Source organism: Rana temporaria, chromosome 8 (assembly GCF_905171775.1).
Source record: "Rana temporaria chromosome 8, aRanTem1.1, whole genome shotgun sequence".
NCBI classification, from domain to species: Eukaryota; Metazoa; Chordata; class Amphibia; order Anura; family Ranidae; genus Rana; species Rana temporaria.
In genome coordinates, this window is record NC_053496.1 from 119,204,644 (window position 1) to 119,493,001 (window position 288,358).

At 43.8% G+C, this 288,358-nt stretch overlaps 2 protein-coding genes across 4 annotated transcripts; one reads left to right on the plus strand and one right to left on the minus strand.

Moving 5' to 3' along the window:
• Positions 1 to 13,766: 13,766 nt before the first annotated feature.
• On the minus strand, positions 13,767 to 116,838 carry POLR3A (RNA polymerase III subunit A). Its single transcript, XM_040320606.1, is given in 33 exon segments — positions 13,767 to 14,625; positions 26,138 to 26,270; positions 28,195 to 28,326; positions 39,060 to 39,224; positions 40,139 to 40,303; positions 40,399 to 40,491; positions 45,223 to 45,316; positions 45,628 to 45,798; positions 48,372 to 48,385; positions 48,387 to 48,424; positions 48,427 to 48,455; positions 53,873 to 53,964; positions 58,753 to 58,866; positions 60,715 to 60,885; positions 62,632 to 62,769; positions 63,333 to 63,451; positions 66,798 to 66,909; positions 69,236 to 69,408; positions 70,387 to 70,551; positions 79,709 to 79,847; positions 81,063 to 81,190; positions 85,472 to 85,541; positions 86,406 to 86,546; positions 92,414 to 92,555; positions 92,991 to 93,094; positions 93,464 to 93,600; positions 101,553 to 101,715; positions 101,973 to 102,212; positions 103,366 to 103,520; positions 105,179 to 105,350; positions 106,614 to 106,751; positions 111,445 to 111,580; positions 116,616 to 116,838. Coding segments are annotated over 33 exon segments (4,176 nt in total). The 5' UTR covers positions 116,657 to 116,838; the 3' UTR covers positions 13,767 to 14,473.
• Positions 116,839 to 117,017: 179 nt separating this feature from the next.
• RPS24 (ribosomal protein S24) lies at positions 117,018 to 128,320 on the plus strand. Of its 3 annotated transcripts, XM_040320603.1 has the most exons (7): positions 117,018 to 117,125; positions 120,260 to 120,325; positions 120,540 to 120,749; positions 122,656 to 122,766; positions 124,165 to 124,182; positions 127,971 to 127,995; positions 128,241 to 128,312. In XM_040320603.1, the coding sequence occupies exons 1-5, from the start codon at positions 117,123 to 117,125 to the stop codon at positions 124,168 to 124,170; spliced, it is 396 nt and encodes a 131-aa protein (XP_040176537.1). In that variant the 5' UTR covers positions 117,018 to 117,122; the 3' UTR covers positions 124,171 to 124,182; positions 127,971 to 127,995; positions 128,241 to 128,312. The 3 variants fall into 3 exon arrangements, with proteins under 3 accessions (XP_040176537.1, XP_040176539.1, XP_040176536.1); XM_040320605.1 differs by lacking the exon at positions 124,165 to 124,182 and having other exon boundaries at positions 128,241 to 128,320; XM_040320602.1 differs by lacking the exons at positions 124,165 to 124,182; positions 127,971 to 127,995 and having other exon boundaries at positions 117,019 to 117,125; positions 128,241 to 128,320.
• Positions 128,321 to 288,358: the final 160,038 nt, after the last annotated feature.

Here is a 288,358-nt window from a genome sequence, read left to right on the forward strand (position 1 = left end):
TTAGTCACTAAGGATATTTTGGGAGGGGAAAGGGTCCTTAAAGAGGAGTTCCACCCAAATTTGGAACTTCCTCTTAACCCACTCCTCTCCCCCTTACATGCCACATTTGGCATGTAATTTTTTTGGGGGGGGAGTGGGGGCTTCAGGAGGAGTGGGACTTCCTGTCCCACTTCCTCCTTACGGGTAGACGATTAAGCCTAATTGCCTAGGCGATTAGGCTTAATCACCTACAGGAAGGGGCTGCTGTAGGCGATCGCCCAGGACACGTGACAGGTCCTCGGCGATCGCCTGTCCAATCAGACAGCGCCTCGCCGGGCCGCGCGCGCATGCGCAGTGCCGCCCGCGCATGCGCAGTGGGTGCCCGGCCGTGAAGCCGAAAGCTGTCACGGCCGGGTGCCCACACTGAGCATGAAGACGCCGGCCGGCGAGGGGGGGCGAGGAGCGGAGCCCCGTCCGGCGCGTCGCTGAAGCCGTGGAGCAGGTAAGTGTCGGTTTATTAAAAGCCAGCAGCTACACTTTTTGTAGCTGCTGACTTTTAATAAACTTACAAAATGGGTGGAAAACCCCTTTAAGAAGAAAGTAATCTAGATACCCTGTGACCTGACTTCCTAAGAGAGCCAAGAGGAGTGCAAGTACCAATGTGGATACTCTAGGCCAGGGATCTCCAAACTGCGGCCCGAGGGCCAGATGTGGCCCTTTACTAGCCTTTATCCGGCCCTTGGGGCACTATTCCTCCAACTGATATGGGGCACTATTCATCCCATTGACTCCAACAAGGGGGCACTATTTCTTCCACTGATACCAATGATGGGATACTATTCCTCCTACTAATAGGGGCACCACTACTCCTCCTACTGAGACCAACCTTGGGTCCATATTTATTGTCACCGATGCTGAGCCCGAGACATTTGCCATCTCCACTGGCCACAATTCGGCCCTCTTAAAGTCTTAAGGACACAAAACTGGCCCTTTGTTTGAAAAGTTTGGAGACCCCTGCTCTAGGCCAAATGGAAAAGCAACACACTGGAAATAAGTGTAAACATTTTATCCCTGCTTAGAAACAAAAACAAAAAACAAAAACAGCACCTGTGCACTACAACCCAGATACCAGGCACAAACAATATGTAAAAAGAAATTGCAGCACTAAATACTTGCAATATATAGCACAATGCATATAACAGGTGCAAAGATTATTAAAGTGCAATCAATAGTGAATGAACAATATAGGAAATCAATAGAAAAATATTGCATAAATATAAGAAACATGCAAAAATTTAAATAAAACATGTGATAATTAAAGTACAATAAGTGTCAATTGTGCAAAACCTAAAACTCAGCTACAGTAGAGATGAATTTCAAGCATAAATATCAGTGCAATGTAAGGCATTTCTATTATGATCCACAAGATGGCGCTGTGCATTTATTTTTATTCCTTTTCAATTGAAAGGGAAGAATGGCACACCATTATTGATGAGCATAATTGTTAACCAATGGCTGCATAAGTCAATCTTTTTAACCGGTTAAGACCTGGACCTCTATGCAGGTTAAGGACCTTGCCCCTTTTTGCGATTAGGCACTGCGTCACTTTAACTGACAATTGCGCGGTCATGCGACGTGGCTCCCAAACAAAATTGGCGTCCCTGTTCTTCAGCTCCTGTGACTCAATCGCGGGACACCGGCGGCAATCGGGTCCGCGTGTTTCGTGGCCAGCCGTACCATTCCGTCGACGCATATAGTCGTGCGGCGGTCCTTAAAGCGGATCTCCCATGCAATAAAGTTTTTTTTTTTTTGTCTATTTACATAGCTAAGTGCAGGGCTTAACCACTTCCTTACTGGGCACTTAAACCCCTTCCTGACCAGAGGACTTTTTGCGATTCGGCACTGCGTCGCTTTAACTGACAATTGCGCGGTCGTGCGACGTGGCTCCCAAACAAAATTAACGTCCTTTTTTCCCCACAAATAGAGCTTTCTTTTGGTGGTATTTGATCACCTCTGCGGTTTTTATTTTTTGCGCTATAAACAAAAATAGAGCGACAATTTTGAAAAAAAAAACATTTTTTTACTTGTTGCTATAATAAATAGCTAAAAAAAATTTTTACGTTTTTTTTTATCCTCAGTCTAGGCCGATACGTATTGTACATATTTTTAGTAAAAAAAAAAAAAAAAAAATTGCAATAAGCGACTGGTTTGCGCAAAAGTTATAGCGCCTACAAAATAAGGGACAGAATTATTATTATTTTTTTTTACTAGTAATGGCGGCGATCTGCGATTTTTATTGGGACTGCGGCGTTATGGCGGACACATCGGACACTTTTTGGCGCCATTCACATTTATACTGCAATCGGTGCTATAAATATGCACTAATTACTGTATAAATGTGACTGGCAGGGAAGGGGTTAACACTAGGGGGTGAGGAAGGGGTTAAATGTGTACCCTAATTAGTGTTCTAACTGTGGGGGAAGGGGGGTGACCGATCTGTGTCTCTATGTACAAAAGACACAGATCCGTCTCCTCTCTCCCCTGACAGCACCGCTGTCTGCGAGAGCCGGGAATGAGAGATGATCTCATATGTAAACATATGAGATCATCTCTCATTGGCCGCACAGATCGCCTAGGAAACGGCCGCTCCGATTGGCCGTTCACGGCGATCTGTGACTGGCTGTGTCCAAGGGACACGGCCAGCACAGCAGTTCCCCGCTGCGCGCGGGGAACGTGCAAAGGGGCGGCCGTAAAAAGACGGCCTGTTAGAGATTGGGAGCCGCGCTGAGGCCATACAAAGTCGTACGGCCGTCAGCAAGTGTTTAAAGAAACTTACTTCTCTCCGCTCTAACGTCCGCTCCGCTCTATTTCTGTGCTGAAAAATAACTTATATTCCTTCCGTTTCCATTTTGAGTGTTGGCAATACATACGGGCAGGGACATACGGGCGGACCATGGGCGCCAGCGTCTGTGTTGCCATAGCAATGGCAGGCGTTGTGATTTATCATGTAAACACAGCCTCAGCTACACAGCCTCAGCTACACAGCCACAGCGCGTCACTTCCTGCTTAAGAAATACCGCGAGATTTGATATGACGGCTGCGCAGTGAAGGCAGGGAGCTATGGAGAGAAGCTCCCACTGCACAGCATCGGACGGGAAGTGACGCAATGCCCGTCAAATTCCCGCAACAACGCAGACCGGAAGCCTCAGCAATGTACAGGTACTGTACATATTTACAAAATGAAAACATCCGTATTTAGCATTGTTGATAGCGCAAGTGTAAATGCAGTAATGTTGTAATTAGGGTGGAGCTCCGCTTTAAGTGGTTAAACCTATGGTAGGCCAGTTCTTGTTCACCAATGGTTGTGTAGGTAATTTCTATCTGACCTATGACAATGCTTCCTTGTATCCCTAATGAGGGTATTTATAGCACAGATTCAGGCATGTGTGCCTACCCCATATGATGTAATGTATGATGAAACGATCGTCGGGACTGATACGTACAGACGCTATTGTGCATGCACGATCGCTATCTGCCCATTTACAAGGGTTTTGTTTAGATTTTTGTATCTATCTGCATTTTACTAATCTGATGTAAGTGCATTACCTTGTATTAAATTTGAAGCGGATAGTGTGATACTCTATGTTGAGTCTATTGTTCCAAATATACACTTCGGCTAGCTGATCCATTGAAGGTTTTTGGCACTACTTCCTGGTTTGTTGAGAGCCTTCTGGATTACCAAGTGGGGGTTAATCACAGGCTTTCTGGTAAGCCTCCATTTTTATTTTTTTACTTTGGTGATGGGTGTCACACAACTGGGTGTTTGATCATCATTTCAACACGGTTTTGCAATGGACTTTAATCTCATATGATTTTTATTTTTTGCAGAGATCTGAATTCCTTTTATATAGTGCACTGATATTTATACTTGAAATTCATCTCTAGCTGAATTTTAGGTTTTGAACAATTGATAGCATTTATTGCACTTTTATTAGTGCATGTTTATTTTTTTTTATGCAATATTTTGCTATCGATTTCCTATATTGTTCATACACCATTGATTGCACTGAATCTTTGCACCTGTTATATGCATTGCCTTATATATTGCAAGTATATTTTTTGTGCTGCACTTTTTGTTTACAACAAACTGGAAATATTTGTCTCCTACTGCAAAGTACAGAAAGCACTGATGAGGTGTGTAAATGTGAATATGCAGATAGCATCTTTTAAAGTGGTTGTACAGCCTCAAGGTTTTTCACCTTAATGCATTCTATGCATCAAGGTCAAAAACCTTCTGTGCTGCAGCTACCCCTAGACCGCACCACCCTTTTTTCTTACCCGAGCCCGATCTGATGCTGTGATGTGCACGAGCTGTGTCAATGGACGCAGCAGTGGGATTTGTGAATGAGCCCGCACGGGTGCCCCCGGGGAAAGCCGCTTTCCCTGGGAACACCCGATGAAGAGGCAGGGCCTGGAGCACCGACTGGGCACCCCAGAAGAAGAGGATCTTATATTGCACAGAGCAGATAAGTATAGACGTGCTTGTTATTTTTAATAAAAAATAAATAAGAAAAACACAAGGGCTTACAACCCTTTAAATGTCCATAGATGATAAGTATTTCCCTGTCTCAGGGAGATAACTGGCCCTGCAGATTACATACAAAATTTTGTAATTTGAAGGTACTGGGGGTTTAGGGATTTTAGAAAGAGCCTGGTGCGTTTGAGCCCTGAACAATGATAGCTGTATAAAAGCCATGGATGGTCTGAGAAATTGTATCATAGTTGCAGAAAACTTCTTCATTGGTCGGATAGGCTGCTTGTTACATCCCTGAAATAGAGCTAGAATGAGATGCAGAAAATGGTGTTAAAAATGGGTCCTGCTCCAGTGAAAGTGAACCATGGTCACTTTGAGTAGTTTGAAGGCCTTTGGCAGATTGGATGCTTGCCTGAACTTTTGCCATGATTCCCTTGCCCCTGGGTTGTGTCGTTGACATCAGTGAGCGTATTCCGCTATAGTGTACCTACAAGTACTGTAGGGTACAGAAAGGTTGGAAGTAAGTGCCTGAGAAGACAAAAAAAAAACAAAACCTGATTTGGTTAAACTTATAGGGCAATACTCAGGGAGGCATTCCTAAAAAAAAAAAAAAAAAAAAAAAAATTGCCAGTATCCAACCATCTTAAAAAAAAAAAAAAAAAAAAAAAAGGTACCAACCTTTAGCCCAGGGGCCTTTACTGTACGATTAAAATGAAAGTTAACATAAGTTATTCTCTTCCAAACCCCCTTTTTCCATTCCAATTTACTTCTCCCCATCTGCTCTGTGCCCCTTTTGGCTGTGGAACGCATGGGGGTCGCCCCTAGGGATGGTAATATGATCACAGCCCATGGCTGAATGGACACCCAAGGGCAGATTGTCTTTTTGACACTAGGCCCGCCCTTTGGCCACCTATCCCCATCCTGTATCATCTGTCTCTTTTTACATCTCTCCTACAGGTACGGACCCTATCCTCCTATTCCATCTCAATGCAGAGTGTTCCTGTGTCCTGCCTATGTCTATTTGCGCCGCACGGCCTTGGTCGTGTGACGCGATTGACGTTACGCTGGGCATTGTAGGCCGCTGTATGCCGGTACTGCGCAGGCGCAGTGGCCATTTCTCGTCCGCTCCCAGTCGGTGTGTGATGTCACACGACGACCAAGTGGGGGACTATAAAGGCAGACATTGCCAGCTCTCCCTCGCTAGTTCCAAGGAGCGCTGTTACTCCGGATCTTCTTATATAAGGTATTGTTAAGGGGGGGTGTTTCCTTCCCCACAGATCCTCATTACCTAGCCATTTAGACTATTTTAAACCCATTTTTTCTCTCTAATGCCTTGTACATACGACCGGTTTTCCCGGCAGGAAAACTGCCATGAGAGCTTTTGGCCGGGAATCCCGGCCGTGTGTATGCTCCATCGCAGTTTTCCTGACAGGAAAACTGCGGGGGAAAAAAAAAAGAACATGTTTTGACACATTCTCTTTTTTTTTCTGCGAGTAAGCGTGAGTCAATTGTAATTATTTTATACCAGTGATTTTTTTTATTTTGTTTTATATCCAGTTATTCTATTTCAAGTCCCAATCTAAATGCCTTCCATTAATTGGATATTTCTGGCCATCCTAGCGCCCCTTTTTTTCAAACTTCATTCTTACTTCACTTTGGTATGTATTGAAGCTAGGTTAGCCCTATTTATGGTACAGACAAGGGCTCTATGAGAGTTAGTTGTCTCCATCTAAAATATTTTTTCTTTTCTAGTTTTTACTGGTCTCCTTTCTGCCCTCTGCGGCCACACTGCGGTATCGTTAGCTTACCATACTTGGGACAAACCTCACACTGACCCTGCCACTTGGGGGACTGTTCTGGGGTAATAAGGGGTTGATTCCCACTATGTGGTGAGAGGGCGATGAGACCCATAGTACCCTGTTTCCCTATCTGCCGTATCGCGCACCATGTTTATACTGTGTTATTTTTGTAAATCATTTATACTTAACTGATGTTGTGTTTTCTACTTTCTTCCTCTTTTTTTTTTTTGTAGAGCTATAATTTTTACATTGGTCACATCCTATTCCCCTGAAGAAGCCAATGTATTGGCAAAACATGTATTGGGAAGACTTGACCTGCCACTATAACAGGCCAATATCACTCCGACCAGTAGTAAACTTTGTGCTCCTTTCTTGCGTGTTCAATCTTTATAGGAACTTATGTTTATACTACCTGTTTAAAATACAATGTAGTACAATTTGCTATTTTAATAATTTTGATTGAGTTGTTTTGGCACTGCAATAATCCCCATTGCTTTTTTTGTTTTCAAACAACCTTTGGGATGAGGTGCCTTATCTAATGAGGACATATAAGCCACTTTCTTAATTTATTTTTACGGTGTTTCAGTACATCATTTTTTGTGGCTGGTTGTCCCTATAAATAACAATATTGCTTTCTCCGTTATACTAAATATCTTATTCAATTATTTTTCATTATGCATTTCATTTTGATTATTTGTTTGTTAAATTTCAGTGTTTAATTGGACATTGACCTGATTATATGTCTGTATATCCTGAGTAGTGCAAGTCATGGTGCAGTTTTTTTTTTTTTTTTTGTGGCAAGGCCTGGGAGGGGCTTATGGCTAAAATCCAATCATCCCAAAATGAGGCCAATATTACAGATGCTGAGCTTGACCGAGCTTTCATGAGACTACAACGTCTCTTAAAAAAGAAAGTTAGGATCTACTGGCACAAATCCTATTTTTAAAAACATTCAGACAATCAGATTGTTCCTTGAGATCCAAGGATTCAGATAGTCCCTATCAGGAAGATCAATGACTCATTAAAACAATCTTGGGAGCACAATCTTCAAACACCGTGCTCCTTTCAAATGATCTCCATTTAATGCAAGCAATACGAATCTGAGTTTGACCTTCAGATAACTAGCTGGTATCAGGACCATGTGTCCTGAATGTGGCCTCCCCCAAGGTTTACCAAGCAGGAGAAAGACCTGCAGGTGTATCTCGAGGAGTACACATTGGGTGCCATTAATGCAAAGGAAGGAAAATTCCTTTGGGATAAGTCCGCCCATGAAAATGGCTATGCATATAGATGGCATCAAACCTCTTACAACAAACCGAGTGCTAAACCTTCAATCTTTGATGTACCCAAATCAGATAATGATATGCCCAATGATGCTTCTGTTCCCTCTAGTACCTCCACGACTTTCCCAGGATAGGATCCCTAAAAAAAAAAAAAAAAAAAAAAGGGGGGGGGGGGGGGATCATACCACTTCCTCTACAGATTCACTTAATTGCACTTTTGAACCCACTCTCACTCGTCGACTCTCGGTGGTTCATACCAATATCACAAATACGCACTAGTCTACACCTTTTTCTGTTAGACCGTCCACTATATCTATGCCCAATCCACCGTCACTCTGCTATAACCACTCAAAGTCCAGTACGTTACTGGTCCTTGTTGGGCATATATTGTAATGTTTTTTCCCATGCAGCCTGTGGGCTGAACGAAAAAAAAGATTGATGGGTATGCACACCATTAGAAGTGGGTGGATGCAGGGTAGTATTCTAATGGATGGACATACATGCACTTTTTTTTATAACTGTGGTGGTGAAATCACCACCTACAGTGCTGAAGTCACCGATTTACGTATCGTGAGAGCAAAACGCTGTTGCCGTCAAGATAGATAAATCTATGCTGCAGCTGAATGGTGTACCTGAAAATAAAATAATGGTTAACAATAAAACACAGTAAAGTATAAAATAATTACATACCTGAAAAGTAAACATGATAAAACATAGCAACAATAAAACGGTTATAAAATACAATAAAATAGATCAGAATAGAAAGAGAATAGAGAAAGAACAATAAAACAACAACTATTTTAGGCTTTATTTTTTTTACACTTTTATTTGTAACCAATGGTTGCAGGTTCGGGTCTCTCAAAATGTGATGGAATCTTTGGAGATCCTATAAATGTATGTCCTATGACTGTGCAGTGCTGTACCCTCCACTAGTGTGTGGTAGCGTTCAAAACATTCACTGATGCAAAGACCAGGTTGGGCATGACAGGAGGGATAATAATAGCGGGTGTCACGCCTATATATCACCATTTTCTATAGACACATCTTCTTTGGGGGTGATCATTGGGTAGGGGTACCAGGGAGGACATATGGAAAATGCCTCTCATGCAACTGGCTCACTGCATTTGCATTGAGAAGTTGGGCCACAGCACCATCTGGAAACAGAAGGGCTGTGATAAACTCTTCCTGGAATTTAAGGAAGGATCGAGTACGTCCTGATGCTTTGTATTAGGGTTGTCCCGATACCACTTTTTAGGACCGAGTACAAGTACCGATACTTTTTTTCAAGTACTCGCCAATACCGAATACCGATACTTTTTTTTAAATGTCCCCCCACAAATGCAGCCATGTCGTCCCCCCCCATATGCAGCCATGTCGTCCCCCCCCATATCCAGCCACGTCTCTCCCCCCCCCCCATATCCAGCCACGTCTCCCCCCCCCCCCCCCCCCAATATCCAGCCACGTCTCTCCCCCCCCCCCAATATCCAGTCACGTCTCTCCCCCCCCCATATCCAGTCACGTCTCTCCCCCCCCATATCCAGCCACGTCTCCCCCCCCATATCCAGCCACGCCCCCCCCCCCCCATATCCAGCCACGTCTCCCCCCCCCATATCCAGCCACATCTCCCCCCCCCATATCCAGCCACATCTCCCCCCCATATCCCCCCCCCCATGCAGCCATGTCTCCCCCCCATATCCAGCCATGTCTCCCCCCCATATCCAGCCATGTCCCCCTTACCTGCATCCCGCCGCATCCCCGCTGCCGCCGACTGGTTAATACGCGCGGGGAACATCACAGCTTTCATTTGAATAGCTGTAATGATTCGCGCTGCGTATAGACACTCCCCCTCGCTCGGGATTGGACAGTTCACCCGAGCAAGGGGGAGTGTCTATACGCGGCACGAATCATTACAGCTATTCAAATGAAAGCTGTAATGTTCCCCGCCCGTATTACCCAGTCGGCGGTAGCGGGGATGCGGCGTAACGACGGCGGGATGCGGCGTAATGGCGGGGGGGTGCAAGTATTCTATTTCGGTATCGGGGGTATTTGCGGGAGTACAAGTACTCCCGCAAATACTCGGAATCGGTCCCAATACCGATACTAGTATCGGTATCGGGACAACCCTACTTTGTATAGCACATTAGCGTTCAGCAGAGCCACTTGGAATAAGTATACAGACACTTTTTGTACCAGTGTCTGGCCTTACGGCCAAGTACAGAGCCATCACCTGGTCGTTGAGGTCCACCCCTCCCAAATTTAGGTCGTACTTGTGGACAGAGGGGTTTCTTCACAACACCAGTCGCCGTTGGAATTTGGACCGTCGTATCTGCGTGAAGGGAGGACAGAATGAAAACATTCCGATTATCCCTCCACTTCACTGGGAGCAAAATTACTACTTCTCAATCAGTCTCTCTCCCCCAGCCTATGCTGGGACTCTACAAGCCGCTGGGGTAAGCCCTGGCAATTAGATCGCACGGTGCCACATGCACCAATTCCATGATCAAACAAGCCACTAAAAAGTGGCACACTTATGTAATTATTGTCCATGTACAAGTGGTACCCCTTTCCGAATAAGTCCCAATCTTGCCAGCGCTCCCAATGTAGTCTCTTGGGCTACATGTAGAGCCTGTTGCCCCATCACACAGCTTATACATCTTCACCCCATATCTGGCACGCTTGCTTAGAAGATACTGTTTTAAATATAAGCGGACAGAAAACGTAATCAGGGACTTAACACAGACAATTTGATCAGGAGTAAACAAGGCCACAAACTGTCGGTTGAATTTTGTGGAGCCAATTGTATCCAGAGTCTGGGCTGATCCAACTAAGGCTGTGTTTTTGGGAACCCCAATATAGTTCTGCTCAGATCAAAAGATATTGATCCGTTCAGACACTATACTAGTAATGGAGGTGTATGGTGTGTGGGTGTGGCTCTACTGGCACTAATCTGACGCTGACCCTAACACCTAACTGATGTCACCCGCTGGGTGATCAGGGGGTTAAACCTTCATTAGGCAATATACAGCGGGTACCCTGACGCTATAAAAAAAAAAAACTAACCAGCGTCACCCATGACACTAATACAGTGATCACTGGTGATGGGGTGAAAGGGTTAACTAGGGGGCAATCAGGGGGTTAAATTGCCTTTATTAGGAAATATATGGGGGTACCTGACGCTATAAAAACCTGACGGTGAAACTAACTGGCTAACCCGTGACACTAATACAGCAATCGGAATCTAGATCTATACACTATATTACCGACACTGGTGACGGGGTGAAAGGGTTAACTGGGGGGGGTGATCAAGGGGTTAAGCCTTTATTAGGGGGGGTACCCTAAATCTACCTGGGCCTACTACTAACTGTCTAATGCTGATTAGAGTCCCAAGTGACACAATAGTGATCTGAAAACTGCAATTGGTGAAACAGTGAAAGGGAGTGAGGGGGTTAACTGGGGGTAATGTGTGCCTATGTGTACTGGTATTCGTGTAGTGTTGGTGCAACTCGGTTAGATGTCCTCTCTCCTCTCTGGAACTAAAAAGAACTCCACAAGGGGAGATGACATCACTTGCCCTGCCTGTGTTTGGGAAGCATTTCATTCGTCAAAACCGATCAGCAGATCCATGCAAGAAATCCTTGGCCTGGACCTTAAGACTGATCGGTTCTGTTACGAATCCAATCATCGCGGGCACACGCAGTGGTGCCATTCTGCTGCCGTATATTGGCGTGAGTCGGCTGGGAACCGGTTAAGGTGCCCACAGACAAAAAAGCTAACCACCCGCTTTAAAAAAAAAAAAAGTTTGTACATTTGGCTAGCTCTGTTTAAACAATTGTAATTTTCTTTACATTAATACACACGTTGATATGTTAACTTTAGACATGACACAATTGGAATATTTCGGCACAGCATAACAGAGGTATTGGGTATGAAGTAAAAAAAGATCCACCCCTACTAAATTACTGGGAGAAACGTTTTACAGTTCACATAATGGATAGTCTAAAAATGATCTTGTACCAGCGATGGCGAACCTTGGCACCCCAGGTGTTTTGGAACTACATTTTCCATGATGCTCATGCACTCTGCAGTGTAGTTGAGCATCGTGGTAAAATAAGTTCCAAAACACCTGGGGTGCCAAGGTTCACCATCACTGCTCCATACAATGTAACAAGCTTTTACCCTAATCCCCAGATCTGTATGGTTGGAATGTGTAGATATTCATCTATGAAGGAAAAAAATATATATATTTGTGCAAGATGTCATTGGCACCACTCTTACAAGATGTGGCACGTATATGCTTTGAATTTGAGGTAAACTTTCCCTGTCCCCACAATCTGGCTATAGCACTTAGACGCAACTTCAAACTAATCCCAAGACACTTCACCAAATATTACCTTAAGAACACAAAGTATTTTGATGCAACTACAAATTGCAGGTGACATGATCATGAGATGTTACGCTGAAAAACCAACATTAGCTACCAAAGTTAGACATTTTTTATAGCTGGGTCAAAATGTTTCTAAAAAGTAAATCTTAGCAACTTTGCCAAAAACATTTGGCTTCTGCAATTCATAGTACTCAAGAGATTATTTTTAGCTGCAATAAATGTGTTCATGTGATTGAATGCCTTGGTCTTATTGTAATAGTTCTTAGTTTATTTACAGTCTGTTGACTTTTTATGTTACAGCACTGAAAACCCTCCAGATACAGACAAATACACAAAAGCAAAACGAAAGCCATTCTATAACAAAAAGGTAGGGTTTTCCCGATACCAATACCGAGCATTACTTGTACTCTGGCAAATGCTCTGATGCTTCACCCGATACCTGGGTAGTCAGGGTGATCAGTGCAGTGGGGGAGTTACAAGCACCGATCACCCTGTATAGATTTAAAAGTCTGACAGCCGGTCCTCTCTCTCTCAAACCCCCCGCCACGGCTTTCAGCGGTGATCGGTGCTTCTCTCCCACACATGATCACCGCTGACTGTTCCCTATCCTCCTCCAGTTTCCATCCATCTCCATGCTGCTGTCCCCCCCCCCTCTGTTCTCTTCCGTGTCCCCCTCTGTTCTCTTCCCTGTCCCCCTCCGTGCATCTGTCCCCCTCGGTATCTCAGGATGGAGAGCAGAGGTAGGATCCGGTAAACCCAGCTCCTTTGTTTTCTGAATGGAGAGAGTCATTATGTCTTAGTTAATGAATGAAGAGAAGCCACGGTCTTCTCTCCATTCATTATCAGTGAAGCGGAGGCTGCAGAGAAAGGGACTGGGGGGACATGTATCCCTAGTCCCTTTCCCTGTCTCAAAGGGGAGATGTCAGTGGTCTGTTAGGACCCCTGATATCTCACCATAGCCCCCCAACAGGGCCGACAGTGGCACATGACACATGAGATTGAATAAAAGTATCGGTATTGGCGAGTACTTGAAAGAAAAAAAAAAAAAGTATTGGTACTTGTACTCTTTCTTAAAAAAGTGCTATCAGGACAACCCTAATAAAAAGCAAAACAAATATTTACATTCATTACCACAAACAGATCACCTGAAATTGCAATTTGTTTTATGCAATAACATAACATTCCACCCGAATATTGAATCCATATTTTTCAGCAAACTGCTTACTGTCTACATACAGGAAAAGAGTGAAAAGTCTACAAAATCTTGTGTGCTGGTCAAAAATTTAATTTTAGCATTCAAAGCAAAAGTCATCTATGCAGTTAATTTTTTACAATAAAGCATTAAGTGCCATTAACATTTAAAAGGTCAAGAAGACAATTCAGAGCAGAATCATTAGTCCTTTTAGTGAAAAAATAAAAATAAAAAAAACACAAAGCAAACAGGCCACATACAGTAATGTAAAAGCCTATATAGTTCATATGCAAATTCTTAGAACTTAGGCTAAACACGTAGGATTGAACATGATACATAACAGCTGTAAAACATACTTCTCTCCAGTTGGTAAAAGTTTGCACACTGAGCATTTGTGAGCAAGTGGTAGACCTAATAAATTACAAACTTACTGACACAATGGGGGTTATTTACTAAAGGCAAATCCACTTTGCACTACAAGTGAACGGCAAGTGTACTTGAAAGTGCAGTTGCTGTAGATTTGAGGGGGACATGCAAGAAAAATAAAGCATTTTAGCTTGCACATGATTGGATGATAAAATCAGCAAAACTTCCCCTCATTTTAGATCTTCCTCTTTGACCTACAGTGACTGCACTTTTAGTGCACTTGTAGTGCAAAGTGGATTTTCCTTTGGCAAATATAACCCCAAATGTAGTGAGGAGAGGAAGAGGTGTCCCAGAAGTTTCTGAAGGCGCAGTAAATCAATGAAATAATGGTATAGCAACAAGTAACTTTATGTACAAAAACTCAGCTTCACCTTCTTAGGATAGAACAAAAATTTTTTAATTCCCTCTCAAAAAAGGTACCTTCAATATATAGCTGAGAATGGGCAGATCACAATTCTTTCACCAAAACAATTGAGTGTAAATGTATTAAATAAACTCTAAATAAATATTCCAGCACAACATATTCACAATGCAGTCTATGTCAAATAACTAAATGTACAAATTCATACATTGCATTTGTTTTTACATGATTTACCAGTTTTCTTAAACTGATTTATATTGCAACACAGACCGTGTAATGTACTCAATATTTCATGAATGTCACACCATGTCTAACTATGTTACAACTTTAACAGCAGCATCATTTTCTGTAGGTAGGTCTTATTTACAAAAGCATACAGTACATACAAGTATATTTATAAATCAGAATATTAAAGCTCAAGCTTTAAGTGAACATACCTATGTTCCCTCATGAAAATAAATAAACAGGTTATAGTAAAAAGCACTTTGAGTTTTGTGTTTTTACACAACGTTCAACTACGTGCTAGTGATAGGGAGGTGAAAATCAGTGTTGTCAAAGATCAAGGGTCTCTTGGGTGGATCAGGGTCCTTGTCAGCTTTATGCAGAAGCTTAAAAAGTCCAGTTCCAATGTTCATGGGTATGCCCATAATTATGCACTCGGAGACTCCTAATGGAAGAGACAAGGGTATGAGTACTGGTATGTAAAGTAATAAATTCAGCCTAAACAAAGTACACTTGTTCAGTAAAGTAGTAGTATCTTAAATCTTTATTAAATCTCCCACAGGATCAAGTGCATGCAGCACTGGGCCCCCTTTTTGATCTGTCCTTCAATTGACAGCAGCAACCACACTGTTAGCAAGGGGATGGATACTTATTGAGGGCTGACTGACAATGTTGGACTTTGGCAGCATGCGCAAGGTGGAGACAAGCCCCACCATTTAGCACAACTGGGGTGAGGGGGTCATATCCATTCATAACAAGAGCGAGCAAAAAAGATCAATCAGTACTGTGACCTATCTGCAGGCACACTGAATGTTTACCATCAACTTGCTTTGAATGAGCAGTCAGCACTGGTAGGGCTCTGGACAGAATGTAAGCAACAGGTGGGAGTAGCCGCCTAGTCCTGTGCTGTAGCATGCCCAAAAATCAGCTTCAGCCTGGAGCTAAAGCATAGCCTGCAATGAAAATAGGAATTTTGACTTGACTGTAGTTTCATCTTGGAGTACAGGACACATGACTTTTATTCACAGAACATTGCTAGGACAGCCCCTAGTGAATGATCCTATATAACCCCTGCACACTCAAGCTCCAGTTTTTAAGCAAGCAATAACCAGTAATTTAAGAGACAGAGCATAATCCTGTGTTTTGTACTATACTCCAAGATAGGGTAAATCTGAATTCCTATACCATATAATACAAAACTTGTATCCATAGACCATGGGACATCCCTATGCAATAACCTGTGGGGGGGGGGGGGGGGGGGGTGTAACAGCAAAAAGAAGTGCCAACATGGTCACAAAAACCAGGATAAAAAATAAATGTAATAAAAATAAAGACCAATAACAATCACCTTGCGGTCAAAGCTCACATGTGCCTGAATATCGACCTAGTAAAACTTGAACATATCAACAGAGGACTTGCACCCTGAAGAGGGGTCCAGTGTTGCAGAGTCCACCTGACAAGACAAACTTGTAACTGAGAAGTTCTTGGAGATCGTCCAGGTACCCTGTGACATGGATGCCCTGGGTCTGTAGAGAAGCCAGAAGCGGAGGGCAAGCAGTCTTATGAACATTAGTGGTGCAGAGAAATGGTAGTGCTACAAATTGGAAGTGTTTGTCTCCCACATTAGAAACACAGAAGGCATTGATGTAAGAGAAAGATAGGGGGGGGGGGGTGCATTTTTGTGAGAGTGACGACCCTTGATTTCTTCTGGAATTTTGGCACATGAAGAAATGTTTAAAGAATTTAAGTCCAGTATTGGGCAGTTGGGTTTTAAGATTGTAAATAGGTTGGGATAAAAACCTTGAAAAGGAACTGGTACAACTGCCCCTTGTGCATGAAGTTATTGTGGACATTATTTCTTCATTTGACCTACCACAGGCAGACTGGAAGGTAATAATAGAGGAGTGTGCGGGTTAACAAGTGGGCGGGAGCCAGAGGGCGAGTGTGCGGGTTTAAGGAGCAGGTGGGAGCCGGAGGGCGAGTGTGCGGGTTAACGAGCAGGCAGGCCAGTCAGCGGGGGTAGGCAGGGGAGAGCCTGAGCAGGGAGGTCAGCGGATGAGTGAGAGGGGGTCACCAGGTGAGTGTACAGGCGTGCAGGGCAGACATCGAGTGAGAGGATGGGACGGTCCGCCGGTGAGCGGAGAGACTTGCCAGTCAATGAGCCGGTGGGCGGGGAGCAGAGAGATGACATCTCTCACTGCCCACCCTGCATCACTGCAGTTCCGCCCTTACCGTGCAGCTGTGGGCAGCAGAGATTGCCCGCAAAAAAATAGGATTTTTTGTACTCACCGTAAAATCCTTTTCTTTGTCGTCCATGGACGGACACAGCCTCTTCATTCATGACAAAGTGGGTTATGTTCCCTGTTTACAGGAGAGGACTAGGCAGAACATGTTAGATACATATACATGTCATTTTAAAAACAGAGCTGAACAGCCCCGCCCAGGGGGCGGTCCCTCCGGACATAACCCTCCTCCCAGCAGCATGCAGCCTCAGTTCGTAACAAGCAGTACAAACCCAAAAAAAGGAGGGGTGGGTGCTGTGTCCGTCCATGGACGACAAAGAAAAGGATTTTACGGTGAGTACAAAAAATCCTATTTTCTCTTGTCGTCCATGGACGGACACAGCCTCTTCATTCATGACAAAGTGGGACGTCCCCAAGCAGTGTCAAAAAAATGAGGGGTGGGAACAGTATCAGTCAATAAAAACACACACAACTTCACCCCAAACAGGCAGAGCTCCTCAACGGAGGAGATGCAACTTTAAACGGCCGCCTGTAAAATCTTGCGGCCGAAGGAAGCATCTGAAGACGCACTCACATCAACCTTGTAAAATTTTGAGAAGGTGTGAACGGACGACCAAGTCGCCGCCTTACACACCTGTGAGACAGACGCCTGATGTCGGAAAGCCCAGGAAGCACCAATTGCCCTGGTGGAATGTGCCGTGACCGGAAACGGGGGCGCCCGCCCCCTAAGAGCATAAGCCTGTATGACAATCTGTCTGATCCACCGAGAAATGGTGGCTGACGAGACCGCCAGGCCCCTTTGTGGACCAGATACCGACACAAAAAGTGAGTCCGACCTCCGAAACGGAGCCGTAGCTGACAGGTACACCCGCAGGGCGCGTACCACATCCAAGGAATGAAGTGCAACCTCCCTAGGATGCACCGGCTTAGGGCACAAGGACGGAAGTACAATGTCCTCGTTAAGGTGAAAAGATGAAATCACCTTCGGAAGAAAGGAAGGTCGCGGACGTAACACCGCCTTGTCCCTATGGAGAACTAAGTATGGTGACTTGCAGGACAAGGCCGCCAGCTCGGAAACCCTTCTGACAGATGTAATCGCCACCAAGAAGGCCACCTTCTGAGAAAGCGTCAAGAGAGGGATCTCTCTGATGTCCTCGAAGGGAGATTTCTGAAGAACCGAGAGCACCAGATTCAAATCCCATGGGGGAAGAGGTGGTCTCAAAGGGGGAAGAATATGACGAACCCCCTGCACAAAAGTACCCACCAGCGAATGGGCCGCCAAAGGCCGCTGAAAGAACACAGCCAGGGCTGAAATCTGACCCTTAATGGTGCTTAAGGCGAGCTTTTGATCCACGCCACGCTGTAAAAACAGCAGGATTCTGGATACCAAATACGTCCGTGGACGCCAACCCATCTCCTCGCACATAGAGATGTAGGCCTTCCAAGTGCGATGGTAAATCTTCCTAGAGGAAGACTTCCTAGCCCGCAGCATAGTTGGAATGACCGAGTCGGAAAGACCTCGGTCCCTTAAAACCTGGCTTTCAATAGCCATGCCGTTAAAGCCAGCGACTGTAAAGCAGGATGGAGTATAGGACCTTGGGACAGTAGGTCCTCCCGCACTGGCAGCCGCCAGGGCGTATCCGCCACTAGGCGCACGAGATCGGCGTACCACGGACGCCGGGGCCAATCCGGGGCGATTAGGATCATCGGGATCCCCTCGGCCTCCACTCTGCGGAGCAGTCGAGGCAGCAACTTCAGTGGGGGAAATGCATAGATCAATCGATACTGACCCCATGGAGCTACCAACGCGTCTGACGCATCTGCCCAGGGATCCCTGGACCTGGCCACGAACCTCGACACCTTGCGGTTGAGACGAGAGGCCAGGAGATCCACATCCGGAGATCCCCATCTCCTGCAAATGAGTTGAAACACCTCCTGATGAAACGACCATTCTCCCTGGTCCAACATCTGGCGACTCAGGTAGTCTGCCTGCCAGTTCTCCACGCCTGGGATGTAGACCGCCGACAGAGCCGGCACGCTTCTTTCTGCCCACCTTAGGATGTGAGCGACCTCGGACGCTGCAGTCGAGCTTCGGGTTCCCCCCTGATGGTTGATATAAGCTACCGCCGTAGCGTTGTCCGACTGAATCCTGATCGGGCGGCCCTGTAACCTCCTTGACCACGAGGAGAGGCATAGCCTGATTGCCCGAAGTTCCAAGACATTGATCGGTAGACGGGACTCTGCTAGGGTCCAACGACCCTGGGCCGACTGGACCCCCCAGACGCCCCCCCAGCCCGAGAGGCTGGCATCCGTCGTAACCACGGTCCACTGGAGGGGGAGAAAAGACTTCCCTGCTCGAAGAGCCGGGGACCTCAACCACCAATTCAGAGAAGTCCTGACCAGATTGCTGACCTGAATCTGACGATCCAGAGACAATGGGGATCTGTTCCACTTGGACAGGATCTCCCTCTGTAGTACTCGGGTATGGAACTGGGCGTACGGTACCGCCTCGAACGAGGCTACCATGAGGCCCAGAACCCGCATACAAAACCGAAGAGACGACCACTTTCGGGATGTCAAAACTCTCACAGCAGACTGGAGCGTCTGCAATTTTTCCAGGGGTAGAAAAACCCTCGCCATCGAGGAGTCCAGAATCAGTCCCAGGTATTCCAAGCGCTGAGTCGGAACCAGGACCGATTTCTGAATGTTCAAGACCCACCCGAACTCTTGGAGGGTCTGGCTGGTTATAGACACGTCCTCCCTTAATTCCGAGGCAGAAGCTGCTCTCAGAAGGAGGTCGTCTAAGTAGCCCACGATGGCAATGCCTCGCTGTCTCAGCAAAGCTAGGATCGGCGCGAGCACCTTGGTGAAAACTCTTGGCGCTGACGCCAGGCCAAAAGGGAGGGCCACAAACTGATAGTGATCCTCCCCGATAGCAAAACGCAGAAACCTTTGGTGACTTGCGCAGATTGGGACATGCAAGTATGCGTCCTTGATGTCCAAGGACGCCAGAAAGTCCCCCGAGTGGAGCGCAGCTACCACCGAGCGAATCGATTCCATGCGGGACTTTCTGACCTTCACAAAGACGTTCAAAGCCTTGAGGTCCAGGATCGGGCGGAACCCGTCCTTCTTCGGGACCACAAACAGATTTGAGTAAAAACCCTGAAACCTCTCGTCCTGCGGAACAGGTAAAATTACTCCGCAACCTAGCAGGTCCCTTACTGCCCCTAACAGGGCAGCCCGACGAGCTGGTAGGAGAGGGAGACTTGAGGGAAAGAGTCTGTTTGGGGGATAGGAAAGAAACTCTATTTTGTACCCCGAAGAGACCACCTCGCAGACCCATCGGTCGGAGAGCAGAGAGGTCCACCGAGCTGTGAACCTGCGAAGCCGTCCCCCCACCCATGAGTCGGGCGGGGGCAGGCCTTCATGCAGTTGCGGGCTTGGGTGCCGGCGTGTTTGGCTTACGCACCCAGGGACGTTTCTGTCCCCCAGCTGGGCCCCTGTCGGGCTGGGAGGGTTTACCCGCGGGCCCTGACTGACGAAAAAAGCGCTTCTGTGCGGGAAAAGAAGGACCCGGCTTGCGGCGGGGTCCCTTCCCCTTGGAGGACTGAGGGAGGAAAGTGCTTTTCCCTCCTGTGACATCCTTGATAATGTCGTCCAGAGAAGACCCAAAAAGCCTCTCACCCTTGAAGGGCAAATCCGCCAGGGCCTTCTTAGAGGCCTGGTCCGCAGACCAGCATTTTAGCCAAAGGAGGCGGCGTAAAACCACCGCCGAGACAGAGGCCCTGGATACCAAGGGTGCTGCATCTAGTGAAGCGTCACAAACATAGACAAGGCCCTGGACCAGTTGGTCAGCCAGTCTAATTACCTCGGATGGGAGCTGGTGCTCCTCCGCAGCCTGGCGCAAAATCTTTGCCCACTCAGTAAGTGTCTGAGACACCAGGGCAGTGGCCACAATAGGCCGCAAGGCAGACCCCAGCATGGTAAACATGGAGCGGGTCAGTGCTTCAGATCTTCTATCAGTCTGATCCTTAAAAGCAGGAACTCCCTCTACAGGGAGAGTGGTCACTTTGTTTAACCGGGCGACCGGAGGGTCCACCACCGGAGGAGAAGCCCACTTCTTTAAGACGTTCTCCTCAAAGGGGTATCGAACCGCCAGGCGGTGAGGGACTACAAAAGCCTTCTGCGGCTTTTCCCATTCCGCATCAATGAATTTATCAAAGAAGGGCACATAAGGAAAAACCTTAACAGAGCGGTCTAATTTGTGAGAACCAAAAGAGACCGAGCCCTCAGCGGATACCTCAGCTGTACTATCTAGCTTAAGGGAGTCCCTTACAGCATTGATAAGCTCCCTGACAAGTGCCTTATCATGCCCAGACCCAGTTACAGTGTCTTCCTCAGGAAGGTCCTGGTCCACGTCTTCAGATACAACAGAACCAGGCACCTGCGCAGCCAGGTCCTGGTCTGAGTCTGAACATTCCCCTGGGGATAGCGGAGGGAGGGGGCGCTTTTTACCCCCTTTACTGCCACATGCCGCTTCCACCCTGGCCACAAATGTCTCCAGGACTGCCGACAAGGAGTCTATAGTGAGTGCAGAAGCAGAGGTACCAGCTGCCTCTGCCATGCTGGGGGGGAAGTAGGACTAGATACTGACTCCTTTAAACCTGAGGAAAAAAGCTCCCAGGGCCCAGTTCAGAATGAACACAAAAGCCACCCACCACTCCTGCTGCGCTGACCGGGGGGGGGAGGTGTACAGGGGACTCACCACCGGAGAAGAACTGCTCCGCGCCGCTGCCCGTGTCCTGCACACAGCGTGTGTGATGTGTGGAGAAGTCGTGAGGTAGTGGAATGCTGTGAGGAGAACGGCGTTGCGCGCCGTGAAAACCACCGCTAGAGGCCGATAGACTCAAGCAAGATGGCCGCCGAGCGTCCACGTGGAGCCTGGTGCGGCTACAGTAAAATGGCCGCCAATGGGATTTTCAATGTTAATTGAAAACCCACTAAAAAATGGCTCCAGCGCCGCCAGAACGCGGCAAACACAGCATTTAAAAAGGGGAGAAAGCCAGGAAAGGCTGCTCAGCCCCCAAACCTTAAAAAAAGTGACACTCCAAAGTAAAAAAAAAAAGAAAAAAGACACATAGGCCAGGCGCACAGTACACTCCACCAGGTGTCCCCACCCCCACCCCATCCCGACAGCATGCACAGCAGAGGGAAAAAAGGGGGAGCAGGGAAGGGAGGATACCCAAACCCCAGGAATGCCCAGCCGTACCACCCCACCTCAGAGGAAGGGACTGTACTTACCCGTCCTTGCGACGACTCACTGGTGCATTCCAGACAGGCATACAACCGCAATGGAGGTAGCCGTCAGCCCGGTCCACTGTGAGTGAGACAACACTACAGCTCAGTCATATGCGGACCTCGGAGCAAAGCTCACTGGCCACCCCAGGAGTCATGGGGCATGTCGTGGCAGACCCAGCCTCTTTGCAAGGGTGTGCCCACGCTCGCTGGCCGAACTGAGAAGACTACAAGGATCTATAATATCCAGCCTGTCTCTCAGCCGACGGTTGTAGAAAAATAAAAATAAATAGAAAAATAAAACAAAATCCTTCTTCGGGCGTTGGGCCCAAAGGGAGCCATACGTCCTTCTCCTTTGCTAGGCAGAACGAAACTGGGGCTGCATGCTGCTGGGAGGAGGGTTATGTCCGGAGGGACCGCCCCCTGGGCGGGGCTGTTCAGCTCTGTTTTTAAAATGACATGTATATGTATCTAACATGTTCTGCCTAGTCCTCTCCTGTAAACAGGGAACATAACCCACTTTGTCATGAATGAAGAGGCTGTGTCCGTCCATGGACGACAAGAGAAAAGTATTTTCTGGCAGTGTCCCTCCCGAGACTAGAACCTGGATGCGCCCTTGGTATCATCCTCCAAGTTAACCACTTGCCGACCGCGCACCGTCGAAATACGTCCACAAGGTGGCTCTGCTGGGCGAGAGCACGTAATATGACGTCCTCTCTCCCAGCCGCCACTAGGGGCGCGCGCCCCCTGCTCGCCCCCGACTCCCGTGCGTGTGCCTGGCGGGCCCGATCGCCGCCGGGCACACGCGATCGCTCGGTACAGAGCGGGGACCGGGAGCTGTGTCTGTCAGCAGGGGAAATGCTGATCTTCGGTTCATACACTGTATGAACCGAGGATCAGTGTTTCCCCTAGTGAGGCCACCCCCCCCCCCCCCACAGTAAGAACACACCCAGGCATACTTAAAGCGGGAGTTCACCCATTTCTAAAAAATTTTTTTTTCTTCCCCTAGATTCCTGCTCGTTCGGTCTAGGGGAATCGGCTATTTGTATTAAAATAGGTGCAGTACTTACCCGTTTTCGAGCTGCATCTTCTTCCGTCGCTTCCGGGTATGGTCTTCGGGAGCGGGCGTTCCTTCTTGATTGACAGTCTTCCGAGAGGCTTCCGACGGTCGCATCCATCGCGTCACTCGTAGCCGAAAGAAGCCGAACGTCGGTGCGGCTCTATACTGCGCCTGCGCACCGACGTTCGGCTTCTTTCGGAAAATCGTGACGCGATGGATGCGACCGTCGGAAGCCTCTCGGAAACCTGTCAATCAAGAAGGAACGCCCATTCCCGAAGCCCATACCCGGAAGCGACGGAGAGGATGCGTCTCGTAAACGGGTAAGTACTGCACCTATTTTTAAATAAATAGCCGATTCCCCTAGTAATAACGAGCAGGAATCTAAGGGGGAAAAGTGCCCTCTAAGGGTGAACCCCCGCTTTAACCCCTTCCCCGCCCCCTAGTGTTAACCCCTTCACTGCCAGTGGCATTTTTATAGTAATCCAATGCATTTTTATAGCACTGATCGCTATAAAAATGCCAATGGTCCCAAAAGTGTCAAAAGTGTCCGCCATAATGTCGCAGTACCGAAAAAAAAAAAAAAAAAAAAAAAAAAAAAAAAAAAAAAAATCGCTGATCGCCGCCATTACTAGTAAAAAAAAATATAATAAAAATGACATCAAACTACCCCCTATTTTGTAAACGCTATAACTTTTGCGCAAACCAATCAATAAACGCTTATTGCGATTTTTTATTACGAAAAATATGTAGAAGAAAACGTATCGGCCTAAACTGAGGAAAAAAAATGTTTTTTTATATATTTTTGGGGGATATTTATTATAGCAAAATGTAAAAAATATTCATTTTTTTCAAAATTGTCGCTCTATTTTTGTTTATAGCGCAAAAACTAAAAACCGCAGAGGTGATCAAATACCACCAAAAGAAAGCTCTATTTGTGGGAAAAAAAGGACGCCAATTTTGTTTGGGAGCCACGTCGCACGACCGCGCAATTGTCTGTTAAAGCGACAGAGTCCCGAATCGCAAAAAGTACTCTGGTCTTTGGGCAGCAATATGGTCCGGGGGGTAAGTGGTTAAAAGGGGAAAAAAAGAAGATAGAATTTTTAGATTTCCCTGAAAAATCCTTTTCTAGGAATTATATTACAGGACACCAGGGTGAAGCTCATACACAGTATCTCACAAAAGTGAGTACACCCCTATTTTTTCATGTGACAACACTGAAGAAATAACACTTTGCTACAATGCAAGTAGTGAGTGTACAGCTTGTATAACAGTGTAAATTTGCTGTCCCCTCAAAAAAACTAAACACATGCCTAAACCGCTGGCAACAAAAGTGAGTACACCCCTAAGTGAAAATGTCCAAAATTGGGCACAATGTGTCAATATTTTTTGTGGCCAGCATTATTTTCAAACACTGCCTTAACCCTCTTGGGCGTGAAGTTCACCAGAGCTTCACAGGTTGCCACTGGAGTCCTCTTCAACTCCTCCATGACATCACAGAGCTGGTGAATGCTAGAGACCTTGCGCTCCACCTTTCCGTTCGAGGATGCCCCACAGATGCTCAATAGGGTTTAGGTCTAGAGACATGCTTGGCCAGTCCATCACCTTTACCCTCAGCTTCTGTAGCAAGGCAGTGGTCTTCTTGGGAGGTGCGTTTCGGGTCGTTCTGTTAGAATACTGCCCTGGAGCCCAGTCTCAGAAGGGAGGGGGTTATGCTCTGCTTCAGTGTATCACAGTACATGTTGGTATTCATGGTTCCCTCAATGAACTGTAGCTCCCCAGTGCTGGCAGCACTCATGCAGCCCTAGACCATGACACTCCCACCACCATGCATGACTGTAGGCAAGACACGATTGTCTTTGTACTCCTCGCCTGGTTGCAACCACATACGCTTGACACCATCTGAACCAAATACGTTTATCTTTGTTTCATCAGACCACAGGACATGGTTCCAGTAATCTATGTCCTTAGTCTGCTTGTCTTCAGCAAACTGCAGGCTTTGTGCGTCATCTTTAGAAGAGACTTCCTTTTGAGACAACAGTCATGCAGACCAATTTGATGCAGTGTGCGGCGTATCATTTGAGCACTGACAGGCTGACCCACCCCCTTCAAACTCTGCAGGAATGCTGGCAGCACTCATACATCTATTTCCCAAAGCAACCTCTGGATTTGATGCTGCGCATGTGCACTTTAACTTCCGTGGTCGACCATGGGGAGGCCTGTTCAGAGCGGAACCTGTCCTGTTAAACCGATGTATGGTCTTATACACCGTGCTGCAGCTCAGTTTCAGGGTCTTGACAATCTTCTTATAGCCCTAGGCCATCTTTAAGTAGAGCAACAATTCATCAGAGTCCTTTGCCATGAGGTGCCATGTTGAACTTCCAGTGACCAGTAAGAGAGAGAGCGATAAAATTTAACACACACCTGCTCCCCATTCACACCTGAAACCTTGTAACACAAATGAGTCACATAACACCTGGGAGAGAAAATGGCTAATGGACATTTTCAAATAGGGGTGTAGTCACTTTTGTTGCCAGTGGTTTAGACATTAATAGTGTGTTGAATTATTTTGAGGGGACAGCAAATTTACACTGTTATACAAGCTGTAAACTCACTACTTTACATTGTAGCAAAGTGTAATTTCTTAAGTGTTGTCACATGAAAAGATAAAATGTAAATAAAATATTTACAAAAATGTGAGGGGTGTACTCACTTGTGTGAGAGACTGAGATCCCAGAGATTGTCATGGGGCATATTTTGGGTTCCTCAAGTCTGGTGTAGAGATATTTTTGGCTACGAGTACCATCAAGTGAGAAATCTTGTTTAAACTGCTCCAAGCGATTCCTTTGTCTGTCCTTACGCAAAGGTTGTCTTTTTGGTTGCAGTTAACTCAGGCTTGCAGGGTCTTGATCTTGGAGTCTTCTATGCTATCCTGCAAGGAACCTTTCCCGATTCTTCACCAGGATAAGGCGGTGTTGAGGTCTCAAATACCTTCCTACGGCGCTTGTTTCTCATTTCACCTGAATCAGGACATTCTGTTACCATCCTTTTATTCCTAAGGAGAAGATACTTCACTCCTTGGATGTTGTTTGAGCTGTTCAAAGTCTACAGCTTCGTTTATCCTGCCTGAGGGTCCTTACAAGGGTCAGGCTGCTTCTTGACCAATCATTTCTAGGTTGCTTCCCCCTTTTTTTTTCTTCATACATTTAGCAAGTTCTAATGGGTAAATATTTAAAATTGCACTTTCAATGAAGTGACTTGATCAAGGCCTATTACCAAAGTATAAAATTCACTGGACCACCAGTTGCTGAACAATCATGAAATGCCATCAATGTCATCCAAGAAAGCAGCACGCTACTTACCACAAACAGAATCTTTCTGGCCAAAATAGGCTGCATCAAACAAATGATCAGCAGTTTTCTCAAAAGAAGCCAGCATCAAAACACTTTCCTTCATCTTGGCCAAGCCAAAGCGAGTGATACCGAGCACTTCTCCCTGAAGTTAACAAAAAGAAATGTAGGCAATTAGCTTATAACCAACCGTATAGTAAATTAAATCAGTACTATTTCAATCTGCGCAACCCAAACTGAAATAAATAAATCGAAAAATGATCACCTCTGTGTTGCCAGCTATAACACTAGGTGTTTCAACCTCACCTCCAACCAAATTGTATAATGCAATAAAGTGTAGCGCAATATGTGAAAGCCTATAACATTGTGAATAATGTCAAAAATAAAAGTAGGCCCAGTACAGAGGAAGCCCAATTGGAAGGCGCAACACTTCTAGGAGGGAGGATCCGAGCCTGTGACGTCACGCCACCACCCAGATACGAGGGTAGTGGTGAGCTGGCGGGATTGTTTTTTTTATTGTCATCTTTCTTGCAAGTGTTTTTTAATTACTGGGGGATAAATAAAATAATTTTGAATTGAGAGCACTATGTTGTCGCTCTTTTTTCCCTCCCATTTAACATATGGTGGACAAGTGAAAGGGGAAGGTGTTTGCCATCCAAAGTCTGATGGGATCAGTTGGAGGTCCAGTTGGGAGATTAATAGCCAGTGGAAGACACGGGTAAACCTATTTTTATTGTGTTGAAGGTAAGCAGGTTTTTTACCTGGTGGCGGATGAGCACTATTTACAAGAAGAATTTGAAAGAAATAGTCGCATATAGAGCAATATTGAGTGCAGGACTGTAGAAATTTAGAATATTTTATATTTGAAGTTATTTACGATTGTGTACTTTCACATATTGTATTTGCGCTAGTTATAATTTAAAGATGTTGCACTACACTTTATTGCATTATAAAATATAGTAAATTAAGACACACAAGAACCATTTTGCATCATAAAAAAGGAGAAAAAAAAAAAAAAAAAAAAAAAAAAAAAAAAAGGATTCTAAAGTGACAGTTTTTACATCAATGTTCACTGCAGATGGGCAGCCTGCACAGGCAGAGTGACGTACCCATACATCACTGCCTGCTTCTTAGGGCACGGGCATGCGTTGGTAAATACAGAGCTCTGTACAGAGGGAAAGATCTGTCAGTTTCTCATTCCTTTACTTAACCCTGGTACACACCATCAGTTTTTTTTTCCCAATCAACCCAGAGGGCTGAAAAAATAAACCCCAAACAACTGAGGCACTCATGGGGAGCTTTCTGTACTAACTATACAATACGAATACAGTGATCTCCCCACTGAGCTATTGCATTTTGACTGGGGGACTGCCCCCCTGCCACAACACACCCGTCAGCACGCGCAGCCATTGGCTGCGAGCACTGATTGGCAGATGTTTTTCTGGCATGCCCCTTGGACGAGCCAGATGGTCGGCCAGTTTCTGTCAGATAGGTTGCCGTACACACAGGCCGAATCAGGGCCGATTTATGTTGAACAGGACAATATTTGGCTTGTGTGTACCAGGCTTTGGAGAGCACACTTCACGTACATTACACATTAGTAAGGCACACATTTAATCCTTTGATCACCCTAGATGTTAATTCCTTCCCAGCCAGTGTCATTAGCACAGTGACTGTGTATAATATCACTGTATCAATGTAGCAGAATACATTTTGTACAAAATTTATGAAGAATCTTATTTTTTTCTATTGAATAAGTTTTGTAGCAGAAAGTAAAATAGTTTTTTTTTTTTTACAAAATGAAGATATAACATTTTCTTTTGGGTACAATGTTCCATGACTGCGCTATTACCAGTTAAAGCAACACAGTGCTGAATGGCAAAAAAATGGCCTGGTAGGGAAGAGGGTAAAATCTTTCATGGGTCAAGTGGTTAATGGAGACAGAATATCATTAATAATAATTGAAGTAAACAAATTAAAGTAAACATTTTTTAGAACAAATATGCATAAAATAGTAATTTTGCATGTGTACAGCCATTGACAAAATAAATTCTACACTGTAAACCTACCTTGTAAGTCATCAGATCAGCCAGAAGCATGACGTGACGTCTGTCAATACTCATCCCATGATTTACCATGGTATACTGGATCTCATTTATAATGGTGGAGCGTGCAGCTTCTATACCAATAGTCTTTTCCACCTAAAACACAATATTAATTATAACATCTTATAAGATAATGTGTAGTACAATAAAGTTAGCAAAAATATATTTAAACTTACCGTAAAATCGTTTTTCTGGAGTACAATAAAGGCACACACGATAGAGGGTGTTTAGGTACATTGGGTTATGGTGCAGGCTTCAGGAGATTTGGATACTGGCAAGCAAAGCTGAAACCACAGCCCAGCATAGCCCTCATCACTCCCAGCACACCCCAGAGCAAGCAATAACGATTGGATCATAAGAAGGACCTTTGTCCCTTAATGTAGTTAAAACATATATAAAATTAAAAGGTGCAGCGCATAAATGGTAAATAAAGTTAAAATAGTCCAATTCTGGTCCAACACAAAAGGAAAAGAGGACCAAGTCCCAGCAAGCACCAGGAGGATCCCGAGTGACAAAGACACAACTTCGGGGTGGAGACAAAGTTCTTTGAATGTAACGCGTATAGGGGGCACATGAGCTGACATCACACGCTGCCAACCTGTATCTTATACACCAACATTTACCACATGTGTTTTTATTCCAGCCGTTTGTGAGTAACCATTTTATAGTAATAAAGCCAATTTAAAATTGGTCAACAGTGAGCACTTAGATTTGTTTTTGCCTCACCTTTTTTTATACTCTGTGGGAATCGACTGGAGTTCCCGTCTGTCTGGATGATTTACCCTTTGAAAGGGACCTGTGCACTTGACCATGTTAGCTTAGGTCCAGTCCTTGAGGTGAGTGAAAGCAATTGCTCTGTAGGTGGAGGGTTTGTCACCATTGATTTTTTTTGAGTTGTGCTTTTTCACGCAGAATCCTCCTGGTGCTTTCTGGGACTTTTAGTCCTCTTCTGCCTTTGTGTTGGACCATAATTGGACTATTTTAACTTTATTCATTATTTACCATTAATGCACTGCACCTTAATTTTATATATGTACCTGGATTATGTGATGATCTTTTGTGCTAGCTACATCAGTTTAGTTTTTTTTGTAAAATTAGAATATTTTTGCACTGATGGATTTGTATTATATCATTGAGCTGTAAACATATACCCAGTGAAGTAACTAGCCTCAGGCGATACAACAGAGATGAAAACAAATCCTTCTACAGGTTTTACCCGTTTATCTTCAGTCTTCTATACATCCGTTTAAAGTGTTGAAGTTGTACGCTGGTCTGAGAGTTCAGAAAAAAGGGGACGAAGAGCTAAAATTACACTCTGCAGAGCTGAGTGAGAAGAGGTCTGGGAGCCAATTGGAGGGAAAAGACACACCCCACCTCCACACAGCTCACAGGAACAGAGTCAAGGCTTTCAATCAGCTGCAGCTCCTCATCTGTCACCATTTTTCTCTTGGTGTCAGAAAAACTTGTCAGAAGTGATTACGGCTTCATTCCTCTGTCATCAGCATCAGACAGAAATTACACTTGGTGCTCTTAATTGAGACACACTGCATGCAGAGGGATAGGCTATATTAAAATTTCATGTCTGAGGTTTGTTTACAACCACATTAACATACCACAGGAAAATAAAAATTGTGTTACTGTCATGTCTACCTCAACGCAGGTGGTCAGACACTATAGCTGGCTACTGTGTGCTTCACCTTAACAGCCCCCTTTCTCATAAGGCAAGGAAGCCTACCGGTACTCGGTTGCCCCAGGACTTGTACACAATGCTATAGACAGTCCAGGTAAAAAGGCAGGCTGAGTTCAAGGAATAGTCCAATAACTTGGTCCAAAGTCATATACAGGGAAATCCAAACTAGCAAAGCAGGGCAGTCAGACAGAGAGCTTGGTGAGGAACACCACATGCATCACTCACGAGCACCCAAATGAGGTTTGATCTGGCTTATAACAGGCTTGGCTTCCACTCAGAGACTGATCACATTAATCCGCCTGCAGGTAGACAGACATGGAGCGTGCCATAGCCAAACCCTGGATGCTGGAATGAACAGGATCACTAAGTGGATCCTGACAGTTACTTGTAAATTCCATATCATGGAGTACAACACAGACAGTATTCATACACCATGGGTGCATTTCAAGCGATTGGACACTGGTGAAGCTTTATAGGGTATGCTCACTTGGGCCCTCCTTTATAACCCTACCCCACTTGGGGAGTCCTCAGTTTGTTTGTTTTTAGCAAGAAGTGCAGAGTAAGCCATGTAATGGAAAGGAGGATGGCCTGTGTCCTGTACTCCAAGATATACAAGTCAAAATTCCTCTTCTCTTAATCATACAAGACATATTCAAAGTAGTCATACACTATGGGACCTCCCTAAGCAATGTATAGGAAGGGTAGGCAACAGTGAGGCAAACACACTGGGGCCAACAGGTCCAAATAACAAGGGTCAGAAGACACAACTTCAGAGTGGCACTGCGAGAACCTTGCGGGGAAAAAAGCTGCATCTGCTGAAGATTGGATATACAACCGGTAAACCTGAAACTGTATATACCGAAGACCAGATGGCAGCCTAAGGGCCCTTTCACACGTACGGACCGTATGTCCGCATTTTCAGCCGTCCGTTTGCGGATGAAAACGGGACATACATGGGTCCCTATGTGATTACGGGTGTCAGCGAATGAACATCCGCTGACACCCGTAATTGTCCGCCTCCGCAAAGATCCGCATTTGCGGACAGAAGAAATCCTATTTTTCTTCCGTCTGCCGGATCGGATGAACACGGACATACGGTCCGTGTTCGTCCGATGCCCCATAGGGGAGAGTGGAGAAAAGACAGGGCGGTCCCTGCACAGTGTGCGGGGACCGCCCTGTCAGCTCAGCTGGGATTTTACGGAGGATCCCCGCTGAGCTTTGCGGACACACGGAGCGGATCATTACTGATCCGCCCCGTGTGAAAGGGCCCTTACATAACTAGACTACGTAGCCTTGGTGCCAAAAAGCCCAAGAAATTCCCACCAATCTAATGGAATGGGTACGTAAAAGCATAAGAGAATTTTTTTTTTTTTGGAAATGTAATTTCTTGCAATCATATTCCCTTTCCATTTTGTAATGGTGGACTTCAAAGCAGAGCAGGTTGTCCCTTGCAAGGTCCTGAGAACATGACACACAGAAAATCTATCACTTTGCATGTAGCAGTAGCTCTGAAATATATTCTAAATGACCGACAAAGCTTTATTTTCAATATAAAAATGTAAGGGGATGTAAAGGTAAAAAAAAAAATCCTAAACAGCTTCCTTTACCTTAGTCCTCCCTCACTTACCTCATCCTTCCATTTTGCTTTTAAATGTCCTTATTTCTTCTGAGAAATCCTCACTTCCTGTTCTTCTGTCTGTAACTCCACACCGTAATACAAGGCTTTCTCCCTGGTGTGGAGTGTCATGCTCGCCCACTCTCTTGAGGGGGGGGGGGGGGGGCGAGCAGGACGCCCTCTAACACACAGCTGCTTTATCTGCAGCGTAGAGAGTGTCCTGACTACTGCTCGCCCCTACCCCCTCAAGGGAGGGGGCGAGCACGACACTTCACACCAGGGAGAAAGCCTCGCATTACTGTGTGTAGTTACAGACAGAAGAACAGGAAGTGAGGATTTCTCAGAAGAAATAAAGACATTTAAAAGCAAAATCGAAAGGATGAGGTAAGTGAAGGAGGACTGCATTAAGGTACAGGAAGCTATTTAGGGCGACTAGAAGCAAACAATATTATATTTTTTTTTTCTTAAGAAAAGCAGTTTACAGGTTTTGTCTTAAGATTAAAGGAAATAAAAAAAAAAAAAAAAAATTGATTGCAAGAAAAAAAAAAAAGGCAAATCGCGGTAAAAACGTACGTCAAAAAACGCAGCAAGCACCGCAAAAAAGCTCAAAAGCTTTTTTTCCCCCCGCAAAAAGTAGCATTTTGCATGTAATAGAATTTAATGGACCCGCATCCAAAACGCAAGTACTGCGTTTTTACCGCGATTCGCGTTTTGCGAATTTTTTTAACCTGTTTATAGCTGGTTGTTAAAGGAAATGTAAAAAAAAGCAAATCGCGGTAAAAAAAACACGTCAAAAAACGCAGCAAGCACCGCAAAAACGCTCAAAAGCTTTTTTTCCCCCGCAAAAAGCAGCATTTTGCATGTAATAGAATTCAATGGACCCGCATCCAAAACGCAGTTAACCTGTTTTATGTTGCTTTTGACCGCAAAAACGGCCAAAAGCAACATACATTGGTGTGAATCGAGCCTAACAGAGTAAGTGATCTTTTAGCTGTTAATTTCCAATGCTGTATTTGGGCAGCCTCGGTGGCGCAACGCTTAGCTCGGCTGGATGCTGAAGTCCATGGGTTCGAATCCCATGGGGGGCTGCTACAAGAGTATGGCCCCCTCTTAGAGGGAGGCTTTTTTTTTTTTTTTTTTTTTCTTCTTCATTAAAAAAACACTTCAAACTTTTACTCCATTTAAAAATAAGGGCCATTTAAAAAAAAAAAAAATCGTGGTAAAAACGCATGTCAAAAAAACGCAGCAAGCACCGCAAAAAGCACTGCGAAAACGCTCAAAAGCTTTTTGTCCCGCAGAAAGCAGCATTTTGCATGTAATAGAATTCAATGGACCCGCATCCAAAACGCAAGTACCGCGTTTTTACCGCGATTTTGTCGCGATTTTTTTTTTAAAAATTGATGGATGCATAGGAGCAGGGCATAAAGATGGTAGGACAATGTCCTCATTGAGGTGGTATATTGAAAAAAAAAGGGTTGGTCTTGGGTGCAAGACAACTTTGTCATTGTGAAGTAGGAGGAAAAAGTCTTTACAGGAAAAAGCTGCCAGTTCAGAAAACACATCTGACAGACGTGATGGCAACCAAAAAGCCAACTTTACCTAGGGCAATATTCCTGATAGGATCAATGTTTCTGTAGAGTAGAGCAGCGAGAACCAAGTTAAAGTGGAAGTAAACCCATCGATTTAACAGTTTCAAAAAGCAGTTACATTTCCGGCATGCCGGGATTGCCAACTGTCACATTGGTTGTGCTCTCAATCAAACTGTCAAACCATCCAATGGCTGGTGTCATAACTGATCACATGTGCAGCACCATGGCAGTTGAAGATTAAACATAGGCCAAGATGGCAGCTTCCTTGGCTGAAAATGATAGGTGGGTTTACTTCCACTTTAAGTTTCAAGGAAGCACAGGGTGCTGCATGGGAGGCTCAATACAAGATGCACCTTGAAGAAAACGTTCCTACAAGGGAAAGTGAAGCCAGAGGCCTTTGAAAAAGAATGGATAAGGACAAGATTTGGCCTTTGAGAGTGCCCAAGGCCAAGTTCTGGTCGATAATTGTTGGTAGAAATGCCAGAATGTGAGGCACAGGTTCTTCACTGGGATTGAAGTGCCTGTGTTCATACCAGGCGAAAATGGATTTCCAGGTACAATAGATCTTCCAAGAATGGCTCTTGTTTTTAACAAAGTAGGAATCACAGCCTTAGGAAACCCCCTATCTTTTAAGACTTGGATTTCAACAGCTATGCTGTTAAAGCCAGAGACTGAGATACAGGATGAAATAGAGGGCTTTGAGATAGCAGATCTAGTCTGTTGGAAAGAGGCCAGGGGTTGTCTGCTATATGACTGTATATCAGGTTCTTCTGGGCCAGTTTGGTGAAAATTGAATCACCGTTTTCCTTTCCTACTCTTTTCATGAGCAGACTAAGCAGAGGGAATGTGTAAATAAGACTGAACTTAGACTGGGCGATTTATCAAGGCATCTGAGGCTAGAGCAGGGGTGGCAAACTCAAATTCATCGGGGGCCGCATTAGCAGTATGGTTGCCCTCAAAGGGCCGGTTGTATCTGTAAGACTACGTGTCCACTATTATCATAAATAATTGTCACTGCATTTGTTTATTACTGGTTTTGGGGAGCGCAGGATTCAGGAGTTTGCTGCGTACGAAATGCAGGATACAGGAGTATGCTATGGACCGTGTGCAATATCTGAACTCTGCACCCTCCACTCTCCTTCCATCCACCCTGGGATGGGATGGGGTGGGGTAGGATGAGATGGGATGGGGTAGGATGGGATGGGGGGTGCCGTAGGATGGGATGGGGACGGGATTGGGGTGGTATAGGATGGCATGGGGTGGGGGTGGAGTGGGATGGGATGGGGTAGGATGGTATGGGCTACCTGACATACACTGACCTCACCTACCTGACCTACCTGACATACACTGACCTCACCTACCTGACCTACATAGACCTACCTGACATACATGGACCTACCTAACATACACTGACTTCACCTACCTGACATACACTGGCCTCACCTACCTGACATACATGGACCTACCTGACATACACAATGACTTCACCTACCTGACATGCATGTAACATGGACCTACCTGACATGTGTCACAGCATCCAGCCAGCCAGCCAGAAAGGAGGGGAGGAGAGGAGAGGCGCCCGCCCATGCACTAGTGTTGTCATATTCTGCTCCCTAGTGCATGGTGTCGAGGAGGCTTGCAATTGCCGCCTTCTGGAGTCTACGGCGCCTATGATGGACGTCACACGTCCCACGGTCCTGTGATTGGATCTCCAGGACGTCCATCATAGGAGCCGGGTGTACCAAGATGGCCGACCGCTCCGGAGCTAGGCCGAAGGCACGGCCTGTGCGCTCCTCGGATCGGTCACGATCCGTTGCATCACTAGTGGCAACGGACGGCCCGTTGTGCGGGCCACATGGCAAGGTCTCGCGGGCCTTGTGTTTGCCACCCCTGAGCTAGAGGATCACTGGTGCTGGCAACAGAGGTAGTTTGTTGGTATATTTGGAGGATAGGCTACACCCAGAATCCCCCATTTTTGACACATCCAAGTAAAAACATTTGAATGAAGGGCCCATTCCCCTTTATAAGGGCGATTGCGACTGAGGCAATACGCTTTCTAGTTGTCCGCTCCTGACATGTGGACCGCAGAGATTGCTAGCAAATGAGCTTTTGTCCATGCGATTATCCAATTTGATTCAATCAAGGCAGCCAGACTCCTGGTGCTCCTGGATGAGTGATAGGCTACAGAAGTGGTATTGTCTGATAAGACCCCGATTGGGTTCCCCTTCAGAATGGGGGTTCAGTGCTGCAGGGTTCTTTGGACTTTTGGAGATTGGAACACTCTTCCCCAACCTGAGAGACTTGCATCTGTTGCAAAAATTCATGTGATGAAGGAGGACTTCCCCACTGTTAGGGCGGTGATCCGCCATTTCTCAAATGAACTGGTCAAGTGGCTCACCGGACAGACGACTTCCTTGGAAAGACATACTTGTGTGGCACATACTGCATGCAGCTTGTGCTGTCCAAGCTTTCAGCCGTATGATTCTGTGCATGTGAATGGCGTTTAGAGCCATTAAGGAACGTTGTATTTTAGAGCATACACACAAAAAAGCAGAGCAAAAGGCAACTGCTGTAATTGCTATGCAACAGCACGATCCTAGGGTCATATTGGTTTTTCATTGCCTTAATCGGGTTAGCTGCAGTTTGACACACTGAAAAGGCAGCAAGAGCTGGTTGAAGGGTTTGTCCAAGGAAATCTAACAGATACAGAGAATTCTGCTTTACTCAAATAGGCTGCTTGTTTAAAGCCTAAAAAAAGGACTAGAATTGGATGCAGAGGCCAATGTTAGAACAAGTTCTTGCTCAGAACTCAGAAGCAAATAAAGGTGAAAGAAGAAACCACTTTGGTAACAAGCTTACAGATGATGTTCTTTACAAGTTAAAGATGTTTCAAGAACTGAAGTCAAATTTTGAAAAAAAAAAAAACTCCACTAATGTGTCCGTTTATAGGAACACAGGGCCTAATCCACAGCCAGCGGCGCAAATTAAGTTACTCAAAACTTATGTCATTTAAGTTACGGCGCCCTAATTTGGTGTCATAAGTGCCGTATCCACAGCGCATTTGCGCACAAAATTGCGCAAGCGTAACTTAAATCCCGAGACGTAAGGCGGGGTTATTGCAAGTGGGAAGGAAGTGGTTGTGCTTCATTGTAATGAGCCGTGACCCCATGCAAATGAAGATCCGGCCGTACTGCGTATGCATGCACGAATCTGCTGCTCACTGGGCATGTGCAGAACTTGGCTTGGCACAATCAGTGAGATAGGTAAAAGGCCAAGCGTACTTAGTTTGAGGATCGCCCTGTGTATAAATAGCCCCAGACAAACACACTTCCCTTGCAAAAGTATTTCCCTATGTTACCCTTCCTAGAGCAAGTTGCTTCTGCTCTGAACGTTTGTCGGTGTTTGTTGGTGAGTTGTGTGTGATAGAGAAGTTTTGGAGGAGTATTAGATTGTAGTTGGTGTTTGTTTCTGCTAAGTGTATTTTGTGTTTGTTTCTTTCTGAGTTTTTTTTTTTTTTTTTTTCTTTGAGTGTATTTTGTGTTTGTTTTTTTCTGATTGTATTTTGTGTTTGTTTTTTTGCGTGTCTGTTTTTGAATTTGTAGTAGCTGTCTGCTTGTGTGTTTTGCTTTTTGTGTGTTTCTTCTGTGAGTGTTTTTGTTTGTTTGTTGTGTGTGTATTTTTGTTTGTTTGTCCTGTGAGTTTATTCTTGTTGCCGAGTGGTGTCTGATGGCACCCAAGCGCAGGAAGCTCAATTTTAATTAGGTAGAGAAGCAAATCCTTGCTCGGGCCATTGTCCTATATGGGCGATATTTACATGGCCCTGATAGCCGGAACACCTCCCCGGCCCAAAGGAAGTCGATTCTAACAAAAGAGAACAGATCAGATCAATGCGGCGGGGGGGGGGGGGGGGGGGGGGGGGGGGGATTTAGAGACGAGGACCCCCGCTGGCATCCAAAAAAAGATCAACGATCTAAAGAGCGTGGTCCGCAACAAGGTGGCAAAGATCAATGCCCATACCACGGGCACTGGAGGAGGCCCAGCCTGCCCCATCCGGCTCAGTGAGGAGGAAATGGCGCAAAGATACGCGCCGTGTAAATTTTAATTATGCCGCGTATCTCGAGTTAAGTCGGCGCATCTGCTTTGTGGATTAGGCCCACAAAGTATACCTAAAAAAAAAAAAAAAAAAAAAATGATATTGATTACCTTTCAAAGTTTGTTTGGATCGGGAAAGACTGGGTAGACTGCAAGCTTCTCTAAACTTGACATGAAGGGAAACGGTCATTACTGACAAAGGATGACAGACTAAATTTCCCCTCAGCATACAGTGTAAAAAAAAGTCTAGATTTGTTAACCCTTTGTTAGGACAGATAGTATTTAAAACAGATAAGGAGATGTGTCCGCACAGCACAGACAGGGTTAATTATGGTAAACAAACTTCCCTTCCTCCTCTGCATATCAGAGGAAAACGTTAGTTTTGACGTTTTTAGAAAAGACCATGTAAAAGTTAAGTAGCGATTTTCATATTTTTTTTTTTCTTGACTATTGCTATAGGATCGTCCCTGCGCATCGGCCTGATGCGCTTGTGTCACCCGGACATGGCGCATCTCCGATCGGCAGGAGGGCTCTGATTGGCCCTCCTGATCACATGATACATGTGTCCAATCACAGCTGTCATGTGATGTAAATAGAGAGCCAGTTGCTAGGCGATTAGCTCTTCTCTCCTCACACAGAAGTTGTCAGTGAGGAGAGGAGAGCAGATCGCTGCAGCCGGCGATCAGTGAGTATGAGCCGTTTTTTTACACACTGATCACCAGCCCAGTGTCCCCACACATTGTAAAACACATACGTCCCCAAAATAGTGTTCCCACACAGTAAAAACACCTGTCCCCCCCCCCCCCCACATACGTAACCGTAAAATCATATGTCCGTGATCACCTGCGCACATCTGTACATGATCATCTATGTACATCTGTTCGTGATCACACAAACCAATTACTATACATGTAACAGGATTTAGTTTTTTACCAAAGACATGTAGTAGAATACATTTTGGCTTAAATTTATGACAAAATTCGATTTTATTGGATTTCTTTAAAAATAAGAAAAAAATCCCCCCCCCCCAAATTTCTGCTCTTTTTCCGCTTATAACGCAAAAAATAAAAGTCGTGAATAAATACCACAAAAAGAAAGCTCTATTTTTGTGAACAAAATTATAAAAATTTCATTTGGGTGCAGCGTAGCATGACCGCGCAATTGTCATTGAAAATGCGAGAGCGCTGAAAGCTGAAAATTGGGGGGGGTTGAAAGTGCTCGGTATTGATGTGGTTAAACTCTGTTTAAACACTTAGTTAATAAACAGCAAAAAAATAAGAGAATTTGCTATTTATTATTTTAATAAAAAAAAAAAAAAAGCGCTATCCGGACATTGTGGTGAAAGTTTATTACTTGTAGCTAGTGTCATCTCAGACCAGTGATCTCCAAGTATCCCTCAGAGGATTATTCATGTTACCTAAAGGGGCGATAAAATCCCCCAAAAAGGTTTGAAGGCAGAAATCTGGCGAAGGCACCTATTAACACACACTTCAAAGCTCCCAGTTGCTAGTCTCTCCTTTTCTGGTCTCACAGGCTTTGCTGAGAACAGCGGGAGCCACTCCTGCTGCCGTCGGTCAAATCCAGCGAACAGAGCAGGGCAAAGTCACACTGGGCATCAATGGACACACAGCCCCACTCAGGAATGAGCCCATACGTCTGTCCCCAAAGCAAGCAAGACACAGGAGGAGGAGGAGAAGCCCAGTGTGCCGGCAGGAGACCCCAGAAGAGAAGGTTCTGGGTAGCTGCACAGAGCAGGGAAGTATAAACCCATTTACCATTTTAATATATAAAATAATACCTTTATAACAACTTTAATGGATAATGCAATGACTTTGAAGCCTACCTCATAGGTGTTGTTTGAAGTGGTATGTGAACCCTTAACCCCATGGGTAGCCATGACAGCACGGAGATTATCACCCTCAACCAAAAGTTTGTACTTTTCTTTTCCACTCTGTTCATCAATATGTATGACAGCACGTGACACTTCAGGAATGCCTTGTACCACCACCTGCAAAAGTAACAATTATAAAATCAGCTGATTTTGTTTTCTGATCCCTTACAATACACCATATTGATTTTTAATCAGATTCACCAAACTAAAATGTATTTGGATCATCTCGGGTAACAGTCACACATATGCACAACTATTATGCTGAAAAGCATTTTAAAGAGGGTCGTACTTAATAGCTGCTGGTTGCCCTGCATAAACAACTAGCACAATTTCAGTGATGCCAAGGTGAAAAAGGGTGCACAACGCCCAAAAACGCATTCGCTTTTCTATCTGTTTATGTGGTGGGACTTACCGCCCAAGGCTGAAGCATACAAGTTACAAGCCTATTAATCTTTTATGTGTGCGAGTATCCATTTGTTATTTGGAATTGAATAAATTGTATGGTGCACGAGGAGGTCAACATAAGATATAATATATGGTTGCTTGTAAATTTTCCATAACTTATTTTACTAAAAAACTAGAAAAGCATAGTAATATTTTCAAATTCAATGTTCTAAGGTTTTTAGAATTGTACCTGCTCTCGAAATGCCATGTGTGTTTGGATATTGTAGATTAAAAGCTGATCTATGTGCAAATACATTTTTATTGAAATATATTCAATAGCCACAAAGAATATCATTCCACTTTGCAATATTACCATTTAAATCTGTCAATGATACACATAAGCCAGCACTAAAAGCATGATTGTGGGTAGGATCCAGCAGGTCAAACCACTATAGCCTGCCTGCAGAAGACAATAGGGGAGTGGATACAAGACCAGGGACCTTGCACAAATCTCTGGTCTTTATTACAAAAACCTCCTGTATGGAAGCAAACAGCAGGAGTTGTTTCATGCAGGGTTACTGCACAAATCTGGATGAAATGCACAAAGGACAGCACAATATAAGTAAGAATACCATCAGGACACTCACCTTTGGCAATTCCTCTTTCAGCGACTGCAGGACATAGTACATAGAACTCTTATTATTCTCTCTTGGTGTAACACACAACACAGCCTCCCCATGAACTGCAATATCTCCAGGCTTTACGCGGAGCTTAGACAAGCAGATGGAGTATCTTACAGTCTCAGCATTTACCTAGAAAACGTAAAACCAAACATAATTTTGGTAAAAAGGTGACTGCACAGTAGTTCCTTTTACATAAAAAAAATACAGTATTAAGATTCCATTACCTCAAGCCTCAACAAGCGGATACGTTCCAGTGAAAGCTTCACCAGGAGGAAACAATCATCAGGAAGAAACACCTCCTCCATGTACTCTGATATCTGCCAAAAAGAGTTAGATTTAAAGTACAAAAATATTGTAATTTCTATTTAAGTCCACGAGGGACGTATCGGCTCAAATAAATTAAGGGCTATCACAGTATAAGCCCCTTTGCCCCCGGCATGCCTCAATTTTGGGATAAAGCAGTACCAAGAACAAAATCATAGACACAGAGGGGGCCTATCTCCCTCAGTGGACTCCAAGATATAGATTTAATAGATAGAGCAGGGCTCAAAATTTCAAGTCCTGAGCTCCTAGCCAGGCCTCAAGAGTTACTCGCCACCAGTTGCCCCACCTAATTCATACACTGCCCTGCGCCTAATTGCACCTGTAAACAAGCCCTCGTAGATTATCTCATGGAATGACAATGTTTTATGCAGAATCAAGTTACAAAATTAAATATTACCAACAACAACTTTAACAAAATGGGACAGGGCACTGGGGACAGACCAGAGGGACAGGGCACTGGGGGCAGACCAGAGGGACAGGGCACTGGGGGCAGACCAGAGGGACAGGGCACTGGGGGCAGACCAGAGGGACAGGGCACTGGGAGCAGACCAGAGGGACAGGGCACTGGGAGCAGACCAGAGGGACAGGGCACTGGGAGCAGACCAGAGGGACAGGGCACTGGGAGCAGACCAGAGGGACATGGCACTAGAACTGGGTCTCTTCCCCATTCTCTTGCTGTCTCCTCTGCAACTCCCATCCATCCTCTCTCTCTCTCCCATTCATCTGATCATCAGGAGCCTGTGTGTGCGGCTCCAGGCTTGCATGTCCCCACTTCCCCCTTTTATTCAGGCTGGCAGAGAGGAGAGGAGCTGCAGCACAGCAGGAGGGAGTACAATCCAGCGCCGAGATCCACACAACTGCACAGCCATTGACACCATAGCACAGCGCACATTGAGACCAGTCTGTTCACAGTGCTCAGGCTGAACTGTTGGACACTTACATAGAGCACAAGGAGAAAAAAACTGCACAAACTGGAAGGCTGCCGCTCTCATGTCAGGGCAACTTTCAGTGAGCGCTGCACCAGAGTGGTAATTTTCGCAATCCTCCACCTCACTCATTACTTTCTGCTCTCCAGCTACACTGGTCGGGGCCTGGGGGGAGGGGGCAGGCTCAGTGAGGTCATACTGTTAGGTCCCATGGCTTAATGAGAATTGTAAGGAGAGCACCTGTGCACTGCTCTGCCTGTGCGCGGCTCACCAGAGTACTTCTCCTGAGCATGCACCTTTCCTCTTCGGCCGCCAATCTCATCGGGACTCTAAGTGTAGGCACAGATTGCAGGGAGATTGCTCATGCAGCCCTGGCATCACTCGCCCCCAGCTTAAATCCACTCGCCAAATGCTAGTAGGCGAGTGGAAATTTTGAGGGCTGAGATCGGAGTATAAATAGAAGTATAAAAAATCTTATTTTCTTGAGACCATAAGCTTGAATAAGCCACTGATAAATGGTGGAACAAGAAGTAGTTTACCCCTTCCAGGAACTACCAGGAATAACAAGAGTATCATGCTTTTGAATGGCTGCAAGGTAAAACAACAACTCACACTACATTCAAACAACGGAGGATAAAAAATAGAGGGATGAAAAAAAAAAAATATGTCCAATTTAATGTGCAAGGCCTAAACTATTGTTGAAAAAAATGTCTTGCATCTTAAAGTGATATTAAAGAATTTATGAAAAAGTAAAAAACACAAAAAAACAAACATGTTATACTTACCTGCTCTGTGCAATGGTTTTGCAACGTTCTGATTCTTCTGGAACCTTCCTGGCTCGACAAGCACACAAACCTGGATTCCTGAGCACCAAACCAGGGACCACCTAGTCTTTAGTGCCATGCAAATTAGTCTGTCCTAAGACTGGACTGACTTGTCGGACAATAACAGGATGTTGTGTTATAGGGGCCTGGAGTAGAACTGGGCAAATGGTACTGCCTCGCAGGAGGTCACCATTAGCCCCAAAGTTCTCATACACAAGCCAAGAGTCCGAGTCTGTGAGCAAAGCGTTTGAAGTTTCTCCTGAGGAAGAAAAAAAACTATGGGTTGAGCTGTGTCGAGGATAAGATCCTAACAATAAGTCTGATCCAGCTCTGACTTTGAAGTTCAGGACCCAGCCAAAAACTTGACCAGATAGTTCTCAATGGGAACGATTTAGGAGTGCATTAAGGGTAGCAAAGGAACCAACTACCTGTTAAATACTTGGAGTAAAGAAGATAGGCTGAATGGAAAGGACACAAAAAACGAAGGCGCTGAAGACCAGCAGCAAAGTGAAGGAATTGCTTATGATCTGAAAAAGTGGAGACCTGGAGGTAAACATACTTTATGTCCACAAAAGGCAAGGAAGTTTCCCTGGTGGTTGCAGAATTTTTGGACCCAAGACATTTAGAACTTGAGACCCAAGAAAGTCCTTTTTTGGTATAGGAAACAGGTTGAAGTAGCTCCTCTGGAACTGTTCTGCCACGGGAAACGGGCGCAATGCCACCCTGCTTCAGAAGGCCCTCTAAGGCTGCATGAAGATCGGTTAATCTGTATAATGACACAGCCATTGGAAGCAAAATTCTAGCTTGAAGCCCGTTGAAACCACCTCCACACCTAAGCATCTTAGATGCTGGCTGTCTGAAAAGGCCAACAGATGTTTCCACCTTCAGAGTAGGGACTTGGCTTTGGAGATAACGAAAAGCTCTTCTTGACCTCTGAAAAGTAAGCGTTTTTAGACCAAGTCTCTATAAAAGGATGGCTGTGAATAACAGGTGAACAGGATAAGTCTTGGCACTCTAGACTAGAAGCTGCACTGGTAGAGTTATAGGCTCATCCTTGAAAGTGGTGCATATCACATCAAAAAAGATATGAGAGCATCTCTAGGATTGAGGGCATGGGCAGAAGCCTGCGAAATCTCAGACATAGGATTATCCATCAAGGACTTGAGACTTGGCATGAGAGATGGGACTGCATGTCACAGGATATAAGCAGCTGAGGGCTTAGAGACCTTCATGCTGCAGGCAAATCAAATTTTCTGCAGGGGAAGGCTTGAAAGCAAACTTGTGGCCTCTGGGGTTTTAGTCCGCAAATAAAAAAAAAATATTTTACCCATCAAGTCCTGCAAAATGGAGGCAAAATCCTCCTGGGATAGAGCAGAGTAGATATCATTCATGACAGACAGACTTTGAGGGCAAAATTCAGTGTCCAGCACCTCAGGGGGCAACCTGTAGGCAGCACAAAAACCTTACGCATGCTGGGAGTAGGAGTAAGTATACTGGGCTAACCCACAATTGAAATGTTGTCAGTGTCCAATTTTCCTGTAGGCATCAGGATAACCCATCAGTCTCTGAATCCCTGTGTACCTCAATGGACAAAAAAAAAAAAAAAAAAAAAGCTTTAATAAAAATAACAAAAAATAAATAAAAAATGGTATTGTGCCAGAGACAGCAGCACACTGCTCTAAAACTGAAAGCATAGTCAAAATGCAATGAAGCCTACAAAAACCACCTGGAAGATCACAAGGTTTTTGTGGGTGACAAGGCATACACAACACATTCACAGCCTAGCACTGGAATCAATCTATATTCAAGAAACCAATGCACAAACAAAAACTGTGTGTGAAGTGAGCACTATTGTGCAAGAAAGCACCTTTCAACTATTTATGCAGTTCCTAGGACACTTTAGGACGCTTCTGGGTTAATCTTATTTTTGCACTGAAACTCTTGCCGTCACTCATAAAATGTTGACAGATGTAGGCTTGGGCACCTAAAGTTACACTCATCTTAGCAGCTTTTAGTGCCTCCACCATTCTGATCAGGTAAAGTTTCAGTACTTGCTGTTCGGGTCAATGCTTGCTCACCCCCACTTTTCTTCTACACATTCTATCAGTCAACATGGCAGTTTATCATAGTGGGGAACCATGAGAGCTCTGAACAAGATTTCAGTGCTACAATATAAACCAGAAGGCATTTATTTTTTCTGGTAAAGTGACAGGTACTTTAAAGTGGTTGTAAACCCTTACAGACCACTTTAACCTACAGGTAAGTCTAGATTAAGGCTTACCTGTAGGTGCAACAAATAGGAGATATTTGCAAAAGAAAGGCACCGATGTCTACGGCACATGCGCCGTAGACACCGGCGCGCAGGCGCACTGAGCATGCCGTTACCAACGGCGATCATGCCGTTAGTAGCAGCACCTGTGCGCATGCGCGGGAGTGACGTCATCGCGTCTCCGGCCAGTCACAGCACCGGAGCCGCGATATGCGGAAGTGACAGACAGGGGAGGTGACCGAGCACTGCTGCAGGGGCTTCAAACTCATGCAAGTACTTCATAATGAGCTAGTATGCTATGCATACTAGCTCATTATGCCTTTGCCTTTTTTTTTTTTTTTTTAGAGGATTTACTTCCTCTAATGAAATGCTCACCCTCACAGGGTTTTAACAAAGGACTTTGTCTAAAGGCACGAAACAAGCACATTAATAGATCAAAACAATACGTGTTCAATGCCACAAAATGTGAATTTTCCAATGTGAAGCAAAACTCTACGACAAACATACTACCTGTATTAGTAACTGGCATTCAACAAATTTTACACAAAATGACTGATAACACATGATCGGCAAGCATTAGCATATTAAATTACACAGCTGTATAAAATTTATGACTCGGACTCAAACAACTGATCTCCCCCTCTTTCTTGGGATTGGTGTTACTACAGGCCACAGATGACCACCCCAAAGCACCAAACCTCTTACCTCTCCTAGTAAGGTCTTCTCAATTCTACCTTTCACCAGACGAGCAAAGTCAGAGTCATCATCTATATCTAGTTGAGCGGTAATGATTGGTGTGCTGAAGAAATTAAGAATTAGTTGTTAATACCCTGTTTGATTAAGAAAGAGCATGTGACATTAGTCTTGACTATATATAATAAAATCAGACCGCCATAATTTTGTACAGCTTAAAAAAAAAAAAAAAAAAAAAAAAATTACAATTATACTTTGAATATTCGACAAAATGCCAGCATTACTCCTTGTATACAGCTAGAACCTGCGTGACCCAGCCAGTCCCAGATTCAGCCTGGCCATTCAATCTGTCCATGTACTAGCACCTTAACACTATTAAATCTAAATATTTATAAAATATGACTTGGGTGCACATACCTAATGTTCTTTGAGGCATTGATGATCTCCTTGATACGGGGCACACCCAATGTAATGTTCATGGAAGCAACACCAGCAAAGTGAAACGTTTTCAGGGTCATCTGTGTTCCTGGCTCTCCAATGCTCTGAGCACAGAGAGCTCCCACGGCCGAACCTGGTTCCATCTGTGCTCTTGGGAAAGAAATGAATACCCATTGCTAAAACTGATGCAGACTCCACTGACTAGTCCAAAAGATATTTTTATTTACAAGTATCGTTTTTAGGATTTTTTTAGGGTGTTTTTGTACAGGCATTATGGGGTCCAAAGGTCACCAATTTAAAACGCCTGTAATCTGCCTAAAAATAAATAAACTCATGACAATTTTTTGAGCTTGAGGCGTTTCGCTTCAGGTGACAGATCGTTCAGATGTGAATTGATGGGATTCTGCTTGTTGGGTGTTTTGGAACTTTTGAGATGAGCATTTTACGAGCTGAAGAAGCTCAGGTGTGAATGCAGCCCAAAAAATTACCAAATGCGCCAAGAGCTAGCTGTGATCTTTGTATATCATATTCTGAGATATTCCAAATTTATTAATGAACCTACATTGCTTACATAGTTCTTACTGAACTCAGAAGGGTTCACTGTAGGCAAAACACATCAAATGTGATTGGCATATAGCTACATATAAACTAGAAAGCAGGGCTTGACAAATTTGCTTTGAATCTAGGAGCCAGCTAAAAAAGTTAGGCGCCAGGTTTGGTGTTGTCACTAGGGTTGGTATCACCCACGCTCCACCAACTATGGTCCCCCCTCCACTAACTACAGACCCCCCTCTCTCAGTATAGAACCCTCCACTAAGTCCAGACCCCCCTCCCGCAGAATAGATCCCCCTCACTAAGTCCAGACCCCCCTCCCGCAGTATAGATCCTCCTCACTAAGTCCAGACCCCCCTCCCGCAGAATAGATCCCCCTCACTAAGTACAGACCCCCCTCGCGCAGAATAGATCCCCCTCACCAAGTCCAGACCCCCCTTACTAAGTACAGACCCCCCTCCCCCAGTATAGATCCCCTCACCAAGTACAGACACCGTCATTGCAGACCCCCATCTATCAGTGTAGACCCCCCCTCCATCAGTGCAGCCCCCCATCATTGCAGACCCCCCTCCATCAGTGTACACCTTCCTTAGTGCAGATCCCCCGATCTATGTAGACCCCCCCACAGTGCACCCGCCCTCAGTGCAGACCCCCCTCTCCATCAGTGCACCCCCTCAGTGCAGTCCCCCATCATTGCAGATCCCCCCTCCATCAGTGTACACCCCCCTCAGTCCAGATCCCCCCCCCCATCAATGTAGACCCCCCCCTCAGTGCAGACCCCCCTCAGTGCAGACCCCCCTCAGTGCAGACCCCCCTCTTACCTCCCATAGCACCCCCCAGCACATGTCTATTTGGACTACATTAAAAAAATTACAGACCTCAGAACAGCACGGGATGGAGCAGGAAGAGAGCGGCATTGCAGCGGCTGACACGGCGGGAAGAACGAGTGGCCAGCAGAGTGAAGTCCAGCTGGGGATCCTCGGCGGTCTGTCATCCCCACTGCTGCCGTTGCCCTGCCCCAAGGTATTGCGGGAAGCGACCTCAAGAACATCCGGGACCCGGATTCAGTGGATAGGCACAGCGGAGTGTGTCCCTCGGACCCCCTCCTCCGTAAACAGAGAGGAGAGGGAGGCGGCTTCTGTCTGCTCCGCTGTGAGCTGTGTAGGAGCGAGGACTGTGCGACGAGTAGTGTTAGCGAGCGGTGGCGCTGCCCACAGGTGTCACCCGGTGCGGCCCACACCCAACTCCTGGCAACGGCACTGACCCTCTTGTCCCGTGCTCATCCCCTCTCAGACAGTCAGAGGAGCAGGGCGCTCTGGTGCTGGGAAACCACCGAATCCGGGTCCCGGATGTTCTTGAGTCGCTTCCCGCAATACCTTGGCACAGGGCGACAGCAGCAGTGGGGATGACAGACCGCCAAGGATCCCCAGCTGGACTTCACTCTGCTGGCCACTCGTTCCTCCCGCCATGTCAGCCGCTGCTGTGCCGCTCTCTTCCTGCTCCATCCCCGCTTCCACCGCTAATCATGTTCACGGCCAAGACCCCGCAACCAGCCCTGTAGCAATGGCACCTGTCACTGATCAAAGCCCAGGCGCCAGGGTGAAATTTCTAGTCGCAATGGCGACCTGGCGCCTGGGATTTGTCGAGCCCTGCTAGAAAGTATACAATTCGATACAAACATTCCCAAATAACTCTACAGCATAGTTAAATCTTATATTCACGATGAACACAACAAAATAGGAAAACTGCTTTTGCACAATTTCCAAATCATAGGCGTTCACTTATCCATTAAAACATCTTTCTAAATTGATGTTGTCTCTAATCTAAACTGCTCAAATAATTTCTTCTGCACACAGCATAAACTGATTACATTCAGCTTTGATTTTTTAAAATAAAATAAAGGTAGGTCTAAACTTAAAAAGCAAGACTCGTGGTCTTTTTTGAAGGCTTATTTTTTTTTTTTTTTTTTACTTTGCAGTAAGTTTAGCAAGTCAGATTCCAACAACTTTGCTGCTTAGGTGCTGAGCGAGTCTTTTTTTTACAGCACTTGAAGCTGGCTTCAAAACAGTCAGCCTCAGCATGTACCTAGAAACAACAAAGCTGCTGAAACTTCTAACACAAAAAAATAAAAAAATGAAGAAAGATCAATAGAATTTCAAAAGCCACAATACCTCATATATTTATCACCGACAAGTCTCCAAAAACTTTTCTAGCTGCGTAGGCTGATCCTGTCCAACTGGTACAACACCCGTGGCCTGCAAAAAGATGAAGGATACTATTAAAAAGCCTCTGTATCAAGATGCAGGAATTTTTAGGGGCCATTGTACAAGTTATATCAACAGGTGAAGCCTATAAAATAAGGTTACCATATTTTTTTTTAAATAAATCTGGGGAACCCTGATCACACCCACTTTTAACCACACCTCTATTTGTAGCCACACATACATTTTTAACATGCCCTGAAACAATTGGTCACAGACATTTTCTGATCAAGAAGCAGACACTGAAAGAGTATAAAGAAATTGCCTTAGGCGCTAAAAGTAGAGAAAGGATGTGGTGAGTGGAGTGCATGAGTCAGAAGTGCGTACCACACAAAATGCAGGGATCAAGAGTGTAAAATACATGGAGTGCAGCATATAGTGGTTAGAAATACAGAATATACAGGCCCCTGAGGAACCAAAAATAACCCCCCTCAAATGCTTCCCAAAACACAGCTCTACCCACAAATACACCTCTAAAAAAACACCCCAACCAAAGCAGGATCCTGTATCCTGGTACTGTATTCCATGAAACAGATTTTGCAGGCAGCACAAAATTCCTTTTGTTGATTGGACAATACAGTACACACACTTGGTCTTAGACAACTGGAATGTCCAAAAGCAAAACATAAAAAAGAGGGGTGGAAAAAAGAGCAAAATGCCAAAACGTATAAACAAACTGAAAGCACCTATTGGTCAAAAACACAAAAATGTACCATGTGCCTGGGGAAAATTGTGTATATAAAAAAATGTGTTTGTCCCAGCCTGCTGTTCTAAACCAAGTGTGTATACATGGTTACCTAATAAAAAGATTTAAGTGAAAACAGAACAGCACTATGGAGCTATACACACACACACACACACACACACACACACACACACACACACACACACACACACACCTTTTTCATGCAAGCATCTATAAATATCAAAATGGTTAGTTTCATTAAATCCAACTATTACTAAAATACTTCTTAAACTCATGCAAAAGTTCATTATATTGTGATCCCAAAAGGATAATAATTTAATATGGCCATCTTGGATTCATCCATAGCCAACTTCACTATCCTCCTCTTTATAATCATGTCCGTCAATGTTTTCCTCACTCAGATTGAAAATATTTAACCATTCTATGAGTGAACCATTATCCTTGGGGATCATAAAATTTGAAAAATGTTTATCTGCATGGTTTACTGCAGGGCTCAAAATTTCAAGTCCTGAGTTACTAGCCAGGCCTCAAGAGTTACTCGCCACCAGTTGCCCCACCTAATTAATACACTGCCCTGCGCCTAATTGCACCCGTAAACACGCCCTTGTAGATCATCTCATGGAATGACAATGTTTTATGCAGAATCAAGTTACAAAATTCAATATTACCAACAACAACTTTAACAAAATGGGACAGGGCACTGGGGGAAGACCAGAGGGACAGGGCACTGGGGGCAGACCAGAGGGACAGGGCACTGGGGGCAGACCAGAGGGACAGGGCACTGGGGGCAGACCAGAGGGACAGGGCACTAGAACTGGGTCTCTTCCCCATTCTCTTGCTGTCTCCTCTGCAACTCCCATCCATCCTCTCTCTCTCTCCCATTCATCTCATCATCAGGAGCCTGTGTGTGCGGCTCCACGCTTGCATGTCCCCACTTCCCCCTTTTATTCAGGCTGGCAGAGAGGAGAGGAGCTGCAGCACAGCGGGAGGGAGTACAATCCAGCGCTGAGATCCACACAATTGCACAGCCATTGACACCATAGCACAGCACACAGCACACATTGAGACCAGTCTGTTCACAGTGCTCAGGCTAAACTGTTGGACACTTACATAGAGCACAGGGAGAAGAAACCTGCACAAACTAGAAGGCTGCCGCTCTCATGTCAGGGCAACTTTCAGTGAGCAATCCTCCACCTCACTCATTACTTTCTGCTCTCCAGCTACATTGGTCGGGGCCCGGGGGGAGGGGGGCAGGCTCAGAGAGGTCATACTGTTGGGTCCCATGGCTTAATGAGAATTGTAAGGAGAGCACCTGTGTACTGCTCTGCCTGTGCACGGCTCAACAGACTACTTTTCCCGAGCATGCACCTTTCCTCTTCGGCCGCCAATCTCATCGGGACTCTAAGTGTAGGCACAGATTGGAGGAAGATTGGTCATGCAGCCCTGTCATCACTCGCCCCCAGCTTAAATCCACTTGCCAAATGCTAGTAGGCGAGTGGAAATTTTGAGGGCTGGTTTACTGTATATATTTTAAAGCTCATAGCGCGGTTCATTAATCATTTAAACCTTACAGTCAAAGTAGAGGCTTGAACATCCACCTGGTAAAACTTAGAAAATGTGTGAACATAAGACCAGATTGCACCCTTACATACCAGAAAAAAACAATTGATGGTGAAAAAGACCAAGAACCTCCTATAGACCTAGTGAAGTGGGCCTTAACAGGAAAGGAAGGAACTTTATTCTGTAGAGGATAGCCTTTAACAGTACCCTGTCGAATCCACCTAGCGATGGTGCAATGAGAAGCAAGCTGCCCTCTGCAAGAGCCTTCGGGAAGGACAAAGAAAATAAAGCAAAGGAGGTCAAAGGGTGAACACGTAAACAGTGAAGACAGATCCCTCTAGAGCAGGGGTGTCAAACTGGCAGCCCTCCAGATGTTGCAAAACTACAAGTCCCATGAGGCATTGCAAGGCTAACAGTTACAAGCATGACTCTCACAGGCAGAGGCATGATGGCACTTGTAGTTTCGGAACAGCTGGAGGGCCGCCAGTTTGACACCCCTGCTCTAGAGTGTTTAGAAGCCAGGCAGAAGGATGGAAGGACAAAGTCCTGATTAAGGTGAAAGGAGACCACCTTACGAGTGATTTTACCGATGTTATTTGTTCATAATAGAGTTAAGCAGACATAAACATTAGATTGTTATTCAAACAGTGTTATACTTGAATAAAAACATGAGGCAATTTTGCCTTTTCAATAAAAAAACAAACAAACAGAAGATGCAATTTTTTAACATGGAAATAGTAAGTAAACCCTAGTCATTACAATATAGTATTGCCCACTTATCAAAAATGACTTTCAGGCATTTTGTATGACTGGCCACCAACCTTCAATGTTGGTTTGGTGAATTTTTTGACCACTCCCATGTAAAATTAATTCTGTTGCAAGAATTTGTGCATTTTTTCCTTGTATGAAATTCCCATTCTAAAATACCCCACAACATTTTAATAGGAATCAAATCAGGGCTTTGACTAGGGCAGTCCGTAAACCTCAAATTGCTTTTTTAGCATCAATTTCTCTGTGAAATTCTTAGTGTGCTTCTTGTGTTCAAAGGTCCATTCTGGTTCAAGGTCAACATTTGGATAGATGACCTCACATAATACACTATGACATTATGCAGAATTTACAAATGACTCAATGACAGTAAGCTGGCCAGGCTCTGTAGAAAAAAAAGTAACCATAACATTTCTATCATCATGTTTCACAGTTGGTATGAGTTTCTTCTTCTAATTTGCTGTCCTCCGTTTGCACCAAACATGTCTGCCTCTACTTTACTGATTTTATTCACTTCATCAGTCCACATTACAATGTTCCAGGGTCTGATCTTTGCTGTCCAAAAACATTAGAGCAAGTCTACAGTTTACCATTTCACAAGAAGGCAAACTATTTTTTTCTGCCACACCTTCCATGCACATTATATATTGGTAAAATCTGATTGTAGATGTGTGCATTTTACACCAACTAGTGCCAAGAATCATTTGCACATCCAGCTATGTAATTCTGAGTTTATTTACAGACTTCGGCAAGTGCATTAGATGACATTGGGGAAGCGAACGCTATACTTTGAGCAATTAATTTCATGTTGCTGTGAATGATGATCTTGGATGGCAATAAACCTTTGGAGTGTTGGTATTAGCATATTTAAATATGGCTTGAGGACAGCTCACATTAATCCTCCAACTAAAGTACACTATCCATAACCTAGAAAATTAGTTTAACGTGTTAATTCACCTACAAAGAAAATGTACAGCTGAACCAACACCGGACACCCTCTCATCCAGCCCCTCCAGCAGCTTCTTAGTCAGTGGTTCCAGTACAGACCAGATAGATTCTGATTGGTCAGTGCTGTCACACTGAAGTGGTAAGTAGAATGGGGACCTGGGGGGGGGGGGGGGGGGGTTTTGGGTGGGGGAGGGTGCCCATTGTTAGTTCACCTTTACAATCACTTTACAAATTTTTATGTAAAGGTGAACAAACTCTTTAATGTTATGTTAATTCAGCAGTATTTGTATCCTAACGCATTCTATGCATTAGGATAAAAAACCTTCTGTGTGCAGCAGCCCCCCTCTGCCACATCTCTATCAAGCAATGTCCACAAGCACCTTGGCTGTACGGGACTCTCCCTCCTGATTACTTGCGACACAGCAGTGGCGTCATTGGCCAACTGACTTTGACAGCAATGGGAGCCAATCAGGAAAGAGAGGGGGCAGGCCCAAACCGGGAATTTGTGTCTGAATGGACACAGGGAGCTGCGGCTCGGGTGCCCCCAAAGCACACTGCTTACTGTGGGGGCACTTAACAGGCGAAAGGGGCCAGAAGATCCAAAGAGGGACCCAAGAAGAGGAAGATCTGGGCTGCCCTGTGCAAAACCATTGAACAGAGCAGGCAAGTACAACATGTTTTTTTTTTTTATAAAAATATTAAACAGGACTTTACAAACACTTTAAGCATGAATATAAAGATTAGGCCAAACTACATATAATCCACAGAAAAACGGACTGCATCTGGAGCACAAACCTCACCTCCAAAACAGAAGCTCAGACACTAAATATACAGAGCACTGAAAGATGCTACAAAATGATCATATCTATATGGAATATAAGTGTATAATTACAGTAAAATATTAGTACTCATTTTAGATTTCACATTTAATATCCATAAAATCATGCCACAACTGCTTGTAAAATTGCCAATCCAAGTGCAGATTCTATGTTTCAATCGAAAGTCCTGGAATCAGAATGGTTGACATGAAAAAAGGTTGCTTGAAAAAAGGTTACCACTATTTCTTCTAGCCATTATAAAATCAGTTCCTGGAGGATTATAGACCCGGCAGTGAAATATGCTCCTTACTGACTGAAGAAATATCCTCGCCTTACAATTCTACCCACAACCCTAAACCACACTACAAAGTTTCCTTGGACTGGTTATGCGAATAGTTCATTAAATGTTCTCAGCAACCTGACAATGCACATCCTATGCAATCTGTGCACACCGCTCTATCAGTTCATTTTGTCAACTACTTAAAACTTCTGTAATGTTGGGGTGGTGAAAAACCTACAAAAAGTAAGAGCCCTGAAAAGAAAATGGTAAAATAATATTCCCCAGTTGATTTTTAGAATTGCTACACTGCACATGATATGCAAAAGGTCACGTTACCTCCGTGGAGCCATTGTCATTAATGCCATATTTATCTCTGGTCTTCCTTATCTTTTCGGATACCCCATTCACAAACTTCTTTATTTCCTGGTGGATGAAAAGTCAGAACATTAGATATGCAGCAATAACGTTTCCAAGAATAGAATAATTAAATCTTGAGGTCTTAATGGCCAGTTCACATCTGTGCTGTGTGTTTTAGAAGCGGTTTACATACGTTACCGCTGATATGACATGTTTTTTCATGAAAGTGCATCAAAGCAGCGCAACTTTTTTTTATTTTTAAACACACTGCACCTAAAATCTCACAGGTATGAACAAGATTTAAATCTGGTCATTCTACAATCCGTAAAACATAAATCCACCAGCCTGAACATTACATTGCCGAGTTTAAGTGGACATATCTGTATTTTCCAACACTAAAGCACGCTGAAACCACACCAATAAAAAGCCAACATGCAGTCAATAGCACAGTAGACTACAGTAGACACCTTGAGAATATGAAGTATTCTTTGACCATGATTGTGTCTGGACACAGTGGACAAAGGGTCTGAATTTGACAACTAGCACAGATCTTTCAAAACAGAATACACATGTAAAACAAGTTTTATTCCCAAATACAAGAGGAGATTAAACTTTTTTAATGGGACATGCTAAAGCAAGCATAGCACCCTATTATAAAAACAAGACATACTGATTAGAGTATTCACAGTTAAACCGTATTAGAAAATAAGATAAACCTGGATGGTTTTATATGATCTATTTAGACCTTTCATTTGCAGCAAGACCCCTTTCACACTGAAGCGCTTTAGCGCTAAAAATAGCACCTGAAAAGCACCTTATGCCTCCCCAGTGTGAAAGGTGGGGCGCTTGCAGGACGGGAAAAAAAAGTCCTGCAAGCAGCATCAGTGGGACAGTGTACCAAAACGCCTTGCCCATTGAAATGAAAGGGCAACGCTGCCCAAGTGCTTGCAAAGTGCTTCGGCAGTGCAGCAACACGGGCGCTTTTAACTCTTTATTTAGCCGCTAGTGAGGGTTAAAAGTGCAACGCTAGTGGTCAAAAAGCGCCGTTAAATCTAGTTAAATCTACTGTAAGGATGGCACACACTATCCTTGTGCTTTGACTGCAGCACAGTATACCCATAGTTTTGGTGCAGGTTAGCTGCGCTTTGCCATAGACTTCCATTATGCTCTGTGGTTTTTGTGTGCTTTCACAGAATGTGCCAAAAACCACATGAGATAGCAAAAAAGTCTATAGCAAAGCACATCCAACCAGCAACCAAACCATGGAGAACATTGTATTGCACCTGTACTGCAGCCAAAAGTGCAGCCTGACAATGTGAGGCCACCATAAATAGTATTGTTTCTATGAACAGAACAATGGTACCAGTTAGCACAAGCCGAGTTCGCATCCATTATATCCAGTAAAGAGATTAAACTCCTGTGTTTTTTTTTTTGTCTTACCATTATTAAACACTTGCGATCATGTGAAACACATGTAAACGTAAATGCCCTTCCCTAGTTTCTAAAAGTCCACTTGCATAGTGAGTAAATAAGATTTGCTATTGCCAGTTTAGATTTCCCTTCACTTCCCACAGACAAACAGGAAGTGAAAGCAAATGAAAATCCCTGCAGATTAATGGAATTCCTTGTTGACCCCCAGGGTCACCTGAACTAGTGTCCTCATTGGAAGATTTCCCCTCTTTTACTTTTATTGGTAAACAAGACAAATAGAGAGGGGGAATCTCCCTAATGGGGACACAGACAGCAATAAAAACGGACAGGTGTTCTAATCTCTACACAAAACTAAAAAAGAAAAAAAGGTTTTGCTTTTAGACTCCATGCACACTCGCATTTTCTTAAGCTCCTAGAAGCTATTAGCATTTTGTTCTGCTCCCAGAAGCTAAAGTGTTATCTTATGTGTCCATTTACACTACTTTAGACTATTAGCGTTTTTTGAGCTTCAGTGTCTAGGAACAGAATTTTTTTTTTTTTTTACAGCAGAACACTCAAACGGTATTTGACAGTGTTTTTTTTTTTTGCAAAAGGGTACTGCAAAAATGCTAATAAAAACACTACTACAAAAAGCTAAATTACTAGTGTTTTTTTATCCAGCAAAAAAATGCTAGTGTGCATGGAGCCTTTATACAAAAAAAAAAAAAAAAAAACTCCCTGCAAGAAAACAATACTTACCTGCCCTACCATCGCACTTTGACTTTGCATATAAAAAATAAAATAAAAACCCCCACACTACTTCAGCATTTTTTTCTGGGAGCATCGGATGTTTGAATCCCCTGCTGCATATTGTGGTTCCATCTGTTGGCCCTTGTGTTAAAACAGGACACAATAGTGAAATAGAAGTAGGTGGAAGAAACCACAGTACACAAAGATATTTTTGTAGTTTTGTGTCTTAAGGCAAAAGCAAATTAATCATACATTCCCACAGAAAATCAGCTTTCAAGCAAGGATGGGAAGGTGCCGCAGCATACTAGCATTATTTCTGTGTCAATCACATCTATGAACTACTTTCATCATAGGAACCCCAAAAGTCAAGAGAATTTTCCACAAGGGTCAGGGAGCTTTAAAAAACCTTTCCCAGGGCTTAAGCCTAGGAACACGTCACCCAAAAACTAAGAGGAAAATGTCAGGGTGGATTCTGCTTTCATGTGCAGGAGAGGAAAACACCAACTAGAGACACACTTGCCAAGTCTATTCTACGCACACAGAAATGCACACAATACGTGAACACACGGTGCAATTTTCATTCCATTCTCCATTTACCTCATAATAATGTCTGTAACCTGTATCTGTGAGAGACTTGATATGTGGGAGGAGGAGGAAAAATGAATAAAGTGTAAAGTTTCAAGAAAGCAGAGAAATATTAATTTCTGCACAATTGAGAAAGTTGACTATATAAATGACCAAAACGACAAAAGGTGGCCAGTTAACTACTAGCCGACCAGCCACCGTCATTATACGGCGGCAGGTCAGCTCTCCTGGGCGAGAGCCCGTAGCTATACGGCGGCTCTTTGAGCGGCCACTAGGGGCGCGTGCGTGCTGCCGGAGGCGCGCGCCCCGGACTCCCGTGCGTGTGCCCGGCGGGCTCGATCGCCGCCGGGCACCCGCGATTGCTCGTTTCAGAGCGGGGACCGGGAGCTGTGTGTGTAAACACACAGCTCTCGGTCGGTCCTGTCAGCGGGGGAAATGCTGATACCCTGTTCATACAATGCATGAACAGAGGATCAGTGTTTCCCCTAGTGAGGCCACCCCCCTTCCCCCACAGTAAGAACACACCCAGAGACATACTTAACCCCTTCCCTACCCCCTAGTGTTAACCCCTTCACTGCCAGTGGCATTTTTTTAGTAATCCAATGCATTTTTATAGCACTGATCGCTATAAAAATGCCAATGGTCCCAAAAATGTGTCAAAAGTGTCCGCCATAATGTCGCAGTACCGAAAAAAAAAAAAAACGCTGATCGCCGCCATAACTAGTAAAAAAAATATATTAATAAAAAGGCCATAAAAATACCCCCTTTTTTGTAAACGCTATAACTTTTGCGCAAACCAATCAATAAACGTTTATTGCGTTTTTTTTTAACGAAAAATATGTAGAAGAATACGTATCGGCCTAAACTGAGAAAAAAAAAAATGTTTTTTTATATATTTTTGGGGGATATTTATTACAGCAAAAAGTAAAAAAATATTCCCTATTTGTGGGAAAAAAAGGACGCCAATTTTGTTTGGGAGCCACGTCGCAGGACCGCGCAATTGTCAGTTAAAGCGGCGCAGTTCCGAATCGCAAAAAGTGCTCTGGTCTTTGGGCAGCAATATGGTCCGGGGGTTAAGTGGTTAAACAAAATAAGACAAGCCAACTACATGAAAGTGCATGATAAAGGGTTGTGAATGAAAGGTGGAGAAAATTCTGACAACACAGACCTCACAGTTTAAGGAAGTTAAATATAGGTGGCCTTGCGGTGCTTTTCACATAAGACAATAGGACTGGTAACCTCATCTGTATATATTAAAGGCACCCATGCACCAATATTTGTAGCAAAAAAAAAAAAAATATATATGAATTGGCAAATGAGCTTGCAAAGCATTACAAATGCTATCACTGGATTGTGGATGGAATGCACAGGTTCCTGCAGACTCTTCCTCCGGCTGCTTGCTTGTAAGGACTTTCAGTTACTGAGCTGAAGCAAGTGTCAATGGACTAGGAGTGCAGTAATAAACACACTTGTGTTCCCTGAGAACTACAAGTCCATCTGCAGCGGTAGAAGACAGAACTTGTAGTTCATTCATTTACAGATCTGACCAAATGAGGCGACTGTCCAGGTAAAGTCATGCAAGATTCAAAAGTGATGGCAGCCATGAGGAAGAACCCCCCACACACTCTTGGGGGAGGAGGGTGTGTAGTGGTTTGGGGGTAGGATTGCTTGTAACTGTATTACACCCTAGATACAGGTTAACATGGTCTAAAGCAGGGTTTCTCAATTCCAATTCTCAAAGCACACCAACAGGTCATGTTTTCAGGATTTCCCTCAGATGAAACAGCTGTGGTAATTACTAAGGCAGTGAAACCAATCAAATCACCTGTGCAAAATAATGAAAAGTCTGAAAACATGACCTGTTGGTGCGCCTTCAGGATGAAAATTGAGAAACACTGGTCTACAGTTGGAGTGGGCCTTTAAAGACAACAGTCAAGCAGTTGTTCATATTGCTGAATTGTTTGTTACAGGTTTACAAGCTCATAAAATGTTGACCTGGTTCTTAAAATGTTCAAAAATTTGTCTGGGATTCATTGGAAATACATGCCCATAAGAACAAATGATAAATTGAACTGCCTGGTCAAGGTATAGAAAAAGCAACCCTATTACCTGTAAATAAGCATCCTGGCAAGACTGAAACTCTGCCTTCTTCAAGATGGATTCAGTAGTCAGAAGCAGCTCATTTGTACTTAGTGCTGGTTCGCTTGAACAGGGAAAAACAGACTTAAAAACAAAGAGGGAAATCCAGAATAAGTATAATTTGCTAGAAATGTAATTAACAGCAAGTAATAAATACAGTATTGTCTCATCTCATTTTCATGTGCTGAACAAGCCATAGTATATAATCAGAATGAAAGCAAAAAGTATCACACTGCCCTGTTTCCTTATAAAATCTTGGGAAAATATGCTGCTTACCGACCAACAAATCTCCAACACCAGAGCGAAGAAATGACCATTACATTTTCCCTCTCACCAACAAGGGCGGGCGAGAGTTAATGAAGCGGGCACCTAGTCCTACCTCCTAGGTTAGACATCTCTATTATAAAATTATACAGTAGTAAAATGGGCAGTGGGCAGATTCATCTTTTTGTTTTCTGTAACTAAATGCAACCTGGACATGCATGTCTGCTAGTCTATAGCAGGAGTAGGCCCTATGCACCTCCTGAAATAAAACTCAACAGACTTTGGGCGCACTACAGACACCCACACAAAGGGGTTGTTTTACTAAAACTGGAGAGTGCAAAATCTGGTGCAGCTCTGCATAGTAGCCAATCAGCTTCTAACTTCAGCTTGTTCAGTTAAGCTTTAACAAGACGACCTGGAAGCTGATTAATTTCTATGCAGAGCTGCACAAGATTGTGAACGCTCCAGTTTTAGTAAATCCCCCTCAAAAATAACTTGGTGATACTAAAGTCTGTTATTTTTAAACAAAAAAGAAACTAAACATGTCATACTTGCCTGCTCTGTGCAGTGGTTTTGCACAGAGCAGCCCAGATCCTTCTCTTCTCGCTGGCTCTCTTGGTCCCTCCCTCCTGAGAGCCCCCACAGCAAGTAGCTCAGCGCTCTAGTGAGCGTGGAGAAACAGAGCAGAGAGCTGCTGACTGGCAGTCAGCAGCTCTGTGCTGGGGGAGCTGTGAGAACCGAACCATCGGCGATGTTCGATTGCTCGGTTCTCAGTGTAGAGATGCTGAGGGACAGATGCAGCATCAAACCAATGATGCATCCACCCAAGTATGATGGAGGAAATGGAGGAAAAATCCCCAAACCCATAAAAAAAAAAAACTGCCTTCAGAATCACTTTGTTACTTCCGTATTATTCTGTTGAATCTGTTCATTCATCTGCAGATTAAGGGAATGAACTTAGATCTGCAGATAAAGTCAGTTAAAGCAACTTGACAAGTAAAAAAAAAAAAAAAATTCGAATAAAATGTTTTTGTTTTCCTTTGTTTCTATTAACCATTTAATATTTAAACATTTAATATTTAAACATTTAATATTTAAACATTTAATATTTAAACATTTAATATTTAAACATTTAATACTTAAACATTTAATATTTAAACATTTAATATTTAAACATTTTTGTTTCGTTTGTCAAGATATATTTACGAATTTCTCATTTAAAAAAATAAATATAATCTGCTACATTTGTTAGGTGAAAATAGCCCAAATCAGTGTATACTATTTAGTCTGTAGGAAAGTTAGAGAGTCATCTCTCTCTCTATTAGGAAATATATATATATATTTTTTTACATACTTTCACCAGTGCAGTATACCATAACTGGTGTGGCGGCGACCAGGGACCAGAGCAATAGAGTGTTGTAATTGTAACACTGTACAAACCGAGGAAGTGATTAGGATTTTTTTTTTTTTTTAATACAAACTATGATTGAGGATGAACAGGTGTGAGAGAAAGTGATTAAAAGCGGTCAATTGTGACTAACTTCTTAAAGATCATACCCTCCCCAGTAGGAGGCCTGTTTCTGCCCTCCTGTGGCACAGAAAACTAAAATCTGCAATAATATAGCCATTCTGAGAAATCTACGTTTTATAGCCGAAAATAAATCTTACCTTGACATTGTCTAAGACTCTCTTAAACTCAAGAGGTTCATCTTTTCCTTCCATGGCAGCAGGGTCCAGTCCATCACCCCCATATATAAACTGGATAATATCACCAGTAGAGCTCCGGACAGTCAGGTCATACTGAGAGCACAAGTCTTCAAGGGATTTTACTAGTCGTCTCTGCAAGCAATAAGACAACCATATCTTTAGAGGAGAAAACTACCGTGCCTGAAATATTGCAGTCATTGAGTAACACTTTAACTGAAAAATCTAACGTTTTGTTTTAGTCTAATAAAAAGCCAAATCTATTAAAAAAAAAAAATCGCTAGTGCTACAAAAGGCGCAGACTGGGGGACAGGATGCAGGCTTGGATTGAAGCTCTTTATACGAACTTGACGGCTCACGTAAAAGTGAACCAGGTTCTCCCACCTCCTTTCAGTATAGCTAATGGGACCAGACATTATCCCCTTACTTTTCCTTCTGGTAATAGAAGTTTTTTGTGCAAGGTCTGACTGAATCCCAATATCTCCGGGTTACCGTTGGCTCTACAAAGAACAAACCTGCTGCATTTGTGGATGATGATCTTTTCTTTTTTAGCAATATCGGGTGGTGCGCCAGAACCTACTTGGCGAGATGAAGCGGTTTATTGCCTTGTCCAACCAAGATTAAATATAGGAAAATCTGTCATAATGCCTCTGAATGTCTCCCGAGAGGATAGGAAGGTGTTAGAGGAGTTTTTTCCTTTTAAGTGGCAGGACGACCCTATCACCCATTTAGGTATTGAACTGATAGGGGACACTTCGTGCCCCTTTTGGAAACTGTGAAAGCATACTTGGCTACGTGGCATACAGCCCAATTCACTTGGCTAGGGAGAACGGATATTCTAAAAAATGGTGGTCCTCCCCATATTTTAGTTTTATTTTCCAAATGCTCCCCATCTGGATACTGAAGACGTTTTTACTTGCTTGTCGTGTATGCACTTCCTTTGTCTGTAACGGCAGGCCTCCTCTTCAGATGCGCAACGGGCTTGGACTCCCCGACCTAACTTTATATTACCAGGTAAATGCGCTGATGCATATAGTCAACTGGAACCACAATACCCAGGATAAATTATGGGTCCCCTTGAAGAAAACATTAGCTGGCCAAAATCTGGCGCACGCCCCATGATTACAGTGTTCATACAGGGAATTTCCAGACTCACTCTCACCCATTTCTCGAACGAAATTAGCAGTTTGGGATGGTTTGAACAAAAGGTATAATTTGGCACGGCCATACCCGCCCTTTCAACTCTACAAGGTTTCCCTTTTTTTCCCTTTGATGGATATTAAACATTTAAATAAAGATTTAGCAAAAAATTTAAATAAAAAGGCAAATCCAAAGTAAAAAAAAAAAAATGCAAGAATGTTTTTAAACATCTTTTCAATAAGTGCTTATTTGAAAGTCCAAGAATTTCAGGCAAAACAAATAAAATATGTGTATTATACAGTTCTTTAAAGCTCTAGTTTTCCTAAGAAAATCTGAGCCATCAGAAATTACAGTCAATATCTTTTGCGTCACTAACCCAGAACAAGTATGCAAATTAGAAGCTCTCCCTTCAATTGCTGCATATTTGTCCAAGATTACTGGCCCAAGGTTACATAGTTAGTCAGGTTGAAAAAAAGACACAAGTCCATCCAGTTCAACCATAAAAAATATTATAAATAAATAGTAGTCTAAATATTTTCACAGGCATCCTTTTAGAGTTCCTACAGAAATATTTCCTACCATTTGATAAACCATACCATAAACCATATCCTTAGCAGCTAAACTTTCAACCTACAACCGGATGCACAGATGTGCCATGCATTCTACAATGCTGTTTGCTGGAAAATAAAAACAGAAAAGACAGTTTAAGACATGTACCAGTGAAAAATACAGTAGATTTACCTGCATATAACCAGTCTCTGCTGTCTTGACAGCTGTGTCCACCAAACCCTCTCGTCCAGCCATAGTATGGAAGAAAAATTCTGTAGGTGTCAGTCCTGAATAGAAGCTGTTTGCCACAAACCCCTTAGCTGATGGAAGCTGTAAACATGCAATCAGATGTGCAAGGTATTTTAGCATTGTTGGTTTGGAAATCATTTAAGCTTACAAAACTATTAGAACTATACCATTACCTTAAATCAGAGGGCAACCTGGTTCAGGAGCTGTGGCCAGGATAGATGCATGTTTGGCCTTTCTTTGTAGGCCTCAATGGCTTTGTCCTATATGCCCAAGTCTACTTTGAAAGGTACATTCTCTTCTACTTGCCTGGATATTTTTTTTTTTGCAAACGCTTAGTAAGGATAGTACACTGGTATATCTGCTGTATATAGTATTCTTAATATAATACAACAACTTGTATACCAAAGAAAATTAATTTAATACGGCTCAATTAAATATTAATTTACAGGCTGCCAGGGCACCAACATGCCTAAAATTACAAAATAGTATTGCAATTTATTTTCTTTTTAAAAGTTTAAACCTTATACCACCTCAAGAGGTCCACGAAAGAATCAAGGATGGCAAACACCTGAAAACAAAATGCAAATAACATGCAAAGAAAAAGCCCACAAGCACAGTACAGTAAAAAGTCACACTTCACTAACCTTTGAATGCTTCTCAAAATGTGGCAAAGATCGGTTCTCAAAGCCATCAGGGACACGCGAGCCACTGATAGCCTGCTGGCCCACGCATGCAATCATCTGAGAGATATTAATAAATGACCCTGCAAAGAATCATAAAAGGGGGCAAATCGAAAAGGATCACGGATTAAATGTTGATTATCAGGATCTCTATTAATGGAATCATTAATGGCGAAATTTCATATTTAATATTTTCTTTACTAAAGTGGTCTCACAATATCCAAGAAAGCCTCCAATATCCTGGTTACCTTAGCTAACTTTATACCAAAAGAATGCAATTGAAAACTGACCAAGTCCTTAAAAAGGTCATGTTGCTCCAATGGTGGTCGGTTGACCATTTCTTTACATTCAAGTCCTATATATACTACAGCTAGAACTTGTAATAATTGTCTCATTACAGAGCTGCGTTATGCCTGCGTCTGATCAGGTCATCTATGCCTCGCCATATTGGAGGGACTCACGGCGTAAACATCTTTAGTCACTTATTCTTGTTACATTTTATAATATTATTACAACATTTGTTATCTGTATCCGTCATTCCTTAACCATTTCAGCTCCGGGAAGGTTTATCCCCACCCCCCCCCCCCCCTGAAGGGCCATTTTTTTGCGATACGGCACTGCGTTGCTTAGCGAGTGTTAACCAACTGTGGGGGAGGTGCCTTTACTACAAAACAGATTGGTGTTCCCTCTTCACAGGATCAATGTTTTCTGTACTCACGGAATAACCATATGCCTTGTTTACATAGGCAGACTATCATTCTGTCAGAGTGACCAACGTTCGGCGGGTCCGCTGATTGGCTCGCGCTGTGTAAAATCACAGCGCCCAAAACCCGAAAGCGAAGAATCACATTAAATATATGCGATTTCTCTTTGCACATCTGGAATAAAACCCAAAAAACGATCATCATAATCATGTATCTATTCTGATCCCAGATACTCATACAAATCTTTCCAAAAAGGTCTTTTTTTTTTTTACTAGGAGGGAAATTTAAACAGCCGTCCATTATCAAAAGTTGTCTAAAGAATGCATGCAAAAACATAGCAATCCATGTATTTACATGGATTGCTGTGTTTTTGCATGCATTCTTTAGACAACTTTTGATAACGGACGGCTGTTTAAATTTCCCTCCTAGTAAAAAAAAAAAAGACCTTTTTGGAAAGATTTGTATGAGTATCTGGGATCAGAATAGATACATGATTATGATGATCGTTTTTGGAAAGCCCCACAGTAATAAAAAAAAAAAAACTTGCAAAACTGAACATAATTGACCTTTATTTCCCATATTTATGTTACACCAACATAATATGCAACATGTCTGACTGTCATAGCAGAACTTGTAACGGAATGTCCTTAGGTCACAGTGACCCAACAAACAATTGTTTACAAATGCCAGAAGGCACCAAATAAGCTGCCGTTACTTTTGAGAGTTGCAAGAGAAAACCCATTCACAAAACACAGGACCACTCCAAACTACTACACGACGGGGAACACATTTACAGTATGTACCAGGAAGCCACTTAAAAACAATCTTCACTATCACACACAGTACAGAAAACCTACACCCCATTAACCAAGTCAAAAAAGCAGTGGTCCCTGTAAAGAACAAAAATTCCATTAGTGGAATACATCACAGAAAACAAGCTGAGAGCCAGCGGATGTCCAAGCCAATGGTTTGTAATAACAACAGTATTTATTGGCGTATACCGCTCACTTTTTTCCCCTTAAAATAAGGTGCGGGAGAAGCAGGTCGCCGATGGACGCCGGGCAAGACACCGACGAGGGGCATTCAAACTAAGTATTTTCTTTTTTTTCCTAAAATTTCCCTTCTAGGTTGGGGGTGCGCGCTATACGCCGGTGCGCGCTATAGGAAGATAAATACGGTAATTCTTACCACTGCAATGGAGATCACTCTATAACCCAGCAGTTGCCAACAAAATATTAACAACTTGACCTCCGGAAGATTTATCCCCCTTCATGACCAGACCATAAAACATATCCAATAAAAGAAAATTCAAAAATCGAATTTCTTCATAAATTTAGGCCAATATGTGTTCTGCTACATATTTTTGGTCGAAAAATCCTAATAAAGCATATATCGATTGGTTTGTGCAAAAGTTATAGCATCTACAAAACTATGGGATATACACTGGAATTGTTATTTATTTTTATATTCCCCTTATTGGGGAACCAGTGACACCAATACAGTGATCAGTGCTAAAAATATGCACTGTGACTGTACTGACACTGGCTGGAAAGGGATTAAATATCTAGGGTGATCAAAGGGTTAAACGTGTGCCTAGCCAGTGTTTAGGTGTACCATTTTTACTAAGGAATGCTCTGTAGTGAAAGAAAATCCATCACATTCCCGCTGACAGGGTGTAGCGCTGCCTTGTTTACATGGGCCAATGATGGCGAAACTTGGCACCCCAGAGGTTTTGGAACTACCTTTCCCATGATGCGCCACTACATTTACCATGATGCTCGTGCACTGTAGTTCCAAAATATATGGCGTGCCAAGGTTCGCCATCCTGTATCTATCCTCGCCGACCAGCGGACATCTATTGCCTGGCACCCGCTGATCGGCATCTGTAACGGCTGTCCTTTAAAGCCACCCCCCCTCCATTGAAACTCACATAACAGAATATTTGATTTAAGCCCCAATCTGGAGATATTCACTTTGTGGCCCTGCCTGACACCCAGCAGTCTTTTATTTTTTACAAAGAATCCTGGCAACATCCTGAGCCTATTGAGCTATTCAATCTTATGGCGGTCATACACATGGTGGCCCTAGTCTTTACTAAAAGTGAATTTGTCTTTTAATAACTACTGTGTGTTAATCATAAGTATTTTTGTGGAAAAGCAGCAGACATCAGTAAATTAAATTGCTGCTGTATGCTTGTTTTGCACTTTATTAAAGGGCTACATGGACTGAACATTTTTATATACAAGACCTTCGTCCAGACAACTTTTTTGCTACAGGTTATATTTACTTAACCTAAATGCTTAAGATTTATTTTTAGGCTGCATTCACATATGAGCGTTTTCAGCTTGCAAAATGCCCAACAAGCAAAACCACATTCATTTCAATGGCACCTGTTAAAATCTGAGCATTTTGTTACCTGAAGCAAAAAACACCTGAAAAACGCCTGAAGCTCAAAAAAGTACATGAGCTTCTTTTTGGGAAGATTACAGGAGTTTTTCTGCTTTTTACACTGGTGACTTTTTGACCTATACAAAAATCTCTGGTAAAAGCACAAAGCATTGTGGAGAGACCATAGCAAACAAATTAGCTTTTTTAGTTCTGAGCTCCATAAGCATATGAGAGTGGACATCCCTCTGCCCTTCACATGCTGACCTAAAAGCTCCATAAGCATACGAGAGTGGACATCCCTCTGCCCTTCACATACTGACCTAAAGCATGAACGTACCTTTAGATCCACACAAGGCCATGATAAGTGGACTGTTGCTCTTATCCAGTTCTCTCAAACAGGCACTTCCCGCATGGTCTCTGATTACCGACAGCTCACGTAAAATCAAAGCCTTTGGAAAGAAGTCAGTAGAACCAGATTCTTAAATCAAAAATTAATAAAAGTGCAATTTCTAGTTAAAGCTGCCATTTCCTAAACCCAATTAGTCATACAGCCTCCAGCATTATTTGACTAGAGCTACATACTGCCTCTAAAACTACTACCCAATAAAAACAGTACTTTTAAAGGGAAAAAAATAATAAAAAAAACACAACTTTAGAATGCAACACTGAAGTCAGTTAAATGCATGTTCGATTAGTTCAGGTTTATACAATAAGCTTTGGTACTGCCGATTCTAGCCTCCAAAAGATGTGCACATACACAGGGAGACAGCTCAGTAGGGAAACTTGGCCATAGGGACAGACCACTATTGCCCCATTGCTGTTTAAGTGCCTGATCAATGATCTTCATGGCAAGGTTAGCAATAGGGATGAGCTTCGTGTTCGAGACGAACTCACGCTCGACTCGAACATCGTATGTTCGACTAAATACGAACGTTACGGGCCGTTCGCGCCAAATTCGAGTGGCGTGTCACGGCCCATAATTCACTGCGGCATCGCAGTGCATTGCTGGCTGATGATTGGCCAAGCATGCACTATGACCCGCATGCTTGGCCAATCACAGCTTGCAAAAAACGGAGAGCCATAATTGGCCAAAGCCAGGGTGGTTTTGGCCAATTATGGCTATGGGGGTTTAGTACACGCCCCACACTATAAAAAGCCACCTTGCAGGTCGGCCTTGTGTAGTGTATTGCGGAGGGGGAGGGGGTGGGGGAGGGAGAGGGGAGAGACACCCAGAATTTTTTTGTAGGTAGATAGAGCAGGCAGGCTAGTCAGTTAAAGTTACAGTGTGTAAAGGATATATATGCATCCCAGGTGTTATATATATATATATATATATATTTATTTATACACTGTATAGTATAGCTAGATCCGCTCTTCCTAATTTAATGGCAGGCGATTGTGCTAGCTGCAGTATTCTCACGTGGTGTACTGTCCTCTGCAGTTTGCACCTAAAGCTACGTGGTGTGTACTGCCTGTGTCCTCTGCAGTGTGCACCTAAAGCTACGTGGTGTGTACTGCCTGTGTCCTCTGCAGTGTGCACCTAAAGCTACGTGGTGTGCACTGCCCGTGTCCTCAGCAGTTTCACGTGACGTCCTCTCCGACCTGTGGAGCTAGCAGCCGGGAACCTGTACGTTCGCTACGGAGGTAGCAACGCATCCATCCGCCCCAACTACTAACCGCAAACCTAGCGGTGACTTGTCTGCAGCCCCAGTGTCGGGAGGCACTTTTAAAGTAAGAGGCTTTTGCTTTTCGCAGGTATTTTTAACAAATAAATCAGTATTACACTATTGGATCTTCTTTCGTTTTTTTATATATCTTGCCTGGAACGAGGTCACACAAGTAATTTTCCTTTCAGCATGTGTGCAGGCACAATCCTGCTAAAGCTTTATTTGACTATCTTTTTCGGTAAAGTAGTCAAATACTTCTGGTAAGCGCATCCATTTTCTTCAGCACGTTTTTGGGTGAAAGAAGAAACACTAATGCCGCATACACACCATCACTTTATGTGATGAAAAAAAACGACGTTTTTAAAAACGTAACTTTAAATGACCGTGTGGGGGAAAACGTCGTTTTATGTTTCAATTTTATGTGACGTTTCTCAAAATGTCGTTTTTTACCTCACAGAAATTGACCATGTGTAGCAAAAAACGTCGTTTAAAACAACGTTTTTACACCCGCGCATGCCCAGAAGCTAGTTATGAAGCGAGCTTCAATGGAAAAACGTGGTGAACGTACCCTCGCTTTGCTAGAGCATTGTGAGAAAAACGATGGTGTGTAGGCAACTTCGTCTTTGAAAATTGAAGTTTCAAAAACGTAGTTTTTTACTTCACAGAAAATGTCGTTTTTTTTCATCACATAAAGTGATGGTGTGTATGCGGCATAAGTGTGGTGGTGGCATTATCACTTAAAAAAGAGTACAGCGGTTAAGAAGATTGTATTAATAATTTCACTGTTACTCACAGATTGGGACTATATGTCAGAGACACTTAATTATCACTGCTATATTGTAGCACTGTAATGATTTAATATTTATTAATTATTGATTTTTTAGTATATATTGAAGTTATTATTGGTATAATTTCATTATCTGCACAACTATAGGGGATACATATTCATTGTGTGCCATTAACCTGTAGTTCAGCGCCCTCTATACACACACACACCTTTTAAACCGAAAGAATGTCAAATAGGAGATTTTGAGAGCTAAAGAACGTGTCTGTTCTAGAGAGATATTACATTTAACACTAAAATAAATAGAGTATAAGAAGCCGTTACCTCTAGAGTTTCCTCTGCACTGCAGCCAGGCTGCTGCTGGAGTTTTCCAGTATTTAGTGCCTCAATGTATTCATCACACTTCTTGTAGCCGGCATCTAAAAGATCCTGTTTAGCTTTTAACAGACCTTGACCCGGAGTGACATCTCCAATTCCGATAGAGAAGCCTCGATTTGCTGCATCAAAAACAGAATAAAAATTCGATTTTTGCACTCACCTTTAATTTTCTTGAATTCTTTAAAATCTGTTGATTACCCTGATGCTCAAGCCCAAAGAAAAATGGTCAATAAACAGAGGAAAATGACCCAACATGGGAGAGAGCACCGAACTATGAACTAAGAGGGGAGAAGCAGGTCAATTTAAACCCAACAGAAGAGAAGGGTAAAACAATCTTCCAACAGGAAAAAAAAAAATCTGACGTGGTTAATAAGGGAATGAATCGAGTTACCTTAGTAGAAAATAGGCACCAGAGAAAGAACCAAGTAGTAATGTCCTTGTAAAAGGAAGACCAAATCAAAATAAAGAACCCCTAAGCCTCTACTCACCAGATGCTATAAGGATAAGCGACAAGGAACGCTGTTCCTAGAATTGTCAGAACAAACACTTTACCAAGGCAAGACCAGGGAAGAACCCCAAGAATAAATGAATGAATGAATGAATGAATGAAATCCACAAAACCTGTGTCAGTTTGTGTGTTTCTTAAACCTCTCATAACTCTCATGGCAGATTTTAAAATACAGCCCACACCTCAAAGTTCCAGAAAGTATAAAGGTTTATTGCAACTTTGGTAAATGTACCTATACTGTATATGCGCAAAATTCACTTTATATGATCTTGATTTGTGCCAGTTGTGCACCCTTGTCTTAAATGGATTTTTTAAAAATGCCCTGGAAAATTTGCTGTAAATCACTCGAGTCTTAAAGGTGAATAGGAATTAGTCCAACAATGGTGTGCAGGAGATGGAAGATAGAAGACCTACCCAACATGCCACACTGATGGGCACTGGGGGCTTTACTATAATCAGAGCACTGATGATCAGTGCCCTGATTACCTGCCTGGGTGTCACCTGCGAGGAGATACTACTATCAACTCTCCTATCCACACACTGTCAGTAAAAAGGGACTAGTCAAAAACAACAGGTATGCATCACTCACAGAGATAAACAGGTGCCAATCTTGCAAGACGTGACATAGCATTGGCAGCCTCAAGCTGTCCCCAGTCTCGCAGAAGTATGTAGAAAATATTATTCTTTGAGCCAGAACCCAGAGTCCCTTTGTCCATGGTTCCAGACATTAGCTCGCTGTTCTGAATTGTAACATCTGTAGAAAAAAAAGCATCAGATTAATGAACACAAATAACTTTATATCACCCTTTTTAGAAAGGTTAACTTAAAATATTGTTTAGCTACAGGAAGGATGATTCTGGAAAAAAGACTAAGGAACATGAGAGCTACAGGAGAACATAAGTACTGAAATTAGAACTGTGGCACTAAAGAGAAGAGGGAACAGATACAGGTTAAATGTATAAAGAAAATCTTAAAAGTAGTATTAAGTTTTAATGCAGTGTTAAAAGTGCTGAATGTTTAAAACAAAAAATAAATAAAAAATAGCTCACCAATTCTTATGCCCCATACACACACATATGCGTTTCCCGGCGGACTTTTTACCGCTGGGAAACCCGAGGGGAAAGCAGAGAACCGGCTCTGCAGCTTTTTCCTCTTACACAGGTCGGTTTTCCTGGCACGAAAAATGCCATGAGAGCTTTTGCCAGGAAACCCGGCCGTGTGTATGCGCCTCCGCAGCGTTTCCCATAGGAAAGCTGCTGGAAAAAAGACCGCCAGGAATCACGGCAAAAAAAAAAAAAAAAGAGAACATGTTCTAATTTTTCCCGCTGGGATTCCTGTCGGGAAAACTGCCATGGAGCATACACACGGCCAGTTTTCCCCAGCCAAAAGCAGTCATGGCAGTTTTCCAGACGGGAAAACTGGTCGTGTGTATGAGGCATTAGATGTAGTGGTTGCTTTTTTTTCCTCTCTTTCCTGGTGATTTGGCCAGCAAGTCTGTTATTTTTCAACTTACTTTAACAGACCAAGCTGTCCAGACAAAGTAGCATGTATAGGGTTGAGAAACTATTCAACAATGACAGGTGTGCTTTCAATGATCAGTTTTTATTTAAGTAGAACTAAAGGGGTTAAAACGTACTTTTACAATGCTCCCTTGCCAGCGTCTCAGGCTCGATTCACACTGTCGCTGCATCTTTCGCACAGCAAGGGTCCGGTGCGTGCTGGATCACCGTTTCAGGTCCGATTTTAGCTGAAATCGAACCGGAAACGCACCAAAAAAAAGGGACACGTTTTTCCTGCAGACCGCACCGGACCTGCTGCGGAAATAGAGAGCCAGACACATTCTCATGCTATGCGAAATGGATGCAGAGAAACGCGCATTTAATTCGCATAGGTGTGAACCGAGCCCGAGTCCATTTTCATTGGCTGGCGCAGGATGTCACCCCAGCACACACAAAGACCAGCACTGTAAGCGGAGCTGCGCATGTGGTGTAAAAATCTGCCTCCTCGCTGCTTGCAATATCCAGGGTGGATAAAAATTAACGAATTTAAAAATAATTTGGGCAAGGAGGGTAGATTTGCGCTACGAGATTTTGAAACTCTGCCTCACAAACTACATTTTAGGGCTTGTTCACACAAGGTGCAGTGCGGCAACATGTGCAAAATAACACATCTTCTCACACAAAAATGTGCCGCCTTTCGCAGATGAATGTGGGTGTCATTATTTCTTAATGGCACCCCCACACATTTAACAAATGCGTATACACGCTAAAACTCATAGTACTGCGGTAACATGCATTTTGGTGAAGCACTTTTTTTATTATTATGTCAGCACCTTTTTTGCATATTTTACATGCATAGATCAGCCCATTAAAAAAACATGACACTGTTGTGAATGAGCTCTCAGACTGGTGTGTCCAAAGATTATGCACAATTATAAAGGGTACCTTGCCATTGCTAAACTCCTTTTTTGAAAATATAAATTTTTTCCCCCATTTGTTAAAGCAATATTAAACACAAAAAACAAAATTTTAAATATAATGCAGGTTACCAATTTATTATTATTATTTTGGTCCCCCCCCACTTTGAACTGTTGATCCAACCAGCAAGTCTGCTATTTTTTTAGTTCCTTTAACAGACCAAGGGGTCCAGCAAGATTCACAGTTGGAGGGTTAAATAAACCATTTAAACACATATAGGGCGGTGCTTACAAAGGTCAGCTTTTTTCAATTCATGTAAAACCTTTATCCATAAAAAGATAGAAAAAGAACAGTTGCACTAACTGCTTAAAAGTGTTGGTCTTAGTTTGACTTTCATTTTCCATCTAACCCTACCCTCTCCCCCAGACAGTGCTACTGTCCCAAAGGCATCGCCGTTGCTCCTTCAGTGAAGTGGAGACACTAAGAAATTAAGTGCCTTACTGGCAGTATCACCAGGTGAAAGTAAAGATAATAAATCTGCAACATATTACATTTTGTTTGGGGATTTACACCACTTTAAAGCGATTGTAAAGGCAATTTATTTCTATAAACAAACCTATAGTTACCTGAGGTTGTGAACCTCCTCTTTTCGAGTCCCCTGTCGGAGCTCCTGGCCCCTCCCCTCTGTCCAGTGCTTCAATGGAAAGCTGTGTGTCCTCACCCGAGCCCTGCTGCTGCGTCTATTGACACAGACCATAGACCCGGTCACTGGCTTTGATTGACAGCACTGGGAGCCAATGGCTCCCGATGCCCCAGCAAAGTCAGTTAGACCCAGAAGTGAGGGGAGAGAAAAGCTGCAGACGTACATGGTGCTGGATCGAATGAGGGCTCAGGTAAGTAAAAGGGAGGGATGAGGGGGATGCTGACTAAACATTTTTTGAAGGTAAAAAAAAAGAGATTTTTAATACAGCTTACCTGTAAAATCTTTTTCTTGGAGTACATCACGGGACACAGAGCGGCATATTCATTACTATGTGGGTTATATGGAGTACCTTCAGGTGATGGACACTGGCAATCTCAAACAGGAAGTGCCCCTCCCTATATAACCCCCTCCCATAGGAGGAGTACCTCAGTTTTGTAGCAAGCAGTATGCCTCCCAAAATGGTCCCCACAAGAGGGGTGGGAGCTCTGTGTCCCGTGATGTACTCCAAGAAAAAGATTTTACAGGTAAGCTGTATTAAAAATCTCTTTTTCTTTATCGTACATCACGGGACACAGAGCGGCATATTCATTACTATGTGGGATGTCCTAAAGCAATGCTTTACTGAGGGGAGGGAGAAATCTTCCCAAGACACAAGGATTTAATTCAGAGATACTCTCAAATAATAATAAATCCAACTTAGTTGAGAAAATTAAATTTAAACTTAAATTTTAACTCAAGGGTGCCCCCGATTCTGAGGGTCTTAAATCGCAGCCCGCAGCACTGCCTGCCCAAAGGCTGTATCTGTATTCCTTCTTACGTCCAACTGGTAAAATTTTGTAAACGTGTGGACTGAAGACCAGGTTGCCGCCTTGCATACTTGAGCCATAGAGATCTGATGGTGTGCTGCCCAGGAGGCGCCCATGGCCCTGGTAGAATGGGCCTTTACTGACAACGGAGGAGGCAACCTCTTCAAGCCGTAGGCCTGAATAATTAACTGTTTAATCCATCTCGAAATGGTGGATTTTGCAGCTGCCTGCCCCTTCTTGGGCCCATCTGGCAAAATGAATAACACATCTGATTTCCGAATCTTCTCTGTAGCTTTAAGATAGGCCTTCATGGCCCTGACAATATCCAAGGTATGCAGCAACCCTTCCTTTCTGGAAGTAGGTTTAGGGAAGAAGGATGGTAATACCAAATCCTGGTTCAGGTGAAAACTGGATATAACCTTTGGTAAAAAGGAAGGATGAGGACGGAGAACCACCTTGTCCTTATGCAGAATAAGATATGGCTCCTTACAAGATAAGGCTGCCAACTCTGACACTCTTCTAGCGGAAACTATGGCGACCAGAAATACCAACTTCCTTGTTAGTAAAACCAAAGGAACTTCAGCCAACGGCTCAAAGGGTTGTTTCTGTAGAGTTGACAGAACAAGATTCAAGTCCCACGGACAAAGTGGTGACTTAACCGGAGGATTAATACGCAAGACCCCCTGAATGAAGGTCTTAACCAGCGAGTGGGTGGCCAGCGGCCTCTGAAACCACACTGACAAAGCTGAAATCTGTCCCTTGATTGTGCTTAATGCCAATCCTTTATCCACTCCTAGCTGGAGAAAACTTAATACTCTATCAATGGTATATTTGCGGGAAAGCCATTTCTTGGACTCGCACCAGCCTACATAGGCCCTCCAAACCCTGTAATAAATTACTCTGGAGACTGGCTTTCTAGCCTTAATCAGGGTAGAGATTACTTGTCTAGATAGACCTCTACCCCTAAGAATCAGGGATTCAGCCGCCAGGCCGTCAAATTTAGACGCCGTAATGCAGGGTGGAGGATCGGGCCTTGTGAGAGTAGGTCTGGTCGTAGAGGAAGCGTCCAAGGATCTCCCACTGACATCTTTAGGATTAGTGAGTACCATGCCCTTCTGGGCCATGCTGGAGCTATCAGAATGACTGGCTTGTGCTCCACCCTGATCCTGCGCAACAGGCGGGGTAGTAACTGGAGCGGAGGGAAGGCATATAGAAGATTGAACTGATGCCAAGGGTAAACTAATGCATCTGTCCCGCAGGCCATAGGGTCCCGAGTCCGGGACATGAACCTGTCTAGTTTCTTGTTGAGCCTTGATGCCATGATATCCACGTCCGGCATTCCCCACTTCTGGCAAATTATCTGAAATATTTGCGGATGCAGAGACCATTCCCCTGGCGACAGAGTCTGACGACTCAAGAAGTCCGCCTGCAGGTTGTCCACCCCGGGAATGAATATTGCCGATATGCAGGGCACATGATTCTCTGCCCATAGGAAAATTAAGCTCACTTCTCTCTGAGCTGCTTGACTCTTGGTTCCCCCTTGGTGATTTATATATGCCACAGCCGTGGCATTGTCTGACTGTATCCTCACCGGGAACCCCTGTAATTTGGAGGTCCAAGCCCTGAGGGCTAGCCGAGCAGCTCTGAGCTCCAAGATATTGATGGGCAATTGACTCTCCTCCTGTGCCCACGTACCTTGGTGAGTGCACCCATCCAAGATCGCTCCCCAGCCCTTCAGGCTGGCATCTGTGGTCACTATCTTCCATGTCACGGGGCTGAAAGATTTTCCCTTCAGTAGATTCTGAGGGTCTAACCACCAACACAGACTCTGCCGGACTCTTGATGAGAGTGGCAACGGAAATTCCAAGGCCTGTGGCCTCTTGCTCCATGCTGACAGAATGGCTGCCTGCAGGACACGAGTGTGACTTTGAGCGTATGGCACCGCTTCGAAGGTGGCCACTAGCTTGCCTAGTAATCGCATGCATAGGCGAATCGTTGGTTCTCTCTTGCTTAGAACCAGATGTATCAATTCTTTGATAGCCTCGACCTTTATTCGAGGCAGGAACACCCTTTGTTGTTCCGTGTCTAATGACATGCCGAGATATTCCAACCTCTTTGTGGGTTGGAAAGCTGATTTTTCTCGGTTTAGGACCCAACCGAACCTCTCTAGGTATCGAACCGTGAGAGCTACTGCTCGCTCCAGGCCAGGAGATGAATGATCTATGATTAGAAGGTCGTCCAGGTATGCTAGGACAATGATCCCCTGGATTCTTAGGTTGGCTAGAATTGGAGCTAGGACCTTGGTGAATACTCGAGGAGCCGTAGCCAACCCGAAAGGGAGTGCCACAAATTGAAAATGACGCCGAGCCACTGTGAAGCGTAGAAACCTTTGATGTGGCTGAAAAATTGGCACATGAAGGTAAGCATCCTTTATGTCTATGGAGGCCAGAAAGTCGTCTTTCTGAAGTGCGGCGGCTGCCGATCGCACGGATTCCATCCGGAACGATCGTACTTTTAAGTATGCATTTAATCCCTTTAAGTCCAAGATTGGCCTGACATCGCCGTTGGGCTTTGGGATGATGAACAGATTGGAGTAGAACCCTAGCCCCTGTTCCTAGGCTGGTACCTCTACTATCACGCCTTGGTAAAGCAAATGATTTAATGCCGCCATTAAGGCGGCCTTTTTTGTCGGCTCGACTGGCACTCTCGACTCCTGATAATGAGGTGGAGGGATTTTTAGAAATTCTAATTTGTAGCCTGTGGCCACGGAAGACCGGACCCACTTGTCGGGAATGTCGGTCTCCCAAATTTCTGAAAAAAGACGCAGCCTTCCCCCCACCTTCGTGGGTGGGGGCGTCCCTTCATGAGGCAGACTTAGGGGCTGTCTTTGCTGGTTTACGATACCACTGCTTCTTGCCTCCAAAGGCTTGTCCTGGTGGCTTATTGTTAAAGTATGATCTCGCAGGAGGCCGTCGATACTGCCTGGAATTGGCGGGCCCCTGAGCAGGGGGAAGCTGCCGTTTGAACGCAGGTCCCCGGACCTTCTTTTTTACTGGTAGAAGTGTACTTTTGCCACTTGAAATAGTCTGAATGTATTTATCCAGATCTTCTCCGAAGAGTCGTTCTCCATGGAAGGGAAACCCTGCCAGGAGCTTTTTGCATGGGGGCTCAGCCTCCCAGTTTTTTAACCATAAGAGCCTTCTCATATGTACTAAAAATAGTGACAGACGAGACGCCTGCTGGATGGAATCCCTTATAGCATCCACCGCGAAGCACATGGCTCTAGGAATATCAGATAATTCTTCCGCCTGTTGGGCCGGAATAACCTTAAGCATTTGTCTTGTCTGGTCTGTTAGTGCCTGACAAACTCCAATAGCAGCCACCGCTGGCTGTATTACTGCACCCGCCGTAGTAAAGGATGCTTTTAAAAGCGTCTCCAAACGCTTATCAACCGGTTCTTTAAACACCTGTATGTTTTCTACCGGGCAAGTCAAGGACTTATTTACACAGGAGATGGCGGCATCCACCACTGGGAGAGTCCACTTTTTGGCAAATTTTTCTTCCATAGGATAGACGACGGAAAATTTTTTAGGTGGTAAAAAGATTCTGTCTGGTCGTGCCCAATCCTGGAAGATTACTTCCTCTAAAAGAGGATGGACTGGAAAAACAGCGCTACTGCGAGGCGTTTTCAAAGAGCCTAAAGATGATACGGCCGGACCCTGAGGTTCCGGCAAAGGCAAATTAAACGCCAAGTGGACCATGTCTGTCAGAGAATGAACCCAGAAGCTTTCCGCTTGGGAGGCCGAGCAAGGCTCTTCATTAGCCGAACCCTCAACCTCTGAACCAATTTGGTCCCGGTCCAAATGATCCTCCTGCAACTCAAATCCCCCCGGGGAGAGAACCTCAGCATCTGAGGGTCCACACTCAGGCGACGGAGACCTAGTCCGCTTTTTACCCGGTGTAGATTTGGCTATCATAGCCGCCAATCTTTTCTCTAGCCCCTCCAAGGAGGCGGCTAGCATACTCTCTGTGATAAACACAGGGTTGGGTGGATCTGATGTAGCCTCAGCACCAGATCTCCCTAATGGCTTAACCAAGGTGCCCAATGGTGTAATAACCTGTGGGGAAAGTACCGGCATAGGTCGATCTGAACCGTCAGAATCTGAGGGGGGGCCCCTTTCTTTTGTACCCCCCGATCCTGAACCTTTGGAAGCCATGGTACAATACCGAGGTACCCCTGCTTACAACCCTTGATGGTTGTAGCTAGGAGAAAGAAATAGTACGGTTTTAGGGAACGGTATTAATAATTAACGTCCAAAAACCAAAACGGGAAGACCAGTATGTTTCCTATATTTTTTTTTTTTTTTTTTCAAAAACCTTTTTTTTTTTTTTTTTTTATGAAAACATGCTGTCTTCCCTCAAAAAATTGCAAGTATCCATCTGCTGTATAAGGAATTTTTTAGGCTAGTAACCACACAGCTAGTTCTGTTCACCAGAACTGCAATACTTCCTTGCGCCACTGGGTGCCCTCAGCCGCACTGCAGCCGCTCTGCGTCCTCCTCCTTCAAGCTCAGCAAGCAACTGAGCTATACAGCATAGAGGAAGGGCCGCCCCTTCCTTTTATGAGACTAGATGTCCCGCCCCTCTTTCTCCACAACGGCGCGAATCATCACCCTGCGCCTATATTACAGGGCGCGCGCCCGTGTTGCGGAGGACGGGGCCACGCCGGAAGCGTCTGACATGCTGGAGGAGGACACCGCACGGCACCCAGACAGGTAAGGCCTCAGGTGAGTCACTGACCCCCCAGTCCTGGGAAAGCATGGCTAACACACAGCTCCTTTCCCAACCCAGCGCCCAGCAGACAATTTACAATGCAACACATATCTTTAGGAAGATCACACATGGGAGCCCATACACAGACCATCCTGTCTCTTTGATAGACATAGTGGCCCAAAACTGCCAATGCAAGAGCATACTCAGGCACATCCCCCAAAGATCTCCCTAGAGAGCCTGCCGACGAACCAAGTCCCGCAGGCCCCCCCTTTCTTACCTGCTCCATGCCGCAGGACTTTGCATAGCAAGCGGTCCAATCTTCCCCCATCTCCGTGGGTGGCGTACTAGACCTTCAGGCCCTGGGGTCCTAAAAAGGAACCCACTGTCCTGGGCCCATATAGCACCCTGGCAAACAGGTTACCTTAGGTACCGCAGAGGTTCTAAGTCCTGGGCCCAGGGTCCAGCTCTCTAAAAAGAGAAGCATTATGGGCAAAACCCCACGGTTTGGGGCCCGGGTACTGTCCACTTTGGCTCTGAGGCACCTTGGACAGATCCGGTTAGCCTGCCTTGATCCCAAGGATGTAGGAGACAAGCTATTCCATGACCAACACCTAAGACACTGGCGAAAAAACTGAGGTACTCCTCCTATGGGAGGGGGTTATATAGGGAGGGGCACTTCCTGTTTGAGATTGCCAGTGTCCATCACCTAAAGGTACTCCATATAACCCACATAGTAATGAATATGCCGCTCTGTGTCCCGTGATGTACGATAAAGAAAAGTCTAAGCTTTACAACTTTAAGCTAGCCTTGTTGCTTCAAAATCCTTAGCTTTCTTAAAATGGTAGAATTTCTCAGTTTTAATCATTGGATATGTTTTCCATTTTCTACTGTGAATAAAACATGGCTTTATGAGATTTGCAAATCATTGCATTGTTTTTATGTAGATTTTACACAGTGTCCAAACACATTGATTACCAGTACTGTCTCTGATGCTGAAACCCTCTCACTGTAAGCTGCGGTGTCTGGGAGAGCAAGAACAAGAAACATAAATGAAGGTGGAGGATTTGGCTCTGTCAGGGAAGATAAAGAAAAGGCTTTTTTTTTTCCAAGGCTTACAGATCACAGTAACTGGATTTGACACTATGGACATAGAGTCTACTGTCAAAGTAGTGTTAACCCCAACAAGAAAGCTGAACCACACAGAAGACTTACAAGAATCATTGTGGCACAGATCTTCCCCTTTACCACAGTACTGCTTGCCCTTGGTCCTTAGGTTAGCACGGACTGGACTGTCCACACTTGGTTGCAAAATAATGCTGAAGATCTGCTTTCCAGTCCACAAAACAACAGGCTGGGGAAAAAGAAGAAAAGAATAAGTAAAAGTTGTCGAAGCCATAAATAAAATCCTAATTTGTCAGACCCCAAAACCAACGATGACGATTGGCCGTGGACAGACGTACACCTGGAGTGACGTAAGCAGGCGCCGAGGACGCCGCTGGTTGTTTTTATCATTGCACGTTATTTTAACATTGATGTACGCGCCCGTTTTTCTTGAATAAACTTCCCCCCAAGTTTTACATATCACACTATTGGAGGCTCTTTGTTCTCTCTCTCTCCCCCCTCCCCTGAAACGGAGTTTCTATTAGGGACTGATCGAGGAGGTGCGTGTCAGCATCATAGAGGGAAGGCTGTGGACAGCTGGAGAGGCTGGAGAAGCACCAGTGAAATGTGACAGGTGGGAAGGTTCTTTGGCTGCGAGGATGTGGATGATGCAAGGATACCTTTGATGCTTTAGACCAGGGATATGCAATTAGCGGACCTCCAGCTGTTGCAGAACTACAAGTCCCATGAGGCATAGCAAGACTGACAGCAACAAGCATGACACCCAGAGTCTGAGGCATGATGGGACTTGTAGTTTTGCAACAGCTGGAGGTCCGCTAATTGCATATCCCTGCTTTAGACCCTTGGTATTGAGGTGAGAGTTCTGGGAGCCCTTTTATGGATATGACCATCTCTCTCACCGTCATCTAAATACATCTGGCTTAGGGCCCTTTCACACCAGCGGACGAACGTTCCGCTTTTCATAAGTCCGTTTACGGACTTACAATGGTTCCCTATGGGATCACGGCCGTTAGCGGATGGAGCATCCGCCAACGTCCGTAATCACCCGCCTCCGTCAGGATCCGTTTTTTCAGACGGAAGAAAACCCTATTTTTCTTCCGTCTGACGGATAGGATGAATACGGACAGACAGTCCGTATTCGTCCGATTCCCCATAGGGGAGAGCGGAGGAGAGACAGGGCGGTCTCTGCACTGTGCGGGGACCGCCCTGTCAGCCGACAGCTCAGCGGGGATTAACGGAGGAATCCCCGCTGAGCCAAACGGGCTAACGGAGCGGATCAATACGGATCCGCTCCGCGTGAAAGAGCCCCAAGTGGACATTCAGTCTTATTTCTGTTCTCGTTTGGCAGTTTTCACTGCAGTTTGATTTATGGGACACTTACCACTAATATATATTTATATATATTTATTATAATATAATGTAACACACACACACACACACACACCTTCAGAATAGATGGATGTGGAAGGCGAGCTTTAATTTTCTCATCTTTTCCCACCAGAATAGATGCAATGATCTGACATGCTTTGGAACGGTCAAAAAATGTGTCTTTAAGCGTAAGGAGATAGGCAGCTAAAAAAAGAAAGCACATTTAGAATAGAAAAGGCAATTTATTGTTCTAATAAAGATACATACATAGTATACATACTGTGGTTAGACTAAATGTAAATCACCCAACAGGATATAAAAATGGCAAGCACTACAAACATGCCAGATTTCTAAAGCTTGTGACATTTTGTTTATAGTTTTTGTTGAGCCTGGAAAAAAGAATTTACTTCAAAAGTAATATTGAAGTCTAACTTTCTGTAATTTAATAACAATGTGTCAAAGTTATTCCTGCTTCAACTTGCCATCAGTCAAAGCCTGTTCACCCTGGGTGCAGTTTCCTGAGCTTTTCTCCATAAATAAATGCAAGTAACTGCAACGCATCACGGTTACACCAGAATGCTACATTTCTCTGCGTTCCGGGATATTATGCAACATGCCTTCATAAGATCGCACCTCTCTGGATGGCCCTGCATGCACAGCAAATGTAGCGCATTACGCTGATCTATGGTGACATGGACGCATCACTTTGTATACTTCTCACACACACTTTTTTGTTTTTAAAGTGGTGTGTAATGAGAAAAAAAAAAAAAAAAACCCACACACATAACACCACCCCCTGCCACATAAAACTGCAGCCCAAAAAGTCTGCTGCCTGCACACTAAACCACTTCAGTTTAGCGTGTGGCCAAGTTTGAATAAGCCCTCACTCTTTGCCAATGCAGTTTTCCCAAACCTAGTATGTGCCGACATTTTAAAACTGCTCTTCATGGGTTATGAAAAGTGCATTCACACCATGTGTGTTGAGCTGTGTTGCTTACTGCAGTTCCGGCGCAATAAAAAAAGATAAAATCCATTGTTTCCAATAGGCCTAGTGGATGAAACTGAACATGCAGCTGAATATAACTGAAGTTAAACGAACTGCAATCAATTAGAATGTCTCACAGCGCAGTGGAGTGCACATTATGAAAAGAGAACGTTTTTGGTATTCCCCTGTGGACAACCCCGCCAAAAAAAAAAAAACACACATTTAAAAAGGAGAAATAGCAAAAGCACCTTTTGCCCTACTTATTTTATGGATCACAGGAGCGCAGTTCATTCTGCACTCCTGTGACCTGCTTTCATCGGACAGCAAGCTAAAGTCCACTGTCGGCTGACGTCACTCACTCACTGGACCAGCGGCTAGCTCAGCCTCTCAGCGAGCCACTGGTGGACTGAGCCAGCTACTCCCACCCCTCCACAGCCCAGCTCGCCAGTAAGGGCTGGAGGGGTAAGAGCAGAGAGCCTGTGGCCGATAGTCTCAGATCTCTGCTCAGAGCAGAGGGGAGAACTGAGTGATCAGAGATGTTTGATCTCCCAGGTCTCAGTGCAGAGGCAGCAGGGAACAGATGTAGCATCCAACTAGGCGAGTACAATATTTTTGTGTGGAAATTAATTTTAACATAACGCTAAAAAAAAAAAAAAAAAAAACACGGTTGCACATAATCTTACTAGCTAAGGTGTTGTCTTAAGAGCTAATGTTAACCACTTAAGCCCCGGACCAATATGCAGCCTAAAGACCCAAGGTGTTTTTACAGTTCGGGACTGCGTTGCTTTAACAGACAATTGCGCGGTCGTGCGACGTGGCCCCCAAACAAAATTGGCGTCCTTTTTTCCCCACAAATAGAGCTTTCTTTTGGTGGTATTTGATCACATCTGCGGTTTTTAGTTTTTGCGCTATAAACAAAAATAGAGCGACAATTTTGAAAAAAATGCAATATTTTTTACTTTTTGCTGTAATAAATATCCCCCAAAAACATATATAAAAACATTTTTTTTCCTCAGTTTAGGCCGATACGTATTCTTCTACCCATTTTTAGTAAAAAAAAATCGCAATAAGCGTTTATCGATTGGTTTGCGCAAAATTTATAGTGTTTACAAAATAGGGGATAGTTTTATTGCATTTTTATTAATTTTTTTTTTTTTACTACTAATGGCGGCGATCAGCAATTTTTTTCGTGACTGCGACATTATGGCGGACACTTCGGACAATTTTGACACATTTTTGGGACCATTGTCATTTTCACAGCAAAAAATGCATTTAAATTGCATTCTTTATTGTGAAAATGACAGTTGCAGTTTGGGAGTTAACCACAGGTGGCGCTGTAGGAGTTAGGGTGCACCTAGTATGTGTTTACAACTGTTTGGGGGTGTGGCTGTAGGAATGACGTCATCGATCGTGTCTTCCCTATAAAGGGAATGACGCGATCGATGCGCCGCCATAGTGAAGGACGGGGGAAGCCGTGTTTACACACGGCTCTCCCCGTTCTTCAGCTCCGGGGAGCGATCGCGACGGAGCGGCTATAAACAAATAGCCGCGCCGTGGTCCCGGATCGCTCCCCGAGCGGACCCGACCTCCGCATGTAGCGGGGGGGGTCCCGATCGGACCCCCCACCCGCTAATAGGCGAGGACGTACGTGTACGCCCATGTGCCTGTACGTGCCATATTGTGGACGTATATGTACATGCGGGGGTCGGGAACTGGTTAAGGTGTGCTTAATGAAACACAAATAAAAATATGCAGTTGTTTTGAACTGAAGTTGGAAGCAGTCCAAACACTAGATTCTCAACTAAACCCTCACCCTTGTTCCCCATATTGGGAAACCTGGACTTTCCCCCTGGCCTAGAGCCACAAGTGTTTGGGAAACTTAGGGAGAAGAGCTGTTTAAGTCTCACATTTTCTGACCTGTGATAATTGGCCAACTGTAGACTCACTGGTACAACAGGGAGGACAGTTTGCAATATATTTTTGGCAAGCGCGACAGGTAGTCACATTTTGGAAACACTGGGACCCACAGAGCTATAGACGGTCGTGCACAAAGTTTGAGGCATATTGTAAGGAAGGGGGGCCCCTTTCCCACACCCTCTCTAGGATGTACGCATTGTTAACACCACCACCAGAGGACTACATTACTTGGCCTGAATAAATTGGAGAGAGACCTTTAAAAAAAAAAGTCACGAGTCCAAAGTCAAAATATTATACACCCGTCACTAAAATCATCTAGGTGCACGACAATACAGGAATCTAACTATAAGTTATTAACATGTTGGTATTACAGTCAGTTCTTAATAACATTTTTCCAGATGCCCAAGATCGCTGCTGGAGAGGTTGTGAGGAACAAGGGACCCTACTCCACATCTTTTAGGGATGCCCAATAATTAGACAGTATTGGCAGGAAGTACAGAAGATTACTCAAAAACTTACTGAATATCAGATCCCAGATGACCCTGCCTTTTTCTTATTACAGTGCTCGCAAGTCCCACTTAAGAAATCCAAGAACTCAGTACTATGTCACCTGGTGAATGCAGCGAAAAGCTGCATCACCATGTGCTGGAAGGACTCACAACCACCTTCCATCTACATGTGGCTTAATAAAGTTAGAAGAGTGGGAATAATGGAAAACCTCCTGCCCACGACTTTGGATGGAAATTTGGTCCTCTTGGGAGTTATTCGCAAATCCGGAAGAGGTTACTTGGAGATGGTGGAGGGGTGCAAGACTCCCATTGGTAATAAAGGGGGGGTCCGGACAGGTGGCCGTTCCCTTCTTGGGGCCTGGGAGGAATGTATTTTTTCTTTTTGGGTGGATAGTCAGTACTTGTATGTATAATAGGATTAAAATAACAGGGGAATCGAAATTGTACGGAGAAATAATGAATTGGAAATAAAAGGAAATAGTAAGGTCTGCCCATGATGAATAAGCAAGCAGGGAAATAGTGGAATCACAGGGCTCTATCCTTAGTATGGCGTGCATAAGTGATTTACTATGAGATGTTGTACTCTATTTCTTTACAGGAGAAAAAAAAAAAAACTGTAGAACATAATCTTACTAGCTAAGGTGTTGTCTTAATAGCCAATGTTAAGGTGTGCTTAATGAAACACAAATGTGCAATTCCAGCCTAAAATATGCAGTTGTTTGGACTGCTTCCAACTTCAGTTCAGGCATATACAATGTGGACTCTGGAACTCTGCTAGTTGCTTCCTATTGTGTTGAAAACCTATTTATCAGAATATAGGAGGAAAATTACTGTTGAATAATGCTCACTACAGGTGTGCTTAAAAGTGACTTTGCTTAAAAATCCCTTCCTTGATTATGTAGTGCCTGTATTTTTTGTCCACCCATTGTAAAGTATATTTAGTGCATATTAAAAATTTCAGATAACACATAAGACTATGCACCAGTGTTCCAAACAGTTTGATAGCTTCCGTATACAGCACTTCATTACTATACAGAATTAGAATTACTACAAAAGCTTTTTTACTACTTGTACCTGTAAGAAAGTCCTGAATCGCAGCAATCAGTGGCTCCCCATTACGTGGTGTCACAAGATTGGCTTTAGTCTGCAATAAAAAAAAAAAAAATTTAAAGCATTTTTTTTAAATAAAATTATACTTTGAACCTGTCTGGACAGAAAGTTGGGTGCAGAGATTGAGAAAATGATGCAGGCTCAAGTCTTATTTTGATTCTTTTTTCCCTACCCAATACCCTGTAAAAACACAGTAAATGAAATCTGACAAGTAGGAACTGCAAACCTGCATATGCTTGTTCCAGGTCAGTGACTCACTTGGTAGTGAAGCCAAAAATCAGGCAGAGGTCTCCGGATCCTGCACCTTTAAAAACGAAATTAGCAATGGCAGCCTCCATATTTTTATCTGAACACATTCTGCTAAAGGCGGCTCAAGCAGGAAACAGAGGGGTCAAAGGGTAAAGACCAGATTGTGTATACTGTCACAAAAATGGACAGGTGGACAAAAACAGTCAGGCATTATGGCAGGGAGGATCTCCCTGTTGGGTGTATAAGACTAAGATGTAGGGATGAGTCTGTCTCAAAAGGCTCCACTTCACCTCTCTCCTGGACTACTGTATTAGTCTGATACTGATCTTGAAAGTCTTGGAATGTAAAGCCAATATAGTAAATCGAACATTGCTAGTTTCCCAAACAGCAACGCAGAATACAACTAAGCTGGTATAAAGTCATAATACCATCATTCAATGGAAATTTTTGCGATCGTTTATCAAAAAAGAAAGAACTGCTGTCAAATTTGTTTTGCAGAGAGAAATTTAAAAAGACCTTCTAGCTGGCAGTTAAGTCTAAGCGAACAAGCACCCCGTTTTTTGAAAACAAAGGAAATGATAAACTTATCTTTGTAGGAAAAAAGTCAGCAGTTTACATTGGTAGCATGATTCTAAATAAAAGCACTTACCCCCATCAACACATATGCCTCTGCCTTGGCTTCTTCGGTCTGAGGAAGATGTAGATTCATTTCATCACCATCAAAATCAGCATTGTAGGGTGTGCAGACACATTCATTGAAACGGAAAGTTCTATGCGGTTTCACCCTGGCCTGTGGAGAAAATTTGAAAAATACAAATTCAATATTATACTTATTCTAAAAACATACTCAATTTAGTATGCCAAAAATATTTGAATTGGCATCAGGGTCACACAACAGATATGATGGTTGTACTTTTCACATACAGGAATCACAAATCCATACACATGAAGGACATATATAAAACGTAAAGCATCAAGTGTCATAACCGCCTGCAATTTTTCCACTTTTTAAAATCATCAGTTACATTTTATTGCCGCTCATCTCCCGCAGCATTTTTTTTGCCAGTTTTTCTACATACATGTACCCCAGTAACAGCTGTATGGTATTTCTTATGGTGAATTTGCTAAAGATGACAACAGGCAATGTCTGTCAGCTGCTTGTAATTTCCCCCTTTGAAAGCATGTTACAAGTTGACAGAGGAAAACAGAGACAGGAAGCCTCAGATTCATGTACAGGTGGCACTGTAGGCAAAGCTGGAGGCCAACGCTGGGAACACACTAGAAGTCTCCCCCCCCCCCCCCCATTCAACTCAGTGGGCTAAACAGGAAAGAAAAAAAAAAACTGCTGTACCAACACAAGCAATGTTAATGCAGCGATCTCCCCCGCTGTGCCTGTGTGTCCCCCGTCCCCGTCCCCCACCACCAGAACACGATCAGTGTTCACAGCCATTGGCTGAACTCGCTGATCAGATACTGGTTTTCCAGCATGCCCATTCGGCAGAAACCGGCTTCTGAAGAACAGACAGCTGTATACGCAAGCCGCACGGTTCCTGCCAAACTACCCTTTTAGGTCCAATTTTTGACCTGTGTGTGCACCCAGCTTTACGCTCCAAGTTTGCTAAAAGTATACATAGTAGATTCAGTCATCCTCTAAAATTACTTAATTTCCTAAAAAATGCTTAAAATGTCTATAAATCCCTTTCAAGCATCAATTTAGCTGGAACAAAGACTTCATACATGTGATAAAGAATTGTTTAAATTTAGCAGAATTTTTTTTGTTAAATTCTGTTTATTGGATTTACAGTATAGGTACAGAGATATGCCCACACAAGGGACAACAGATGTGTAGATCACAAGTGATCCAAACAATAGAATGCATAATAAAAAAAACACAGACACACACACACGGACACGTGTTAGTGTCTCAAACTGCATAAAAAGCAATATGAACTGAAACCGTGCCCAACAGGGTGTAGGCCAGTTTAGGCCTCATATGGCTCTCCCCCTACATCCCAATCTGTATGAAGCATAAAAGAACACATTAAGCAAAGGGAAACATCTTACAATGGTCCTGAAACCACTTGGACCACACCTTGGTGAACTTTTTAGGGCAGCCCCTATGACAATACGCATCCTTATACAGGAGTAGGACTGTGTTGACCAGCAGTTGCCAAATCAATTGTTAAGAGTCGTTTTTTTCCAGGTGAAGGTAATGACTTTTCTGGTGTAAAACAGGAGCCCCAGCCGTGTCCGCTCCACTTTTGTAGGTGTTAGATCTTCCACTAAGCCCAAACAGGCAAATGTGCAGAGAGAGGGAGAATGCAATTCCAGAGACAGAGGCGATATGGCAGACTATGGCCTCCCAATATTGGGCGATAGTAGGGCAGGCCCAAAAAATTTGTGAAATCTCCCGATGTATGGGGACAGCACCAACAGTTGGGAGGAGAGTTTGGATGAACCCTGTATGGGGTGAAATATGTCCTGTGTACTATTCTGAATTGAATAGGTCTGTCCCTTACCAAGTTGTTTAAATGGTAAGTCCCAGATGTCTGACCAGTCGTCTCCAAGGTATGGCATCATCAGCCAGCCATCTACTCCAGAGGGAGGTCAGGTCTGTAAGAGTGTCCCATACACAGATGATTATACAGAACAGACATCAGATTGCGTTGTCAAACCTATCTCTCAACTTCCTCAAGCACCGACATATTTAGAGTCAGAGGAGTTAGAAAATTTGCTACCAAAAGCATGAGATACTTCCACCTTTTATTTTTTTTTTCTCCACTTCCACCTTTTTTTTTTTTTTTTTTTTTGTATTTTTTTTTTCCCACTTCCACCTTTTTTTTTTTCCTCGCTCTTCCTTGCGCACATTTTCCCATTTTTCTCCTTATTCCCTTCCCCCTCCCCCCCTCTCTTTTCATCTTGCCTTTTTTCCTAACCTTATTTTCTTACAAGCACCCTGGATGTTTTTTCCCCGATTTTTACAGGATCCATAAATACAGTATCTCCTTCTTTGTAAGAGGATTACAAAACACCTAGGCTCTTGGCACCCTTTTCAACAAGATCTCAGTATCCTATACTCTCTTCTTTCTTTCTTTTTGGGTTTCATTAGAGAACCAACCAACATACATTGTAAGATATGTCCCACGATTACAGTTCTGCTGGCTTCCCAGCCATTCATACGATATTGCTTGTTATCTTAACATGTTTATCGGGACATTTCATATGCATATTGTGTGTTTCTTGTTCTTATTACTGTATTAACTGTTTTTTGTATATACAGCTGTCAACAGCAATGTTCGGCTTCTCCGTTTTATCGAATTTTATTTGTTCCTTGTAAATACACATTTAAGTATTTAATTCATGTAGATCGCACAGTCATCGCGACATGTATGGCGATGTCTTTGTTGTCGGCGAGATGTGGTGGCCTCAAATGTGGCTTTTTCTGTAATTGGATGTGTCAAGACAGAGAATCAGATAGCGTATTTTCGATTTCAACACATGTTTACCTACTGCCTAGGGAGTTTTTCATTAACCCTTCACTAACCTTTTGGTTTCCTTTTGGTTTTACTTTTCCCTTTCCAGTCTAACATTAAAGCATTAAAATATTGTAATACCAATATATCGATTCCGCTATGCAACCTGACACACACTCCATGCCCATACCCTGATCGCTATCATTCTCTAGAGAGTTTCTCTATTTAGATTGAGGTTCACATGTTGGCAATTGTCCGCTAATAGCAGTTATTTTTCATTAGCCTCATATAGCCACATTGACACTTCCCGACATTTCAAGTGCCTCTTTTTTACTATCATTCCATACTACTCTGCATGTTTACTCATTTACTGATTTTTAGGATATTTTAGAACTCTTCTATAAACGGCCACACATGTTCACATCTTTTTGTTTTTGTATTAATGGTTCAGCTCACAATGAATGTTTAACCAGTCCAGATAGATGCCCGGTGTCTCAGGTATTATTTCAATAATGAGTAAGTACACAAACACATACAGGCAACAAAAATACAAAAAACAAAAATATAATAATAATCATAAAAATAATAAAAAACACAAGTTAATATACTATAAAACAAATAAGACCATTAGAATTAAGGTGCACCTTTACACTATGCTCAATCTTTAGGCATTTTTTGTTCACTACATTACACCATATTATTTTATGGTTTATGCATCGTCCTTTATATGGTTCACCGTCATATTCACCCCTAATTTTTCCTTTTTTTTTTCCCCTTTTTTCCCCATTTCACTTTTTATTTGTTTTCCTTTCTTCTTTTTTAATTAATTTCACTTTACTTTATCGCACTTCAATTCATATCATATTTTTTGTTTTCTTAATTTCATTTTATTTGTTACTTATACAAGTTATACATGTTTTACACATATCATTCCATTTCCTGTCCACTTTAATTCACTTCTCTTACACTCAAATATATTTCTTCACACTTACACATACTCCTACACTCTCTTTCACATTTTTCTGCACCCCACTTCTCTATTGGGTCAACACATCATTCTATCCAATGTTCACTATTCACCATGAATTTGCATGAGACATAGTCCACATGAGACACTCTCTGGATGTCTGTCGAGACACACCAAAACTTCACAGGGGACCCTGTTTAACTTAATTGTTTCCAGAGCCCCCTCCCACTCATTGGGTTGTAAGGTATATATTCACTAATTTTACTGTTTACACACTAGCTATGAAGAAGCACTAAGGCATAGTGCGAAACGTCAGCTTTTCTTTTGTTGTGCTGTTTTTTGCTGTGGCATGTATTTTGTGATTTTTAATTAAAGGAGGAGTTTTTTTGGAGTGCGGCTGTCCCAGCTTTTTTCCTTCATCCTAACCTGCATTTTGATTGCACTGCCTGCACCCTTGGCTCGGACCACAGGAATCAGATTACCTGGTTCTCTTTGAGCGGTTACCCACTCTCTCAAAAGCATGAGATAATTGCCAGCATCAGAGCAAGTATGTGGCATGGACATTGTATTGTGTACAGATAATAGGGAAGGGAAGCAATCTGTCCTGATAAACTAGATGCAAGAGCATTTTATATTACGCTAGTAGTTCGCTGCACATTAGGTGCGTCTCCTGAATCAAAATAATATGGGGGGCATGAGGTTTTAGAAACTGAAACAAGAGAGCCCTTTAAAATTTAGAGTTCAGGTGTGGATTCTAGCAGATGCGATGCCATGGCACCAAGTAGCTCAGAACAGTGTTACACAGGATGGCGATAGAAAAGGAGGGGAGGAATCCAAAGAACAACAAACCAAAGAGGAGCCCACAAACACAAGCAGTGACACTATAATGGAATTATAACCCAGGCACAATTGTGCATACCCTGCCCATGCCCGACACAGAATGTAGCGTGTAGGGCTTAGAATCTAAACCAAAAATGAAAAACAAAACCAGTCACAAAAAAGCTCAGTTTCCTGTGGGGTGGCCAGGGAGGAAGTCCAGTAACCCCCATAGTACCTGAGCAAAAGAAAAAAAATTTGTGGGGAAGTAAAAAAAACAAAAACAAAAAACAAGTGGACACTAGCAGCAGTCCGAGAAAGAGGGCATGGGAAGAGGGCACAGAGCTTCAAGGGGGCAGCTGCAGGGATGACATAAGGCCGCCACAGATATTGGCAAAGGATATACTTAACGAAGAACTTGAGATGCAAGTTGGATGTCTAAGCCCTAAGAACAGTGCAACAGGGAAGTCAGCAGGTATCCAACCAAGCGGAGTCCGCCTCTGGAGTGTCAATAAGCAGGTCCTCTTTCTATCAATGATGCAAAGTTTGCTGGGGAACAGAAGACTACTTGAGGCCTTTGTCACAAAGGCTTTAGCAGACATCTGAACGAGTGTCGGCATTGCTGGACTTCAGGTGAACAATCTGGAAACAGTGAAATCTTGTTGTCAAAGGCTGGATCATGCTTGTTTCAGGAATGAGCAAGCAGCATGTCTCTCTCCAGATAGGTGAATAGCTTTAGAAGGAAAGGACGCAGAGGAGCCCAAGGGATCTGCGAGGTGGGAGGCACTCTGTGCGCTTGTTCCACAACAAAAAGGTAGGCAGAAGATTTTCAAGGCCCAGAAGTGTAGACAGGAACTGCTCTGTTAATTCAGCAGGCCGAGAGCCCTCAGCTTTCTCAGGTAAGCCCAGAATCTGCAGGTTATTATGGTGGAGGCAATTTTCAGCGTCAATGGCCATATCTTGTAAGGCGTTCACCTGCCTATGGGAGGTATTTCCTTGGAGTCTGTACAGATATGCCCTGGGCCTGAGAGATCCGGTCCTCTGCCTCAGACAGACGAGAGCAGGACTTTTCCATATCATGGCAGATCGGACTTAGGTCGGTCGAAAGGAAGTCGATCTTCTAGCAGAAACAACTTACCCCTTCCTATGTTATGTATATGAGGGGAGAGGATGTTTTTCTGTAGTCCTGTTCTAGGTTGACAATGCCGCTTTCCATAAATACAGTAGCGAGTGAGCATTGTCACCCTAGGACTGGATCGCCAGGAGAAGATAAAATCCTTGCAATGAGAAAGAAATTTAGCCAACCATATCTAAACATCTGATAACCATCAATGTATATAATGTTTTTCTTGAGTTTAGTAATGCATTAAGAAAGTGAACAACATTAGCTGTGCTACTTACTATATGAGCCATGATGCTGAGCTTGTGCAGGGATGGTTGTCGATTAAAGAGAACAATATCTCCATCTATGAGGTGCCTCTCCACGATGTCTCCATACCGCAACTCCTGAGCTATCTTCTCTCGGTTACCATATTTCAGAAATCTACACAAAGATATTAAACCTTTAGAAACCATTTAATTCAAAACACACATACCAGAGGGAGACTTCCTGAACTTGAAAGAGTTTTATCTCAACAATAAGCTTCTGTTTCTTTACAAATACCATGTCATTTGTATTACTCTCTGTATTAATCTTTTCAAGTAAAAGAAGAAAATACACCAGCATTTATCTACTGTGAAATGTTTCCACATGGTAGAGCAGAACATGTTTAAGATAACCTCACATATATGCAGATACAAGGCGTGCCTCTACAAATTTTGTTTATTTATGGGTACCCTTTTTTTAAACTGTACTAAAAGCTCATTTACAAAAATTAACTGTATACTGCTGTAGATAGGGGAGGCTGAAAAGTGATGCTATATCTCAAACAGATCAGGCGATAATCTGAACACAGGCAAAAAAAGGTATGAGGCCAACCTTTTCATTTGGGTATGTCTCTGTTGAATAAAGTTGGCTCCTGGGTGAACATCTGGTCCATTCTGGACGAGTTTCCGCATTAAATGGACATTTGCGCTGTTAACCTGCACAAAAAAAAAAAATTGCCAACACAGAACATTTTATAAAATGTAAAAGCTTATGCTCACGTGGTTATATAGTCCAATATTTTTTACCATAATGCATTTATTGCATTAAGGTAACAAATGTCCCACTACCTCTGTAGAAACGATACAGATCACTAAGGATTTAGCAGAGGAATGCAAATTCATCAACAGGTTTTTTGGTATCCTATAGTGTAGGGTAACGATCATTTAAAGATGCCTGTTCTAAGAAGCAGTCAAGGAGCTGCTGTGGGAGTATAAGAACCCCCCTCCCCCAATACGCTCTTTCACAAGTTCCCTTTAAAAACAAAACTGGAAAAGTTATTTTTAAACAAATAACTGCATAATTACCTTTTCAGGAAATGTCAAAATTTTTGCAACATGAACAGGAACCGCCACCTCATCTATACGTAGATTTGGGTCTGGAGAAATTACAGTACGACCAGAGAAATCCACTCTTTTACCAGAAAGGTTTCCTCTAAATCGACCTGCAACAAAAAATAGGATTTTTATAACAGCTTACCTGTAAAATCCTTTTCTTGAAGTACATCACGGGACACAGAGGAGCATAGTAATTACTATGTGGGTTATAGAGAGTACCTTCAGGTGTGGACACTGGCACGCCCTTAAGGCAAGAAGTTCCCTCCCCTATATAACCCCTCCCATACCGGGAGTGCCTCAGTTTTGTAGCAAGCAATAAGTGTCCCAAATACCCCAAAAGAGGGGCGGGTGCTCTGTGTCCCGTGATGTACTTCAAGAAAAGGATTTTACAGGTAAGCTGTTATAAAAATCCTATTTTCTTTATCGTACATCACGGGACACAGAGGAGCATAGTAATTACTATGTGGGACGTCCTAAAGCAATGCTATGAGGGGAGGGAGACCCCAAGAAATAAGCCGGGCGCCATCAGACATGAGGAATCAAACTGCAGCCTGCAGCACACTGCGCCCAAAGGCGCTCTCCTCATTCTTTCTTATGTCCAATTGATAAAATTTAGTGAAAGTATGGACAGACGACCATGTCGCGGCCTTGCAGACTTGAGCCATGGAGGCTTGATGATGCACTGCCCAGGAAGTACCCACCGCTCTAGTGGAATGTGCTTTACCTTAAACGGGGGAACCTTTCCCCTCAAGCCATAGGCTTGAGTAATGACCTGCCGAATCCATTTGGAGATAGTGGACTTCGACGCTGCCTGCCCACATCTGGGACCTTCTGGCAGGATAAACAATGTATCAGTTTTCCGGACCTGAGCAGTAGCCTTAAGATAGATCTTAACTGCTCTTAATACGTCTAGCATATGCAAAGACTTCTCCCTTGCAGAACTAGGTTCTGAGAAAAAAGAAGGGAGAACAAGATCCTGATTCAATGAAATTTTGAAACAACTTTAGGTAGGAAAGCCGGGTGGGGCCGTAGGACCACTCTATCCTTATGGAATATAAGGTACGGTTCCTTACAAGATAAGGCCGCCAACTCCGAAACCCTCCTAGCGGAGGTTATGGCTACCAAAAATACCACCTTCCTGGTCAGAAGGACCAAAGGAATATGAGCCAAGGGCTCAAACGGTTGTTTCTGTAAGACAGAAAGGACCAGATTCAAATCCCATGGACCCAAGGGAATCTTGACTGGTGGACTAAGCCGGATCACACCCTGCAAAAGGTTTTGATCAGGGAATGTGTAGCTAGTGGCCTTTGGAAAAAAATCGATAAGGCCGAGATCTGGCCCTTAATGGTGCTTAGGGCCAACTTCATGTCTGCCCCTAACTGCAGAAACTCCAGAATTCTGCCAATGAGATACCTCCGGGGATGCCAACCCCTGGTCTCGCACCAGGCCACATAAGATTTCCAGACTCTGTAATAAATGAGTCTGGATGCCGGTTTTCTGGCATTAATCAAAGTAGATGCCACCGCATTAGAGAGACCCCTTTTCTTTAAGATATGGGACTCAATAGCCAAACCGTCAAATTGAGAGACGGTAAGGAAGGATGGAATATTGGCCCCTGGGACAATAGGTCCGGCCGAAGCGGAAGGGACCACGGTTGCCCCACGGACATTCTTACAATGTCCGCGAACCAGGCCCTTCTGGCCCACGCTGGAGCCACCAGAATCACTGGTCTTCCTTCCGACTTTACCCTGCGAAGAAGACGGGGTAACAATTGCAGCGGAGGAAACGCATACATTAGGGAGAACTGGTCCCATGGGAACACCAGTGCATCCGTGCCATAAGCAAGTGGATCTCTTGTCCGGGACAGAAAGTTGCCCACCCTTGCATTGAACCTCGATGCAAAGAGATCGACATCTGGTGTTCCCCACCTCTGACAAATGCTCTGGAAGATGTCGGGGTGAAGAGTCCATTCCCCCGGAAGCACCTGTTGGCGGCTTAGGTAGTCTGCTCGCCAATTGTCTATACCCGGAATGAACACTGCAGATATGTATGGGACATATTTCTCTGCCCAGGTCAGGATTCGATTCACCTCTCTTTGGGCTGCACGACTTCTTGTGCCCCCCTGGTGATTTATGTATGCCACGGCAGTGACATTGTCTGATTGAACCCTGACCGGAAGACCCTTCAACCTGTCTGACCAAGCTGACAGGGCTAGATAGACTGCTCGAATTTCCAGCAGATTTATGGGTAGAGACCTCTCGGAGGCTGACCATTTCCCCTGGAGAGACAAACCTCCCAGGACTGCACCCCAGCCTAGCAGACTGGCGTCCGTGGTCACAACCTGCCATGTCACGGGAACAAAGGACTTCCCTTTTAGCAGGTTCCGGGGAACCAGCCACCAACAAAGGCTCTGCCGGACTGACCGGGAGAGAGACATAGGGAGATCCAAGGATTGAACCTTTTTGTTCCAAGTGGACAGAATGGCATGTTGAAGCTCCCTTGAGTGGAACTGCACAAATGGAACGGCCTCGAACGAGGCTACCATCTTTCCCAGTAACCTCATACAGAGGCGAATGGGAGGCTGACGCTTTGCTTTGACTAGTTGAACTAGTTCTCTTAAAGCCTCGAACTTCCTTTGGGGCAGGAAGATCCTTTTTAGCTTTGTGTCTATGAGTAGACCCAAATATTCGAGCCTTTGCACAGGCATTAAGGCTGACTTTTCCAGGTTGAGAACCCAACCCATGGATTCCAGAAATTTTACAGTTCTGTGTACCGCTGAGTTTAGATCGGCCACCAACCGGTCTACCACCAATAGGTCGTCTAGATAGGCTACTATGGATATGCCTTGAGACCTTAGATAGGCTAACAGTGGAGCCAATACTTTCGTGAAAACACGAGGAGCGGTGGCCAGACCAAAAGGTAAGGCCACGAATTGGAAGTGGCGCTGATTTACCGTGAAGCGAAGCAGCTTCTGATGGTCGAGAAAGATAGGAACGTGCAAGTATGCGTCCTTTATATCGATGGACGCTAGTAGTTCCCCTCCCTGCAGGGAGGCCACCACTGACCTGATCGATTCCATCCGGAATGATTGGACCTTTAGGAACTTGTTTAAGGCCTTGAGGTCCAGGATGGGTCTTACATCCCCGTTTGGTTTGGGGACAGTGAAGAGATTGGAATAAAACTCCAAACCTTGTTCTTCCACTGGCAGTTCTCTGATTACCCCTTGGGATAACAGATGATCTAAGGCCAATGCTAAGGACCTTCTTTTGCCGAGGTCCTTTGGGACGTTCGAGGTTAAGAAGCGCGGTGGAGAAAATTCGCTCAACTCCAGCTTGTAGCCCCCGGAGACCGTAGAGAGGACCCACCTGTCTTGGATCCTGTCTAGCCAAGCCTCCGCAAACAGCTGAAGCCTTCCCCCGACCCGGCTGAGTGGGGGAGAACCTTCATAATGCTGACTTAGACGCTGGCTTGGCCTGTGGCTTACGGTTCCAAGGCTTTTTGGAAGCCTGAGGCTGGCCCTGTGGCTTCCCACCTGCATTGAATCGTCCAGGAGGCCGTCGGAACTGCCTGGTACCGGAAGTACTAGGGATAGGAAAGGAGGATCTCTTAAAGGAGGGGGGACCCCTAAACCTTTTCTTTACTGGCAAAAGTGTACTTTAGCCACTGGAAATTTTCTGAATATAAGCATCCAGATCTTCCCCAAACAAACGCTCTCCATGAAAGGGAAACCCCGCCAGTAATTTTTTACACGGGGCTTCAGCAGACCAGTTCTTCAGCCAGAGTAACCTGCGCATATGAACTAGCGAGAGAGTGAGACGTGAGGACTGCTGAATGGAGTCCTTGATAGCATCTATGGCAAAACATAATGCTCTGGGAAACTCAGCCCAATTCTGGGCCTGTTGTGCCGGCAATTCCTTTAAGACCCCCTTAAACTGGTCTTTCAAGGCCTGGCAAATACCAATAGCCGCAATTGCAGGCTGGGTTATTCCTCTAGCCGAAGCAAAAGAGGTTTTTAATAATGTCTCTAATCTCTTGTCTGTTGGATCTTTGAATACCAGAACGTTGTCTACTGGACAGGTCAAAGATTTGTTTACGCAGGACACAGCTGCGTCAACCTTGGGGATGCCCCATTTTTTAGTGAATTGTTCCTCCATGGGGTATAAAACCGAAAACTTCTTAGGAGGAAGAAAATATCTATCTGGATGTTCCCAATCCTTGTAGATAAGCCCTTCCAGCAGGGGGTGAACCGGGAAGGAATAACTAGCTTGAGGAGCTTTTAAGGAGCCTAAAGATGAGACTGCACTTGAAGCTGGCTCTGAAAGTGGCAACTTGAAGGCCGAACGGACCATCTCAGTGAGGGACTGGACCAACAATTTTTCGGATTGTGATGCCGAAAAGGGTTCTCCCAAAGTGGAATCCTCAGAGTCCACTACTTCCAACTGACCTTCTGCCAGATCTCCAGAGGGTAAATCAACCTCTTCTGAGGATACATGCCCCAAATCGAGGGACTCCTCAGAGGGAGAGGGGGACCTTGTGCGTTTTTCCCTTGAGAGAGAGGATGCAATCAAGGTCGCTAATCTCTGCTCCAGACCCCCCATAGCTGAGGCCAGAGCCTCCTGTGTCACAAAAACTGGAGTAGGTGGGACAAGGGCAGAACAGGCATCTGACAGCCCTGATGGTTCACCCTGGGCCTCCTCCAATTTATCAGGAGCAGCCGCAGGAGCATGCCCGAGATCCTCTGAGCCAGATGGCGATCCCTTTGCTTTTTTTCTTCTAGTCCCTGAGCCTTTAGCCATGATAAAGCTGAGGTACTCACAATAGTTGCAACTACTTGCGAACCTATAGACCAGCACTGACGCTGCTATTTGATGGTTGGCAAGGTGCAGAGCCCACTATGTGCCTTAAGCAGATGTCACTGTCCACCACCAGTACCAGATACTGAAAGTATGTGCACAAGATCTCTGTGTCCACCGTCAGCCAGAACCAGTTAGGTGGACTGGAGCATATAAGGACTAGGTGTAAATCACCTGACCTGCTCTGTCCTGTAATCTCAAGTCTCATAGAGAACAGCTGAGATAGACCCCCTGCGCGCATGCGCGCGCCGCTGCTAGGCGTGCACCACGAGGCTACGCGCGCACACGTCGTCACACGCATCTCACGGATCACGCCGCGCACATTCGTGCGCACCGAAGCAGCGTACAAAAAAATTCATTCGCGCGCGCGCGCCTAAGACACATCAATGTCGCGCGCGCATGACGCTACCCGCTCATGCATGAGGATGGAACACCGCAGCTCCATGTGAGGACCAGGTAAGCCAAGTGAAGCCAAACATTTTGGACAACTTTTACTGCTTTTAACCTGCACAGGAGGGGCTAACTACCTGACTAGAGATACCCCTCCTCCCCACAACACACAGGACCATATAGGAGAAGCACAGACAGATAGCTTTAGGCAAACATAATGGCTCAAATAAAGGAAGGTTACTCCTAGGACCAAGTCCTGAAGCACCTTCACTTACCTGATCCAACGCTGCAGGACTCTGCATAAACAGACAGTCCAATCTTCACCCATCACGGAGAGCAGCGTCTATAGACCTTCAGGGACCGGGGTCCATGGACAGGAACACCACACCCCTGGACCCATATCGCACCCTGTCAGTAGACTTTTGGTATTAGGAAATTGACCAAAGTACTGAATAACCAGGATCCAGCTCTCAAAGAGAAGCATTACAGGCCAAACCCCGTTCTTCTTAACCGGGGCCCGGGTACCGTCCACTTTGGCTCAGAAGCACTTTGGACGGATCCGGATTTCGAGGCTTTTTACATCCAATATGGATCCCTCCAGTGGAGCTCCTTGGAGCACATGTTCACTCGTGACCAACACCTTAGACACTGGCAAAAAACTGAGGCACTCCCGGTATGGGAGGGGTTATATAGGGGAGGGAACTTCTTGCCTTAAGGGCGTGCCAGTGTCCACACCTGAAGGTACTCTCTATAACCCACATAGTAATTACTATGCTCCTCTGTGTCCCGTGATGTACGATAAAGAAATATATATGCAAGTTAACGAAACACAAGTAACAAGCCAACAGCTTATTTAATTAGGACACTTTAAATGTAATTCAGTAAATGCCCCTGCAAGCACAGTACTTTGTTTTGTATGAATGAACAAGAACCAGGCACTAGCAAAGACAAAAGTAGACCTTTATAAGGAATAAACTTGGTCAACTGCAATTAACCACTTCCAGACCTGCGCACGACGATGTACGTCCATTTTTTAAAGATTGATATCTCGGTAACGATAACGCCGTTATCGGTGGCGGGAGAGGGCCCCCCCTCCCGCGCCCTCCGCTGCTTACCGGAGCCGTCGGTAGCGGCGGAGGCGATCGGGACCGTTCGGCAGCTGAGCGGGGACAAGACTGAAGGAAAAATCTCCTTCGCCCGTCCCCATAGCTCTGCTGGGCGGAAGTGACGTCAAAACGTCAGTCCCGCCCAGCCTCTTAAAGAGACAATTTTTTTTTTGTCATTTGAAAAAATGACATTTCCAAATTATTATTTTTTTTTTTTGCATTTAAGCCCAAATATGAGATCTGAGGTCTTTTTGACCCCAGATCTCATATTTAAGAGGACCTGTCATGCTTTTTTCTATTACAAGGGATGTTTACATTCCTTGTAATAGGAATAAAAGTGATCAATTATTTTTTTTTTATTTTTTTTCAGTGTAAAAAGTAATAAAATAAAAATAAATAAGAAAACAAAAAAAAATTTTTTTTAAAGCGCCCCGTCCCGACGAGCTCGCGCGCAGAAGCGAACGCATACGCGAGTAGCGCCCGCATATGAAAACGGTGTTCAAATCACACAAGTGAGGTATCGCCGCAATCGTTAGAGCGAGAGCAATAATTCTAGCCCTAGAGCTACTTTGTAGCTCAAAAAATGCAACCTCTAGAATTTTTTAAACATCGCCTATCGAGATTTTTAAGGGTAAAAGTTTGACGCCATGCCACGAGCGGGCGCAATTTTTAAGCGTGACATGTTGGGTATCATTTTACTCGGCGTAACATTATCTTTCACAATATATAAAAAAATTGGGCCAAATTTATTGTTGTCTTATTTTTTAATTCAAAAAAGTGAATTTTTTCCAAAAAAAGTGCGCTTGTAAGACCACTGCGCAAATACGGTGTGACAAAAAGTATTGCAATGACCACTATTTTATTCTCTAGGGTGTTAGAAAAAAATATATATAATGTTTGGGGGTTTTAAGTAATTTTCTAGCAGAAAAAACTGTTTTAGTCTTGCAAACACCAAATCTGAAAAACACCTAAGGTCTGGAAGTGGTTAAAGTTGGCCAAAGTTGGATCAAAAATTAGCCAGTTCAGAAAGGAGTGGCCGAATTTTGATCCATGCATGGCGGTTCCCCTTCACTGCAATTCAATCTATTGACCGTCTTCTCAAAAAACGGGCATGTTGGAAAATTCTGTGTATTCTGGCAGTGGAGGAGACCCCACTGTCAGAATACTAGCAAAGCGGGGAGGATTCCTTTATGCAACTCGCTTATGTAGATGGGGGAATTCGTTCAGTTTTTTTATTTACTTTATTTTTTCCGATCAGCCCACTGTCCGACTGAATAAAATTGGCCCATGTATGCCCAGCTTAAAGATAGGTGAACATGTACCAGAAATAAGCCATTTAAAAACAGTCCCCCTGTCAGAATACAAAAGAACAGCAGGAGAGATCACTGCAGTAACACAAGCGATGTTGATGCAGGAATCTCTCGTGGTCTGCGAGTCTTTTATTCAACCAAAAAAAAAAAAAATATATTAAAATCATGGTGTACACCCTGCATTTGTCTGTAAAGCCTGCAGATACTGAAATCTGAGGTGCTAAATTGAGCAACTAAATTCTTCCGTTTCTAAAGTCAAGCTACTTTTTTTTTTATCATAATAATGGACAAAATGGCCAATGCAGGGTGTGGAAGGAAGCAGGTCATAGTTTAAATTTAGGAACAGGTAAGTATTTGACTAACTGGGCTTGTTAAAGAGTCAAGAGCAAGTTTGTTTTACCTTGTTTTCCCTTTAGCCTTTGAACAAAACCACGTGTCCATTTTTTGGGAGCCATATTCATGGGAATTCCAGATAGTTCACTATTGATGTATAAAGCACACTGAAGCTGTAGGAAATCCCAGTCTTCAATAATCATCTGGGTTTTTGCTCCTGAGATTCTGTGCTAAAAGCCAAAAGGAAATGAGATTACAAAGCATTTAAAACATTACTTAATACTTTACAGGGGAGAAAATGTGGCAGTTTTAATGCTTCTTTACAATTCCAAAAAATAATCCTTCGCTCTACCACTTTCCGGCATATACCACAATATTTTATGAAACTAACCTAAAGATAGGAAGTTTCTTTCTAAAATTTAATTACTCTTTTTGACAAGGTTCATTTAATCAGAAATCAGAAATGTGTGTACATGAGCTGGGTTACCTTCTTGATTACATCATTTAAGAATATGATTTCTGTCAACTTCATTGTGAGATCATCTTCATTAGTTCCAGATTTCAGATCACTGATAACAGAGGGACGAATGCAGAGTGGGGGAACCAGAAGCCTTGTGAGAATAAGGTCACATGGTTTAGCAGCGTCGGGGTTCATTAGTAACAGAGGAACGTCTTCATCTGGGATACGTCTCAGAACATGAAGCACCACAAGTGGGTTTAGATTTTCCTGCATGAATTAAAAGCGGTTAGGGCTCATCAATACAATACCAAATTTTAGTAACCTATGCCTTTCTACATCTCCAACGAGATAAAGAAATGCAAGACATCATTAATAAAGGGTCTTCAGATATCTAGATGCAAAACAATGCCTTCACATATAGCAGCAAGAACTAGTGGATTCATGCAGATGGAATGACAGGTGCATGTGAATAGCAGTAGTCTATGAGTAATGAGAAAAATATAAATTGCGCTACCTCTAAAACATGTGAAAAAGTGTTTAAATCACAAAGCATTAAAAAAATCCAGATCACCAGCATAAATGCCCACCATGTAAAAAACAATAACATCTCCATATAGTGCATTAAATGAGTAGAAAAAAGTAAGTGCAATACAACTTTTTAATACAAGCATGCAGTAAAATAATGCCTCAAATCTGATGTGCCGGCCGGTACACAAATTTCCAGACAGCTGTCCTCTGGGGGAACGACGGCGATGTTATCACTGACTCGCTGTCATTTAGGGGTATGAGAGTGCTCTATAGTGGCAATCAACCTCTCCTGTTTTTGGTATATTAGCGATTTACATATACCATCATACATTATGTACATTTTTGGATATTTTTAATGCTTTGTGATTTAAACACTTTTTTCACATGTTTTAGAGGTAGCGCGATTTATATTTTTCTCATATTCTGTTTTTGTATCTATTGTTTACATGGTAATCGCAGCTCTCAGATTGAACAGGTTGCAACTGTGTTGCAGCCGTTTTTCTTTTCCAGTATTTTAGCGCAGTTTCTTTCCAATTTTCTATTGTACAAAGTAATGACAGGCTGACAGCCATTCGCATGTGGCGTCACATCAAGCGATTACCTGCTCTTAGGGACAGATGAGTGTGTGTCCAAGCCTGAACGCAGTCAGATGTGTCAAGACTCGGACACCCTGTCTCAAATGGCAGAAAAAACACCAGGTGTGCAGCTACATGTGAATAGCGATGGCTGCTTTCAGCCTGTCAGTATCTTTAACAGGTTGAGTGCCCGTCGCCATTCTCATGCACTGCTCATTCTAGCCACCAGAATCTGCTGATTTTTACTGCAGAAATCCAGTGTTTGCAGGATAAATGACCTCATGATGAAGGCTTTAGAAAGCTTTAAACACACTCACCTGTGCGCGCGCCAGCAATGCTTCTACTTCCTTGTTGTGCTCTATTGCTGTATCAAAGGACTGTAGGAACTGGGACACCAGAGGGTCTATTACTTTTTTGGTGGTCTTGTATTTTTCATGGATAATTTTAAGTAAGCCACACTTCTTTACTGGCCCTGAAATTGTAAAAAGATTGTTTCCAAATTAAAAATAAACTATAAAAAGGTTTGGGGTGAATTCCTTAAGGTTTGAAGTGCTTTTTTTTATGACATTGTACATATGATGATTTATACAGTCTGTGTTCTAAAAATTAACCATAAATGACAAAGGATTCCCAAAGCACCACAGATTTAAAAAAAAAACAAAAAAAAAAAAAAACATAACGCCATCTGTTTTCAAGCTAGCTTTAATTGAAACCTGAGACATGGCCATCTGATAAAAGTAACCTTTAGACACCAGTCCATGACTAGGTCTTCCTCTGCAACCTACTGCTTATAAACACAAACTGCCAAACCTCTCTCTCCCCTCCACCCATCATCAATAATCTGTTCTCACTTTACATGCCCATGATTAGCTCTTGCTCAGCCTCTATCCCCCCAGTGACAATCATCTTCCCCAATGTCATAATTATTCATGAATAGAGAACTCCGCGCTATGGTAATAAAAAATATAAATATATTAAAGAGGCTGCTCCCCTAAAGTGGTGTGAAAACAACTTTGACAATGTGGGGGGTGTATAATAATAAGGGCCAATAGTAAGTGATAAATAAATTCCAAAATCTAGCTTGAAACAATATATTAACTATAAGGTCAACAATATACTAGTGATTTAAAGTGCAAGTGTTTACATAATGACAACATCAAAAATAGGTGCAAACAGGTCCAAGAAAATGCAGAAATGGTCACTAAATGATAAGCATTGGCAAGTCCATGCATCAAATGGTTGACTTGAGAGTAGACACCCTCACCATGGAACAGATATTAAACTGGCGACACCCGGTGAAAGATGGAGGTAAGTGGCTACTTACCAGACCACCATGACCCTTCGTATGAAAAAAGAATCAGGCGGAGCTTTAGTACAGTTGGTGGCCTAAGGTCTGTACTGGTACCTGGTACCTGGATGGGACTGACCAGGAATGCAGAGGCATTCCTAGTCACGTTCAGCCACTTCCAGATTTGGCACAGAGGGGCACGCTACACCTACCCACGAGAGTGAGACACAGTGCAGCTGGTGCTCCACGTCACATCTAGCTGCAATACGCTTGATTCCTTAGTGCCAAGGTCTCGGCACTTGCACAAGAGTCCATTCCTGGCCAGTCCCATCCAGGTACCAGTACAGACCTTAGGCCAACAACTATACTAAAGCTCCGCCTGATCCTTTTTTCATACGAAGGGTCATGGTGGTCTGGTAAGTAGGCACTTACCTCCATCTTTCACTGGGTGTCGCCAGTTTAATATCTGTTCCGTGATGAGGGTGTCTACTCTCAAGTCAACCATTTGATGCATGGACTTACCAATGCTTATCATTTAGTGACCATTGCTGCATTTTTTGGACCATATTCATTCATACCCGACCCCTGTAGCCCAGACAATATGATCAATTTACAACCCTTCTCTTCCCATTAACTAGTTCTAGGAAGATAAACCAAATGACTAAAAAAATACATGTCTATATAAATATTGTCTAACTGGGAATACTAATGTGTTCTGAATCACTCAGCAGTCAAAAAACATTCAGCCCAAGTTAACCCATTCATGCACAGGCACACATTTGCCAGTTTAATACTTAAAAACAAAAACCCCATAAAAATGGCAAAGATCTACAATTCTGTACCATTAAAAGCACCACAATACAGACAAATTGTCTTCTTGCGACATTTATCTGAAATTTTCTTCTTTAAGCCCCTCTTCTGCAGGTAGGTGAGGCCTGGCTTCTTTAGGAAGTCCAAAAACAGTTTTCTCTCTTCTAAAGTCAGCATGATGTGGGAGCAAGTTTTACAGATCATCTGAAAAGGAAAGCCAAACATGAGTTACTTATCACATTGTCATTGTATGAAAATGTTAACTACAAGACCCGATCTGCAAAAGTTAGCACCTCATCTAGTTGACTTGTTTATTGAATATGAATTTCCCATGGCTTTTATCCCGTTCCTGATTTCACTACTTTGTTACTTTTTGTTTGGACGCCAGAGTAGCTAAGACAGATCAGGTGAAGAAATTGTACTTAAAAAGAGAAGTATGGGTTGGTTTGTTTTTCCAGATTCATAATTACCCGATGCTGCGTCTGTCCCCCACCGGCTCTCGAGGGATCAAACACTGCTGATTGCTCAGTTCTTAGAGCTCTCTGAGCAGAGAGCCAGTGACTGTCGGTCACCGGCTCTCTGTTCTGCCCCCCACTTTCACTGGAGCGCTGGGCTGTGGAAGGGGCAACAGCCGGCTCAGGCTCTCAGCGGCTCACCGAGGCTGAGTCGGGTGCCGTTCCAGGTGTCTGGGCAGATCCTGACCATATGGTTGCAATCTTGCCTGGACTGAATATGACGTCAGCAGACAGTGGGTTCAGCTCGCTGTCTGCTGAAAACAGGTCACAGGACTGCAAAATAAACCGCACTCCTGTGATCCACAGGAGAAGTACAGCTAAACGAGCTTTGGCTGTACTTCTTCTTTAAAACATAATTTTTTTGGTAACCCTGTGAACAACACACTTCCTGCCCTTAGGTGGCTACATTCACTCGCTGCCCTGTATCTTAGAAGAAAGCAATGGATGTCACTAAGGCTGCTCTCCTGATATGGTCTGCAAACAAGAAGGAAGGTGGAGGGGAATTAGTGATTGACAAGTACAACACATTTCAACAATATTCGCAGGTATTTTCTCTACATGCTGAAAGGGTTCTTAGCCAGAAATAAAAAACGATTGCCACATAGCAGTACATTAATATTTTGTTTTAGAGTTTAGCTTGAACTTGGGAGGTGGAAAAAACAAAACAAAAAAAAAACCAGGTCTGCTCATTACTAGTGTAGCGCCCCCTAGGGGCTCCTTACACCACTAAATCTGGTCTCAAGATCCTGAGGAAAAAAAATGTGTAGGAATGACTTCTACACAATATTCTCATGGTATTTGGAATCCTTACCATTCCCTGAATCACATGAGAAGCTGGGATGTGGAGAGTTTTTTTTTCATATTTTCTTCCATTTTGTTTGTTTCTAATAATTAACTTTTTCTTTAGGCAAATAAACCAGAAAATAAATGCAATCAATTCGAAAAGTCTCACCTGTAAAATTCCAATGACCGCTTTAAAGTATCCTACATGGAAGCAAGGTAACTCCAAATCTAAGTAACCATAGTGACCCAAACAATCTGCCAAGTTTTTCCCACAAGTCTGGCAAGGTCGGTCCTTCTCACTTGTACCCTAAATAAATATACAAAATTAAAAGTCAGAAGTCTATTTTATATATTTGTTTAGCTTTAAAGCTGAGCTCCTGGCAGACACAGGTGAAATACATATTGGAGGGCGGTTTTACTCATCAAAAGATTTTCTTTAATTCCGGATCACAGCACAGCCAGCCTAGAGATCTGACTTCTCTCTACTGCAGAGAAGTAATTCAACTAGGTCTGGGTCTTGTCCGTACCCCCAACCTGTGATTGGACAATAAAGGAGAAGAAGCAGATTGAAGAGCTCGTCTCTATCACTCGTCAGCATTTTCTTGGTTAGCATATGAGCGCTGCAGAATGATGGATTGGTTGCTTTTCCCTCTCCCAGTCTGAGCTGTGCAGTCACAGGGAATTCATGATGCCGACACCAAGCCAAATTCAGGTACCAAGGCTCGTTCTAAAAAATATATAGTTTACTGATTTTTATTTATTTTTATTTAACACATACCTGCATGAATGTATGTTTAATTATATCTGCCTGGAGCTCAGATCATATAAGTTCACAAGCACAAAATAATTATCATCATGTCAACCTTCTAAACAGAGCACAGATCTCATCCTGGTAACATGGATATTGCCAATTTGTATACATCTACAGACCATGATGAGGGAATCCCTGCAAGTAGAAAACCTTTACATGAATCAGGTAAATATAAAGATCAATTCATTTTGTGATTGAATTGTTGAGATGTTATAGAACTACTTACCTTTGGTAACAAATTAAGCCATTACGATGGGCCACCATAGGGAGGCACCCAATGCCAATATTTTATGAACATGGTAGAAGTTACACAATCTGTGAACATCTCTTGCTCAAATTATGTTGTAGTCTATGGCTTTAATTCATACACAATACACTATATTCGCTGAATTAAATTGATGACGTTTTTAATGAGTCCAGGTTTAAAATTCAATATGAAAGATAGTCTACAAAGTATACACTTCTAGTACAGCAGAATATCCGTACATGGGGACAGACTGGTAAGTGACCTGTTCCAAACTAACAGAAAATCAATTCCTAGACTGAAAGAATTTCTATTCCCCCACATAGACTGGTATTCCCGCTATCACTTTCATAGTGCTTAAAACAAAACTGCTCTTGAGAAAGCCTGGATGTGACGAAATGTGTTGGGCGCCGTAGTGGCAAACTGACATCACAAACAGGAATTGTACATGGCTTGGAAGTGTGGTGTACAGAGACCCAGTGAATGTTCCATTGGGCTAGATGAGCACCCATTACATGCGAGTTTTACAGAATTATTTTAATAAAGATTGTTTAGTTTCTATGAATGTCTCCATCTATATTATAATAATTTATGTACCCCACTGGAATTGACAAGTTTTGGCATGAGAAGTAGGCAATCTGAAATACCATCTACTGTGGAAATATCTATAAACTGTTTTGACCTGCTTATTGATTTAAAAGGACAAAGTAAAATTTTAACAACAAAAATTATAAAATGCACATTTTTTTGCAGGTAAAAATAAAATAAAAAATAACATTTTTTTGTTGTTGCTGAAACCTCTAAAGCATTGCACCAGCGATCAGCGCATTGATGATGTAATGCCGGTCTCCTGCAGACCTGTCAGTCTGTGTGCCCGTACATCATATGGGCAAGCAGATACAATCTGACAGGAAGACTCAATGAACTCCCACAGCACTGAGGACTGTGAATGAGTGACAAGCCCGGGTGGGCGGAGCCTCAATGGGCCACATCACTAGCTGTCAGAGTGGGGGATTGGGGGCCGATCTGTTCATAACATGTTACACTCTGAATCTGGGTGTAACACAGGGTTTGACAAATTTGCTTGGAATCTAGGAGCCAGCTAAAAAAAGTTAGGTGCCAGAAAAAGCGCCAAGCTCGCACGCAGAAGCGAACGCATACGTGAATAGCGCCCGTATATGTAAACGGTGTTCAAACCACACATGTGAGGTATCGCCAGGATTGGTAGAGCGAGAGCAATAATTCTAGCCCTAGACCTCCTCTAACTCAAAACATGCAACCTGTAAAAAAAAATTAACGTTGCCTATGGAGATTTTAAAGGGTAAAAGTTTGTCGCCATTCTACAAGCGGACGCAATTTTGAAGCGTGACATGTTGGGTATCAATTTACTCGGTGTAACATTATCTTTCACAATATAAAAAAAAATTGGGCTAACTTTACTGTTGTCTTATTTTTTAATTAAAAAAAAGTGTATTTTTTTCCCCAAAAAGTGCGCTTGTAAGACTGCTGCGCAAATACGGTGTGACAGAAAGTATTGCAACGACCGCCATTTTATTGCCTAGGGCGTTAGAATAAAAAATATATATGTTTGGAGGTTCTAATTAGAGGGAAGGAGATGGCAGTGAAAACACTGGGGAAGCTCCATTAGAATTGCTGGTTTACTTGTCATGCCAACGGCCACCAAAAGATGGGGCCAGATCACAGAAGGAAGCTTAGGCCTGCAGAAGGCCGCAGTCTCAATTACAGGCCAAAGCGGCCCGCCTCGACCGCGCGGCGGGGGAGCATGGAGACACAGGTAATTGAGGCCGCGGCTTTGCGGCCTTCTGCAGGCCTAAGCTTCCTTCCTAGTGCGCCAGGTCGCTAATTCTAATCGCAACTGCAATGGGATTCTGTCGAACCCTGGTGTAACACGTTAAAAAAAAAAGAAAAAAAAAAAAAAAAAGAGGAGCTCTTGGTGAGTTCAGCCCCAAAAGGGGTATAGTGTGCAGATAGAATTCACCAGTGTTTACATAATATTCATCTGCTGCACCCTATATGGACTTGTCACTTCATAATATTTTTCACTAATTTTATACTTTGCATTTTGCAAAATTTCAAGCCAATGATTGGATAACTTATAGCACTTTATTAGGATTTCGGCTTCTATACAACATTTTCACAGGTAAACGTATTGGAAGTACAAATTAGAGGTATACATGCACTTGATAGATATACTTGCATTCAATGAGTACGGAATAAATGTTTTTGGGGGATTTGTTGAATAGTTTGGGGGGTTAATTTATTTTGAGTGCTATATTTTTGCTTTAGATATCTCAGCAGCTTATAAAAGGTGGAAGGATTATCAGTGTGGAAACCATCCCTGCAGTGGGTCTGGTGCATTTTGCACAAAAACCACTGTGCATTTTTTGGCTCGTTTTATCCACAGAAGCAAATCAATCCAATCTCTCCACCATGGCCAAGACCAAAGAGTTGTCCAATGATGTCCGGGACAAGTTTGTAGACTTACACAAGGCTGGAATGGGCTACAAGACCATCACCAAGCAGCATGGTGACAACAGTTGGTGTGATTATTTGCAAAAGGAAGAAACACAAAATAACGGTCAATCTCCCTCGTCTGGGGCTCCATGCAAGATCTCAACCTCGTGGAGTTTCAATGATCATGAGAATGGTGAGGAATCACACTGGAGAATCTTGTCAATGATCTCAAGGCAGCTGGACCACAGTTACCAGGAAAACAATTGGTAACACACTACACTTGTTTAGGACTGAAATCGTACAGCACCCGCAAGGTCCCCCTGCTTAAGAAAGCACATGTGCAGGCCCGTCTGAAGCTTGCTAAAGAACATCTGAATGATTCAGTGGAGAACTGGTGAAAGTGTTGGTCGAAGAGACCAAAATCAAGCTCTTGGGCATAAACTCAAACCACCATGTCTGGAGGACGAATGCTGCCTATGACCTCAACACCATCCCCACCCGTCAAACATGGGGTGGAAACATTATGCTTTGGGGGGTGTCTTCTGCAATGGGGACAGGACAACTTTACCACATCAAAGGGACGATAGACAGGCCATGTACTGTCAAATCTTGTGCGGGAACCTCCTTCCCTCAGCCAGGGCATTGAAAATGGGTCGTGGATGGGTATTCCAATGACCCAAAACACACAGCCAAGGCAACAGAGCACATTAATCCCATAGAAAATATGTGGAAGGAGCTGAAGGTTCAAGTTACCAAACGTCAGCCTCGAAACCCTAATGACTTGGAGAGGATCTGCAAAGAGTGGGACAAAAGCCCTCCTGTTGTGTTGCAAACCTGGTGACCGACTAAAAGAATGTCTGACCTCTAATTGCCAACAAGGGTTTTGCCACAAAGTACTAAGTCATGTTTTACGAAGAGGTCAAATACTTATTTCACTTTATAAATGCAAATCGATTTGTAAAACTTTCTTGAAATGTGTTTTTCTGGATTTTTTGTGATTTTGTCTCATTGTTAAAATAAACCTACAATTAAAATTATAGACTGACCTGACCATTTCTTTGTCAGTGGGCAAACATACAAAATCAGCAGGGGATCAAATACTTTTTTTCCCATATTGTATATAGATCTTTACACACATATCAAACAATGAATAGACATTCCGAAAGTACATTACTGTATTTACAGGTTTCACCATAGGCATCTCTACTGGTGAATTCTGCAAACACAGTATAATGCCACTACCCTGCCTCTCCAGAGAACACTTTGCATTCAAAATTCATCAGGCCGGTTGCTCAGCCTGGGACTTGGAAGTACGTGGAGATACCTGAAATAACAGTGTCTACTTCAGTGATTTCCAGGAGCATTGGTAAGGTATGTTATTGTACATAGTTGTATTGGGTCCAAGCTGGATATGTCAGTACAAGTAACTATATTTAACACAGATGTTACAATCAAACCAGCAGTCCATACCATGCGATGATCCAGTACTCCATAAGACAAAGGTGTGCGGCTGTTGTCTTGGCTGTACAGGCTCTTGCTTACCACCTGAATGTGTGCCTGCTGTCTCATCTGCTCTGCAGACTTTACTCCAAAACAAATGTGGCTTCTGGAGACCAAAGACAAAAATAAATAGTTAATTTGAGGTCAGTAGCTTGGCTGATACAAATATTGATGTTGAACAGTTAATATGCAGAAGATATACATATATGTGAACCGTTTAAGCTGCCAAATGATTTGTTACTACTCCCATTCTGAGATTTATACAGCTCTGCCTCATAGTTTAGCCCTGTGTAGCAGGACAAAAGACCTGATTTTCTCCTGCTACAGTTCAGTAACATTTTCCAGTCTTGTCCCTGCCCCAGCTTGTTACTGGACAATAAAAGGAGCACCCCAACTCACTCATATCTCCTGCCAACCTCCGCTCTTAGGGCCCTTTCACACGTACGACAAACAGTCCGTTTTTTTACAAGTCCGTTTACGGACTTGTAATGTATCCCTATGGGATTGCAGACGTTAGCGGATGATGCATCCGCTAACGTCCGCAAAGATCCACTTTTGCAGACGGAAGAAAACCCTATTTTTCTTCCGTCTGGCGGAACGGATCGGATGAATACGGACACACGGTCCGTATTCATCTGATTCCCCATAGGAGAGAGCGGAGGAAAGACAGGGCGGTCTCTGCACAGTGTGCGGGGACCGCCCTGTCCGCCGACAGCTTAGCGGGGATTTACAGATGACCCCCGCTGAGCCGACGGACACACACGGGGCGGATCAATACGGATCCGCTCCGTGTGAAAGGGCCTATCAGCATACATAGTTACATAGTTAGTCAGGTTGAAAAAATGATTGGCGGTCAGTGGGAAGAATGCCCCTTACATTGGCGGTCAGTGGGAAGAATGCCCCTTACATTGGCGGTCAGTGGGAAGAATGCCCCCTACATTGGCAGTCAGTGGGAAGAATGCCCCCTACATTGGCAGTCAGTGGGAAGAATGCCCCCTACATTGGCAGTCAGTGGGAAGAATGCCCCCTACATTGGCAGTCAGTGGGAAGAATGCCCCCTACATTGGCAGTCAGTGGGAAGAATGCCCCCTACATTGGCAGTCAGTGGGAAGAATGCCCCCTACATTGGCAGTCAGGGGAAGAATGCCCCCTACATTGGCAGTCAGTGGGAAGAATGCCCCCTACATGGCAGTCAGTGGGAAGAAGCCCCCTACATTGCAGTCAGTGGGAAGAATGCCCCCTACATTGCAGTCAGTGGGAAGAATGCCCCCTACATTGGCAGTCAGTGGGAAGAATGCCCCCTACATTGGCAGTCAGTGGGAAGAATGCCCCCTACATTGGCAGTCAGTGGGAAGAATGCCCCTTACATTGGCAGTCAGTGGGAAGAATGCCCCTTACATTGGCAGTCAGTGGGAAGAATGCCCCTTACATTGGCAGTCAGTGGGAAGAATGCCCCTTACATTGGCAGTCAGTGGGAAGAATGCCCCTTACATTGGCAGTCAGTGGGAAGAATGCCCTTACATTGGCAGTCAGTGGGTAGAATGCCCTTACATTGGCAGTCAGTGGGAAGAATGCCCCTTACATTGGCAGTCAGTGGGAAGAATGCCCCTTACATTGGCAGTCAGTGGGAAGAATGCCCCTTACATTGGCAGTCAGTGGGAAGAATGCCCCTTACATTGGCAGTCAGTGGAAGAATGCCCTTACATTGGCAATCAGTGGGAAGAATGCCCCTTACATTGCTGGTCAGTGGGAAGATTGTCCTGCACTCCAGAAAGAGTTAGTTCTTATTCACCAAAGAAAGGCAGGTCTCGCCTCCCCCTGGGCCATTGTTAGTGCACTGCTTATCAAAACGCCCTCCCCAGCATTGAAACAAACAGGCAGGAGACCGAGTCACATCCAGCAAAATACCTGCCAGGGTAATGGGATTTACACAGCGGGACATACTTTGTTTTATCTGTTCAAAAAAACTGAGCTGTCCCATGTCCAGTGCTCAAATCCTGCGTTATTTCAAGCAGAGAAACAAGCCTTCCCAAATGGCACCCTAAGCAGAGAAAATGCATTGCACGGAGGCACTCCTTCCACCATATTCCTAGGTAAGAGAGACACATCACTTGTTTCCTTCCCCAGAAAGGGACACCCAGGCAAAAAAACAGCAGAAGACACGCTTGTCATGTCACTTTACTTGCCCGCCTGAAGAATGCTCTGTTCCCCGTCACGTACTCCGCCCCACTCCACTCTGATCCCCGCCTCGCTGTATGCCAAGCCACGCACTCCGCCCCGCTCTCCTCCAAGCCACACACTCCGCTCTACGACAAGCCACACTCTCCACCCTGATCCGCTCTCCGCCCGCTGACTTCTCTAATCTGAAGTATCGGGTGAAGCATCGGGAGCATTTGCGTGAGTAAATGCTCGGCATCTGTCCTGATACTAGTATTGGGACAACCCTACTGTAAATTATTCAATTCTGCAAATGTGCAGCTCAGTTTACATGCCAGAGAATGCAGAGAGCAGGTAGGCATCTTTTTGCAGAAAAGACATTGCAGGTCTGAATAACAGTGAAAGTTTAGCTCCGCTAGACCTCGTTCACACCATATGTGCATAAAAACGTCTAGAAAAAAAGGATTTGACTTGCATAGGCTTGTTCACACCATGTGCAAGGACGTGTGTACTTTATACATAGCGTATACAGTCACAGGCCACTTTAGTGCCCGCTAGTATTGGGTTGGACCCCCTTTGCCTTCAGAAATGCCTTAATTCTTTGTGGCTTAAATTAAAAAAAGGAAACATTCCTCAGATCTTTTGGTCCATAGTGACACGATGGCATCACGCAGTTGCTGCAGATCTGACGGGTGCACATCCATGATGCAAATCTCCACCACATGCCAAAATTGCTTGATTGGATTGCGATCTGGCGACTGCGGTGGCCATTGGAGTACAGAGAATTCATTGTCATGTCAAGAAACCAGTGGTGAGAGGATTTGAGCTTTGTGACCTGGTGCATTATCCTGCTGGAAGGAGCCATCAGAAGATGTACACTGTAGTCATAAAGGGATGGACATGGTCAGCAACAATCCTCAGGTAAGTCGTGGAGTTTAAACAATGCTCAATTGGTACCAAGGAGCTCAAAGTGTGCCAAAAAAAATACCCCCCCCCCACCACCATTACACCACCACCAGCCTGAACTGTTGATACAAGGCAGGATGGATCCATGCTTACACCAAATTCTGATTCTACCATCTGAATGGAATTTGAGGCTCATCAGACCAGTCAACATATTTCCAATCTTCTACTGTCCAATGTTGGTGAGCCTGTGAGAATTGTAGCCTCATTTTTCTATTTTTGGCTGACAGGAGGGGCACCCGGTGTTGTCTTCTGATGCTGTAACCCATCTGCTTCAAGGTTCCATGTGTTGTGTGTTAAGGGATAGTATTATACATACCTTCGTTGTAACGAGTGAGCATTAGAATTACTGTTGCCTTTTTATCATCTCAAACCAGTCTACCCATTCTCCTCTGACATCCACAAAGCATTTTCATCCACACAACTGCCGCTCACTGGATATTTTCTCTTTTTCTGACTATTCTCTGTAAACCTTTGTGAAAGCACTTGGCTCTCACACTGGGGCTGCAGTGGCGGCATTTTTCAGGTGCTATTTTTTTTTTTAGCCCAAAAGCACCTGCAAAAAATCCCAAAGTGAAAGAGGTCTTAGTGCTCTTGGGACAAGTACACACTATAAAGGAATATGCCATGTTTATATTTCATGTCTGCGGTTTACAACCATATTTGTAATATGTAATATGGCCGATTTACGTCCGGGAAGTGGTTTTGAAATCCTGACTGGACGTCCTGCAAAATTTCATGCCGCGCGCGCCCGTGGGGGCGCGCAGCGCGGCGATCGGTGATGCAGGGTGTCAGTCTGACACCCTGCATCTCCGATCTCGGTAAAGAGCCTCCGGCGGAAGGCTCTTTACCACGTGATCAGCCGTGTCCAACCACGGCTGATCACGATGTAAACAGGAAGAGCCGTTGATGGCTCTTCCTCACTCGTGTCTGACAGACGCGAGTAAAGGAGAGCCGATCGGCGGCTCTCCTGACAGGGGGGGTTCGCGCTGATTGTTTATCAGCGCAGCCCCCCTCGGATCGCCACACTGGACCACCAGGGAAGGACAAAAAAAAAAAAAGCCTGAAAAAAAATAAAAAAGCATTAAAAAAAAAAAAAAAGATGCCAATCAGTGCCCACAAATGGGCACTGACTGGCAACATGGGAATCAGTGCTGCCCCACAGTGTCCATCAGTGCCACCCCACAGTGTCCATCCGTGCCCAGTGCCCATCTGTGCCACCCATAAGTATCCATCAGTGCCACCCATAAGTGCCCATCAGTGCCGCCTATGTGTGCCCATCAGTGCCGCCTATGTGTGCCCATCAGTGCCGTCTATGTGTGCCCATCAGTGACGCATACCAGCGCCGCCAATCAGTGCCACCTCATCTGTGCCCGTCAGTACTACCTCATCGATGTCTATCAGTGTAATTTTTTTTCAAAATTTTCAGTCTTTTTTTAGTTGTTGCGCCAAAAAAAAAAAAAAAAAAAAAAATCGCAGAGGTGATCAAATACCACCAAAAGAAAGCTCTATTTGTGGGGAAAAAAGGACGCCAATTTTGTTTGGGTACAGTGTAGCATGACCACGCAATTGCTATTCAAAGTGCGACAGTGCTGAAAGCTGAAAATTGGCTTGGGCGGGAAGGTGCGCAAGTGCCTGGTATAGAAGTGCTTAAGGAAGGAATAATCCTTCTAATAGGGTCACTCATTCTGGCAGTAACGGTCTAAGAAGGGATTGCATCCATTTCAGAGAGATCTCCCTCACTTCCTGTTGGGGCTACAAGAAACGGAAATGAAGGGAAATCTCCCCAATGGGTCAGAGATGTCAAAACCTGTGACAGTGCTTTATCCATTCTATCCTAAAGAAAGGTCCTGGCTTTAGATACACTTTAATATTATGGTGTGTCTTCCAGGACTGCAATGTACACAGCTTTCTTCCAGACAAGTATTTATCTGAAAACAGGGCGAGTGCCTTCTATACTCAGGGAGAGCAGAGCACACGTCTCCGTATAAAACTTCCTATCACACACCAGCGGCACTCACATCTTTTTCGCCACATCGGTTTCCCTGAATTGCTCCTTCATGTTGCCCCCGTGCTCCAGCCGTCACCCCACTCTTCATCTACACGTGAGCTCCCCCTACTTCACAACATGAGAAGCATTTCATTGGTTGCCTATATCACTTCCGGGAGACCTTCACCGCTACCATAGAGCTGCATGGAACAAACGTCAACCTGCTCTCCAGCGCCACCGTCAGGACTACGGAGCTATTTTATTTTTCCTGGTAGAATTCTTCATTCTCTCCTGTCGCTCCGGACTACTCTTTCTTCTAATGAAAATATTACAAATAAATATCTTTATTTTTTTCAGGACGACAAAACGCGCTCAGTAATAAGCGGACGCAGTACAGAACGTGAGGGCTCGTTCCACCAATCGGCGCTCTTCGTACGTGCTCGCGTAGACACGCCCTCTTCCTCTTTCTGCTGCAATTTGATTGGCGGAGGAAGGCTCGCTCTTTCTTTCCTTCGCCCCTGAGAGAGACGGTGGCAAGATGGTGAGTGCGGGCTTTAGTATCGGCGGGGTATCGCAGCCATCCGGCCTCGGAGGCCTCTGCATTCCCGCCGGCGTGTCCTCCCGGAGTGTGTGAGGAGGACGGCCGGGATATTTGGGGTCGCAATGTGATAAGGAATAGGAAATAAAGTGCTTAGTGGACGGTCGGCTGCTGGCGGCCTACTACACCCTGTGAGGGTTCGCTAAGGGGCCTACTACACCCTGTGAGGGTTCGGTATGGGCTTACTACACCCTGTGAGGGTTCGGTATGGGGCGCTGAGGGGCCTGCTTATTGCTATTCCCTACACTTAGTGCTTGTTATCCTGTATAGAGAGTCCCCCATATACAGTGCAGTCATTGTGAGCTCTATGGGCACCCCCAGTCACCTCTCTGCTCTCCCAGCCTGGGGGACATCTTTCCATCACTCAGCATGGCTGACCTGGCTTCTTAGTGACCTCAGCTAGGTGACTTCTAATGAGGGTTGCCTGTAAGTACAAGGAATGTCTCCTAATGGTAGTCACTATTCTTACCCACCCTCTGGAGGGACACCATACTGAATGCACTGTCCCTGCAGAGCGCTGTGATTGTGGCTCCAGTGTGTTGGAGTTATGTCATTGCGGCCTGGCCATTCAAACGGCCGGAGACTGCGAACCCGGAAGGAAAACCAGGAGAAGAGGGATGCCCTGGCTCTAGGGATCCATATTAAAGTGGAACTTTACCCACACCAACTTGATAACCTATAATGTTATGCAAGTTCCTTGCATCCACATTAGTAATTCAGATACCAAAATGTGTGTGTGTGTTGTAAATGGCCTCCAGAATTGCTCTTGTTTCCTCTTGGTGGAGGCTGTCACTTTGCTGAAGCCCAGCGCCCCTGAACAGCAGTAAGGGCTAGTTTTCACTTAAAGACTTTGGACAGGCTTGTTAAAGCGGAGTTCCACCCAAAATGTATCTTCCGCTTTTCGGAACCCTCCGCTGTCACATTTTTCAGGGGGGAGGGGGGTGCAGATACCTGTATAATTCAGGTATTTGCACCCACTTCCGGGAGGAGTCACTCCGCTTGGCAGTATCCCCGCTGCCTTCTGGGAAACACACTGGACCCAGGAGACAGCGGGGACCCCTGGGAACGAGCTGCGCTACATGCGCAGTAGGGAACCGGCAGTAAAGCCGCAAGGCTTCACTCTTCTGATTCCCTCACCAAGGATGGCAGCAGAGAGATGAGCGATTGCACGTCTTCTGCTGCCGACATCGCAGGCCTGCTGGACAGGTAAGTGTCCATTTATTAAGTCAGCAGTATTTCTAGCTGCCGACTCTTTTTTTTTTTTTTTTGTGGGACCTCCGCTTTAAAGGGGTATACCCTTGTGTGTGTTGTGTTTGTGAAACAACTTCTGACACTGACCGCCCCCCGTTTTACTCGCCTGAGCCCATTTGTTTACCTCAGAGGAGACGTGCTCTACCTCTCTGGCTTGGGTTCCCGGCTCTTGATTGAATAGATTGATGGCAGCGCAGACATTGGCTCCCGTCAATCAAATCCAATGACGCGGGGGGCGGGCTGAGTCGGCGTTCTGTGTCTATGCACGCAAATGCTGGACTCGGGAGAGCGCCCGCAAGGTAACCCCCAGGGAGATCGCTTTTCCCAGGGGTTTACCGATGCAGGGAGGAGCCGCAATCGCTGCTGGAGCACCCCAGAAGACAAGGTTCTGGCCACACTTTGCGAAACTGCACAGTGCAGGTAAGTATGGAATGTATGTTATTTAAAGAAAAAGGGGGGTTTACAACGCCTTTTAAAGCTCTCCGAGTGCCAGTCAAGCTGTCGTTAAATAAAATGGTTGGCTTACAGTCCTGTTTACACCTTACGTTTGCTTGGGGCTTTTTAAGCAAGCTTTGACATATACTTCTATGGAGGCTTTGAAGTACTGCTAAAGCTACATGGGGTATAATTTTTGAAGCTATGCAAAAGCAAGGTGTGAACAGGACTGCAAGCTAACCATTTTATTTAGTGACAGGGGCTTTGACTGGCGTTCAGAGAGCTTTTACAAAGCCTGTCCGAAGCCTTGCTTTGAAGAAAGTGTAAAGCAGCCGTTAATGTGTGGTGAAGCCGAAGCGTGAGTGTAAATGAGCCCTGAATTATAAAGCGCAATTAAACCCATCAACTTAAGTTTTCAAAAAACGTTACTTTCCTGGAATGCCGAAATTACAAACTGCCACGTTTTCTTGTGTCCTCAACCAAACTGTCAAATCATCAAATGGCTGGTGTCACAACTGATCACATGTGCAGCACCATGGCAGTTGCTGATCAAACCGAAGCAGCTTCCTTGGCTGTAATGGATAGAAGGGTTTAATTCCGCTTTGTTGTCAGAACAGCCTCTACAAATTCAGCAGTGCCGTAAAGTGTAACTTCACTCTCCCGATCAACATTGACTATTTTTGTAATCCCTATGCTGCTAGCATTAGCAAATAGATAGGAAAGTATATTGTGTATACTTTTTTAAACCCATTTTTTTACATTTCTTCTGTTACTTCCTGGTTTCCAGGCCTAAGCAAATGTCATACATTCAAGGAGTCTGCAGGTGGGGAGGAGGGGTTTTCACAGCTAAGCACACCCTCCATGCATGCCTGAGCTAAGGCCAGGAAGTAAATGCTGCAGGAATCTTCTACCTTTGCTCAAGATGGCCACAGGCAGTAATGCTAGGGTGGCCTTTTTTTGCACTGTGATTTTTCAGCCAGTGGGCATTGATGTTCTCCCACATCTACTTCAAAATGTAGACTCACCTTTTACAGAAAATCTGTAAGGTGACCTTACACTGGACCATATGATGGTGCTGACAAGTTAAATTGCCTCTTATCCATACACGCTGAGAGGTACAGAAAGGACAGAGCAGGATTGCCAGACTATAGTACAGTGGGACCAGGGCAGATTGTGAGGGGATCCAGTGTAGGGTGACCTTAGATTTTCTGTAAAGGTGAACTTGCACTTTAAGTATACAGTAAAGAAGTATAGCTGTTATGTAGTGAGATGGGGCCAAGTTTGGCTGTGAATTGGGACATGTCTCTCGTGCTTGTCCAAACTTATGTTTTGCTGTACCATTTGGTTTTGTCATAAATGTGTGACCCTCTTGTTTTCATTTTTATTTCCAGAACGACAGCGTCACTATTAGAACTAGGAAGTTTATGACCAACAGACTGCTTCAGAGGAAGCAGATGGTATGTATTTGAAAACCATTCCTGGTGTTGAACACATTATATACTTAGATTGTGAAGCTTCATAGTTCCATTCTTGGATATAAGAATTCACATTTATCTTGTGCAGATAGCTTTATGGCATTGTTATTGTTTTCCAATAGGATTTTTCTGAACCAAAGTTGTTTTCTGATGCATAGAAAAAAATGTACCTACCAACCTTTCCTTTGTTTTACAGGTCATAGATGTCCTTCATCCTGGAAAAGCCACTGTCCCAAAGACTGAAATCAGGGAGAAGCTGGCCAAAATGTACAAGACTACCCCAGATGTTATCTTTGTATTTGGCTTTAGGACGCACTTTGGAGGTGGCAAAACTACTGGTTTTGGCATGATCTACGATTCCCTGGACTATGCAAAGAAAAACGAGCCCAAACACAGACTTGCCAGGGTAACTACAGTGGACAGTTCTATTATTTAACATGTAAAATAAATTTTGGTGGAGGTGACAGGTGAGATGTGTTTTCCGGTTGGCAAGTAATTGTCCGAATGCGAGAAGCTTACTACAAATGAGGGAGGTGTCAAGGAGTCCCCCTTGAATACTCTGGAGTGGGAGACAAGTCCTTTAGCATAGCTCTGCTTTTGTTAAAACGAGCAAGTCTCAAGCCTCGTACACACGCTCGGTTTTCTCGGTAAGAAAACTGCTGGCAGAGCTTTCTCGCTGAGTAAACCGAGCGAGTGTACGAGACTTTCAGGTTTCTCGTCTGGAAATCTGCCCAGAATCTCGACGAGAAAAATGGAGTTCCTGCTCTCTATTTTTCTCGTCAAGGTTCTTGTCGGCCTGTTTCCCGAAGAGAAACCAGAGCGTCTGTATACTTGTTGTCGTGGAAACCCGTGCATGTGGGGTAGCTTCCACGGCATAGGTAGGGTGAAGCAAGATGGCGGCGACGGCATCGAATGTGACGAGCGCATGCTTGTCGTACGCGATTACGTCACCGCATTCTTGCCTTTCAAAAGAACCGCGATTCTTTTGAAAGGAGTGTGTGTACACTCGGGTGGCAAGATATTCTTGCCAAGAATCTCGTCAGGAATTTTTTATTTTTTTTTCCTGACGAGATTCTGGCCCGTTTGTACAAGGCTTAAGGCTCCATTCCCACTTGTAAGACTCCACAGTCAAGCAACTTGGATGTGACTTGTTGGACCCACTGTTGCAAGTAAAACATTCAGGTACGACTTTCATGCAACTTTTAAAGAGGAAGTAAACCCTCGAATATTTTTTTTTTTTTTCAAATAACCTGTAAGAGAAAGGCATAATGAGCTAGTATGCACAGCATACTAGCTCATTATGTGTCACCTGAGATTGAAGTCCGCCTCAGTCCCGTCTACCGTCGCCGCCATGTCCCCTCGTCGCTAGATCCTGTTTTCGTCGCTGTGATTGGTCGGAGTGGCGATGACGGCACGTCCCTGCGCATGTGTGAAAACACGACATTAACAAAAAACGGCACTGCTCAGTGCGCCTGCGTCTACGACGCGCATGCGCTGTAGACAGCGGTGCCAGTTTCTGTGAAAATCTGTGTAGGTTAAGGAGATGTTTATTGCACCTACAAGTAAGCCATAATCTAGGCTTACCTGTAGGTGCAAGTGTTAACAGTGGGTTTACAACCACTTTAAGGGTTTACGTTGAAGTCTATGGCCCTCAAGTTGCATGAAACTTGAGCTAAAGTAGTGCATTAACTCTTTTGAAGTCGCTGCGACTTTAAAGTGATTGTAATGTGTCATTTTTAGAGAAAAAAAAATAACAAACCTGTCATTTACCTGCTCTGTGTAGTGGATTTACCTGGATCCTCTTCTCGGGTCCCTCTTCAGCTCTTAGCCCCTGCCTCCTGTGCAGTGCCCCCGCAGCAAGCAGCTTGCTATGGGGACACTAGAGCCAAGTCACAGCTCCCTGTGTCCCTTTGGACATGTAGCCCTGGTTTGGCTCCATTCCCTCTCCTGATTTGGCTAACTGACTTTGATTGGCGATAGCCAAAGGCGTTGCTGCTGTGTCTCAGCTAATCAGGAGGAGAGTCCCGGGCAGCCCAAAGCACTTGTGGATATCGCTGAAGAGAGAATGGGGCTCAGGTAAGAGGGAGCCTGCTGCACACAGGCTGTTTATCTTATTGCATAGTTTACAACCACTTTAGGTCACCCGCATGAATTATCATTGGAAAACATGGGGTACTACTTGTCACATGACTTTGTCCAAACTCGCATGACAAGTCGCACAAGTGTGAATGGGGTGTAAAGCTGTATAAGAATTCTGGTGAGGTGTGTGTTTTCATGATATCTGCCCTCATAAACACTTCTTTCTTTTAAAGCATGGCTTATATGAGAAGAAAAAGACTTCTAGAAAACAGCGTAAAGAAAGGAAGAACAGAATGAAGAAAGTCAGGGGCACAGCCAAAGCAAGCGTGGGTGCTGGTAAAAAGGTAAGCGTATGAAATGGCAATGAACACACTCTTAAAATATGATGCAATTCTATATCGGTAATCGCGTGTCTCTCATCCCCATTCACACAATGTTTGGAGTACAGAAGGTAAAAGGCTATTCCTAGAGAAAAAGGTTTTGGGTAGCATGAGACATAATTTCCAACTGTTTTTTAAGAGCCACTGTTGGTTGTCGGGATATTCAGGAAATCGTCGCTGAGCGCTTTTATTTTAAATAAATCTGCTTGGTGCTACATATTCCTGCCCTGCTAGTTTGTGCAGGCAGTATTCTTTTGATGTCCTTTTTGGCCAAATATGATAATGGGCATAAATTAACAATATCATTTTCAAAATTGCTGTTTTGGCATATCCAGTAGAATCCATTGTACATTAAACGATCATCATACCATACTTTCCTGACCATCTCACCACTTGTCATTCTAGACTTTTAGAGAAAGAAAGATTGGCACAACTCCAGGCTCAGTTATTTGGTGGTTTCTATTTTATTCATTCCTGTATTTAAAGCAGATCTATCTTGCAATAAACCATTTTTACAACTATAGCTTAAACCATTGCTGCTGTGAGAGATTTGTATGCTTTTGCTGTTTCATGCTCCACATTTAAGCAGTCTTCACAAAACTGCAATTGTAAATGTTCATGACTACATTGGAGCAGAGTCGGTTAGTTTTACTGGTACAGAGCATGCTTGCAAGAGTCCCAGCGTGCACTTTGAATTTGTGGTTTAAAAATTCAGATAAGGCAAAACGAATATTAGAAAGTGAGAGATGGGTTGTTATTTCTAAAGCCTCATTCACGTTTCATGTAGTGAGAAAGCATATTCCCAATTTTATTATTTTTTGCATGCTATTGACGCGTGTCGCGTGTAGGGCAGCTAATTCTCTTGAATGGACTGCCCTATCCGCATTTGTCATGCCAAAGAAGCTCATGTACCAAATTTTAGCACTGAGCCAGGTGCTTTTTTTTTTATTATTTTAAACACGCATTTAGCCCCGTGACAATCGTAGCAAAATTAGCTATTAAGAATAAATGGCACCCAAATGCGCACCATGCGTTTTGCCATGATTTTAGAACAATAAAGAAATGTGGGCACAATCACACCAGTTCTGCCTGCGATTCCAAAACTCAGATGTGAATGGGTACGGATAATGTGACAACATTTTTTTTTTTTTTTTTTTTTTTTTTAAGGTTATAGTGCAAATCATGGCGATTTTTATGTTTTGTATGGTAGATCTGCTTTAAAAGTCAATGGTAAATAATTGAGCCTTGGATTTATTAGAGGTAGTGACCTTTAGTAGTCTGCTTGACCTGCCTACCATCTCTTGTAGTTTTGTCTGATGATTTTTTACTTTCGTTTCAAACTTTCTTGGAATCTTCCTTCAGAAATGAAGTAATCAACAGGTACAGTGATTGCATGGGTGTGCATCCAAACCTCACAAGCCACACTCCTAACTAGATGTGCATGTCCGCTAGTTTGTGAGCCTCATTGTACTGATAGCCATTCTGTTTTAATATGCTGCTCGCAACTGAGCTGTTTAGAGTAGTTAATTAGCGAAAATAGAAAATCCTACTTGTAGTGCAGAGTTTTTATTTGCAAGTTAAAATGTTCTCCATATAAGCATTGAAAATCAAATGTTGCCTCTTGATTATCCGCTATTTGTTCACACTCTGCATCTTGTAATACAATGTGGGATAATGCAGCAACTAGTTATGTTGTGAGAGAGAAAGCCCTAATGTTCTGCAACCTATTTGGATATATTGTCCTTCAATTCCCATTCAAAGTAATTTTTAATATAGCACATTTTGAGAACATACAGCAGCCTACTTTGATTCATATATTAAAATGTGAACAAATCCTCACTGCTTTAGTCATATTTTATTTTTGTTGATTTTTAACTGCTGATTGGTGAGTAGGTACGAATGCATATGTTGCGCAACATTGGCCATTAAGATTTGTAGACTTGCAAGACAAATTCAGGTATAACAGTGGATTGCATAAACCAGAACAATTATGTTCCTTTAAAGTAGTTGTATACTTCTTGTTCTAAGGAAAGTATTTCATAATGAGCTAGTATGCGGTGCATACTAGTTCATTATGCTTTTTGCCTTGCAGGTTAAAAAAAAAATATATAAAAAACTTTGATTCTGGTTATGTCTAGATCGGAGTCCTTGACCCTAAAACAAAACATTTAGGCAGTGAATTCCAAACTTTTCACCTGAATCCTTCGTCACATTCCACTAGACTTAGATGAGTGGTGAAATATCCTCAACGTAACCAAAAAAGTGTCTTTCTGAGTTTATGGACTTGCCATGGCATTTAAACCCACTAGAGAACATCCTCCCATCGGTCCCTTCACTACATCACACAGTGAAGACACGAGCTTGCCAAAGAGACCATGGAGCAAATTACCTGTTGAGCCTTCATCTCCTAACTTCTTGTGCACTTTGCCTTTTGCTGCAGCTCTGCCCGGATAACCTACCCCTGTTATAGAGGGGAGAATGTGTTCCTGCAGTCTACGTCGGGAGAGTGGCTGACAACACTGCTCCTTAGATACAGTATTGTGTGTAAAACTGGCCATAGATGTGCAAGCGAGGTAGTTGGAATACTACCGTTATTTCAGGGTCTTCATAGTTTTTGACCAACTAGAGAATGAGGCAGGACACCCGTTTCTCTGCTTAACGAATTGGTGGTTCAATTATTTGGAATTTATTATGAAAACCTATCCTGAAATTTAAAACTTTACATTTTAATGGAGACTTAAATACAATGTATCTTCCAACATTTGCCCTGACTTGGTTCTTGCCATCATGGTGTTTGAATTAATGTTAATATTGTACAGGAGTTGCCAATGTGGAGAATTGGTCCTCTTGCACGCTGCAGCTTGAAAAAACCCTACAGCGTTTTTTTCTTCTCTGAGCCAAAATGTAGCCTATTTACAATGTGCCTGTGCGCACAGGTGCATAAACAAGCGCTGAGTATTCCTTGGTAAAAAAAAAGTTTTCCCTAAGAAGATAGTGTGCAGATACGCACAAAACAAAGCCTGAAATTGCATCCAAAAAAAAATCAGATGCTCAAGCATCAGTAACATGTGCAAGAGGCCTTAAAGTATTGATGCAGAGGGTATGTTGCCAGTACTCGATGGAACAGAGGAAGTGGTTAAAGCGAGTTCCACACAAATGTAACTTCCGCTACCTGGATTCCTCCCCCGCATTTGGCACTTTTCAGGCGGGAGCAGATAATTGCCTAATACAGGCATTTGCTCCCACTTCTGGCAAAAGATCGCTGCAGTATCTGCAGCAATCTACGCTATGTCCGGCCCCTTCTCTGCCCACACTGTCTTCTGAGACGCACAGGTCACAGAAGACAGCAAGGACCACTCAGAACGCGCAGCGTGACTCGTGCATGCGCAGTATGGAAGCAGGCTGTGAAGCTGCAAGGCTTCACTTTCTGATTCCCTTACTAGCAATGCACCCGGGGGGGGGGGATGGTTCAGCTTCAGGTGAGGACGTAGTGGGTTCCCTGGACAGGTAAGTGTCCTTATTTTAAAAGTCAGCAGCTGCAGTATTTGTAGCTGCTGACTTTTTAAAAACTTTTTTTTTTTTTTCTCCGAACTTGACTTCAAGTCTTACAACGTTATGAAACCAGTCCGATTTGAAAGTAACAACCCATTACAATCTTTACAATGATCTGGGTAAATTCTGTATTCAGGGCATAACACAAGTTTTTAACCCATTGGATCAGTATGAGCTATCCTATTCAGAGGTCAGCAGTAGCAATTGGCACATTTTGTCTTGACAGGTTCTAAACATCTCTACCAAAGGTTGTCTGTGGGGGTACTGCCAGGGCATTCCTCTTCAGCACATTGCTACTAGTTTTGTAGTAAGGCATGTTTCCCGAGAGAATAAAATATTTTAAGTCATTCACTTGAATTTTTATGAATCTTTATGGTGCATCAGGTTTCCCAGTGCACTTATTGGTAAACCTTGATGGTTGGGCCATTCACTAAGCACTGGGTGAAAAGACACACGGTTTAAATCTGTGTACCTGATGTAAAATTTCACCCTAACATTAATTATGTTTAGAAATGTTAGCCCCTCACCTCCTACGGCCAGTGCTGCCTAGCCTGTGTTTAAAAACAAAAAAAGTGGGGGTGTACTTGTCCATTTTCAGTCCAGCTCGCTCCAGTCAAGTGATCCACAGCACGGCTGTCTCCCCTGGGTCAGTGAGCAGCTGCAGGGGAGATGAAGCACCATCCTGTATGGCCTGTTCTCCATAAGACCAAAGTTTGCTGTATAAGGACCCTTAAAGTGGAGTTCCACGCAAAAAATACACAAAAATCCTGACATTGCGGATACCTAGGACAGGTACATATCCTTAAGTCAGCAGCTACAGTGTTTGTAGCTGCTGACTTTAAAATAAAAAATTGTGGGTGGAACCCCGCTTTAAGGCTTATGGAGAAAAAGAACATGCATGTGCAGTACACCTGGCCACCAGATTAGTAAAGAGTACTGTAGAAGTGTGAAGGCTGTGGCCTGTGTAGGTCAGCTGCTGGTCCTAAAGAGGGTTGATCCCTAAAATCTTTAGGCTTTTAACTTTTTTTTTTTTTTTATACAGCATATTAAAATACATCATTTTAATTTTTTTTTTGTCTTGATCAATTCCAGCCAAAACTTGTTTTTCCTTTTACACAATGTTACAGGTGTTAAAAACTTTCAGATTGTTGAGCCCTCTGGCCCCCCCCCCCTTTTATTTTTCTTCCCTAATCCTTCCTGGACTTGCAAGACAAGGAGGTTTGGAAATTTTAATTGGGTTGCAAACGGCATTAAAATCTTGTAACACAGTCTGACCCTTTCCCATTATATTCAGATTAACCAAAATTTTTGGCTGGACCTGTTCTTTTGATTTGCAAATATTTTTACTTTTTAATTTTTATATTGACTTTGGCAGTTTTGTGTATATGTTGCTGCTTTTAATTTTTTTACATTCATTTTGAATGCAGACAAGTTTAAGGAGGCAATTAACGGTCTTGGCACTGCCGCGGTACCTTTTCATGGCAATTAAATTTAGCTGATGTAACTTTGCAAACGTTTTACTTCTGTGAAATTCATGTTAAAATTATTTGATTTCCTTTAAAATGGTTTTTCTAATTTTTATTTTTTTTACCTCTTGTCTTTTCTTGCCACCTCAGTGAGTTTTGGGTCTAGTTTTCACAGGTATATATAATAGTTTGTAATGGGCATGACTGCATGAAAATGTTTAGTGTGTGACACTGCAGGGCTTGATCTAATATTTGCTGTTAGCAATACAAGAGTTGCTGCATGAGTACCAACTCGTACAGTGCTTAACAGGTTCAAGTTAAAATGACAAACATTGCTTTGCAGAACCCTGCCACCTTTATATTGCTAATGTGCAGATAACTGTTTACAATATTTAACAATTTTTTATTTCCTCTTTACAGAAGGACTAAAGGATCCCAAGATGAACTATCTGAAGATTGTACTTTATTCCAGGGTCTTGTAATAAAAGTTATAAAAATTGGCCTTTGTGTGTGTGTTTGTTTTTTTTTCTCTGCAACTCCCTAATGTTGATGCAGGTTTTGAAATGGCCCCTCCTAGTGTGTGTGTGTGTGTGTGTGTGTTAACTCAGTGTTACAAGGTCGCAGGTGTTAAATTTGGTGTCATCACTCATACTGGAAATTCAACATGGCACTTCATGGCAAATAACTTTCTGAGTATCTGAAAAAAATGATTGTTCTACATAAAGATGGCCTAGCCTATAAGATTACCAAGACCCTGAAACTGAGCTGCAGCATGGTGGCCAAGACCATACAGCGGTTTAATTATGACAGGCCCCACTCAGAACAGGTCTTGCCATGGTTGACCAAAGAAGGTACTCTGCGTCGTATCCAGTGGTTGCCTTAGGGAAATAGACCTATGAGGGCTGCCAGCGTTGCTGAAAGGGTGGGGGTCAGCCTGTCGGTGCTCAGACTATACGCCACACACTGCATCAAATTGGTCTGCATGGCTGTTGTCCCATAAAGATGATGTACAAAGCCCGCAAACGGTATGCTCAAGACGAGCAGACTAAGAACATGGATTACTGCAACCATGTCCTGTGGTCTAATGAGACCAAGATAAACTTATTTAGTTCAGATGGTGTCAAGCGTGTGTGGCCGTAACCAGGTGAGGAGTACAAAGACAAGTGTGCCTTGCCTACAGTCGAGAGGGAGTGTTATGGTCTGGGGCTGCTGGCACTGGGGAGCTACAGTTCATTGAGGGAACCATAAATGTCAACATGTTCTGTGACATACTGAAGTAGAATGATCCCCCTCCTTTCAGGGACTGGGCTGCAGGGCAGTATTCCAACATAAGGACCCGAAATGTACCTCCTAGACGAGCACTGCTTTGCTAAAGAAGCTGAGGGTAAAGGTGATGGACTGGCCAAGCATGTCTCCACACCTAAACCCTATTGATCATCTGTTGGGCATCCACAAACTAAAGGTGGAGGAGCTCAAGGTCTTTAACATCCATCAGGTTAAATAGGAACCCATATCCCTGAAGGTTGGCACACAAAGCCCACGAGATGGTTGAAGATTGGTGCTGTCTGAAAATTTTCAGCAGAAAAACCTGCGGTGAGGATAAAGGGAATCCTAAGAACAATCTTAAAGCTGAGGTTCACCCGCACATGACACTATTTCCCCCTAGATGGATGCTCGTTTTGTCTAGGGGAATCGGCTAGTTTTAAAATATGAGCAGTACTTACCGTTTACGAGATGCATCTTCTCCGCCGCTTCCGGGTATGGGCTGCGGGACTGGGCGTTCCTATTTTGATTGACAGTCTTCCAACGGTTGCATCCATCGCGTCACGATTTTCCGAAAGAAGCCGAACGTCGGTGCGCAGTATAGAGCCGCACAGACGTTCGGCTACTAGTGACGCGATGGATAAGACTGTCAATCAAGAAGGAACGCCCGCTCCCGAAGACCCATACCCGGAAGCGACGGAGAAGATGCATCTCAAACGGTAAGTACGGATCATATTTTAAAACAACTAGCCGATTCCCCTAGACAAAACGAGCGTCCATCTAAGGCAGACCTGGGCAAACTACGGCCCGCGGGCCGTATACGGCCCGGCGGACCTTTTAATCCGGCCCCCGGGCAGTGTTGCCAACCGTCCGTAGAATTACGGACAGTACGTAAATAAAAGGCACTTTTTCCCTGTTCGTAAAAGTCCGTAATAAGGGAAATGTGCCCGTAAAAAGATCCGAATGTGGGCCGCAGCGCAGGCAGCGTCTAGTCCTCCTACATTATGCATAGCCTCGCCCTCTCTGACCGCCCAGCCCACCACCACCCGCCGCGCAGCCAATTATCAAAGCGCATTTTCGCGCTAACAACACTGCTGCCAGCCTATTCAAAAGAGCAGCGTGGGGAAACTGAGGAACATCGTAGAATGTGTGGACTCTGTGGAGAGCGGCACCGGCGGGATAGCACACAGCAGCAGATGTAGTGGACACACTGCAGACGCACCCCCACTGTGACGGAGTGGACTGAGTGAAGGCAGACAGAGACCGACCAGTGCGCCTGCTCTGCCCGCCCGACTGACTGTAGCAGTCGGCCAGCCGCCATGCTGGTGCCCGGACCTGGAGTGGACCCTGGTCTCCACTCTCTTCGTTGGAGTAGGACTCCTCGCGACGCCTGCTGCCTGCCCTCAGTGCCACTGCCCTGGCCTTGTCTGGCGAGTCCTCCTCAGTCCAGCAGCAGAGTGTGAAGTGCTATCCTACCTAGACATCATCAGTATGCTGTGTCCTCCTCCTGTGCCCCTTTCACCTCTCCACAGGTCAGATCTGTGGAGAGGTGAAAGGGGCACAGGAGGAAGACACAGCATACTGATGATGTGAACAAGTGATATGATAATTTATTTGCAGCCTCTGTGCCATGTCCCCAGCCTCTGTCCCCCTCCTGTGTCATGTCCCCCTCCTGTGCCATGTCCCCAGCGTCTGTCCCCCTCCTGTGCCATGTCCCCAGCGTCTGTCCCCCTCCTGTGCCATGTCCCCAGCCTCTGTCCCCCTCCTGTGCCATGTCCCCAGCCTCTGTCCCCCTCCTGTGCCATGTCCCCAGCCTCTGTCCCCCTCCTGTGCCATGTCCCCAGCCTCTGTCCCCCTCCTGTGCCATGTCCCCAGCCTCTGTCCCCCTTCTGTGCCATGTCCCCAGCCTCTGTCCCCCTCCTGTGCCATGTCCCCAGCCTCTGTCCCCCTCCTGTGCCATGTCTATAACAAGTACTCGTACCAGTTGTCCAACAATGATATTTACTGCTTTTTATAAAGAAATACAATTGATTTTATGCAGTATTGAGTTTAGCCTTTTGGCCCGGCCCTCCAAAATATTTTTAGTTTCTCATGTGGCCCCATCGAAAAAATAATTGCCCACCCCTGATCTAAGGGGAAAAGATAAAAAAATACATAATTGGGTGAACTCCCGCTTTAAGGACCTTTTTCAATTGTGAGTAGGGTGTCTTTTTTTTTTTGGCCACTAGAGGGAGTAAAGAGCTGGGTTTTTACTCACCACACTCTTATAGTGTCCGATCCGGCAGGACAAGCTCACTTCCTCTGCTGCAGAGCTCTGCATAAGGATGACCACCGGTTCTCTCCTCCAAATGCTGGGTAAGCAGCCCAGCACAGTCTGTATAAGCAGGGGGATGCTCCCCCTTGTCCCAGGACAAGTCGTGCGCACGGGGTGTGCTTTATCGGCGGAGGAGGGGGATTACGAGCGTGCACACAGATTTGAAAGTGCGCTCAAACAGGAGCCATAAAAGAACCGTGGAGCAGCTCTTCCTTTGGGACACGGCAGCATTCAGGGGGCACGCAAGCTCTGTGGAGCACTACCAAGAGAGACACCTACTCTATAGCATGAAACTGTGTTTTAAGTTGCATACTTGATGTAGATTGCTAAATTGAGCACAGTAGTATATGCATGTTGGTACCTCGGCTTGTTTTGTAATATGTCTTCCCTTAGAAAGGAATTCAGGGACTAAGAAAGCACTGCCGCCTGAGACGGGGCTTTAGCCGTGCCTGCTCAGTACCTTCCTCCCCTGTAAATTTTGACATACCTATACAGGAGGAGCCATTGCTGCTATCGGGGGTAACAATTTCTCCGATGGCACCTGGGCCTGCATATGTCACTGAGGAAACTTTTTTACCGCAGCCCTGGAAAAATTTGAAGGAAAGATCGCTACGCTAATCACAAAAGGACAAAAAGTGAGGGAGATCTCGGGTGGTTTTGGATCCCCTTTCCGAAAAATCTGAGGATGAGAACACCTACAGAGGACAGGGATGAGGATGTGCAAAAAACGACAAGGATATGGACAGCCGCACTCCAGTAACTTGAAAAAGACGTGCCCTTTATTGGGTACAGGAAAAAATACACTACAGGTATCGGCACACAGTGGGATAAACAGTTGACGCGTTTCGCATTGAGTGTCAATGCTTAATCATAGCTATAATGAGAGCTATGATTTCATATAGCTATGATTAAGCATTGACACTCAATGCGAAACGCGTCAGCTGTTTATCCCACTGTGTGCCGATACCTGTAGTGTATTTTTTCCTGTACCCAATAAAGGGCACGTCTTTTTCAAGTTACTGGAGTGCGGCTGTCCATATCCTTGTCGTTTTTTGCACATCCAGTGCATTGCCAGCACCCATCTGCTTCTGAGTGGACATCAATTACCCTAGTGAGCTCACCTGGAGCGGCAGCTTTCTTACCTGTTTGACAGGGATGAGGAGTCGGACGGATCAGGGATTTCAGAGGAACCTTTTTCTGCTTCCCAGATGCTAAGGTCACAGGTACAATGTTATGCTGAGACAGTGCGTACTGTATTCAGGTTGCCCTCTTTGGAGTTAACTAAATCACCTGTCTCCTCACTGGGCTCATTAAAATCCCTGCAGGGTGCATGCTCTTTTTTTGGTTCATCCGTTATTAAAAAAAAGTTAATCTATGCAGACTGGCTACATCCAGACAAGCGTTTCTCACCTCCGAAGAAGTTTGACATTCTTTATCCTATGGAGGAAGGGTTTTCCAAGAAGTGGAGTCTGCCTTCTGTAGATGCAGCCATTTCTTGTGTAAATAAGAACCTGACTTGTCCAGTGGATAATGTACAGGTGTTCAAAGACCCTTCAGAAAAGAAGTTTGAATCTTTACTAAAATCTTCCTTCTGGCTGGGTCAGTTGCCCAACCTGCTGTAGCAGCAGTAGGCATGTGTCAGATCCTCAAGGACCAGGTAAAACGGGCTGAAGGAGCTGCCTTATTTTTTACCCCAAAGACTCTTCACGAAGAGGTGCCCCCGTTTGGCCGAGTGGAGGGACGGCTTTGTCGGTTTTCAGCGGCATGGCAGACAGAAATCCAGGACAAATGGGTAGTATCCACAGTATCCCTAGGGTACAAGCTGGAATTTCAAGAGATCCCATTTTCTCAGTTCCGAAGCTCAGGGATCCATAAAAAAGAGCATCCTTCAAGGGATTAGATCACTTGCTGTCTCAAGGGGTGATAACAGAAGTACCCCTAAAAGAGAAAGGTTCAGGTTTTTGTTCAAACCTCTTTGTGATCCCAAAACCAAACGGAGACGTTAGACCCATTCTGGATCTAAGATCTCTAAATCAATTTCTAAACATTTGCCATTTCCGAATGCAAACTATTCGATCAGTGGTCACCACCCTACAAGGAGGAGAATTCATGGCGTCAATAGACATCAAAGACGCATACTTACATGTGCCTATCCATCCCGCTCACCAAAAGTTCCTAAGGTTTGCGGTAGAACATCTCCACTTCCAGTTGTGGCTCTGCCCTTTGGTGTGGCTACCGCACCTGGGTATTTACAAAGGTGCTAGCCCCTCTGTTGGCAAATCTGAGGGCACAGGGCATAGCGATAACAGCCTATCTAGACGATCTACTCGTGATCGGTCAGTCAGGATTAGATCATGCTGTGCTCACCACAATAAGATACCTGGAGCATTTGGGATGGATTGTAAACTTACAAAAATCCTCTCTTCAAGCCCAAAGAAGGGTAGAGTATTTGGACATGGTCATAGACGCAGCCCAAAGCCGGGTATTCCTACCAGAGCCAAAGATCAAGTCACTAAAGGACCAGATCCTCAAGGTAAAGAAAAGACTGTCTATTTGCCTTTGCATGAGGCTATTGGGGAAGATGGTAGTCTCCTTCGAGGCTGTCCCTTGCGCCCAGTTTCATTCAAGGCAGTATTTTAGCTGCCTGGAACAGGAAGATCCAAGCTCTGGATTTAACCATGCGCCTGTCTTCACAGGTGTGCCAAAGCTTCAGTTAGTGGTTAAAAACCAAAAACTTGCGGAAAGGAAGATCCTTTCTCCCGGTCACCTGGAAGGTGGTGTCTACGGATGCCAGCCTAATAGGCTGGGGAGCAGTGTTGGAAGAAGCGTCAGCCCAGGGAACCTGGGCCAAGACCGAAAGAAACCTGCCCATCAACATACTGGAAATACGGGCAGTATATTTAGCCCTCAGAACCTGGACACACAGGCTACAGGACCACCCAGTTCGGATTCAATCCGACAATGCTACTGCAGTAGCTTGCATCAATCACCAAGGAGGCACCCGCAGTCAGGGTGCTCAGGAGGTGAATCGGATATTAACATGGGCATAAGAACATGTTCCTTGTCTCTCTGCAATCTTCATTCCAGGGGTAGAAAACTGGCAAGCGAACTATCTGAATCGCCAGCAGCTGTCACCCCAAAATCTTTCAGGCCATATGCCAGAGATGGCGGACCCCGGATGTGGACCTGTTGGCTTCCAAGTTCAACAGGAAGTTGGACAACTTTGTGTCCAGGACGAGAGATCCTCTGGCCTGCGGATCGGATGCTCTGGTGGTTCAGTGGAATCGGTTCTCACTGATCTATGCGTTTCCTCCGATCGCTCTCTTACAAAGGCTACTTTGCAGGATCAAGAAGGAAAGAATTCCTGTAATCTTAGGGCCCCAAATTGGCCCAGAAGACCCTGGTACGCCAAAATCATAAAGATGCCGGTAGGAAAACCTTGGAAACTTCCACTTCGTCACGACCTGCTGTCGCAAGGTCCAGTGTTCCATCCTTCCTTACAAAAGCTAAATTTGACGATTTGGCTGCTGAGACCCACATTCTGAAGAAACGAGGGATCTCGGGTCCAGCGCTTTCTACACTTATTAATGCCAGAAAGCCAGCTTCCAGGCTTATCTACTATAGAGTCTGGAAAGCATACGTTTCATGGTGTGAAACTAACAAATGGAATCCTCAAAGATATGACATAAGTAGGATTCTCCCCTTTTTGCCAGCTAGGAGTGGATATGAAATTAGCCCTTAGAGCCGATATTTGACCCTTAATGGTACTATCAGTCTTCTTTCAAAGACCGTTGGCATCTCAATCCCTAGTTTGGGCTTTCATTCAGGGGGTACTGTGGATCAATCCACCAGTCAAGTCTCCCTTGTGCCCATTGGATCTGAATTTAGTATTGTCAGTGTTGCAGAAGCAACCTTTTGAACCTATTTGCCAAATTCCGCTGATTCCTTTAAGCAGAAAATTGGCCTTTCTGATTGCTATCTCTTTGGCAAGAAGAGTATCTGAATTAGCAGCTCTTTCTTACAAAGAGCCTTAGTACAATTTTGTCTTTGTGACAAACTAAATAAGGTGGTGTCGGTTTTTCATTTAAATTAGGACATTGTTCCGCCTTCTTTTTATCCGGATCCGCAGACAGTGGAGGAAAAATTATTGCACTCTCTCTAGATCTAGTGAGAGCAGTAAAGGTGTATCTGCAGGCAATCGCTCAGATACGTAAAACAGATGTTTTGTTTATTTTGCCAGATGGTCCCAAGAAGGGTCAAGCGGCATCAAAATCCACTATCACCAGGTGGATTCGGCAGACAATTATTCAAGCCTATGGTTAAAGGACAGGACTCCTCCTTTTTCAGTCAGGGCGCACTCTACCAGGGAGATAAGTGCTTCATGGGCAGTGCACCACCAGGCTTTGTTGGCTCAGATCTCCAAAGCTGCAACTTGGTCTTCAGTCCATACATTTTCCAAATTCTATCAAATAGATGTAAAAGGACATGATGATGCTGTCTTCGGGCGAAGTGTGCTGCAGGCAGCAGTATAAAGCTTCTTGTCCGTGGTGGCCTACTTGATCTGTCTCCCACCCTTCATATGAAGCATTGCTCTTGGACCGTCCCATTATGTAATGAATGGCTCTGTGTCCCGTGGTGTATGAGAAAAAAAATCCTGTTTTCTAAAACAGCTTACCTGTAAAATCCTTTTCTTGGAGTACACCACAGGACAAAGAGGTCCCCTCTTCTTATGGGAATCTTATTGCGTGCTACAAAACTGAGGTGCTTCCCTGATGGGAGGGGTTATATGGAGGAACTGTCTTGGTTGTGCCAGTGTCCAATCACTGCTGGTGACCCATTATGTAATGAATGGCTTTGTGTCCTGTGGTGTATTCTCAAGAAAAGGATTTTACAGGTAAGCTGTTTTAAAAATCCTGTTTTTTGCTATTTGGCATTGTGCTACTTTAACTGACAATTGCCTGGTCATGCAATGCTGTACACAAATTAAATTTAGATCCTTTTTTCACACAAATTGTTTTCTTTTGGTAGTATTCACCACTGGTTTTATTTTTTTTTGCCTCATAGGACAGTCAGAGTAGAAGGAAAACTCCTACAAGCTTTAACAAGACACTGATATAAGTCATCAGACTGCTATATATTGCTGATGAGAAAGGGTATTTAGCAGTTTATATTTACTAATTTAGTCTGTGTACTGTGGGAGACCAGATATAGTAAATGCAGGGTCCTGGGTTTAGTAACACTTTAAAGGGGTTGTAAAGGTTAGTGTTTTTTTTCACCTTGGTTCACCTGCTGTGCGCGTCCGGAGTCTGGTCGTTGATTGTATAGATTGGAAAGATTGATAGCAGCGCAGCCATTGGCTTGCGCTGCTGTCAATCACATCCAATGATGCGGCCGCCAGGGGGCGGGACCGTGTCATACATGCTGTGTTTATGACGCAGCGTGTATGACAGGAGCGTGCCCGCAAGCTAACCCCCAGGGAGAGAGCTAACTAGAGGGGGGGTTAGCTATTGTGGTGAGGAGCCAAGACAGCCGCCGAGGGACCCGAGAACAGGAGGATCGGGCCACTCTGTGCAAAACAAGCTGCACAGTGGAGGTAAGTATAACATGTTTGTTATTTAAAAAACAAATCCATACAACCCCTTTAAGGCCAAGCTCCCCCATTATGGTTAGAATCCCAATACAATCCATCAAAGATTATAGTCCGAAAGATTAAACAGTTAATTTGTATAAATAATTGTAAAATTAGCATCCATAGGAACTTCCCTCAGTCTGTGGACCCCGAAAACTAAATAATTTACAAACTTTATATGATAGAACTATTGTTAAAGTGGTTGTAAACCCCAAACATTTTTAAATAAAAATAAAAACCTGAAAGACAAAGGCATAATAAGCTAGTATGACTAGCATACTAGCTCATTATGAATTACTTACCTTAGATCGAAGCTGTCATCCTCTCCCCCTCCGGCCGTAGACAACTCCCTTGGAGGTTACTTCCAGGTATTGCCGCTCCGGCGCTGTGATTGGCCGGAGCAGTGAAGACGTCACTTCGCGCATGCGTGCGGGAGCCGTCAAAGCCGGCATTACCCATTCACAAAACCGGCATTCTCGCAAACCGAGTCAGAATAAAAAAAAAAAAAAGTTGCTCGCAAATCAAAAAACTCTCAAACCAAGTTACTCTTAAACTGAGGTTCCACTGTACTATGTGGTGGTTTTAGACATCCTTTAGGATCGCCCCCCTACATGTGTATTGGCTGTCCCCCCCTGATGGCGACCCTGGGCGTGTAACTGAGGAACCCAGCAGACCCAGCAAAGAGGAATCTGTCATAAGGTTGCACCTCCTACTTTTGATATACTGTATGTATTCTTTTAGAACAAGAGGTTAGAGAATGGTATATGGGCAGTTAGGGACATTGACAGTTGGACATTAAAGCAGTATTAACTGCTTAATCACCGCCTTATAGCCGAAATACGACTACAAGGCGGTTCCTTAACTCTGGGAGGACGTCCATGGACGTCCTCCCAGAATCGCGCTCCCGGCCAGAGGACCCGGCGCATCACGAATCGTGGTAAATTGGCGCTGATAGCGGTTGTTTACCATGTGATCGCTCCGTCCAATGATGGAGCGATCACATGTAAACAAACCGGCGTCTTTTGATGACGCCGGTTCCTCCCGCCTCTCTCTGTACCGATCGGTACAGTGTGAGAGAGGGGAGCGCGGGTGTCAGCAGCGCTGTGGCTGGATCTGTGACTATTGCAGTCACAGATCCATCCATCCCTGCAACCCCCGCCCCAATACTCTGCAATACCCCCTGCGCTAATACTCTGCAATACCCCCTGCGCCAGTACTCCGCAATACCCCCTGCTCCAGTACTCTGCAATACCCCCTGCGCCAATACTCTGCAATACCCCCTGCGCCAATACTCTGCAATACCCCCTGCGCCAATACTCTGCAATACCCCCTGCGCCAATACTCTGCAATACCCCCTGCGCCAATACTCGTAACTTCATCTTTCATATTATGCAAAAACATTGGGCTAACTTTAATGTTTTTTTGTTTTTTTTTTAAAGCACAAAACTGTTTTATTTCCCAAAAATTGCTGCGAAAATACCGTGCGCGATAAAAAGTTGCAACGGCCGCCATTGTATTTTCTAGGGTCTTTGCTAAAAAAAACATATATAATGTTTTGGGGTTCTATGTTATTTTCTAGCAAATAAATTATGATTTTTTCATGTAGGAGAGGAATGTCAGAATTGGTCTGGGTGTTCCAGAACGCCTGATGGTGCTCCCTGCATGTTGGGCCTCTGTATGTGGCCACGCTGTGTAAAAGTCGCACACATGTGGTATTGCCATACTCGGGAGGAATAGCAGAATGTGTTTTGGGGTGTAATTTGTGGTATGCATATGCTGTGTGTGAGAAATAACCCGCTAATATGAACATTTTGTGAAAAAAAAAATATGATTTTGCAAAGAATTGTGGGAAAAAATGACAACTTCAAAAAACTCACAATGCCTCTTTCTAAATACCTTGGAATGTCTTCTTTCCAAAAAGGGGTCATATTTGTACTTTTCTGGCATGTTAGGGTCTCAAGAAACGAGAGAGGCCGTCAGTACTTCAGGTGTGATCAAATTGATCAATTTTCAGTAATTGGTACCATAGCTTGTAGACCCTATAACTTTCACCCAGACTAAATAATAACCAAATTTTTTTTTTACCAAAGATATGTAGCAGTATACATTTTAGGCCAAATATATGAAGAAAAATAAATTTTTTGCAAAATTTTATAATAGAAATGAAGAAAAATTATTTTTTTTTACAAAATTTTCGTTCTTTTTTCATTTATAGCGAAAAAAATAAAAAACGCAGAGGTGATCAAATACCACCAAAAGAAAGCTCTATTTGTGGGGAAAAAAGGACACAAATTTCATTTATTTACAGTGTTGTATGACTGAGTTATTGTCATTCAAAATGTGAGAGCACCGAAAGCTGAAAATTGGTCTGGTCATTAAGGGGGTTTACGTGCCCGGTGGTCAAGTGGTTAAAAAGCCAACATTTATTATATTACAGCTTACCAATTCTAATGCCGCATACACACATTTTTTTTAATGTCATTAAAAACGATCGTGTGTGGGCTCCAGAGCATTTTTTGTGACGTTAAAAATGGGCATTAAAAATTTAAAACATGCTCTAAATTTTCGTGTTGTTTTTCACGTTGTCGTTTTTAATGTCGTAAAAAATGGTCGTGTGTAGGCTTTAACGACATGAAAATAACGCGCATGCTCAGAAGCACGTTATGAGACGGGAGCGCTTGTTCTGGTAAAACTACCGTTCGTAATGGAGATAGCACATTCATCACGCTGTAACACACTGAAAAGCGCAAATCGTCTCTCACCAAACTTTTACTAACACAAAATCAGCAAAAGCAGCCCCAAGGGTGGCGCCATCCGAATGGAACTTCCCTTTTATAGTGCCGTTGTACGTCACCGCGCTTTGCTGGAGCATTTTTTTTCACGATCGTGTGTAGGCAAGGCAGGCTTAACAATAATCGCGTTGAAAAAAACATATAGGCAGATTCAGAAAGACTTAGGCTGGCGTATCAGTAGATACGCCAGCCTAAGTCTGAATCTGCGCCGATGCAAATTTAAGCGTATTCTGGTAACCAGATACGCTTAAATTAGGCTAAGATACGAGCGGCGTAAGTGTCTTACACCGTCGTATCTTAAAGTGTGTTTTTTAGGCTGGCCGCTAGGTGGCGCTTCCATTGCGTTCGGTGTAGAATATGTAAATCACTAGATACGCCTATTCACGAACGTACGCCCGGCCGACGCAGTACAGATACGCCGTTTACGTAAGGCATTTTCAGGCGTAAAGTTATTCCATCAAATAGCTGGACTAGTAATGTTAAGTATGGCCGTTGTTCCCGCGTCGAAATTTGAAAATTTTACGTTGTTTGCGTAAGTCGTCCGTGAATAGGGCTGGACATAATATACGTCCACGTCAAAACCAATACGTCCGTGCGGCGTACTTTGCCGCAATGCACACTGGGATATGTACACGGACGGCACATGCGCCGTTCGTAAAAAAAAAGTCAATCACGTCAGGTCACAGTTAATTTACATACAACACGCCCCCCACATCCTCATTTAAATTAGGCGCGCTTACGCCGGCCCCATTTACGCTACGCCGCCGTAACTTAGGAGGTAAGTACTTTGTGAATACAGTACTTGCCTTGCTAACTTACGGTGGCGTAGTGTAAATCTGATACACTACGCCGCCGCAAGGATGCGCCCGCCTACCTGAATCCAGCTAGTAGTTTTTTCAAGACCATTAAACATGGTCACGTGTACGCGGCATTAGATGTGATGGCTGCAGTCGTTTCCTATTTTAGGCTTTCTTTTATGTCTGTTGTTTTTCACAAGCTCTCCAGGAGAATGTATTAGTTTACATGGATAAGACAAACCATTTAACCCTGACAGGAGTGATTAAAATGATTCAGCTTTTATTTTTTCATGCAAAACCTTTATCCTAAAAGGATAAAAAAATGTTTGCTGTAACTTATTATAAAGTATGAGTTGGAGTTTGGCTTCAGTTTGTTAGCGTAATTAAGTTTGCTAATACCTTTAATAATACCTTCCGAAGGGGGGGGAGCCAAAGAAAACTGATGTAGCCACCACATCCAATGATTGGTGAACTGCAATATAGGGGTATATTCATCATCCATCAGACTGAGTCCGTCTAAACTAGGTAGAAAGCAGAAGATCACTTGTGATGGGTTTATGAAGCGAACAAATACCTATGAAATGTCCTGATCCTCCTTGGACCACAACATACCATATTTAGGGTCCACATCATGCTAATTCCAAAGCTGGACTAAATGAATTCAAGAAGGAACTTTCATGTAACACATCAATCCGGGATGTAATACATATGTGTCCAGGAGAGAAGGAAAATCTGTGGTACGGAAACAGAGGAGAGCATAACCTGATCCGTTCTGCCAGTCCAAGCTTACTGCATCAAAGGGAAACAAACACCACTAATAGTATGTCCAAATTGAGTTTTATGTGGCATTTCAACAAAAAAGGCCCTGCTTTTTGCCCACATTTAAAAAGCATGGGGACTCCAATACCCGTTGCAAATTCTTGTTGAAGAGAGAGAGACGAATATGCACCAGCAACACAGAGCAGAGGAATGCTGAGGTTTCTGCTCTACTTCTAAACCACCTTTGACATGCCAGGGTGTTTATGCAGGTCCTTGATGCCAGTTCTTGCTTTGCACCACAACAGGCCCACTTTCCACAAATGCATCCAAGTGGAGGACCTGAAGATGCTCCCAGCTGGAACCACAAGCAAGACCACTTCTATAAAATGAAAGAAAAGAATATGTGACATATCCTGACATTCACTTCTCAATGCAGGCTAGCTAGAGCGTTCTTTCATTCTTTTACAGTTCAGGAGTTAAAAGAAAAGTAAAGGATGCATCTGTCCCCCAGCACTGGGAACCGAGCGATCGAACACTGCCGATCACTCAGGTTTCAGAGCTCCCTGAGCAGAGACCTGTAGACTTTCAGTCGCAGTTCTCTGCTCTGCTCACGCTTCACTCATTGGATCGCTGGGTTGTGGAGGGGGCGGGGACTGGGAGGGGCCGGGGACAGCCAGCTCAGGCTCTCGGCGGCTCGCTGAGAGGCTGAGATGGGTGTCAGTCCAAGGCACCTGGCGGATCCAGTCTTTGACGTGATGACACAGTGCCTGGACTAGCATATGAGAAGTCAGCAGAGAGTGGACTTTAGCACGATCTCTGCTGAAAACGGGTCACAGGACTGCAAAACAAATTGCACTCCTGTGATCCATAGGAGAAGTACAGCCAAACGAGCTTTGGCTATACTTCTCCTATAAATAAACATTTATTCTATTAGGAAACAGGTTAACAGGCATTTTATTTGCAAAAAATAAATAACAAGATTAGTAATTTACATGTCTTTGTGACCTTAGAACCCCCAAACCAAAATGGGAGTCACGGGTCAGGTCAGTTCACAAACCTTGTCACATCTGTGGCTAGGTGTGGCAGTCCTCTATATCTTTGGAGAAATAAGTAAATCTTTGTTTGACTAGGCTGCCATAAATTGTCTGTTCCTATGTTCTTCCTAATTAAATGCTGATTTGTGATATGTTCAGGAACAGGCACATTTCGTGTTTATTTTATACCATAAACACAATACTTTATTAACAAGCCATTCTGAGGACATTTGACCACTCTCAACGCCTGCGCCGTATAGAGCCGACTAGCAGCTCTGCATGTTCGGCTTCATTCGGAAACGCCGTGACTCGGACGCGCCTACGCAATACGGGGGGGCGGGGCCTTAACCGCCGGGGGGAACTTTTTCCTGAAAGACGTCAATCATTTGGGCGACCTCCCAGATGACATGCCTCCTCAGAATAGAAACGCCTACTCCCGTGGGGAGAAGTACCCGGAAGCCAGATTGGAAAAATACATTATACGATATGTACAGCCTAAAGAGGATAAAAAATTGCGGACTGTACATGTTACAAGTCTAAAGAAGTTGCTCTGATAACATTTTTATTTGGGTGAACCTCCGCTTTAAGCAGCAGCAAACCCCAATCTGGACTGTGCACTTTTTGTTCTATGGGGCTTTATACAGAATTTCAGTTACACAGAAAGCTTGGCACAAGAATTATCACTCTTGCTATGACATTTGTGGCAATACCACACGTGTGGTGGGATCTCAGTTCACATATGTGTGCAGGACCCTTTTGGGTGTGTTCACATTTGCAGGTGAGCACAGGGAGATATGACACTTTACATATTTTATTATGTATTTTATTTAAATTAACTTTTTACCACTGTACCTATGTTTTTTTATTTGATCAACTTTATTGCTATCACAGGGGATGAACAACATCTCTTGTGATGGCATGGGCCATGACAAGTCCTCTTTATCCAGAGATCTGGGTTCTATTAGAGCCCATATCTCCTCTGACCTCCAAAGTATCTGATCAAACTGAGGTCTGTTTGATCAGATACTTTCATTAGACTGAAAACTGAAGTGACAAAATCCTCATTGCTTTTGGTTTCTGATCTCACAGAGAGGAAGGAACAAGGTCAGTTCCCCTCTCTCTATACAGGTCACTAGATAGGGTTGCCACCTGTTCGGGATTCACCTGGACAGTTCGGGTTTTGAATCATGTGTCCGGGTTTCAGTCCACCTGAAACCCGGACACAATATTCAGACAGGAATGTGTCTCAGAACAGGTCACCATAGGAGGCTGAGGGGGGGCACTATGTGCGCCACATTACTATTCTCTTTGGAGTGCCCAAAGGTGTCCCAGGTCTGTTACAATCCTATAGATCAGGTGTCTCCAAACATTCTAAAGAAAGGGCCAGTTCTGAATTTAGGGGCCCGACTGTGCCCAGTGGGAGTAAACAATGCCCGATCTTTGGCATTAGGGGGAGAAATAGTTGGCATCCATGGGAGGAAATGTGACCAATTTTTGGTTAATGACTTAAGGGCCCAATAAATGCAAGTAAATGGGCGCAGTTTTAAGACCACTTCTATAGTGTACACTAAAAAATCGATATTTTTGCTGTGCACCGCTAAAGCGTTCGGGTTCAGCTTGAAGGAAAAGTGGCAACCCTATCACTAGATGCCACCAATCAGAGTTGTTCTAGGAACCCCAATGGGATGGGAGAACCTGGGGAAAGTGGTGGCGGTGATGAGGGCATGGAGCCCCCTTTCGCCACCTGTAAAAATGATTGAGTGGTCCTACAGCTGCTTGAATCACTTCTACAATGAAGGGAATTGCTAGTTGAAAATTCTGATACTGAGATGATGTCTGTAGCTGTAGGCACCATGCCGGTATAACCACTTCAATATGTGGCTGTCATATGACATCCTACGGGCGGGAAGTGGTTAAAATTGTTAGTATTTTGAACAGTACATGCTTTATTACTTTTATAGAAAGACCCCTCCATGTGTTTTTGATCGCATTGATATTGGTTGCTTCTTTTCTCTGTTGGTTTACTTCCTTTTTCATCTGAGGATGTACTGCCTATTCTGTTGCCCTGTTTAGAGCCCTACAAGTGTTGAATTATGCTTCACATATACAGTACCTCTCGACTCTTACCCATCTCTATCAAATTTTCCTCACTGTGTGCTTAATTCCTTTCTTTTCCATTTGTCTTTTATAGGACCTTTGTGTCACTGTGACATTAGAAGACAAGGTGACTTGGTGACTTGTATCTTCAGGGCCCTACAGAACATCAGAAAAACTATTTCTGTAGTTTATGCATGCATGTAGAGTCAGTAGTATTGGATCACATTTTGAACAATTGCAGGCACTGTAGGAAGCAATCTGGATGTACCGCATAAAGATAACTCATACGAATGAAATCTGTAGGCATTTTCAAGGCTTACAGTCAGCTTCAAGCAGCTTTTTTTTATACCTTTAAAGCTCTATTCAGGCTGACACTTATTTATTTTTTTTGCTGTCTGCCATTCTATTGGAGAAGCATTCTTCCACTTTTTGTCTCTTTTGACTGCTGGACAAAAAATGAGGATGTCACTAGTACTGATAGGAATAAAAACTTGAGAGAGGTTCTAACACTTATACGCGCCATTAAACGATACTGCTTTTGTTGAGGTCTTTTTGTTGAGGTCCAGTGTTGTCACTGGAAACATTTCACATCACTTCCTGTCGCTGTGAAGTCTGTCAGCAGAACAGCCTGTCACCATCACTTAATGTCTCTGTGAAGACTGTCACCAGAACAGAGAGCTTCTAACCTTCAAAACAGAGGTAGCCAGATTCAGGTAGAGATACGACGGCCAGGGCCGCCATCAGGGGGGGTACAGGCAGTACACCTGTAAGGGGCCCGGAGGTCCTTTTTTTTTTTAGGGGTACGGAGATGCCCAGGGCCCGGATGACAACCCCCCTTTTTTTCTTATATATTTTTTTATTTCATATATATATATATATATAAAATTATTATTAAAGTGCCCAGAGGTCCCTAGGGCCCCGGATGGCAACCCCCCTTTTTTTATATTTTTTTTAAAAAAAATGTATATTATTTTTTTATTTTTTTTTATTTTTATTTCTTTTATTTATATATATATATATATATATATATATATAAAAAATATATTATTAAAGGGCTCAGAGGTGCCCAGGGCCCCATGTGGCAAACCCCCCTTTTTTTTTTTAATAAATGTTTATTTTTGTTTATATATATATTTATATTTATTATTAAAGGGCCCAGAGGTCCCCAGGGCCCCGGATGGCTACCCCCTTTTTTTATATATATTTTTCTTTATTTCTTCTTTTTTTTTGTAAAGGGCCCCCCCCCCCCCCCGCCTCTCAATTCGCAGCAGCCCCCCCCCGCTTCTCAATTTCAGGCGGCAGCACTCCCCCCCCCCCCCAGTTCTCTGCTCCAGGGGGCGATTGCCTGAAGCTGTGTAAGGGGCCCCATAATTCCTGATGGCGGCCCTGACGACGGCATATAGTAGATATGCCGTCGTAACTCCAAATCTGCGCCGTCGTATATTTAATCGTATTCTCAAATTAAGATTGGCTTAAATGTTGCTAAGATACGACCGCTGGCGCCGTCGTATCTTAGTTGTCTATTTACGCTGGCCGCTAGGGGCGTGTACGCTGATTTATGCCTAGAATATGTAAATCAGCGAGATACGCCTATTCACGAATGTACGCTTGCCCATCGCAGTAAAGATACGCTGTTTACCTAAGGCGTTTTCAGGCGTAAAGATAAACCACCAAAAAGATGGCGCAGCCAATGTTAAGTATGGACGTCGGAAACCGCGTCAAATTTTGTAATTTTTTTACGTTGTTTGCGTAAGTCGTCTGTGAATGGGGCTGGGCGTAATTTACGTTCACGTTGAAACCAATGAGTCTTTGCGGCGTGATTTGGAGCATGCGCACTGGGATACGTCCACGGACGGCACATGCGCCGTTCGGAAAGCGCGTCATTTACGTGGGGTCACAATTCATTTACATAAAACACGCCCACCTCTTCCACATTTGAATTAGGCGGGCTTACGCCGGCCAATTTACTCTACGCCGCCGCAACTTACAGAGCAAGTGCTTTGTGAATACTGCACTGGCCTCTCGAACTTGCGGCGGTGTAATGTAAATGACATACGCTACGCCCGCACAAAGTTAAGCCGGCGTACATGAATCCGGCTAAGGGTTTCTCCACTTCATTCAGCCGACCAACTTGCCTTGAGATGGTCATTAACCGCTTGCGGACCTCATGTAAGAATATATGGTGGCAGAGCAGCTCTCCTGTGGTGGATCACGTACCTAGTATGTAATATTCCAGGTAGGAAGCACACATGCATGCGGCTAGCTCCGCATCTGTGCTGTGCTTAGACACAGCACAATCTGATCAGCGGTTGCCGGGCCAATGGATGTCTACCAGTAAACAAGGCAAAGCTCTGTTCTGTGAGCAGAGATGTTGTGGATTTTGTTTCCCTGCTAAGTAGAGAATAAAATCAACCACACCCCTTAGTATAAACAGCACACAAAATCCTGGTTAGTCAAACATTTAACCCTTTGATCGTCCTAGATGTTTAACCCCTCCCTAGTCAGTGTCATTAGTACAGTGAAGCCTCGTACACACGTACGGGTTTCCCGGCGGACTTTTTACTGCCAGGAAACCCGAGGGGAAAACCAAGAACCTACTCTGTAACTTTTTCCCCCTACACACGACCGGGTTTCCCGAAAGGAAATCTGCCATGAGAGCTTTGGGTGGGAATCCCGGCCGTGTGTATGCTCCATCGCAGTGTTTCCCATAGGAAAACTGCCGGGTTAAAAACAGCCGGGAATCCTGGCAGGAAAAAAGAGAGCTGGTTCTCTTTTTTTTCCTGGCAATTTTCCTGTCGGGAAAACTGTGATGGAGCGTACACACGGGTGGTTTTCCCGGCCAAAAGCTCTCATGGCAGTTTTCCCGACGGGAAAACCGGTCGTGTGTACGAGGCTTGACAGTGCATATTTTTAGCACTGATTACTGTATTAGTGTCACTAGTCCCCACAAAGTGTCAAGTGTCTCAGTTAGTGTCAAATTGTACGCAGTCCCGCTATAAATCGCTGATCGCCACCATTTCTACGCACTCTCTCACTCCAGCTCTTGCACCCAACAACTCCTCCCCAGCTAGGCTGACCCTGGGTATTTAAGGAGGCCTGCCCCCTGCCAATCCAGATTTGGGGTTGGTCAGAACTCCTCAAACACCCCAGGTGGCTCCACCTCCCCTCCCATCTCTGAAAGCGATGGGAGGTCCTGTTGACACCACCTGTGAGTCATCCTGGCCTGCTTTAATTTACCTATCCTCTCTAGCACACTAGAAGGTGTTACATCAATATATGCTTATTAGGGGTTTTCTCACCAAAAACTTGTAGCAGAATACATAATGGCCTAAATGTATGTTTTTTTTTCTTTTTTTTATGTAGCACCCTGATGTTTAGGCAGGGCTGCTATCAAATGTATTTGCCAAGTGATAGTTGCCTTAGCCAATTGATAGGAGGTCAATTCATTTCACCCTAATTCTTGAATTGCTGCACTTCTCTCTTCTGTCACTAGATGGCCGGGTATCTGGTGACATCAGATGAGACAAGGGCATTGCAAGGAAAAATTAGGAATGAATGGGGTGTCTCAGCCAATGGGCAGAGATTTTCTTGGGTCCCTTGGCCTGCTGGGAGAGCCTATTTATTTGGGTGTAGTCAGGTGATCAGGGTTCTGTGCCACCTGGATGGCTGTCTGGGTGGACGTGTGTTGTAATGCCTTGGGTTGCTGGGCCATAAGCATTGGGCTTATCTCATGGACATATGTCTGCTAGGCTGTCTGAGGGCCTATCCAGAAGCAAGAGAGCAGAATAGGGTTGGGACTGCAGCTTACAGTCCAACCCGAATCAATGGTTCTGCCGGCCGGAGAACCAGCTGTGGTCAGATGTAGAGGGACTGAAGCTGTCGCCACTAAGGGACCATCCACCTTGCTACCAGAGACCATTGTGAGTAGCTGAAGCAAATACCGGAGCAGTATTCTCACCATCCGGGTGAAGAATGAAGAATTGTGAAAACTTCAGCAGGTGCCAAGCCAGGGACCCTGCCAGTGGAGGTGACGCTATCAGAGCATTATTGTGTGCCAAGCCAGGGACAAAGCAGGCCAGTGGGGTGATGCTTCAGGAGTATCTGTGAGTGCCAAGCTAGGGACCCAGCAGGGATGCAGGGGTGACGCTTGAGGAATATACTGGGTGAGAAGATTGAAAGAGCTCAGGAGATCAAGTGGCAAGTGGATCTGTTAGTCTAGTGAAAGACTGGGAGCTCAGCGGAGTAAAGTTCTACAATAGGAGATTGTAGAAGTGAAGGAGTTCTTTGCAACCTTTATTAGAAACTGTTATAAGATTGTTGCCATAGGAGACAGCAGCCCTGCTCATGCAGACCAGGGGCCAGATTCTCAAAGGACTTACGACGGTGTATCTCCACGTACGCCGTCGTAAGTCTGAATCCGAGCCGTCGTATCTATGCGCCTGATTCATAGAATCAGTTATGCATAGATTTGGGCAAGATACGAGCGGCGTAAGTCTCCTACGCCGTCGTATCTTGAGGTGCATATTTACGCTGGCCGCTAGGTGGCGCTTCCGTTGATTTCCGCGTCTAATATGTAAATTAGGTAGATACGCAGATTCACGAACGTACTTGCTCCCGCTATGCCGTTTACGTTAGGCTTACGTCCGGCGTAAAGTTACCCCTGCTATATGAGGCGCAGCCAATGCAAAGTGGACGTCGGCACAAGTGGATCTTCTTACGTCGTTTACCTAAGTCGTACGTGAATGGGGCTGTGCGTAGGTTACGTTCACGTCACAGGCATTGAGCCGGCGTAACTTAGGAAAAAAAATTGACGTGATACTGAGCATGCGCGCGCATGCGCGTGCATGCGCCGTTCTTTAAGCGCGTCATTTACATGGGGTCACGATTGATTTACATACAACACGCCCACCTTTTTCACATTTGAATTAGGCAGGCTTACGCCGGCCAATTTACGCTACGCCGCCGCAACTTAAGGAGCAAGTGCTTTGTGAATACTGCACTTGCCCGTCTAAGTTGCGGAGGCATAGCGTAAATAGGATACGCTATGCCGGAACAAAGATACGCGCTCCTACGTGAATCTGGCCCATGGTGTCTAGCTGGATGCCTTTCCCTGCACGGCTGTCTGCCTATAGAAGTCTTGGAGTCTGCCAATTAACATTGCATCTACTAAAGTGTCTCCTAGCCCTAACCCTCTCTCCCCCCAGTTCTGTTTAAGAGACAATAAATCTCTTTGCATTCAAGAAGTGTCTGGCGCCCATTAATCTTCTTTGCATTAAACCCACTATGCCTTGTAACCCACTTTACACAGAAGGATGTCAGCTGTTCCTAACTCTGGAGGTCACCATTGGACTTCAGGGCCGCCAGGACTTGGCTACATCTAAATTTTTATGAAAAGAAAATGCATCTCCAGGTGAGTGGTGGAACCAGGTAAGCTGGGAAATGGACTCCTCCCAGGGGTGCTAGCCTCGGCTCGTCCACTGTGCAATTTGGATAAAAAAGAATGGATGGCTGCACACAGAGGTAGTGATGAATCTCTTTATTTTAAAATCCATAACATGAGTAACACCACAGGACAGGCAAACAGGTAAAGGTAGGTGCGTTTTACACAGCGACGCTGCGCTTATTCATTAATGTAAGTAAATTAAGTAATGTCAGTATTTAGTTGTTTACAGAACAAAAAAATAAAAAACCCAGAGGTGATCAAATACCACCAAAAGAATGCTCTATTTGTGAGAAAAAAAAAGGCAGAGACGCAATCTTGAGCCTTTTATGTGTTACTGGCAAGCCCTGCCATGGCCAATGTTGGCTATGTAGAATTCTGGCCTTTAGTGAGTTTATATACCGTAATGAGAAATATGAATTCATGATAGATGTTGAATTTGATTAAATTAAATGTAGTAAAATGTTAGTTTTGTATATTTTAACAACATCCATCTTCTGTTACTTAGTGCAAAATGATGGTAATATGAAGTATCTATAGGCTTTGTAACAGTTCATAATATAAGATAAGATAATTACGTCACTGATACCCAGATATTGAAGATTGCATACAAGGCACACTCAACGGGCCAGATTCACATAGGTTAGCGGATCTTAAATTCATATCACCATCACAATATATGGACTGATCATTCATCATAATTGGGGATTGGTGTTTTTATTTCATTTTCACTATAATAATTGATTGCATATAGTTTTCAATTAAGATCGTCACTTGAAAGATTTGTTACAGGTGCACTTGGTTTAAGACATTTTTGAGTCTGGTTGTATGTATTGTATATAGCACTTTAATAAGTTTACATATACCAAGGATTGTATGAGGAGTGCTCTGGCAGGTTTTATTACCGCGGTTGGAGCTACCCATCACAATTGTGGTTTATTCACTGATCCACATATCGTGGTCACTGCTAATTTTGCACAGTTATCACTCAGACCTTCCGACTTTATATCAGAAGGCTTATAGGTGACCCCCCATAATAGGTGGGTCTACACTGGCGCTACACTTTAATTTTATATTTTCTACAACTGTCCTTTTGTTGTGTTGGCAGCCTAAATTTTGTTTAATTTTCAGTTTTGCGCAATATTTTTATATATATATAAACAGAAAAACTGTTGCCAGCCCAGTATGACCCCTCCTACTCTCAGCATGCTTCAGTTTTTTGCTTGTGTCCAGGAGGATGTACATTTTTTCCTCTGCTCTGCTGAGAAAAGTCTAACCTTTTTTGCTAATTCATATTGAGCCAAAAATCCTCTACAAGCGGCTTGACTTGGTTTCTATATTTACAGGTGATACTCGAAAAATTAGAATATCGTGCAAAAGTTCATTTATTTCACTAATGCAACTTAAAAGGTGAAACTAATATATGAGATAGACTCATTACATGCAAAGCAAGATAGTTCAAGCCGTGATTTGTCATAATTGTGATGATTATGGCTTACAGCTCATGAAAACCCCAAATCCACAATCTCAGAAAATTAGAATATTACATGGAATCAATAAAACAAGGATTGTACATAGAACAATATCGGACCTCTGAAAAGTAGAAGCATGCATATGTACTCGGTTTGGGCCCCTTTTGCAGCAATTACTGCCTCAATGCGACGTGGCATGGAAGCGATCAGCCTGTGGCACTGCTGAGGTGTTATGGAAGACCAGGATGCTTCAATAGCGGCCTTCAGCTCTTCTGCATTGTTCAGTCTCATGTCTCTCATCTTTCCCTTGCCAATGCCCCATAGATTCCCTATGGGGTTCAGGTCAGGCGAGTTTGCTGGCCAATCAAGCACAGTAATTCCACGGTCATTGAACCAGGTTTTGGTGCTTTTGGCAGTGTGGGCAGGTGCCAAGTCCTGCTGGAAAATGAAGTCAGCATCCCCATAGAGCTTGTCTGTGGAAGCAGAGCCGGCCCTACCATGGGACCTAATGGTACCATTGTACCAGGCGGCACATTCGGGGGAGCGGCAAATTGAGCCGGCAGATGCATCACTGAAGCTGAAGTGTGTGAGAAGTACAGCGTGTGTCACATTCCTGTCTCCATGCGGTTGCTCCGCCTTTCCATTACCTTCTCAGCCAATGAGAGTGGCACTGTAACACGCCCCTTTCTTCAGCCCGGCACATTTGACTGTTAGAGGAGGAGGTGCTGGAAATGGAGGGTGGCAGAGAGAGGACACAGAATCTGCACTGCATCGTATATTTCCTTTAATCAGCCTACAATCGGGCAATATGAAGTCGGTTGAGGCCTTGTTGCTGACATTTTGCCTTATTTGTTGAATGTTTTGATGTTGTAGACATGGCCTTTGGTCATACTGTAATTGTATTCTATATTTGGAAAAATAAAAATCTATTGAAAGTAGAATCTGCACTGCTGGGGACAGACCTAATGCCGAATGTAAGTTCGCTGGATGTATGTAGTCAGTAGCAGGACTTGTTAGGAATGTGAGGTATTTCTCTGTTGTCTTCCAGTCCCTCGTTCTGCACGAATGCTCAGAGCAGATCTCTTGCCTGACTCCTGCCGATGCTCAGGTCACTGGCCAGGAAGGGAGAGCAGCTGCAGCCAGAGACAGGAGTGTCTGTGAGGGGGGAGAGAAAGAAGAGATGTGTCTAATGCTCTGAGTGTGAGGGAGATGTTATCCCCTGACACAGGAACGTCATGCCTGCCCTCCAATGCTTGTCATTCTGTGCTGTCCTGACTGTATTCTCTGAGCTGTGCCTGCCAAATAGACATTGCATTTCTTTGACTTTGTGCTGTGAGGAATGCAAAGTGGGGAGCAATATGCTGAGCCTCTAAATTCCCTGCAACCGCATGTCTTCTGGGTGATAGGTCTGTGTAGGGGGTCTGGGAGAAAGACCATCAGTGAACCTTGCAGAGTTATGGTTGTCAGTGTTGGTATGTGGATTACAGTGGCTACTAATACTACCTGGGCTGAGTGCAGGGGGGAGGGGGGGGCTCTGCTTGTAGGGTCCATGAGCAAAGCACAGCATTTCACTGATCATAGACCAGCCTCTCCTCAGTAAGCATCAAGGAGGTACGAGGGAGAGGCTGATGTGAGGTAGCAGCTAAGAGGGTCCAAGTCTGAAATCCCAGCAGTGGGTGATGGTGCACGGTGACACTGAGAGAGCACAATGGTACTGTCCCCAGGCTCCCCACTGTGTGTTTATGATCATCATAAATTTCTTAAGGCTGTGCTGTGTTTTACAGACTGTAGCACAGTACATTCAGAACAAAGTCAGCACCCAACAACCATGGACACTGACAGAACCACAGAGCACCTGCTGTGATCATCTTAATAATGATGATCATAAGCACAGTGAGATGCTAGTTTACTCATGTTTAGGGGGCAGTAAAAACAAATGGCTCCACTCCCCAGACCGTTTTATTTAAGTAGGTTTACAGGTGGCCGGAAGTAAACAGGCTAGTGTCCCGTACACCCGCCTACCTTCAAGTTTGTTTGAATCCAGAAAGAAAAATGAAAAAAAGGTTGCATCTTTAATTTTTTTTTCCAGATGTACTGTAAATGTGATGGATTAGAGGTAGCCTGATGTAAGCAGACAACAAGCCCATTTACATCTGGCCATCCATAGAGCAGGTCCAAGTCTACTCCCGTCCGCTGTACAGATAATGACATCTGTCCCGTTCAGATCCACTCACAGATCCCCCCCGAGCAGATCTGTGTAAAAGAGCCTTATGCTGCAAAGGCAGCTGAGGGAAAGTACATATGCTGCAACCGTGATGCTTTTTGTGCAGCAAAAAATATCCTCACTGTCACCACCCACCATGTTGCCTGCCGAATGTGATCCCATTTAACTGCTATCAGGGATTTAATTGGTTAAAACTGGTGCTGAAGAAGTGAAAAAATGGGATTGATTTACTAAAACTGTTGAGTAAAAAATCTGGTGCAGCTGTGCATGGTAGCCAATCAGCTTCTAATTCAGTTTGTTCAATTGAGCTTTGAAACCTGGAAGCTGATTGGTTTCTATGCACAGCTGCAGCAGATTTAGCACTCTCTATTTTTAGTAAATCGACCCCAATACTTTATTGCTGCTTGCCCAATACTCTTTGAAGAGTGATCTAGATGCAGATTGCTCGTCAGAGAGCAATAATAGTGTAAACTAGCCCTAAAAGGGGGGGTGGCGGTAAATTGGGGGGAGGGGGTTGTAGGCGGGACTGGGGGACCCCATCAGAAAGGCTGTACAGGGCCCCATGATTTCTAACAGCAGCTCTGATGTCGACTGCTGGCCAGTCTGTAAGCTGTACAATCTGATCAACTGCTCCAGGGAGAGAACTACACAGAGATAATTAATGGGGCTGCGATCAGGAAAAAAATTCTAGAAGCTATGAATTCATAGTTTAAAGGACTTAAGGCTCTTATTATGTAATTTATTTAGTTAATTTTTATCGCTTTATTGACTTTTCTTATTACGGGCGTAAGTGGGGCCTCATGTCTAAGTTTTGCATAAGGCCTCACAAAGCCTAGAGCTGCCTCTGCGAGAGGAAAAAGAATAAGAAAAAGCTCCTGTGGCTCCTGTCCCCCAAGCACACCAGCACAAGCACCGCATGGCATCCCTTTGCTTGCGTACCTGCGTAGCCCCTTGAACGCCTATGGAGCACCGCTGGTTCCGAGGACACATCAGCACAGGAAGAGGCCACAGAGGAAGAAGAAGAGGAGGGGGTGGAGGAGAGAGGTGTGTCACAACCAATAGTAGCATTTTGGAGGCGTGGTGGCGGAACAACCTCCAACACTACTGTACCTTGTCCTGCGTCCTTCCCAGCTGCCAGCAGAGTCACCCAATGCACCGTGAAAGATAGGTAACGTCCCTGTCCATGCCTACTGGACCATGAGTCAGCGGTAATATGCACCTTACCACTGACCACCCTGTCCAGCGAGGCATGGACATTGCCTTCCACATGGCGGTAGAGAGCCGGTATCGCCTTCCGTAAGAAAAAGTGGCGTTTGGGAACTTGCCACTGAGGTACCGCACATTCCACAAACTCACGGAAGGGGGCAGAATCTACCAACTGAAAAGGCAGCAGTTGAAGTGCTAGCAATTTAGCTAAGCTAGCATTCAACCGCTGGGCATGTGGATGGCTGGGAGAGAACTTCTTTCGGCGCTGCAGCAGCTGGGGCAGGGAAATTTGCCTGGTACAATCTGTCGTTGGTGTACCGATAGTAGATTGCCCGCAAGTACTTGGCTGTGACACACCTAATTCTACACCTTCAGTCCTATCAGTGCAGGCTTCAGAGAGGACTGAGGGTATAGTGGGGTTGGAGATCCCAGCTGATGAGGAGCAAGGAGAGGTCCGCTTTGTTCTTTGGTGTGGGTCTTGAGGTACGCTTGCCAATGAACTGCATGGCAGGTCGACATATGTCTGGTCAAGAATGTGGTGCCCAAGCGAGTGATGTTTTGGCCTTGCGAGATACGCTCGAGACATATGTTGTAAATAGCAGCGGTGTGATCTGATGCACTTGTCTCAAATAAGGCCCACACCAAAGAACTTTTGGAATAACGCTGAGAGACAGCAGCGCCCTGCACATGCAGAGCTCTGCTTTGTGATACAGTCAGTGTGCTGCCCTTAAGCTGGCCCCTGGAGGGCATCCTGCCTCGTTGGAGATGTGCCTCCTCCTCCTCTCTCCTTTCAGGCACCCACGTGGAGTCAGTAACCTCATCATCCCCTCCCTCCTCATCACTGTAGAAAACCTGGCAGTATGCTGCAGCTGAGGGAACATGACTGCCAGATTGCTGTCCTTCATGGGCACCCCCTCTCTCTGGGCTCATGTTACTGCCTTCCTCTAGCTGTGGACCATCATTGGAGCCTTCAAAACGCTGCGCATCCTCCTGCAGCATGTACCCAACACTGTGGTCAAACAGTTTGGGGGACTCCTCAGGAGGACATGGTGGGGCTAGGGAAGGAGTGACTGATGTCATTGAGCAGAGGGAAGAGGCCGCGTTGGCAGCTGCTTTGCCAGACAAAGTACCATGAGCCTGAGTGAGAGAGGATAAGGAGGATGAGGACAGCTTGGTCATCCACTCTACCAAGTCTTCGGCATGTTGCGGCTCAACACGGCCAGCTGCCAAAAATAAAGGACGAGTGTGTCCCACGGCCACATGCTGATGAGGATGCACCGTGTCCACGACCAGAACTGTTGCCTCTAGACGCAGAGCCTGCTTACCCTCTTTTATCGGCTCGTGACTCTCTGCCTCTCCTTGTTGTCCTTCCAGACATTCTAATGGCCTGCAGAGGACACAGACAGTACACCATGTGAAAGTACTTGCAGAATGATCCCCTGTCTGTGGTATTAATATGAGCAGATCCCTGCCTCTAGGAATAAATATGAGAAACATCAGCTTTACGTAGCTTTAGGTGCACAAGGTGCAGAGGACACAGACAGTACACACACTACGTAGCTTTAGGTGCACACTGCAGAGGACACAGACAGTACACCACGTGAAAGTACTTGCAGAAATATCCCCTGCCTATGGTATTAATATGAGCAGATCCCTGCCTCTAGGAATAAATATGAGAAACACCAGCTTTACGTAGCTTTAGGTGCACAATGTGCAGAGAACACAGATAGTACACACCCAACGTAGCTTTAGGTGCACACTGCAGAGGACACAGACAGTACACCACCTGAAAGTACTTGCAGAAATATCCCCTGCCTGTGGTATTAATATGAGCAGATCCCTGCCTCTAGGAATAAATATGCGAAACACCAGCTTTAAGTAACGTTAGGTGCATGATGTGCAGAGGACACAGACAGTACACACACCACGTAGCTTTAGGTGCACACTGCAGAGGACACAGGCAGTACACCATGTGAGAATACTGCAGCTAGCACAATCACCTGCCTTCCTGTCAGTATATTAGGAAGAGTGGATCTAGCTAAATTCAATACAGTGTATAAATATATATACAACACATGGGATGCATATATATCCTACACACACTGTAACTCTGACTAGCCTGCCTGCTCTATCTACCTGCCAAAAATGACACTCTCTATCTCTGTCTCTCTCTGCCCTCTCTTAACCACCGCAACACACTACACAAGGCCGACTTCCAGGCGGCCTTTTATAGTGTGGGTGTGTACTAAACCCCTTGAGCCATAATTGGCCAAAGCCACCCTGGCTTTGGCCAATTATGGCTCTCCGTTTTTTGCAAGCTGTGATTGGCCAAGCATGCGGGTCATAGTGCATGCTTGGCCAATCATCAGCCAGCAATGCACTGCGATGCCGCAGTGAATTATGGGCCGTGACACGCCACTCGAATTTGGCGCGAACGGCCCGTAACGTTCGTATTTCGACAAACGGACGAACATACGTTCGAGTCGAACGTGAGTTCGACTCGAACACGAAGCTCATCCCTAATGCTTAGTTGCGTCCGGAGAGTACATTTACTTGTTGATCAGAGCTAGCCAGATTACATGATATTGACATCACACATGTGGGCGTGTATATAGGCTACAGTGGAAATCTCCACCTTCCTGAACTTTCAGCACTGGTAAAACTCTGCAGTTTATCATGCAACCGTGGTATACAGATCACCCAAAAAGGTATATAGTGGCAGTATTTTAATAAAGATGATTTATAAGTTGTAGGCACTGTGGGGGTGTGGACGAACTATTTTTATATTACTGGGTTGAGTAACACTTTAAGAGCTTACCACATGTTTTTTGACGATATTTACTGGCACATTTTTCATTTTGCAGTAAATACCGCATAATCTTGTTGTTTTTTTGTGAATTGGAGTTTATTTACCGCATTTAATAATTAGTTAGTTGCAGTCATGTGCACCGCTCTATGCATACTACAAATCCCATAGTCCCTAGTCCAGTGATGGCGAACCTTGGCACCCCAGATGTTTTGGAACTACATTTCCCATGATGCTCTAGTACACTGCAAGTGCATGAGCATCATGGGAAATGTAGTTCCAAAACATCTGGGGTGCCAAGGTTCGCCATCACTGCCCTAGTCCATTTTGAGAGTGAGAAAGAGAGGGTGGCTATACTCCTACTTACAGTGGGGTCATGGAGATCGAACATAGTCACCCTCAAACAGGAAGTCAGATTACAGCAGCAAAAAAAGGAACCTGGAGATATGGAGGGAAGGCTGAGAGCAATTAGAAGGTATATTTGAGTTTGAAATACATACATACCTGAATAGAATATACTTAAAAAAAAAAAAAAAGAGTTTAGTGTGTCTTTAACTACTTTAGACCATTGTACGGCTGGCCAAAGAAAGTATGCTCCGCAGCTGCTAAGACATATATTTAGCTCTGTAAAATATCCCTATAGAAGTCCTCTATGTAACAAGTAAGTACTCTAGTTTGTATTGCAGACTGCAATGTGTAAAATGACCTGTAGGTGTCACTGTAGGAACAAGATTGCATCATTGGCTGCTGTTCATCTTTTCCAAGCTTTGTGTGGCTGTTATAAGCATCTCCAGCAGTAGGTGACATCTGGTAATTAATGGTCTCAGATGTGAATCCTTTCCTCTCCAGGCAGCAGCTGCTTTACTGGGTGTCTGCAGTGCAGGAGACCTGAGACCTCCGCACTGCGAAGATTTTTCCATTTATTTGTTATGTTTGGTTATCGTTATCTCTCTGCAAGTGGGAGAAAAGATTATTCAGAATCATTACCTAACATGCATTTATTACACTATGCTCACTTTAATTGTCATGAATTAATAAAAGCATTGTTGTGTTCCACAATATAACAAAACAGGGAAGAGGGACTAACAATTTAATATCTGCTTATTTAACCCTTTAACCGGCAGCAGCACTACCGCACTTTTCATGCCCTCTGGGCCTGTAAGATTTAAAGGATGTGATCATCTAATTGTAAAGCAAAACAGAGCTGTCCCATCTGCTACAAAAGAGAATTTCATTAATCTTGGACAAGCAGCAATATTGTGCTCTGGCATTGTGGTGACTGAAGTGTCAGGAAATCACAGCTGTGTTCAAATCCAGGGCACAATCTCTTTAAATGTGAGGCTCGTGAGTTCAACTCCAGGCTCATCCACATACTCTCACTTGATCATGGGATAATCTTTTAATCGCCCGGTGTCCCAGCTTGTCCACCTGTATCTGTATGGTAATGTTATCATCATCTATTCAGTATACTGGCTGATGTCTCCTGGAAATGCTGTAAAGTTGGGTAAACATGTTGGCCCGGATTCACAAAGCACTTACGCCGACGTATCTCGAGATACAGCCACGTAAGTGTAAATATGCGCCGTCGTATCTATGCGCCGCTCCCATAAACTGAGATACGCCTGAAAATAGGCTTCATCCGACCGACGTAACTTTCCTACGCCGGCGTATCGTAGGCGCATATTTACGCTGGGCGCATTTGCCGCTCCCATTGATTTTCTATGCACATATGCAAATGAGGGAGATACCCCGATTCACGAAGTACTTGCGCCCAGCACATATTATACTCGTTTTGCATAAGTCGAACGTCCGGCGTAAAGTTAAGCCCCATATATAAGGCGCAAGTCATGCTAAGGTATGGACCAGGGAACACAGCCGTCGTATTTTACGTTGTTTAGGTAGTACGTGAATAGGGCTGGGCGTAGGTTACGTTCACGTCGTAGGTAGTGATCCGTCGTATCTTAGGGAGTAATTACGACGTGATTCTGAGCATGCGCACAGGGATACGTCCACGGGACGGCGCATTCGCCATTCGTTTTAAGTACTTGTCTGGCGTTTGGCCCATCATTTGCCCATCATTTGCATGGGGTCACGCCTCATTAGCATGGCTCACGCCCACTTCCATCTACGACGGCTTACGCCGAGGGAACCCAGCGCAGTTTGGGAGGCAAGTGCTTTGAGAATTTGGTGCTTGTCTCTCTGCGCTACGTCAGAATAAAATAGCTCAAAGGGAGAGATCCCTGCATCACACATTGTTGTGTTGATGCGGAGATCTGTCCGTTTTTTTTTTTTTTTCATTTAACGACAAAAAACAAAACGGCCTGGATTCACATACATTGGCGCATCTTTATGCCGGTGTAGCGCATCTAATATACGCTACGCCGGCATAAAGATGCGCCAATGTATGTGAATCCAGGCCGTTTTGTTTTTTGTCGTTAAATGAAAAAAAAAAAAAAAACGGACAGATCTCCGCATCAACACAACAATGTGTGATGCAGGGATCTCTCCCTTTGAGCTATTTTATTCTGACGGGGGGTGGGGATTGGGACTCCCCACCCGAAAGAACACTCGTCAGTGCTTGCAGCCATTAGCTTAGAGCGCTGATTGAATGCTGGTTTTCCAGCAAGACCTTTCAAAAGAAACCAGTCATTAGAACAGACAGCAGTACACAAACCAACTCTCGGTACATGTACAGCAGGGGTGCCCAATCTTTTGAAGAGTGAGGGCCACTTAAGCGACTTGGTAACAATGAGCGTAGCGGGTGGATGGCATGTCCGTGTCTGCACTGCATATGCAGAGCGGACACGGACACAGCCCACTATACACTTTTTTTTTTGCAAAATCGGATTGGAGGTGAGACACAAGTTGGTTTATTTCTGCCACTACTTAGAGGTGAATGGAGGGTCCAATTGGTCAGACTGTCGGACTGACCGTGTGAAAGGGGCCCATGGCTGCTTTCACACTGATGCGCTGTGGTTTACCCACACCGCAGGTGCAACGCAGTGTACCTTTTGGCTTTCCTGCACTTTGCAATAGACTTCTATTATATTCTGCAGGTTTGGTGCACTTTCAGAAAGGTCACCAAACTCACAGGTAATAACAGAAGTATATGGCTCAGTGCAGGTAACCCGCTCTACACCTGCAAATCAGTTTGAAAGCAGCCCAGTAACCACTGCAGAACAGATATGTCCATATATACACTGTGATTTTTAGTAATAAACTCACCTTTAATAACGGTATTCTATTTTATTCCATCCCAGAGCAGGAGGTCGCGGGCCACATTAGAGGGCTCCGCGGGCCACATGTGGCCCCCGGGCCACTGGTTGGGCACCCCTGATGTACAGTATATCAGGCTTAACATCAATACAATCATATTGATAGAGAGAGCAGGCTATTGTTTTTTCATGCAATATGGGCATGTTTGTTAGAGGATGTTGTACTGAAGAATGTTCAACAATAATTAAAGGTGATGTTTTATCTGCTCATTATTTGCCTTCGTAGGTTCCTCCTTCTCCCCTCATCAAATTAATTTTGAAATAAATCCTGTTTTTTTATTACATATCTTATTTTAGTCCCAGTGTTATCATCACTGGGTCTTTGTAAATCTATGCAATACATGCATGTAATGGCTATTGGCATGGACTAGCAGGGTGCTGTACATAGCATCTTCAAAACATGCCAGCACCCTTCCCCAGTATTCCCCTTAAGAGCCCACAGAGTTTTGCAAAAATCAAAATGCCTTAATGGGTGAGTTGGCTGTCAAACCAGCTGCTGACAGAGAATGTACTTATAATCAAACTGGAAAAAATAACATTAAGCATAGGTTCACATTGGAGCAATTTGTAATGCGAATTGACATGTCAAATCGCATGCCAAATCGGCGTCAATTTCCTGCAATGGCACAGTCTGAATCGGTGCGATGCCGCATTTGTGACTTTGGGTGCGATTTCCATAGACATTAGTGCAGCAATCCACACAGATGTCTCTGAAATCGCCCCCGTTGTTGGGACCGACATGCAGGAATGAAATCGTGTGAGTTTAGCGGAACCTGCTGTCAGCGTGAACCTGGGAAAAAGGTCCAGTACACTTCTAGTTAATTCACATTGATGTCAATCAGACCCCCGATGAAGGGGATGCTCTTAGCCCTCCGGGAAAAAAACATTGGTATGTTGTATCTGCACCTTCTTAGCAGTCGTGTGCTGCTTCAGTTAAGATTTTTGATGGGTAGATGTCAGTCTAAAGGAGTGGACATTTCTAGGCAGGCTGTATTTTCAGGCAAATCACCATAGGTAACACTTATATGTAAGGCTTAGGCCCCATACACACGGGAGGATTTATCCGCGGATACGGTCCAGCGGACCGTTTCCGCGGATAAATCCTCTCAAAGATTTCTGCAGATTTCTATGCGATGGAGTTTACTCACCATCGCATTGATAAATATCCGCCGGAGTGTACACACCATAGAATCTATCCGCTGAAACCCATTCGATGGGATTTATCTGCGGATAGATTCTATGGTGTGTATGGGGCCTGAGTCTCCATGATTGGAAGAACTTGAAATTCAATACATTATAGGGATGGGACAAGGACAGTAAGGCTGGGGAGGAAAGAGCTAGATGCTGCTGAATGTCATCCAGCCAATAAAGGAGGCAGGTTCTTTTTTTCAATCATATTATTTTCCATTTTTTTATATCACAACATATACACAAAAAAAAAAACGAAAAAGAAAAACGAAAAAAAAAAAACCAACATCATTAAAATCAACTCATAAATATTCTTAACATGACAAAAAAATAAATAAAATGTATTCCCTTCCTTCCCCTTCCTACCTAATCGTGGCTTAACAGTACCCATGTGGTCAAGCCACGGTTTCCAGATAGTATCAAACCTCTTAAGAAAAAGATGCCTCTCATAGGAAATGGATCTATTCAGATCAAATTGGCAATTTCTAATGGCAATTTGTCTTCGTGCCACAAAACACGTGTTTACAACAGTAAACCATGTTGGTGGTTTAAGCAGTAAGATATCAAGATAGCCCAGTAGACACATTAAAGGATCCACTGAGAGATACAGATCTAAGATCCCATTAAGGCTACTTTCACACTGATGCGCTTAGCACTAAAAATTGTGCCTGCAAAGCGCCTCTCCTGTCAGTCCAGTGTGAGAGCCAGAGTGGAGTGGTGCGCTTGCGGGACATTAAAAAAAGTCCTGCAAGCAGCATCTTTGAGGTGCTTTAGGAGCGGTGTTTACACTGCTCCTAAAGTGTCCCTGCCATTGAAATCATTGCCTGTAAAGAGCCTGAAAGAAGTCTCATCTGCAACCCCAATTTGAAAGCCCGAGTGCTTTCACACTGAGGAGCTGTGCTGGCAGGGAGTCAAAAAAAGTCCCGCAAGCAGCTTCTTTGCAGGGCTTTAGGAGCGGTGAATACACTGCTCCTAAAGCACCTCTTCCCATTGAAATCAATGGGAAGCGCCTTGGCAGCAGCGTTTTGTGGGTGCTTTTAACCCTTTATTTGGCCACTAGCGGGTTTTAAAAGCACCCCGCTAGCGCTCAAAAAACGCTGGTAAAGCGCTGCTAGTTTTACCAGCGTTTTTTTGGGCGCTGGCAGTGTGAAAGGGCTCTTAGGAAATAAAGGAAGGGAATTGTAACATATATGCCCCTTTAAATTGAGAAATTGAACATGAGCTGGTAATTCCTTCCTTTAAAGCGGGGGTTCACCCTAAAAAAAAAAAAGTTTTTTTGTCTACCAATGCATCCAGCATACTAGCGTTAGCAACAGTATGCCTTTATTTTTATTTTTCCTGCTGTACTGACAGTTTAATCCATTCAGACTCCCGCGGGGAGTAGGCGTTCCTATGCAGAGGGGAACATGATTGACGGCCGGCTATGGCGCGTCACGCTTCCCGAAAACAGCCGAAATAGGACTTGGCTCTTCACGCTGCCTGCGCAGTCAGCTCCTAGTCTTTGCGCAGGCGCCGTATAGCGCCGTGAAGAGCCGAGTCCTACTCCGGCTATTTTCGGGAAGCGTGATGCGCCATAGCCAGCCGTCAATCATGTTCCCCTCTGCATAGGAACGCCTATTCCCCGCGGGAGTCAGAAACAAAAGTAATGGATTAAACTGTGAGTACAGCACAAAAAATAAAAATAAAGGCATACTTTAGCTGACGCTAGTATGCTGGATGGCATGGTAGAAAGTTGATTTTTAGGGTGAACCTCCGCTTTAAGGTGGCTTAAACTTCGGCTAAAGTAAACACAAAGTTCTGCTTAGAAGGGGATAGCAGGATTAACTCAGTCAGATAACCTCCAAGCAGTGTAAGTATATGTGATAATTGCTTAAGAATGGCAGACTGTAGCAATAGATAGACTTTGGAATCTGTGTCCATTGCAGGGGCCTGCCCTGTACAGTGTCCTGAAACTTGGAGTAACTTGAACAGAAAACCAACTTGCAACAGTGTTAAATAGTAGTGTTAAATGAGTGAGAAGCCTTCTCATCTGGTCCTTAGGCCAAGGAAAGTGTAGCGATGAGCCTTTGGCTGGGGGCCCACTTTGCCCTTTGAATATGTGGTTGCAATGATGATGATGATCTTACTATTCAACAGCAAGCAGGGCTTCACCAGTCTCCCTTCTCAGACTACTCGGCTTTCCGAAGGCTCTCGTGGCTTCCTGGCCCAAACTGGTCTGGCTCACGTGTCCCCATGCAGGTCTCCTCCACATGTCCTTTCAGCAGCAACGTCTCTTACTCTTTTTCCGGGGATCTGCTCCTGCCCACTGGCTGAGGCTCCTGGGCTGTGTAGTTTGAGCTCGGCTAAATTGTAGGAAAAGTTCTGCTTCCAGCATAAAAGTTCCAGCGATCCTGCACTCTTAAATAGAAATGATGATGTACACTACCATCTTGTGGTAAAAATTAAGATCTGCAATACAGTAACAATGCACAGTGTTACAACAGCATATGAGCATTTGCAAAAAAATGTAATATTTTCTTATTTTTGACAACTCTTGTGTGCTGTACTTGAGTTTACACTAGCACTGCGGTATACACGATTACAGCAGTGTACAGCCATTTATGGTAATGACAGTTTGTATGCTATTCCTGGGTGGAGGAAATACACTGAGCATTACGCTGAACCGGCTCAGGCAGCCTATGTGTAAGAGCCCCAAAAGTACTAAAAAATGTGTGTATTCTACTGTCTGCATGGAGTTTGTATATCCTCTATATGTTTGTTTACCATTTATGCTGGGTTTTCAAAAATGTGGATCGTACCATTACTGTAAACAAAACGTAAGCACCTTTACTATAGGCCAGCAACACGTATGCAGATATGGGCTTCTGACAATATACATACTTGATCAAATTCTGAACCTCGGAAAGTATAAAAGCTAGTGATTTATTGTAACAGTCAGGCACTGGCATTTGACGAAGGAGATTAATAATTGCAGCCCTGTGTTTCTTTTATAACAGATGCTTTATGGGAAAATATGATGAAAGAAATATGGAAGCTGCCACTGCTGACCCTAATTTTTAAAGGTGCATGCCAATAGGGCTATATGATTTGAGTTTAATTACTTTATGAGTCACTGACCTGGAACAAGTATGCAGGATCTCAATTCAACTATTTACACATGCTTGTTTCAGGTCAATGACCCAATAAGTGGAAAATCCGAACTTTGGTGACAACAAACTTGCATTGATGTGATGTTAGCAGAATAAAAGAACTAGAACAATAATATTATAATTTTTTTTACAAATTTGATTACATTGCCTGGTACTTCCAGCTGAGTGTGCACTCTGTGTATCTTTAAATGCTATGCCTGCTTATGTATGTGTCATATCTAATTACTGTGTAGCTCTCATCTGCAATTGCACTATACTGAGGGATCCAGGTATTGTGGGATCTGCAGTTTCTCGGAAGTGGAAGTGTCACGTCTCACACTACAGACAGAGGTCATACATTAGCCTGTGCAGTGCCAAGCAAGGTGTTAAAAAATGCTTTCAGAAATAGAAGTGTTAACAGTTTATTTTTTATTAATTAACACAATGGAATGTGATCACCCTTTGCCTTCAAAACAGCATAGATTCTTCTAGGTTTACTTGCACACAGTTTTTGAAGGAACTCGGCAGGTAGGTTGTTTCAAACATCTCAGAGAACAAACCACAGATCTTCTGTGGATGAAGGCTGCCTTAAATCCTTCTGTATCTTCACATAATCCCAGATTGACTTGCTGATGTTGAGATCAGGGCTTTGTGGCACCAAACCATCACTTCCAGGACTCCTTGTTTTTCTTTACGCTGAAAATAGTTCTTAATGTAGCCAGGGTCGGCTAATATGCTTACAATTTAGAGACATTTTCTCTGTTGTTAATGTGGGGTTGGCTCCCTCTAGTGTTTGCTGGACTCTATGTGTGAATTTCCTTTCTTCATGCGTGAGGATGTAGAGCAAAGCATCTTGGGACGTGTAGTTCAGAATGCTGAAGTGACTCTGACAGCCGGACTGATTTGAACTACAAGGAACAGAATGCTGAGTGAACAGAACAGACTGCTGGGAGAGGATATAAAAGGAGCTGGCGTGGCCTAGATCAGCCTCTCTGGACGCCGTTTTGACTCTGCCAGCAGGAGGTCTGTGTGACTGTAACGTCACACCAGTGGCTTCCACTGGGTACAACTATAGTTGCTTCTTTCCCAGTCAACTCTCTTCATTTCTTCCTTCTTTCCGAATACCCTCTCACTTCCTGCGGCCTATTTAAACTCCCAGCCAGGGATGGACTGGCAATTGGGACTACAGGGAGTTTCCCGGTGGGCCGATGGCTCAGTGGGCCGGCTTCAGTGACAGCTGACCGCCGCCCCCCTCCGCTCCTCTGTCTCTCCCTTCCCGCAGCGCTCACCTCCTCTCCCTCCCCACAGCGCTCACCTGGGGGGAACAGAGAAGCAGGGGGAGGACCAGAGGAGCAGGGGGGATGACAGAGGAGCATGGGGGAGGGGACATACAGCTGACTCAACAGCTATGGCCTGGGAGTTTCTCACTTCTGCCTAATCTTGTCCCATAAGGGGGGCCACGGAACCGATTCTTTGCCCCGGGTGAAATAATGTCTAGCTTCCCCACTGGTACTGCCTATAAGAGTACCAGTACCAGCCGTTCTACTCTAATAAAGTAGAACGGCTAGTGGCTAGTGAAGGGGGAGAGGGGGCTTGGGTGGCCGGGGGGGGGGGGGTTGCGGGAGTTGTCCGGCCGCCATGGGAGAGACCGGTCAAGGTGGGCCAATCTGAATGAATTCCAGGGCCAAATTTCTGTCCCAGTCCAGCCCTGCTCCCAGCACTGACAGGAAGGTGTTCCTCTATTGCTGACAGTACGCCACTGTCAGCTGGGCTTCCAGACTCACCTGATCTAAGCTCCAGCTTCCTGAACTGGATCACCAGGACTCCTTGTTTGCAGCTACCGCTCTCATCAACCAGGTCCAGGCTCCCAGGACGAACATCCATGCCCAGCTATCTGCAACCGCAAGTACTCTGCTATAGAAACCAATTACTAAACCCTGATCTCCATACTTGCCGCTTGCTTCCAAGTTATGTGCACTGCTATGCTAAAGTACTAAGGACTTTCACTCAAGGTTGTACTGCAGCTCACATGTTATGCTCACTGCTATAGATACCAGTTACCTGCTTTGCTTCTATGCCTGTGTTCATTACTGACCTCTAGTGTGCAGTCCCAGTACTGCGCTACACCTATCCTTATACCAGTTCAATTCCATTAATACCAAGATTTACTTTTATGTTGCTTATGCTGGAATAAGCACTATTTACTTTACTGAGGCTGTGATGATAGAACCCAAACTTTTAACTGAGTTAAGAGTGAAACCTGGGTTCGAACCTGAGAAGTCTCCGCAGTTGCGATCCATAAACCTGAAACTAATTTGGCGTATTGTTACAGTGACAGGGAGTTTGCTGACGATTTGTGGCCTACACAGCGAGGAGCTGGACAGCTATACCCAGAGGAATCTCTGCAGACAGCATTATTTCTTTAGTGCAGTGGACTGAAGGGTGTTCCAGGTCCTCCAGAGGTGCCTGCATTTCAGATTACAGTTGGCTGCAGCGTGGCGTGGCGGTTCGCCATTATACAGGGCCAAGACACAGAGAGATAGTTCTGGCTGGGGTCTTCTCATACTCTGCACCGTTATCTAATCCATCTGAGATCCAGAGTGGTGAGCCGGCATAGCCCATGTTAAGGACACTTGTAGTCCCACAGAAGTTATATTTTTCTTCATAACGGACACAGCAAGTAGATGCATTACTAATTTCAGTAGCCACCTCAGACGACATCTTTAGGATCGTAAAATAATGAACTTCTAATACTACCAGGATAAACTACAGCTTTGCTAACTTTGCTATACCTTGCCATTTTGGATTACTTTATTTACAACATAAAGAGGCTAGCTGAAGATATATGGATTTCAAGGAATTCCCTTCACCTTTTTATTATATTCTCCCCTCATCTGCTCTAATTGCATTGAACTGCTAAAGGGAGCCATCCTGTTAAATATAATATTGTGTATACTGTTTTCTCCACATTGTGCAGGATTTGCTGGCCTGTCAGTTGAGGAGGCAGAAGGGAGAGATCTGACACATAAGATAGAGTGAGAAGATAGTCAGCGCTCCAATTAGGTATGTGGATGAATCCGTATCCTCTCAGAGAAACCCAGGTGCCGGTGTATTGTCACAGTTTGCTGCCTATCCTAGAATGCTCCGGAAGTCACGTAGCGGCCAACTGCGCATGCGCGATGCGTTCCAAACGCAAATGCGATGCGTTCCAATGCATTCACGACAGTACACACCAGTGAAACCTCGGTCGGCATCCAGGCTCTTTCCTTATCCCCGTGGATTGGAGGATGTTAAAAAAAGAGCCAGGAGGCCGAGCGGAGCGAGCCGTCCGAGCGGAGCGAGGAAGTGAGGCCGACTGGCCACTTTCCTCTAAATCCACGTCGCCCTGAATACCGGGTTCGCTGGTGTGTCCTGTCGAAAATCCATTGGAACGCATCGCACTTGCATTTGGAACGCATCGCGCATGCGCAGTTGGCCGCCACGTGACTTCCGCAGCATTCTAGGATAGGCAGCAAACTGTGACACTACACCGGCAATGCACGAAGCAATTGTAGAAAGAAATGTTTGGACAGCCGCACTCTGGAAAAACCTTCTCGGTTGCCTTTTATTGATAAAAGTGTTCAAACACCACACATCACAGCAAAGACAGGGGCATACAGCTGACGTTTCGCACTACAATCAGTGCTTACTCATAGCTAGCATGTAAGAAAATGCACAAAAAATATATAGTATCAAACAAAACACCATGTGATCAACATCAACCAATAATACAGACTTCCCAATTGAATGAGAATCCATTGTTTGTATCTGTTGATTGGATACCACTTATGGGTGTGGACACACTTGAAAGCCATACTATACCAGCTTAACCCTTTGAAACAAAGGACTGTGAACTAGATATGAAAAAGAAAGGAAAAATCCTTTTAATGTGTGCATGGAAGGTGAATGGGCCACTTATGGGTGTGGACACACTTGGAAACCATACTACACCAGCTTAACCCTTTGAAACAAAGGACTGTGAACTAGATGTGAAAAGAAATGAAAAATCCTTTTAATGTGTGCATGGGAAATTATTAAAGTGTGAAGGTAAAGTGGTAAAATAAAAATAAATGAACTGTGTTGATATTATAGTGTAATGAAATTAAATTAAATTCAGATAAATGAAATTAGATTAGATCCAAATATATGTGATAGTCAATTTATACAAAAAGAGTAGAGTATATATATATATATATATGTAAAAATGGAGGTCTGTCCCATAGGGACAATATAGACACACTAATACTTGGAGAAGTGATACTTATGAGAAATCTATATATGTGTTTTATTATCCAAAAAAAAACATGTATAACAATATAAATATAAATATAAGTAGTGATGGTGAGAATGTGAGGAAATTTATATACCGTATTTATCGGGGTATTGCGCGCTCCGGCATATAGCGCGCACCCCTAAAGTGGACCTGACATTCCTGTAAAAAACATTTTTTATTACATTTTACTACTTACAGTTTTGGTGTCTTGCGCGGCGTCCATCGGCGGCCTCGTCGGGTCTGGCGTCCGTCTGCGGCTTCGGGCGTCCTCTTCGTCGGGTCCGGCGTCCGTCTGCGGCTTCGGGTGTCCTCTTTGTCGGGTCCGGCGTCCGTCTGCGGCTTCGGGTGTCCTCTTCGTCGGGTCCGGCGTCCGTCTGCGGCTTCGGGTGTCCTCTTCGTCGGGTCCGGCGTCCTTAGGCTGCGGTGTCCTCCCCGCTGCCGCTCGATCCCGCTTTCCCGCGCCGAGTTTGAACACTGTGCCGGCATATACCGAGCGCAGTACACTCGGGTATAGTCGGGCAGGCTCGGCTACTCTCGCGCTCACGTCCTGGACGTCTAGGACATGAGCGTGAGAGGGGCCGAGCCTGCCCGACTATACACGAGTGTACTGCGCTCAGTATATGCTGGCGCATTGTTCAAACTCGGTGCGGGAAAGCAGGTATCGGCGTATATCACGCACCCACGATTTTGCCCTGATTTTCAGGGCAAAAAAGTGTGCGATATACGCCGATAAATACGGTATCTGTGTGTGGCAATTAACGACAGTGCCACTATAGTTTATATGTAAGTGTCATCAAAAGCCTCTATAAATACCATAGGCGTGTCAATTTGTGAACTAAACTTATAAAAAGATATATGTTTACATAAGAAATGAACAAATTCATGATGTATTGTGTGAGAGATTGGCTGGAAATTGGTTAGATGGCTATGTTTTCCCTGTGTATGTTTGCTATATGCAATGCATTATATTATATTATGTGTGGTATGGACATCATTTCTAAAATATAATAGTTTTTAGTCATAAACACTGGTATATAATTCATACATAAAATTCATACATGAAATTAAAATAGGTACAAAGGAGTAAGATTATACCAATATATTAATCTCTGTATGATCAAATCGCCCCATTAAGGTGGGTATCAATGATCATGATGTAATTTCATTGTAACCATAAATTCTCCATTTGCAACCCAACTTTAGGGTTTATTTATAATTTTTTACTTTTTATTTTTTGTTTAGGGTCATTGAGCCACCACTGTTCTCCGCACAGACATATCATCCCATATAGGTCACACAATATTAATACATTGCATACATTTGGGCTCTGGTCTGTTCATTGGCAGTCTCAATGATCTCATAAAATAAAATAAAACAATAATACAAATAAAAATACTAACATTGAGTGCCTTGTTCTCAGAATAGAAACAACATTGAGTAAAAATAAGTGTTATTAAGTCTTTTTTTCTGTTCTTTTTTTTTTCTTTTTCTATTATAGTTTTCACATTCTCTATAATGGAACAGAAAAGACTAGCCACATTGGACATTATATATATATGTCAGGATATTTATATCATATAGCCAGATCATTGAGCGTCTTGATTTGTATCATACGACTATGAGGCCATTACACTAAACACAATGGGGCAGATCCACAAAGATCTGCACCCGCGCAGCGTATGTGAGATACGCTACGCCGCCGTAACTTATTCGGGTTTGGTTTGAATCCAGAAAGAATTCGCGCCATAAGTTACGGGGGCGTAGTCTAGCTCTCGCTGCGTGAGTGCGCGGAATTCAAATGCGGCGAGTAGGGGGCCTGTTTCATTTAAATGAAGCGCGTCCCCGCGCCGAACGAACTGCGCATGACCCGTCCGTCAAAACTCCCAGGGTGCATTGCTCCAAATGACGTCGCAAGGACGTCAGTGTTTTCGACGTGAAAGTAAATGGCGTCCAGCCCCATTCACGGACGACTTACGCAAACGACGTAGAATATTTAAAATTATACGCGGGAATGACGGCCATACTTAACATTGAGTACGCCACCAAATAGCAGCTTTAACTATACGCCGGAAAAAGCCGAACAAAAACGACGTAACAAAATGCGACGGCCGCTCGTACGTTCGTGGATCGCCGGAAATAGCTAATTTGCATACTCGACGCGGAAAACAACTGAAACGCCACCCAGTGGCCGCCGGAAAATTGCATCTTAGATCCGACGGCGTACTAAGGCGTACGCCCGTCGGATCTAACACAGATGCCGTTTGTATCTGTTTGGTGGATACCAACCAAACGATATGACGCGCAAAATTGTAATGTCTTTGAGGATCTGCCCCAATATGTTGTTTCTCTATGCACTTTTATCCATATGTGCAGGAATATGCATTATGCTATAAACATTGAGATAATGAATATATATATATATATATATTTTTTTGTATTTGATGTATTTTCTTTTAACTGATGGGATTGATGTATATATTATTGATATTTGGCTAATATCCCATAGGTAATCCTAAAGTTGGGTTGCAAATGGAGAATTTATGGTTACAATGAAATTACATCATGATCATTGATACCCACCTTAATGGGGCGATTTGATCATACAGAGATTAATATATTGGTATAATCTTACTCCTTTGTACCTATTTTAATTTCATGTATGAATTTTATGTATGAATTATATACCAGTGTTTATGACTAAAAACAATTGTATTTTAGAAATGATGTCCATACCACACATAATATAATATAATGCATTGCATATAGCAAACATACACAGGAAAAACATAGCCATCTAACCAATTTCCAGCCAATCTCTCACACAATACATCATGAATTTGTTAATTTCTTATGTAAACATATATCTTTTTATAAGTTTAGTTCCCTAAATTGACACGCCTATTGTATTTATAGAGGCTTTTGATGACACTTACATATAAACTATAGTGGCACTGTCGCTAATTGCCACACACAGATATATACATTTCCTCACATTCTCACCATCACTACTTATATTTATATTGTTATACATGTTTTTTTTTGGATAATAAAACACATATATAGATTTCTCACAAGTATCACTTCTCCAAGTATTAGTGTGTCTATATTGTCCCTATGGGATAGACTTCCATTTTTACATATATATATATATATATATATATATATATATATATATATATATATATATATATATATATATATATATATACTCTACTCTTTTTGTATAAATTGACTATCACATATATTTGGATATAATCTAATTTCATTTAACTGAATTTAATTTAATTTCATTACACTATAATATCAACACAGTTCATTATTTTTATTTTACCACTTTACCTTCACACTTTATTCATTTCCCATGCACACATTAAAAGCATTTTTCATTTATTTTCACATCTAGTTCACAGTCCTTTATTTCAAAGGGTTAAGCTGGTGTAGTATGGTTTCCAAGTGTGTCCACACCCATAAGTGGCCCATTCACCTTCCATGCACACATTAAAAGGATTTTTCCTTTCTTTTTCATATCTAGTTCACAGTCCTTTGTTTCAAAGGGTTAAGCTGGTATAGTATGGCTTTCAAGTGTGTCCACACCCATAAGTGGTATCCAATCAACAGATACAAACAATGGATTCTCATTCAATTGGGAAGTCTGTATTATTGGTTGATGTTGATCACATGGTGTTTTGTTTGATACTATATATTTTTTGTGCATTTTCTTACATGCTAGCTATGAGTAAGCACTGATTGTAGTGCGAAAGGTTTTTCCAGAGTGCGGCTGTCCAAACATTTCTTTCTACAATTACATAAGATATAGTGTTGGGTGTCTACTCTCCTGTTCACATATGTTTCAGTTAGTATTTATGTTTGTGTTACAACTAAGAGGACCTTATACCAATATATATTGTGTTTAATTGATAAGTTTCAGATAAAGAGCGGTGTATACAGGAGTGTTTCCATAAACAAAGTAGATGTATACATGTATCTTGTGTTTTGATAATACAGTAAAGATAATTGAATTGTTTCCTTAATGCTGTATGAGTCTCTATTTACTACCACAGCTGGTGACATAATGCAACCCAAGGTGTCAGAGGTAAGGGAGGAGTCAAGGTAATAAGTGGGGTACAGAGTCTATTAGCAGCTCTTGCAGGTGTACCGCTACATTAACCACTTAAGACCCGGACCAAAATGCAGCTAAAGGACCTTGCCCCTTTTTGCGATTCGGCACTGCGTCGCTTTAACTGACAATTGCCGGGTTGTGCGACGTGGCTCCCAAACAAAATTGGCGTCCTTTTTTCCCCACAAATAGAGCTTTCTTTTCGTGGTATTTGATCACCTTTGCGGTTTTTATTTGTTGCGCTATAAACAAAAATAGAGCGACACTTTAAAAAAAAATGCAATATTTTTTGCTATAATAAATATCCCCAAAAATATATATAAACATTTTTTTTACTCAGTTTAGGCCGATACGTATTCTTCTACCTATTTTTGGTTAAAAAAATCGCAATAAGCGTTTATCGGTTGGTTTGCGCAAAATTTATAGCGTTTAAAAAATAGGGGATAGATTTATTGCATTTTTATAAATTATATTTGTTTTACTACTAATGGCGGCGATCAGCGATTTTTTTCATAATTGCGACATTATGGCGGACAATTTTGACACATTTTTGGGACCATTGTCATTTTCACAGCAAAAAATGCACTTAAAATGCATTGTTAAATGTGAAAATGACAGTTGCAGTTTGGAAGTTAACCACAAGGCGGCGCTGATGGGGTTATGTGTTCCCTGAAGTGTGTTTACAACTGTAGGGGGGTGTGGCTGTAGGTGTGACATCATCGATTGTGTCCCCCTATAAAAGGGATGACATGATCGATGCAGCCGCCACAGTGAAGAATGGGGAAGCCGTGTTTACACACGGCTCTCCCCGTTCTTCAGCTCTGGGGACCGTTCGCGGGTCTCCAGTGGCGATCGGGTCCGCTGGTCCCGGAGCTTCGGACCGGGTCGCCGGAGCGCGCCGCGGGCACGCGCCTGTGACCCACGGCTGGGTACTAGTACAGGACGTACCTGTACATACATGTGCCCAGCCGTCCCATTCTGCCGACGTATATGTGCAGGAGGCGGTCCTTAAGTGGTTAATGACATTGGCTGTATGTTTGGGGTCATTGTCCTGCTGCAAAACACATTTTAGGCCAATCACACACCTCCCCGATGGTATGACATAATGAATAAGTATCTGCCTGTATTTCTCAACATTGAGAACAACATTGTTAAGGCAATGTTGAGGACCATAGATGCAGTGGTTGGCCAAGGAAACTTAATGCAGCACATGAAACTGTGGGTTTAGGATTGTGTATATAGGATTGTATATCCCCCCCCCCTTTTTATTGGTTGAACTAGAATGGACTTGTGTCTTTTTTCAACCAGACTAACTATGTAACTATGAAAGACACATCATGCTTACTTCCCTTCAACATTGAATGTTGCAACAAGATGTACAGCAGTGCCATACGCACAGAACTGGTGGAAACCAGTGGGACTCAGGTAAACCCATCTACTGTCTGGAGTAGTTTGGCCAGAAGTGGTCTTTGTGGTAAAATTGTGGCCAAAAAGCCATATCTCCAATGTGGAAACTAGGCTTCCTTTTCATTTTCTATAATAAGAAGAAACAGTAGAAATAGAGAGAGGTGTAATCCCTTTCCACGATATGAGGTTTTTTACAGCTGATCTTAAAGCGGTAGATAATGCTTGATGAATGGAGCCCTATGTCTTCAGCCAGAGCAACAGATTCTCAGTCACCTCTGATGCGCCTGACAGCACTGACATTCCTTCAGAGTGACCTCCTCTTGGGACTACTGTAACTATGTGTGAATGGGATAAACCTGTTTTTCTTTCTTCGTATCAATCAGAACCTTTATGCCGCATACACACCATCACTTTATGTGATGAAAAAAAAAAAAACATTTTTAAAAACGTCAATTTAAATGACCGTTTGTGGGGGAAAACGTTGTTGTATGTCTTGTGAAAAACGACAAAAAAAAAAATTGAAGCATGCTTTAATTTTTTGTGTCGTTTTTTAAAACGTCGTTTTTTGTTTCACAAAAATTGACCGTGTGTAGCAAAAAACGACGTTTAAAACAAAGTTTTTAAACCCGCGCATGCCCAGAAGCTAGTTATGAAGCTAGTTTCAATGGAAAAAAGTGGTGAACGTAACCTCGCTTTGCTAGAGCATTGTGAAAAAACGATGGTGTGTAGGCAACGTCGTTTTTGAAAATTGAAGTTTCAAAAACGTCGTTTTTTACTTCACAGAAAATGACGTTTTTTTCCATCACATAAAGTGATGGTGTGTACGCGGCATCAGACTATACGAAACCATCTGAGTAACAGGTTACAGAGAGACAAACTGTTGTCAGTCAAGCCAAACCTTTCTCCCCCTGCCATAGCAATGAACTGCAAAACTGTTCCTGTTTTACAAACCTTTGTTGCTCCATGCTACCCTAAGTCACCCAACGCTGACATGTCCGACTTTGCCAAATAAATCAGCTCACAAGCACTGGACTCACAAAGTTTATTGACTAGCCTGAGATCTACAGAGAGTTGAAGTCTTCAGTACCTCTAAGACTGCGATCAGTTACCTGGATACAGGGCCGTCTTTAATGTTGATTAAACCCTGGGCAAAAAAAATCTTGGGGCCCCTCCATGCAATTTTTCTCTCCACCTGCTCTGAGACATACAATAAATATCAGCTAAACTTAAAATCAGTTTATTCCATCAGATCAGGCAGTGATTGCTACTGGTTGCCAGAGGTTACAGCATATCATTACCACTTACTGACTGGTTTCTAGAGGTTACAGCACACATTATGGCTCACTGACTAGTTGCTAGAGGTTACAGGTCTTCTTGTTGATTGGTTGCTAGAGATTACTGTACAGTAATATGATTGCCGCCTTTATTTACATATGAATGCTGCCGGCCTCATCTATTTACATATGCATGCTTCCATTATTTACATATGAATGATGGTTATTTACATGTAAACACAGGGTCTGAAGGTGAGTCATCTGTATACAGCAATAGGGCAGATGTGGGCAGCATTAGTAGTAGCACTTCACACTGAGATATCAAGACACAGCAAAGGACAAAAATATCAAGGGACAAGGGAATTTAAACTGGGATAGTTGGCAAGTATGAGGCAGCTGCTTTGGGCCCCACAACAATGACAGGGCCCCTTTTGCCCTGCCTTAAAGATGACCCTGCCTGGATATCCCACTTGGTGAAGAATTTGACATGCTAATAAAGTGGTTAGGCCCACAATCTTCAGATTGTGTTATGAGAGGAAGAGCTGCTCATGCTGGTAACCCAGCTTTAAAGGGTCACTAAAGGAAACATTTTTTTTTTTGCTGAAATGACTGTTTACAGGGTATAGAGACATAAACGTTAACTGATTCCTTTTAAAAATGATTAAAAATAGATTAAATTCTATCATATAATGTGCCTGCAGTTTCACTTTCGGTTTTAAACTGATTTCATGTTTATGTGAAGTAAAGAGACACACAGAACAAAAACAAACAAATCCAGGGCAGTGTTTTGTTTTTAAAATGAATCTGATTGGTTCTGAGGAGTTTTAGACACACAGCTTAGACCACAGTGAGAAGCTCCCATGAGTTTTTTCATAAGGAGCCAGACAAGCAGGAAGTGTGGAGATCACAGCAGAATTACAGCTACTTCAAAGCAAAAACGAACAATGAGGACATGAAACCAGGACTGCAGTAAGGTAAAGGAAGCTATTTAGCTAAAGAAAAAAAAATCCTTTAGTGATCCTTTAAGTCTCCATGTAGCTTGGGAATGCCTAGACCAGTGCTATAGCAAGCTATAAACTATAGAATGCTCTATAAAGATTGCATGACTTTCGAAAGATATCTAGTAAAGATTATCAGAGGTTTGAAAGAACTGGATGAACTTTTGGTGAAATTACAGCTTGCTAAGGCAGAGCTGTACCTACCAGGCCTAAGCTATCTAGATACTGCTTGCAGTGTGAACCAAATTGTCTCAAAGCTGCCATGCAACATACAAGAGGTTCAACGTACAAGAAGGGAAACTATGTATCCTATCCACCATTCTCCTATGTTGTATATCTGATTCCATCAGAAACATTTCATAAACTAAAACTGACCCAAGCTTTCTATACAATGACCTCAGCACCCAGCCAACCTTTCCCAAGGACAAATATGCGCACAACTGTAGCAAGGTCCCGGGGCCCCAGAGGCCTAATGGTGACCTCAAGGGTTAGGGGAAGCTGACATTCTTCCTTGTAGAGTGGGTTACTAGGAATTTGTGGGTGTGATGCAAGAAGAAATGATGGGTGCCAGTCACTTTTGAATGCGAACAAGAGTTGTTTTGTCTCTTAACAGAACTGTGGGAGAGGCGGTTAGGGCCAGGACATCCTTGAGAAGATGCAATAACAATTGGCAGACTTCGAGACTTCTATAGGCAGACAGCTATACAGTGGAAGGCCTCCAGCCAGATAACACTTCTGTATAGGTAGGACGGCTGTTTCCTATGGCAACTAATTTTGCAACAGTCACTAAAGGTAGTTGTACATAACTCTTGATAACACAGAACAGTCTTTTACTTATCTCACAGTATCCCAATGTAGATCTTCACTCACTGAGCTCCCAGTCTCTCGCTCGACTTCCTGATCCCAGTCATCACTGGATCCCCTGAGCTCTTTCACAGCTATCCCACTGTATACTCCTCAAGCGTCACCCCTGCTATCCTGCTGGGTCCCTGGCTTGGCACTTGCTGATGCTTTCCGACTTCTTCACCGTCCCCGGCTGGTGAGAATACTGCTCTGGTACTTGCTTCAGCTTACTCACAGTAGTCTCCGGTAACAAGATGTATGGTCCCTTAGTGGCGACAGCTTTCTCTCTACCTCCCACCACAACTGGTTCCCTGTCCAGCTGAACCTTCTCAACACGGTTGGACTCCAATCCTGCAGTCCCAACCCTATGCTGCTTCTCCTGCTGCTGTATAGGCCTCAGGCAGCCTAGCAGCAGGTGTCCCCTACATAGGCCTCAGCCTTCCTGCCTTGCAACTCGTAGCGACATAACACATGTCCACCCAGACAGCCATCCACGTGGAAATAAAATATGCAAAATAGATGCAGCGCTAATAAAAATAATTTTCAAATTATCAAGTGAATTAAAGCATAAAGAAAAAATAACTAAAGCAGAGTCCCATTGAAATTCAAGCAACAAACACATACGGGAAATATAAAAACACTTAACTTTAAGAGAGCAAATTTTCCAGGGATGAAGGCTGCTCTCTAAGACTTAGACTGGGAGGAAATATTGGCATCGATGAACACAGAACAGAAATGGTAATTCTTCTAAAAGACTGTATGCAAACTCACTGCAAATATATTCTCATGGGCAATAAGTTTAAAAAGGCTAAAAATAAAATGTATGTGGCTCACGGCCAAAGTTAAAAAAAGCTATAAATAATAAGAGAAGAGCTTTTAAAAATATAAAAATTAAGGAACACTATCATCATTTAAATGTTACAAAGAATATAACAGAATATGTAAAAAGAAAATCAAGGACGCAAAAATTCAAAACGAATGCCATATTGCGAAATATAGTAGGACAAACCACAAACAAATATTTAAATATATTAATAGTAAAAAGGTCATGTCTGAGCATGTAGGCCCTTTAAAAAATAATCTGGAGTTGGTGACTGGTGACAAAGATAAGGCAAATTCATGAAATACTTTCTTCAGCTCTGTGTATACAAAGGAATATTTAGACAGAATCAAGGTGGATAAAACATCAGGATCAGATGGCATCCACCCACAGATCCTAAAATAATTGAGCTCTGTCATTTCAAAGCCAATGGGCCAAATTCTCAAAAGAGATACGCAGACTTAACTGCTGTTCAGCCTGCGTATCTCTGTGCCTAACTTTGGAAACGATTCTCAAAAGGCTTTTTCCAAAGTTAGGCAGAAAATCCGGCATGTGTAAGACACTTACACGGTCAGATTTTAGGATGCAGTACCGCATCCGCCACTGGGGGCATTTCTCATTGAAATCCAGCTTTGCGTATGCAAATGAGGACTTAAGTAGATTTTCAAAGCATTTCAGCACTTTGATTTCTGCCTAAGTTCTGAATTTGCCGGCGCAAAATTAGGGCTGGGTTTACAATGTGGAAAGTTAGCCAAACCTTGTAAAGGCCCATTTCAGCGACGGCATTTGGTATGCATTCCTGAGGGAGAACTCCACGGCAATTTTTAAATTCAAAACCGGCATGGGTTCCCCCCCCAGGAGCATACCAGGCCCTTAGGTCTGGTATGGGTTGTAAGGAGACCCCCCCACGCCGAAAAATTGACGTAGGGGGTCCCCCTACAATCCATACCAGACCCGTATCCAAAGCACGCTACCCGGCCGGCCAGGAATGGGAGTGGGGACGAGCGAGCGTCCCCCCCCCTCCTGAGCCGTGCCAGGCCGCATGCCCTCAACATGGGGGGGTTGGGTGCTCTGGGGCAGGGGGGCGCACTGCGGGCCCCCCCACCCCAGAGCACCCTGTCCCCATGTTGATGAGGACAGGACCTCTTCCCGACAACCCTTGCCATTGGTTGTCGGGGTCTGCGGGCGGAGGCTTATCGGAATCTGGGAGTCCCCTCAAATAAGGGGGCCCCCAGATACCGGCCCCCCACCCTAAGTGAATGGATATGGGGTACATCGTACCCCTATCCATTCACCTGGAGGCAAAAAGTAAAATGTAGTAAACACACAACACAAGGCTTTTTAAAATATTTTATTATTCTGCTCCGGATGCCCCCCCTGTCTTCGTTATTAGCTCAATTACCAGGGGGGGCTTCTTCTTCCGCTCTCCGGGGGTCTTCTCCGCTCTCCGGGGGTCTTCTCCGCTCTCCGGGGGGGCTTCTCCGGACTCCGGGGGGCTTCTTCCATCTTCTCCCCTCTTCCGCTCTTGACTCGGCGAACCCCGGTTCTTCTACAGCTCTCCGGTGCCTTCTTCTTCAGCGCTGGCTGCCTGCTATGTTTGTGTTAGCTCGATTTCAAACAGGCAGCCGGCGCGGTCTTCTGTGGCGTCAGGGTCTTCTGGTCTTCTGTTCTTCCGATGTTGCCTCGTCGCCGGTTGTCGCTGTAATGATGGAAGCGCGCCTTGCATCCCATTTATATAGGCATCACCATCCCATCATGCTCCGGTAGGTACCCACGTGGTGGGTGCCTACCCACGTGCACCCACCACGTGGGTACCTACCGGAGCATGATGGGACGGCGATGCCTATATAAATGGGATGCAAGGCGCGCTTCCATCATTACAGCGACAACCGGCGACGAGGCAACATCGGAAGAACAGAAGACCAGAAGACCCTGACGCCACAGAAGACCGCGCCGGCTGCCTGTTTGAAATCGAGCTAACACAAACATAGCAGGCAGCCAGCGCTGAAGAAGAAGGCACCGGAGAGCTGCAGAAGAACCGGGGTTCGCCGAGTCAAGAGCGGAAGAGGGGAGAAGATGGAAGAAGCCCCCCGGAGTCCGGAGAAGCCCCCCCGGAGAGCGGAGAAGACCCCCGGAGAGCGGAGAAGACCCCCGGAGAGCGGAGAAGACCCCCGGAGAGCGGAAGAAGAAGCCCCCCCTGGTAATTGAGCTAATAACGAAGACAGGGGGGGCATCCGGAGCAGAATAATAAAATATTTTAAAAAGCCTTGTGTTGTGTGTTTACTACATTTTACTTTTTGCCTCCAGGTGAATGGATAGGGGTACGATGTACCCCATATCCATTCACTTAGGGTGGGGGGCCGGTATCTGGGGGCCCCCTTATTTGAGGGGACTCCCAGATTCCGATAAGCCTCCGCCCGCAGACCCCGACAACCAATGGCAAGGGTTGTCGGGAAGAGGTCCTGTCCTCATCAACATGGGGACAGGGTGCTCTGGGGTGGGGGGGCCCGCAGTGCGCCCCCCTGCCCCAGAGCACCCAACCCCCCCATGTTGAGGGCATGCGGCCTGGCACGGCTCAGGAGGGGGGGGGGACGCTCGCTCGTCCCCACTCCCATTCCTGGCCGGCCGGGTAGCGTGCTTTGGATACGGGTCTGGTATGGATTGTAGGGGGACCCCCTACGTCAATTTTTCGGCGTGGGGGGGTCTCCTTACAACCCATACCAGACCTAAGGGCCTGGTATGCTCCTGGGGGGGGAACCCATGCCGGTTTTTTCTTTGAAAATTGGCATGGAGTTCACCCTCTCAGGAATGCATGCTGAGCGACGCTGTCATTTTTTTTTATAATTATTTGTTTTCCCGGCGCGTCTTTTTTTTTCACCCGTCGCAACTTTAGTGTCCCGTCGAAATTCTCAAAGCCGACCGGCGTTAATTACGTTCGCGCGCTGCACGTCGGGAAAATGACGTCACACGCATGCGCAGTACGGCCGGCGCGGGAGCGCGCCTCCCCCAGGAGAGGAGGACCGCCTTACGACGGCGGCACTTAAGTTACACTGCGTGTAATTTCTAACTAAGTTCTTTGACGATCAGGTACTTAGGTAGAAATTTTAAGTCAGTGTAACTTAACTGCTGAAATTTAAGTTACGCACAGTTTTTGAGAATTTGGCCCAATGTTTCTAATTTTTAGGGACTCGTTAATGACTGGAATTGTACCACTGGATTGGTGTAGAGCCACTGTGGTGCCTATATTTAAAAAGGGATCAAAGTCTTTACCAAGTAACTATAGACCTGTTAGTTTAACTTGTTATAGTCAGGAAGATACTGGAGAGTTTAATAAAAGACCACACAAATGAGTTCTTGCTGGAAAAAAATATATAAAAGACAGCATGGACTCATAAAAGACAGACGTCAAACAAACCTGATTTCTGAAGAGGTAAGTAAAATCTTGGACAGAGGAATGGCGGTCGACGTGGTATACTTGGATTTTGCAAAAGTGTTTGACACAGTTCCCCACACACGACTAATGTATAAGGTAAAGTCTACAGGCATGGAAAGATCCGTTTGTAATTGGATAGAAAACTGTCTAAAAGACAGAATTCAGAGAGTAGTGGTTAATGATTCATACTCTGAATGGTCTGAGGTTATCAGTGGTGTACCCCAAGGTTCAGTGTTGGGACCCTTACTTTTTAATATCTTTATAAATGATATTGGGTCTGGGATTAAAACTTAAAAGTACCATTGTACACTTTGCAGATGACACCAAGCTATGCAGTGGAATAATGTCCTTACAAGATGTCTCCAACTTACAAGGCAACCTCAATTCACTGTTTCATTGGGCAACTATGTGGCATATGAGGTTTAATGTTGATAAATGTAAAGTTATGCACCTGGGGGCTAAGGCCTTGTACACCCGATCAGTCCAAACTGATGAAAACGGACTGAAGTTCAGTCCAAACCTACCGTGTGTATGCCCCATCGGACATTTGTCCTTGAGACCAAAGTTTTAGAACTTGCTTTAAAATCGGACTGATGGACGCCTGACCGATCGGTCAAAACCGATGGTTAGTACGCAAAACCATTGGTTCAAAACCCACGCATGCTCAGAATCAAGTCGACGCATGCTTGGAAGCATTAAACTTTGTTTTTTTTCAGCACGTCGTTGTGTTTTACAGTATGTCACCGCGTTGGACTCGATCGGTTTTTGAACTGATGGTGTGTACGCACATCAGACCATCAGTCTGCTTCATCGGTGAACCGATGAAACTGAACTTCAGTCCGTTTTCATCAGTTTGGACTGATCGTGTATTCATGCATCATACATACTAGGGGGAGTACAACTGGGGGAATCCATAGTGGAGAAGGATCTGTTTTTTGTTTGTTTTTTGTAGATCATAAGCTTAATAATAGCATGCAATGCCAAGCTGCAGTTTCCAAAGTGAGCAAAATCCTTTCTTGTATTAAGAGAGGTATGGATTCAAGATATCATTTTGCCCCTGTACAAATCATTAGCAAGACCTCACCTGGAATATGCAGTTCAGTTTTGGGCATCAGTTCTCAAAAATGATATTGCAGAACTGGAGAAAGTGCAGAGAAGGGCAACCAACTTGATAAGAGGCATGGAGGAGCTTAGCTATAAGGAAGGGTAATGCCTCGTACACATGGCCAGACTTTCCAAGAACAAAATCAGACAGGCTTTTTTTCTCGGAAAGTCCAACCATGTGTAGCCTCCATCTGACTTTTTTTGTTGGAAGTCCAACAGACTTTAGATAGAGAACCTGTTTTATTTCTTTCCTAAAGATTCACAGCGGACTTTTGCACGGTCAAATGTCCGACCGTGTGTACAAGGCATTAGAGGAACTGAATTGATTCTCTTTTGAGAAGGGGGGATATGATCAAAATGTTCAAACAAAGCAGTCCATATTGTGAACTTGGTGTTGAGTTATTTAGTTTAAGGTCATCACAGAGGACAAATGGGCATTCCTTACGTCTAGAGAAAAGAGATTTCATCTCCAAATACGGAAAGGTTTCTTCACAGTAAGAGCTGTGAAACTGTGGAATAGACTCCCTCCAGAGGTGGTTCTGGCCAGTTCAGTAAATTGCTTTCAAAAAGGTCTGGATTATTTATTTCCTAGGTGTACATAATATAACTGGGTACTGACATTTATAGGTAAAGTTGATCAAGGAAACTGCCAATTGCCTCTCGGGGGATCAGGAAGATATTTGTCCCCTGCTGTAGCAAATTGGATCATGCTTTGCTGGGGTTTTCCACCTTCCTCTGGATCAACTGTGGGTATAGGATTGTGTGTTGTTTTTTTTTTTTTTTAAAACTATATGGACTTTTTTTCAACCATGAAAGTATACTGTTGATTACACAATTTTGGACAGTTAAGGAAAGTATTAGACATGTGCATTGCTGTTCGTAACAAATGGATTTTCGTACAAATTTGTTAGTTTTCGTACATTCGGATCAATTCGAACATCCGAAAAGCTGAAAGAAGCAAAATACGAAAATTACGGAATTACGAATAAGCAAAATAACGAACAAAAACCTATTAGATAAGCACCTGAACGACCACAACATACAGGGATATACAATGCAATACTGACATAAAATCACACACATAGGTTGCACTTGATGTAATTGTTTCTTTTTTCAAGCTCATCTACTATGATAACACAGTGGTAGGTGATGTTTCCATGGCACAAAACAGTCCAGTAACAACACCAACAATAGAAAGAAGACCAGAAAGGCAACAGACAGCAGTAAGAAGGAGGAGCTGGACCATCTGCAGAACTAGGAATTTAGACAGAGAACAGTTAGTATTTGATCAGGAACAAAGTGTACACTTTCATGTAGCTCAGGAGAAACATAGGGAAATTCTGGAAAATCATTTGTGCTGTATAACAGATCAGTTCGAGGACATAAATGTTTTTTTTAAAAGATTTCCATAATCAAATTTCAGAGTATCGTAGTTCCAAAATGGTGTTATTAAGGCAGTCTAGAATGTTATTTGTCTCTTGCAAAAAGTATTCCAGTAACAGTAGTCAAAAGAATAATTTCAGGTTTTGATCTCTCCTTGCGGTAGTGCCTAGATTTTCAGCCTTTTTTTTTTTTTTTTTGGTTTCATGTGATTTTTCTATTATAACATTTGACGTTTATAACACTGTTTTATTTTTCCATTGCTCAAAATATATTTTTTAATATAACTTTTTGTACAGGTTTTTTGCTAGGAGACTTTCAAATTTGAACATCCTTTTCAAATTTATGTCTCCTGATGCTTCGTACTCCAAGCTCTGTCATTACCATGTGGAACACTTTTGACTGAAGCTACCTTGCTCTAATTTCCAGTCCCATACATTCATAAAAATATTGTTTTTTCTAAATGTATGGCTTACTTAAACATTTCTGTGCTGTTTGTGTAAAAAAAAAAAAAAAAAAATTGTGAACTGTTTAACATTTTTTTGTACTAGGAGGCATTGAGATTTAAGTATCCTTTACAATTTATGTCTCCTGTCCTGACGCTTGGTACCCCAAGATGGAGAACACTTTTGACTGAAGCTGCCTTGCACTCCTTTCCAGTCTCATACATTCATAAAAATGTTGCTTTTTCCAAATGTATGGCTTACTCAAACATTCCTAAGTGCCCATCACTGGTCTCTTCTGTGCTGTCCTTAAAATAATGAATAAAAAAAAATTGTAAACTGTTTTACATTTTTTTTATACTGATGGCATTGAAATTTGAACATCCTTTCAAATTTATGTCTCCTGATGCTTGGTGTCATTACCATGTGGAACACTTTTGACTAAGGCCCCATACACACGAGAGAATTTATCCGCGGATACGGTCCAGCGGACCGTTTCCACGGATAAATCCTCTCAAAGATTTCCACAGATTTCTATGCGATGGAGTGTACACACCATCGCATTGAAATCTGCGCGGAAATCCTCTGGCGATGACGTGTCTCGCCGTCGCCGCGATTATGACGCGGCGACGGGCGCGACGCTGTCATATAAGGAATTCCACGCATGCGTCAAATCATTACGACGCGTGCGGGGAATCCCTTTGGACGGATGGATCCGGTGAGTCTGTACAGACGAGCGGATCCATCTGTTGGGATGGATTTCAGCAGATGGATTTGTTGTGCATGTCAGCAAATATCCGATCTGCTGGAATCCATCCCAGAGGAGATTTCTCCGCGGAAACAGATCCGCTGGCGTGTACACACCATAGGATCTATCCGCAGAAACCCATTTGCTGGGATTTATCTGCGGATGGATTCTATCGTGTGTATGGGGCCTAAGGCTGCCTTGCACGCCTTTTCAAAGTCCCATACATTCATAACAATTTTGGTTTTTCTAAGTGTATGGCTTTACTCAAGCATTTCTAAGTGCTTATCACTAGTCTCTTCTGTGCAGTCTGTAAAAAAACAAAAAAAAAAAAAAATTGTTAAACTGTTTTACCGTTTTTTGTACTAGGAGTCATTAAAATTTGAACATCCTTTCAAGTTGAGTTCTCTTGATGCTTGGTACCCCAAGCTGTGTCTACTGTCCATGTTTATATTGTATAAACTAAAGAAAACTACTATTTTATTGTTTTCAGATGTTTTTTTTTATTTCTATCCAAGTTTACCATGTTGTAATGCAGTATATAACCAAAAGTATTATAATGGTCACGTTAAGAGCTCACTTCTAGATGGAGTAATTGTCAATGTTGACAAACTCCATTGTTGCACTTTTGTAAAGAATGTTTAGTTTAAAAATAATTTTAATATATATATACAGGGAGTGCAGAATTATTAGGCAAATGAGTATTTTGACCACATCATCCTCTTTATGCATGTTGTCTTACTCCAAGCTGTATAGGCTCGAAAGCCTACTACCAATTAAGCATATTAGGTGATGTGCATCTCTGTAATGAGAAGGTGTGTGGTCTAATGACATCAACACCCTATATCAGGTGTGCATAATTATTAGTCAACTTCCTTTCCTTTGGCAAAATGGGTCAAAAGAAGGACTTGACAGGCTCAGAAAAGTCAAAAATAGTGAGATATCTTGCAGAGGGATGCAGCACTCTTAAAATTGCAAAGCTTCTGAAGCGTGATCATCGAACAATCAAGCGTTTCATTCAAAATAGTCAACAGGGTCGCAAGAAGCGTGTGGAAAAACCAAGGCGCAAAATAACTGCCCATGAACTGAGAAATGTCAAGCGTGCAGCTGCCAAGATGCCACTTGCCACCAGTTTGGCCATATTTCAGAGCTGCAACATCACTGGAGTGCCCAAAAGCACAAGGTGTGCAATACTCAGAGACATGGCCAAGGTAAGAAAGGCTGAAAGACGACCACCACTGAACAAGACACACAAGCTGAAACGTCAAGACTGGGCCAAGAAATATCTCAAGAATGATTTTTCGAAGGTTTTATGGACTGATGAAATGAGAGTGAGTCTTGATGGGCCAGATGGATGGGCCCGTGGCTGGATTGGTAAAGGGCAGAGAGCTCCAGTCCGACTCAAACGCCAGCAAGGTGGAGGTGGAGTACTGGTTTGGGCTGGTATCATCAAAGATGAGCTTGTGGGGCCTTTTCGGGTTGAGGATGGAGTCAAGCTCTACTACCAGTCCTACTGCCAGTTTCTGGAAGACACCTTCTTCAAGCAGTGGTACAGGAAGAAGTCTGCATCCTTCAAGAAAAACATGATTTTCATGCAGGACAATGCTCCATCACACGCGTCCAAGTACTCCACAGCGTGGCTGGCAAGAAAGGGTATAAAAGAAGAAAAACTAATGACGTGGCCTCCTTGTTCACCTGATCTGAACCCCATTGAGAACTTGTGGTCCATCATCAAATGTGAGATTTACAAGGAGGGAAAACAGTACACCTCTCTGAACAGTGTCTGGGAGGCTGTGGTTGCTGCTGCACGCAATGTTGATGGTGAACAGATCAAAACACTGACAGAATCCATGGATGGCAGGCTTTTGAGTGTCCTTGCAAAGAAAGGTGGCTATATTGGTCACTGATTTGTTTTTGTTTTGTTTTTGAATGTCAGAAATGTATATTTGTGAATATTGAGATGTTATATTGGTTTCACTGGTAAAAATAAATAATTGAAATGGGTATATATTTTTTTTTTGTTAAGTTGCCTAATAATTATGCACAGTAATAGTCACCTGCACACATATATATCCCCCTAAAATAGCTAAAACTAAAAACAAACTAAAAACTACTTCCAAAAATATTCAGCTTTGATATTAATGAGTTTTTTGGGTTCATTGAGAACATGGTTGTTGTTCAATAATAAAATTAATCCTCAAAAATACAACTTGCTTAATAATTCTGCACTCCCTGTATATATATATATATATATATATATATATATATATATATATATATATTGTGACAGGAAGTCAGGTAAATCTGTGGGTGTTGTCACAGACGGGAGATACATTTCTGCCTTGTTTAGACAATATACCAATTATTATCAGGTGTTGGCTGCAGAAGCAGCCAGAAAGATTTAAGGGCGTTGAAAAACTTCAGCTGTTCAGAATGAGGCAATTAAGGCATCTATAAGTAATCCAGAGGATTACTACTGATTGCTGCATCCTGAGGCTTTTTGAGTGAAGGAGAGCAGTGAGCAGAAATACTTCTGAAGAGGTGAGGTGCTGTTGATTTTTCTGTGTGATAAAAATCAAAAAGACTATTTGTTTTTCTGCTGTAGGACCAGCATGTTGGCCCAGCAGTAGGCTGTGCCAGCCTCCATAGTTAGGTTCCTGTGTGGTGAAGGTAGACCCCCCCCAAGTGGCCAGGGTTTATTTTATGTTTGATTTTGTTTATGCTGTTTGGATGCTTGCACTTGTTTCCAGCAAGATGGAAGAATAAACCAAATTCTTTGTTTTCAACCGTCTTCGGCTGTTTCTCTGTATCGTTCCGTGTGTGGTGAACCCATCCAGGGGGTCACACCCCCCCGCTACCGAGCTAACCCCTTACAATATATATATATATATATTGTTGGTGGAATAGTACCCTTTTCTCTGAATGGAATAGTACCCTTCCTGTAGGTGCAATTAGGCCCCCTTTATGTGGGTGGAATCTGTGGGTAGTATTGTGCCATTTTCTGCGGGTAGATTGTAGAACATGTAATAAACTGACTTGTGCCCATTTGTGTGGGTGTATGTTATAATGCCCATTTGTGTGGGTTTACCGGGGAAGAATATTGCCCATTTGTGTGGGTGTCCAGGGGTAACAGAGTGTCCCTTTTTGAATGTTACATGTAAATTGTTCTTTATTTATGCATGTCATGGTACTACTGCTATGTAAAGGCCACATGTGTCCATATTTGTTTTGAGTGCATTTTTCTTACATGTTTTGCTGGTGCTATTTGGCTTAACTACTTGCCGACCAGCCGCCGCAGTTATACGGCGGCAAGTACGGGCTCTCCCCTGCGCGAGAGCCCGTAGCTATACGTCGTGCTCTCGAAGCGGCCACTGACTCCCCCTGACTCCCCCTGACTCCCGTGTGCGTGCCCGGCAGGCGCGATCGCCGCTGGGCACCCGCGATTGCTCGTTACAGAGCGAGGACCGGGAGCTGTGTGTGTAAACACACAGCTCCTGGTCCTGTCAGGGGAGAAATGCCTGACCGTCTGTTCATACAATGTATGAACAGCGATCAGTCATTTCCCCTAGTGAGGCCACCCTCCCCTACAGTTAGAACACACCCAGGGAACATACTTTACCCCTTCCCCGCCCCCTAGTGTTAACCCCTTCCCTGCCAGTGGCATTTTTATAGTAATCCAATGCATTTTTATAGCACTGATCGCTATAAAAATGCCAATGGTCCCAAAAATGTGTCCGAACTGTCCGCCATAATGTCGCAGTACTGAAAAAAAAATCGCTGATCGCCGCCATTACTAGTAAAAAAAAAATATTTATAAAAATGCCATAAAACTACCTCCTATTTTGTAAACGCTATAACTTTTGTGCAAACCAATCAATAAACGTTTATTGCGATTTTTTTTGCGAAAAATATGTAGAAGAATACGTTTTGGCCTAAACTGAGTACATTTTTTTTTTTTTATATATTTTTGGGGGATATTTATTATAGCAAAAAAAAAATTCTTTATAGCTCAAAAACTAAAAACCACAGAGGTGTACAAATACCACCAAAAGAAAGCTCTATTTGTGGGAAAAAAGGATGCCAATTTTGTTTGGGAGCCACGTCGCACGACCACGCAATTGTCAGTTAAAGTGACACAGTGCTGAATCGCAAAAAGTGCTCTGGTCTTTGACCAGCAATATGGTCCGGGGGTTAAGTGGTTAAAAACGAATAATAAAAAACAATTTGACATTTTTATTGTCTTCAATAAATGTTACTTTCAAAGTATTTTATTTTCAAGAAATAAGAAATAATATAAAGACAATAAATCACAATACATCTTAGTGTAATCAAGATACCCTCCGGAGAGATATACTGTAACAAAAAAGAAAGGATAATCAACAACCAATAAACGAATATAAACGGAAGAACAGGTAAAAATAAAAAGGAAGGAAAAAAAAGGGAAAAAATAACATCAGGGATACAAGAATATTGGTTAGGGTAGCTTAAGCATTAAATAAGAGGCTAGACTATGCCTAATAGGCCCCTGAAATGCTAGTCATATGAGGAACGGATATCCCTGTCTCTCCGCGGCACCCCTATAGGGATCAAGCTGTGCCTGAAGAGAGGACCTCCAATCCCCCACATGAACTTTAAATTATAGCCTTTCTAGACTCTATTAAGTAACAGAAAAATATCCAATATAACTCATCTGTAATTCTCCAAAAATATTGTTTATAAATATTATAAAACTAAAGGATAAACCTGTAAAAAGGATCCTTAAACACGTCTCCGGGAGACTTATAAAAGAGTACTAATAGAAAAAAAAAGGTAAAGAAAAGAAAGAAAGGAAAGAGAGAAATAGGAAGAGCAGAGAGTACATGCCTAGCTCCATAAAGATGAGTCTAAAGAGAATGTAGATACGTCTCAACTAAGTGATATTCCAATATAATTAGCCCATGGTTCCCATATTTTTCCAAATTTCACGGTGGTGTTTTTTAGAATACTGGCCAGTTTCTCTTGAGTCATTATCCACAAGACTTTCCGAATGACACCAGAAAGAAAGGGTTTTGTTTTTTTCCATGCCTTGGCAACAGTTATTTTGGCCCCTGTAAGGATAAAATGACTAAGGATTTAGGTAAACTTAGGTATATGGGGTATATGGGCGTTTAGGAGAGCAACACACGGAGACCTGGGAGCCTGGCACCCAGTTACCCTGAAGATCAAGCTAAAGACTTTTTTCCAAAAGGAACGGATCCTTGGGCATTCCCACCAGATGTGGGCCATCGAACCTGAAAGATGGCACCCTCTAAAGCAAGAAGGTTTCGAGGAAGGGTATATGGTGGCCAGTTTAGTGGGAGTAAGATACCATCTAGTTAATATCTTGATATTAGCTTCTGATAAATATAAGTTTATAATACCTTTGAAGGATTTAGAGCATGCTCCTTGCTAGGCTTCCAGGCCCCAGCTGAACTGAAAATCAGTTTCCTAAGCTGTCATAAAGGAGGATTTCGTGATTAAGGGATGAATAAATTATAGAAATGCCTCCCCTTGGCTCCGTATTTTGACCACACCACAGTTCATATTTAGTAAATTGGAGAGGAGAGATTTGTCCTTCCATAGAGAATTAAGGAATTGTGAGATTTGACGAAAGTGTATTCTGGGAGTTTACATTTTTTGGTGCAGTAATTGAAAGTTAGAGGACTCCCAGAAACAGCGTTGTTTCCAATGCGGTATAAACCGATGTCTGTCCACCATTTGAATTCTTCCACATTTAATCCTGGAGGAAAATCCGGGTTATTAAATAACGGAATTAGAGGATGGCCTGTGGAAATAAGAGCCTGATGACACCTGAATCTGTCCCATAGAGCAAAGGATTGAGACAGGATAGGAGACATTATGGGTGGTCGTTTCTTAGGTGACCTCCATAGAAGATAATCAAGGGAGTAGAAGGGTACTGCTTGATTCTCCATCTTGATCCAATTCGATTTCTCAGACCTTAAGTATATCGAGGAGAGTTGTGCTAGTCTTGCTGCTATAAAATATTTGTGTAAGTCTGGAAGACTCAGACCTCCATTACATCTATGACGATAAAGTGTGTTCTGTGATATACGAAACCCTAAAGTACCCCAGATATATTTGAGGATTTTGCTCTGAAGAGATTTTAAGTGACATTTTTTTATGGGAATGGGGAGTGATCTGAAATAGTAGAGAATTCTCGGGAGTAAGGTCATTTTTATTGAGTTTATTTTTCCTAACCAGGAAAATTCATGCTTAGTTTTTAAGATCATCTTCCAATTTCTTATATAGTGATGGGTAGTTGTGATCGTAAAGAGTTTCTATACGGGCTGTCAGTGTGATGCCTAAATAACTGATAGAGGAGTCTTGCCATTCAAATTTAAATGCTTTTTTTAGAGAAGAGACACTAGAGGGGGGAGCGAGACGTTCAGGGCCTGCGATTTAGAATAGTTAACTTTCAAATCAGATATCTTAGAGAATTTGTTCAAGACCTTGCAAATGTTTGGTAATGAAATCAAAGGGGATGCGACAAATAAGAGAATGTTATCTGCAAACAAACCACATTTATGTATTTGATCTCCACAAGAGACCCCTTGAATGTTTGGGTTTTGGGGTATAGCAATAGTTAAAGTTTCAATGGCTATCGCAAAGATTATAGGGGAAAGGGGGCACCTTGTCTGGTTCCTCTAGCTATGTTGAATGGTTTGGAATATTGCCCCTGAAGGCGAATTTACGCTTTAGGATAAGAGTAAAGGGAGCGTAAAAGACCCAAGAAATTATCCCCAAAGCCCCATCATTTCATAAGGGTAAATAAATAAGGCCAGGAAAGTTGAAAGCCTTCTGGAGATCCAAGGCCAAAAGAAACCCCCTTTGTCTCACGCCCCCTCCCAGTTAGACTGAAGTATAGAGATTACATCTATGGCTCTTCTTATTTGGTCAGGACCTTGCCTACCTGGGATAAAGCCCACTTGGTCCCTATATGTATATATATATATATATATATATATATATATATATATATATATATATATATATATATATATGTTTTGATAAAAGAAGCTAAGCGGTTGGCCATCCTTTTTGTCATGATCTTTTTTTTTTTAAGGTAAATTTGTTATGATCTTGATATCATTATTTATTAAAGAGATTGGACGATATTTGGGAATTTCTTCAGGATTAGGAATAATTGTTATATATGCTGTATTGAGGTGTATATCCAATGGTTCTCCCGATGTTTTTTTGCGTTAACATTTTTTGTCAGGTGTGGAGCCAAAATATCAGCAAAGGCCTTGTAATACGGGATGGACAATCCATCAGGACCCGGGGCTGAACCTGATTTGAGATTCTTAATGACTTCTGTCACCTCCTCCACAGTAAAAGCTGTTTCCAGTAGATCTCTGTGTGAGGTGTGAAGTGTCGGGATGGGAAGATCATCTAGAAACCTAGAAATTGAGTCCTTATCAATTTGAATGGAAGAATTGTAAAGATTAGAAAATAAGTCATGGAAAGCTTCAATAATTTTGACTGGGTTAGCTGTGGGGGGTTGGCCCGAAATTCCTATTTTGGCTATAGAATTGACCCTTATTCGGGGAGAGAGTTTATTGGATAGCAGCGGCCCTATTTTATTAGCTTGTAAATACATTTTGTTACTTGACCATCGGATTGCTTTTTCCGCTTGTGTGATAAGGATCAGGTTAAGCTCTAATTTAGTTTTATCTATAAGGGCGATAGATACCTCGGAGGGATCTTTTTTGTGGGTGGCTCTGAGGGAAGCGTATTCCTTCTCCAAAATGTTCAATGTTAGCTTTGCGTTCCCTTTTAATTTGCGTTACTAACTGAATAAATTTACCTCAAATGAATGCCTTGTGAGCAGCCCAAAGCATTTCAGCTGAAGTGTCTTCATTGTTTTTAAGAGAGAAATAATCTTGTAGGGCTTCATTAATCGCCTCAACTTTAACTGGGTCAGAAAGGATTGAATCATTGAGTCTCCAAATTTCTCTTGTTCTGCTGAGAGCATTGGAGCGCAAGGACACAATTACCAAAGAATGATCCGAGAGTGTTGTATCCCTGATATGGACACTTATGATAAAAGGGAGAACAGGCATAGGTGTCAAGATATGATCTATTTTGACATATGTATTATGCGGATGTGAAAAATGCGTAAAATCACGCTTTGAGGGATTTAATTACCTCCAGGTGTCTGTAAGATTATATGTTGAAAGTAATTTGGCGATTTTAAGACTCTCTCTAGTTGGACGAGATAATTGGGCTCTAGGGGGTTTGGATTTATCTAAGGCCTGATCAAAAGCAATATTAGAATCTCCTCCAAGAATTATCATGCCCTGTAGCATAGGGTTAAGTATATTCAATAAAACTTTAAAAAAGGCAACTTGTCCCCTATTTGGGGCATAGTAGGAAACCAAGGAGTATAGGTGCCCCTCCAAGGTATCCTTTATTAAGATAATTCTTCCCTCAGGATCGATATACTCAAAAGTCTTCACAAATTTACAATGCTTAGAGAAAAGAATTGCTACTCCCTTGGTTTTGGTTTCGGCATTGGCTAAGTGAATTTGTGGGTAATGCGGATGTATATATTTAGGAGAACATCTATTTTTTGAGATTTATAGTGGTCAAGGATTTTTCATCTTTTGGTTGGGGAGTTCAGCCCCTGAACATTATGTGAGGCAAGTTTAAGAGTGGATTGTGAGGTATTAGCCATGGAAGCCAAGGTGGATGCACCCATCGTAGTTGTCCCCACTCACCCTCAGAAGTCCTCCGTCTGGGATTGATCTCAGGATCTACTTCCGCAGGAAAGTAGGCTGCTCCAAGACAAGGATGAGACTGACAATATATAATCTATAATACATAATCAAGCCAGGCATGTTAGGGCAATGAGATGTACAATAAAGGGAGAAAAAAAGAAAGAAAGAGAGAAAATATTGAGAAAGAAAAGAAAATCTCCTAGCATAAAAACTAGGGTCCAGAAGGGGAGATAACCTCCCGGAGCCTTGACGATAAACACTGAAAATAAAAATGTGCTAATTGAATATATCATACAAATATATAAATCAAAAGTTACAAATGTACAACAACTAAATGTTAAATATCAAATATATGGAATATAAAACAAAGTCCATATGTGATAAGATTCCACCAAGTGAATGAGTGAAAGGTATCAAAACATGAATTTGTGACTTCTTCCGTGTGTAGTAATGACCCGCCACTGGTAGAAATGTAGGCTTACCGGAACAAATGGACTTAGGGGGACATATGCCTCCAAAAGTCAAAACAGGCTTGCATGAAATATAGTTGCCAACAGTAGATGGAAGGATCGTGATATTATGAATATCATAACCTCTGATGAACGATGATTCAAATACAGCAAGGCGTACGATGGAAAATTGAATCCCAGAGCTTGTTTGTCAAATGATGTCAATAATGTAAGGAGATAGGAGAGAAAAGTGGCCACATATCGCAATCTCGTTTAAATCACCCCAGACAAAGTGCTGTAACACGAAACACATTGGAGGGACACCACTGCCGCCTCACTTATATATACAAAACGTGTGATATTCCAGCTACATGTAAGTGTAACAGCTGTAATAAATCTTTTTATTGATTTAAACAAGATTACGCTATGTTTTTTTTTTTGCCTTCCTCTGGATCAACTGTGGGTATGGAGTTGGGTGTATGGGATTGTACTGTGTTTTTTATTTTTATTTTTTGTGGATGAACTGGATGGACTGGTGTCTTTTTTCAGCCTGACTAATTATGTATTGACATAATTTGAGAAACAAGCTCTGGGATTCAATTTTCCATTGTATGCCTTGCTGTATTTGAATCATCGTTCATCAGAGGTTATGATGTTTATAATATCACGATCCTTCCATCTACTGTATTTTATGCAAGCCTGTTTTGACTTTTGGAGGCATATGTCCCCCTAAGTCCATTTGTTCCGGTAAGCCTACACACGGAAGAAGTCACAAATTCATGTTTTGATACCTTTCACTCATTCACTTTGGTGGAATCTCATCACATATGGACTTTGTTTTATATTCCATATATTTGATATTTAACATTTAGTTGTTGTACATTTGTAACTTTTGATTTATATATTTGTATGATATATTCAATTATCACATTTTTATTTTCAGTGTTTATCGTTAAGACTCACATTGTGTAAGCGCTACACATATATTTTCCACTTTGTTTTTGCTTTTTTCAAAACAGCCGTGTTAGCAGCTACACCTCACATTGGCAGCGCAGGGTTATTTACACCTTTTTTCCCGGAGCCTTTTAACCAGAAAAAAATTGTGTCTGGCCCTAGGGGTGCAGACAACCTGTCCTTCAGAGGCCTACTGGTCTCCAAGGGAAAGGCAGAGGCACATGTGTGCCAAACCTCCGCAGGGCGCCCTAAAAAGAAAAATTAAGAAGCGGTCAATGAGCAACACAGCTTTGTAATCCGTAAGCTGAAAGTATTGATATGTCCCCCCCCCCCAAAAAAAAAAATGTTTTCATAACTGTAAAAGTAAAGAAACATAGCAATTGAAATCCATGCACTAGTCCTGGGGGACATGTTAGGTAATATAAGATGGAGGAACACCACAAAAAAAAATTCCCAGAGGGGAAAGTGCTTGGACTCTAGGACCAAGGTAAAATTAAGGTGGACAGATAATACGTTTCACTCCTTCAGGTGGGACCATTGTCCTTTATTTTCTTTGCTTTCCCTTTGTTCCACAAATTTGATTGTGGACTAGTTGGAGGTGGACGCTTTCAGCCGTGACTACATGGAGAAGTATTCATGTCTGCTTCCTGGGATATCAGCTTTAGTTGAAGGAATAGCCTTTCGCCATCTTGGAAATTGGAAAATGAGTAAGATCTCCCATTTTCTGAGAACTTGACTGCACATGGACTTTATGTCCTTCTTTATTAGGACTGATAACAAAGGTTTCAGAGCCCTCCTGCACTGAATTGTAGATGGAGACAGGTCCGCAAATAATTGTATTGGATGGCCTTGGTATGTCAATTGTGGGGATGCTCTAGCCTGCTTCATAGCCTCTTTCTTCACTGAATAAAAATGGGGCTTTATGATAATATCCCTGGGTTTTCCATCCTTCCTAGGGGGTCCTAGGCCTCTGTGGGCCCTATCTAGTTCCAGGCGGCTGAGAGTGGTGCTAGGAAGAATGGTTCTGAGTAAATCCTGGCATGCAGTGGGGACATCTAGTACCGTTTCACGGAGTCCTCTGATCCTGCTATTATATCTGCGGGACCTATTCTCAAGTTCATCAATTCTAACTATAGCTACATCCAGTTGTTCTTGCACTGTGTGGATGTGGTCCATATTTTGATTGGAAGCAGCAATAGTTCCCTCCATTTTATATTCTATAGAGTCAATTCTGGACCCTACATTTTGAAAGTCAGCTTTTAATTCTCTTGTGATTTTGTCCGCAGTTTGTGCTAGACCTTTGTCCAAGAGCTCAGAGAATTTTTGAAATAATTCTGCCATTTGATAAGGCTCATCTCTAGGGGCTCCTGAGGTAATAGGAAAGGCTTGGTTAGCTTTATTATGCCCTAGGTAGGCAGGAGAAAAGTCTGGTATAAAACTGCTGTTGGGGGTCTCAGGGGTAGGTGAAGGAGGGAATGAATACCTGAGGAGTACCACCCTGAAGTACTGAAGAGAATGAGGATGCCATAGAATGTCTAGCTTGTCTTTGTTCTGTGAGGCTGTGAATAGATACAGCTGAGGTACGGTGGCCATTTTGGATTTTTCAGCTGTCATTTGAATGAAAGTTTATGGCCCCAAAGCACCTAAAATAAAAATTAAAGTATATGGGGGTGTTCCCCCGGTCTCCCTATGGTCTGCTGTAGCATTTTGGGGAGTGTGAAATCGCTGTGAGCGCTGTTATGGGCGCCGCTGCGGAAGGCTGGGACGGAGCTCACAGCTAAGGCAGCCATCTCCTGAGATCCGCCTTTTCTGCCGGTCTTCAATAAATTTTAAGTGTACTTTGCTATTTAAATGTACTTTGTTATTAAAATGTGTTGTGTATATATATTGGTGTTGACATCTCATAAGTGGAGACAATGTCCTAATAATCACCTAGCACCACCCCACCACACCCCAGCAAACCTAAACAAATACAGAAGGGCATATGCCCGTGTGCATCCTAGGAAAAGGTGCACATGGTACATTTTTACATTGAGAAAATCACACTTTTGCAAGACAAGTCATATTTAAATTGTAACCTAAAACCTTTACGTGACATCACAGAGTTGACGCAGATAGAATCTGCCTTTGCGGAGGAACAACCAGTTGCGAAAACCATCTCTTACTTTTACCAAGCCTTACAATCGCTGGCCTCTGCAGGGAATCCTTCTTTTCTAAGAAATTGGGAGAAAGACCTCCACAAGGAACTCTCAGAGACTCAAAAATCCACAATTCTCTATCTGTCGGCTGTCGCACATGTCTTTGATGTCTTCCTAAACGGCAGAAGTCAACTACAAACTGCTGACAAGGTGGCACTACACTCCAGCAGTGCTCCACAAGGCTTTTTTCCGCAGGCATTCCCACTTTGTTGGCGTCGGTGCGGTGAAAGAGTGACGCATGCTCACGTCTGGTGGAATTGTCCACTTACCCGCCATTACTGGCTGACTATCCTGCACTGGATCAAAAAGATCCAAGGTTATGAGATTCCCAATGATCCCTGGGTCATACTACTTCATTGTACAGGCAAATCAGTAGGATTGTATAAGAAATCTGTTGCCATAATGGATGTCGCAGGCGGGTCTAAGACCAGACAACCTAAAATGTACACCTGCTATGTACAGTCTGCTGAATGTTGTTCTTTTACACCTATTTGTATTGTGTTTCTTGTCCTTTAATAAAAACATATTAAACAAAAAATATTTAAATTGTAACTCACTAGGTAAAATACTGATTGATCAGCTGTTGATGACAGGCATTCCTGTGAGATTTACACCACAGAAATGTCCTCTTCATCCTCCATCTCCACATTTATACCCTCCAGCAGTCCTGCATGCTGGGCAAGGTTTTGGAGGCAAGGAACATGTCCCCCACTTTCCCCGGAGCATACTTCAGGAACCCACCCGATAATGAGATACAGCGGGACTGACTCCTCGGGACACCGAAGGTCTGCTCTATAATGATACGGGTCCTGTAGTGGGCTTGGTTGTACCATGTCTGGGCTTCAGAGGTACAGTGGGTGACAGGTGTCAAAAGCCAGGGGAGACATGGATATCCGGAATCACCTAGGTGGTAAACAAAAAATGAAAGTTGCATTTCAGTTTGCCAAAACAATGGCTTAGGAGGGAAAAAATTGGAAAGAGGGGCACATTACTGAGCAGTCACAAGCAAGAGCTTGTAGAGATGAGATGTGAATTGGAAAGAGGGGGCACATTACTGAGCAGTCACAGACAAGAGATTGTAGAGGTGAGACGTGAATTTGAAAGAGGGGACACATTACTGAGCAGTCACAGGCAAGAGCTTGTAGAGGTGAGACGTGAATTGGAAAGAAGGAGCACATTACTGAGCAGTCACAATTATGAGCCATGAAATGATCTCACAGATATGTAAACAAACATGCATGCAAGAAAACATATATGAGTATTTTCCACTACTTACTGAGTGGCCAGCCATGAGAAAAATAGCCCTTTTCAAAGTTCTCAAACAGCTACGACTGTCGGAGAATATGGGCGTCATTGACTGACCCCGGGAATCTGATCACCACATCCCTGATGAGCATCTGGATGTCACGCACAACCTGAATGTTCATGGAGTGGTAGCTCTTTTGGTTCTGGTAAATATGTTCCTTCTTGCTCAGGGGAAAGAGGGGGACATGGGTGCAATCTATAGCACCCATTACACTGGGAATTGAAGCCATTCCATAGAAGCCCCCTTTGAATATGATCCCACTCCTGGCGAGATGCAGGTATGTAGATGAAGCTGGGCGCGATGTCACAAAATACTTCCAACTGTCTTCCCAGGACCCATGAAAAGGGCGCTTGTGATACGCCAACTGCATCGGCCAGCCACCATCTGGTATGACGCCTTTCCCAGCAAGTGCAACACAGCCAGCAATTTAGTCATGCCTGGGATCACATGACTCTCCTGGGTGGTGGTCTCCAAGTAGATTCACAGCCTCCTGTACAACATGAGGATCAGTTCCTTTGCTAGGCAGAAATTCCTCAGCACCTCACACTTACCAAAGTCACCCAGCAGGGTCCTCTCAGAAAACTGACGGGGAGCCATCAGTAAAACCCTCCTTCTCCTCTGAGTTTTTCTGAGACCCCCAACCTCTGGCCACATGCAGTATTGCATGCCATAGAAGTCAATGTGGAACAAATTATTTTCGTTTCCATTGACTCTTTATGGAGAAACTCACTTTGTTATGTGAGTGCTTTGGATTACAAGCATTCTCCTGGAACGGATTATGCTCGTAATCCAAGGTTCCACTGTATTCTGTTTGCTTTGTTAGCAGCAGGTTGGCATTGAATGCCATTGCTGAGCCTATCATCTTCTAGGACCCCCAGGTCCTTTTCCATTCTTGATTCCCCCAGAGGTTCTCCCCCAGTGAGTAGACTGTATTCATATTGTTGCCACCCAAGTGCATTATTTTACATTTTTCCACATTAAACCTTATTTGCCATGTAGATGCCCATCCCATTTATTTGTTCAGATCTTCTTGCAAGGTTTCCACATCCTGCAGGGAAGTTATTGCCCTACTTAGCTTAGTATCCTCTGCAAATACAGAGATTGAACTGTTTACCCCATCCTCCAGATCATTTATGAAAAAAATTAATAGGAATCGTCCCTCCCAGCACAGAACCCTGGGGGAACCCACTTTCCAATCCTGACTATTCTGAGTACTCCCTATTTATCACCACCCTCTAAACTCACCCTTGTAGCCAGTTTTCCATCCATGTACTCACCCTATGGTCCATGCCAACGGACCTTACTTTGTACAGTAAACGTTTATGGGGAACTGTGTCAAATGCTTTTGCAAGATCCAGATACACCAAATCTACGGGCCTACCTTTATCTAGATGGCAGCTCCCCTCCTCATAGAAGGTTAATAGATTGGTTTGACAAGAATGATTCTTCATGAATCCATGCTGATTACTGCTAATAAAACCGTTTTCATTACTAAAATCTTGTATATAGTCCCTTATCACCCCCTCCAAGAGCTTGCATACTATTGATGTTAGGCTAACTGGTCTGTAATTCCAATGGATGTATTTTGTCCCTCTTTTAAATATTGGTGCTACAGTGGCTTTTCTCCAATCAGCTGGTACCATTCCAGTCAGTAGACTGTTTTCCAAGTCTATTTCTAATTCTATCCTCTGTTAGCCATGAGGGTGCTTCATGTAATGTGTCATGAGGATAAACGCTGCAGTTTTGGTTACTGAAGCCCCCCTGGTTCCCTTGTGAAGACAATGCCATCTCCCCAACCTTTGTAACCAGATTTCCTTCCTCATTCTTTATGGGGCCAATATGGCCTGCCCTACCTTCTTTACTGTTTATACACTTAAACAATTTCTTGTGATTTTTTTGCTCTCCTCTGCTATGTGTCTTTCGTGTTCTATCTTTATTTATTTTTTTAACAGATAAATTTCGTTTTCTATCTTAGCTGCCCTAATTGCACCCTTACATTTCTTGTTGCATTTTTTGTAATGTCTGAATGCTGATGATGATCCCTCAGCCTTTTTTTTTTTTGGAGGCCTTTTCCTTTTTTATGTGCGTTTTTACATTGGAGTTAAGCCATTTGTTCGCTCTTTTAAATGTATTTCCCAATGGGATGAACTGGCTAATGCTCTTATTTATATGCTCTTAAAGCAAACCCATCTCTCCTCCGTGTTCTTTGATCTTAATATTTTATCCCAATTTATATCTTCTAGCAAGGTTCCAAGTTTAGGGAAGTTGGCGCTTTTGAAATTCAGTGTCTTTGTATTCCCCTTATGTTCCCTATTTGTGTGATTTATACTGAAGCGAATTGACCTGTGATCGCTGTTTTCTTAAATTGCCCCAGATTCCAACATCTGTGATCAGGTCTGTATTGTTTATTAATCAGTAAGTCTAGTAACGCTTTTCTTTCTAGTTGGTGCGTCCACCATCTGACCCATGAAATTGTGCTGCAAGGCATTTAGTAACTGGATGATGAGTGTGTGAAAGGGATGATGATGAGAGGGGGTAGCGATTGAGTAGGAATATAGATCCAACTGGAATAACAGATAGGTCTACCTGCATGACTCTAATCCCCTCCCAGGAACCACCCAAGATATTAATGTTTCAGCAATTGCTCCTTTTTTTTTATTATTTTTCCCTATGTTTGGTAGGGGGGTGAGAAGAACGGGAGGAGAGCTTGACTGTTTTGTTATATATTGTAAAAAAGAGAAATACCTTAATAAAGAAATAAAGTTAAAATAAATAAATAAATATGGGGCAACTTAGGAAACAACGACCACAGGTCAATTCATTTCAGTATAAATCACAGATATACAGTCAGGTCCATAAATATTGGCACATCGACACAATTCTCATCTTTTTGGCTTTCTACACCACCACAATGGATTTGAAATTAAATGAAATGAACAAGACATGCTTTAACTGCAGACTTTCAGCTTGAATTTGAAAATCAGATGAACGGTGTAGTAAGGGACCAAAAGTAATGGGACAATTGGCTGCTCAGCTGTTCCATGGCCAGGTGTGTGTTATTCCCTCATTATCCCATTATCCCTCATTATCCCATCTACAAGGAACAGATAAAAGGTCCAGAGTTAATTTCAAGTGTGCTATTTGCATTTGGAATCTGTTGCTGTCAAATTTCAATATGAGATCCAAAGAGCTGTCACTATCAGTGAAGCAAGCCATCATTAGGCTGAAAAAAACAAAAAACAAACCCATCAGAGAGATATCAAAAACATTGGGTGTGGCTAAATCAACTGTTTGGAACATCCTTAACAAGAAAGAACACACCGGTGAGCTCAGCAACACCAAAAGACCCAGAAGACCACAGAAAACAACTGTGGTGGATGACCGAAGAATTCTTTCCTTGGTGAAGAAAACACCCTTCACAACGAAGGCGGGACTACATCGAAGGATCGTGGAGGAGGATCCGAGGATAGCTGACCGAGAAAGGTAAGTGCCAGGCGGGAGGGCAATCTGGTGGCATTTTAGGGGCAAACTGGCGGCAATTGATGGGCACAGTGGCGACAATGCCATGGCACAGTGGCTGCGTTTGGCATGGCACAGTGGCGACAATTGATGGGCACAGTGGTGACAATGGCATGGCACAGTGGCTGTACTTGGCATGGCACAGTGGCTGTATTTGGCATGGCACAGTGGCGACAATTGATGGGCACAGTGGTGACAATTGATGGGCATAGTGGCGACAATTGATGGGCACAGTGGCTACATTTGATGGCATGGCACAGTGGCCACAATTGATGGGCACAGTGGCTGTGTTTTATGGCATGGCACAGTGGCTGCGTTTGATGGCATAGCACAGTGGCGACAATTTTATGGCACAGTGGCGACAACTTTATGGCACAGTGGCTGCATTTGATGGGCACAGTGGCTGCGTTTGATGGGCACAGTGGCGGCAAATGATGGGCACAGTGAGGCTGCAATTGATGTTTTTTTCTCATTTGTTTGTGCCCCCCCAAAAAAATTTGAGCACCAGCCGCCACTGGTGTTACCTATCAGTGGTTGGTGTTTGAGATACAGTGGTATGACCGTGTAACACCATGGAGATCTATGGAGAGGAATGTCACTTTGAGCTTGTTCTAGCTGTGTCCACAGTTTGGTGTCCTTGTGCCGGCACCAGTCAATAAGTCTACTTAAGTGTATCGCGTAGTAATAGGAGTGGATCTCAGGCATTGTCAGACCTCCGGGTTGCTTTGGGAGTGAGAGTATCTTCTTGTGCAGTCAGGGTTTTTTCCCTGCCCACAGGAACGTTATGAATGCCGAGTGTATTTATTTAAAGTATACTGCAGGGATATGTACTGGAAGAGCCTGTAGAAGGTAGAGGAATTTGGGTAAGATCGTCATTTTGAGGATGTTGCAGTGGCCAAACCAAGAATGTAGGCCACTGTTCCATTGATTGAGTATTTTTTGGACAGTTTGTAGTAGGTGTGGGAAATTGAGTTTGAATAGTTGAGAGATTTTCGGAGGCAAGGGTGTACCTAGTTACGCCAAGGCCCTGTCAGTCCATTTGAAGTTGAAGCTTACTCTAAGGCCGCGTACACACGGTCGGTCCAAACCGATGAAAACGGACTGAAGGACCTTTTCATCGGTCCAAACCGATCTTGTGTGGGCCCCATCGGTCAGTTATCAATTGTCGCCACTGTGCCATGCCAAACACAGCCACCATGCCATCAATTGTCACCACTGCGCCATGCTAAACGCAGCCACTGTGCAATGCCATTGTCGCCACTGTGCCCATCAATTGTCGCCACTGGGCCATGCCATTGTCGTTACTGTGCCCATCAATTGTCACCACTGTGCCATGCCAAATGCAGCCACTGTGCCATGCCATTGTCGCCACTGTGCCATGCCATTGTCGCCACTGTGCCATGCCATTGTCACCACTGTGCCCATCAATAGTCGCCACTGTGCCATGCCAAACGCAGCCACTGTGCCATGCCAAATGCAGCCACTGTGCCCATCAATTGTTGCCACTGTGCAATGCCATTGTCGCCACTGTGCCATGCCAAACCCAGCCACTGTGCCATGCCATTGTCGCCACTGTGCCCATCAATTGCCGCCAGTTTGCCCCTAAAATGCTGCCAGATTGCCCCCGCCTCCACGATCCCTCAAAGTAGTCCCGCCCTCGATGTCGCTTCAGCCAATCAGGTTACCGGTAACCCAAACCGGTGAACCTGATTGGCTGAGACGCCTGTCAGTGTTAACCAGGGAACGCACACCTGCTGCGTCCTCTGGTTAACTATTTGGAAGCCGATTACAGCCCTCAGGCTGTAATCGGAAAGCCTATCAGAACTGCTGGGTCTAATAGACACTTTCAAAGCCAACCAGCTGCCGTTATTGAGATGGCCGGTGCTCTCCAGGGGGTGGGCCATCTGAATAGTGGGCAGCGGCAACAATACATAGATTCATGCAATGCATGTATTGTTTTTTAGTGGCGGTGCAGGAGCGAGAGGGGGCAGCCCTCTATGGACGCACCGCCACTGGTGTAGTGGTTAGCGTGGTGTGTAGTGGTCAGGTCAGTATGTAGTGTAGTGGTCAGCATGTAGTGGTCTGGTCAGTGTGTAGGGTAGTGGTCTGGTCAGTGTGTAGTGGTCTGGTCAGTGTGTAGTGTAGTGGTCAGCGTGTAGTGGTCTGGTCAGTGTGTAGGGTAGTGGTCTGGTCAGTGTGTAGTGGTCTGGTCAGTGTGTAGTGTAGTGGTCTGGTCAGTGTGTAGTGTAGTGGTCTGGTCAGTGTGTAGTGTAGTGGTCTAATCAGTGTGTAGTGTAGTGGTCTGCTCAATGTGTAGTGTAGTGGTCTGGTCAGTGTGTAGTGTAGTGGTCTGGTCAGTGTGTAGTGTAGTGGTCTGGTCAGTGTGTAGTGTAGTGGTCTAATCAGTGTGTAGTGTAGTGGTCTGCTCAATGTGTAGTGTAGTGTAGTGGTCTGGTCAGTGTGTAGTGTAGTGGTCTGGTCAGTGTGTAGTGTAGTGGTCTGGTCAGTGTGTAGTGTAGTGGTCTGGTCAGTGTGTAGTGTAGTGGTCTGGTCAGTGTGTAGTGTAGTGGTCTGGTCAGTGTGTAGTGTAGTGGTCTGCTCAATGTGTAGTGTAGTGTAGTGGTCTGGTCAGTGTGTAGTGTAGTGGTCTGGTCAGTGTGTAGTGTAGTGGTCTGGTCAGTGTGTAGTGTAGTGGTCTGGTCAGTGTGTAGTGGACAGTGTAGAACTCAGATAGGTCAATGCAATGGTCAGTATAGGAATCGTGAATGGTCAGTGTAGTGGTTAGTTTAGTAATCAGGTAGGTTAGTGTAGTGGTCAGAGTGTGGGAATCGGGCTGGTCAGTACTATTGTAGGAAGGAAAGGGACAGGCCTCGGGGAGTGCAAAAAGCCCACAGGTTAGGGGGCGCAAATGACTTGCCTTGCCCCGGGCACTGACACGCTACGCCACTGAAGTTATCAATCGCTGTAAACAGAATGGAGCCTTAAACTTTGCCTGCTGGTTTAAAAAGACAATACAAAATATTAATATGCTGTGTTTTATATTTACCCAAATAAAATATTTAACTTTAATTAAGGAAAAATATATAGTACAAATCTACTATACATTTTCTTTAGATATAATACTTCCAAATTAAAATACACCCTTTATGATGTTCTAGTCAAACATGAAATTTTTGCTTTCACATGGTAGATGCGACATATCTGCACAGTATCCATGTTTGTTTGTGAGTGTACTGAAATCATCAGAAGTTCACTCGGTTCTCTGTAAACCTCCAGAGAAGCCTTTAGGTAAAATGTGCAAAATGTTTATCATATACTGTCAGGATAAGGTCATGGTTAGTACTAGCACAGCCGAGAGTAGCTGAGAAATAGTTCAGAAATGTGTCACTGCACAAAATTTAAATTTTTTTTTTCTGAATATCAAAAAAAAGTAAGTAATAACTATTTTTCTTCAGCACATATGACTTAAATCAATTTGAGATTACCCAGTTTAAATTAAAAGTACACTTGTGTCAATCATAAAATGTTTTAAATTTTTAAATTTTAAAATGACTCAAAGGCCACAGCAACACTACTGAACCGCTTACAGATGATTGGACATTCCGACAACAAAACCGACGGATGTTGGCTCAAACTTGTCTTGCATACACAAGGTCGCACAAATGTTGTTGGAAATTCTGATCGCCAAGAACGCGGTCTCATACAACCCCGTACGACGGCACTATTAATGGAAAGTTCAATAACAGTCGTGTTAGTAGAGAGCCGATTCGCGCTTTTCAGCTTTGTGCTTTTCAGTCAGTTACAGCGTGACGAATGTGCTATCTCCATTGCGAACGCTAGTTCTACCAGACCGAGGGCTTCTGTCTCATACTTAATTCAGAGCATGGGTGGAATCAGGGCCGGCCTTTGGGGTGTGCGAGCTGTGCGGCCGCACAGGGCGCCATGGGCAGCAGGGGCGCTGTGCGGCCATCACAGCTTGCAGAATGTGAGTCGCAGTCAGTTACTCACATGATCTTCACAGGAGTTCGACTCCTATGAGCCACAGCAGCAGGCGCTGCCAGGTCTCCCTGCGCGCTGCCAGGTCCCCCTGCCCTGGGACTGGGTGAAGAGCAATGCATCGGTTGCGGCACCTGAAAAAAATGGCTGCTGCCGGCCCCGACAGGCACACTGCACATGCGCCGCCGCTGCACGGGAAAGCCAGGTAAACGATCGGCTAGTCTCGGGCAGACGGCGCATGCGCAGTGGCGTCTAAGCGCTGGGCGGTGCCATTTTTAAATGCAAAGCCGCACCGTCCACCGAAAGGTAAGTCAGTTTAGGTGACCAGGGGGCGAGGGGTGAAGATGGGGGTGCCACAGGATTAGCTCGCACAGGGCACCTGAACACCTAAGGCCGGCCCTGGGTGGAATTATGTGCGTTGCAATTGTCTACACACGATCTGAATTTATGAGAACGGATGTTCTGAGCTAGATTCAGATAGATTAGCGGATCTTTAGATCCGCGTAATCTGTCTGATTTACGATCCGCCTGCGCAAATTTGAGAGGCTAGTGCAGTATTCAGAAAGCACTTACCTCGAAACTTGCGTCGGCGGATCGTAAATCCCCCGGCGGAATTCAAATTCCATGGCTAGGGGGAGTGTAGTAGTTAAATCAGGCGCGTCCCCGCGCCGATTTAAATGCGCATGCGCCGTCCGCGAATTTTCCTGGCGTGCATTGCTCCCAATGACGTCGCTAGGACATCATTGGTTTTGGCGTGAACGTAAATTACGTCCATCCGTATTCACGACCGACTTACGCAAACAACGTAAAAATTCAAAACTCGGCGCGGGAACGACGGCCATACTTAACATTGGATACGCCGCATATAGCAGGGGTAAATATCTGCCGGAAAAAGCCAAACGCAAACTACGTAAAAAAAAAGCGACGGGCGGGCGTTTCTGAATCGGCGGATCTCCTCATTTGCATATTCGTCACGTATACAAATGGAAGCGCCACCTAGCGCCCGGCGGGAGATTGCAGCCTAAGATCTGACGGTGTAAGTCACTTACACCTGTCGGATCTAAGGGAGATCTATGCGTAACTGATTCCTATGAATCAGTCGCATAGATCCGACCGTCGGATCTCAGAGATACGACGGCGTATCAGGAGATATTCCGTCGTATCTCTATCTGAATCTCCCCCTCTGACAGCAAATGTAAGATGGAACCTACACACCGTCAGAATTTCCAACAACAAGCTTCCATCCAACATTTGTTGTTGGAAATTCCAAGCGTGTGTACGCGGCATAAGGCTACTTTCACAATGGGGCGTTGGGGGCGTCGGCGATAAATCGCCGATATTTTTAGTGACGCTTTACCGTCCTTTTTGCGGTGCTTTTTGGCTGCTAGCGGGGCACTTTTAACCTCCACTAATGGCGGATTTTTTTTTAAAAGCGCACTTTGGCGGTGCTGTCCATTGATACACCGCTCCTACAGCGCCTCAAAGATGCAGCTTGCAGGAATTGTTTTTGCCGTCCTGCCAGCGCACCGATCCAGTGTGAAAGCACTCGGGCTTTCACACTGGAGTGAGAGGAGAGGCTCTTTACAGGCGCTATGTAGGTGCTATTTTTAGCGCTATAGCGCCTGTAAAGCACCTTTGTGTGAAAGCAGCCTAGCATTCTTCTTTGCCTCTCTTTTTTGCTACACATGGTCACAGGTAACTTCTGTGGCGGCTCGTGCATTGTGGGAGCACGGGCGCCACCCCCTATCCCTGCTGCTGCCTCCCTATCCATGCGTCCGGCCCATTTCAGGACGCCGGATGCACGGACGCGGGGGGGGGGGGGAGGGGGTGTATTTTTTTGAGGCTCTAATAGGCTTCAAAAAAGGGTGGGCTTGGGTTTCAGAGAGTGTGCCCTGATCCCACCCAAATGTGTGACCATAGCGAATAAATATTCACTATTTTCACACTGCAGTGCCTCCCTGCCAATAAGGAGGCAGGTCAGTGAGACCTGTTTCCTGATTTGCCAAAGGTCCAGGTGTCCCTATTGCATGTCCAGCACTTTGGCCGAAGTGGGACAGAGCGGAGGAAACTGACTGGAGAGGAGATGCCGGAGAAGATCTATCCGCGGGTCGGTTGTGCTGTGAGCGGAGTATTGTCATGCTGTCAGTTTGCCAGTGTCTGTGATGATGATCTATATACTGTCTGTGGTGCTGATCTGTATACTGTATCTGTGGTGCTGATCTGTATACTGTATCTGTGGTGCTGATCTGTATACTGTATCTGTGGTGCTGATCTGTATACTGTATCTGTGGTGCTAATCTGTATACCGTATCTGTGGTGCTAATCTGTATACTGTATCTGTGGTGCTGATCTGTATACCATATCTGTGGTGCTGATCTGTTTACCGTATCTGTGGTGTTGATCTATATACCATATCTGTGGTGTTGAGCTATATACCGTATCTGTGGTTCTGAGCTATATACTGTATCTGTGGTGCTGAACTATATACCGTATCAGTAATGCTGAGCTGTATACCGTGTTCTGTGATTCTGGGGCTGTATACTCTGTCCTGTGATGCTGAGCTGTATACTCCTAACACTATGGATGGAAGCAAGTGGAATACAGGGGACGGAGTGGGTGGATTCTATAAGGGGTGGGGCTTATGGGAAGTGGGAGGGATCAAATAGAAAAGGCAGGGTCTAGCGCCCCCCCCATCCTAAAACTTCACTAGCAGCCACTGGCTAACTTGTGAGAATACAGGCTAATGCCGCGTACACACGATCGGTCAAACCGATGAGAACGGTGTGATGGACCGTTTTCATCAGACCAAACCGATCGTGTGTGGGCCCCATCGGTTATTTATCCATAGGTTAAAAAAAAGCAATCTTGTTTTAAATTTAACCACGCATGCTCAGAATCTATGCGTTAAAAACAGGGGTTTAGTTTCCACAGATTTGCAAATACATTGGTAAGCTGCAGAGCTACCTCACGGCACCCTATCGGCAGTCCTAACTCCCTTACACAGCTTTAGGCAGGGCAGAGAACCGGGGGGGGGCTCCTCTCTCCTGCCACGAGATGATAACCGGGGGTTTGTGGTAACGAAAGTGTCATCTCTTCTCTTCTCTCTCCTACCGCGAGATGAGATTGAGATGATAAGCGGGACGGGAGGGACAGGGGGCCAAATCCTCAAAAGAGATACGCAGGCGGAACTGCTGTTCAGCCTGCGTATCCCTGTGCCTATCTTTGGAACTGATCCACAGAAGGATTTTTCCAAAGATAGGCATAAGATCTGACATCTGTAAGACACTTACACTGTCAGATCTTAAAATGCAGTACCGCATCCGCCGCTGGGGGCATTTCGAGTCGAAATGCCGCTTTGTGTATGCAAATGAGTACTTAGCCAGATCCACAAAGCTTTTTAGCTTTGTGTTTTCTGCGTAAGTTACGTTTTGCATGCGTAAAATTAAGGATGCTTTTACAAGGTGTAAACTGTTTACACCTTGTAAAAACATACCTTTTTTTCGATCGCCGCTATTTTTTTTAAATTTAAACATTTTATTTTCGCCGCGTAACTTTTTTTTTACCCGACGCAACTTTATTGTCCCGTCGCAATCCACAAATCGCAGCCTAACGTAATTTCGCGCGATGCACGTCGGGAAAAATGACGTCACACGCATGCGCAGAACGTCCGGCGCGGGAGCGCGCCTCATTTCAATTGTCATCGCCCCCTGGATGAGAAGACCGCCTTGCGACGGAGGCACTTAAGTTACACAGCCGAAAATTTCTAGGTAAGTGCTTTGTGGATCGGGCACTTAGGTAGAAATTTCCCGCCAGTGTAACTTAACTGCTAAAAGTTAAGTTAGGCAGGTTTTTTGTGGATTTGCCCCAGGGTTTTTTTTGCTGACGAACAAAACAAAGTCAAATCTTCACTTCTCTCTCCTGACGTGAGTTGCTAAATTCAGACAAAAAAAATAAAAAATCAACTGCATGAACTTGCCTGTCAAAGTAGGCCACTCACCAATATCAATATGGCAAAAGAATCTCGCTGTGCCAATACAGTAACACAATGCATGCAAAATCTCCTCCAGTCTTTTTTACCAGCAATAATGTATCCTCCTACATAAATTCTCAACTTAGCAAAACATCCACTCACAGTATAATACTATTACTCAGTTATATAGTTCCAGTCTCTCTCCAATATGAACCTATTCAAACCCATAAACAAACAATACCAGTTATAGCAGAGACAGTTTGTTCCAGCGTCCTTCTGAATTAGTCTCTCTCCACTCAGATATACTACCACTCCTGTATACCCGATCAATTAGAACACAGCTATATTGCAGAAACCATTTCATCTCATTGGAATCCTCTAACCGCTCGACTAGTGACTGGGAAAAAAACATGGGAATCAATCTCACCTTCACTGAGATCCCTTCATTGGTTGCCAGTAAAAGACAGAATCACTTTCAAGGCACTCTGTCTAATACATAAGTGTATTCAAGGCAACGCCCCCCAATATTTATGCGAAAAAATAAAAGCCCATAACCCCAATCGCATTCTGCGATCCACCAATCAAAACCTCCTCCAGATACCCAAGGCCAGATACAAGTCCAAAGGAGATCGAAGATTTGCAGTCCAGGGACCTCGCCTGTGGAATGCACTACCAACCACCATCCGACTGGAGTCGGACCACTTGGCCTTCAGGAGAAAGATTAAAACCCATCTCTTCTGAGGTCAAGGGGTTCCTTACCCATGAAATGGATACAGCGCCCAGAGGCGATTCAGTTCGCATGTGTTGCGCTTTACAAGTCTCTCTCTCTCTCTCTCTCTCTCTCTCTCTCTAACAGCAAAAAATCTGTAACAAAAAATAAATGTTTACCAGGCAAAGGGTATGATGTGTACATAGTGTAGGTACAGCAGGATGTGCCCTATTGCATGCCACAGTCACTGGCACTATACCCTTGAATACTCTCTAGTCTTTACAGGTTAAACCTTGTTGGATTCCACAGTTCTCTTATCAGAAAAATGTTTATTATGATACAAGTTCATTTGAGTCCAGCACGTGTGTATTCCTTCTACTCTCACTGCTCCGGTCAGCATTTACAACATTGGTGGCTGCTAATTCTCCTTTCTACTTTCTGGTACTGGGTGACTGGCTACCTCTTTTGGATCCCCAGGCATTCAGAGCAGCCTGATCTCACATATCATGTCCTCTCCTGCATTCCTCAAAATGTAACCATGGTCCCCAGGCAGCCAAGAACAATTTACTCAGTTGGATTAACAGCAGGCAGGAAAGCAACAGCTCAAACAACACAGTTGGTAACCAAATACCTAACCACTCCCACGTAGGGTTTGACATAAAACTCTTGGACCCTGGCCCACCACTTAGGCTGGTCTTCAAACAGGAGCAAATGCATCCAACATTCTGGGGTGGTAGAAGTGAGAAGTAGATAATTAGTGTGGTGACTAATCCTATCCTTGACCTGAGGCTTAACAATAATACAGTTTACAGAAATTTCTGAACCTCGGTATGAGAAGTCACAATATCTCCTAGAGAGAGTGGCTGAGCTCAAGGGACAAGGCTGACCATATTACCATGGATGGGAATCTCACATGAGTGTTCTGTGCAATCATAACAATACAAAGCAGTCCAGGCACCTGTATCAAACAGATATGTCTTCAAAAAACCAGTCTCCCTAGAGGGGTACCAGACAAGTTTGATAAGGTTTGTGGGGGATAGGTCAATTCCATATCCACAGTGTCTGACTAATTGTACATAGCTGGTGAATGTCTAATTTGTAATGCTCTTTGGACATTTTACTCTTATTCTTTCTATGACCACAGTTGGTTTGTATTCTAGTTCACCTTTGTATTTGCACTATTCATCAATCCTATGCCTCTTTTGAGGTGCATGTATTACTTTGACTTCTTATTGGCAAAGGTAACGCTTAATGACTATCTAGTACAAGACTATGTATAGTTAAAGACCAAAATCTGCAGTAGTAGCCACTGGTGCTGTGGTTCTTTTGTTTATTTGTCAATACTTTTGTATGGTCCACTGTTTTATATAACCTGTATGTTTTTCTATTATATCTATATATATATAAAACTCAACGTGTGTGTGTGTATGTATGTATGTATGTATGTATGTATGTATGTATGTATGTATGTTCCAGCATCACGTCCAAACGGATAAAGATATTAACATGAAACTTGGCACACATGTTACTTATATGTCAGCAACAAACATAGGATAGGTGGTTTAACCCTTACCCACCCCCATTTGCCATGGTCGGGGTTTTCCTTTAAAGTCCCATTCAACTCTATGGGAAATACATGTTACTTCATAACTTCCAAACGGCTGTACATATTTCGATAACACTTGGTCACATGTTACTTATATGTCCACTTAAACTATAGGATATTAAATTTATCCCTTAACTACCCCCATTTGTGAGGGTCGGGGTTTTTGTTTAAAGTCCCATGCAAACCAATGGGAAATGTATGTTCCCACATAACTTCTGTACGCCTGGAGATATTTCAATAATACCTGGTACACATATTACTTATATGCCAAATAAAAATATATGACAGTTAAATTAACCCTTACCTACACCCTTATATAAAAGATGGGTATATTTATATTACTATGATTTTCCTCCCCAAAAGGTTAAGATAGGAAGACCGGGCAACGCCGGGTATTCAGCTAGTTGCAAATAAAAAAAAAGATGTAAAAAAAATAACACAATCTCCCAAACTGTGGGCCAAATCCTCAAAAGGGATACGCAGGCGGAACTGCTGTTCCGCCTGCGTATCCCTGTGCCTATCTTTGGAACTGATCCTCAGAAGCAGTTTTCCAAAGATAGGCAGAAGATCCGACATCTGTAAGAGACTTACACTGTCGGATCTTAGGATGCAGTACCGCATCCGCCGCTGGGGGCATTTCGTGTCGAAATGCCGCCTAGCGTATGCAAATGAGGACTTACGGAGATCCACAAAGCTTTTCAGCTTTGTGTTTTCTGCGTAAGTTTACATTTGCATACGTAAAATTAGTTCTGCTTTTACAAAGTGTAAACTAGTAACACCTTGTAAAAACAGACCTTTTTTTCGATCGCCGCGATTTTTTTAAAATTTAGAATTTTTTTCCCGGCGCGTAACTTTTTTTTAATCCGACGCAACTTTATTGTCCCGTCGCAATCCACAAAGCCCGGCGTAACGTAATTTTGCGCGCTGCCCGTCGGGAAAATGACGTCACGAGCATGCGCAGTACGGCCGGCGCGGGAGCGCGCCTCATTTAAATTGTCATCGCCCCCTGCAGAAGAGGACCGCCTTGCGCCGGAGACATTTAAGTTACACGGCCTGAAATTTCTAGGTAAGTGCTTTGTGGATCGGGCACTTAGGTAGAAATTTTAAGTCAGTGTAACTTAAATGGGAAAAGATAAGTTAGGCAGGATCTTTGAGGATTTGGCCCTATGTTCTTTGTAAGAAAAGTGTATAACATTTCTTTTTTAAGCAAGGACAAACCAGACAACACTAATACACCAAATAGTGTGGGTTGAAATAATCCAATCTATGGAAGAAAACTGTGGTCACTGAGAACTGTAGGGAGTTTTCATTATGCTGGAAACAGCAGTGTGTGATATTGTCCAATGGATATGAATTACTCTGCAGCTGAAGTAAGCAGTTACGTCTTTTCACACCAAGCGTTCTCACTGGAAAAGGCTCACCTACCAAATTCCGGTAGGTAGATGGATTCCTTCAAGTTGATGTCTGTGTTTGTTGGATGGGCCTGCAGTCATCACAATCTTGATATCTTGCTCCCCTTGTTTCTATCTCACCACCTCCCATGCCTTCTTCAGCTGTGGTTTTAGCATGATTACTATGTGTCTATTAGTCCACAGCCATTAGGAACTTAGCAAGGTCTCATTTATCCCACATGGTTGGTGAAAATTTTAAGGAATAGTCCCATCAATAGGTATGGCTTCCTGTTTTAGGGCCTCCAGCAGGTTCACCTCATCATAAGGCCCCGTACACACGAGAGGATCCATCCGCTGAAAAATCTCAGCGGATCGGTTTCAGTGGATAGATCCCCTGGTGTGTACGTTCCAGCGGATATTTATCCGCGGATATTTCCGATTTCCAGCAGATAAAAATTTGTTAGCATGCTAACAAATCTATCCGCTGGAATCGGCTCCAGCGGATCGATCCGGTGGTCTGTACAGACTCACCGGATCAATCCGTCCGAACCTGTCCCTCGCATGCGTCGTAATGATTCGACGCATGCGTGGATTTCCTTATATGACAGCGTCGCGCACGTCACCGCGTCATCATCGCGGCGACGGCGCGACACGTCACCGCGGTTGAATTCCGCGCAGATTTGGATCCGATGGTGAGTACATGCCAACGGATCCAAATCCGCCAGAGGATTTATCCGCAGATACGGTCCGGAGGACCGTATCCGCGGATCAATCCTATCGTGTGTACCAGGCCTAAGCGTATTGTGGAATACAGTTTATCTGTATTATCTGTATATCCATCAAAATGAAAGAAGGGTTTATTTTTCTTGACTTTCATGATAGCTTCCTTATCAGTAAGCAAGTGCAGCTTACAGATGACATCACATGGCTTGTCAATATGATTTTCAACCCTATGAATTCTATCTATTGCATTGCCCAGGGTTTGTTTAAAGAGTTCAGTGAGCATGGGATGCAAATTTTTAATTTCAGTGGCCTCAGGGAGTATTCTAGTTCTTATGTTAGAGCGGTGACCCCTAATTTTGTAATCTACAAACTGCATAAGAAGTTCCTAAATTCCATGATCCTGTCTTTTTTTTATCCCTAAGGACCTGCAGGGAATGAACAGTGTTACCTAGTTAGTCTGGTTGAAAAAAGACAAAAGTTAATCTAGTTTAACCAGTATTGTCATGTTTAGTCTCAGAGGCAGTAAGTAACCTTGGGGGTTATCCTCAAAAGAGATACTCCGACTTAACTGCTGTTCAGTCTGTGTGTAACTTTGGAAACGATCCTCAAAAGGCTTTTTCCAAAGTTACACAGAAGATCCGGCATGTGTAATTGAATTACACTGCCTAATTTTAGGATGCAGTACCGCATCCGCCGCTGGGGGCATTTCGAGTCGAAATGCCGTTGCTAGTATGCAAATTAGCACTTAAGGCGATCCACAAAGCTTTCTAGCTTCCTTTTTGCGCCGTAAGTGTTATTTTGCAAGTGTAAAATTAGGGCTCGTTTTACAAAGTGTAAAGTTAGTCACACCTTGTAAAGGCCCATTGCAGCGACGGCATTTGGTATGCTTTCCCGAGGGAGAACTCCACGGCAATTTGTAAAAAACAAAACCGGCATGGGTTCCCCCCCAGGAGCATACCAGGCCCTTAGGTCTGGTATGGGTTGTAAGGGGACCCCCCCTACGCCGAAAAATCGACGTAGGGGGTCCCCTACAATCCATACCAGACCCGTATCCAAAGCACGCTACCCGGCCAGCCAGGAAGGGAGTGGGGACGAGCGAGCGCCCCCCCCCCTCCTGAGCCGTGCCAGGCCGCATGCCCTCAACATGGGGGGGTTGGGTGCTCTGGGGCAGGGGGGCGCACTGCGGGCCCCCCCACCCCAGAGCACCCTGTCCCCATGTTGATGAGGACAGGACCTCTTCCCGACAACCCTTGCCATTGGTTGTCGGGGTATGCGGGCGGGGGCTTATCGGAATCTGGGAGTCCCCTTTAATAAGGGGGCCCCCAGATACCGGCCCCCCACCCTAAGTGAATGGATATGGGGTACATCGTACCCCTATCCATTCACCTGGAGGCAAAAAGTAAAAGTTAATAAACACACAACACAAGGCTTTTTAAAATATTTTATTATTCTGCTCCGGACGCCCCCCCTGTCTTCGTTATTAGCTCAATTACCAGGGGGGGCTTCTTCTTCCGCTCTCCGGGGGTCTTCTCCGCTCTCCGGGGGGGGTTTCTTCTTCCGCTCTCCGGGGGGGGGCTTCTCCGGACTCCGGGGGTCTTCTTCCATCTTCTCCCCTCTTCCGCTCTTGACTCGGCGAACCCCGGTTCTTCTGCAGCTCTCCGGTGCCTTCTTCTTCAGCGCTGGCTGCCTGCTATGTTTGTGTGTTAGCTCGATTTCAAACAGGCAGCCGGCGCGGTCTTCTGTGGCGTCAGGGTCTTCTCTTCCTTTCTTCCGATGTTGCCTCGTCGCCTGTTGTCGCTGTAATGATGGAAGCGCGCCTTGCATCCCATTTATATAGGCATCACCGTCCCATCATGCTCCGGTAGGTACCCACGTGGTGGGTGCACGTGGGTAGGCACCCACCACGTGGGTACCTGCCGGAGCATGATGGGACGGTGATGCCTATATAAATGTGATGCAAGGCGCGCTTCCATCATTACAGCGACAACAGGCGACGAGGCAACATCGGAAGAACAGAAGACCAGAAGACCCTGGCGTCACAGAAGACCGCGCTGGCTGCCTGTTTGAAATCGAGCTAACACACAAAGATAGCAGGCAGCCAGCGCTGAAGAAGAAGGCACCGGACATCTGCAGAAGAACCGGGGTTCGCCGAGTCAAGAGCGGAAGAGGGGAGAAGATGGAAGAAGCCCCCCGGAGTCCGGAGAAGCCCCCCCCGGAGAGCGGAGAAGACCCCCGGAGAGCGGAAGAAGAAGCCCCCCCTGGTAATTGAGCTAATAACGAAGACAGGGGGGGCGTCCGGAGCAGAATAATAAAATATTTTAAAAAGCCTTGTGTTGTGTGTTTATTAACTTTTACTTTTTGCCTCCAGGTGAATGGATAGGGGTACGATGTACCCCATATCCATTCACTTAGGGTGGGGGGCCGGTATCTGGGGGCCCCCTTATTAAAGGGGACTCCCAGATTCCGATAAGCCCCCGCCCGCATACCCCGACAACCAATGGCAAGGGTTGTCGGGAAGAGGTCCTGTCCTCATCAACATGGGGACAGGGTGCTCTGGGGTGGGGGGGCCCGCAGTGCGCCCCCCTGCCCCAGAGCACCCAACCCCCCCATGTTGAGGGCACGCGGCCTGGCACGGCTCAGGAGGGGGGGGGGCGCTCGCTCGTCCCCACTCCCTTCCTGGCCGGCCGGGTAGCGTGCTTTGGATACGGGTCTGGTATGGATTGTAGGGGGACCCCCTACGTCAATTTTTCGGCGTGGGGGGGTCTCCTTACAACCCATGCCAGACCTAAGGGCCTGGTATGCTCCTGGGGGGGGAACCCATGCCGTTTTTTTCTTTGAAAATGGGCATGGAGTTCTCCCTCAGGAATGCATGCCGCTGTCATTTTTTTTATCCCCGACGCAACTTTAAGCCGTCGCGATCCTCAAAACTCGGCGTAACGTAACTTCGCGCATGCGCAGTACGGCCGGCGCGCATGCGCAGTACGGCCGGCGCGGGAGCGCGCCTCATTTAAATGGGACTCGCCCCATTTGAATAGGAACGCCTTGCGCCGGCGGAATTTTAGTTACACAGCCTGAAATTTCTAGATAAGTGCTTTGTGGATCAGGCACTTAGGTAGAAACTTTAAGGCAGTGTAACTTAAATTGGATTTTTTAAGTTACGTCAGGTTTTTGTGGATCTGGCCCCTTGTTACCAATGTTCTTGGTTTTTCTTGTTTAATATTTTAATTGGGTTTTGCATAAGAAAACAAGTTACAAATGCAGTATAAAGAATGCAAATATGGAATGAAGATCATAACAATAATGACTGAAATATCGGTAGAGTTTGGTGCTCAAATGCATGTTCATATTTATCAGATAAATACCGGAAAAAAGCAAATGTCAGGTATAAGGGACTAAATAAAATAATAAAAAGGACTCTACCTTATATCAGGCTTAGAGTGCCTCTGGACCACCCATCCACCCCTAATGGGTTCAAACTGTGGCTGGGAGGGGGCACGTGAGAGGAAAGATAATTAAGTAAATATAAGAAAGCTAAAGTCCCAAGAAGATAAATATAGTTATCGTGATATAGAAGAAAAGGAGCATACATCTCCTGAGCGTTGTTTCTGAAATGCCTGAACTGACCCTAAAAAAAATGGGTCGTATTAATAAAGCAATCTATTAGGTAAGTAGTTCAAACTCTAAATTATATATGCAGACAATTGTAGAAAAAACAGGAGAATTAATTAATGAAGTCACGAGACACGTGACATAACGCCGTAAGGATTTCGGGATCATGTGACACCACCGCTAGCCAGAAGCCACCTTCATAGTAAGACGGTGCTGACACGCCGCGTCCTGCTGTTTACTTTTTGCAAGTTTACTTTCTCCTTGATGTACGAGGCCATTTTTTATCCTTAATAAACGCTCCCTTATATTTTAACAATACTTCACTATCAGAGTATCCTTTTTCTCTCCCCCCTGTCTATCGAGCATTGAGTTTTAGATCAGCCATTCATTTTGGGATCAACACTATTCACATTGACAAGAGCTCAACATAGAGGACACCATTGGGAGCATTCTGACATTCATTCCCGGACACGCCTACACCAATTTTATTGGTTTAGTATTACCCCATATAAAGGACATAACTCTTTGTGGAAGAAGTCTCAAAAAATAAGATGGAATTTGGATGGTAAGTACCCTAAATAGATAAAGGAATTTCGATAAAATAGACATTTTCACAGCATTAATTCTACCAAACCAAGATGGAGGAAGTGAAGACCAATTTTTCATTAAACTTGTGACTTGTTTCAATAGTGGCAAATCATTTTCTTTAAACAGGTCTAAGATTGAGGGTGTGAGTTGGATACCCAAATATGGGATGTAGTGTGTGACCCAGTTGAATAGTAAGGATGCTTGAGCTCTATGTAGTTCGGTTTGCAATAAGGATATGTTAAGTGCATTTGATTTTAGAGTGGTTGATATATAGCCCTGAAATATGAGAGAATTTTCCTAAAATTTCTAGTAGGTTTGAGGCTGAGACGTGGGGATTAGTTTTTTTTTATAATCACCTTTTTTTCCTTTATTATCACAAATTTCAACATACAACATTAACCTCCCTGGCGGTATGATTCTGTCTGGAATTACATACCAAAAGCGGTACAATTATTTGCAAGGAAATTTGGCGTTTTATACTGTAGGCCTGTAATTCTTAGGAATAACTCACTTAAATCTGGTTAAACAAGAATCTAATAGGCATCCCGAGTATGACATTTTTAAAAAAACAAAATTATAAATTATAATATTATAAATAATTATAACAAATAATATAATTCTAATAAAAATTATTCAATAACGTAATCAAATCAAAATCACTGAAATTTGCTCAGTTGCAATTGTCGCTGTCATTATTTTTTTTTTTTTATGACGAATTTCCCCACAAATCGCTATCGCACAATTCTGCAAGTGATTATAATTTATTATCGCTGTTTTTTAGCTGATCTAAAACCATTTTTTACATAAAGGGACACTTTTGGTTGCTATGGACAATCTACAGTTTGCAGGGAGAAAGAAAGGGAGAAAGAAAGGTGTTTATTATATAAAAGTACATGTAGGGCACTGGGCAGACCACTAGGGACAAGGGGTGTGTGTTTTTTTACATACAGTACTGTAATCTATAAGATTACAGTATACTGTATGTAATGTGTTTTGTTTACGTTTTTGAATTTGGCGCCGTTCTCCGCTCCCGTGCGTCGTAACGTCGCAGGGAACGGAGATCGGCGGCACAGGAGGACGCTGTGTGAATCGAGCGAGGACCCGCTCGCTCACACAGCGCGGTGGCATCGCTGGATCCAGGGACAAGGTAAGCCAGCGCACGCTGCAGGCTCTGCATAGCTACCCCGAGCGTGACTCGGGGTTACCGATAGCAGCATGAAAAAAACACCCTGAGTCACGCTCGGGAATACCGCCAGGCAGGTTAACATGACACAACAAAATTACCCTCTTTACATCATAAAACATGTCATCCCCCTTCCCCTGGACACACATTGATTGCTTTCTTTCTCCCCCCCCCCAAAAAAACAAAAAACACCCTCTTAAAAAAAGGAACTCCTTATTATACATCCCCTTGTTATAAGTGCCCTTGTACCTATATATAGTATCCGGTGAACCCCTTATGGTAAAATAAATAAAATAATAATAAATCAAAAATAAAAAAGCCTTGTTAAGAAAGGCGCTTGAAAGCCCCTCATTATATTGTGCCATTCTCTAATATCCTGTGAACCATTAACATTTAAGAAAGCCGCTTGCTAGCGCCTTACTGTGTAGTATTGTTGTGTTTTATTACCCCTATGTGTAATTTCCAGTGAATCCCAATAAAAAGGAAGAAAAAAAAAAGGGAGGGTAAGGGGCAGAAGGAGGGCGATGGCACTCACCATGACACATCCAAATGTACCATCCAAATACCAAAGTCCCCTCCCGCCCCCAATGTGTCCTCCACTGGGAAGAGCGGACTTCCTACCCCACAAGAGCAAGACAAAAAAGAAAAAAGGAAAAAACTTACAACTTGCATCTCTCTCCTCAGATCGTCAGGGTATTTGCTGGCCTAATATGATGTTTCCATTTGTTGAATAAGTCCCTCAACTGACATTATTTCCATTCTACCATTGTTACTTCCCCCCACTTCTGTACCAGTTCTCCCATTGAGAGCATTTTCCCTTGTGGTGCAATTCCTGCCCAGTTTCCCCTCCCCTCCCTTCCCCAAGACTCTAAACTTCCCTTTTCCCTATTGGTGATATTGGGGAGTAAACCTTCCTGTACCATTCATTCTGTCCCATATAGTTAATGTTGTTTTTGTCAAAGGCGATACATACTCCGACAGCCCCCTATAAGAGGTTGGAATCTAAGGTGCACCCGCCAGATTCTTTCCTGCCAATGTTTTCTCCAGGGGTACCCACAGTTTACTTGCCGAGTCGTGACACCAGTTCATTATACGAACCAGGGCCATGGCTCTATAATACGACACTATATCTGGTAGGCCTACCCCTTCCTCCCCTTTTGATCTCCTCAGGATCTCATATGCCAGCCTGGGGTGTTTATCTCCCCATACAAAAGTCAGGAAGGCTGTCCTTAGTTGTTTGAAGAATAATTGTGGGAGGGTTATTGGGATGGTATGTAGGACATTAATAAGCCTAGGGATTACATTCATTTTAAGCAAGTTTACCCTGCCAAACCACGTCAGGGTAAGACTTCTCCACTTCTGCAAATCTTTTAGTATAGATAGCACCAGGGGCCCATAGTTTAAATCGTATAAGCGTTTTAAGTCTGGGGCTATATATGTCCCTAAATACGATAAAGAGTCTAAACGCCATACAAAGGGAAATAATTGTTGCAAATTTTTCCTCATCCTTGCAGGCACATGAACTGGCATCAACACCGACTTTTCAATATTAATTAAAAAATTTGATATACGACTACATTTCTCTATATCTACACCATCAATTCTGTCATGGACTCCTGAGGTGAGGAAAGATACAACAATAGGTTGTCTGCATATGCTGATATCTTATGCTCTATTGACCCTATACCTATCCCCTTAATCCTATTATTTCCCCTAATTGTACGCAGGAAAGGTTCCAGTACCATAACAAATAGTGGTGGAGACAGTGGACACCCCTGTCTCGTCCCATTACGTATCCAAAAATATTCTGACAATCTACCATTAACTTTAACCCTCGCCCTAGGGTCCACATACAATGCCATCACCCATCCCATCATCCGTTGTTTCAGGCCCATCTCCCTCAGAACTCCAACCATAAATCCCCATCCCACTCTGTCAAAAGCTTTCTCCGTGTCTATTGAAATTACCACACTTGGAGTTTGATTTGGCCCTATATACATCCAGTGTAGTACATGCAGAGCCCGGATGGTATTATCTCTGGCCTCTCGGCCCTTCATGAACCCTGTTTGATCCAAATGAATCAATTTGACTATGTGATCTTGTAGTCTTAAGGCCATGATTTTGGACAGGAACTTAGTGTCGGAGTTCAGGAGGGAAATGGGCCTATAACTGGAGCAACACTGGGGATCTTTCCCTTCCTTCGGAATAACCGTCACAAATGCCAACAATGCCTCCTGAGGCAGCGGTTTAGGTATTGATACAGAATTAAGATGTCTACAAAGAGGGGCTTGCAAAATTGAGGCAAACGTCTTGTAATTCCATAGAAAATAGCTTTTTCCATTTCCTCTAGGGCCTCCGTCGGTATAGCTCATAGTCCTGAGGCTTCCAATGAGTTAGAATGAGTTAGGGGATGAGTTAGAAAAATAAGTATATCGTCCGCAAAGAGACAGATTTTATGGTGATGACCACCTAATTCTAAACCTTTAATATTAGGGTTAGTCCTAATCAGTATTGCCAATGGTTCTAAGTGAAGAGCGAAAATCAAAGGGGACAGGGGGCAACCCTGTCTCGTACCTCTTTTTATATCAAGTGTAGATGACCTGTATACTTAATATATCCCCCTGGTGGCGAGGAACGGCAAAGCAGGCTCTGTCCAGTGTACAGGGAGTGGAGGACGGAGGTGACAGTCTGTGAGTGTGCTGACCTGAATCATTGTCATTTGGATTTGGCTGGAGCAGACTGAGCTGCTTTATTTCAAGGCTGTCTTTGATCCTCTGTAATGGGGGGTCATTGAGATCTGGTTAGCAGGCACTTCTCTCGGAAGTGATTAGAGACTGTTTTTACACAGGAGTTTTAAGTGTCAATTTTATTTCACCATCTCTTCACAGACTTTTTTTTTTTATTGATTTGTGTTTCTTCTGGACTTATTTGGTTCACATATTACCAATTTATTTCATGCAAGATTGCACTGTTCATTTCACTGGATTATTTTATCTATTTTTGTGTTTTCACATATTCATGTGCACCAAGTGGTAATAATCATTATTTTTGCTTAAATCTTGTGCAGACATATTACAGTTAGCACAACCTATATTTTTATCACTTTTGTTCACTGTTTTGTTTATCAGCAGGTGTGCAGCTTTCTTATTTTCACAGATACACTTGTTTACCATTCATATTGGGATTTCATTTTTTTGTATGTTTTAGCGCAGTTTCCTTTTCCCATTTTTTCCATAGTTCATATATGGCCATGATACCGAGTCGAATGTTTTACGCATATCTAAAGATAAAAAACAAGTAGGAAACAGTAAACGGGAAACAGTATTCATATCATGGCCCGAGTTATAAAAAATAAATTAAAATAAAAATACCTCATGAGTATAACTACTCCAAAAATGATGATATTATTAACAGTATTCATATCATGACCTGAGTTCTAAAAAATAAACAAAAATAAAAATAGAAATTACCTCATGAGTATAACTACTCCAAAAATTATGATATTATTAACAGTATTAATTTCATGGCCTGAGTTATTAAAAAAAAAAAAAAAAACACACACACACACACACGTGTGGCTCTTAATTGCCGGGAGGCCCGTCTATATACGGAGGCCGTATATAGACGGGCCTCCCCGGCAATTAACCACTTCCCGACCGCCGCATGTATATGTACGTCCACAGAATGGCACGTACAGGCAAATGGGCGTACAGGTACGTCCTTGCCTTCTAGCGGGTGGGGGGTTCGGGACCCCCCCCCGCTACATGCGGCGGTCGGATTCCCACGGGGAGCGATCCGGGACGACGGCGCGGCTATTCGTTTATAGCCGCTCTGTCGCGATCGCTCCCCGGAGCTGAAGAACAGGGAGAGCCGTATGTAAACACGGCTTCCCCGTGCTTCACTATGGCGCTGCATCGATCGAGTGATCCCTTATATAGGGAGACTCGATCGATGACGTCAGTCCTACAGCCACACTCCCCTACAGTTGTAAACACACACTAAGTGAACACTAACTCCTACAGCGCCCCCTGTGGTAAATCCCAAACTGCAACTGTCATTTTCACAATAAACAATGCAATTTAAATGCATTTTTTGCTATGAAAATGACAATGGTCCCAAAAATGTGTCAAAATTGTCCGAAGTGTCCGCCATAATGTCGCAGGCACGAAAAAAATCGCTGATCGCCGCCATTAGTAGTAAAAAAAAAAAATTATTAAAAATGCAATAAAACTATCCCCTATTTTGTAAATGCTATACATTTTGTGCAAACCAATCGATAAACGCCTATTGCGATTTTTTTTTTACCAAAAATAGGTAGAAGAATACGTATCGGCCTAAACTGAGGAAAAAAAAATGTTATATATGTTTTTGGGGGATATTTATTATAGCAAAAAGTAAAAATATAGATTTTTTTTAAATTGTCGCTCTATTTTTGTTTATAGTGCAAAAAATAAAAACCGCAGAGGTGATCAAATACCACCAAAAGAAAGCTCTATTTGTGGGAAAAAAAGGACGCCAATTTTGTTTGCGAGCCACGTCGCACGACCGCGTAATTGTCAGTTAAAGCGACGCAGTGCCGAATCGCAAAAAGGGGCCAGGTCCTTAACCTGCATAATGGTCTGGGTCTTAACCGGTTAATAAACAATTACAAAATTTAGATTACAGAAACTTGTAGTGGGACTATTTCAACCCTACACAGAGCCAAAATTCCAGCCATGTTGACTGGTAAGAGATGAGTTAAAGGGGTTGTATAGGTTCCTTTATTATTTTCTAAATAGGTCCCTTTAAGGTGCATTGTTGGTTCACTTACCCTTTCCTTTGATTTCCCTTCTAAATGCTTTTTTTTCTTTGTCTGAATTTCTCACTTCCTGTGTCTCCTCAGTAAACTTTCCCCCATTATCTGAGCGGGGGTTAGTCAGGCAGAACAGCTTACTGAGGAGGAACAGGAAGTGAGAAATTCATACAAAGAAAACAAAGAAAAAAAACATTTAGAAGGCAATTCGAAGGAAAAGGTTAGTGAACCAACAATACACTAGCGTAAAGGAACCTATTTAGAAAAAAACGAACCTTTACAACCCCTTTAAAAGAATGTTGTTGAGATCATTGGAAGAAATCTACAGTCAAGGCATCTCTTCCTAAACTGTCAGATAGCTATTTAAAAACAAAAACACTGAGCCAAATCCACAAAAGGGATACGACGGCGTAACTGCTGTTACGCCGTCGTATCCCTGTTCCTAACTATGGAACTGATCCACAGAATCAGTTTTCCATAGTTAGGCAGAAGATCCGGCATGTGTAAGGGACTTACACTGCCGGATCTTAGGATGCAGTACCGCCGCTGGGGGCATTTCGTGTCGAAATGCCGCCTCGGGTATGCAAATTAGCACTTACGGAGATCCACGAAGCTTTTCAGCTTCGTTTTTTCTCCGTAAGTTTTAGTTTGCAAACGCAAAATTAGGGCTGCTTTTACATGGTGTAAACTGTTTACACCTTGTAAAAACAGACCTTTCTGTCCAGCGACGCGATTTTTTTTTAATTTAAAATTTTTTTTTTTCGCGCCGTAACTTTTTTTTTTCCCGACGCAACATTATTGACCCGTCGCAATCCACAAAGCTCGGCGTAACGTAATTTCGCGCTATGCACGTCGGGAAAATGACGTCATGAGCATGCGCAGTACGGCCGGCGCGGGAGCGCGCCTAATTTAAATGGGAATCGCCCCCATGAAAATAGGAACGCCTTGCACCGGCGGAATTTAAGTTACACAGCCCAAAATTTCTAGGTAAGTGCTTTGTGGATCGGGCACTTAGGTAGAAATTTTAAGGCAGTGTAACTTAGATGGAAAAAAATAAGTTACGCAGGATCTTTGTGGATTACCCCCATTGATCTTACTTTAAATTTTAGCTATGCTTCCTGTAAGCGTGAAATGAAAGGAAGCGAAAGCAAAAAGCACAAACTTGATTGTAATATAAAATTCTCACCAAGTAAGTCTTTTGGTTGTTTTAATGCTCTGTTTGTACAGCAGATAGTAGGAAAGGCAGCTGTCATTGCAATTCTGCTTTATTAGTGTGTGAAATGGAAATGCCCCCTTTGCTGTATATCAACTTCCCTTCACTGTGTGGTGACGGATATTAGTGCCAGGCAGGAACATTTCTGAGTCTCGCAGACGAGTATAAATTATGCCTTGTAAAGCATCTGACAGCTTGATGAGAAGATTTGGAAACACAATTGTCTAGTGGGAATTCCTAGCTGTCATACTGTGTGCTTTTATACTTACTCACCAAATGGTATTGTGACTTTTTTTTTATAAAGTAACACTAGCGACTATGCAAGTGATACCCCACAACACACAATTTTTGCTTGTGCGTGAATTTACTGAATTTACTGAAGACAATAAGGAAGTCACAGAATTCTTTACCCAGCAATGATGGGACAATGTATTATGAAGCTGTAATTGCCAAGGTTGTATAAAATTAGTTGTTAAGTGGGAAAGTATTTTTTTTTTTGTTTCTATTTATTTTTTTATGTCAAGATAATTTCAAAGAATTAGAGAATAAAATATAAGGTTACAACTACAGGGTGGGCCATGTATATGGATACACCTTAATAAAATGGGAATGGTTGGTGATATTAACTTCCTGTTTGTGGCACATTAGTATATGTGAGGGGGGAAACTTTTCAAGATGGGTGGTGACCATGGTGGCCATTTTGAAGTCGGCCATTTTGAATCCAACTTTTGTTTTTTCAATAGGAAGAGGGTCATGTGACACATCAAACTTATTCGGAATTTATTCTTTCATGAGTTATTTACAAGTTTCTGACCACTTATAAAATGTGTTCAATGTGCTCTCCAGTGACATGCGGCTGAATGAAGCTAGGACAGCCACTGATGCTTCTTCATAAGTGACAGATTTAATTTGTCCACATTTTGGCAAATCCAACACTGAACCAGTTTGACAAAACTTAGCAAGCAGTTTGCTAACTGTAGCATGGGAGATGGGTGGTCTTGTAGGCTGTCTTGCATTAAAATCTGCTGCAATGACCCGGTTACTACGTTCACCAGACATCAACACAATTTCTAATCGCTCCGCATGTGTTAACCTCGGCGACATGTCAATGGCTGTAAACAAAGAGAAACTTGTAAATAACTCATGAAAGAATAAAGTTACGTTAAAACCAAGCACACCATTGTTTTTGTTGTGAAATTCCCATGACCCTATTCCTATTTAAAAAAAAAAAAAGTTGGATTCAAAATGGCTGACTTCAAAATGGCCGCCATGGTCACCACCCATCTTGAAAAGTTTCCAGCCTCACATATACTAATGTGCCACAAACAGGAAGTTAATATCACCAACCATTCCCATTTTATTAAGGTATATCCATATAAATGGCCCACCCTGTATATTATCAGAAAAGCATCAACTTTTTCTAGCTTTCTGGTTGTTCCATGGAGTGTTAAGAGTATACAAAGAAAACCCAAGCATGGCAAGAAGGAAAAAAAATTAAACCCTGCACATCTATGTTTAGCAAGTGTAATTTTCTGGGAGGAATGTTGGGCTGAGACCGACTATAAATTGAACAGCCTTTGGAGGTCCCAAAGTGAACACGTCAGAAATTGTTATACAAGACCTTGACTTGTTTGCACAGAGAAAGCTATCAAGAGCAATTGTATGGAATCACAATAACTAATGGGCAGCAGTACTGATTTTTTTTTATCAAATCTAATTCAAACAGAGTGAATGGCTTAATCTAGGCCCTGTGGGTTTACAATGTAAGGATATATAGTTACATACCGTGTTTCCCCGAAAATAAGCCTGGGTCTTATATTTATTTTGTCAGCCAAAAACATGGTAGGGCTTATTTTCGGGGTAGGGCTTACTATTGTGTGGACTTCTGTACCCCTCTCCCTCTCTGCCTGACAGGAATCCCGTGTGAAGTAAAGTAAAATGTATTGTGTCAGGTACCTTATTATAGCGCTGCTCCTGGCTTCCATAGCCTGCCTGAGCTCTCTTCCACGAGCCAAACTTTGCAGAGGGAGGGGGGCCGACATCCCCCACTGACAGGAGAAGGAGATCTGAGTGCCGCTCTGGGCTTTCTATAGCCAGTTTGAGCTCTCCGCCGTCCATTGCAGTTACATCCCCCACTGACAGGCAGGAGAAGAAGGAGAGAGTGCCGTTCTGGGCTTTCATAGCCCCCCTGTACAATCTTTCCGCAAGCCGAGCATTGCAGAGGGAGGGGGGCGGACATTCCCCACTGACAGGCAGGAGGAGAAGGAGGAGAGAGTGCCGTTCTGGGCTTCCATAGCCCGCCTGTACAATCTTCCGCAAGCCAAGCATTACAGAGGGAGGGGGGCTGACATCCGTCACTGACAAGCAGGAGGAGAAGGAGGAGAGAGTGCCGTTCTGGACTTCCATAGCCCGCCTGTACAATCTTCTGCAAGTCGAGCATTGCAGAGGGAGGGGGGGTCGAGATCTCCCGCTGACAAGCAGGAGAAGAGGAGGAGACAACCACGTCAAACTAGGTCTTATTTTCGGGGTAGGGCTTATATTGCAGCCCTCCCTGAAAATCCTGCTAGGTCTTATTATCGGGGTAGGTCTTATTTTCGGGGAAACACGGTAGTTATATAATAGGTGAGGTTGAAAAGAGACACAAGACCATCAAGTCCAACCTATGTATGTGTCTTAATGTCAGTATTGCCTTGTATATCCCTGTATGTTGTGGTCTTTCAGGTGCTTATCTAATAGTTTCTTGAAACTATCGATGCTCCCTGCTGAGACCACCGCTTGTGGAAGGGAATTCCACATCCTTGCCTCTCCGTAGTTTAAGGTTAAACCTCTTTTCTTCAAATTTTAATGATTGGCCATGTGTCTTGTTAAACTCCCGTCCGCAAAAAAGTTTTATCCCTATTGTGGGGTCACAGTATGGTATTTGTAAATTGAAATCATATCCCCTCTCAAGCGTCTCTTCTCCAGAGAGAATAAGTTCAGTGCTCGCAACCTTTCCGCATAACCAATATCCTTCAGTCCCTTTTATTAGCTGTGTTGCTCTTTTTTGTACTTGCTTAATTTCCAGTACTTCCTTCCTGAAGACTGGTGCCCAGAACTGGACAGCATACTCTAGATGCGGACAGACCAGAGTTAGTCCCATTAGTCCCCTTTTTAATGCATGCCAATATTCTGTTTTCTTTGTTAGCAGCAGCTTGGCATTGTATGATATTGCTGAGCCTATCATCTACTAGGACCTCCAGGTCCTTTTGCATCCTAGATTCCACCAGAGGTTCTCCCACCAGTGTATAGATTGCATTCATATTTTTGCCACCCAAATGCATTATTTTACATTTTTCTACAATAAACCTAATTTGTCATGTCGTTACGCACCCCATTCATTTGTTCAGGTCTTTTTGCAGTTATTGCTTAGTATCGTCCGCAGGATAACTGTGTTTATTTTTTTTTAAAAATAAAATCCCAAATACAATACTTTTTAACACTAATGGTATGATATAATTATTCCATTTAAAGCGGTAGTTCGGCGGGATGTGGGTTTTTTTTTTGTAAGTAATGTGCAGCACTTACCTTTCCTCATTCCCTAACAGGGTGTCCCACACGTCCAGCCGTCCGATGCGCTCTTTTTCGGAAAAAGAGAAGTTTGATTTTGATGCGATGGACGTTTCCATCTTGCCTGTGGGCATACTGAAGCCGACAGGGTCTTCTTCCGGGATCGGGCGAATGCTGGCCTCCCAGCATTCACCGCTCGATCCCGCGCATGTGCAGTGTTGACGGCGAGCGTCGCCGTCAACACTGCATGGTTGCTATAGCAACGGCTGGCGTCAGAAGTTCACGAGGAGATGTCGCGCGATTACAGAAGAGCGCGTCGACGGAGGAGTTACAGAAATTTGAGTGGCAGGACGGGGGAGAACGGACCGACACGCCCATTTCCCGCGGGAGGAAATGATTGACAGGTGGGACGATCGACCAGAAAACAGGTAAGGAGCGACTAAAAAAAAAAAAAAAAAATTCGTCTGCTCTTTGTTCGTTAGAAACAGTGCTAGTGATGACTAGTTGTAAAACAGGGTGAACTACCGCTTTAACAACAAGCAGATTGTTTACACAAGTTGGTACCACTTTAAATTCACTTTAGTAAAAAAAAGTGCATATCTACACTATAGTTTTGTCTTTTTTGCAGTCTGAATAATGGACATAAAAAACAGCTATACTTCCTCTTGACCATACAGTTAATAAAGTAAATGCGTTATTTTTACTGCCATTTTCCAGGTGTGATTTACTCCTATGCATCTACAAAACACTGTTAATGTTTCTTTGTACCCTAAATAGTGGATGTGATAAAACGTGTAAAAGAAGCCTTTTATCCATACAGGTAAGAATTTCACCAAATAGAATAATCATTAATGATCATTATATACTGGTCATCTATATCAGTGGTCTCCAAACTGTGGCCCGGGGGCCAGATGCGGCCCTTTACTTGCATTTATCTGGCCCTTGAGGCACCATTTCATCCACTGATACTAACTGTGGGGCATAATCCCTCCAAATGACACCAACGATGAGGCCCAATTTCTACCATTGGTACCAACAATGGGGTCCGATGACACCAATGATGGAGCCCAATTCTTTCCTATGACGTCAATGATGGGGCTCTATTCCTCCCAATGACATCAACAAAGGGGCACAATTGCTTCCACTGACATCAAAGAAAGGGCATACTACTATAATACTCCATGATGTAGCACATAGAGATTAAAAAAACGTTCAATGCAGCTTTCGCATTTGTTGCAGTTTTGCACAGAGCTTAGAAGGGTTAATTATACTGCAAAGCTTGTAACTTAAATATTCCTGCAGTGTTGGTTTGAAAGACAGCTTCAGATATAACAAATGCAGAAAACGTGTTCAATCTGAGTTCCCTTCTCTGGAGGCTGCTTGTGATGCCTGAGCTTTGAGACTGATGAGTGTGGACATGTTGCTCAATTTTGTTACTAATTAGCTCCCCTGTTGGGAAAGATGCCCCTAGCCCCTACTGAGGAGGAAGGAGGCAGGAGGGGCTGTGCACGGAAAGTGCATGAGAGAGAAGCTGTGTTCGTGCATTCTGTAAAGAAGAGAAAGCTGCAAATGAAAAAAAAAAAAAAACATTCTACAATAAAACGATATGTTGTGCAAGTTACCCAGCTCTGCACTTGTTCTGGCATTAAATATAAGTAACCTATCATTAAGATGTTAGTAGCACAACAACTGTTTAATTTTCTTTGTATATGAATGTAATTAAACCTAATAATACTTATGTTAAAATGACTCAGTCTGCTCCCAGGCCCATTATGACTATAGTCTGAGCTGCCTCCTTACTATGAAAGGGAGTCGGGGAATTAGACCATTATTTTTTGTCTGAAAGGATTCTGATAATCCCATATACTTTATATGGAATATGGTTGGAGTTTCTAGATCTGTCAAAGCAGTACGGTATTTAAAAAACCAAAAACAAAAGGTATCTGTTACACTTGCATCACAAATCCCCCCAAAAAATAGGTTTATTTCTCATTTTAAGATGGAAGGCAAACCACGTGCAAACCACTCCTTATGGGATAACAGCACCAGGAACACAATGGGGGTTATTTACGAAAGGCAAATCCACTTTGCACTACAAGTGCAAAGTGCACTTGAAATTGCACTGAAAGTGCACTTGGAAGTGCAGTTGCTGTAAATCTGAGGGGTAGATCTGAAATGAGGGAAAGCTCTGCTGATTTTATCAACCAATCATGTGCAAGCTAAAATGCTGTTTTTTACTTTCCTTGCATGTCCCCCTCGAATCTACAGCGACTGCAATTTCAAGTTCACTTTGCACTTGTAGTGCAAAGTGGATTTGCCTTTCATAAATAACACCCAATGTAATCATATGACCATTTCCTTTGAACACATTTTACAAACAAGCCTAAAGGTTTTCTCTGGCACATGCTATTTCTATGCAGACATCATTTGTAGAAATTAACTTGGACATCCTCCAAATTCATCTCTATCCAGACTGCAAAGTTGCACTTTTTTCACTCAGCTGTGGGCCATTATCTGCCTTGCAGCACATGTAAACAAAGCGGTGGGATTCTGGTGATGTCCGTGCCCTTATATGGATACATGTCCATATTTAGTCAATGTCATTGGCTAAATATGGTCATGTGTCTATATAAGGACACTGAAGTCACCAAGCACCTCGTGCCCTTGTTTATGGGCTGGAGAATGACCCGACTGGCAGCTGGCTGTAGTAAATAAAACCACTACTTGGAAGTTCGGATTGAGATGAGTTCGGAGGAGGCTGAAACTCATCTATAACTATCAGTAGCATCCCTCACATATTTCTAAAATGAGAATGTGGGATACCATTTAGCAGAAGGTATGAAGGCAGAGGACTCACCCCCACCACCTATTTACATGATGAATTAGTATGTAAATTAGTATGTAAAAAATTAGTGAGTAAACTCACATGTGTGTAGGGATCTACTGTCCTCTACTGTCTGTATTTGTAAGTGGCTGTGCTGCTAATGTCACTGAGTTATTTATGTATATCAGTATAAATGAATAACTCCTGCGCTGTCTAAGGGAATGCTAACAAGCTAAAGCATACTCTCTTTGTTATACACAGCGCAAATACCACCATTTACTTTATTATTTATGTATATCAGCTCCTGTCTCCGTGGGACTGGGTTAGATAAATAGGGTTAAATAAATATAGAGTGAGGGTCTGAGACCACATGTCCTACTAGAGAGGATCTGCTACTAATCCAGGCCAGAAGCAGGGGTTGCTAGGCAAGTGTTTCAATGTTTATAAGTTTATAAGTTTACTATTGTTGCCCATAGCTTCTGGGTGCACAGTGCCTTGAAAAAATATTCATACCCCTTGAAATTTTCCATATTTTGTTATGTTACAACCAAAAACTTAAATGTATTTTATTGTGATTTTATGTGATAGACCAACACAAGTGCCACATACTTGTGAAGTGGAGGGAAAATGATTTTCAGCATTTTTTACAAATGAATATCTGAAAAGCGTGGCGTGCATTTGTATTCAACTCCCCTGAGTCAAAACTTTTTAGAACAACCTTCACTGCAATTACATCTGCAAGTCTTTTTGTGTATGTTTCTACCAGCTTTGCACATCTAGAGAGTGACATTTTTGCCCATTCTTCTTTGTGAAATATCGCAAGCTCTGTTAAATTGGATGGAGAGCATCTGTGAACAACAATTTTCAAGTCTTGCGGCAGATTCTCAATTGGATTTACAGTAGGTCTGGACTTTGACTGGGCCATTCTAACACATGAATATGCTTTTGATCCAAACCATTCCAATTGTAGCTCTGGTTATATGTTTAGGGTCATTGTTCTGTTGGAAGGTGAACCTCTGCCCCAGTCTCAAGCCTTTTGCAGACTCTAATGCCGCGTACACACGGTCGTTTTTCAAACTTCATTTTAAAAAACGACGTTGCCTACACACCATCGTTTTTTCAAAATGCTCTAGCGAAGCGTGGTTACGTTCAGCACGTACGGCGGCACTCTGTTCCATTCAAGCTTGCGTCATAACTTGCTTCTGAGCATGCGTGGGTTTAAAAACGTTGGTTTAGCCTACACACGGTAATTTTTTTGACCGTGTGTACAAAAACGACGTTTTGAAAAACGACATAAGAAATTGAAGCATGCTCGAATTTTTTTTTTGTCGTTTTTTCAGAAGACATAAAACGAACTTTTTCCCCACATATGGTCATTTTAAATGATGTTTTAAAAAATTGTGTTTTTTTTCATCACAAAAACAACCGTGTGTAAGAGGTTTCTTCTAAGATTGCCTGTATTTAACTCCATCCACCTTCCCATCAACTCTGACCAGCTTCCCTATCCCTGCTGAAGAAAAAGCATCCCACAACGTAATGCTGCCACCACCATGTCCCATGGTGGGGATGGTGTGTTCAGAGTGATGTGCAGTGTTAGTTTTCTGCCACACTTAGCGTTTTGTTTTTAGGCCAACAAGTACAATTTCAGTCTCATCTGACCAGAGTATCTTCTTCCACATTTTGCTATCCCTCACATGGCTTCTCGTACACTGTAAATGTGACTTCTTATGGCTTTCTATCAACAATGGCTTTCTTCTTGCCACTCTTCCATAAAGGCCAGATTTGTGATATGAATGAATAATAGTTGTCCTGTGGAAAGATTCTCCCACCTGAGCTGTGGATCTCTGCAGCTCATCCAGGGCTACCATGGGCCTCTTGGCTGCTGCTCTTAATAATGCTCTCCCTGCCCGGCCATCAGCTTAGGTGGACAGCCATGTCTTGGTAGGTTTGCAGTTATGCCATACTCTTTTCATTTTTGGATGAATGATTGAATAGCGCTCCGTGAGATGTTCAAAGCTAGGGATAATTTTTTATAAATATAAAGAAATAATGAGCTTAGTGTATATATGTGGATTAATTAAAATGATCAAATTGACAGCAGCACTCAAAATAATGTACACAGCAACATCCAAAATCATTGTAAAAAAACGTGCTGTTTTAAAAAAACAATATATACCGTATTTATCGGCGTATACCGCGCACTATTTTGCCCTGAAAATCAGGGCAAAATCGTGGGTGCGCGATATACGCCGATACCCGCTTTCCCGCCACGAGTTTGAATACTGCGCCCGCATATAGCGAGCGCAGTACACTCGTGAATCTTCGGGCAGTCTCGGCGCCTCTCGTACTGACGTCCTGAGCGTACAGGACGTCAGTGCGAGAGGCGCCCGAGCCTGCCCGAAGATTCACGAGTGTACTGCGCTCGCTATATGCGGGCGCAGTATTCAAAGTCGTGGCGGGAAACGAGCGGGAGGACGCCGCCGAAGATGGACACCGGACCCGCCGAAGATGGACACCGGACCCGCCGAAGATGGACGCCGGACCCGCCGAAGATGGACGCCTGACCCGCCGAAGAGGACATCCGAGGCCGCAGATGGACGCCGCGCAAGACACCAAAACTGTAAGTACAAAAAAACAAAAAATCTTTTTTTTCCCACAGGATTGGGGGCCACTTTGGGGGTGCGCGGTATACGCCAGAGCGCGTTATACCGCGATAAATACGGTAAATGTGAAAACCAAAATGAATTATAATGAAATAAATCACACAAATATATACAAAATATATATAAAAATATATAAAACACCAAAGTCCATAAAGTGAAAATGTGCAAAGTCCTTGAATTCAGTGTAACACCCAGTGTTTAGACTTTGTTGTTGATAGTAGAGTTAGCAAAAGACTGCAAACAGAATACAGTGAGGACCTGTGCTATTAACAGAGTATGAATGAGTGCTGCGGTATAAATAAAGCAAGATAAATTGAAAACATCTGTGTGCCAGGCAGTCCGACTTTTTTATAACCTAACCCTGCTTTAAACTTCTCCACAACTTTATGCCTGACCTGTCTGGTGTGCTCCTTGGCCTTCATGATGCTGTTTGTTCACTAAGGTTCTCTAACAAACCTCTGAGGGCTTCACAGAACAGCTGTGTTTATACTGAGATTAAATTATACACAGGTGGACTATCACCTGTGTGTGATAGGGGTATCAGAGTAAAGGGGGCTGACTAGAAATGCATGCTACACTTTTCAGATATTTATTTATAAGAAAACAATAATGAATTTATCATTTTCCTTTCACTTCACAATTATGTGCCACGTTGTGTTGGTCTATCACATAAAATCCAAATAAAATACATTTACGTTTTTGGTTGTAAACATGACACAATTGGAAATTTAAAGGGGTATAAATACTTTTTCAAGGCACTGTATATATGTATATACTTAAAGACTGGTGACAGAAGTATATCTGTCCCCTTGTTGTTATACCATGTGCACTATAGCAGTTAGTTTGATCTGTGGCACAGTGTACACGTGTAGTGGTCACCTTGTTATGTTAGTAGGTGACCCTATATATTGCAATAGAGTTTATATGCAGCTCCTATTATTCTAGATAGTCTTGTCCCTTCTGGTCTGGGCTTCTTTAACTAGTTTGAGCTCAGGACTCAGTACCTAGCATTGGCTCTAGCCAGGTTAAGCATCCGTCTGCCACTCAGGTAGTTAGAGGTCCAGTTGCATGGCAGATCAGAAGCTACTAGAGACTAAGATGCAACGGAAATAGGCTGATTATGAGTTCCAGTATCACACCACGGTTTCTGCTGGTGAGAAGCTGTGTTCCAAGCTAGTTGGACAATATTTGGATGATCTTCCTTTGTTAAATCAGATTAGGAGTCTCCAAACAAGACATTCAGATAGTAGATCCTAATGTTTGTATAATTTAATTAGCTACGTCACTGGGTAAGCCCCGTCTTCCCTCTTCCTGGGCTTCCCCAGTGACGTAAGAAGAGGGTACGTCAGAGGGTGCGGGGTCACGTGACGGGTGGCCTGCCTCCTATATAAGTAATGTCACAGCTGCAGTCGCGTCATTCGGCAGGGCTGGGTCCAGCGATGAGAGGAGGTCGGCGATGCTGCGCTCTGGATGATGGATCTTCTCATCGCTGGACCGGAGATCACCCGTCGCTGGATCTTCTCATCGCTGGAGATCACCTGCACCCGTCGCTGGATCAGGACAACGTTGGAGTAGGAAGCCGGGAACGAGTGGATTATCACCACTGGAGTTTTTTTCTTTTTTTTATTAATAAAGGACTTTATTCTACGGTGTGTGTGTGTGTGTTTTTTTTACAAGACTTTACACTTCCTTCATGAAATGGTAGGGGTACAGTGTACCCCATTACCATTTCACACAGGGGGGTCAGGATATGGGGGTCCCCCACAACCACCGGGCAAGGGTTGTGGGCATGAGACCCTTGTCCCCATCAACATGGGGACATCCTCCCCATGTTGAGGGCATGTGGCCTGGTGCGGTTCAGGAGAGGGGGGGGGCCGCACTCTGTCCCCCCCTCTTTTCTGCGGCCGGCCAGGTCAACGTGCTCGGATAACGGGTCTGGTTATGGATATTTAGGGGGAACCGCACGTCATTTTTTTTTAAAATTGACAGCGGGGTTCCCCTTAATATCCATACCAGACCTAAAGGGTCTGGTTATGGATATTTAGGGGGAACCGCACGTCATTTTTTTTTTAATTGACGGCGGGGTTCCCCGTAATATCCATACCAGACCTAAAGGGTCTGGTTATTGAATTTGCGGGGACCTCCGCGCATTTTTTTTTCCCGAACTCCGATCCCGGACCCAAACTTTTTCCAATTATTCGGGTTCGGGTCCGGGTTCGGGAAAAACCCAAAGTCCGTACCGAACCCGAACTTTACAGTTCGGGTTCGCTCAACCCTAGCCAGGAGTGCATTACATACAGAGTGCAGAGTTCAGCCTTCTTCCACAGCCGCCTACATTTGCATCCCCCATCCACATCCCACTTTCACTCATCTTCAGCTTTGACCACTCCATGCAACCCTTCTTCCTTAAAAGCTCCACCATCATCCAGCCGGCTCTAGTACCTCCACTGTAGGTGACTTCTGTGTTTACAAGTGATAGTGGTAGTAGGCAGAGAGCCTGAGCCAAAGGTGGTGGAACTGAGATCCACCAAGTTCCAGCTGAAAAAAAGCTATATATATATATATATATATATATATATATATATATATAGTGCCGATCCTGACCTCCCTGGGGCCCTAAGCAAAATTACATATCACATTAACCACTTAAGGACCCCTTCCCGCTGATATACGTCAGCAGAATGACACGGCTGGGCACTTCAACTTATAGGTACGTTGTCCTTTAAGTCCAGTCGTGGGGAAGCTCTGTGACCGTGACCGCGGGACTCACGGACCCGATCGCCGCTGGAGTCCCGCGATCGGTCCCCGGAGCTGAAGAACAGGGAGAGCCGTGTGTAAACACGGCTTCCCCGTTCTTCACTGTGGCTCCGTCATCGATCGTGTCATCCCTTTTATAGGGGGACACAATCGATGATGTCACACCTACAGCCACACCCCCTGCAGTTGTAAACACACTTCAGGGAACACATAACCCCAACAGCGCCCCCTGTGGTTAACTCCCAAACTGCAACTGTAATTTTCACAATAAACAATGCATTTTAAATGCATTTTTTGCTGTGAAAATGACAATGGTCCCAAAAATGTGTCAAAATTGTCCGAAGTGTCCGCCATAATGTCGCAGTCACGAAAAAAATTGCTGATCGCCGCTATTAGTAGTAAATAAATAATAATTTATAAAAATGCAATAAAACTATCCCCTATTTTGTAAACACTATACATTTTGCGCAAACCAACCGATAAACGTTTATTACGATTTTTTTTACCAAAAATAGGTAGAAGAATACGTATCCGCCTAAACTGAGGAAAAACATATTTTTTATATATATTTTTGGGGGATATTTATTATAGCAAAAAGTAAAAAATATTGCATTTTTTTCAAAATTGTCACTCTATTTTGTTTATAGCGCAAAAAAATAAAAACCGCAGAGGTGATAAAATACCACAAGAAAGCTCTATTTGTGGGGAAAAAAAGGACGCCAATTTTGTTTTTGAGCCACGTCGCACGACCGCGCAATCGTCAGTAAAGCGACGCAGTGCCGAATCGCAAAAGGGGCAAGGTCCTTTAGCTGCGTTTTGGTCCGGGTCTTAAGTGGTTAAAGTTGAGAAGCAGGGGCGGGCTGCCGAAAATGACATGTCACATTAAAGTTGAGAAGCGCGCGGGGGGGCGCTTCCGATATTGACATGTCACATTGAAGATTAAAGTTGAGAAGCGGGGGGAGGGGGTGTTCGGAAATGACATCTTACATCATTTAAAAGCAGAAGCTGGGGGCGCTGGCTTCTTACCTCTCTCCTATGCCAGCCAGGTGAGGGGCCAAAAATGCCTTCTCACCAGGCGGGGGCCTCTAGTAATTTGGGGGGCCCTCCGCAGCTTTGTGGGGCCCTAAGCGGCTTGCATAGTAAGCCTATAGGGCGGATCGGCCCTGTCTGTGTATGTATGTATATATATATTTTTTATATATATATATATATATATATATTTTTTATATATATATATATATATATATATATATATATATATATATATATATATATATATATATATATATATATATATATATAACTCAACAATCTCAGACCCCTATAATTTTACTCACCTTATCACTGCTAATCTTGTTTTCAGATCTTTGACACCAAGATGGATGCCACAATGCATTCATCCTCAGGGGCCCCTGCAACTGAACTTTGCTAAAACATTCATCTGGACGTATCTTTATTTTAAACTCTCTTTAGCCAGGAATATGTGAACAATTCCACCATAATGCTCTTGTTGGGCCCCTTGCTGATATTTCCTTTTTCATTGGATGTATGTACTATTATGTAGTACATACATGTAGGGCACAGGTGTCAAACACAAGGCCCGCGGGCCGAATGTGGCCCTCCAGGCCATTTCATGTGGCCCTCGCACCTCTCCTGTAGCTTCAGGAGAGCTCCAGACCTCCCCTGGTCCTACTCCAGACCCTTACTTACTGCTTTTTAAGCAATGCTTCCAGCTTCTTCACAGCAGCAGCAAAAGGAAAGTGGGTGCACTGCGATGTAAGGGAAAGTGGGGGACCCAGCTTCTGATGGTGGGGTGGCTCCTAACCACTTCCATACCGGGCCTATTCTGGCACTTCTCTCCTACATGCAAAAATCATAATTTTTTTGCTAGAAAATTACTCAGAACCCCCAAACACTATATATGTTTTTCAGCAGACACCCTAGGGAATAAAATGGCGCTCATTGCAACTTTTTATCTCACACGGTATTTGCGCAATAAGTTTTCAAACGGGAAAAAAAAAATGGGGAAGCTGTGCTACAGATTTTACCACAAGTAGTTCTAATGCCGCGTACACACGATCATTTTTCGGCATGAAAAAACAATGTTTTTCGGCATATAGAAAAAACTAAGTTTTTCCAACTTCATCAGCGGGTGGTTATGTTATACTTGCTTTTCCTATTTGTTTGAGTACATGCCAGATTTGTAATAAACTTTGTTGGGATTTACTACACTATGTGATTTTTCCTTTTCCTTTTAGAAGGGGGGGGGGGGGGGGCAAGACCACGCCCCTCCATGTTTGGCCCCTCCCACTTCTTGTAAGCAACACCCATTATAAAATCCACCTACTTCATCCCCTGTATTCCACTTGCTTCCACTCATAGTTTCAGGAGTATACAGCTCAGCATCACAGGCAGGCCCGGACTGGGATAAAAAATAGGCCCGGGCATTTTGGATTGAGCAGCCCGTGACATGTTAACCGGCCCTTTCCCCACTCTCCACCCTGACGGAATCCCGCAAGAGGTGTGTGGTTAGGCAAGGGGGGACCAGGAAAGAGCATAGGGGGGTGGAGAGCACAGGGAATAACCTTGAGAACATGGGTTGGGGTGAGAGCACAAGTGAGGCAGAGAACACAGGGAGGAAGAGGAGAGCACAGGGGGCAGCGGAGAGCATGGGGAGGTGGAGAGCACAGGGGGGCAGCGGAGAGCATGGGGGAGGTGGAGAGCACAGGGAGGTGGCGGAGAGCACGGGGGGGGGGGTGTGTGTGTGGAGATCACAGGGGGTGGGCAGAGCATGGGGGGGGGCGTGGAGAGCATGGGGGGGATTGAGGAAAGCACAGGGGGTGATGTGAAGAGCACGGGGGGGGGGATGTGAAGAGTGGAGAGCACAAGGGGGATGTGGAGAGTGGAGAGCACAGGGGGGGTGTGGAGAGCACAAGGGGGATGTGGAGAGTGGAGAGCACAAGGGGGATGTGGAGTGTGGAGAGCACAAGGGGGATGTGGAGAGCACAGGTGGGATGTGGAGAGCACAAGGGGGTATGGAGTGTGGAGAGCACATGGGGATGTGGAGTGTGGAGAGCACAGGTGGGATGTGGAGAGCACAGGGGGGGGTATGGAGTGTGGAGGGCACAGGGGGGATGTGGAGAGCACAGGGGGATGTGGAGTGTGGAGAGCACAGGGGGGGATGTGGAGAGCACATGGGGGTGTGGAGAGCACAGGGGGGGGGGGATGTGGAGAGCATGGGAGGATGTGGAGAGCACAGGGGGGGATGTGGAGAGCACAGGGGGATGTGGAGAGCACAGGGGGGGATGTGGAGAGCACAGGGGGGGGATGTGGAGTGTGGAGAGCACAGGGGGGATGTGGAGTGTGGAGAGCACAGGGGGGGATGTGGAGAGCACAGGGGGGATGTGGAGAGCACATGGGGGGATGTGGAGAGCACAGGGGGGGGATGTGGAGAGCACAGGGGGGGGATGTGGAGAGCACAGGGGGGATGTGGAGAGCACAGGGGGGGATGTGGAGTGTGGAGAGCACAGGGGGGATGTGGAGAGCACATGGGGGGATGTGGAGAGCACATGGGGGGGATGTGGAGTGTGGAGAGCACAGGGGGGGATGTGGAGTGTGGAGAGCACAGGGGGGGGATGTGGAGTGTGGAGAGCACAGGGGGGGATGTGGAGTGTGGAGAGCACAGGGGGGGGATGTGGAGAGCACAGGGGGGATGTGGAGTGTGGAGAGCACGGGGGGGGGTGGAGAGCACGGGGGGGGGGGGTGGAGAGCACAGGGGGGGATGTGGAGTGTGGAGAGCACAGGGGGGGATGTGGAGTGTGGAGAGCACAGGGGGGGATGTGGAGTGTGGAGAGCACAGGGGGGATGTGGAGTGTGGAGAGCACAGGGGGGGGGATGTGGAGTGTGGAGAGCACAGGGGGGATGTGGAGTGTGGAGAGCACAGGGGGGGATGTGGAATGTGGAGAGCACAGGGGGGATGTGGAGAGCACAGGTGGGGGGGGTGGAGAGCACAGGGGGGGATGTGGAGAGCACAGGGGGTGGTGTGGAGAGCACATGGGAGGATGTGGAGAGCATGGGAGGATGTGGAGAGCACAGGGGGGATGTGGAGAGCACAGGGGGGGATGTGGAGAGCACAGGGGGGGATGTGGAGAGCACAGGGGGGGATGTGGAGTGTGGAGAGCACAGGGGGGATGTGGAGTGTGGAGAGCACAGGGGGGGGATGTGGAGTGTGGAGAGCACAGGGGGGGGATGTGGAGTGTGGAGAGCACAGGGGGGGGATGTGGAGTGTGGAGAGCACAGGGGGGGATGTGGAGTGTGGAGAGCACAGGGGGATGTGGAGAGCACAGGTGGGGGGGGGGTGTGGAGAGCACAGGGGGGGGATGTGGAGAGCACAGGGGGGGGGTGTGGAGAGCACAGGGGGGGGTGTGGAGAGCATGGGAGGATGTGGAGAGCACAGGGGGGGATGTGGAGAGCACAGGGGGGGGATGTGGAGAGCACAGGGGGGGGGATGTGGAGTGTGGAGAGCACATGGGGAGATGTGGAGTGTGGAGAGCACAGGGGGGGATGTGGAGTGTGGAGAGCACAGGGGGGATGTGGAGTGTGGAGAGCACAGGGGGGGGATGTGGAGTGTGGAGAGCACAGGGGGGGGGATGTGGAGTGTGGAGAGCACAGGGGGGGATGTGGAGTGTGGAGAGCACAGGGGGGGGATGTGGAGTGTGGAGAGCACAGGGGGGGGGATGTGGGTGTGGAGAGCACAGGGGGGGATGTGGAGTGTGGAGAGCACAGGGGGGGGGGATGTGGAGAGCACAGGGGGGTTTGTGGAGTGTGGAGAGCACAGGGGGGATGTGGAGTGTGGAGAGCACAGGGGGGGATGTGGAGAGCACAGGGGGGGGAATGTGGACAGCACAGGGGGGGGAATGTGGACAGCACAGGAGGGGGGGGGAATGTGGACAGCACAGGAGGGGGGGGAATGTGGACAGCACAGGGGGGAATGTGGACAGCACAGGGGGAATGTGGACAGCACAGGGGGAATGTGGACAGCACAGGGGGAATGTGGACAGCACAGGGGGGGGGGGGAATGTGGACAGCACAGGGGTGGGGGGAATGTGGACAGCACAGAGGTGGGGGGAATGTGAACAGCACAGAGGTGGGGGGAATGTGGATAGCGCAGGGGTGGGGGGAATGTGGACAGCGCAGGGGTGGGGGGAATGTGGACAGCACAGAGGTGGGGGGGAATGTGGACAGCGCAGAGGTGGTGGAATGTGGACAGCGCAGGGGTGGGGGGAATGTGGACAGCACAGGGGGGGGGAATGTGGACAGCGCAGGGGTGGGGGGAATGTGGACAGCGCAGGGGTGGGGGGAATGTGGACAGCGCAGGGGTGGGGGGGAATGTGGACAGCGCAGGGGTGGGGGGAATGTGGACAGCACAGGGGGAATGTGGAGAATGTGGACAGCACAGGGGGAATGTGGAGAATGTGGACAAGCACAGGGGTGGGGGGATGTGGATAGCGCAGGGGTGGGGGGAATGTGGACAGCACAAGGGGGGGGGGGGGTGTGGACAACACAGGGGGGACCTTTCCGAGACCTGCAGGAGGAAGATTGTTATATATGCAGCAGCCCCCACTGCTCCTTTTATCCAGGTAACAGGAGGGGGGCTGTACTCACTGTTTCTGTCATCCTGTGTGTGCAGTACAAGGCGGGCATCGTGGGACCTTTCTCGGCTGGACACAGCAGCTCTAGCTCCTCCCCATTCTTAGTCACGCCCCCGGCACCGACGGCTGACCAATACGGGCGGCCGTATCGTAGGTGTCATCTAGCTCTTCCCTCTTTTGTTCCGTCCTCCCGGCGCCGATGGCTGAGTGTAGCTGACAGCCGGGCGGCGCGGAGAGGAGAGCTGAGTGGCGCGGGCTTAAAGCGCAGCCCAGCTCTCTTGGGCCCTGCGAGGACTTGCGGCCTGGTGGCCCTAGCGGCCGCGGCCGACCGGGCATTTGCCCAGTTTGCCCTATGGCCAATCCGGGCCTGATCACAGGACAGAGTATATAGCCCCAGCATCACAGATCATGGTATATAGCGCAGCCTTACAGATCGGCGCAAACAAACTGAAAAATTACACTGTTAGTAATGAGGGGTTGAAATAAAATTGTGTTCAGGGAGGTATCGCTGCCTAAGTGTGGTGGCTAGTGGTTACTGTTGCCAGTAAAGCCACTTACTAGCATACCATATAGTGAAGGTGGTGTAGAAATAAACTGTCGGGCACCTTAGTGCGGTGGGCTCATAAAAGGAGCCTCCGGTACTTTTTAAAGGTACTCTTATTAATGATGAGCAAAAAATTCAGATAGACCCTCAATGGGTTCTAGTGCAGTAGTGAAGTGCATAGACAATGGAAGGATTGTAGGTGCAATCTGTAGCGGCCAATCCCACTGGGCGTCCCAGTCACACCTACTAGGATGTGAATATGTGAAAAAATATATGAAAAAATATATATATGAAAAAATAAATAAAAGATAGTTGGTGAAATAGAAATACCCACAAAATATTAATGTGAATTCGTATGATCCAATCCTAGTGATCAAACATGTGTACAATGAATAAAAACCATTAATATTAGCAAGTGGATGGTCTGGTGATCCCACCAGTAACTGGATAGTAAAAACAACAAATGATATGTGAATGACTCTATAATCAAAGGAGAGGTGAACTAATCTCCACTAATACCATCTGGTGTGATTAGCAATGTAGGTAACGGGGGGGGCTGCCGCAAATTGAGAAGCGGGGGGCTGCCGCAAATTGAGAAGCGGGGGGGGGGGGGGGGGCTTTACAAAAAAAGAAGAAATAAAGAAAAATATATATAAAAAAGGGGGGTAGCCATCGGGGGCCCTGGGAAACTCTGGGCACTTTAATAGAAAGAAAAAAAAGAAAGAAGAAAAATATATAAAACATTTTTTAATAAAAATGGGGGGTAGCCATCCTGGGCCCTGGGGACCTCTGGGCCCTTTAATAAAAAAAAAAAATATATATATATATATATATATATATATATGTAAAAATGAAAAAATAATTTACAAAAAAAGGGGGTTGCCATCCGGGACCTCTGGGCCCTTTAATAAAAAGAAAAAAGAAAAAAAAAAGAAACCTCTGGGCCCTTTAATAATAAAAAAAATATATATAAAAAAATAAACATTTATAAAAAAATATATAAAAAAAATAATTATATAAAAAAAAATGGGGTTGCCATCCGGGGCCCTGGGGGCCTCCGAGCCCCTTGGGACCTCCGGACCCCTAAAAAAAAGGGGGTTGCCATTCGGGCCCCTGTGGACCTCCGGGCCACTTACAGGTGTACTGCCTGTACCCCACTGATGGCGGCCCTGTAGGTAACAGTACATCATATAATAATTAAGGTTGATAGGCAAATGCAGGCAGACTCAAATTCTGTGTCTTGATCACCACCAGAACATCCGTGTTCCCCCCTGCTGGGTCCCCACTCACCGAATAGTAGTCCCCACAAGGGGGTGTTGAGCCTTGCGAGATCAATGGAGTGTGTTGTTAGCTTACCAGCTACCTTCAGATGGGTGAAATCCAGCTCCCTTCAGATGGATGAAATCCTCGGCGGGCCACGGGAACCACGTATGATGTTATTTGCGGGGAAAAAATATATAAAAAAGAAAAATCCACATAGAGTAGTAGGTAGGATACTCTGGGCAATTTATTTAAAAAAGGTTCCTTAGCAGTACCCAACAGGATAAAAGAACTTGCTAGCAAGCAAGAAGTAACAAGGAAAATAAAAACCAAAAATCAATAATGATAAAAACAATAGCAAAGCGTCAGGCGGTCAGGTCCTGGGTAGTTGCTGCGGTAAGGCTGCAATGGCGAGCGTGGTGTATGTCAGCTTGCATTCCACCTCAATGTGCTCGTTACCCGGAAACTGGCGCTGACGCTGGACGTGTGACGTGTGATGCGACTAAGTCAGCTGACGCGTTTCGTCCTATGGACTTTTTCAAAGGTGATAGCAGCCTCTCGCGTCATGCTTACTTAAGTATTCTAAACGGCAGCCGGGGTCCCTCCTATGTGGGAGTGTACAAACCTCCCAAAAACTCATATACGTGGGGATACACTTAGAATAAGCCGCAGGCGGATCCTAACAAAATATAGGCCAGACATTGGATCAAAAAAACCCGGCGGCACTGAAGGCAAGGAAGAGATAAATATATTAAATAAAAAATATATTAAATAAAAAATATATATATTAAAAATGTTTGTATATAAAGAGGAGTCAGAAATTCTGAGTCCCAAACCACAAAGTGGGAGATGGATTACTAGGGTCTCGGATTTCAGTTAACAATACTGTTATTGCACCTTGAACACATCATACACCTAATGTGCAGCTGAGTTAGGCGTGTGTTGATGAGAATGAGAGTAAAAATGCATCCAAAAAGGAACAAGTACAGTCATAGAATGGAGTTTAACTATTCATTACAATAAATGGGGCCAAAAAGAACGGTGCTGAAAGTAAGGGAACAAACCCCCCTACTTTTAGGGGAGTATGGTCAGTATGAACAGCATAGGGTTCCTCCATGTCATACATAATGAGTAAGCATGTGGAATCTCATGTAAAGCAAAGAGTGAGTGAGAGAAGGTGGAATCAAATTCAGAAATTATTCTAAGGTGTACACAAATCCCCTGCAGAAGGCTAACATGATTAGCATCCTCCACTCCCATCAATATCCAGCTAACATGTGTGGGGTGAGTCATCCAACTGACCCTTGCCTCAAAACTTCTAGGTGGTATATTCACTCTTTCAGTTCTGGGCATATTTCCACTGTTTTTGGTGGGTTAACTACATTATGCACTAAGTGGTTCCTCAAAGTCGGTGCCCTGCGATAAATGAAATTGGGCTTCCTTGGCAGAATGCTTGCTAATATTCTATCTTCCTTTAGAATGGGCCAGTATTTTTTCTAGATTTTTTCCAGCTGAAGATGTTGGGTACTGTCCCCTGTGATGAAGGCTATGTCATTAGGGTTCCTAATCCTTTTCGTTGGATTCTTTCTTAGTAGTGTGGTTCTTTCTGTGTTCCGTATTTGTTCCTTCAGTTTAATCAACTGTGGTAGTTGGTACCCCTTTTCAGTGAATCTTTTGATTAAGACATCCGCCTGTCTGTCAAAATCTTCGACCCTATGACAGTTCCTTCTAATCCGTAAAAGAGGCCCTTTTGGGATATTGGATATTCACTTCGGGTGATGACAACTTGATGTGGGTATGTACCCATTGCGGTCTGTTTTTTTGAAGAACGTTTGGGTGCAGAATTCATCTTCACTTTTGAAAATTTCAAGGTCCAGATATTCTATGGTGTTCTCATGCCATTTGCCCGTAAATTTGATGCCATATATGTTGTTGTTGAGGTTTTCCATGAAGGCTTCTAATGTTTCAGATGTTCCTTCCCACAAAATGATGATGTCATCTATATACCTTTTATATAGTTTCATTTGTGTTATGTTATGGCTATAGACTTATTGTTCTTCCCACATGTCCATAAATAAATTAGCTATGCTGGGGGCATAGCGAGCCCCCATAGCTACCCCTCTTGTCTGTACAAAGTATTCCCTATTGTACCAAAAGTGGTTGTTCTGCATGGCCAATTGGAGGCCTTCCAGTATGTAGGAGATTTGCTCTTGCCTCATTTCAGTTAGTTTGTGTAGAGTTTTCTCTACACCCTTCAGTCCGTCGAGTTGTTTAATGCTTGTATACAGGGACTCCACATCAATGGTGGCCAGTAGGTAATTTCCTGTGTCTGTAAATTCTTTCAGTTCATTGATGAGCTGTGTGCTATCTTTAAGATGGGACTGTCCTTGGGATACCAATGATTTCAGGAATTGGTCAAGGTATTCCCCTAATCTGGAGAAGATGGAATTAATCCCGCTAATAATAGGCCTTCCAGGCGGGTTAGGCCCCGTACACACGGTCGGACAAAACCGATGAGAATGGACCGAGGTTCAGTTTCATCGGTCCAAACCGACCGTGTGTATAGCCCATCGGTCTATTGTCCTTCGGTCCAAAATTTTAAAACATGCTTTAAAATCGACCCGATGTATTTTGGTTATATCACTGGCGTTTTGGTGGCTTCCGCCACTAGATACTCTGCCTCCCTCTTATTCAGAATATTCATATCTCGTCCTTTCTTCACGTAAGTCCTCAGTAATTTGTCATACAATACTTTTGGGTTGCCCTCCACTTTTAACAGATTTTCCATTTCATTCTCATAATCTTTAATATTTAAAATTACTAAACCCCCCCCCCCCCCTTATCTGCTGGTCTGATTACCACTTCTTTTTTCTTCAATATTTGTTTGATGGTTTTCCATATATTTTGTTTCCGTTTGTTTTCCTTGTGTGTTTATGGTTTTGATGTCTTGTTCAACCATTTTTTTAAAGGCCATCACACATTGGTTACTCTTAGTTTGGGGGTTGAAGACCGAATAATTTTTTAGTCTGGTTTGTTTGTAGATAGGTTCTTCGGGTGTTTGTTCCTCTGTATTTAAGGCAAAATGTTTTTTCGAGTTGATCTTCCTCAAGAATTTTTGGAGGTCTATATATGTCTCAAAGTGATTCAAAGATTTTTCCGGTGTGTATTTGAGTCCCAAATCTAGAACCTTTAGTTCCTCCTCCGTGAAAATGGCATCACTTAGATTGTAAATGCCTTGCCCTAGTACTCTTGCTGCCGTTTTCTTCTTCCCCCCTCTCTTCCTTCTGGTCCTTCTGTTCTTTCAGTGTCCCAGTCTTGCGTTCCATGTTCCTCTCCCATTCTGGGGCCCTCCCTTGTCTGGTGTTCATATCCTGAGTATGTGGGCGCTGATGATATTCCACCGGTTCTTTTCCCCTTTGCACATCTCGGGGTGTGTTGTATCCTCCGGCCTGTCCTCTTTGTTTCCAGGTGTGACCTCTCTAGTTTGGATTCTTGTATGAGGGTCTGGCTTGCCAACGTCCTGGTGGTCTGTCTTGGAAACCGGCCCTTGGAAAACCCCTATTTTCCCTCTGTGTTGGTCTGTTGTATGGTCCTGAAGTGGTCCTACCTTCAGTCTCCCTGTAGGGGGGGCTTCTTTGCCATCTTGGGGTGTTAATTCTCTGGAAATTGGGGTTTCTAGAGTATCTTGGAGTATACTCTTGGGATTGGTTATGTGGACTTCTTTCCCCTCTCCGGCTGGTATAGTTTGTTTGTCTGATTGGGACTCCACGTCCTCTTTCAGGAGACAATTCAAACCTCCGGTTCATCGCCATCTTCAACAGAACTATCTTCCGTGGATAAATCATCTGTTTCCAGAAAGTTGTCATCTTCAATTTGCCATTTATAAACCTTATTGTTTTTGTAATCTGTTACATCACGTTTACATTTTTTCTGTTTCTTTGTTTGTACTTCTGTATCATATTTTTTGATGGTTTCTTGTAGGTGTAACTCTTTGTCTTTATACTCAGTTTTGTTTACAAAGGGTAACAGTGAGTTTTGCAATTCTACAATATGAGTTTCTATGCCTCTCAGTTTAAACTGTCTCCTTTTGATGATGGTTTGTAGGAGGTCACCTTCACATTTGTTAAAGAACTGATACCATTTGTCTGTGAGAGCAGGTTCACTAAGATGGTCATTAGGGTGGATATCCCACCTTTATCTTCTCGGGGTCATCTTCTCCCTCACGTAAGTTTCCAGCGTTGCTATGTCCCACCAAACTCTCAGTTGTTTTTCCAAAGTGTGTTTCAACTGTCTAAACAGTCCATCCATGTCCTGCTTAGTAGTGACTTGTTTCTGATTGAAGATGCCACCTACATCGATGTTCCTGTTACTCATATACCCAAATATGTCCATGGCTGCAGAATGAACACACTCAGGGTGTGTGGGGTGCAATGTATAAGATGAATGAATTCCGCACTAAGGATTGATTTAAGTAATGAGGGGTTCCCTCCATACTGAGGGGTTCCCACCTATAAATTGCACGTATCTGCATTCTGCAACCTGTAAATAGCACATATCTGCATTCTGCACCCTGTAAATTGCACGTATCTGCATTCTGCAACCTGTAAATAGCACATATCTGCATTCTGCACCCTGTAAATAGCACATATCTGCATTTAGCACCCTGTAAATTGTACATATCTGCATTCTGCAACCTGTAAATAGCACATATCTGCATTTTGCAACCTGTAAATTGCACATATCTGCATTCTGCACCCTGTAAATTGCACATATCTGCATTCTGCAATCTGTAAACAGCACTTATCTGAATTCTGCACCCTGTAAATAGCACATATCTGCATTCTGCAACCTGTAAATAGCACGTATCTGCATTTAGTCAACCCCCATAATCAGGTCAGCTACAGTGCTACACTATACACATGACAGGGGGGTGGTGGACACAGCAATCACCCCCCCCCCCCTTCCCAGACTAACACAGGGTGGCAGGGCAGACAGACACACTCCTCCAGGCTCCAGCCTCTTCTTCTACTTCTTCTACTACAAGTCCCAGCAGTGTGAGAAAAACTGGACAAAGATGGTGGATTGCATGCACCTGAGCCCCAGGAGAATATGGAGAACTACAAGTCCCATCATGTTATACATACAATAAGGCTCTGAGGTGGATGGGTGTGTATTGCATGCACCTGAGCCCCAGGAGAAGATGGGGAACTACAAGTCCCAGCAGGTTATAATATAAGGCTCCGAGGTGGATGGGTATCCAGACATCCATCCACCTCGGAGCCTTATATTATAACCTGATGAGACTTGTAGTTCTCCATCTTCTCCTGGATGGTGCATGCAATCCACCATCTATGAAACTACAAGTCCCAGCAGTGAGAGAAAAACTGGACAAAGATGGTGGATTGCATGCACCTGAGCCCCAGGAGAAGATGGGGAACTACAGGTTATACATACAATAAGGCATTTTCAGAAAAACATATTTTAAAAATATATTTTCTAATAGATATCTTTGGAAAATACATTTAAATTATAGGTTTGGTCATCCATTACAAATGTTTACACAGGATTTACCTGACGCCTGCTAGACTAGCTAAAATGTTTGGGAACCAGGGATCTGTATGCTGGCGGTGTTCCATGCCCTCCGCAAATTTTATGCACATCTTTTGGGAATGTCCCCAGGTTCAGCCATACTGGCAGGGGGTGGTGGACTGTATACGGTCGGTCACTTCCATTTCGGTTCCCATCAATGTGGAGGTGTGTTTACTGCATTTGGTGGAACCCCTGGCTACCACCAGGGCGATTAGAACGCTCCTCATTCTTCTTTTTTTCTATGCTAAAAAGCGGATTATCCTTTCCTGGAAGAGCTCCTCGGCCCCAACGGTGGAGGCCTGGAAGATGCTGGTCAATAAGGCCATTCCATTTTACAAGGCTACCTATCTGAGTAGGGGGGCCTTGAAAAAATTTGATAAGGTATGGGGAGGTTGGATGGCCTCGGTGGATACGGTGTCGGATTGAGCGAGGTTCAGTAGAGGCCTTGAGTGTAGAAAGAAATTAGCGTGTTTTATCATATCAACATTGAGACCACACTTGGGCAGAAGGTTCTTACTTTGATTTGACTAAATTTGATTTTACTGCTTTTGACTTGGGGTATGTAAATTTGATATACACTGTTACTGTCCCCCCCCCCTCTTTTTCTTTCCCCCCCCCCTTTTTTTTTTTTTTTCTCCCCCCCTCAAACCGGCTTTTGTGTTTTGACCGGTAATTGTCGGTCGCATGTTGCGGCCTTGTATTGTATAAGTGTTGCAAAAACTTTAATAAAAATAATTTTCCAAAAAAAAATTATAGGTTTGGAACACATTTACAAATATATGTAGAAATATATGTTGAAATTACTTTTTTATATGTTAAAAAAGTCTCAAGAATATATTTAAAAAATATATTTTCCAATATATGTGTTGGGGAAATACATTTAAACTGTATTTTTGGAAGGCATTTACAAGTATATTTAAAAATATATGTTTAAATGCATTTTTTATATGTTCAAAAATATCTAGAAAATATATTTACAAACATATATTTTCAAATATATGCCTTTGGGAAATATATTTAAATTATATTTTTGGAATGCATTTACAAATGTATGTAAAAATATATGTTGAAATTACTTTTTTATGTGTTAGAAAAATCTGAGGAATATATTTAAAAAATATATTTTCCAATATATGTGTTTGGAAAATACATTTAAATAATATTTTTGGAATGCATTTTTATATTTAAAAATATATGGTTAAATGCATTTTTTTTAGATTTTCAAAAATATCTGGAAAATATATTTAAAACAATATATTTTCAAATATATGCCTTTGGAAAATATATTTTAATTTACATTTTTGGAATAGATGTAAAAAATATATTAGCGTAGGCCAATATATTGTAAATATATTTAAAATATATAATTTTTTTAAATAAATATATTGGAAATATATTTTTCTTCCATATGGGGTATATTCTGACAGCAGGGAGGTGGGTGAGTTTCCCTGCTGTCAGAATACAAAGACACAGAGAGGAGGATTCCTGCATCCACACTGAATGTGTGGAAGGGGAAAATTGGTCTTTTTTTTCGTTGGCTGGCTGTTTCTTCATTAACTGCATTAACTGTTGAGGTAGCGAGCCTCTTAATAATCAACCTGTCCTCAGAGTTCACTGCAGAAGAAGGTATAGCAGTGTGATACACCAAACCTGACAAGAACCCCCCCACACCCTTTAGAGGAGAATTAAAAAAAAAAATGTTTTTTTTTACCACTACTATTCTTTTATACTGGCTTCTGAAATTTACAAATGCAGCAATTTAGTAATTGGATAAAAGGTTTAGCACTGTGAAACACTTTTTGAAAGTTAAATAGTGCATTTTATACACAACTATATAGATCAGACAAAAATGAGGTACAAATAAGGAGGAAAGGGGAACAGAGAGAATTTGTTCCAAATCAGGGACAGTTAAGAGCTATGCTGTAGCGGGCAGAATTTAGTCAGAATAGGACTAGGACAGGGGTAGGCAACCTCAGCACTGCTGCTTTAACGAAACTACATATCCCTTTGGAAGGCATGCCTATGGCTGTAAAAGTCTTGTATTGTCTCATGAGTTGTAATGTCTTCCTGGGTTGAATAAGAAGGGAGGACTATTGACTGGCAGATGATCTGTCACCATCTAAAGAGACTGTTAATGACTGGTTCAGTTAGGTGGGTGTTGCTGCAAAATAGAATATGGCCCCAGAAGAGTCGCACTGCAGGAAGCATCATTTGTGGGAGCATGTGTCCAGGTCTGACCGACAGGACAGTTATCTGAAGAGAAGTGGACCACAGTACAGTTATCTGATGAGAAGTAGACCACTGTCGTATACAGTCAGAATCGTTGCTTGAACAGGCAGGGAGCCTGTGCAGCCCAAGCTATCCAATTCAATAGCAAGGAGACTGAATTATTGCTTGTATGTGTAACGTCACACCAGTGGCTTCCACTGGGTACAACTATAGTTGCTTCTTTCCCAGTCAACTCACTTAGTTTCTTCCTTCTTTCCGAATACCCTCTCACTTCCTGCGGCCTATTTAAACTCCCAGCACTGACAGGAAGGTGTTCCTCTATTGCTGACAGAACGCTACTGTCAGCTGGGCTTCCAGACTCACCTGATCTAAGCTCCGGCTTCCTGAACTGGACCACCAGGACTCCTTGTTTGCTACAGCTCACAGCAACCAGCTCCAGGCTCCCAGGACTCTCATCCATGCCCAGCCATCTGCAACCGCAAGTACTCTGCTATAGAAACCAATTGCTAAATGCTGATCTCCATACTTGTCGCTTGTTTCCAAGTTATGTTCACTACTATTGCTATCAATTGCTATAGAGTTTCCCTGAAGCCTGTACCAGCTCTCATGTAATGTTCACTGCTACAGATACCAGCTCTCATGTTAATGTTCACTGCTACAGATACCAGCTCTCATGTTAATGTTCATTACTAACCCCTAGTGTGCAGTCCCAGTACTGCAGCTATACTTATCCTTATACCATTAATACCAAGATTTACTTTAATGTTGCTTATGCTGGAATAAGCACTATTTACTTTACCGAGGCTGTGATGATAGAACCCAAACTCTTAACTGAGTTAAGAGTGAAACCTGGGTTCGAACCTGAGAAGTCTCCGCAGTTGCGATTCATAAACCTGAAACTAATTTGGCGTATTGTTACATAATAGAGGAACCCTTTTCAAAATGGATCCAGCGGAACTAACCAATCATCTCGTAGGTCTCTCTCAACGGGTTGATACCCTCTCTGCCTCATTGCGTGAAGCACGGTTGGAGAATGACACTCTCCGTAACCGTCTTAACCAAGATGTTCGTCCTCACAGGGATTGTCCGGAACCCAAGGTCTGCCCACCTGAACCCTTCTCTGGTGATAGGAAGTTATTCCGTCATTTTGTCAGCTCCTGTCAGTTAATGTTTGAATTACAGCCGTGCACTTACTACTCTGACAGGATCAGAATACTCACTCTCATTTCTTACCTCAAAGAAGATCCCAGAGCGTGGGCAGACACTTATGTAGAAGAACATGGGGAACTCTTGGGTTCTTTCAACACTTTCCTAGGAGATATGTCCCTCCTCTATGAGGATTCTAACAAGCAGCTTACCGCTGAAAATACCCTCAGGAATCTTAAACAGGGTAAGAGACCTGTAGAGGATTACATTTCCGAATTCAAGCCCTGGTGTCGTGACTCCCAGTGGAACGACATCGCCCTCCGGAGCCAATTCCGCTTGGGCCTATCGGAGGCCATGAAAGATGAGCTTGCACGCACTGAAATGCCTGCATCCTTAAAGGACCTCATGCGTCTTACAGTTGCTATAGACCGCCGCCTCAGAGAAAGAAAGACCGAACGTGCTAACTCATCTATACCTCCAACTTCTAAAAGAGCTAGATCACCTCCTAAAGGGGTACCCATGGACTTAGGGTCATTCAGGGGGCCCCTATCTCCTAAGGAGAAACAAAGAAGGAGAGATCAAAACCTCTGCTTATACTGTGCTGGCTCTGACCATTCAGTTTCTTGCTGCCCACTTCTTGCAAAGAAGTCTGAAGGTAATATATCACATATTTGTAAAAACACCTGCTATCCTACCTCTCCCATCCCTGCAGCTGAGGCTCACTCAACTGATCTTCCAGATCTTCCAGTCCATCTGCAGGACTTCGCAGACGTCTTCAGCAAGACCATGGCCGAGATCCTACCCCCACACCGAAGTTATGACTGTCCCATTGACCTTGTTCCTAGTTGTCCAATCCCTACTGCAAGGATTTAACCTCTCTCCCAACCAGAACTCGGTGATCTCAAGGTCTATCTAGACGAAAACTTAAAGAAGGGATTTATTAGGCCATCCACTTCCCCAGCCAGTGCTGGAATGTTCTTCGTTAAGAATAAGGATGGTTCTTTAAGACCCATTATAGATTATCGCTCTCTCAACACGATTACAGTTAAGGATCGTTATCCTTTACCTCTCATCCCTGAGTTACTCGAGCGACTACAAACTTCAATTTTTTTTACAAAATTAGACCTCAGGGGTGCCTACAATTTGATTAGAATTCGTTCTGGTGACGAATGGAAAACAGCCTTCAGAACTCGTTATGGATTATTTGAATATACCGTCATGCCATTTGGATTGTGCAACGCACCAGCAACCTTTCAGCGATTCATCAATGACATTTTCCGTGACTTGCTTGATGTATGTGTTGTCATCTACTTAGATGATATTCTGATATACTCTGACAACCCTCAAGAACATGCGAAACATGTGCGTTGGGTTCTAGCCAGACTCAGAACACATTCTTTATATGCCAAATTCGAAAAATGTGTCTTCGGTCAAGCCTGCATCTCCTTCTTAGGATACTACGTCACTCCTGAAGGCATTCAAATAGATCACTCGAAGGTAGAGTGCATCCTCTCTTGGCCTGTACCACTTTCCCGGAAGACGTTACAACGTTTCCTTGGTTTTTCCAACTACTACCGCAAATTCAGCAAAAATGTCTCCGCTGTTGTGAAACCACTCAGTAGTCTAACAAGTTCAAAGATTCCTTTTGCATGGTCCAACGAAGCTCAACTCTCTTTTGATTCTCTGAAGCAAAGGTTTACCACAGCTCCAATACTTCAATTACCTAACCCAAGCTATCACTTCGTTCTGGAAGTGGATGCTTCTGATTTTGCTTTAGGTGCTGTGCTTTCCCAACGGGAATCTCCTGATAAACCTTTACATCCTGTTGCCTTCTTCTCCAAAACTTTGTCACCTGCTGAGAAAAACTACCCTGTTGGAGAGAAGGAATTACTTGCCATCAAAGTTGCTTTAGCTAATTGGAGGCATCTTCTAGAAGGTACTATGTACCCCTTTACTATCCTCACGGATCATCGCAACCTGCAGTATCTCAAGGCCTCTAAAACCCTGTCTGCCCGACAGGTCAGATGGAGTCTCTTCTTCGACCGTTTTGATTTTCGAATCACTTATCGTCCCGGATCACAAAATGTGAAGGCTGATTCATTATCCCGATTGAATGAAGAAGACACCACTGACGTTCTACCTCTTCCTATTTTGCCTTCGAACCGGTTCATCGGGGTTACCACCAGTTTCAAACAACTACTCATTCAAGATACTTCCAATGATCCCACCTTACCCGATGGACTCATTAAGCAACCTAATGGGTTATATACCCACAACAAGCTTTATGTTCCACCTACATTGCATCTTCTACTCCTTAAACAATTTCATGACAGCCCCTTGGCTGGTCACCCTGGCATTACAAAGACTATCCACCTTTTAAAAAGGAATTACTGGTGGCCTGGTATGACTAAAACTATACAAGACTATGTTTCTTCTTGTGAGATTTGCGCTTGTAGCAAACATTCACGTAAACCTCCCTTTGGTCTTCTAACCTCTCTTCCAATTCCGAAGAGACCTTGGGAGACTATTTCAATGGACTTCATCGTCGAGCTTCCCACCTCTCAAGGTGTCAATACCATTATGGTTATTGTCGACTCACTTACTAAAATGGCTAATTTCCTTCCCATGAAGGGGTTACCCACAGTCATTCAGACTGCCAAAGCCTTCATTGCCCACATTCTCAAGCTCCATGGCTTACCATCTCGCATCATCTCCGACAGAGGTAGCCAATTCATCTCTAGATTCTGGAAGGCACTATGACCATCGCATGTCCACCGCATATCACCCGCAAACCAACGGGCAAACTGAACGTGTTAATCAAACACTTGAACAGTACCTTCGCTGCTACTGTACTCACCTTCAAGACGACTGGTTCCAAGTACTTTCTCACGCTGAATTCGCGTACAACAACGCTACCAATTCATCTACACAGTTCTCCCCATTCTTCGCGAATTATGGGTTTCACCCCACGACTCTTCCTTCATCCTTCCTACCAAGTAATGTGCCATCGGTGGATGACTACCTCTCTACTTTGAAAACTACTTCTGCACTTCTTCGTTCTAACCTAGAAGCAGCCCAACAAAGGCAGAAAATGTACTACAATGCTCATAGAACAACTCCCCCTTCATACAAAGTGGGAGATTTAATTTGGTTGTCTACCCGTAATCTACGTCTCAAGGTCCCTTCCAAAAAACTTGGCCGTCAGTTTGTCGGTCCCTTCCCAATTCTACAAATAATCAACAACAATGCTGTAAAACTCAAGTTACCTCTGGATTGGAAGATACACCCTTCGTTTCATGTCTCTCTCATCAAACCCTTCAAACCCAATCCGTTTCCTGGCAGAGTCCCACGACCTCCTCCTCCCGTGGAGGTAGTGGGCGAGATTGAATACATAGTAGAGAAGATTTTAGATTCCAGAATGCGTGGATCTACTCTACAATATTTAATACGTTGGAAAGGCTATGGGCCTCAAGATGACTCTTGGGAAGACGCTTCACATGTTCATGCTCCTCGTTTAATCAAGCTCTTCCATCGCAGGTACCCTAATCGGCAATCTGGTCGTCGGAGCCCTGGAGGTGCTCCCTTGAGGAGGGGGCTATGTAACGTCACACCAGTGGCTTCCACTGGGTATAACTATAGTTGCTTCTTTCCCAGTCAACTCTCTTCGTTTCTTCCTTCTTTCCGAATACCCTCTCACTTCCTGCGGCCTATTTAAACTCCCAGCACTGACAGGAAGGTGTTCCTCTATTGCTGACAGAACGCCACTGTCAGCTGGGCTTCCAGACTCACCTGATCTAAGCTCCAGCTTTTTGAACTGGACCACCAGGACTCCTTGTTCGCTACAGCTCACAGCAACCAGCTCCAGGCTCCCAGGACTCTCATCCATGCCCAGCCATCTGCAACTGCAAGTACTCTGCTATAGAAACCAATTGCTAAATGCTGATCTCCATACTTGTCGCTTGCTTCCAAGTTATGTTCACTACTATTGCTATCAATTGCTATGGAGTTTCCCTGAAGCCTGTACCAGCTCTCATGTAACGTTCACTGCTACAGATACCAACTCTCATGTTAATGTTCACTGCTACAGATACCAGCTCTCATGGTAATGTTCACTGCTACAGATACCAGCACTCATGTTAATGTTCACTGCTACAGATACCAGCTCTCATGTTAATGTTCATTACTAACACCTAGTGTGCAGTCCCAGTACTGCAGCTATACTTATCCTTATACCATTAATACCAAGATTTACTTTAATGTTGCTTATGCTGGAATAAGCACTATTTACTTTACAGAGGCTGTGATGATAGAACCCAAACTCTTAACTGAGTTAAGAGTGAAACCTGGGTTCGAACCTGAGAAGTCTCCGCAGTTGTGATTCATAAACCTGAAACTAATTTGGCGTATTGTTACAGTATGGTGATTGTAGGTCTCAGTGGGCCAAAATATTAGGAGCCTAAAAAGCACTGCATTGTTTTTTGCCTGTCATAAAAAAGAGGGAAACTCTTCTATATGTAGCACTAGCCCTGAAGGAGCTACTGGTTTAGATTTGGGCCTGCCATTACCTTACTGTTCCATACGCTCGCTTCAGGGGCTCTCCTTGAAGAGTTGTCCATAAGAATGTCTGCACCAAACACAAAGTCTCTTTCAAGGTTTTTATTGAACAAAGTTCTCCAACAGTGGGGGTAGAGGGATAGGGAAAGACTTGGGTACTTTTGCTTTGTGGATCACGGGTACAACTTGGATCCAGAGGATTAACTCAGCTCCACACTGGATTTCAGCAACCACCAGATAGGCCTACTCTCACTGGCCTAGAAGCTAATGCGAAGCTCATCAAAGTCTCTGCCACAAACTTAATAAGTGTTGTCAGACCGTCCCACGATCTTCTGCCACAAGATCGAGTAACCAACTGCACACTTGGTATAGTTCCAACAAAAATTACACAACTCACGGTGCCAAGAATCTTTCAGCTGGACCGGCAACACAGTGAGGCAAATCCGCCAGGGTACGTCCATCAATTGAATCCCTCTGGTTCAGCTTCCTTTCGTAGATAAGGTAGCGAAGGACTATCCCTGGATCAGTAGGCCTCAGAAACTCCTGAGCCTACTATCAGTTGCGAGGCCTCGGGCCAGCTGGCCCCAAGGCTACAAAACCGCACACACATCCCTGAGGCCAGGAGGGCCCTCAGGCCCAGATCGGGAGACGAACCACGCAAAAACTAAGTACCCCTCCCCAGAATGCACAATGGTTTGACTACGCCCCCTGAGCTACTTCTGGGAAAGAGATACCCAATGCATCCAGCCTGCTGCTGCCTTTCCAACCTTGACCTGCGGTAACAGCGACACCCACCGTCAAGCGGTAACTTATACAACCCAGCCGAACTGAAACAGAGCCAATAATTTAGCATAATCCTTCCGAGCCAAACTACTGCTCTGACAACTATAATTTAACACATAGCGCCCACTCAATGGGAGCAGGGCCCTACACATACAAGAACTTTCCTTTTAGATAAAAGTGTGGGTAAAATGCATGACAGTGAGTTCTTGAATCTCTACACTTGAAGCTAAACTTTTATTATATATATTATATATACAATTATCATGAAGAAGCCTTTTTAAAGCATGTTATAATAACCCAAAGACATTTTTCAGGATTCTTTATAAGTATGAATGTGAACCACATTTCTGGTGTTTAAATATGCTGTGGCTGTGAGAGTGTACCTTGTAAGGGCCCCCTGCACATCTTTTTGCAGTGACGTTAAAGTAAGCTGCAAACTTTTACATATATAGTAGGGGTGACTGAAATCATCATGTTATTTAGAATTCTTGCAATAGTTGTTCAATCCTTTGAAAATGCCTGACAGTTTCTGTATGTGGCTTAAGGGACATTTATGTTGATTGCTGGGATTTTTCATGCATGCTTATGTAACTATACTGGTTACTGACCTTTGCACTTTATCAATGCTTTTGTACTGCCTTTATAAATAAGACATTCGCGATCGTTATCCAGCGTAACCTATTTTCGTATTTGGGTGGTGATTAAATGGGGTAACCTCAGACTTCATAAGACACTCCTGATCAAGTGGAAAAATCTTTTTGGTCTTCTCTTTTTTTTTTCAAATGTTATATTTTATTTAATTATATGACATAGTCAAGGATATACAACTAGGAATTCCAGAAAGCATAACATTACAATCAAACATCTCACATTTAGAACATTACATTACATCCTGAAAACAGAAAGCCACATATTAGGTCATCATCCTACAATTTTTTTTTATTAACTCCTTTCAAAATGCAGAAAGCAGTACCCCACATACTGTATACTGCCCCGTCTACATTCCGAGACCCGTCCTGGTTGGTCTTTTCTAACATGGAGCTGGCACTAGAGTTGTCTACTAAGGTGGTAGAACAGCGCTGGGACATTCAAACATTAACACAAACCTCTTGTTTATCTTATTGCAGCTGTACTTTTTAAAGCGGTATTAAATTCCGCTTTGTGATTTTACCTACAGGTAAGCTTATAATAAAGCTTACCTGTAGGTAAAATGAATATCTCCTAAACAGGCATCATTTAGGAGTTACGGTATTCAATTGTTTGGCAGCCGGTGACTTCAAGGGCGCATGTGCTTTGAAGGAAAGGCATATTAATGCCGTTCCTTTAGAGTTCTGTGTTGTGGTTGTGACTACTGCGCACATGCTTTGGCTGCACTATGGCCAGCACTTCCCTGACAGTTAGTGCATGAAAATTTTAACACACTAAAGTTTCATCGACAAATACACTTCTACTGATGTTTACCTTGTTTGTGTCTTGGTGTAGAATTCTGTATCCCTTTTGAGGTTCACTGTACCCTAAAAGTACACTTTACTTTGTGTAAAAAGGTAAAAAATCTGCGCTAGACCCCTATATGGTTGAATAGAAATGCAAAAAAATATATCTATAAAATTAAAAAATATTGTAATAACAAAAAGAATATCTAAAAATATATAACCAGTGAGGGATTAGTGGTGCTGCAACTAAAAAAAAACTTGAAAATCAGTCAGCAAGAATATAAAACAGAAATCAGTGAATATAAACACCATCAAATGACCGATGTAAAAAAACAATAAAAAAAATTATAATAAGTGAGTGATGTGTAAATAATTAAGGGACAACAGCTTAATCTAGGATAAAAAACCCAGGTGGATCGTTCACACAAAAGTTCCACAGGAAAAAGTTTGTCAATTTTCCATGTAGACAAAAGAGGAAGAAAATCTTGACTGCAGAAAAGACAGAAATTCTGTTCATCAATAAATTAGGTGATCACCGCCACCAGATCTGTTGGATCCCTAATTAAAGATATCAGAAGGGCATGTCAAACCACAATCAGCTGGTTACGTATCAGCATCCAGGGACTCCTATGGAGGTAAGGTATCCTATCCAGTGAAGGTAAAGGTATCCTGTCTGTGCTAAACGGAGCTCCAACCTCGGTATATCCTGCAGCTGATATGTATCAGAATACACTTCCAAAGCCGGTGATGATTTACATATGACAGAGAAGAGAGAGCTTCATGGTGCAAATCATTTAAAAGTATTTATTCGAATCAATAGACACCATCAGCAAAAACAAAGTTTTAAAAAAGCACAGCCGCGGCACATAACCTGACCGGCTCGTGCATAGTGACGTCAAGGATAGTGGCTCCAACCAACGTATTTCCCCATACAAGGATTCTTCTGGGAAAGGAGACCGTATCTGGACGTCACTCACCAAGCCAATTAAATGCCAAAAGAGGCGCGAACACAGAGAGACACCGGAAGCCACAACAGAAACAAGCTCACAATTAGGTGCTGCAAAGTCTCACTTGGCAAATAATTAACCCGCACATTGAGGCTAACACAACACCATATACTAATACATAAAATTGGCAAATACCACAAGGCAAAATACAATTACAATTGTGACATCTGCAAATGCATAATTTCCAAAGAACACAATATATTTCATACATAAGTAAAAATGCTTATGCAAATATAAAAGAAGGGGGAACAATTTCAATTATTATATTAACCAAAAAATGTATTTATACATACATAATCCTTAAAATCTTAGTTAAAAGTAGATTTAAATGGAACACATATAGTACCTACATTTTTCCCTAACTAAAGAAAATATAAAAATTAATAAAAAGAATAACGTATGAAAAATTCAAATGGTTGATATAATTAATATAATGATTTCCCCAGCAGAATGGGGAATCGCGGTGTACAAGTCTAGAAAAGTAACATAGGAACAACTCAAGTGGATGGGACATCACTAATATTGTGTCACCCAAATAAAACAGAACAGGGTGACCCAATACAACAACATCTTAGCTATTATTGATGTAACAGTTGATGTCCCATTCCACGTTGAGCCCCAGGGGACTATAACATCGGATGTCAACTATCCACCTGGTCTCTCTACAGGAAATAAATCTTGTCGTGTTACTCCCCCTCCAATGGGGGACATACGTCTCAATCCCTATAACTTGGAGAAGGGAAGTATCTCGATCATGGCATTGACGGAAACACTGTGGCCTATGAAGCCCCTTCGTATGTTAGAAAGGTGCTCCCCTATGCGGATATTAAGTGCCCTAGTGTATCGTCCGACATACTGAAACCCTGCAAGGGCACTTCAAAAGGTATATAACCTCCACAGTGCTACAGGTAATGAATTCTGAGATCTGATACGTTTTGGAGGTGACATGAGATGTGAAAGTGGAAAAGAAACCTTTGAGGTTTCCAAATATGATTGGACGTTTGGGAGGGTCAACAGCACTAGGTGCAACAATATATTTTAAGGAACGATTCCGTCTAAACAGAACCTTGGGTCTGTCTGGTAGGGCTGGTCCCAAAATGTTGTCACACTTCAGTACCTGCCAATGCTTCCTAAATATTCTGTTGACCCACCAGTACTGAAATGAAAATGTGGTTAGGAAGTCCTTATGTAATCTGCTTTTAAATTACCTTGTTTCTTGCACACAAAACACTCACGTATTTCTTGTTGCATGTTACTGTTTTTATTCCTATTTTTCGTCATTAAAGCAGACTCTGTGACAGAAGCACCATCACTATTATTGCTTTTTGCTCTACACTTATATTCATCCACAAGTTTTCCCTTAACATATTCCAATGTCAGTTCATCATCTGGACATGCATCAAGTGCTTTGACCAGCATTTCAAAACTTTATGGCAAACCACTGAGCAATAGTTCTGTGACATGAAAACCTTTTATTTATTCTGCCTTGTGTAATCCTGCATATCCTGCCCTTTCATCAGCTTGTTTTGGAATAGCTTTCTAATCAAATAAAGTTTATTGCTGAGATTAGCTCGTTCATGCACCTTTTGTAATGCTTCCAACATTTCTTTAGCAATTTCACCCTTACATATATACTGTATACAATTTGATCATCGTCTATGCTTAGAGAGATTGTGCTCTGAGCTTTTTGGTCTTTCTCTAGGCACTCATCTGAAGGGTGTTCTGGCCTGACTTATTTTATACATTTCCATGAACCTTTTCTTATTAGTAGCAATTTTATCTTGAATTTACAAGACTGGTAGTTCTGGTTTGTCAGATTTGCAAATTAAATCTTTGTTACGGCTTTGTTATTGGCCATTTTTATGTTATTCTTTTGCAGTCTTCTTTCTGTATTTTACACCTATCTGTTGTTGCTGGCTATGACTGGGCGTCTTAGCTTTGTGTGGGTATCTGGGTGAGTGCCTGGGCTATGCTTGGGCCCATAACCGGTTAGAAAATCTTTATATAGCCCTACAGAACAGACAGATAGTTCACAGTCCACATGGGCTTTGTTTCTTAACAGCAGAAATGGAAACAAAAACAATATTATACAGAGAAAAGACATAGAGTTTAACCATAGATGTAGCTACAAACTTATAAACACTGCCATCTATTGGCTGAGGAATATATCTGTAGTTGTTGTACAAAGATACATGACCAATGTATTAACAGAGTCCATTTTTCTTAATTGTGATGCTTATGGCTTAGAGCTCATGAAAACCCCAAATTCACAATCTCAGAAAATTTTGAATATTACATGCAATCAATAAAACAATAAAATAAGGATTATACATAGACGCATGCAAGTAGAAGCATGCATATGTACTCAGTACTTGGTTTGGGCCCCTTTTGCAGCAATTACTGCCTCAATGTGGCGTGGCATGGAAGCTATCAGCCTGTGGCACTGCTGAGGTGTTATGGAAGACCTGGATGCTTCAATAGTAGCCTTCAGCTCTTCTGCATTGTTCGGTCTGATGTCTCTCATCTTTCTCTTGGCAATGCCCCATAGATTCTCTATGGGGGTTGGGTCAGGCGAGTTTGTTGGCCAATCAAGCACAGTAATCCCACAGTCATTGAACCAGGTTTTGGTGCTTTTGGCAGTGTGGGCAGGTGTCAAGTCCTGCTGGAAAATGAAGTCAGCATCCCCATAGAGCTCGCCTGCAGGAGGAAGCATGAAATGGAAGAGGAATACGACATTTGAAGCCCATGTCCAGGATCCGTGTGGTGGCTCTTGGTGCACTGACTCCAGCTTTTTGAATGGCCTTTTCCTGACAATCCTCTCCAGGCTGCGGTTATCCCTGCTGCATGTGCATCTTTTTCTTCCACACTTTTCCATTCCACATAACTTTCTATTACTGTGCTTTAATACAGCACTTTGGGAACATCCAACTTCTTTTGCAATTACCTTTTGAGGCTTTCCCTCCTTATGGAGGGTGTCAATTATGGTTTTCTGCACAACTGTCAGGTCAGCAGTCTTTCCCATGATTGTGATTCCCAATGAATCAGACAGAGACCATTTAAAGGCTCAGGAACCCTTTGCAGGTGTTATGGCTTAATTATCTAATTAGAGTGGACAATATGAGCCTAGAATATTGCACCTTTTCACAATATTCAAATTTTCTGAGATTGTGGATTTGGAGTTTTCATGAGCTGTAAGCCATAATCATCAAAATTATGACTAATCACAACTTGAACTATATTGCTTTGCATGTAATGAGTGTATTTCATATATTAGTTTCACCTTTTAAGTTGCATTAGTGAAACAAATGAACGTTTGCACGATATTCTAATTTTTCGAGTTTCACCTGTAGATAGGATATAAATATGCTTTAAGCCCAGGGGTTGGGAAAAATAAAAAGTCTGTGTGAGGCAGCCTGGTACATGAATTGATCAAGTCAAATGTACAGGCTATATTTTCCTCATGTGAGTTCTAATATGCAGGGTTACTTAGATCTGAAAAAGGCACCATAATGTAGATACATGTCTTTGGACAGAGTAAGGTGTCTATAGCAGTGGCTTTGGGACTTATCTAATGTGGGTACTATTGGCTAATGGCATGCACATAATCATTGTTTAATCTTTTTTTTGTATTATGCATATGTGGTTAAAGATACATCCACAGTGTATATGTGCTTGCTAACCTTAATAAAATACCCACATCACCATACAATGGATTGAGAAGGAATTTAGAATAATGCTTGCAGTTATAAGAATGATTCCCTTCTTACCAAGAAAGTGTGAGCTGAGGTTTTGGGACCTTCTATGATTTTTTGGGCCAGCCAACCTACTTTTTTGTTATTGCGCAAGAAGAGCTGGTATAAATGGGAGAAGGGCATATCTCAGTCCCAACTAGTACATACACGACTACAATTAATTGCCCATTGGACTTTTAAGGAGTAACACCCAAGAAGTAAAAAGTATTCGAAAATATATTATAAAAAAAATAGAAATGTTACATACATTTAAAAAATATACAGTACTGTCATATATATTTACCAACAGTGAAAACTTTATAAGTATACAGCATTAGAACAATCAAAGGATGATCTGTGCTAATTTTCTCTACGTGTTTCGCAAGATAAAAACTTGCTTCTCTCTGGAGAGGCACAAATGGGTATCTGAAAAGAAGGCCAGAGGGGTTAAAAAAAAAATCCACACACAATCTCACAATACAGACTTACGATTGTTTAACGATTGTAGGAGACCTTCAGGTGTGTATAGTAATATAACAGGTAAGTACTTTTTTTTATTATTGTCTATTGTAAACTATGGTATTGACACAACAACAGAACTGCACATGTAAGCCTTACATTTCCATGCAGGGTACTTGGAGGAGAAGTTTGGCCATTTGAGAGCACCCGACCATTCAGCCACAGCTCCTTCAAACTGTAAGTATGCACTTGAAGTCCGAGTTGTCCGAGGATCTTGGTACTAGAAAGTAGAGATGATTCAGACAAATGTCTCCAGGGAGGCTTCTGCTGGAGATGCTGCAGTTTTATCAACAAATTATCCCCTGAATGCCTTTAAATCCATATAGAAGAGCTTTAGTCTGTGGCAGACCAAAATAATTAGTAAAAAAAAAAAATTTTACTAAAAAATGTTGCGAATGACAACCATGATGATGAATTATGCTAATGAATAAGCTAAGTACCTCCTGCAGGATTATTTAATCTACTCCCAAATGTAGCCACTGAGTTTACTCCTCTGATTAAATACGTAGCAATATCTAAGATTGGAATGAATTTGAGCTTCATTGAGATATTTTCATGTTTATTAGCATAGGAAGCATTTAGATGTGTCGTTGATGTGATTTGTTTACCAAAAAGGTTAGATGCAAAATGGCATAATTGATGTGCACTTTGACTACTAAAGTGTTAAATTGTGACATTTACATTAGCAAACTGAATTTCTTTTTGCACAGTTCTTTGCACAAATTTTTACTTTTATCTGGATGTAAAACTGTAACATTCTCAATCAGTTTACCTAAAATGGGTAATAAATAAACCATCTACTTTCCACAGTGCCTGCTGTGTTCCCAGAATGTCCATTGTTTGAAGGTCGCTCCAAGAACTGTAAACTTGATTTAGATAGTGAGCAGGTCCTGCAGGCTGGAAAGACTTGTGTTTTGTACATCTGGTTATGTTTAGAGCAGCATTGCACACATATACATGGAAAGTAATGATTTAACAAAGAAACTATGCACAGATTAGCATATAATAAAGTCAGGATACTAAAACAGAATATTTCAACAATGGGCATCTTATCTGCACAAGAACCTGATGTTCTGTACATGAATAATGTTATAGGGTCCACTCCCTGAAAGTAATATGTTAGAACACAATGTAGTTGCTTGGATCTGACTATCATAATTGGGGATTCGTTTGCTATCTGTGTAGCGCCAGGGGCCACTGATGTTGGTGGGCCCTCTGCTCTGCCACTACTCAATCCCCTCTGACACACCTACTTGTGGTCTGAAATTCGCTCACACCTGTGTGACTTAAGTGTTAGTATACCTGCACTCTATATCAACACACAAAAAGTAAGTCACCTACAACTGAATGGTAGATAAACTAAATGTATTATATCATGGCAGTTAAACAGTGCGTGAATTGGCAAAAAACAACAGAACACTTTCAAAGCTGGAGAACTGGGTAAAGTAAACACTGGCCTACAATAGGGTGATTTAACTGAACTGTGGCACTCACAGTTGGCATCAACTTTTTTTTTTTTTTTTTTAAATCAGAAATAAGTTTATTGTACAAAATTTTTTAATTCAGTAACATAGACATACACAGGCAGATCAACAATGAATGCAGTTACAGGGGGAAAGTATCAGAGTACAGCTATACACTGGTATAAAGCAACTTTCCAATCAATACATACACACATAGTAGAAAAACGGATCCTCAGTCACTTATTGAAGCATGGAGGAATAGATGTTGTAACATAAAGCACTGCATTTTATATATCATAATCTAATAGATGGGATCTGACTGTGTTCCATAATATCAACCAGTAACCTCAGTGAGTAGAGGAATTAAACAAACTAAAAGAGGAGAGAAAAGGAAAAGAAATAATATAAAAAGAAAAAAAAAAGAAAGAGATGAAAAGAATAAGAGTATTAATGCTGTAGTCCACCAATGTAGTCACATCACCCCCCAACTCCGTAGAGGAGTATTGCACCGCACATCACCCCCAGCACCCCACCATCAGCACCAATCACAACTCTGCATCCTTGCCTTCCATCCTCCCTCTAGGCACTCTATCCCTGTAATAGTCTGTCCCTCACCAATTTGAGAGGACCCAATCCTGGAATGTCTAACCAAGGTTGCCACATTGAATAGAACTTCTTCAAAACATTGCGGTGTTGGTACGTTAGTTTTTCACAAATCAGTAGCCTATTGACCTGCTTTACCCATTGTTCGCCCGTTGGTACTCTCAGAGTAATCCATAATCTTGCAATCTCCTTGTGGGCAAGATAGAGCGAGCGAAGTACAGCAATATGACCATTTGGCGATAAGTCGGGTAACTCCAAGGCACCAAGGAGGCACACAACTGGGTCCTGAATAACTGGTATCTGAAATACTTGAGATATAGTGTCAAGGACATATTTCCAATACCTGAAAAGTTTTGGACACTTCCATAGCATCTGCAGAAGATCTCCAGTGTGTGCGTTACATTTTGGGCATAGAGGGGTGTCCCTGAGGCCCCACTTGTGTAACCGGGCCGGTGTTCTGTACACCCTATGTAATAGATATAAATGGGACAGCCTCTGTGATGCAGAAACGGAAACCAAGGGAGCAGATGTCAGGCACAGCTCCTAGGTCTCCCCATCAATAGGCCCCAGGTCACGTTCCCATCCTCTTCTACAGGGGAGTTTACTTGCATCATGTGTGGATTGGAGTAATCTGGCATAAACTCTTGATATCATGCCCGCCCTGTCATCCGTCGAGAGTAAGTCCCTCATTAGAGGGTGCGCCGTCAGAGCAAATGGGGACAGTCTACCTTCACATTGTGAAGGAGACACAAAGCAGCGCCTTCTGAGCGTAGCAAGTGTATTTAATATTGGAAATGTATTAAAACATATAGATCACCTACTCACATGTCTGATGTAGGTAAAAGCATAGTCAATTTTAAAGGGTTCATCCGCGGGGGTCCCGGAGAAGACGAGATGTCCTCATGCTGGCATGCAGTGTCCTGGTCCGTACTGTAGCGGCGATGGGAACCAAAAGCGCCCTCGGAACTGAAGTGCGCGGTACAGGTCTCCACTGTGTGCTGCTGTTGCTGCCGACTTCACATCCCTACCTTCACATTGTACAGCATGCCTTAGTTGTAGGTACTGATAGAATTGGGAGTTATGTAAACCAAATTCCTCTTTTATAACTGCAAATGACTTAAATACCGTTTCGGAGTATAACTGAGTGATATAGTGGATTCCCGCTGCTTCCCATGGGCCGAAACCCCTTAGTTTAAAGAGTTCCTTAAAATATATATTCCTCCAAATTGGAGTAAACTGACAGACTGTTTTAACTTTAAAAATGGATCTCACATATTCCCATAATTTATTCAGTAGACTAACGGTAGGAAGGGTAGTAGGGAATTGAGTGAGGCCTGCCTCTAGATATACCAAGGCTGGGAGATCCGAATCCACAGGGACTATTAGGGACCTAATCGGGTCAGAGTCATCCACCACCCCCCAATTACCTAGATGCTGGAGCTGCGACGCTATAAAGTAGAACCTAGAATGTGGAACCGCCATACCACCTTGGTCCTTCGCAAGTTGTAAAGAGCACAAACTGATGCAAGCCGGCCCACCGCCCCCAGATCAACTCCCTAAACTGGGTATCTATTCGGGTGAACCACCTGTGGGTCATCCAAATCGGGGAATTGTGAAAAATATAGAGAAGTTGAGGCGCCCATATCATCTTAACCCCTTCCCGACCGCCGCATGTACATATACGTCGGCAGAATGGCACGTACAGGCACATTGGCGTACCTGTACGTCCCGGCCTAGACGTGGGTCGGGGGTCCGATCGGGACCCCCCCCGCGACTTGCGGCGGTCGGGTCCCCTCGGGGAGCGATCCGGGACGACGACGCGGCTATTTGTTTATAGCCGCTCCGTCGCGATCGCTCCCCGGAGCTGAAGAACGGGGAGAGCCGTATGTAAACACGGCTTCCCTGTGCTTCACTATGGCGCTGCATCGATCGAGTGATCCCCTTTATAGGGAGACTCAATCGATGACGTCATTCCTACAGCCACACCCCCCTACAGTTGTAAACACACACACAGTGTACACCAAATCCTACAGCGCCACCTGTGGTTAACTCCCAAACTGCAACTGTCATTTTCACAATAAAGAATGCAATTTAAATGCATTTTTTGCTGTGAAAATTACAATTGTCCCAAAAATGTGTCAAAATTGTCAGAAGTGTCCGCCATAATGTCGCAGTCACGAAAAAAATCGCTGATCGCCGCCATTAGTAGTAAAAAAATTTTTTTTTTATAAAAATGCAATAAAACTATCCCCTATTTTGTAAACGCTATAAATTTAGCGCAAACCAATCGATAAACGCTTATTGCGATTTTTTTTACCAAAAATAGGTACAAGAATACGTATCGCCCTAAACTGAGGAAAAAAAATTTTTTTATATATGTTTTTGGGGGATATTTATTATAGCAAAAAGTAAAAAATATTGCATTTTTTTCAAAATTGTCGCTCTATTTTTGTTTATAGCGCAAAAAATAAAAACCACCGAGGTGATCAAATACCACCGAGGTGATCAAAGAAAGCTCTGTTTGTGGGGAAAAAAGGACGCCAATTTTGTTTGGGAGCCACGTCGCACGACCGCGCAATTGTCTGTTAAAGCGACGCAGTCCCGAACTGTAAAAACACCTTGGGTCTTTAGGCAGCAATATGGTCCGGGGCTTAAGTGGTTAATTAAATTAACTCTTCCGGTAGCAGAGAGTGGCAGTTTCCTCCAGGCGGAACATTTCTTGGCATAAACTTTTAACTAATGCGATCAGTAATAATCAGAATCAGTTAACACAATATTATTGTTCTTGAGTGCACTCTGTACTGATACTTCAGATGTGGGTATGCGTAAATGTTCCTGAATGGGGTACACCTAGAAGGCGATTGCAAATTAACTGGCGCCTAGATGTTAGTGGAGGAGCCCTTCTGTAGGCAGTGGACATGAAACTTTCCTTTTAAGAATAGGGGGTAATACGTGGTAAATGAGTTGCTAAGTAAGAGAAGTCTCTATTGCAGTTACTGGGTGCAGTAAGGCCCCGTACACACGAGAGGATTTATCCGCAGATACGGTCCAGCGGACCGTTTCCACGGATAAATCCTCTCAAAGATTTCCGCTGATTTCGATGGGATGGAGTGTACACACCATCGCATTGAAATCCGCGCGGAAATCCTCTGCCGATGACGTGTCGCGCCGTCGCCGCGATTATGACGCGGCGACGGGCGCGACGCTGTCATATAAGGAATTCCACGCATGCGTCAAATCATTACGACGCGTGCGGGGAATCCCTTTGGACGAATGGATCCGGTAAGTCTGTACAGACGAGCGGATCCATCCGTTGGAATGGATTCCAGCAGATGGATTTGTTGTGCAGCACAGCAAATATCCGATCTGCTGGAATCCATCCCAGAGGAGATTTCTCCGCGGAAACAGATCCGCTGGCGTGTACACACCATAGGATCTATCCGCAGAAACCCATTTGCTGGGATTTATCTGCGGATGGATTCTATCGTGTGTACGGGGCCTAAGAGTTTAGGATATATAGTCTCAGTCCTCATGAATGGTCCATTTCTGGCTCTCCCTGACTGAAGGCTCTCTCTGAAGAAAAGAAGTGTGGATAAGAAGGGGGGAGGGGGGTTCAGCTGCACCTGGTTACATCTGACCATTAGTAGAATTTCAGTATGCAGTTTTTCAAAATACAAAAATACATTTCAACTTTTTGGGGCATGCTATCCAGTGCTATGAACCCACTTCACTAAAAGTTCCCAGCCTATATCAAGTATAGAAATATAGCAGCACCAACAAGATACTTAAATACAAAATTATTAGCACTATAAATCTATCTTTCATTATGAACAATTACAACACAAGCATTTCTCTTGATGCTGGTGAGTCTACCTATAAGGAACTAAAAACTCTGCTTTATCTGCAATGACATAAAACATTGCTTTAGATAGCTGTTAATCCTTTAAACCAAAGGTGTACTGAACATGGGACTATATTACATAATATGCCTGTTTACATATGTAGCCCTGGGGTTGCTACTATAGTTATTATGTTGAATGGTCCATTGTTTCTTGAATAAGAGTTTGGCTCCACCTAGTGTCTGCTGAACTCTGTCAGGATTTTCCTTCCTCCTGAGAAGTGAGCAGAGTCATGCATTGTGGGATATGTAGTCTGGATGAGGAAGTCTGCAGTGCACACACTTACCCACGATCCAGGCTAGAATCTCAGGCATCATTCACACACAGCCAGGAATGCTGCTGATTTTAATATTTCCCGCCCACACATCTCCTCTTCAGATACAGAACGCCGGGATAGTGTGGGCGGGACTATAAGGAGGAGGAGGAGCTGTATTCCTCCCTGCTCGTATGTGAGGAGAGTGAGGAGGGGGGTGGCTGTACTCGCTGGGCTGTTAAAGAGTGTCATAGACTGACACTGGGCTCAGCTTGCAGTCACCACTCTCAGAATTTGCAAGCTGGTTCTCCTGTCCTAAGGATGGGAGAAATCAGTCTGTTTTTTCAGTAACTGAGATGAAGGCTTGCCCCCCCCCCCCCCCCCCTACAGTACTCGTCCTTCCTGCAACTCGCTCTTCTCCGTGCCAATGAGGATGCAGGGGAAGGAGCAGATCGAGCGGCTGTTGTTGTGTGAGCGCTCGCATTATGCAGTGTCAGTGAAAAGAGGGAGGGGGGAGGAATCCCCCGCTGAAGCTGACTGGGGACGCTCTCCCTCTCAGGAGAGACTGTGTTATTCCAGCGGCCGCCTGAGCAAAATACAAAAAAAATAATAATAATTGAAAACATATTTTTTTTGGGGGGGGGGGGGCACATGGTGGGACAGTTGTAAGGTCAGTACTGTATTACTCACACATGTAAGGAGGAATCTACAAGTGGGTGGCTTCAGTTGAGCAATTATCAGCATCTTGTTCTGCAGCCCTTGTCTTTTGTTCTTTTGGATTACAAGCAAACACAAAATCATCACTGCAGTATAATATTAGGCTAGCTGAAGACATCCGGAATTAAAGGAACATTTACCACTTTCTTCTTCTACTAAGCTTTACTGTTCTACATTGGAGTTATGCTCTGAACTACAACATAGGGGGAGCTTTAATGAGATATAATCAGAACTTGTACTGTGTTATTGTATTCATTGTTGGATATTGTGTGCCGGTTTGTGTGCTGAGGCCTCAGTGGGAAGGTAATCAATAAATGCGTTAAAGGTATTGGATATTTATCCCCCTGTGCACCTGTCCACATATACCCCTCCAGGTTATCACCAGGTTATAAGTACATGTCTGTATATACACTAAATAATATGTTTTGTCAATCATAACCTGTGTTCATTCATACCCTTTCATTGTGTTTATTCTTTATTTCAGTAAACATTTCAGAGTGGTTCAATGATACTGTGTGAGTTTCTCATTACTAAAATGACATTTCAGAATGGAACCCAAGGTGTCAGAGGTAAGAGAGGATCTGCAGAGTCGGGGGGGCCAGTGGGGTATAAAGTCAATCAGTAGCCCCCATGGGGGTACTGCTACACATAGTTACATAAAAAATATAAAAATAATACAAAATAAATAAAATATAAATAAATACATTTATACAGTCTGTAAATAAGGCAAAATAAATTGAAAACCATGTTTATGTGAATTGCTGAGTTCATGCTCTCGGACAGCTGACCTGTCAACAGATATCAAAATGCAAATCAATCTGCCAGACAAATTTGAGTTTGCTTAAAGTTGCTAGGAAGAACCTCTTGTGGTGACTCTACATCCCTGGGCCAAGAAAAATTAGATATGAGCTTCCAGACTTTCCTGGCTTGAATTCCAGATTCCTCACCAAAATGTTGTCAGAAAGATATGCTTATGTATTCTTTTTTTCGTTAAAAAAAATTGTACTAGTCCAAAGTATTGGTACTTTAAAACACATTCAGTATCCACTTTGTCATCAAAAACGTTTTGCTTTGTTTTAAAATATATGTAAGGCCCATCATTTTTGGGGGGGATAGTGAGTGAGAAAAGGTTAAAGCTCCTTTAAAACTCTACTGAGACAGTTGTCACCAGAACAACTTGTGGGAAGTTTTCAATTCTTCGTACAACTTTACCTTTTTTGAACTTCCTACAACTTCCTATCATGGTGACAGTGGTTCTAGAAAAAATAGAGACAATCAATCTACCAAGCAGGGACACAGACAGCAATGTAAATCTAAAAGAGATTCTAATGCCGCTTACACACGGTCGGAATTTCCGACAACAAATGTTCTACGTGAGCTTGTTGTTGGAAAATCCGACCGTGTGTAGGCTCCATCGGACATTTGATGTCAGAATTTCCGACAACAAATGTTTGAGAGCTGGTTCTCAATTTTTCTGACAACAAAAGTTCTGTGTACACAATTCAACGCACAAAAATTCTACGCATGCTCGGAATCAATTCAACGCATGCTCGGCATCATTGAACTTCATTTTTCTCGGCTCGTCGTAGTGTTGTACATCATTGCGTTCTTGATGTTCGCAATTTCCGACAACATTTGTGTGACCGTGTGTATGCAAGACAAGTTTGAGCAAACATCCATAGGAAAAAAATCCACGGTTTTGATATCGGAATGTCCGATCGTGTGTACGCGGCATAACTCTTCCTCATTCTATCAAAAACTAAGAAAAAAAAATGTCTTTCCATACACTTCAAGCACCTTTGAGCAAACTGTAGTAATTCTACAGATTTGAATGTCTTTTACCAGAACAGGTGTCATATTTTTACTCCCATTATGCATCCTTTAACCCCTTCCTGTCACCATCTCCCAGCCATTTAAGAGGTTCTAAATCATGCTGTCACATCAGTCACATCATCGGAAAGCTCCCGATTGTAAGTATCAAGAGCTTTCTGGCACCCTCCGATTACCATGCATAAGAGCGCACAGGGAGTGCGCTCTCAGTGCGGTAATGTGTTTACATAGAGCCACATATATTCAGTCGCTCTATGTTAAAGCCACATATATGCGTACAGGAAGTGGTTAAGAACCTGCTGCAAATGATACTTGCTCACCAGCAACAGTTGACATTTGCATAGATGCATTTTTGTCACATTACCAGAAATAACTTGAATAAAGTAATTGAAAAACGCATGCTCCTGCCTATTGTGATTTACAGAGCATTATTATATCAGTCACACTCCTTACAGGTTCGTCCACAGTTAATGTGGGGTGCTGTAGATGGTGCCACCATACAATCATCACCAGTGCACATTGGCATAGTGATAATCTTGTCCTTTATTCACATAACGTTTTTCAAGACAGGGTGATGCACTAACAGGAGACAAAAAGGTAGATTCAGGTACGTTGGCGTAACTTTGCGGCGGCGTAGCTTAAGGAATTTAAGCTACGCCGCCGTAAGTTAGCGAGGCAAGTACATGATTCACAATGTACTTGCCTGCTAAGTTACGTCGGCGTTGCCTAAATCGGCGGGCGTAAGGGCGCCTAATTCAAATGTGTTTGAGGGGGGCGTGTTTTATGTTAATGGCGCTTGACCTCACGTTTTTTATGTTTTTTTTCACTGCGCATGCGCCGGTCGCTTACATTTCCCAGTGTGCATTGCGGCTAAGTACGCCGCACGGGCCTATTGATTTTGACGTAAACAACGTAAATCCCGATTCACGGACGACTTACGCAAACGACGTAAAAAATTCGAATTTCGACACGGGAACGGCGGCCATACTCGACATTACTATTCCAATAGGGCCTAGCTCTAACTTTACGCGGCCTATCTCTTACGTAAACGGCGTAAAAGTACTGCGTCGGCCGGGCGTAGGTTCGTGAATCGGCGTATCTACTCATTTACATATTCTACGCCGACCGCAATGGAAGCGCCACCTAGCGGCCATCCAAAATATTGCAATCTAAGATAGGACGGCGCAAGCCGTCGTATCTTAGATATGTTTAAGCGTATCTCTGTTTGAGCATACGCTTAAACATAAGTCGGCGTAGATTCTGAGTTAGGTCGGCTTATCTACTGATAAGCCGACCTAACTCTTACTGAATCTACCTAATAGAACGTAAGGTGTTTGTTACACCAACATTTCATATTCCTGATATGTGAGTGTTATTCCATGTACTTGTATTAGACCTGTTTCACATGGCTTCAGCTTGTAGAAGAGCAATGTGTACAGCAAGCTGTTTATGAAATTGTCAGCAAGTTTTTGCAAAGCTTTCTCTAAATCTTTAAAGCTCCTCTGCTGACACGCCTCCCCTGCAGTCTCCACTCACACCTCTTATGCAGCTGAGAACAGAGGTCACGCAATTGCTTATAAAAAAGTAAAAATAATTATAATTGAATTATAATAATATAAAAAAAGGGCAGAAACTTTTTGAAAAACCCCTACACTTTAACTGCTTCCGGCGGCCCGGCTGTGCGAAACAATTTACCTGTACAATGCACGGTTTTTCCATGTCTAGGGCGCGCGTGTGTGCTGCCGGCAACCCAACCCGCTGTAATTGGACACAGCGGGAGCCAATCAGTGGGTCCGGCAGATGCAATGTCTGCCGGGAAACCCGACGATCATTCGTAGAGAGCCCTAACGGCAGTCTACCTATGTAAACAAGGCAGATTGCCATTCTGTCAGCGGGGAAGACAGAGATCTTGTGTTCCTGCTAAGCAGGAACACGGATCTGTCTCTTCCTCCAGTCAAACTATCCCCCTAGCAAGCACCCCCTAGGCACACATTTAACCCTTTGATCGCCCCTAATGTTAACCTATTCCCTGCCAGTGTCATTTAAACCGTGACAGTGCATTTTTTGGGCACTGATCACTGTATTGGTGTCACTGGTCCCAAAAAAGTGTCATGTAGCTAAAATTTTGTTCCTCTCTGATTCAGTTTTTACTCATATTCCCAAGGAATATAAAATAATCTGGAATAGTAAGTTGATAAATGACTATAGATATACAGGATGTGCGTTATAAAGTTATAGAGGTATAAGTGTAATGGTCCCTCTCATTGGTTGGTGGTTTACGCCATGCTGACCTTGGACCCACCCTGCTTATTCTTTAATGGGACAGCCACCTACCTGTTATTTGGAGATACTTCACCAAATTGTGTTACACTACTCCTGGCTTGGTTCTGGTCACACCCATATTCCCAAACTGAGGCCTGTTACCTGGAATAAACTAGTGTCTAGTCAAAGTGCAATGTAACGGCTTAACTACATAACTTATTTTTAGCACATCTCCTAACCACTTCAAGTCTGGACTGTTTCACCCCCTTTCCAGTCCAGGACATTTTCCATTTTTCTTTGCTGTCATACTTTAAATGACAATTTATGTTTTTAAAATAGATTTTTCTATATATGATGCATTGTTTTATATAGATCATTGTTCTTTCAAGGCGGTTAAGGGTTAATAAGCAGGATGCAGATGATAGGGGCAAGTCCGAGGCCTAATTTCCATAATCCTGCTCCCTCCTTCCCCTTCCGACTCCTTCCCACAAGTTCTTGTTTTACCCTTACTGTCACGTGACTTGATAAGGCTCAGGCGAGTGAAACGCATTGTCATGGTGACCGATTGACATACTGGTTTGTGTTCCAATCCACAACCACCCCAGCAGCTCTGTGACATCATCTCTGGCTGCCTAGCTTGGAGGCTGTATCCGCATACAGCACCTTTTGCAGTGTGAACCTTCCCACGGCCGAGCATTATTCACCAAAAATCTCCATCTATGGGCAAGTAGGCTGATGCATCCATCGGATCACACTTGGGGCACTTGGTGGGTCTTTTCCAGCATATGAATATATACATTTTCAGACTGCTCATTTGACTCTCATTCCCCAGAAGACAGCCCCCAGAAGACAGGGAGAAGCAATTAAACTTGCAGCCTGCATATCCTGGAGCAGAGAAAAGCAATCGCATACAGAAGAGCCGCACAATTAAATTTGCATAACCTAACTAGCAGCCTATCTGGGGGGGGGGGGGGGGTGCTACAGCTGTATAAAATAAAGTGCTACATCTTAAGGTGTAAGCAATAGATTTAAATTGTCTTTTTGCTGTGTATTGACTAAATTTATACATGGCATAATGATATGCCTCCATCCTCATTTATGTTATATGTAATTTCTTCTTCATGTCATCTCATATATTTCAGAATACTAACCTCTCCTTTATTTTGATTGTATCCTGATATATTTTAGTATGTTTCTCTTTCAGGGCAAAGTGATAGTCTCTTTTAAGCCCACAACCTTGACCCATAACCTCCCTAGCCATTCCTTTGCTTTGTTGGCACTGCCAAAAAATACCTAAAGCTCCTGGGTATAATGGAGCATATGACCGTCTTCCGAGATCCAGTGCTCATGCCTGAACGGTTGCCAGTCAATTGCCAGGCATAAACACATGTCACATATGGGAAGGGATAACATTGTTAGCTCCAGAGCTTTTTTTCTCAGAAAATAGGTGCAGGAACTCAACCACGACCCCGTTCAGATTTCACAAACAGTAGAAGGGTCTTAAAGGGGCATTAAATACGAGGATTGCATTACATACAGAGTGCAGAGTTCAGGGGGGGGGGGGGGTTACGTACAGAGTGCAGAGCTGTCACTTGTAAACACAGAAACCAGACGTCTGTGTTTACAAGTGATTGTGGTGAGCAGGCACCAAAGGGTCTGAGCCAGTGGTGGTGGAACTGAGTTCCCCCAAGTTTCCCCTGAAAAAAAGCCCTGGTTAGCTCTGTGTAACCTTGAATTCCATCTGACAAGGAGGGTAACAACAAGTTAGGAGTATACAGGGCCCTGAATGCACCCATTGGCAGTGTCTCTTTAACCACTTAAAGGAGCAGTAAAGGAAAAAAAAAATTGCTGAAATTACTGTTTACAGGGTATAGAGACATAATAGTTAACTGATTCCTTTCAAAAATGATTAAAAATAGATAAAAATCAATCATATAATGTGCCTGCAGTTTAGTTTTGTTTTTAAATTAGTTTCTTGTTTCTGTGAAGTACAGAGACACACAGAACAAAAACAAACAAACACAGGGCAGTGTTTGTTTTTAAAATGAATCTGATTGGTTCTGAGGAGTTTTAGACACACAGTAATCACATCTTCTTGATCATGTGGTTAACTCTCAAACTGCAATTGTCATTTTCACTGTAAACAATACATTTTTATAGATTTTTTTGCTGTGAAAATGACAATTGTCCCAAAAACGTGTCAATATTGTCCGATGTATCTGCCCTAATGTCGCGGTCATGAAAAAAATCGCTGATCGCCGCCATTAGTAGTAAAAAAAAAAATTATTAATAAAAATGCAATAAAACTATCCCCTATTTTGTAAACACTATGGGCTAGATTCACAACGGAGTTACGACGGCGTATCTCCGGATACGCCGTCTTATCTCTGAGATCCGACGGTCGTATCTATGCGCCTGATTCATAGAATCAGGTTACGCATAGATTTCCCTAAGATCCGACCGGCGTAAGTCTCTTATGCCGTCGTATCTTAGGCTGCATATTTACGTTGGCCGCTAGGTGGCGCTTCCGTATATTTCCGCGAGGAATATGCAAATTAGGTAGTTACGCCGATTCAGAAACGTACTTCCGCCCGGCGCATTTTTTAAAGTTGTTTACGTTAGGCTTTTTCCGGCATAAAGTTACCCCTGCTATATGAGGCGTATCCTATGTTAAGTATGGACGTCGTTCCCGCCTCGAATTTTGAAAATTTTACGTCGTTTGCGTAAGTCATTCGCGAATAGGGTTGGACGTAATTTACGTTTACGTCGAAAGCAATGACGATTTGCGGCATAATTTCGAGCATGCGCACTGGGATTCTTTCACGAACGGCGCATGCGCCGTTCGTAAAAAACGTCAAATACGTGGGGTCGCAAGTTCTTTCTAAATACGGAACTTGCGCCCTAATTTACGGCGGCGTAACGTATCTGAGATACGTTACGCCCCGCCTAAAGATACTCCAATGTATCTGAATCCGGCCCTATACATTTTGCGCAAACCAATCGATAAACGCTTATTGTTTTTTTTTTCACCAAAAATAGGTAGAAGAATACGTATCGGCCTGAACTGAGGAAAAAAAAAACGTTTTTTTATATATTTTTGGGGGATATTTATTATAGCAAACAGGAAAAAATATTGCATTTTTTTCAAAATTGTCACTTTATTTTTGTTTATAGCGCAAAAAATAAAAACCGCAGAGGTGATCAAATACCACTAAAAGAAAGCTCTATTTGTGGGAAAAAAAGGACGCCAATTTTGTTTGGGAGCCACGTCGCACAACCGTGCAATTGTCAGTTAAAGCGACGCAGTGCCGAATCGCAAAAACTTGCCGGGTCCTTTACCTGCATTTTGGTCCGGGTCTTAAGTGGTTAACATACAGAACGGGAGGTAATTGTGGGCTTAGGCTTCACTACAGAGTCTTGATTATTATCATCAGGCACGTTTTCATAAATACTCGCAAACAATACCCAAAGGTGGGCCATTTTTCACTAAAACTGTTCCAAAAGCTGGAAAGGGGACAACGCTTCTTAATGAGTGCTGAGTTGATATTAAACACCTCCATCTCTTGTTTTATAAATGAATGGGTAGTATTTAACTCAAAGTATTTTTTCCTGGTCGTTGCATTGCAGAAGGGAACAGTTAATACTGTAATCAGGAGCTGCATCCAGACTACCGATAATAAGTTTCATCTCTCTTTCTTTTAGGAAGAGATTATTTACCCTAAAGGCAGCTAGGAGATGTAAAGTGTTCCCTGCTGAGCCTGAACTGACAGCCTCAGTAAATATTGTGAGAGAAAAGCTGAATATAAGAGGCTGGTTAAAGGGAAATGGGAGGAAGGCAGAAATAAAGAAATACTTAGAGATAGGGGAGGGAGAAGAGAAGGAGAGAGGTAAGCAGAGAGAAAAAGAGAAGGTGAACGATAGAGAGAAATTCTAAAGAAAGCATTACATTGAAGTTTGAGGAATAAGAGAGTCAAAAAATAGACGTGAGCTGGTAGCCATTAGCAGAAAAGATATGGTGGTAATAGGTACACAGTGTAATGGAAAAAAATAAATAAGTAACTGAAGCAAGGAGAAAAATGAGATCATAAGTGCAACCAGGAAGGAGAGGCTACAAAGGATCACAAACCCGGTGAAAGAATGATGACAGTACAGAGAAGGGGTGAGAATATCACCAGGGAAACTGCAAGGTTATGGATATGGTTATGTACCTATCTGAGAAGAGACATGAAGATGCTGAGGGCATTTATCAAGCAGTTTTCATAATGTGGTGCATTGTTTTTGCAATTTAAGCTGCAGCCAAAATAAAAAAAATTTAGCTTGTAATTGGAAATCGCTGTGCATTGAATTTGCCAGTTAAAAAGTATATATATATATATATAAATATATATATATATATATATATATATATATATATTGTCAGGGGTTAACTCAAGGGGGAACACCTTCCCTGGAAAAAGGGTAGTCCAAACGTCAGGTTTTCTTAAAAATCTGACTTGTAGCCAGTTTTATTTTAAAAGGCTGCATGAAAATGAAACAAACAAAACAGAAAATAAATCCTTGCCATCCAGGCACTAACATTGCAGGTTCCTAACTCAGAGGTGAAGGGTTTCTCCTAGTCACCCACAAAACAAATATAATGCAAACGTTTTCTTTCTCTCACAAAGCAAACTTCACATAAGCAGCTCTCTCAGGTTTTTGCTTCCTGAGTCCCAGGCAATCCTTTGCTTTAGTCCTGCTTAATTTATACCACCTGTTGGTAGACAAAAGTGGATTGCAAAATCTGGTCCGGAACCAACCCTGCCAAGGTGGCTGGATTTCACTTTATTTCTGTGCAATGCAAGGTGAAACATAATGTCCATCAATCACCTTGCCTTTCATAATGTCACATTTCTTGATCATACATCATGGGACACAGAGCCTTAATTACTTAATGGGGTTATGTAGTCACCACAGGTGATTGGACACTGGTTAACCCAATTAGAATTGAGTTCCTCCCCTATATAACCCCTCCCAAATGGAGAGTGCCTCAGTTTTTACGCCAGTGTTAAGGTGGTTGGTCACGTTCAACATGTGCTAAGAAGAAAAAAGCTCTTTTGATGGTCTGGCTGTGGAGACCTAGGAGCTATAACCGGATCCATTCCTCTGGCTGATATCAAAGGCCTAAAATGGTTGGTACCTGTAATGTCTCTCTGCGGATATCTGGGCTCCGGGATCCAGACTTTGGTGTCCGTGGCACGAAAGTTTCTGGCAGAGTCTTCTACAGGTCCAGGTATGAGGTTTTCTCTAATAAAACCCTTTGTAAACCTGAAGGTTGGCACAACTTGCCCGCCGTGATGGGTGAAAGCTGGAACTACTTTTGGTAGCTTTCCTGCTGCCTGGATCAGGTAAGAAGAAGATAATTTTTTATTTATGTATTATCTTCTTGGAGTAGGATGTCTTTCCTGGTCTTCACCACTGGAGGGAGTAAGTGCAACCTGGTGTTTTCTTACATAGCCTTCCAGGATAAACATGCTCAGTGAAGTCGGTCATAATAACACCACTCACCTCCTTACGCTGCAGGCTCTGCCACGATACGCATACTGGGGTCCACAAGATGCCCCCCAGTAATCTCTCCCCCCGCTTCCTCATCTCCTGGGCACCGCCATGACAGTGCACGCACGTGCAAACGTTCGCGGCCTGGAAACGATCGTCTCTGTCAGTATCAGACACATGGATGGGGGGAGGGCCCAAAGTGGTTGCTCGTGCCCGTCTGTAAGCGGTATGGACACAGAGCTGTGGGTTGTAAGCATCCCTGTGGATTGAACCAGGCAAACCTTAGACTCCTACTTGGCATCAGGTTGTGCAGTAAGCTAATATATGTGTATTGTAAGACTATAACACAACAGTGCCTGCATTTACATTTGTGGATAGTACCTTTGCTTTACAGTAAGGACTATGTCACTGAGAAAAGGGGCAAGGGCTGGTAAAGAGGCATCAGAAGATCCACTCTTATGGCTGATGCCGCGTACACACGATCATTTTTGGGCATGTAAAAAACTAAGTTTTTATAATCATCGTGTGTGGCCTTCACATAATTTTTCGGGTTCTGAAAAACGACCAAAAAAAAATTCGAACATGCTGCATTTTTTAACAACGTTTTAAACTATGTCGTTTTTCGGGTTGTAAAAAATTATCGTGTGTGGGCTAAAACGACGCTAAAAACCTGCGCCTGCTCAAAAGCAAGTTATGAGACGGGAGCACTTGTTCTGGTAAAACTACCGTTCGTAATGTAGTAAGCACATTCATCACGCTGTAACAGACAGAAAAGCGGGAATCGTCTTTTACTAACACAAAATCAGTTAAAGCAGCCCAAAGGGTGGCGTCATCCGAATGGAACTTCCCCTTTATAGTGCCGTCGTACGTGTTGTACGTCACCGCGCTTTGCTAGAGCATTTTTTTTTTAACGATCGTGTGTGGGCAACATCGTTTTAATGATGAAGTTGGAAAGAAAGTCGTTTTTTCTAGAGGTTGAAAAACTTTGTTTTTTACATGCCGAAAAATGATCATGTGTACGCGGCATAAGGATTCTGAGCTTGCCTACAGTTTACCTTCCCCCTCTGGCAGCCTGATAGCAGCCTCATGTGGTGAGCCCCTGTCTGTTTTTTTGCAGCTTCTCCTATGGCAGCTCCTGTATATGTCACTGAGGACATTTTTAAAAAGTTGCTTTGGCTGGCCTAAAAGAAAGGATTGCTACAATTATCACAACTTCCTTAAATAATAGCAGAACACAGGGTAGATCCCCGTCATCTGCTCTGGCTCTCTCATCAGAAGAGCCTTCTGAGGGTGAAAAATCCCTCTCTGGAGATGAGGATCATGTGCAGTCTGAGGATTTAGAGGATGAGAGGATTCCTGCTACCTCTCAGTCGCTAAAGATGCAGGTGCAGTATTATGTGGTGCGTGCCACTCCCTCCTGTGGAAGCTTCTATGTCCTCTGTTTCCTCTTTGGGATCTCGGAAGTCCCCGCAGGCTGCATGCTCCTTTTCCAGTTCATCCCTTGCTGGATAAACTGATGTATGATTGCTGGGTTCACACAGATAAACTGTTTCTCCTCCTAAGCAGTTCTCCCTCCTTTATCCTATGGAGGAAGGTTTCACTAAGAAATGGGGGGGGTACCTGCTATAGATGCAGCTGTTTCTTGTGTAAACAAAAGCCTGACCTGTCCTATAGACAATGCTCGGGGCTTTAAGGATCAAACTGATTAGAAGCTGGAGTCCCTATTAAAAACCTCCTCTTTCATGGCTAAGACTGTAGTACAACCTGCAATGGCAGCCGTTGGCAAGAGGGCAGGAAAGCCGGTGATTTTGATCACCCCGGCTCGGCCCAGGAGACCCTGGTACGTGGAAATCGTAAGGATGGCAGTAGATAAACCTTGGGTTCTCCCACTACGCTCGGACCTACTATCACAGGGTCCTAAATTCCTTCCTGCCGTACAAAATCTAAATTTGACGGTTTGGCTGTTGAGACCCACATTCTGAGGAAACGTGGGCTCTCAGGTCCAGTCCTATCCACTCTGGTTAATGCTAGGAAGCCATCTTCCAGGTTCATCTACTACAGAATCTGGAAGGTATATGTTTCAGGGAAGGGAAGGGCCAGGCAGCGTCGAAATCTACTATTGCAGATTGGATTATTATTCAGGCCTATGGTGAGAAAAGAAGATTCCTCCTTTTCAGGCGAAGGCGCACTCGGCTAAAGGCTGCTACTTGGTTTTCGGTCCATACATTTACTAAGTTCTACTAGGTATTTGTGAAAGGGTATGAGGATGCCGCCTTTGTGCGTATAGTGTGCTGCAGGCAGCAGTATGGCGGTCTTATTCTGATCTGTGTCTCCCTCCCCTCAATTTTAGCATTGCTATGGGACATCCCATTAAGTAATTAAGGCTCTGTGTTCCGTGATGTATGATCAAGAAAATAGGATTTTTTAATACAGATTACCTGTAAAATCCTTTTCTTAGAAATACATCACGGGACACAGTGCTCCCACCCCTCTTCGGAGTTAAGAGTGGAACACTTATTGCTTTGCTACAAAACTGAGGCACTCTTCATTTGGGAGGGGTTATATATGGGAGGAACTCAATTATAATTGACTTAACCAGTGTCCAATCACCTGTGGTGACTATATAACCTCATTAAGTAATTGAGGCTCTGTGTCCCATGATATATTTCCAAGAAAAGGATTTTACAGGTAAGCTGTATTAAAAAATCCTATTATTACCCCTTCTGCTCAAGCCCCTGAGGCTGAGCAACTGTCCCAACCAGACAATGAATACGGAAAAGTGCATCTGTATTCTGAAGTTTCCCAGATCCCCTGTAAACTTAAATGCTTGAAGAGCAAGGAACCACCTTGTCACACAACAGTTTCTCTCAGTATGATTATGAGTTTTTGGGGGGAACCCCACGCCATTTTTTTTTCATTTTGGCGCGGAGTTCCCCTTAAAATCCATACCAGACGTGAAGGGTCTGGTATGGATTTTGAGGGGGACCCCTACACCATTTTTTTTTTAATTGGAGCAGGGTTTACTTTAATATCCATACCAGATCTGAAGGGCCTGGTATGGAATTGGGGGGGGGGGGGAGCCCCACGCAATTTAAAAAAAAAATGGTTTGGGGTTCCCCTTAATAATCATACCAGACCCAAAGGGCCTGGTAATGGACTGGGGGGCAACCCATGACGTTTTTTCAATAACTTTTATCTGTATTGCCGGGACCTGATAATTCATTATAGTCGCGAGTAATTTTACATTTACAGGCATACTATAGGCACCCTCCCGGTATGAAATTTAAAGGAATATTTCACATTTATTGTTTCACTTTAAGCATTATTAAAATCACTGCTCCCGAAAAAACTTTAGTTTTTAAAACTTTTTTTTGCATAGATACATGTCCCCTGGGGCAAGACCCAGGTCCCCAAACACTTGTTATGACAATGCCATGCATATAAGCCTTTAAAATGATCACTTTTGATTTCTCCCATAGACTTTGAAAGGGTGTTCCGCGGCTTTTGAATTGAAAATTGTTTGCTATTCGGCGAACACCCGAAGTTCGATTCAAACTTATGCTCGACTCGAACATCGGGCTCATCCCTACTCAACAGACAGCCATTAATGTCTAAACCGCTGGCAACAAAGGTGAGTACACCTCTAAATGAATATGTCCAAATTGGGCCAAAGTTTCAATATTTTGTATGGCCACCATTATTTTCCAGCACTGCCTTAACCCTCTTGGGCATGGAATTCACCAGAGCTTCACAGGTTGCAACCGGAGTCCTCTTCCACTGCACCATGACGACATCACGGAGCTGGTGGATTTTAGAGACCTGACTCGCCTCTTTATTTTCTCAGACGTACCATTACTGTGGAAAAGATCAAATGCATGAACATCATATCCTCCTGTGACTGGAGGAGGACTCGGCTTATGACAGCACAGCTTCCTCAATCTTTCATCCACTTAATCCTTATGAGCCATACTTGTCTCTATAGGACGCATTGAGGAGGTCCATTAATTTACCAAGACCATCAGTAATATGCTCTACTGGATTAGTCACTGATCACAAAGGACAGAACTACTGGCAACATTTTTTTAAATCTTTTAAAGCATTTATAAAAACTTTAATACATTTTTGTCCACTGTGGTGTCCTATTTAAATGATGTTAAAGCACTATCCCCGGAGGATCTCCTGGTATATGACTTCCCCAAAATTCCACAGGAGCTGCTGGTATATGATGAGCTCCCAGACACTAGGGAGGTGATTTTACCTTATACAGTATATCTTCCCTCTTTCTCTTTGTGTTTTTGTATGCTATCAGACAGGACTCTTTAGTCCATTCTGGGTAATAATTGGTATGCAGTAACACATGCTACACTATATGGTCTCACCTTGTTAAATTGGTAATGGCATTCAGGTGGCTTTCAGTGGAGACATACCCCAGTCCCAGACAGATGAGGAAGAATTTAAAAATAGATTTAAGGAACAAA

Bases quoted from the DNA above. Each gene is read 5' to 3' on its own strand.
- RPS24 (XM_040320602.1), top strand. The intron at 120,326-120,539 runs GTATGTATTTGA...TTTGTTTTACAG, and splicing joins TGCTTCAGAGGAAGCAGATG to GTCATAGATGTCCTTCATCC. The intron at 120,750-122,655 runs GTAACTACAGTG...TTTCTTTTAAAG, and splicing joins CCAAACACAGACTTGCCAGG to CATGGCTTATATGAGAAGAA.